At 59.8% G+C, this 260,401-nt stretch overlaps 29 protein-coding genes and 1 long non-coding RNA gene across 61 annotated transcripts; 15 read left to right on the top strand and 15 right to left on the bottom strand.

Moving 5' to 3' along the window:
• The first annotated feature begins 5,458 nt into the window (after window positions 1-5,458).
• LOC309400513 (kinesin-like protein KIF1C) lies at window positions 5,459-20,779 on the top strand. Its single transcript, XM_081969048.1, has 22 exons — window positions 5,459-5,604; window positions 10,918-11,061; window positions 11,700-11,776; window positions 11,898-12,077; window positions 12,240-12,305; window positions 12,384-12,562; window positions 12,734-12,845; window positions 13,137-13,214; window positions 13,335-13,400; window positions 13,639-13,720; window positions 14,105-14,183; window positions 14,309-14,454; window positions 14,594-14,769; window positions 15,115-15,194; window positions 15,593-15,668; window positions 15,872-15,951; window positions 16,059-16,153; window positions 16,506-16,589; window positions 16,857-17,037; window positions 17,251-17,323; window positions 17,972-18,610; window positions 19,213-20,779. Exons 2-22 carry the CDS (start codon window positions 10,956-10,958, stop codon window positions 19,879-19,881), a joined length of 3,324 nt encoding a protein of 1,107 aa, XP_081825174.1. The 5' UTR covers window positions 5,459-5,604; window positions 10,918-10,955; the 3' UTR covers window positions 19,882-20,779.
• Window positions 20,780-23,560: 2,781 nt separating this feature from the next.
• LOC309400352 (procollagen C-endopeptidase enhancer 1-like) lies at window positions 23,561-29,288 on the top strand. The gene is made up of 9 exons (XM_081968784.1): window positions 23,561-23,744; window positions 23,946-24,054; window positions 24,137-24,398; window positions 26,366-26,490; window positions 26,617-26,753; window positions 26,984-27,288; window positions 28,319-28,390; window positions 28,604-28,777; window positions 28,975-29,288. Exons 1-9 carry the CDS (start codon window positions 23,650-23,652, stop codon window positions 29,130-29,132), a joined length of 1,437 nt encoding a protein of 478 aa, XP_081824910.1. The 5' UTR covers window positions 23,561-23,649; the 3' UTR covers window positions 29,133-29,288.
• Window positions 29,289-31,303: 2,015 nt separating this feature from the next.
• Window positions 31,304-32,813, top strand: LOC309400747 (membrane progestin receptor epsilon-like). The gene has a single exon (XM_081969384.1). It carries the CDS (start codon window positions 31,586-31,588, stop codon window positions 32,633-32,635), a length of 1,050 nt encoding a protein of 349 aa, XP_081825510.1. The 5' UTR covers window positions 31,304-31,585; the 3' UTR covers window positions 32,636-32,813.
• A 1,250-nt stretch (window positions 32,814-34,063) lies between these two features.
• Window positions 34,064-39,421, bottom strand: LOC309400454 (F-box only protein 24-like). Its single transcript, XM_081968963.1, has 10 exons — window positions 39,326-39,421; window positions 38,296-38,394; window positions 38,006-38,192; window positions 37,595-37,833; window positions 36,191-36,452; window positions 35,803-35,961; window positions 35,253-35,374; window positions 34,910-35,041; window positions 34,513-34,683; window positions 34,064-34,421 (listed from the first exon to the last, which is right to left on the bottom strand). Exons 1-10 carry the CDS (start codon window positions 39,410-39,412, stop codon window positions 34,092-34,094), a joined length of 1,788 nt encoding a protein of 595 aa, XP_081825089.1. The 5' UTR covers window positions 39,413-39,421; the 3' UTR covers window positions 34,064-34,091.
• A 1,041-nt stretch (window positions 39,422-40,462) lies between these two features.
• Window positions 40,463-42,925, bottom strand: LOC309400456. The gene is made up of 3 exons (XR_014176661.1): window positions 42,843-42,925; window positions 41,258-41,360; window positions 40,463-40,499 (listed from the first exon to the last, which is right to left on the bottom strand). It is a non-coding gene; the product is annotated as an uncharacterized lncRNA (long non-coding RNA).
• Window positions 42,926-43,136: 211 nt separating this feature from the next.
• LOC309400452 (leucine-rich repeat and calponin homology domain-containing protein 4-like) lies at window positions 43,137-63,612 on the top strand. 9 transcript variants are annotated; one of them, XM_081968953.1, is made up of 18 exons: window positions 43,137-43,425; window positions 55,358-55,502; window positions 55,618-55,744; window positions 56,040-56,145; window positions 56,268-56,404; window positions 57,220-57,335; window positions 57,448-57,544; window positions 57,666-57,753; window positions 57,893-58,056; window positions 58,255-58,325; window positions 58,619-58,819; window positions 59,225-59,288; window positions 59,576-59,624; window positions 60,908-61,033; window positions 61,148-61,239; window positions 61,512-61,649; window positions 61,890-61,967; window positions 62,110-63,612. In XM_081968953.1, exons 1-18 carry the CDS (start codon window positions 43,233-43,235, stop codon window positions 62,326-62,328), a joined length of 2,211 nt encoding a protein of 736 aa, XP_081825079.1. In that variant the 5' UTR covers window positions 43,137-43,232; the 3' UTR covers window positions 62,329-63,612. The 9 variants fall into 9 exon arrangements, with proteins under 9 accessions (XP_081825079.1, XP_081825080.1, XP_081825081.1 ...); XM_081968954.1 differs by having other exon boundaries at window positions 59,228-59,288; XM_081968955.1 differs by having other exon boundaries at window positions 58,619-58,771; window positions 59,228-59,288.
• An 11-nt stretch (window positions 63,613-63,623) lies between these two features.
• Window positions 63,624-65,746, top strand: LOC309400455 (sperm-associated antigen 7-like). The gene is made up of 7 exons (XM_081968964.1): window positions 63,624-63,801; window positions 63,890-63,957; window positions 64,080-64,168; window positions 64,284-64,368; window positions 64,452-64,541; window positions 64,615-64,771; window positions 64,856-65,746. Exons 1-7 carry the CDS (start codon window positions 63,720-63,722, stop codon window positions 64,960-64,962), a joined length of 678 nt encoding a protein of 225 aa, XP_081825090.1. The 5' UTR covers window positions 63,624-63,719; the 3' UTR covers window positions 64,963-65,746.
• A 378-nt stretch (window positions 65,747-66,124) lies between these two features.
• LOC309400886 (beta-enolase) lies at window positions 66,125-72,345 on the bottom strand. Its single transcript, XM_081969607.1, has 12 exons — window positions 72,273-72,345; window positions 71,631-71,716; window positions 71,433-71,528; window positions 71,029-71,087; window positions 70,407-70,476; window positions 70,159-70,292; window positions 69,713-69,935; window positions 67,089-67,286; window positions 66,812-67,013; window positions 66,622-66,730; window positions 66,476-66,534; window positions 66,125-66,383 (listed from the first exon to the last, which is right to left on the bottom strand). Exons 2-12 carry the CDS (start codon window positions 71,713-71,715, stop codon window positions 66,314-66,316), a joined length of 1,305 nt encoding a protein of 434 aa, XP_081825733.1. The 5' UTR covers window position 71,716; window positions 72,273-72,345; the 3' UTR covers window positions 66,125-66,313.
• Window positions 72,346-76,540: 4,195 nt separating this feature from the next.
• On the top strand, window positions 76,541-78,966 carry LOC309400769 (profilin-1). Its single transcript, XM_081969425.1, has 3 exons — window positions 76,541-76,854; window positions 77,780-77,972; window positions 78,501-78,966. Exons 1-3 carry the CDS (start codon window positions 76,723-76,725, stop codon window positions 78,596-78,598), a joined length of 423 nt encoding a protein of 140 aa, XP_081825551.1. The 5' UTR covers window positions 76,541-76,722; the 3' UTR covers window positions 78,599-78,966.
• A 462-nt stretch (window positions 78,967-79,428) lies between these two features.
• LOC309400767 (E3 ubiquitin-protein ligase RNF167-like) lies at window positions 79,429-86,271 on the bottom strand. Its single transcript, XM_081969423.1, has 11 exons — window positions 86,195-86,271; window positions 84,944-85,103; window positions 83,537-83,660; window positions 83,047-83,127; window positions 82,841-82,957; window positions 82,631-82,718; window positions 82,451-82,541; window positions 82,071-82,176; window positions 81,658-81,751; window positions 80,523-80,603; window positions 79,429-80,395 (listed from the first exon to the last, which is right to left on the bottom strand). The coding sequence occupies exons 3-11, from the start codon at window positions 83,630-83,632 to the stop codon at window positions 80,058-80,060; spliced, it is 1,092 nt and encodes a 363-aa protein (XP_081825549.1). The 5' UTR covers window positions 83,633-83,660; window positions 84,944-85,103; window positions 86,195-86,271; the 3' UTR covers window positions 79,429-80,057.
• Window positions 86,272-86,401: 130 nt separating this feature from the next.
• LOC309400768 (mitochondrial 2-oxoglutarate/malate carrier protein) lies at window positions 86,402-90,316 on the top strand. Its single transcript, XM_081969424.1, has 8 exons — window positions 86,402-86,614; window positions 86,709-86,861; window positions 87,278-87,484; window positions 87,587-87,677; window positions 87,817-87,907; window positions 88,149-88,248; window positions 88,487-88,538; window positions 89,909-90,316. Exons 1-8 carry the CDS (start codon window positions 86,535-86,537, stop codon window positions 90,062-90,064), a joined length of 930 nt encoding a protein of 309 aa, XP_081825550.1. The 5' UTR covers window positions 86,402-86,534; the 3' UTR covers window positions 90,065-90,316.
• Window positions 90,317-91,102: 786 nt separating this feature from the next.
• On the bottom strand, window positions 91,103-95,415 carry LOC309400867 (acetylcholine receptor subunit epsilon-like). Its single transcript, XM_081969585.1, has 12 exons — window positions 95,097-95,415; window positions 94,874-95,013; window positions 94,710-94,754; window positions 94,381-94,484; window positions 94,148-94,303; window positions 93,923-94,026; window positions 93,602-93,802; window positions 93,381-93,495; window positions 93,181-93,295; window positions 92,120-92,321; window positions 91,555-91,685; window positions 91,103-91,455 (listed from the first exon to the last, which is right to left on the bottom strand). The coding sequence occupies exons 1-12, from the start codon at window positions 95,296-95,298 to the stop codon at window positions 91,309-91,311; spliced, it is 1,662 nt and encodes a 553-aa protein (XP_081825711.1). The 5' UTR covers window positions 95,299-95,415; the 3' UTR covers window positions 91,103-91,308.
• Window positions 93,465-102,534, top strand: LOC309400866 (uncharacterized protein). Of its 2 annotated transcripts, none has more exons than XM_081969584.1 (2): window positions 93,465-93,517; window positions 99,215-102,534. In XM_081969584.1, the coding sequence occupies exon 2, from the start codon at window positions 99,215-99,217 to the stop codon at window positions 101,237-101,239; it is 2,025 nt and encodes a 674-aa protein (XP_081825710.1). In that variant the 5' UTR covers window positions 93,465-93,517; the 3' UTR covers window positions 101,240-102,534. The 2 variants fall into 2 exon arrangements, with proteins under 2 accessions (XP_081825710.1, XP_081825709.1); XM_081969583.1 differs by lacking the exon at window positions 93,465-93,517 and adding an exon at window positions 96,432-96,563.
• Window positions 102,535-102,922: 388 nt separating this feature from the next.
• LOC309400457 (misshapen-like kinase 1) lies at window positions 102,923-125,953 on the bottom strand. Of its 5 annotated transcripts, none has more exons than XM_081968966.1 (34): window positions 125,682-125,953; window positions 120,513-120,578; window positions 118,420-118,476; window positions 118,122-118,247; window positions 117,918-118,028; window positions 117,737-117,827; window positions 115,787-115,917; window positions 115,173-115,227; window positions 114,999-115,077; window positions 114,581-114,756; window positions 114,410-114,479; window positions 114,104-114,311; window positions 113,884-113,997; window positions 113,694-113,780; window positions 113,406-113,588; window positions 113,145-113,318; window positions 112,525-112,788; window positions 112,186-112,277; window positions 111,737-111,871; window positions 111,462-111,574; window positions 111,149-111,237; window positions 110,832-110,855; window positions 110,325-110,509; window positions 110,101-110,215; window positions 107,163-107,306; window positions 106,840-106,951; window positions 106,354-106,512; window positions 106,114-106,257; window positions 105,851-105,985; window positions 105,567-105,667; window positions 105,308-105,457; window positions 105,046-105,205; window positions 104,229-104,368; window positions 102,923-104,101 (listed from the first exon to the last, which is right to left on the bottom strand). In XM_081968966.1, exons 1-34 carry the CDS (start codon window positions 125,736-125,738, stop codon window positions 104,018-104,020), a joined length of 4,131 nt encoding a protein of 1,376 aa, XP_081825092.1. In that variant the 5' UTR covers window positions 125,739-125,953; the 3' UTR covers window positions 102,923-104,017. The 5 variants fall into 5 exon arrangements, with proteins under 5 accessions (XP_081825092.1, XP_081825091.1, XP_081825093.1 ...); XM_081968965.1 differs by having other exon boundaries at window positions 113,884-114,000; window positions 125,682-125,952; XM_081968967.1 differs by lacking the exon at window positions 110,832-110,855 and having other exon boundaries at window positions 113,884-114,000; window positions 125,682-125,952.
• A 180-nt stretch (window positions 125,954-126,133) lies between these two features.
• On the bottom strand, window positions 126,134-138,093 carry LOC309400459 (phospholipase D2-like). The gene is made up of 25 exons (XM_081968974.1): window positions 137,949-138,093; window positions 136,739-136,841; window positions 136,518-136,648; window positions 134,905-135,047; window positions 133,681-133,780; window positions 133,364-133,429; window positions 133,213-133,271; window positions 133,034-133,126; window positions 132,801-132,953; window positions 132,451-132,600; window positions 132,266-132,349; window positions 131,874-131,952; window positions 131,664-131,774; window positions 131,328-131,507; window positions 131,020-131,146; window positions 130,582-130,700; window positions 129,615-129,728; window positions 129,236-129,340; window positions 128,989-129,077; window positions 127,709-127,822; window positions 127,565-127,614; window positions 127,244-127,378; window positions 127,012-127,165; window positions 126,654-126,771; window positions 126,134-126,418 (listed from the first exon to the last, which is right to left on the bottom strand). Exons 2-25 carry the CDS (start codon window positions 136,791-136,793, stop codon window positions 126,194-126,196), a joined length of 2,754 nt encoding a protein of 917 aa, XP_081825100.1. The 5' UTR covers window positions 136,794-136,841; window positions 137,949-138,093; the 3' UTR covers window positions 126,134-126,193.
• Window positions 138,094-138,209: 116 nt separating this feature from the next.
• On the top strand, window positions 138,210-139,292 carry LOC309400460 (uncharacterized protein). Of its 2 annotated transcripts, none has more exons than XM_081968975.1 (2): window positions 138,210-138,976; window positions 139,062-139,292. In XM_081968975.1, the coding sequence occupies exons 1-2, from the start codon at window positions 138,886-138,888 to the stop codon at window positions 139,220-139,222; spliced, it is 252 nt and encodes an 83-aa protein (XP_081825101.1). In that variant the 5' UTR covers window positions 138,210-138,885; the 3' UTR covers window positions 139,223-139,292. The 2 variants fall into 2 exon arrangements, with proteins under 2 accessions (XP_081825101.1, XP_081825102.1); XM_081968976.1 differs by having other exon boundaries at window positions 139,065-139,292.
• Window positions 139,293-140,169: 877 nt separating this feature from the next.
• Window positions 140,170-141,812, bottom strand: LOC309400537 (proteasome subunit beta type-6-like). Its single transcript, XM_081969107.1, has 6 exons — window positions 141,539-141,812; window positions 141,385-141,452; window positions 141,140-141,271; window positions 140,827-140,956; window positions 140,452-140,596; window positions 140,170-140,354 (listed from the first exon to the last, which is right to left on the bottom strand). Exons 1-6 carry the CDS (start codon window positions 141,635-141,637, stop codon window positions 140,227-140,229), a joined length of 702 nt encoding a protein of 233 aa, XP_081825233.1. The 5' UTR covers window positions 141,638-141,812; the 3' UTR covers window positions 140,170-140,226.
• Window positions 141,813-143,718: 1,906 nt separating this feature from the next.
• Window positions 143,719-145,820, bottom strand: LOC309400536 (ceramide-1-phosphate transfer protein-like). The gene is given in 4 exon segments (XM_081969106.1): window positions 143,719-144,586; window positions 144,795-144,961; window positions 145,471-145,613; window positions 145,616-145,820. Coding segments are annotated over 4 exon segments (948 nt in total). The 5' UTR covers window positions 145,728-145,820; the 3' UTR covers window positions 143,719-144,060.
• A 1,288-nt stretch (window positions 145,821-147,108) lies between these two features.
• On the top strand, window positions 147,109-149,753 carry LOC309400539 (vitelline membrane outer layer protein 1 homolog). The gene is made up of 4 exons (XM_081969109.1): window positions 147,109-148,054; window positions 148,389-148,510; window positions 148,931-149,254; window positions 149,631-149,753. The coding sequence occupies exons 1-3, from the start codon at window positions 147,890-147,892 to the stop codon at window positions 149,232-149,234; spliced, it is 591 nt and encodes a 196-aa protein (XP_081825235.1). The 5' UTR covers window positions 147,109-147,889; the 3' UTR covers window positions 149,235-149,254; window positions 149,631-149,753.
• On the bottom strand, window positions 149,700-151,688 carry LOC309400538 (transmembrane 4 L6 family member 5-like). The gene is made up of 5 exons (XM_081969108.1): window positions 151,437-151,688; window positions 150,836-150,916; window positions 150,431-150,570; window positions 150,085-150,277; window positions 149,700-149,856 (listed from the first exon to the last, which is right to left on the bottom strand). Exons 1-5 carry the CDS (start codon window positions 151,608-151,610, stop codon window positions 149,842-149,844), a joined length of 603 nt encoding a protein of 200 aa, XP_081825234.1. The 5' UTR covers window positions 151,611-151,688; the 3' UTR covers window positions 149,700-149,841.
• A 768-nt stretch (window positions 151,689-152,456) lies between these two features.
• LOC309400366 (zinc finger MYND domain-containing protein 15-like) lies at window positions 152,457-158,039 on the bottom strand (the record flags this gene model as incomplete). Its single annotated transcript, XM_081968800.1, has 13 exons — window positions 157,671-158,039; window positions 156,668-156,890; window positions 156,433-156,588; window positions 155,955-156,115; window positions 155,719-155,877; window positions 154,673-154,759; window positions 154,442-154,558; window positions 154,078-154,166; window positions 153,669-153,770; window positions 153,309-153,438; window positions 153,154-153,212; window positions 152,821-152,981; window positions 152,457-152,637 (listed from the first exon to the last, which is right to left on the bottom strand). Exons 1-13 carry the CDS (start codon window positions 158,032-158,034, stop codon window positions 152,457-152,459), a joined length of 1,989 nt encoding a protein of 662 aa, XP_081824926.1. The 5' UTR covers window positions 158,035-158,039.
• An 11,085-nt stretch (window positions 158,040-169,124) lies between these two features.
• Window positions 169,125-172,313, bottom strand: LOC309400646 (serine protease 55-like; the record flags this gene model as incomplete). Its single annotated transcript, XM_081969209.1, has 5 exons — window positions 169,125-169,469; window positions 169,928-170,067; window positions 171,013-171,266; window positions 171,588-171,786; window positions 172,244-172,313. 5 exons carry the CDS (start codon window positions 172,311-172,313, stop codon window positions 169,125-169,127), a joined length of 1,008 nt encoding a protein of 335 aa, XP_081825335.1.
• Window positions 172,314-172,505: 192 nt separating this feature from the next.
• On the top strand, window positions 172,506-175,341 carry LOC309400848 (uncharacterized protein). The gene is made up of 6 exons (XM_081969547.1): window positions 172,506-172,956; window positions 173,048-173,171; window positions 173,258-173,340; window positions 173,778-174,011; window positions 174,086-174,270; window positions 174,847-175,341. The coding sequence occupies exons 1-6, from the start codon at window positions 172,851-172,853 to the stop codon at window positions 174,928-174,930; spliced, it is 816 nt and encodes a 271-aa protein (XP_081825673.1). The 5' UTR covers window positions 172,506-172,850; the 3' UTR covers window positions 174,931-175,341.
• Window positions 175,342-175,807: 466 nt separating this feature from the next.
• On the bottom strand, window positions 175,808-178,679 carry LOC309400518 (mediator of RNA polymerase II transcription subunit 11-like; the record flags this gene model as incomplete). The annotated part of the gene is made up of 3 exons (XM_081969067.1): window positions 175,808-178,195; window positions 178,260-178,390; window positions 178,481-178,679. The coding sequence occupies 3 exons, from the start codon at window positions 178,677-178,679 to the stop codon at window positions 178,055-178,057; spliced, it is 471 nt and encodes a 156-aa protein (XP_081825193.1). The 3' UTR covers window positions 175,808-178,054.
• On the top strand, window positions 178,678-180,771 carry LOC309400516 (uncharacterized protein; the record flags this gene model as incomplete). Of its 10 annotated transcripts, none has more annotated exons than XM_081969055.1 (8): window positions 178,678-178,768; window positions 178,896-178,950; window positions 179,051-179,105; window positions 179,190-179,254; window positions 179,458-179,688; window positions 179,791-179,897; window positions 180,273-180,343; window positions 180,422-180,771. In XM_081969055.1, the coding sequence occupies 6 exons, from the start codon at window positions 178,678-178,680 to the stop codon at window positions 179,843-179,845; spliced, it is 552 nt and encodes a 183-aa protein (XP_081825181.1). In that variant the 3' UTR covers window positions 179,846-179,897; window positions 180,273-180,343; window positions 180,422-180,771. The 10 variants fall into 10 exon arrangements, with proteins under 10 accessions (XP_081825181.1, XP_081825185.1, XP_081825183.1 ...); XM_081969059.1 differs by having other exon boundaries at window positions 179,193-179,254; XM_081969057.1 differs by lacking the exon at window positions 180,273-180,343.
• Window positions 180,762-187,737, bottom strand: LOC309400515 (beta-arrestin-2). Of its 3 annotated transcripts, XM_081969052.1 has the most exons (15): window positions 187,567-187,737; window positions 187,117-187,147; window positions 185,932-185,992; window positions 185,391-185,435; window positions 184,746-184,942; window positions 184,561-184,620; window positions 184,376-184,443; window positions 184,037-184,172; window positions 183,325-183,409; window positions 183,006-183,078; window positions 182,697-182,834; window positions 182,460-182,543; window positions 182,292-182,371; window positions 182,157-182,211; window positions 180,762-181,376 (listed from the first exon to the last, which is right to left on the bottom strand). In XM_081969052.1, the coding sequence occupies exons 1-15, from the start codon at window positions 187,587-187,589 to the stop codon at window positions 181,283-181,285; spliced, it is 1,230 nt and encodes a 409-aa protein (XP_081825178.1). In that variant the 5' UTR covers window positions 187,590-187,737; the 3' UTR covers window positions 180,762-181,282. The 3 variants fall into 3 exon arrangements, with proteins under 3 accessions (XP_081825178.1, XP_081825176.1, XP_081825177.1); XM_081969050.1 differs by lacking the exon at window positions 187,567-187,737 and having other exon boundaries at window positions 187,117-187,365; XM_081969051.1 differs by lacking the exons at window positions 182,460-182,543; window positions 187,567-187,737 and having other exon boundaries at window positions 187,117-187,365.
• Window positions 187,738-188,021: 284 nt separating this feature from the next.
• Window positions 188,022-196,169, top strand: LOC309400514 (proline-, glutamic acid- and leucine-rich protein 1-like). The gene is made up of 18 exons (XM_081969049.1): window positions 188,022-188,293; window positions 188,401-188,465; window positions 188,553-188,658; window positions 188,773-188,922; window positions 189,007-189,078; window positions 189,164-189,223; window positions 189,940-190,090; window positions 190,240-190,375; window positions 190,468-190,555; window positions 190,911-190,999; window positions 191,094-191,210; window positions 191,694-191,844; window positions 191,938-192,076; window positions 192,252-192,307; window positions 192,577-192,783; window positions 193,002-193,811; window positions 194,027-194,701; window positions 195,990-196,169. Exons 2-18 carry the CDS (start codon window positions 188,446-188,448, stop codon window positions 196,080-196,082), a joined length of 3,120 nt encoding a protein of 1,039 aa, XP_081825175.1. The 5' UTR covers window positions 188,022-188,293; window positions 188,401-188,445; the 3' UTR covers window positions 196,083-196,169.
• Window positions 196,170-196,386: 217 nt separating this feature from the next.
• LOC309400519 (ribonuclease kappa-like) lies at window positions 196,387-197,838 on the top strand. The gene is made up of 3 exons (XM_081969068.1): window positions 196,387-196,755; window positions 196,964-197,040; window positions 197,169-197,838. Exons 1-3 carry the CDS (start codon window positions 196,678-196,680, stop codon window positions 197,308-197,310), a joined length of 297 nt encoding a protein of 98 aa, XP_081825194.1. The 5' UTR covers window positions 196,387-196,677; the 3' UTR covers window positions 197,311-197,838.
• A 56-nt stretch (window positions 197,839-197,894) lies between these two features.
• Window positions 197,895-199,199, top strand: LOC309400517 (BPTF-associated chromatin complex component 1-like). Of its 4 annotated transcripts, none has more exons than XM_081969064.1 (5): window positions 197,895-198,217; window positions 198,300-198,394; window positions 198,471-198,572; window positions 198,647-198,909; window positions 199,008-199,199. In XM_081969064.1, the coding sequence occupies exons 1-5, from the start codon at window positions 198,197-198,199 to the stop codon at window positions 199,076-199,078; spliced, it is 552 nt and encodes a 183-aa protein (XP_081825190.1). In that variant the 5' UTR covers window positions 197,895-198,196; the 3' UTR covers window positions 199,079-199,199. The 4 variants fall into 4 exon arrangements, with proteins under 4 accessions (XP_081825190.1, XP_081825191.1, XP_081825189.1 ...); XM_081969065.1 differs by having other exon boundaries at window positions 199,012-199,199; XM_081969063.1 differs by having other exon boundaries at window positions 198,647-199,199.
• A 4,926-nt stretch (window positions 199,200-204,125) lies between these two features.
• Window positions 204,126-214,403, bottom strand: LOC309400725 (acetylcholinesterase). 4 transcript variants are annotated; one of them, XM_081969369.1, is made up of 5 exons: window positions 214,145-214,365; window positions 210,391-210,496; window positions 207,551-209,085; window positions 206,717-206,883; window positions 204,126-204,284 (listed from the first exon to the last, which is right to left on the bottom strand). In XM_081969369.1, the coding sequence occupies exons 3-5, from the start codon at window positions 209,083-209,085 to the stop codon at window positions 204,238-204,240; spliced, it is 1,749 nt and encodes a 582-aa protein (XP_081825495.1). In that variant the 5' UTR covers window positions 210,391-210,496; window positions 214,145-214,365; the 3' UTR covers window positions 204,126-204,237. The 4 variants fall into 4 exon arrangements, with proteins under 4 accessions (XP_081825495.1, XP_081825492.1, XP_081825493.1 ...); XM_081969366.1 differs by having other exon boundaries at window positions 204,142-204,771; window positions 214,145-214,352; XM_081969367.1 differs by lacking the exon at window positions 214,145-214,365 and adding an exon at window positions 213,284-214,078 and having other exon boundaries at window positions 204,142-204,771.
• Window positions 214,404-260,401: the final 45,998 nt, after the last annotated feature.

Raw genomic sequence — 260,401 nt, forward strand, 5'->3', positions numbered from 1 at the left:
CCCCCAAAAGGCCAGCCCCCCCCCCAATGCTACACCTGGTGGGAGGTGGCAAAGATGTCCCACCGTACGGAGGCTTTTCTCTGGAAGTGGCAGTCGGTGCCTCTGGTGATGCACGACAAAGGTGCCCGCATCAGGGGTGGGCAGGAGAGGGAGGGGGCCTTGCTGCCACAGCATCCTCCTGAGGATGGAGTCCGCTGCTCGCTCGGACCCTCTGCCCAAAGAGGCTGGGACGGCTCCGCCTGGCAGGGGTCCCTTTCGCAGGCTGAATTCTTGCCTGTCACATGTTTTCCAGGTAAATCACAGCCTTCGTTTTCCTTGCTCCGTGGGGCCCCTATGAAGGTACCCCCCCCAAGGCACACACCAACCCCAGCTTAACCGGCAAACAGACAAACTCTGCCTGTGGCTTCTACTTTCCACAGGGAAGGAGAAGGAGTGATTTGAACGAAGGCCTCATCTGGGCCATTAAAACCTACCAGCAGGGGTGGGGCCTCCTGGTAGTCTTCCATCCAGAGGTAACTGAAAGGGAAACAGGTAGGGAAGTACTACTGGCTTTTACTTCAGAATTCCTTATATGTTACACTTAGGAGAACTAATCAGCTGTAGGAACCCAGCTAGTCTTCCTGGGGGCAAATCTTTCCATTTGGAATCATGGGCTAGACTGAAAAACAAAACCCCCCCGATGTAATGCTTGCAAAGAGGATGATAAAACGGCCTCCTCTCTGCTTGGTCTCATCAGCAAACAACTTTTCCAGAAACAGGGAGCAAAACCTTCCTTTTGCAAACAAAAGTGAGCCATGGCTTCACATCCCCTAACAATGTAATACAGGGAGTCCTTGACCTACAGCCACACGATGGAGCTCAAAATTTTTCTTGTATCTGAGCAACATTGGAAAAGTGTAGAGATTCCTACGGATCAGAAGGTAATAAGGAAAATATCTGAATGTGCAGAAATGAAGAGATTAACATTAGCAATTAAGGAGAAAGAGCAAACTGATTATTAGATGATTTGGGAAGTATTTTACCAATGGCTGGAGAGAGAAAAAAGGAGTTTGGAAATGAAGTAAGCTAAAAAAGTAGTAAATAATACATATCTTAGATAGAGAGATAGGTAAGATGAAAACTGTTAGCATGCGTACGAGGAGAATAATGTTTAATGTTAATATGATATTGTTACTAGAAGATATTAAGAAGAAAAATGGAGAGTTCCATAACGTTTAAATGCTCAATATATTATAATACTAAACTTAGGGAAATAATGTTAATGTGAATGTGAAAGTTGTGGCAAAAGAGGAATGATGTTGCACAGAGATGCTTCTACCCAGACTGACACACGGCATAAGGAAAGATGGGAGGTTTATTCTTGTAACTGAAAAGTAATAAAACTCTCTATAAAAAAAATTCTGTTGTTAAGCAAGACAGCTGTGAAAGGAGTTTTGCCCCATTTTACAACAGTTCTTAAGTGAATTACTGCAGCTGTTAAGTAGGTAACGCGGTTGTTAAGTGAATCTGACTTCCCCACTGACTGTGCTTGTCAGAAGGTCGCAAAAGGGGATCGCATGAATCTGGGACACTGCGACCGTCATAAGTATGAGTCAGTTGCCAAGCATCTGAATTTTGAGCATGGTCGTGAGTGTGGAAACCGGTCATAAGTCACTTTTTTGGTACCGTTGTAACTTCAAACAGTCACTAAGTGAGAGGTTATAAGGCAAGGACTGCCGGTGTCAGGGAGAGAAACCTGGAACTGGGTTTTTTCCCCGCACGATATTACCCACCAGGGTCGCAAAACGTACCTCGGCTGCTGAACGAGCCTGTCCCAAAAGTCGGGCATGCAATGGGCATCACAGGAGGGGTTGACTTCAGGCTGGTCTCTGCTGACCATCTTGGACTGCCTTAAATACAGGATGGGGCAAAACCGTTAAGTTTTCAGCTAATTATTTTGCAAGGAAATGTTCTTATTGCACAGGAGCAGAATCCGCTGTGCTATTAATACCCCTCCCGCTGCTCAGAGGTGGAGGAGGAGAGGGAGCGCTGGATGGTTGTTGCATCCATGCATGGAAGGACTTGCGTCCCTGGATCCCATGGCAATCCTCTCAATTTCCCTCGGGCAGCTTCCTCTTCCTCCTTTTGAGATAATTCCAAGAGAGGAATCGAAACTAGCATTTCCTGGAAGTCAACTCTTTTAATACAGAAATGCAAGCTCGGTCTAAGAAGGAAAGGAATAATAATGAGCTCCTCCTGCGGTGAGCAGATGGAGTCACCTCAAAGTTTGGGGCACCATCAAAAAGCTCATCTTTTATCAATATATAACAGTAAAGTAATATTGAAGAAATATTTAAATAGCTTATCAAAAGCTGCACAAGATGAATGTTCAACAAAAGGCAGAAATTCAGTTGTGATCAGTTATGACTTCTAGCAGAATTTCTCCTGGGTCAAATGGCAAGGATTGACAGCCATGTAACAAAGCCACTAAGCAGTGCAAAAAGGAAGAGGTCGTATCACAGCTGAGGTTTCAAACACCTTTGGCCAGTGCAAAAGTGGCCAATGTGCAGAGTGGAATTTCTCTCTGTGGAAATGCGTGCCAGGCCGCACAGAAATTAAGCACCAGGTGGCAGCAGAGAGACCAAAAACCCTCCTCCCTGCTGCCATCTAGGAGCGGCCTGCGGTTCTGCTACCCAGAAATGGGTGCCCCAAATTTAAGGCTAATTTGGTTAACCTTGTGGTTAATAATTGGTGACAGTGATACTTGACAATTGTAGCTTAAAACAAAGATTGAAGGAGTAACTGGGCTTACAGATATGGCAAGAAATAAGCGATCCATTGAGACTGGTTTGGCTCCGTATTGCATTATTTATTTCCTTTTCAGGCATAACTAATGCAGGTTGTATAAAACCGATGCACGAATACCCATCCTTGTTTTTATACAACTGATTTACAGGTAGTCCTCATTTAGAAACCATATAGGGACCCGTAACTTGGTCATTAAGTGAAGTGGCTGCTAAGCGGAGCCACAACTGCGCTTATAATCTTCCCTCAGCTTTTCTTTGCTTTACACACTTGCGAAGATCGTACAAGCAAGCATTGGTCACAACGTTAAATTTTTGTCACAGTGATGAAGGTATAAGGCAACTGATAAACAAGGACTCCCTGCATAGCACTAAGTTTTTAAAGCCCACAAGAAGGTAAATGCAAATATTCCAACAGAGTTCAGGTCAATTGGGAAGACATATTCATGGCTTGGAAAATGGATTTAATTGTCATTACCCATTTATCATTGTCTGTTCTCCGAAGTTCTCTGGCGTTAACTTATTAATATTTATTGGCATGGTTTAATTCAATTCCTTTCTAATCATTTCAGAGCTTGAAAGATACGGAAAAGAATTAGACAGCCATGCAGTCAGCAACACGCCGTGTGAAGACTTCGGAGGCAGAAAATAGGATTGAATTCACCGTCTCCATCACGAGCAGAAGCTCCTGGAGGATTTGGGTTTTATGTATCTCGTGCTCCACTGCGTCCCTTGTTGAGTTCACACTTCCACTAACATTCATAGCCCTTTGCCTCTGCTTCCGGAGTGTGGCGATGCCGCAGACTGAAGCCAAACGTAACTGGTTTAATAAATATATCACAAGACCTAAAAAATGTCTGCAGCTTTAATCCAAAGCAAGAGGCACCTCCTGATCTGCCAAAGAAAGAGGAGACTGCAGCTGAGATCTGGGCCGTTTCCATTTCTCTGCTGCTGGCCGGTCACTCAGGCCCCATAGCTCACTTGTCTGCCCTGCCCCGGTGCTCCCTCTTCCATAAAGCAGCGCCTTGACTTACAACCATAAATTAGCCCAAATTTTCCACTGCTAAACAAGACAGTTAAGTGCATTTTGCCCCACTTTACGGCCTTTCTTGCCACAGCTGCTAAGTGAATCACTGCAGTAACAGAGTTAAGTGGATCTGGATGCCCCACGGACTCTGCTTGCCAGGCGGCCGCAAAAAGTGATTCACGTGATCCTGCAACTGTCCTAAGTACATGCCAGTTGCCAAGTGGCCACATTTTGGTCACCTACCGCAGGGCTGCTGCGATGGTGGTTAAGTGTGAGAACCGGCCATAAATCCCCTTTGTCAGTGCTGTTGTAATTCTGAACGGTCACTAAACGAATGGCTGTAAGTTATGGACTACCTGTGCTGAGGTGTAGCTTACGATTTGCAGGCAAAGGGCCCTGAATGTCTGGGGGGGGGGTTCTCGGTCATCCAGGCCGTCCTAAAGGTGCTTTTCCAAAGGGCAACTGGACTCAGGTGACCCTGAGGGTAAATAATCCCCAAGTGGCCTCAGCAACCTTCAGCAAGAGGGCCAAGGACTGGATGATCTCTCATTCCCCACCATTCAGTCCGAACTGGAGAAGCTTCTTGGGTGGGAAGGGAAACATTTTGAAGGGGAAAAAACAAGAAACCCTGCCTTGGATGGTTGAGAAGCTCTCTGCGGACGGCCCACTCCATGACTTCCGTTCATCCCTCTCCATGGAGGCGATTCCCAGCCATCCAGGGGACGGGGGTCCCAGGGGGGCTTTTTCAAAGGGCAGCTGGGCGTTTTCCCCCCTTGAAAACCTTTTGCTACTCATCCAAGGAGCTTCCTCAATTCTGGGTGGGAAGCGAAAGGCTTTCGGAGGGGGGAGCTCAGCTGCTTTGGAAAAAGCCCCCTTGGGACCCCCGAGGGGCGTCTGGGGATCTCCAATGTTTTGATTTGTCCCCCTGGGTGACCTCTGGAGCTCTTCGGGAGAGAACTTTTGCCAGGCCAGCGGGGGCCCCGTGGGCGTCTTCGCGAGGAGGCTCCGGGGCAGCCTCCCAGGGGGACACGGCTCCTCCGCCCAGCCACGTCCCCCCCCACCCCACGAGGCCTCTGCGAGGGCCGCTCTCCCGTCCTTCCCGGGAGCGTCCGCGGGGCCCCTGGCGGGAACGTACTTCACGAAGGGCCACAGCGCGGCCCCGCCGCCTTCCTCCGCGCGGCCTCCGCCCTCCATCTTCCCGGCCCACGAGACAGAGAGAGGCCCGGGCAGGGGGCTGAGGCCAGGGGTCGGCCCGCAAAGGCCCCCGGGGAGACCCTTCGGCCGGCTCGGAGACCCGGGGAGGCTGCGGCGGGAAGGCCCGGGCGCGCCCCTGACAGGAGACCGAGGGGACTACCGGCCCCAGAATGCTCTGCGCGGCAGCCGCGGGGCACCCTGGGAGCAGAGGCCGAGGCGCTCCTGCGGCGGCCGGCAGGGGGCGCTCCGAGGCCGCAGAGCGCGCCTGCCGAGAACAAAAGGGCAGCATGGGAGGGGGGGTCCGGGGGGGGCGGGGCTCGTACTCCTGTTGTTGGAGGGGGGATCCCGGGCGGGGGGGGGGTGCGGGAGAGACCCCCCCTCCCGTGGGTGCAGCCGCCGTAGAGCCGTCGGGGGTGGGTGGGGGGCGTCGTACCTGGCGGGGCCTTTAAGAGCGCCAGGCCCCTCCGACGGGGAAGGCCGGCTCTCCCCGCTCTCGCGACATCCCGCCCCGCCCCGCCCGCCCGCCCGGCATCTGCCTCGCCTGCCGGGCGCTGCCCGAGGACGCCGAGCCTAGCCGAGCGAAGGGAGCAGCGGCGGCAGGTGGGCGGCGGACGTGGGGGGGGGGCGGCTGGGCCGGGGACTCTGGCGGGAGGGCGAGGGGAGGGGGCGGCGGGGGTCGCGTTGCAGCCGCCTGGGCGGGAAGGCTGTCGCCTGGCGGGGGGGCGGGAGACCGAGCTGGCCGGGAGGGGAGGGGGCTCTGGCTCCGCCGCTCCGGGCCGTCGGGGAGGGGCTGCAGCGGATCCCGCCCCGGTCCGGCTTGCTGGGCGACTTGGCGTGTTGAATCCCTGGGGCTTCTTAGGCACCGGAGAGTCTCGCCCGGCGGATCCGGCACTGCTGGGCTCTGCCCCCCCCCCCGTGGGGGGCCTCCTGCAGGCTCTGCCTCTTCTGGGGAGGGGGGGCTGCTTTTGCCCTGGGAAGAGGAGCTGAGCCCCCCCCCCCGCGTTCCTTAAGTCCCGGCTCATCGCCGCCGCCGCCTCCTCCTCCTCCTCCGCCTCCTGGGGCTCCAAAGGCCGATCTGATAGCTGGCCTGGCAGGGAGGGAGCCCATCCCATAATACCCCCCCACCCCTTCACTGGTGCCCTGCCTGCTGCAGCTCCCCTTCCCTGCCTGGCACCTGGGTGGCCAACCTGAGGGTCTTGCAAGGGAAGAAGGTGCCCCAGGGGCCGGACTCTGCCTCCTTGCCCCTTTGCCCCCTTCCTCTGCCCTGCGTCTAGGGCAGCCCTCCCGGCCTTGTGGCTCTCTCCGCCGGCCTCTCTCTGCTCCCCCATCGCCCCTCTGCTCCTTGACTGCCCTGAGCTGGGCCTCGGGACATCCGGGCTTCTCTGGGGCACCTTGCCCGACCCCGGCTTGGCTTGTGCCCAGAGCCAATTTGGGCAAAGCCTGGTCCATGGGGGGCGGGGGGGTGTCACGTGGAGGACGGATCCTGGACGAATGCTGAGCTGGGCAGCCTGGCGCTGGGAGCTGCGCTGAGGAAGGGAAGGGGCCCTGGTGACGCGGCCCTTGTGATGGCCAGCTCCCTGGGCTTTGGGGGCCTTCCTCTGGGGCCTCCCGTGGGAATGCCGGCTGTGCCCTTAGACGTGGGGAGGTGGCGGTGGCCATTTCCTGACCTGCTGCTGCTGCTGCTCTTGTCGATCTCCCCTCTTCTCCGCTTGCCCCATGTGCCGAGATCCGCTCTCGGGGCCGGTTGGCATAAAGCAGCGATTTTGAGAGCCGAGGCTGAGCCAGCCAGGAATGCGGCCGTGCCCTTCTCTCTGCCCTTCCCGGCAGGTCGGGTTCCCCTCCGGAGCTGTCAGAAAGCCCAGATCAGAACACGGGCGTGTGGGTGGGTTCTGCCTTCTGCCCTGCTCTGGGACTGGCACCTCCTGGGTGACATTTCACAGCATGGAGGCCCAACGAGGGAGGCGGTTGCCGCCTCTGAGCTCCACCCCTGGTGCTGGGACTACCTGGCCCAGATTTCCAGCTCTCTTGGCTGGTGGGATGGAGGCCAGACGCAGCCATTGGCCCCCTCCCCAATTGCAAGAGATTTGCCAGGCCTTCCGACATCTGCTGAAGGCTCTCCGGCCTCTCTTTGCCCTGCCTTCCCCAGCGGAGGAGGAGGAGGAGGGTTGCTCCCTTCTGAAGAGCCGGATTCCTTAGGGCCTCCGTCAGAGGCTTCTTAGGTATTGTAGGAATCCTCCCGGGGCAGCAGGGGAGAGACGGGTGCTGCCCTGCTCTTCTCCCGCCTCAGTCCTGCTGACCGCAGGGCGCGATGGCTGCCCCTCAGCTCCTCGTGGCCTGCCAACCTTCAGAGCCTCCCCTTTTGCGAGCCAGCAGCCCCTCCCTGCTTCTCTGCCATGCCTGGGCTGCCCCTTGTCCAGGCACGCCGGCTTCCAGCTCTCTGCGGGGGTCCCGTGCCTGATGGCAGCCCTGCCTCCTCCTCTTACCAGCCGGCACCAAGGAGCCCCAGCAAAAAGGCAGCAGATCTAGGCTTAAAACTCTCCTTCCGCTTTGGGTGACATTTGCTCTCCTCTCTGGGGGGGGGGGGGATGGAGGGGTTATCCCTGCCCCTTCCTGCCAGAGCAGAGGGGCTGGGGCGTTTTCCAGAGGACGTGTGCCTGCTTCCTACCTGCTTGGCAGGTGATTACAGGATTAGCAGAACTTGGGGCCAAGAAGCACCAATTAAAGTCTTACTTCCCCCCCCCCCCCCGGTTTCCTGGCAGAGTCCCCCGCAGGCTGAGGGCCCCCAGAGTGGTCTGAATCCTTGGCCCCACCCCCAGTGAGCCGGACTACCGGAATCTGGCCGGCTTCAGCATGCGGGACTTTGTTGTGGGGGCTCAGCCATCTGCCCCAAAGGGAGGGGTGAGGGGAAGAGGTCCGGACCCCTCCTCTGGTAGGTGAGTCCCCCTGGTGCCTCTCCAAAGGGGAGGGGGGAGCGTGGGAAGGGGCCGTGGGGCCAAGCACCCATTTGTGTGTGGTGCCCCAAGAGTTTTGCTGGGGATCAGCCAGACAGAGGAGCTTTCCCATAAAGGAGGAGGGGGCTTCCCTCGTGTCTTTTGCTCTGTCTGGGCAAGGGTCCTGAACAGCCCAGGGACTGGGATCTCCCTCCGGGTTGGCACACAGTCGGGGTTCCCGGGGCAAGGACAGCTCCCCCCCCCCGGCAGACGGGCAGGGTGTGCGTATGGGTCTACAGCCAGCAGCATCCCAGAGCCCTCTTGCTCGGGGGTCTCAGGCAGGAGAGGGGCTGAAGGGGGAAAGCGAGAGGCAGCCGGCCAGGGCCTGCCCAGAGGCCTTGAGAAGCGCTTGGGGCCCCAGGGCGGGTTGGGGGGGTGGGGTCAACCCAGGATGAGGATCCCAGAGCTTTTGGGGCTGGGGTCTGTCTAATCCCTGCCATCTGTCTTCAGGGCCAGGGAAGCAGAGCCCCTGAGGGGAACCTGGGCAGATGGGCGTAGCTTGACTTGCCCCCCCCCTCGCCCGCCACCTTTGCTTTCCCCTTCTGGTTGCCTGGCCTCTCTTGGGGGGGGGCAGCCCCCGGGGTTAGCCTGAGTCCTACTTCCGCTGTGGGGTGGTCGCAGCAAAGGGACCCGCCCTGCCTGGGAGGAAGGGGGGCAGTTGGCAGAGATGGGCAGGCCAAGGTCAGCTTCTGGGGGCAGCATTTGCCTCTCTGCCCTGAACTGCAGGGGGGCACCGAGAGGAGGGCAGTTCTGTTGCCAGGGAACGCAGGGGGTCTCTCTTCCTCCCCAAAGCCTCTTCCTCCCTCTGGGGGGGGGGCAGAGGGCTAGAGCGGCCTGCAAGGGGGGAGACTGCTGGGGGGTAGGGGGCAGCAACAGCCTCTTCTCACGTGGCCTCCCTCCCCCCGCACAGGAGCAGGAGAGAGAGTGGGGAGGGGCTGCCTTTGCCCCCACAGGACTCCCCCTCCAAGCTGCTCTGGCCTCCCTTTCAGCCTCGGGGGGGGGGGGGGCTTGGGAGGAAGCCAGAAGAATCGCCTGACTCGCACCCAAGACAACTGCACAACCTCCGCACAAGGGCCCACTTGGCCACTCCCGGCTTCTGTGGAGCCCCACAAGACGCCCCGGAGCCCCCTGGAAGAATTACGACATGAATAGAAGATGTTGCCCCCCCCCTGCCCCAAGGAGCCTGGGCTGCTGAGCAGGCCTGGTGTCCTCTGGACGGTTTGGGTGGGGCGTCACCAGGTCGGGCAGGGGCCGTTCCTCTCCGTGCCCTGGATGCCTCGCTGGCGCTTGGGCCCGGGCGGGCGGGGCTTCCCTGCACGGGGTGCTTGTGCAAGGGCCCAGGCCCCCGAGTGTGCGTAGGTGTGCCTGGAGGAGGAGGAGGAGGAGGAGGGAGGCTCCGTCCTCCCAGGGAACAGCTGCCTCGGCTAAAAATAATTGGGTGTTTTGCTGTCACCAGGCGTCATGTGAGGGAAGAGCCTCCGTCCGATGCCCTTGGGCTCACATTGCAGGAGGAAAGGCGCCGGGGCCCTGCACGCCAGGCCCAGAGTGGGGAGAAGGCGGAGACCCCGGTTGGCCCCTGGCAGGCTGAGTCTGCAGCCGGACTCAAGGCTGCCTTCCTGCGGGGAGGGGTGTGGGAGGGGGTCCGGGCCCCTCAGCAGAAGGCAGTCAGGCCTTGGGCCCCGCCTGCCTGGCATCGCTGTGACTCACCCAGCCTGTCCTGCCAAGCGAGGGCCGGGACGGTGTTTATCTGGGCTGGTTGTGCGCAGGAAGCGCAGCCAGGGGGGGGCTCCGCACAATGGGGGGAAGTCGGCCATCTGGGGAAGGGGGAGACTTGCCAACGGGGCAGGGACCATGGGAGCCCCCAGGTGGCAATTCAGCGGCAAGAAGGCGGGGTTGGCACGGGCAGCACCCCAATTCCCCGTGGGTGATTTTGGCTGGCAGTGATGATCCTGGGGATTGTAGGTTTCTGGCCAGAGGTCCGTGCGAAGGGTGGCTGGAGGAGGCAGAGGCCACGCCTGGGCCTGGTGCCATGGGGAGGGGAGGGGGGAGGTCTGCAGGAGGAAGCCGGGGGTGGGTGGGCAGCTGTTGGCCTTGGAGTGGCTGGACGGTTGGCCCTCAGGCCGGATGTGCGTAGAAGGGGCCACCCCCACCCCCTGGCAGCTTTACGGAAGAGGCTGTTGCTGCCCCACCCCTGGCTGACCTCTGGGGACAAGGTTGGGGAGGGTCTGGAGGAGGCTGAGGGGGGGATCTAGCCTGACCTGAGCAGGTTCCCACAACACCTGGCTGGCCAGAAGGGGGCACTCTCCAGCCGGTGGGTGGGTGGGGGCTACATTGGCCTTCCAGGAAGAGGCTCATGAAGGGCCGTGGGAGGGAAGGAAGCGGAGATGTCCGGTCCAGCCTTCCTCCTCACCTCCTGGCCAAGGGGGAGGGGGACACCTCTGCCCCCCCCCCCCCCCCGAAGGAAGCAGCTGCTCCCTTCTTCCTGGAGGGGGGGAATTGCAGGGCCGTGGAGAGGGGGGTCCCTTGGGCAGAAGTAAGCGCTGAGCCAGCCTGGTTACCTGCCCTTCACCCCCAATGAAGGAGCCAAGTGCGCCCCCACGCACACACACACACACGCCCCAGACGCCTAAATCCCCTGGTGGCTTTTGCTGGGCGTCCCAAGTGGGAAAGGGGGCTGCCTTTCCCAAGGATGGGGGTGGGTGCCGTGGGGGCGGGTGGGTGGTCCAGCTGGTTCCTGCCCTGCGTTTCACCCGGCTGCCTTTCCCCCTCGGAAGTGGGTGGGTTGTGGGGCGCCTTCTGGGTGGAGGGTCAGTGCCAGGACTGGAGCTCGGGTGGGGGGGGTGCAACCAGGGCCCCCCTTTGCCTGGGGTGCAGCTGCAGCCTCCCGCGCTCAAGGCTCCTTCTGCCCCTCCTCTCCCCACAGGTAACCTGCAGCCCAGCTGCTGCCCGGAGGGAGCCAGGATGGCCGGCGCGTCCGTCAAAGTGGCCGTCCGGGTGCGGCCCTTCAATGCCCGAGAGATCAGCCATGCGTCCAGCTGCGTCATCCAGATGCAAGGACCCACCACCTGTGAGTTTCCCACCGGCTCCCCCAGAGAGAAGGACGAAGCCACGTAGCGAGGGGGGGGTTGCTGGGGGGGGCCATCCCGCTGGGGGTGTCTGGGGGGAAAGGGCCCTGGGGAAGTAACTTTCAGACGCTGCGGGTGGCCTTGACACTCCGCTTGGCTTCCGGAGCCTAAGCGATTGTGAATAAGAGCCTCCAGGTTCAATGGCAGTCTACCCCGGACTTGTTAAAAGGAGTGGCATCCGTGGAGGAGGGAGAGGCCTCGTGTCCTCGAGTCCCACCTGGCCCTCCATGGCTTGGCTGCCCTGAGGAAAGTCCTCTGATGCCATGCTTTGAGTGGGCTGCGCCCGTGCGAGAGAGGCAGGCAGGGCCCACTTGGGTGAGAGTGCGAGCTGGCACACTTGCCCGCTTGGGTATCCTAGCCCAAACCATGCCCCCCCTCCCTCACCTGGCCTGGCCTGGGAGCCTTCCAGATGCAGCTGCTGGCTGCCCAGGCAGTTGAAGCCGGGTTCCCAGGCACAGCCTCCTCCGGTGCTTGAAGGCAGCCGTGTCCTCCTGCTGAGGCTGCCTTTGCCATTGCGGAGGCTGGCAGTGGCGGATGTGGCAGAGGGGCTCCCCTTCTCTCCTCCTCCTCCTCCTCTCAGGCATCGCCAACCCTAAGCAGGCCAAGGACGCCCCCAAGAGCTTCACCTTCGATTACTCCTACTGGTCCCACACCTCGGTGAGTGTCGCTGTGGGGAGAGGGCTGCGCTTGGTTGTCCTGCGTGGGGGTCCCTCCCTCCCTCCCTGGACGGGGCCGGCCGTGCGTCCGGCAGCCCACGTGAGGCCCCCCTCTCTTGCAGGAGGACGACCCCCACTTCGCCTCCCAGCAGCAGGTCTACAGGGACATTGGGGAGGAGATGCTGCTTCACGCCTTTGAGGGCTACAACGTCTGCATCTTCGCCTACGGGCAGACGGGGGCCGGCAAGTCCTACACCATGATGGGCAAGCAGGAGGAGGGCCAGCAGGGCATCATCCCTCAGGTGCCCGGACCTCCCCTCAGCACCCCGTCCTGCCACCGACGGCTCCTCCCCCGCCTGAAGCCCCTCCCGCCATCTCTTGCTGGGATGTTGGGCCGAGGAGGGAGGGGAGGCGATTCCCCCCAGCCCTGACCCCTCCCTCTCCCTCCCTCTCCCTCCCTCCAGCTCTGCGAAGACCTCTTTCTGCGAGTGGCGGAGGAAGCGTCGCCCTCCCTGTCCTGTTCTGTGGAGGTACGTTGGGGGGCTGTCCCTCCCCCTCCCCCTGCACCCCTCCTCCGCCTGAACCTCCCCCCCCCCGTCCCTCCCCAGGTGAGCTACATGGAGATCTACTGTGAGTGCGTGCGGGACCTCCTGAGCCCCAAAAGCCGTGGGAACCTGCGGGTGCGCGAACACCCCATCATGGGGCCCTACGTGGAGGGCCTCTCCAAGCTGGCCGTCAGGTCTTTCGAGGACATCGCCGACCTCATGGACTGTGGCAACAAGGCCAGGTCAGGCCCTGCCGGGGGTGGGGGGTCGGGCGGGGGTCCCTGGGCCAAGGAGGGCGGGGGCCCAGCTAGGCCTGTGCGGGGGCTGCTCCGAGGGCAGAGTGCGGGCGGGGGTCCCGGATTGGCTGCTCCAGGAAAGGAACCCACCCCCTCTCCCGCCCCCTCCCCTCCCAGGACTGTGGCTGCCACCAACATGAACGAAACCAGCAGCCGCTCCCATGCCGTCTTCACCATCGTCTTCACCCAGCGCCGGCACGATGAGCTCACCGACTTGGATGCTGAGAAGGTGGGGAGGCCGCTCACGTCTAGGAGGCGGCCCAGCTGCGGGGGTCTCTGGCGAGGGGCCCTCCTGGAGGAGTGTGGAAGGGCCCCTTGGAGACCCTCGAGGTGGGATGGGCGCTTTTCATGGGAGGCCAGCTGCTTACGGCATTCCCGGCCTGGGGCTCTGGTAGGATGGAGCCCTGCTCTGGGGGATCGGGTGGCTCGGGATCGGGTAGCACGGGGGGAGCTCGTGCTGCATCGGTTTGGGGCCCCTGAAGACAGCCCTCACCCTGTGGCCCCCTCCCCTTCTCCCCAGGTTAGCAAGATCAGCTTGGTGGACCTGGCGGGCAGCGAGCGAGCGGACTCGTCGGGGGCGAAGGGCATGAGGCTCAAGGCAAGGGGGCAAAGTTGGGCCGGGTCTCCCCTGTCCCAGGCAGGGTGGGGGGTGGGGGGGCAGGGCACGCCCCGTCCTTCCTCCCCCTCCGTGGGGCTCAGAGTGGAATCTCTCTTCCAGGAAGGTGCCAACATCAACAAATCCCTGACCACTCTGGGCAAAGTCATCTCTGCCTTGGCCGAGATGGTGAGCGAGTCCAGGGGGGTGGAGAGATCGGGGGCGGGGAGGGGGGGGTCTTTAGGGAGGGAGTAGGGGGGGTTGGAGCAAGAGATGGGACGAGGCCCTTGGATTCTCGGCTGGAGGCTTTGGGAGTGAGGGTAGGCACGGTGGGCTCTGTGGGCGCCTTTCCTCCCTGGGGCCCTGGGCGACCCTCTTCCCCCCACTCACTTCCCCTCTTGCCCACCCCCCCTCTCCCCCCCCCCAGCAAAGCAACCACAAGAAGAAGAAATCCGAATTCATCCCATACCGGGACTCGGTGCTTACCTGGCTGCTGAAGGAGAACTTGGGTGAGTAGCTGAGCAACACCTGACGAGGTCCGGAGGGACACGCCCACCCAACACACACACACACACACACACACTTCTTTGAGTGGGCACCATGGGACATGTACTTAGGGGCCCTGCAGGAAAGCGGGCAAAGAGGCTCCCGCAGCCGCTCAGTCGAAGCAGGGAACGGAAGGTCTGTCCCCAGCCTCACCCGGGTGGCAGAGGGGAGGGGGCGCCTTATACCATCTGTAGCCCCCCCTGTGGATTCCTTGGCTGTAGCGCCCCAGATTCTGCCCAGCCCAAAGGCTCCAGCGGGGGCTGAGGAGCACAGAGCCTGTGCTTGTGAAGGGTTGACAGGCAGAGGGTCTTCCGTTGCCCACCCTCTCCGCTTCCTCCTTCCTCCAGGGGGAAACTCCCGCACGGCCATGATCGCCGCCCTCAGCCCAGCAGACATCAACTACGAGGAGACGCTGAGCACCCTCCGGTGAGTGGGGGAGGGGACCCGGGAGGGGAGGGGAGGAATGGGGAGGGGGGGGGCCTGTGGCAAAGGTCCTTTTCTCCCAGCCCCTCACCCCCCCCGGTCTCAGTGCCCGTCTGCTCCTGCCCCAGATACGCCGACCGTGCCAAGCAGATCCGCTGCAACGCCATCATCAACGAGGACCCCAACGCCCGGCTCATCCGGGAGCTGAAGGAGGAGGTGGCCCGGCTGCGGGAGCTGCTCTCTGCCCAGGGACTCTCGGATGCCTGCTTCTCGGGTAGGGGCAGGTCTGGGTGGGCGTTCCGGGGCCCCCCACCTGCCCAGGACGGCTGTGAGGTGTTCGGAGCGAGGCAGGGCGAGGGACTGAGGGAGCCTTTGGAGGAAGCCGGGTCCATCGCTCGCTTGTGCCTTTGCAGGGCCTGATCCGGCCGATCCGGGTGGTGGGCAGAGCGTTTCCGGTGCACCCTTTGCCTCCATGGCCCCCTCCTCTCTCCTGCTGGAGCCCCTGGCCCTCAACGGGGAGCTGGAGCGGCAGCTGCCGGACTCGGAGGAGCAGATGCTGTGCACGGAGGAGGCCATGGAGAGGCTGCAGGTGAGGGGCCCTCCGAGGAAGCCCCCATTCCCCTCTCGGGTCCTTTGCCTGCTTTCTGATAGGGAGGGGGGCTCTGCCCTCCGAGGGGCCCTTTCCACCCCCAGGACGACCAAAGGTCGCCCCATCCTGCTCAGCAGGGGCGGCTTCTGGCTGCCGCTTCTCCTGCATCGCTCGGGACGGGCCCCATAACCCCCCGAGTGCAGTGCAACGAAAACTGCCCTGCGCAGGAGGCAAAAACAAGGGGACGTCGCTGTGGGTGCAGCTATAGGACCCCTGTGAGAACCGGTTCAGGGCCGGTTCAGTTACTAGCCCCCCCCCCCTCCCCCGCCCTCCCCCCAATTGTAGGAGACGGAGAGGATCATTGCGGAGTTGAATGAAACCTGGGAAGAAAAACTGCGGAAAACGGAGGCCATGCGGATGGAGAGGTGAGTGCAGGTTGCCCCCCACCTCACTGCCCCCTGGAGGGTCTGCTCGGTGGGGCTGCATGTTTATTTGCAGCTTCTTTCCTGGGGGGGGGGAATAAGGGCCCAAAGCCGTCCGGGAGCCCCCAGGGGAGGAATCTGAGCCGCCTCTGTCCGCTGTGCCTCAGAGAAGCGCTCAGGCAGGCAGGGTGGCCTCCCTGCGGGAGAAGCCGCCAGCCGCCAGCTCTGACAGGTGGTGGCGCTCCTGGGACGTAGCACCCGAGCGGGAGGTTTGCGGCTTCCCCAGCGACGGTGCTGATCCAACCGGAGGCCCCTCTGCCCACGGCCACCGTGGTGCCCCAGGCCAGCTTCCTTTGGCTCTGCCAGTGACCCAGCCGTGGGGTCTCTTGTCTTTGCTGCAGGGAAGCCCTCCTGGCGGAGATGGGCGTGGCTCTTCGAGAGGACGGGGGCACCGTTGGCGTCTTTTCCCCCAAGAAGGTAAGCCCCGCGTGCAACGGACTCATTGGGAGTCTGCCCCGTGGAGAATCTCCCCCTCCCCAGCCCCAAAGGTGTTGTGTGGTGCACCTGCAAAGGCTGCCCCCTCCAACCCCCGGAGCCTGGCTGCACAGGGACCCGGCCCTACTAACGGACAGGAGGTTCCAGCTGTGCCCCCCGCTGATGCCCTTGTCTGCCCTCCCCAGACTCCCCACTTGGTGAACCTGAACGAGGACCCCCTGATGTCGGAGTGCCTGCTCTACCACCTCAAAGACGGCGTCACCAGGTGAGGCTGCACCATGCCGGGCGTTGACGGACGGAGGGCTGGCCTCCCTTCCAGCTGGCGGACAGGGCGAGGCCAGCGGGCCTGATCCCCTCCACTCTCCCGCCTAGAGTTGGGCAGCAGAACGCCGACATCCGCCTGAGTGGCCAGTTCATCCAGGAGCAGCACTGCGTTTTCCGCAGCGTCACATGCGAGTCGGGAGAAGGTGAGGCTCAGGACAGGTGCAGCTCCTCCCTCCGGGGCGACTGCCAGAGGCGGTCAGGATAACCGAGTCTCCTCTCCCCTCTCTTTGTGCTTGCCTGGAGCAGGGGGGCCCGGCCACGGGGCAGCAGGCGGCAGCAGGTATTGCCTTGTTCGGGGGTCTTCCTGGACTGGGGGGGGAGGGGGCAGGGAGGTATCCCAGTCACCACCCTGCCCGCCCCAAGGTCCAGCTGCCACCCACTCTTCTGCACGCCTGGCACTTAGCCTGGGGCTGTGGTCAACTCTTCCTCGGCCCCACCGGTGTGGGCTGCTTCCCGAGGACCCGGGGCCCTGATCCCTGCCTGTCTCCTCCGCAGTCGTGGTCACCCTGGAGCCCTGCAGCGGGGCTGAGACGTACATCAACGGGAAGGAGGTGATGGAGGCCCAGGTGCTGCGATCAGGTAGTGCTGGGGTCTGTCCTGCGCAGGGAAGGGGGCTGCAGCCTCAAAGCCCCCCCTCCACCACCGCCACCTCCACCATGACGTTTGCCGGGAGGGCTGTGTGGCTTCAGAGACTCCTCCTCAGGCGGGGAGCTGCCCCCTCACTGCTAGGGAGTCCTTTCGGTGGGCAACCAGCCCCAGGGGAAAGGGGGCGGGGGCTCTCCTGGACTGAAGGCCCCCTTGGAAGCGCAGCTGACGACTTGGCCCTCCGCCCTGCTCCCCCATCAGGCAACCGTGTGGTGATGGGCAAGAACCACGTCTTCCGCTTCAACCACCCCGAGCAGGCCCGGATGGAGCGTGAGCGCAGCGTGCCCCCCGAGGGCCAGGCGGAGCCCGTGGACTGGAACTTTGCCCAGAGGGAGCTGCTGGAGAAGCAGGGCATCGACATCAAGATGGAGATGGAGAAGAGGTGGGCAAAGCTAGCTGTGGGCAGCCGTGGGGCACAGGGGGCACAGGGCTTGCCCTTCCTCTGGGCCCTGCTTCCTCCTGGCGGTGAAAGATCCCCTGCAGCTTTGATCCTGCTGTGGAAGGGGGTCCCTGGGGAGGGGGATTGGGTGGATGAAGCTGCTCAGGGTCCTCGTTTGACCGTCCGGCTTCCCCCCTCCCCCCCGCCATGGGTCAGGCTGCAGGACCTGGAGACGCAGTACCGCCGAGAGAAGGAGGAAGCCGACCTGATCCTGGAACAACAGCGGCTGGTATGTGGGCGTCTTCCGGGCCCTCCCGTGCATGCGGGACCCTGCCAGCTGGCTTCCCCCAAGCAGCGTCAGTGGGCGGAGCCAGACTTGCTTTAATGGCGGCCTGATTTACGGAGCAACTGCAGCACAAAGGTCATAAAATCAGGCATGACTCAATTAACGACACCATCCCTTGTGGTCATAAGTCAAGGACTATCTGTGCAATGCGTTACAGGCAGTCCTTGACTTATGATCTTCCGTTTAGGGGCCATTCAAAGTTACGACAGTGACTTACGACCACTTTCCACACAACTGTTGCGGGGGTCCCCGTAGTCACGCAATCAGAATTCGCACACGTGGTAACTGGCTCATATTTACGACGGTCGCAGCCTCTTGGGGTGTGTGTGTGTGTCACAAGATTCTGTTTTGTGGCCGCCTGCCAAGCAAAATCAATGCTGGATATTCACTTTCCAGCCAGGCTGCTAATTTGATTGCAGGGATTCACTTAAGAACTTTGGCACGAAATGTGGTAAAACGGGACCAAGCCTACTTAACAACTGTCTCAGAAATGTTGAGCTCATAAGTGGAGGGAGTGTTTGTCTTTCATGTCTCTTTCTGCTGGACCACTTGATCTCAAACACCCCCCCCCCTCATCCCCCAAATTCCCAGTATGCAGATTCGGACAGTGGTGACGATTCGGACAAGCGCTCGTGCGAGGAGAGCTGGCGCCTCATTTCCTTGCTGCGGGAGAAGCTGCCGGCCACCAAAGTGCAGACAATTGTACGCCGCTGCGGCCTGCCCAGCTCGGGCAAGAAGCGGGAGCCGCTCCGGGTGTACCAGATCCCACAGCGCCGACGGGCAGCCAAGGACCCCCGCTGGCTGACCTTGGCTGACCTGAAGATGCAGGCGGTCAAGGAGATCTGCTACGAGGTGGCCCTCAACGACTTCCGGCACTCCCGCCAGGAGATCGAGGCCATGAGCATCGTCAAGATGAAGGAGCTCTGCCGCCTCTACGGCCGGCGCGACACAAGCGAGCGTGAGAGCTGGCGCGCAGTGGCCAGGGACGTCTGGGACACGGTGGGCGTGGGCGAGTCGGAAGGTCCCACGGGAGGCAGTCCGGCACCTGGGAACGCGGAGACCCGGGTCAGCACGCCGGGCATAGAAGTCAGCGACCTCCGGGCGCATATCGACAAGCTGACGGACATTCTGCAGGAAGTGAAGCTCCAGAACAACATGAAGGACGAGGAGATCCGGTCACTGCGAGACCGGGTGGTGAAGATGGAGCAGGTCATCCCCGTCTCGACCCAGGTGAGCAGGTGCCCAGGCGGGCAGCAGGGTTTCCCCAAGGCCCCTTTACCCCTCCTGCTGTGCCCACGGGGTGGGGGTGGGCAGAACTGTGGCTTGTTTGAGCTGGAGTCACACGCACGCAGGAAATAAATGGAAGACCCCCCCGCACCACTGGTGGGTTCTGGGCGGTACGGCCCCGTACGGCTGTACCGGTAGTAGCCGGGAGAAACGGCCACCGTACCAGTCTAATGGCTCATTTGGCCCACCCGCCCTCCAAGGCCTTTTGATAACGTGACCGGCCCATTGCACACGCATGCACAGCGTGTGGCGCCTGCGAAGCCTCCACCGGCCAGCTGGGTGTCGCAGGGCAGTGGCATGCACATGTGCACACAGCATGCGTGTCTGTCTAGGATGCCCAACCCCGTGCGCAGCGTACCGGTTGCACTGGGATCCAGAACCCACCACTGCCCCCCTCCCTCGGTGTCCCTGGCCACAAGCCCCAATTCTTCCCTCCCTCCCCACATAGTTCCTCCCCACCTTGTGTCTGGCCTGACCCACTCTGGGGAAGAAGTACCCTTCCTCCGAACCCCCCCTGCCATCTCCCCAATCCTCTGCCCCCCCAGGAAGACGAAGAGCTGGAGCAGGAGTGGCAGTCGCTGCTGTTGGCCCAGGAGGGCCGAGCTTTTGCCGCTGAGGGGGAGCCCGGGGGCTCGCGGGATGCCCTGGCTCCCCAGGAAGAAGAGGGCTCCTTGCCCTGCGACCGGGTCTCCCACCTCATGAAGAAGGACCCCGCCTTCCGCCGAGGACGCCTCCGTTGGCTCCGCCAAGAGCAGCTGCGCCTGCAGAACCTGCAGCCGCAGCAGCCGCAACAGCGCCGGGGGCCCAGCCGCTTCATCCCCCCGCAGGACTGTAAGCTGCGCTTCCCTTTCAAGAGCAACCCGCAACACCGCTACTCGTGGGGGCCCAGCACCGCCTTCATGGTGGGCGAGGAGAAGGAAGGGGCCCCTGCTGAGGAGACGCCTCGGGCCCCCGTCCCCAACAGCCACGCCAGTCCCACCATGCCGCCGAAGCAGCCTGCCCGGCGCCACTCCCTGGAAGGGGGCCCACGGGGCTGGCGCAGCAAGGGCAGAGGGCAGGAACAGCATCCCCCACGCAAGCATAACTATTACCCTCACCAGCACCAGCCCTACCCGCAGCGCCGTTCTGGCGTCCTGGAGGGACACACCCCACCCCGCATGCGCCGGCAGAGATCGGCACCCAACCTGCAGCAGGAGAATGCCGGTGCTCAGTGATTCTGCCAGGTGGCTGCTCCTACGTCCCCTTTTCCAGGGGGCAGTGGGGAAGATACTGCCTCGTAGGAGGGGTGGTGGGTGAGGACAGCCCCCGATGGGCAGGGCGCTGTCTCTGCAGTCCGTGGGTTCCTTGGGCCTGCACCGCAGTTTGCTTGGATCGGCGTAGTAGTCGTAGTGCCCAGGTGCAGGTGGCGGACGGGATGGGGGCCTGCCTGGGCACAGCTGTAGGGGTATTCCGCAGCCCCCCACCCCACAGATGCCTTAGGGGTGGCGATGGGGAAATCCAGGGCAGCAGAGACTTGGGGAGGGGTCTTCCCCTTGCTTTGTGTGGTAGGCGGGCCGGGGACGATGGACCTGTTCGATGTCCTAAAGGGGGGGGGGGGAAAGGGAGGGGTCCTAAGTGGGGAGGGGCAGATGCAGCGTGAAGCAAAATCCGTTTTTGGAGCAAAAAGGCAGAACTTCAAACTTTGCTGCCTCCCCCCCACCCCACCCCCAACAGTTCCAAGGTGGGTAGAAGCCTCATATCCTATTGGGGGGGGGGGGCACAAATCTCTTTGTTCCTGCTGATTCTGTATTAATTGAAGTCTCATGGGAGCCCCCCTTCCCATCGCACTCTGCCACTTTAGGGCACCCCCGGCCCCTCTACCATGGCGGGATGGAGAGGGAGGGGCCCGCTTCTGAGAGTGTTTGGTCATCCCCCCCCCAATTCGCTGCTTGAGGTTCCGGGGGAAGCAGGCATCCAAGCACCCCCATGGAAGACTCCCTAGTGGGGGGGGGGTTGTGCCCATGCTCTGCTTGGGGTGAGGGCAGCTATATCTGAAGCTCTTCGTGCTTGGGGGGAGATGTGGGGCTGTGTTCTTGGGTGGGCTACCTGTTCCTGAACAATAAAGGTGGAAGAACACCCATCCTGTTGCCTCCAGCTCTTTGGGGGGGGGAGACTGACCGCCCCCTCTGAAGCAGGCCTTGCTGCCCTCCCCCCCAGCTGCCCTACGGCACAGGAGCAAGGCCATGGGGCAGGAATTCAGCCAGACCTACGAGGAGGAGGAGCGTTCCATGCGCCTCCGGCCTTGAGTCATGCCGGCCACGTGACCACGGAGACGTCTTCGGACAGTGCTGGCTCTTCAGCTTTGAAACACAGATGAGCAGCGTCCCCTAGAGTTGGGAACGATGAATACATGTGTGAGGGGAACCTTTATCTTTGCTTTACAAGGAGAAAATCCTGCAACACCGCCCCCCCCCCCAATCCTGAACCTGGTTGGGCGGGGGACAAATTGCCCAGTTTCCCTCCCAGTCTTGTGGCCTCCGCAGACCCTCCTCAGCTGCCTTGTTCATGGCAGCCCCACAGAGGAATGGGTGGGGTGGGCAGGAGCATCTGCAAGCGGCCCCAGGGACTGTGAGGACCCATCCAGGGTGGGCGAGACTCCTGCTGGCTCTTCTGGGCTGTGGGGCCATGGGGGGCAGCAAGATCTCTGGGTGGATCATGTGGGGAGCAAATCAGAGGGGGGAGATTCAGCGGTTCTGGCCAGTTCTGGAGAACCGGTAGCGGACATTTTGAGTAGTTTGGAGAACCAGAAAATGCCACCTCTGGCTGCCCCCCTTCCCCCCCCCCAATCTATTCTCTGCCTCCCAAGTGCCAGCAGATCGGGAGGGAATGGGGATTTTGCAGCTTCCTTCCCCTGCCATGCCCACAGAAGCGGTAGTAAAAATTTCTGAATCCCACCAGTGTCAAATGATGCGGCTTAGAGAAAGGGGGCAGCTCCCCCCCACCCACCCACCCTTAGAGAAGCCGCGGTTCACTTTTTCCAGAGGAGGGTCCCTTTGCAGCTCACAGGGTCCCGGGTGGCGTTTCCTGGGCCTGTAGAGTGGGCTGGAATGCCCAGGTGGCCCCAACGGAGCCTGGATCTTGGCAGCTTTCGGTACCATCCACCATGTCACCCTGACTGGTTTCCAGGTTTGTGGGTGGATGGCAAGACGATGTGATGGTTCTCCCTGCACAGGGAGAGTCTGGGGTCCCTCAAGGCCTGACTCTTGTGGGACATCTTGAAATGGGGGGCGGGGGGGCTGAGTCCCCTGCCACTCAGGATCAGGGCAGGGTCATCCATGCGTAAGGACCCAAATGGGGAAGGACCGGCTGTGGCTGTACCTGAGCAGGGATGGTTCCCTTTTTGGGGATCTCTGCCTGGGTGGGATTATAGCCCCCCCCCAAAAAAAGAGCAGGTGCATAATCTGGGGGTCCCCTTGGCCCCTGCTGGAAGGGTGAGGTGTGGCTGAGAGGCTTTCCATGGGCTGGTTCTAGACTACAATCTGGGGCTGCCCTGGAAGCCGCTCTCCGTGCTTCACTCCACGGGGGGGGGGGGCTACCTCAGCATCTGCAGGTGTGGGTGGAGCCTCATTGCCCCCCCCCATACCTCCTGGTGCATGCCCAGGGGCTGATTATCCCCCTGAATCAGGGATGTCCCCACCTTAGCAACTGTAAAACCTGTGGACTTCTGGCTCCCAGAATTCCTGAACCAGCCATGCTGGGGAATTCTGGGAGTTGAAGTCCACAGGTCTCCCTGTTTCTAGATTAGGGATGGGCAGCCTTGAAAGACTTAAAGAGCCGCTTGGCTTCCTGCAGAAAAGAAAACCCCGGGGTGCCCCAAAAGCCTTCCTGTGCCTGACTATGTACGTGGTTGAATTACACATTCCGTTTTCTTGTGAAACTTTGCTTGGATTTAACCATGGTTGGCCTCCCGGGGGTTGAAAAGCTCCGTCATTCGCTGGCCCTTGTGGCACATTTTGACCCACAGGGAGCTGCAGCAGAGGGATGGAAGAGCCACGTGCAGCTCCAGAGCTCACCCCTATTCTAGAGCCTCCTTTGCAGCAGCGGCCTTCTGTCACCCGCCCGCCCCCCCTCAGCCCAGAGACTTGACAGGGTGGGGGAGGCTTCCCATCCGGTCTATGAAACTCGGTGCCCTGGCAGGATCCGGGGAGAAAACTCGCGTGTAGGACCTGCCTTCTGGGACGCATTTCCCCCAAGGCTTTGACACACACTCCCTCGTTGGCCATCCCAAAGGAAATCTTTATTCCATAAGGTTTTTTTTTAAATCAATTTCCCTTTTTTCGTTTTCTGCATTCTTGGAGGCCTCTGTGTGCAGTGGGGAGAGCTGCGTGGGTTGGGCAGAGGTCTGTTTGCCAACCGGTCCGAGCGCGCGTAAGCTCAGAGGCCAGCCCAGCCTGGGGAACGGAGGGGGGGGGGAGGCAGTGTCAGAGGCGGCTGGACCCCCCCCCCCCGAGCATATGACCAGCGGGCTCGCCTCCTCCCGGCGCCTTTCCATTGGCGCCCCCCCCCCGCAAGCCCCTCGCCTCGCCCCCCCCCCCCGCGCCTCCCGGTTGGCAGGAGCTGCCCGCCACGTCATATTCAGATGGGGTCCCCCCTCCGGCTCAGCGCCAGGCATAGGGGGGGCATGTTTTTGGCAGGACCCCCGTTAACGGCGATAGCCGCGAGAAGCGAGGGCGCCCCGAAGAGAGGGCTGCCCCGGGGCAGCTGAGCAGCCTGCTAGACGGCTTTCGGAACGCCCAGGGCACTCTGCACATGCTCGCCAGGGCCGCCAGCCCTGTCCTCCGCCTCTTGGTGTTTTCGGGGTCGGGGCTGCTGCTCCGTCCGCCCCCACCCGCCCCCGCCCGCCCCCCTCGCAGCCACATCCCGCGGTCCCTCCCCTCGGCCCGCCAGAAGCGCTCCCGCCCCGGCCCCGCAGCTGCTCCTCCGAGCGCCCCGACGCCGCCGCGATGCCCCTCGCCCTACCGGCCCTCCTGCTGCTCTGCCTGCCGCAGCTGAGCCGCGCCCAGAGCCCCTCCGACGCCCCCGCCACCAACCAGACCAGGTAGACCCGTGCGCTGCGCCCTCCGTCCAGCTCCCCGTCGAAGGGACGGGCCGCCGCTCCGAAGGCTTTAGGAGGCGAGCCAAGCGGACTCCCGGCGCCGCTGAACGGGGCGTGGGGGAAGGGGATCCGCTCCAGGCCAGGTGAGGTCAGGGAGGGAAGCCGCCGTCGGGGTTCCCTCAATCTCTGCCCTCTCCCCGGCAGGCCCGTCTTCCTCTGCGGCGGCGACCACAACGCCAACAACGGCTACCTGGCCAGCGAGGGCTTCCCCGAGCACTACCCGGCGAGCAAGACCTGCACCTGGACCATCACGGTAAGCCCCCGTCCTCGCAGCCCCCGTCCTCCCAGCGCCTGCGGAGGGAAGGGGGAGCCAGGCTGACGGCCTCTCCCTGCAGGTGCCCGAGGGACAGGTGGTGATGCTTTCCTTCCGCGTCTTCGACCTGGAGCCCGAGCCGACCTGCCGCTACGACTACCTGGAGGTCTTCAACGGGCACGCGGCCCTGGAGTCGCAGCGCCTGGGCCGCTACTGCGGGACCTTCCGCCCCGGGGCCATCCTGGCCACCAGCCACCAGATGCTGCTGCGTATGGTGTCCGACGAAAGGACTGGCGGCAGGGGCTTCCTCGTCTGGTTCAGCGGCGGCCTCCCCCACGTGGACGGTAAGGGGGGGCACTCCCTGCTGGGGGGGCTCCCCGACAGTTCCCGCCCGGAGCCCCAAGCTGTGTCCCCTGGACGAGCGCCACGAAGGGAGGCGAGGGGAGGGGGAGCAACTGGCTGCCTCCTGCAGGGCCCAGGGCTGCAGCCGGCCACAGGAATGCCTGCAGCTGAGTCAGGGGGGCCCAGCTGGCTTCCCAGATGTTTCCCGGACAGGCTGGGAAGGACGGGAGGATCAGCGGTCTTGAGCCAGAGGTGGGTGGAGCAAAAGAGGAGCTGGCCTTTCAGTCCAGTCAGGGGCATCTATCTGGGCACCTCCCCACCGCATGCCAAGGGAGGGGTATCCCTCAGCAAGGAGGCTCCTGCCTTCTTCGCCCCCCCCCCTTGCTGCCGCGGCCATTCTCAGAACCTTTTTGGGAGGGTGGGAATGGGCTGCCAACCACAGGGGCCCCTGGGCTTTCTAAGAGCCCGACCCTGTTGGAATAGTGAGTCTGGGAATCCCCTCCCCCTCAGTTTCCAAAGCCTCTGAAGAGAGACGGGCACTCGGCTTGGCTTTGGGGGAGGGCGTTGGGGGGGGGCAGTGAACGCTGCTGCTCAGCTGCTGCCAGAGTGGTTGAGGAATGGGAGGTCCGTCTGGGCTTGCAAGAAGAAAAGCAGCAGCCCAGCTAAGCCCCTCCCCCCGTCCCCCTCCCCCTCCCCCTCCTTCCAAGCATTCTTTGCCTCCCACGTCCAGCTGGACCAGGCTCAACATCTTCCCCACTTCCACTTCCGTCCTAACTGATCATTAGGGAGAATTCTGCGGTCTCCAAAATGAATGTTTTGCTCTTCTGCTCCCCTCCCCGGCCTCTCTCTGTGCAGCGCCAACTCCCCCTCCCCTCCCCTCCCTCCCCCCCCCCTCCCAGTTGGCAGCCCAGCCACCCCAGAGGCCCTCCTGAGACTTCAGCCAGCATTCTTCCCGGCTCTTCCCCTCCAGCTTCCTGGGCTCTCAGCCTAGGTCCCTCCCCCCACCCCCACCCCCACCCCCAAAAGTAGGCTGTCCCAGAGGGTTGAGTTGAGTGCCCAGATCTCTCCTTCTGGCATGGACTGGCACCTCTCGTGCAGGGATGCCTGCAGGATCAATCATGTCTCCCGGGCTCTAGAAGAAGAGCAACTATTCCCGACTCTTCCACAGTGGCAACTTTAAGAGCCGCAGAGGACTTCCATTCTCAGAATCTGAGGAGTAGAAGTCCACCGGTCTGCCTAATTGCCAAGTTTCCTGACAGTCCCTGTTCTAAGTGGGGAGAGATTGCACATGGAATGCCTGGACGCCTGTGGCCGTGTGAGCCCTGGATGCGTGTGGCTTGGCGTGTGTATTTATGCTGAGCCCTTGCCCATGGTTACACACGTGCCTGGCACAGGTTTATAGAATGTGGGAATGTCTGAGTTAGGTCAGGCACTTGAACAGATTAACAGAGTTGGAAGGGACCTTGGAGGTCATCTAGTCCAACCCCCTGCCCAAGCAGGAGACCCTACCTACACCATTTCTGACCGATGGCAGTCCAGTCTCTTCTTGAAAGCCTCCAGGGATGAAGCTCCCACAACTTCTGAAGGCTTCCCTTCTCCAGAATCCCCCAAAACATGACTCTGCCTGGCCTGGACACTTGCTTTTCTGTGCCATTTCCATGCTGCTAAATTCACTTCCACATATTCAGTTTGACCCCAGAAAAACGGGAGGTTTGAACCCAAAGGGGCGAGTTCCTGTGGGCCCTTTACAAAGCCGGAAGTCCGGGTCTTGTCCCGACAGCTGCATTAAACATGAGAAATCCCAGAGTCGCTGCGAGTGGGCAGACTGATAAATCTAAATAAATGTAATAAAAAGCAGGACTGCCAGCCTCTTCCAGCTCCCCTAAAGCATCGCTTGGAGGAGAAGACCCTGCAGAGGCCTGGGGGTCTCTTCTCTGCTTCCAACTGGCTGCCCTTTCATCTCTTACAGAAAACCAGTTCTGTGGGGGGAAGCTGGAGAAAAGCCAAGGCTCCCTCAAGACCCCCAACTGGCCCGAGAGCGACTACCCGCCTGGCATCAGCTGCTCCTGGCACATCATTGCCCCACAGGACCAGGTAAAGTGGCAGGAGGCGCCCGGGCCCTCCCCTTTGTTGGGGGCAGAGAATCGCAACCCTCGTCCCAAATGCTGGGGGCTAAAACTGAGGAGCGGGAGGGTGACATCTCGGCTCCCCTCCGGCTAGGTCATCATCCTGACTTTTGGGAAGTTTGACGTGGAGTACGACACCTACTGCCGATATGACTACGTAGCCGTCTTCAACGGCAGGGAGCGTGACGACTCGCGCCGCGTGGGCAAATTCTGTGGAGACAAGTCACCCAGGTGGGTTGACATGTGTGTTGGCAAACACGGGGGGTGGTGGTCTCCGTGGCCCTGCTCATTGGCGCTGGAAATCCTCCTTTTTCACCAGCTTGGGGGGCCTTCCCATAAACGGCTCCTGCTTGGCCCCCAGGGCTGCCCTCGCCAGATGGCCTCCAGCCACAGAGCCCAGTTCAGACTGGCGGGGCCATTGGGTGCTTCTTCCCCACCTTCCTCCCCACCTCACCCTGCAGCTCCATCCGCTCGGATGGCAACGAGCTCCTGGTCCAGTTTGTCTCGGATCTGAGCGTGACGGCTGACGGGTTTTCTGCCTCGTACGTGATGAAGAGTCAGGATGAGCCGGTGGGCGCCACCAGGGCCCAGCCCGTCATCCCGGTATTCCCAGGCGCCAAGCCCACACAGAGCAGCTGGAAGCCTGGGCCCCCCAAGCCCAAACCTCCCAGCAAGCCTGCAGGCCGACCCAAGCCGGCTCCGCGCCCCAAACCCACTGCCCAAGGCCGCTCGGAGGCTGCAGGCGCCTCCGCAATGCCCACCGCAGGTAAGAGATCTGGAGAGCGGAGGGGAGATAATAAGGACGATATTAGATTGTGCAGAAACGAACAGACTGACATTAAAAATAAAGGATAAAGAGGAATCAGTGCACTACAAGACAGGGGGGCGATTTTACAATTGGCTTGAAAAGAGATACAAATAGAAAGAGAAAGGAACAAAACATGAAATAAATAGTGATGGATGAAATTTTTTTAATGTTGTCTTTTATGTTTAAAAATAAAAAAATGTGGAAAAATAAATAAGACAGATGACACATTATTAAATTGGGGGGGATAAGAAAGTATTAAAATGCAAGTAAACAAGTGGAAAAATGACATAAGTGGAATTAATATCACCTGAACTAAAATGTAATAGAGGAAATTATTTCTATGAAAATATAAAGTTGGGATTGCTGAAAGGCCCCCCCATTAGAGAGCCCACCAGAGACAGTAAGTAAGTAAGAGCAACGGGAGGGGGGGATGAGGAGGGAAAGGAAGGAAGAGAGAAAGCAGAGGGAGGAGGGAGGGAGGGGAATTAAGAGGGGAAGAGAGGAGGGGGAGAGAGGAGGAGGGGGGAAAGAGTGGGGAAGAAGAAAGGAGGGAGGAGAGGAGAGGAAAGAAGAAGGCAGAGAAGGGAGGCCAAGAAGAGGGAAGGAGCAAAGGTTGTTGCAAAATAAGATGGAGGCACAGGGTGGCAAGAAAGTGACCCAAAATGTATTCTATATATTTGTAAGAAAATAATGATAGAGATTAATGATGAATAGACAAAGATTAAGTAGCAATTATTATAAGAACGTATACTTGTGAATGAATTGGAAAGGGGGAAAAATAAAATAAAAATTTATTAAAAAAAAACAGAGCTGTGGAGAGCGGGTGGGGTGGGGGTTTGCTTTGCTGCCCGTGTCCTGAGCCCAGGAGGAGCACGTGGGAGGAGCCGGCCTGGGGCATGAAGCATGTGCAGAGTGCTAGGCTTCTAAGCAGTGAGGCCAAAGGGGGCGACTGGCCTTTTCTTTCCACCTCCCTCCTGTCTCCCTCCAGGTGAGGTCAGCTGCCCGCAACGCTGCAAGCGGACGGGGACTCTGCAGGTCAACTTCTGCGCCAGCGATTTTGGTAAGTTGGTCTTCCTGCTGCGGGGAAATCCACCTGTCTCCCTTCTCCCAACCTTGCCAGCCATAGGAGCCATTAGACAGGAGCCCCCCGGGGTGGGAGCAAAGTCGTCTCAGAATCAGAGGGGGAGGGGACCCCCCCTCCCAGACCCAGATCTCTGCATGGCGCCACCCTCGCTGCCTGCCTCTCACCCGCTCCCCAATCTCCCGCTTGCAGTGGTCAGCGGCACTGTGCAAGCCCTCCAACGACGAGAGGGGAGCCGGGTCACAGCCACCGTGACGCTCCTGCACGCCTACAAGAAGGGGGCCCTGAGCCTCTCCCCAGAAGCAGCCGAAGGCACCACCTTCCACTTGGACGTGCCCTGCAGGCAGTGCCCCGTCCTCAAGAAAGGTGAGGGGCCCTCTTCGCACGCGGGACAACTACACGACGTTAACCAGAAGCGGCCGAAATCCCCACCGGCTGCACCGGCTGCACAGATTAGCAGGGGAATTTGACAAGGCAGTCAGGCCTCTGAGCTGAATTCAAATTCTCCCCTGCCTCCGGCTCATCTCTCTCTCTCTCTCTCTCTCTCCCTCCCTCCTCCGCAGGGGCCAGCTATGTCTTCATGGGGAGGGTGGAGGCCGAGGGAAGTGGGCAGCTGCTCCCCAGCAACTTCGTTGTGCCACTTCGGCCACAGCAGCAGCAGATTCTCACCAACCTCAGCAAGCGGCCTTGCACCGGCAGGGCCAGGAGGAACCGCACCTGAGGACACCCCCCCCCCGTGGCCTCTGGGGGAGCCCCACAAACAGCACCATGTAACCAATAAACGGGCAGGGAAGCCGTTCACGGACTCCCGGGTGGGGAATGGCGCCCATTTTACGTTGTTCACACCCGTACCGCTGTCTTAAAGGTATTTGGTGTACCTGGTAGCCTTTGTTGTGAGATGATGTTGTGGGCCCCCCTCTTACCCTCCTCCTGCTGCCTGGCATTGTAGATGCAGCCCCCACCAGGGAAATGCCCGATTGCTTAGGGGCACGTGGGCTGCCTTCTGTGCTTGGAAAGGCCAGGTGGGGAAAAGGTGGCTCTGGCTGCCCCCCCACCCCACCTGCCCCCTTTCCCGCCCCCTGGCCTTGCTACGTGAGTTCCCCGGCGTATTTCTGAGCACGGGGGTCCTGGCCCAGGGATGGGCATCAAACTGGGCCGGCCTGGGCTCCGATCTGGCTTGCAGCTTCGGGGCAGACGGTGCGGCTGCAGAAAGGATCCGGCCCCACTGCCAGCCCATCTCTTCCACGGCAGCAGTGCAGCCTCAGTCGCATTGCTCCGACAGCGGCCTGGATTGGAAGCTGCAGCCTGGCGCTTCCTTGGCCCCCAAGTGCTCGGGGCTGGAGCCCACCGCGTTGCCCCAGAGGCCGCTGCCCCCTGTTCTTTTGGCACCCCCAATAGCAGCTCCCCAAAATGTTTCCTCCTTGGCTGCGGGTCCTGGGAGGGGTGGGGCTCAGTAGGGCGGGGCTGCGGAAGGAGGGCCGGAGGCTCCGGGAGGGGAGGGGGCCTGGGCTGCTTCCTCTGCCCCTGGCTGTGTCCAGACCCCCTGGCAGCTGCTCTCGGCCCTCTGCTGCTGGCAAAGTGGGGCAGGTGAGAAAGGGCTCCCTCCAGAGTTCTGCTGAGAGGCAAGACAATGACACCCCCCCCCTGCTGTCTCTGCCCCAAAGGCCAGGGCCCAGGACAGCAAGCAGGGAGGGAGTCTGCCTGCTTCCCAAAGGATCCGAGGCTCGGAGAGCAGGGCCTGAGCGCCCCCTTGTGGCGCATGTGGGGGCTGGCGAGAGCCAGAGCGACTGGACCGTCCCTGCTGTCCTGAAGTCACCCGGCCAGGCCTGCAGCCAGGGAGGGCAGTGGCCCAGCTGTCCTTCGGGTGGGGGTGGGGAGTGGAGGGCTGAGGGTGCTTTCTAAAAACAGATGGCGGCGCTGGAAGGTCCCGGCCGCTCACCTTGGAGCAGATAAAACGTGGCTTCCAGTCAGCAGCATTGAATGGTAATAGTTCAGTTTTGAGGCTGCTGGACTCTGCAATGACTCTAGAATGAAATTTTAAATGGCATCTACGGAAGGAGAGGGAGACAATCAGAAGACCAGCCGGTTGCACAAAGAAACACAAGTGGGGTGGGGGCTTCTACTCAACATCTGGGGGAGAAAAGCAGACCCCCCAGGAATCTCTGCAGAATCAACAGGGTGGGAGGGGGCAAATGGACCTGGGGGGTGTCTCATTCTAGAGGGCAAAAGGCACCACTGGGAAGACCCCCTTCCTGGGTCTGGTAAGATGACAGGGCTTAATTGGGGGGGGGTCGCATGCCCTTCTGGCTGACTTCACTGGACGGACCCAAAATACCTGCAGCCTTCTAGGGGGTCCTTCTACCGCCCCCCCCCTTTGCCCCCTGGAGCCCCTCCGCTCCCTCCTCTTTGGGCCTCCCCCCCCCACTTCTGCTCATGGGAAAGGCCCCAGCCCCCCTTTCCCTCTGGGCTGGGATTCCCTCCAGATCCCCGGGGGAGCCCCAGCTCCATCCCAGGAAAGGGGAACTGAGCCCGGGGCTGCCCCTGCGCGGTCGGTTGCTTTTGGGGTCTTCCTCTCTGCACTCCCCTTTTTTAAGCCCGGAAAGCTGGCTGAGCTCCGGCCTCGGGGGCACCGCAGGCGGAAGGAAAGGGTCAGGGTGGGGAAAGCTCGGAGCCAGCGGGAGCCAGAGGCGCCCCGAGGAGCCGTTTCGTTCCCCTGCGGCCGAAGCGGACTTTCCCCACGGGGGCTGCCTGGGGATGAAGGCCGATGGGCGCTTGCGGAGCCTGGAAGGAGGCTCCCCACCCCCAATGCCCACAACCGCCCAACGGCCGGGAGGGAGGGAGGGCGGAGCGGCCGAGGGAGCCCGCCCAGCCTCGCATCCTCCGCAACCAACCTCTCCCCCGGGGAAGCGGCACCTGCTCGCCCCGCTGGGCTCCGCGCGTAGAGCTCCAGCGGCCGCACCTGCCGCCGCACCGCCCGAGGCCACCAGGGGCTGCCGGCGGTCGCCAGGGCTGGGCGGAGCGGACGCGGCTCCTGCAGGGAAGCGGCCGAGCTCTTCCCCGCTTTCAGCGCCCTCCGCGCCCGTCCCGCGGCGAGCTCCTTCCCGGCCCCTCGGAGCCCCCGCGGCAGAGGCGGAGGAGCCGAGCGGACCCTCCTGGCGGCGCGGCGGGGCCTGGATGGGCGTCCGGGGGCCCCTGCGGGCGTCCGCGCCGCTCCTGCGCTCCAGCGAGGTTCCTCCCGGCGTGGCCGAGCGCTTCATCCTGAGCGGCTATCGCTGCCCGGGCTCCTCGGCCGCCCAGTGCCTGCTCTCCGCCTTCCGGCCCACCAACGAGACGGGCAACTTCTGGACCCACTTCGTGGCCCTCTTCGTCTTCGCCTTCCACGCCCTGGAGGCCTTCGGGGGTCCCGGGCGCCCCCTCCCCGCCGGGCCCCTGGAGCCCTTCTACTACCCGCTCTGGAGCTACTGCCTGGGCGTCTGCGGGCTCCTGGCGGGCAGCAGCCTGGCACATCTCTTCAACGCCCTGTCACTGCCCGTGCGGGAGATCTGCTTCTACATCGACTACGGCACCATCAGCGCCTACACGGTGGGTGCCTCCTTGGCCTACTTCTACTACGTGTGGCCGCACGCGTCCCGCGGTCCTTCCTCAGGCTGCCCGGAGGGTGCCGACCGGCTCTGCGCCTGGTTTGAGGCCTTGTACGTGCCCACGTCTTGCCTGGTGGCCCTCGTCTGCACCCTGGGCTGCTGCAGCACCCGCCGCCAGTGCCCCCGCCACCGCTACCTGCTCCGCACGCTGATCTTCCTGCTGCCCTTCCTGGTGGTCTCCCTGCCGGTCTTCCAGAAGCTGTGGGGGCCAGGGGGCAGCCCAGGGACCGTGCGGCTCTTCCTGCGCCACTGCCTGTGGCTGCTGGCCTCCGGGCTCTTCAACGTCAGCAAGGCCCCCGAGCGCTTCAGCCCCGGGAGGTTCGACATCTGGGGCCACAGCCACCAGTGGTTCCACTGCTGCTCCTTCATGAGCATCCTGGAGGAGCTGCACATGATCCGGGGGGAGATGGAGCTGCTGGCCGAAGGGCCCCCCCTCCTCCCCTCCAGGGCCCCCACCTTCCTCTCCACCTTTGGGGTGATGCTGCTGGCGCTGGCCCTGCTCAGCACGATCGTCGCCTGGTTCGGGGTCCGGGCACATGGGGGCCGCGACCAAGGCCAGAGCGAAGGCCGGAAGGGGGACTGAGGAGGCCGCTGCCAACGGGGCCTCCCGCCATGGGGAGCCTGCACTGAGAGGAGCTTCCTTTGGAACTCAAGCCCACGGAATGAAGAGGGGTGACTCGAACCCAGGACACAGCTTTGGCAGAGAGCCTGCCCCTGCCAAGAGGGGCAGAGTCAAGCAAGCAGGGCTGACCCAGGACTGCAGGAGGAGGAACAGTGGGGGGGGGGGGCTCCCCCCTTTCCCTTCTCAGCTGGGGGGGGGGTGTCTCCTGAAATACGCCAGTGGAAATGGAGTGGCTCTCCTTTGTTCAGGGGGGGGATGGGGACGTGGCTTAGGTTTTTTCAGAGGGGGAGTAAAATCTCTGCAGTGGAAACCTCGGCTGCCTCTTCCTTCGCCCGTGGCTCCTCCTGAAGGGACCCCTACGGGAAGGAGGCCCTTCCCCTCCTTCAGCCCCCAAAGCTACAGAGGTTGTGGGGGGCTGCACAACTGCTGGTGGGAGGTGGCAGAGAATCAGGCTGAGATTCTGGTGGGAGACCCCCGTGTGGGTTGGGAGCTGAGGCCCAGGTTGGCCAGGGAGGCCTTGAGCTGCCCCACTCTGCTCGGGGGTGGGGTGGGGGGTGTTGAACATTTGGGGCTGAAGCAGCTCATTTAGCTCCAAAATTGGCTCCCTCTGCACACGCTGCCCCTGGCTGCCCCCTGCCTGTGTGTGTGTGTGTGTGTGTGTGTGTTGCTGGGGGGGGGTGAGAACCTGTGGGGAGGCAGCTGCAGCCGTGGGGCTGGGTGTCCACTCTCAGGCCAAGGACTCCCACCTCCCCCCAGAGGAAATGGGAGGTGCTTCAAGAGCTGCAATGGGGCATCTCCAGGGGAATCTGGGCTCCATCCCAGGCCCTGGGGCTTCTCCGGACCCCCATGGCTCCCGAGGGCATCACCCACCCAATTGCCACCCTGGGGCCTCTGCCTGGCTCTGCTGTCCCCCGTTTTGCCACCAGGGAAACATTGCCCGAAGACCCCCGAGGGGCCTTTAGAGGAGGGGGCCTGGCCAGCTGTGCCCGGCTTCTTCCAGGGAGAGAGCGAGCTCTGCCTTCCCCTGGGCACTGCCTGCCACAGACCGGCCCCAGGGACCGTGGGGGAGGGGGTTGCGCATGCGCTCCGAGCTGCCCAACTGGACGAGTGGCGAATGGCGTGAAGTGGTGCCCTCAAGGGGTTCCAGCTCTTTTGAAAGGGGGCAGCATTCCTCGTTCCATCGGTGTTTTTCCTTTAGATTTGGTCCCCAAAGATGTTCAACCAATCCCGCCTTCCCCCATCCCCCCCCCCCACTGCCGGGCAGAGCTGAGGCTGCCTTGGTTTGTGCTTGTGCTTTATTTATTCCCAATTGTTCAGTGTGAAGTCTTCTCTATCTGTCAATCATGATCCATGATGCGTATAAGGGGAGGATATCGAGGGGGGGGAGGGAGGGGAGGGGCCAGAGGGGGCCCATGAGCTAGCTGGACGGGGGGGCTTCCCGCAGTTCGGCCGCCCTCTGGATCATGTCCAGAGCCTCCCAGAAGAAGTCCTTCTGGAAGGTCAGGAGGGGCATGCTGCCCACCGCCTCCTTCATCTTGGCCATGCGCCCCTCCAGCGTGGGGCACTTGTGCAGCTGGCTCAGGTACTCTTCGCAGGTGCGGGCGGCCAGAGCCTCCGAGTCGCCCAGGGGCACCGCGGCCTTGCTGGCCGGCAGCTCCCGGTAGGCGGGCGCCTCCTCGATGTCATGGCTGGAGAGCATGTAGAGGCACTCCCGGGTGGAGCAGATGCGGCGGGCACAGGGCGGCACCTGCGGGGGCACTGGGGGGTTAGGAAGGAGGGAGGAGGAGGGGGCAGGCGGCCCCCCGAAAGCAAAGGTGCCTCCGGGCCCCCCCTCTCACCTTGATCTGCAGCCGGACAAAGGAGGCGCTGCCCTTCGGCCAGCCTGGCAGGCGGCCCCCTGCCCCACAGCCGCAGCCCATCAGGTCCTTGCTGAAGTCCCCGCTTTGGCTCAGCACCAGGGTGTGGTTGAGCCCGCACCACAGGTCCAGGGGCCACTTCAGGTAGTGCACCTGCGTGGGGGCAGCGACAGGCCCTCTGAAAGGCTGTTCTTCCGGAAAGCTCTGACGCCACACAGCCACTTCCGGTCTGCTGCGGGGGAGGGGAGGGGAGGGGAGGGGGGGGCGTTGGCCAGGCAAACGGAGGGAGACCCCAAACCCGCAAGAGCCGCAAGGCGGCTGCCATGAGGCTGGGCTTGCAGACTGAAAGCGGGGAGATGGGGAGGGGCTGGAGGTGTACCTGGGCAGGCTCCCCGCGGTCTATCTTGTCCCCCGTGCCCAGCTGCCCATAGCGGTTGTTTCCCTGCATGAAAATCCGTCCAAATTCATCCACCAGGCCCAGGTGGTTGTAACCCAGGGCACAGCTGAGCACCTGTGGAGAGGGGGGCGGAAGGGCGGAAGGGTGTCTGAGCATGTGCAGAGTGCCCTCCCAGGAGCTGCAAGTAGGGATGGTGGGGAGCCGAGGGGAAGCCTTCACACTCCAGGCTCCCTCTTTGCCTAAGGAAGCCGGGTGGAAGGACCCAGAAGGGAGGGGGCGATGGGGGCCCCCAGGTAGGGTGCGTGCGTGCGTGCGCGTGTGTTACCTTAGCGGGCAGAGAAAGGGCCAGGGGCATCTGCTGGTCCAGAGGGTCGAAGGCATGCAGGGTGCCAAAGAGGTCACGGTAAACGCCAGGGGAGTGGACCTCGAAGTAGACGGTGCCCTCGCCTGGCATGGGAGACCACGGTTGGCTTCAAGCCAGCTCCAGCTCCGGTGGGGCCAGAAGGGCTGCTCTTTCCCCTCCCTCTGGAAGGGGCTCTCCCCCGTCCCCCTCTCTGCCCCTTGGATTCCAGCCCTATGGGCTCATGCCGACACCCCTGCCCAACCCCCCAACCCCCTTCCTCTCAAAGGGGGCTGCCTTGCCCGGTCCACACCAGCCGCTTCTTCAACCTCCGGTTGGATGCCTCTCAGGGCTGCCCCAATGTGGCCTCCCGTCTCCTGGAACCACCCCAGGCAGCCCCCCCCCCCGACAATCAGGAAAAGGCGGCCGGATGCCTTACCTACCTACCTGCCTACCCCTCTTCCCTCTTCCGGCCAGGCCCTCCCGACGGGTTGAAAAAGTGCCAGCGAGGCAGTGGCCCCCGTGGCCTCCTCACCTGTGAGGTAGACGGCGCTGCTCTGGTTGGAGCGCATGTGCCGGACGGAGATGTGCGGGAGGCACTTGGAGACTTTGCGGAGGGCCAGCTGCACCGTGTAGGAGCGGGGCTGGTCCAGCTGCGTCTCGTTCACCACCAGGCTGTAGATTTTGCCTTCCTCTGTGAAGAGAAGAATTCCACCCTGGCAGGTGATGGCAGGGCAGAAGGTTTTCTTGCATCCAGACAAGCCAAAGGGGGGGGGGGGGAGCCCTGCCTCGGGCACGAAGGCCAGCCGCCCCGGGGGAAACGGGGCCAAAGGGGTCGATGCTGAAGGAGCCGGACTCTGCACAAAAGCAGCAGGCTCTCCCGTGGCTGAACCCCCGCTTGCCCGCTCTCCCGGCCCCCTCACCTGTCAGGAGCAGGAGGGACCTCTCGGTCTCTTGCCCCACCAGCACAATCTGCCTGAACTTCATGGAGAAATGGAAGGTCATCTTGAAGACTCGCTGCCCGCTGGATTGCAGGTAGACCTCCACGCAGTCACAGAGGCGGGTGCTGGGGGCCGGGCCGGAGCCCTCGCTGCGCCCCAAGGCCTGGCTGGGCACCTGCTCCCGGGTGGCCAGCACGTACAGGTACTTGCGGTAGACGGTGTCGTTCCGGGGGTCTGTGGCAAACTGCAAGGAAGGCAGGGGCAGGAGGGGGTAGCCGGCATCAGGAGGCTGCAAATCCTCCGGGGCGGAAATGGCACAGCGGCTCCCTACGACCTCTGGGCGAATCCCATCCCTCCCCCAGGGCTGCTGGCTCCTCTTGGCAAGGCATTCCGGTGGGGATCAAGGCGTCTGCAGTTAACGGCTGCAGGGAAGGGCCCCAGAGACCTCCGGGAGCCCCCACTCAAGTCCTCGGGGGGGGGGGGGGGCTCTTTGTCACTCCTCAGAGGGAAGGGCTCCTCCAGCCTCACTTCCACTGGGCCCCCCTCCCCCTCCCCAGGGAACCTGGCTAAGAAGCAGCGGAGTTCCCAAAGGGCCAGCGGAGGGGAGGGACTGGGGGCACCGGCTTCCCTCCCCCATCCCAGCCAGAAACCATCTGGGTCCTTTCGCTCTCAATCACCCCTTGGGTGGCATGGACTATGGCTGGAAGAGGACAGGTGTGGGGGGGGGAAAGGGGGGGGAACAGCTGCCACCGTCCCTGCATGGTTATTCCGAACGCATCCTGGAGTCTGGTCTCCAGGGGATCCAGCCAAGAGCAGCCTGGCAAGGCCCGCGTGGGTGCTCTTCTAAGGGGGCACAGGGGAAATCTGTGGCAGAGTTTCTCACAAAGGGAAGCTCCTTTCCTGTCTTAAGGGCACCAGACGCCGAGGCGAGTCTGGGCAAAGAAGGTGCAACGCCAGGCTGGTTCAGAAACCCTGGCAGGGAAGGCAGAGGCTTTACGGGGAGACCTTAAGTGGTGAAAAGGACCCGAGGGGAAGTGAGACTGAAAGCCCCCTTGGCAAGAGGATGGGGGTCCCTGGCCTGTCTGCATCAGCCACCAGCAGCTCTGGAAAGCCCCAGGAGGAGCCCCCCTCGCCCGCTGGAGGGCAGAAAGGGGAGGGGCCGAGGGAAAGGGGGGGGCCCTCTCTAAGCTGACACTTTCCTCTTTTCTGCCCATGATTTCGTGGCTCTCGGTTCAGGGAGGCAGGAGGGGCTGGGCGCCCGCCAGTTTCCAAAGGGCAGCTTGGTTCCCCTCCCGCCAGCGCTGCGTTTCCCCTGCACCCGGTGTGCCAAGACACCCGCCTGGAGGACTCGGCTCCCCTCTCCTCTCCCGCCTTGGAGGCACGTACGTCCTTAGCGCTGCGGCACAGCACCATGTAGCGGCAGGCCCGGCGCCACTGGATGTGGCCCATGGTGGAGGAGACCAGGGCATTCTTGAGGAAGAAGAGCGTGCCGTTGTAGTCCAAGATGAAGACGTGGTCCTTGGTGGGCAAGAACTTCCGGTAGCCGTGCGAGAGAAGGGGGGCCACGGTCTTGCTGACGAAATGCCGCCGGCCGCTGAACATCTGGAAGTACAAGCCCTTGGTGTCTGTGGGACAGAGAGGCCCGAGGGCGGGGAAATTGGGTCTGTCTAGAGGAGCCGACTGGCAAGAGCTTCCGGGTGGGGCCTGGGGGTGAGGCAGCCTTGCTCCACTCCCCTCGTCTCTTCCTCCTCCTGCCCCCCGTCCCGTCCCCTCCGCTTCACACCAGGCTATACTGACAGTTGAGGATGGCCGATCTCTTCCACGGCCGGCTGCCACCCGAGTTCTCATCCCGCAGCCGAGGGGAAAGACGGCGGCAGATGCGCTGCCAGACCCCCTCGCTGTCACAAACTTCATAGAAATACCGGCAGGTCTGGCCGAGAGCCACCAGGTCCCTCACAGGCAGGAAGGAGATGATGTAGTACAGCTGGAAGAGGAGAGGGAGCCAGTCAGGAGGCCTCCCTGGCCTTCCTCAGGCCCAGCCTGTGGCCCCTCCGTACCCCCTTCTCCTGCCCCCAAGGCTCACCCACCAGTTCAGGAGGGAAGAGCTGGATGGAGGCGGATTCTCCCCTGGCCTTTTTGTCCTCGGTGGCCTCCGTGGATGAGCTGCGCCGCTTCTTCTTGGGCTGCTGTAGGCAGAAGAGAGGAGCCAAGAGCCCCCTTATCCTGGATCTCCCCGGGCTTCCTCCTCTCTCAGGGGCTCCGGAGGGCCCTATAGCTGCAAAGTATAGTGGGCAAAGACCTTCCCTGGAGGGCTGCGCACTACCTGGTGGACTGATGCCTGACGTACCATCAAAGAGGAAACAAGAAGCATCTGCCTGCCTGACTCCTGCTACTTCTAAAACCCCAAGATGAGGCGAGCCCAATCTTTCACCTCGCAGAAACCTCAGGTCCCCAGGGTTTCTTTACGGAAGCCCACGGGACCAATTGAGCGGAGGGGACCCTGGCTCCTGGGCCGGAGGAGGAAGGGGAGGAGGGGATGTCCCGGGTGCGTTTCCTAAAATGGGCGCCAGGTGGCAGGACTGGCCAGGTGAAGAGGGAGCTCCTAGTTTCGGAGGAAACAGTCCTTACATGTCTGAAAAGTGACTCAACCTCATTACAGCTGATTCATACTGACTTTCTCTGCAGGCTTAGGACAAGTTTACCTTTTCTTTTCTTTGTTATTGTTTTTTGCAGTTGCTCTGTTCTACTGTTACTTGGATCTAAAAACATTTTGGAATAAGGTCAGTCGAATTTGCCAAACTCCACACGAGTCTGCGTTTCAAGGTTTTTTTTTTTTTTTTTTGCAAAAGATTGGGAGTCACAGCTCTGACTAAAGGATAACAGCGTTTGCATTCATCACTATGGAATTCTCCAGCTTTAAAAGAAGGTGCGTAAGGCTTGTGAGTTAATTTGCATGTGCAAACGAGGAAGGGCAGGAGTGGAAATTTTGCACGCCAACCTCGCAGAGAAAGCCCCTCCCTCCTCCAGCATCTTCCTGCCGCCCCCCCCTTCCCCCCCCCCTTCCAGCACTTCCTCATAGTTTTCCTGTCCTCCAGGCCCTGCGGTCCAAATGCTCACTCCAAGCGGCTCTTCGGTGCTAGAGATGAGGGAGAAGCGCTGGGGCTTTCTCCTCCTGAATTTTCGGGCGATGCGCCTGTCGCTCATGTCTGCCCACCCAGCCGGAGTCTCTGCGGTGGGTGTGAGCTCTCAGACCCACCCTTGCTGCTGAGCCCAGCATGGCCAAGGCTTTTGAAGGCCTCTGCCCACCAAGCCTGTCACCCTGGGGGACATAGCCCTATGTGATAATGGCCGTCTTGATGGCTTCACAGAGACTGGGTTTCCCCTGGTAACTGGGGCACTGTGACATCAGCACCCATCTGGGGCATATGCTCTGTGAGCTGGACACGAGACTAGATCGACCGATCTAGTCTTCGGGTCAAAGATTAGCCCGAGGGGCAGGGATCCCACCTAGGGTGGCTCTGGCTCTTCCTGTGCTGAGAGTCCCTTACCAATTGCTGCATAAGAGACACGGAGGGGCAGGAACCAGGAGCCAGCCAGCCAGCCTCCCTCTCCTTGAAATCATTGTGAGTTTTCCCATTAAGAACTCCTGGCCAAGCTCTTTCCAGCCTGCATTTGGGGTTGTTGCGACCGATAAAAAGGAATTTCCTTTGGGGGTTTTTTCCTTCCTTGCAACCTGTGCTGCTTGCAGTCATGGGGAGGGCTTAGCTGAATTCCTGTAAATTCTTAGGTCATTTTGGGAGGAGAGGGAGGGGGGGGCTGGAGGGAATTAAGGGATTAGGAAGGTTAAGTTTCCCAAATGTATTGAAGGGACTGGAAATATTTGCATTTGTCAAAGCAATACTAAAAAGGTGATCAGAAAGAACCTTGGCTCTTCCCAAACCCCTTGCTGAGTTCAGATGAAAAGCTGCGTCCACCCACTGGATTCCCTGCCTTGGCAGAGAGCTCAGGCATTCTAGAGCCTGCTGGGGTTCCAGTCAGAATCTTATTCCTCAGAACATGAAGTGCCCGGGCTCTGAGCCATTTGGGTTCTTTCCACCTTCTTGCCTGATCCCCCTCACCACCACCACCACCAGCAGCTGAGTGGCACTCTGGGCTTCAACCCTCAGCTACAAATATTCTCCCTCGTTGGCACTCTGGGCTTCCTTATCCAGGGTCTTACTTGCAAAGGCTTTGCTGCAATCCCCTGGGTCCGACGTGGGCTGGAGCTTTCCCTTCAGTGGGCAGGGGAAACCTGAGAATTAGAACAGGAGGAAACAGAGCAGAGTGGAAAAGACAAAGCACAAGGCTTAAATGCAGCTCTCAGATTAAAACCAAGTCAGCCGCCCGAAGCCACCCGCAATTTGGTACAGCCACTTTCCAGGCTGACGAATCCATGGGAAAACCAGAGCTTTCGTGATCTGTGGCTCACTTCATCAGATGTATCACACCGTGGGTACAAGCCTCAGTAGTTGTGAGCAATTCAATTAGCAATCACACTGCAGTTTGAACTGTATAGCCCAGTTGTCTCCCTATCCCAGGGCCCCCCAAACCTGGCAACTTTAAGACTTGTGGACTATTCTGGCCATTGAAGTCCACAAGTCTTAACGTTGCCAGATTTGGGGACCCCTGCCCTATCCAAACAGCCACCCATTAACCCCCCCCCTCCCAGCCACCATGAACTCCTCTATTCTCAATCTACATGGCCATAACAGACGCGAGAGCCTGGCTGTGTGGGTGGCACAGCAGAAGGCATTATCCTCTGAGCCAGCAAGCGGGCACGGAATGAACCTCCAAAGACCTGGGCCTTTTTTGGCTGCACAAGGAAGAACGGTGCATTGGGCCCCAGCAATATTTGCTGATCAAGGGTTACCCCGTGGCCCACACCACTAGGCCACTCAGTTTCTCCCAAAAGAGGTTTCCCCTACTTCGACTTAACGACCACTCGTTTAGTCACCATTGAAAGCTACGGTATGATTGCACGAAAGAAAGGGATTTATGACCGTTTTTCACCTGACCATTGCAGCCTCCCTGTGGTCATCTGGTCAAAATCTGGATGGTGGGCAACTGTCACCATGTCCCGCGGTCACCTTTTGCGATATCTTCTGCCGCAAACCTAGTCAATGTGGAAGTCAGTTCACTAAACAACCGTGCGACTAAGTGAACAACTGTGGCGATTCACTTAAGGAAGTCGTAAAAAAATGGGGCGAAACTCACTTAACAACTGCCTTGCTTAGCAATGGAAACAACGGCTTCTATTGCAGTCGTAAGTTGAGGACTACCTGTGTTAGATGTTACAGGCAGCATTTCCAGCTCTTGTTCAGAGGAAATTATAGCCTAAAGCAGTAGGCAGGTGCTGGGTTTAGGAGGGGGAGCCGAGCCCCCCCCCCCCCGCTAAGCAGCCTGGCCCAAGGCGAGAATAAAGGCAAGCCCCCTCCATGAAGAGAATCCCCCCCCCCCACATGGACAGGGGTGTCGGTGGGGGGGGCTCCTCCTCCTCAGTGCATCCTTGTCAGCCGGTTGCAGCCGGTGGAGGTGCAGGAAGGGTAGAGCCCCTGCAGGTCTGGGGAGGTTGCCGGCCACCCTCTATGGGGGCAGAGGGGGGACCTAGGAGAGACCCTTCCGGGGACTCGGTAGGCAGAGCAACAGGTGCGGCCCTCGGGGCCTTTTAAGGAGGGGGGGGCTCAACTCCCAGACACCCCCCCCCCCCGCAGCAAAAGCAAAGCTGGCTGTGGAACGCTGGGACTTGGGAGTCCAACCCTCTTCAAAGGCCCAGGATAATTGACACTAGGAAGGGGGTCTTAGAGGCCATCTAGTCCAACCCCCGTGACGTTTCAGACAAAGCAGTGGAGCCAAAGAGTGGGAAACCTTCACCGTCCCTTGGGCTCATCTGGAGAGGCTGCCCGGGGCCGAGCTTGGCCCGTCGGCCTCCTCTCCGCTCCTAGGAGCCCAGGAGGTTCTAATCCTGACTGGGTTGACTGGCTGGGCCTCTCTTCGTCCCAGGGCTGGTCGTTGTGCGGGGGTGGGGTAGAGGAGGGGGGGACTGTTAGGTTTGTTCTGGGTTATTTATAGGTGGGATTGAGGGGAAAAAACTCTAAAAATAATTTTGAAAAAGTAGAGAGCCGTTAAAAGTTTCCTCTGAGGCTGCAGCCCCCACAGGACAAGAGCTCCTCAAGCCACTGGCGAACCTGCGGGGGCTTTTCAGCAGTTTTGGCCGCAGCCGCGGTGCCTCTAGGGCTATTTAGCCAGCATCCGGCAGAGGTACTCTGACTATGCTCAGAGGACCCCACGCCCGCGCCAGTGTCTCTCCTGAGGCCTTTCCACAGCTTTGGACCCGCCTCCCCTGAGGCGCCTTTTGTCCCGATTGGTCGATAAGCTCCCTGAAAGGCCGTGTGACCGACGATTGGCTGCCGTGGCTGCCATTCTCCCCTATCGAGGATGAAAGCGCCTCCTCGGCTTTCAACCGCTTGCCGCCAGCAGCCCAGCGACTGTTGATTGGCAGCTCAGCCATCCGTCAGAGGGAGGCCCGCCTTCACTCGATTCTACGCGCCGTGATACGCCCGTTGTCGACTCCCCGCTGAGCCAATCGTTTCCCTACCTGCCTCCTTGAATGTGATTGGGCGACAGAGGAACGTGCGGAGCAGTTTCACGTGTCGGTCAGGAAAGTTGGATCCGGAGGAATCTGCCTCCCTCATAAGCGATTGGCTGGAGCGAGACGCTTTCACGCACGTCCCAGTTCCCTTCCATCCCGGGCATTCGATTGGACTAAAAGGAGGAAGAGTCAGGGAGCTTTTAAACGGGATTGGCTGTCGGGCGTGGAACGTCTCGCCCAGGGCACTTCTAATTGGCCGCTTTCCGCATGTCCGGCGTCTCATAGGCGAACACAATACATCTGGCACCGCCCCCTTTGGCTGGGGTCTCGCCGTCTCTGCCTCCCTGTTCTCATTCGGCTCCCGACGGCCGCAGCGGAAACAGCGGAGCCTGTGGGATGGCAGCGGGCGAGGGCGGGGCCGACTCGCTGCCCCCGCCCTCCCCCTCCTTGCCCGGGCCCCTCCCGGGCCCCGAGCGCGCCCTGGAAGAAGCGGTGGCCTCGGGCAGCCTGAGCCTGGCGGGACGGCGCCTGAGGCACTTCCCCGGAGGAGCCGCTCGGCGATGGGACCTCAGCGACACCACGCAAGCGGGTGAGGAGCTCGGCCACGCCCCCTCCCGGCCACGCCCCGCCGTTCCGCCTTCTCCGAAGCCCCCCATCCCTCTTTTCTCTCCGGCCACGCCCCCAGCGGATCTCTCACGCCCCGGCCACGCCCCCTCCGTTATACTGTGTGCTTGGGGCACGCCCCCTGCTGCGGCCCGCCCCTCCGAAGAAGCGGCTGGGGCTTCTCTGCGGCTTCCGGCCGCTTCCCTGGCGCCTCTGGACTCCAGGGCCCATCACCCGCGCCGCCTGGGACGATGGGAGCTGGAGCTTAAGCACCGGGAGGCCCGGGGAGGAAGCCGCCCCGGTGTTTCCGCCCGTGCCCCAGGGCGCCTCCGGGCCGCTCCGTTGGGCGTGCGTGGCCTACCTGGCCCGTATTAACGGGGAGCCCCAGCCTGGTTGCCCTTCTGTGCCAGGCGGGCGCTGGAGATGCCACGGGCTTCAGGGGCCCCTCCCGCCCCCATCCCTCACCCCAGTGGGAGGGGCTGATCCTGGGCAGAGAGAGGAGGCGGGGGAGGGGGCAGCTTTTGTGCTTCTGTTGTTCTGGTGGCTGGCTCTGGCCTCCTGGGCCTCCCTCCCTGTGGGGCAGCCGGCTCCTGCCTTTCGCCTCCTCCCAGTCTCTCCTGGGAGCTGGAAGGGAGGGCTGCGGGCAGGGGCTCCTCTGCCAGGTGTGTGGCAGCTGGGTTTGCACTAGGGTTGCCCAAAGCGGAGCTGGGAGGTGCACAGCCGTGGCTGAGGGATGGTCTGTGGGCTCACCGCCTGCTTTGCAACTATTCCCTGCAGGCTGGCAGAGCTCTGACAACGGGGGGGGGCTCCCCCCTGCGGCTGGCTAACCCTCCCCCCCCCATGTCCCTGTGCAGGTTGCTTCCCTTGAGAGGCCGGGATGGAGGGCATGGAGGAACGGGCTTCTTATGGGGGGGGAGGGGAAGTGGCTCACCCGAGGCTGGCAGGGCAGCAGCTTCTTCCTGCAACCACTGGGCCTGCTGGCTCCTGGGATTTCTGCCCTGGGGCGTGCTTGGCTTGGCTGGGCTGGGGGCCGCGTGGCGAGAGCCGGAGTTGGTGGCAGGTCTCTCTGGCGCAAGGCCCGGGGGATCCCCTTCGCCTCAGCGGTCAGTGGGAGGCTCCTCGGGAGTCGGGAGGAATGGTGCCCCCCCCCATTTAGGACCTGTTAGAACAGCCTGCCCGGGTGCCCGATGGGTCTTTTTCACCCTGGATCCATGGCTGAGGTGGCATGAGTCCACTGCTGGGGGGACACTTTCCCGTCCCTGCTTCATTTCTCAGAGGCTTTCCCTTGCATTGTTCCTCCCACCAGGTCCTTTGGGGGGGGGAGCTGGGGGCCACTGTTTTTCCTTCTTTTTCTGCAGCTGGTGTTCAGGGGGTTGAGGCCAGAGCCCCTGATTTGTGGTGTGTGGCTGGCTTGAGGCTCTTGTTTGACAGGCACAGGGGGTCCGAGGGGAGGGGGGTGTCACTGGTCAGTCTGGGGTCAGGGGTCTCATCTGTGCAAGTAGCCGGACGGAGCCCCTGAGGCCAACCACGCAGGGCCCCCCAGTTCTGCTCCGGCGGGGCCTGGAGGCTGCTGGCTCTGAACGACACCTGAGCCAGATTGGGCCTCCCGGGTTTGGGGGTGTTCCTGAGAGCCAATCCCGCGCCGTGGGAGGGATCTGGCTCCCTGTGGGTCGATGTCACCTGGGGCTGGGATGGGTGGGCTCCCTTCTGTCACAAGGCCTGCTCTCTGGTAAAGCCTCCTCTCCCGCACTCGGGGCCTTGGTGGGTGGGGTGCGTGCCTGTGGGCCTTTGAATTGGGAGAGGCTTCCTGGACAGCATTGCTCTGCCCACTTCTGTTAAGGTGGCTTTTCTTCTTTTCCCACCTGGGGAAGCTGCCCAGAGCCGGATTGGATTGGAGCGGCCGAGGAATTCAATCGCCGGATAAGGATTAGGGGTACTTCCTTGTTGGACTTCCGGGTGGCCGGGGAGAACTGCTGTTGGTCGGCTGGGGCTGCCGTCTTCAGCTCTTTCCTCCTTCGGCTTCCTCCCTCCAGAAATGGAGCGTGGGGGGGGCAGACCCCTGTGGCCCCCAGGCCTCGGCTGAGCTTGCCCCACTCTGTCCTCAGGCAAGGCCCCCCCCAGGGGGAGAGGAGCCTTGGGCCTTGCTAGGATTTGTCAGCCCAGGTGGGGCCTCTGACTAGCCGGCATCGTCTCTTCCTGCATCTGGTTTACATCCAGCAGGAAACGGCCGTGTCCCTCCGGCTGCCCCCCCCCCCTTGAGAGGCGCTTCCGCTTTCCCTGGGATAGTTTCCTTCCGGGGACAAAATGAAAGGAGACCGCCAGGAAAGAGGAAAAAACTGGGATAAGAGGAAAGGATAAATTGTGCTTTGGTGTGATGTTTGGATCGGGCGTTGTGTGAGTCCTGGATCGGCTGAGATCATCCAACACCAGCCCACCTTGTGATTTCTCGGTCCCATTGGAGGGACTCTTCCATTGATCCGGCTCATTCTGGCTTCTTCCACAAGCCACGGGTGGAGGCCACGGCATGACATCCTGGCTGCACCCTTCCGTGTCTTCAGAGGTTAGCGTGCCTCCCTCCCTCTCTGAAGACGTCGAGCGGGGTGCTTCTTCCCACGTGGAAGTTGGGCTGGCGGCCTATGACCACAAAGCGCAATGGAGAGCCAGGCAGCCCCGCGTAGAGGCAGGGGGGGTCAGGGCTTCTCGTGGACCTGGCGCTGGCTGAGGAATCCTGGGAGCTGAAGTCTCTGCCTCTTAAAAGTTGAGTGGCATGGGGGGTGAACGGGGTCTGTCTTGGGGCTTCTTGCCCTCCTTCTGTGCCACAGGACAGGAAAGAAGGAGGAGGAGGAGGAGGAGGAGGCAGAGAAGCTATCTGCTGAAGAAGGGCTGAAGCAGGCTGGGCTGCCAGGGGAAATGGGGCTCTTCCATTTTAGGTTGGGAGCTGGGTTTTTCCCAGACGGCCGCGTCCAGCTGGCTCCCACCCAGAGATCTGGCTGGAGGGCTGTGGAAAAACTGACGGGGGGGGGGGGGGAGATCTGCAGAGGGAGGGGGGGAGGCCAGTCCTCCTTTGGGGCAGCCGGTTCAGCTGCAGATGGACTCCCTGGGAGGCTGACCAGAGCTCTTTGGAAAGTACACCTGCTTTCCGCCTCTGAGGAGGGGGATGGCAAGGGGTGGGTGGGGGGGGCGTCTTTGCCTGGACCAGAGCAGGCCATGGCTCAGCTGCAGCTGGGCAGAAGCGCTCCACCCATTCCGCAGGCCTCGGCCTCCTCCTCCTCCGGCTGCCCTGGGCTCCTCAACCGGAAGGGCCCAGGGGATGCGGGGGGGGGGGGCTCCTTTGCCTTGGGTCTTCCCCTCCTCAGGGAAGGCCACCCCCCAGTGAGGGGGAGCAATGGTCTGGTGCCTGACCAGGAATCCTGCTCTCTGGAGTGACCCCTGGAGTGGCCGGACCTTTGCAGCCTCTCTCCCTTGAGAAAGGAACGGGAGCACGGGGGGGGGGGGGTCTGGCTGTGTTCCTCAGGCCAAAGTTCAAGGCTGGAGGGGGGGCACTCCTGCTTCCCCCTCTTTTCTGGGGGGGGTCTTTGGAATTGGGGCCAGAGGGAGCCAAGCTGGGTGGATGAGACAGAACCCACCCCCAGGTTGTGACGTCACCTGGCAGCCTCCCCTGGGGCTTGGGGGCTTCCCCAAAAACCATTCGGAGAATTGTTGGCTCCCCGCTGGTTCTCCCTTGTCCAGGTGGACCCCTGACCGTCTCCAGCCCCGTGAGGCTCCCGTGGTGCCCTCTCTTCCTGCCAGGATTTCGGAGGGGCCCTCGGGACACTCATCTGTCGGTCCCCCCAGGTGGGGCACAGGCACCTTCAGCCAGGACTCTGGCGGCTCTCGTGCCCTCTGGACGCTGGAATGCCAGGGGCTCTGGGGGCACGGTTGGAGGGCTTGGCGTCACATCCAGGGGAGACACGCTTCACCCAGCTGGTGGTGCCAGGGAGGCTCCCCCTCTGACAAGCAGCGTGAGCCAGGGGTGAATCTTATGTGCTGAAGGGTTGGGGTGGAGCATCTGTGCCTCTGTGTGTGTCGGTGTGCAAAAGCTGGGGGGGGGGCTCTGTGGGGCCCCCATCAGAACAGGGGTGCTGGGAGTTGGGCAAGAGCGTCTTGTGCACCAGGAAGCGGCCTCTTCCTCTTGGCTGCCCCACAGGCGTGGCGAGGGGGAGGGGGGAGGGAAGAATGAGGAAGCCTCTGCCTTGTGACACGACGGGAGGCAGGCGAGCCGAGACGGGGGATCGGTTTTCCTGCTGAGGAACCTACCCGAGGTCCCTGGGAGGGGGGAGGGTTCTCAGCCCTGCTCGCCCTTCCCTCGTTTCCCCTGGCAGCCGTGTAGTTGCCCAGGAGACGTCCCCTTGCCCCAAGGCAGGCACCGGGCGAGCTCAGCCCCCGGGCAACTACGCGGCTGCCGGGTTTACACAATTGGTTCCCGCTCGAGAGCCAGGTGGCCACGGGTGGAACGCTGAGCTGCGCCTGGCCTGGCTTGGCGCAGTGCTTGTGCCTTGCCCACTCGGAGGGCGAGGGGGTCTCTTTGGATCCCCCCCCCCAGGGGCTTCCTTAGGGGAGGCAGTGAGAAGGATGCAGAGTCTCCCAGCAGCTCAGACCAATTTGCCCATCATCCCCTCCTGTTCTCTCTCCCCTAGCCCCCACCTCCAATTTTGGCTCCCCTGTGATTGGCTGGGCGCTGCTCCCCACCTCCAGCTTCCCTTTGACTTACCAGAAGCCTCTTTCCCCTGTGTGTGTGTGTGTGTTTTCACTTCCTGCTGCCTCCGGTGCAGTTCTCCCCTCCCCCTCCCCCGCCCTTGAGGCCGTGTTCAGCATCGGGAGGCTTCAAGGCCTGCCCAGGTGTCGCCCAGGGTCACCTTGCGGGGGAAGATGGCAGCATAGAAATGTAATGGTGGCAATAAAACGTGGCAGTATCTGGAGGCAGCAGAAGAGGGGAAAAACTGGAGCAGAGAAGAAAATGCAAAGACCTGCAAAAAGAAGAAATTGAACGGCGGGGGCAAAAGGAAAGGAAAAGGGGCACCGAGAGCGATGGGCACCTTGGGAGCCACCCCAGAACACCCGGAGCGCCACTGGAGCACCATCGGCATTGACAAGCGCACCACCAGTCAACTGGGCACCGACCCAAGCCATGGAGCAGCGTCCTGGCCTGCAGGTGGAGTGGGGCCTTCTCCACCCCCCCATCCCCCCCCCACCCGGTGAGCCCGGAGCAAGTTTTGAGATGGCGCCAGTGCCCACGTGCAGCAGAGGAATCGGTTGGGGAAAGCACAGCAGATGCCAACAGAAGGGCTGCAAAAGAAAAGGGAGGTGGGGTCCTCCCCCCCCCCCCCCCCCGGTCCATCTCTGGGCCACGGACAGAAATCCTCCAGAGAGGCCAAGGGCTGCTCGATGTGTGGCGGAGTGGAGGTTTGGGGGAATGTGCCCGCCCCGTTGCACAAGCCCCAAGGGTGTGATTCGCACTGATTGGACTCACACCCTTTTGGGGTGCCTTGATTAGGACAGCCCCCCGCCCCCCGCCGGGATATCCTGCTCAGCAGAGGAAATGGCGGCAACTCGGGAGCAGAGCTCTGCCCTAAAACCTGCCCCGCTCACCAGCTGCCAAAGCCACAAGCCAGCCGCCCAGCAGGGGGCGCCTGTGAGACGGGCAGAAGCCCACCGCAGCCACTCGGGGCACGACCCCTTCCCACAAACTGGACGCCCACGCGGCTGTACGCAGAAGGGCCTGACCACTCCGCCCAAGGGGCAGCAAGGCCTCCCCAACCACCCACAGAGCGTGGCGGCCGCAGGGTGGTCCACACACCAACGGAGGCCCTCCAGAAGGAAGGCAGCAAAGGGCCAAGCGGCCCCGACTTCAGGGGGAGGCCCCGAGGCTGCTGGCGGAGGGGGGCTTCTCTCCCCAAGGGGCCAAGGTTAGGGCTGCAGCAGCCGGACAAAACTCTTCCAGCCGAGGGATTCTTGGGCTGGGCTGTGGTGGGGGTTCCCCAAGCTGTCTCAGAAGTTCCAGAGTTTATTCCGGTTCCCCCCCCCCCCCTTTCCTTGCCAGAAATGGAAAGGTGGATGCTTGTGGTTTGAAGGAATAAGGAAGAGCAGAGACCGATGGCGGGAGAAGGGGCCCAGCTGGGCCAGGACCGGCTGTGCCCGCCTGCTGCCAGTCGGAGGAGGGATCTCTCTCGAGCGGAGAATCCGGATTGCACAAATTCAGATCTGGGCGTGGTGCTGATCAAAAGTCTCTCTGGGCCGGTTTCCCTCCGGTGGCCTTGAGTGGCTGGCGACCGTCCCTCTCTCTCCCCGGGGCTGGCAGGAATAGAAGCCTTTGGGGGCGCTGGCACCCCTGTGGCTCTCGGGGGGGGGGGGGCAACTCTCCCCCAGCTCAGCAGTTGGGCTGCCTCTCCCACCTTCAGCTGCCCCTCCCCCCACCGGCTCTGTGGGCAGCAAGGCAGGAGCCCAGCCGGGAGGAAGAAGCACCTCCAGGAAGAGCCTGATGGGGGGAGGCCAACTGCCCCAAGGAAGCCCCTCTCTCCCCTCCGCTGGGGTCCCACAGGAGACAGGTCAGCTGTGTGTGTGTGGGGGGCACCTCCAGGAGGGGGATACTGAAGGAGCCCATCACAGAAGGAAAGAACGAAATCCTTCCCTCCAGTCAGAGCCCATGAAGCTTCTTGGATGAGAAGCGAAACGTCTTCCAAGAAAAGCCAAAAGTCCAGTGGGGGAAAAAGGCCCTTTGGGGCAACCGTGTGTGGATGGCTGAGGGAGGGTCTCCAGAAGCATACAGAAAGGAGGAGCATCCCTCTCCCTGGCAGCCTGCAGTCAGAAGCCCACCCCCTCAGCCCCCTGTGCCCCCAAGGGCCCATCCAGGTGAAGAAACAGGGAGACAGAGACCCTTGTTTTCTTCAGAATTGGGCATTTTGTGTAAAGAGGGCAGAGGAAGGAAGGTCCCCACACAGCCCTCTCCCCTCTTTGCAGCAAGGAGGAGGGTCCCTCTCCCTCCATCTCTTGGGGATGGCTGCCCAAGCCTCCCTGGTGAGAGGAAGTTAGGGGCTGAGGGTTGGCAGAAGCCGGACCCCTCCCTGGGCACTCTGGGCTGAGTGGCAGCCTTCAGGATAGGTTCTCGGGGGGGGGGGAGTGCCAGCGGGTTCTCATTGTGAGAGGGATTTCATGCCAGCCAATGGTGACCCAGGGCCCCACAGTTTGGGGGGAGGTGGGGAGCCCCTAACTAGAGTCCCAGCGTTCAGCAGGTTTCCCATCTCCACATTAGATCTGGACCTCAGGGGTTCCTGTGGCAGTGAAGGGGCTTTTGGTGGGTGGGGAATGCCCTTCGCCCTATTGGTACCGGGGGGGGGGTATTGTGCCATCCTGCAAGCCACCAGCCAGGAAAGGAGCGATGGCCTCAGCCTTGTTGCCCGTCTGGTCCTGCCAGAGGGCCCCGTCCGGTGGCCATCTGCTTGGACAAGACGGGCTCAGGCAAAGGGGGGGGTCCCTGGGGTCCCTCCACCCACCAGCTGGCTCTCCCCAGGGTCTGTTTTGAGTCCCTCCCTCCCTCCCTTCCAGAGCCTCAAAGCAGCCACCCTACCTTCTCCCTGCCCAGGGCCCGGGAGTCAGGAAGGCTGGGGAGGGGGCTTTCTTCATTCCCACCACTCTCTGCCCACTGCCAGGATCTCTGGGCTGCTTTGATGCCCTGGGGGCGGGGGTGGAGAAATCTGGCAGGAGGGCTTGAGCCCCCTCAGGATGTGCCCCACAGATGAAGGGGGTTTCGCTTTCCAGCCCCCGCCTGGCCCCTTCCAAGAGCCGCTTCTTCCCTTTGTTGGTCCGGCTGCCCTCCTTTTATCCCGAAGGAAACCATCTGGCTGCTATTTTTAGAGGCGGGTCTGGAGTTGCCTCCCCCCCCCCCCCCGTGATGGTATCTCCTGCCTGGGGGCGCAGGGCCAGGCTGAGAGGGGCAGAGGAGGGGCAGCTGCTGCTTCTGATTTTGGACCTTGGTGGGCAGCTGTGAAATACTCTGCGCGGCTGGGAAGGATCCGCTTGCAGCCGGCCCTTCCCTGCCCCCCCCTCCCCAGTGGCAATGGGGGAAGCAGCAGTTGCCCCACGGATTCCCCTGGGGAAGGGCCCCGAGCCCTGCTCAGAAGCGCCCTGAAGGGGCCATTTGGACCGGCAGTTCCCATGACTGCTGCCCCCTGGGCTGGAGGCCCCTGCAGTTGCCTGCCTGCGTGGGGCAGAGGTCAATCTTGGAAAATCAGGTTTCCAGTCCTCATGGCTGCCCAGAGGGCCTCTGACCAGTTCTTGGGGTATCCTGGAGCCAGGGGAACCTGGTGCCCAGTGGGAGGGTGCCTGGGGCCCTGAAGCCCTCTTTGGCCTGGGCTGGGAGGGAGCAGAGGGGGAGGGCAGGAGGATCCTTCCCCCCCTTCCCCCCCAGGACCCTGCCCTGAAGTCGGAGCTGAGGCTGGGCAGGCCGGATGTTGCGCAATGGAGGGGTTGGGAGGAGAAAGCTGTCCTCCTCACAGTGGCTATTCCCCCCCCCCTTGATCCCAGAGACCCCCCCCAGGGCCTTTTCCTGCTGGACCATGGAGGGAAGGGGGCAAAGGCCTTTTGTGGGAGGAGCTGACCCACAGGCTTGTTCTGAGGAGCCCCTAACCCATGAGGCCGTGAAGCCCAGGCGTTGCCCCAGTCCCCCACCCGCCCCCTTGCCCCCCCTGGGTGGGCGCTTCAGACACACCCAGCAGGAGCCTGGATCTCGGTGTGGCCTTTGATGGTCTCTTGATTGGGACAACGATCGGTCTTCCTCTGTGGCTGCACAGGGCCCATCAAAGACAATGGTAAGTAAACACCCAGCCGTCCCCGTTGCCTGATCCCATCATCCCCAAACAGCCCAGGCCGGTGGATCCCGGGTGTCCCCCACCCCAGTGAACGTGGGTCTTTTGGGGGAGCCCCCCCCCCTCCCCACGGGGGCTTCCTGCCTTCAGGGAGGGGCTAAAGACTTCAGCCCACAGATTTTTGCCCCTCTGGCCATTTGCAAACAGGAGCCCCCTGGGTGTCTGATGGGGGGGGGCTTTCGGAAGGGGGCTTCATCGGAGAACTTGTAGCAGACAAAGACGGGTGTCCCTCGCGTGAAGAGGGGAAAGGGGGGGTCCCCAATTGCTTAAGCCTTAAGGGGTCCGGAGGGCTCCATCCGCTTGGAAGCCGCAGGGTCCTGGGTCCCCGGAGGCCTCCTCCATGGCCTTGGTGGGGGGCTGCCCTGCCTGGCCTGAAGCCTCTGGGCCAGTAAAGGAAGCCAGGGGGCAGCTATAGGGAGAAGCTCAGGGAAGGGGGAGGGGGCTCTCTGCACATGCTCCAGCAGGCGGCCCCCGGGTCAGTCTGCTTGCCACGCTGAGGTGGGCCACGGGCTCCCAGGGAGGCTGGGCGAGTGTACAGCCGTGGCTGCTGAGGAAAGGATTGTCCGCAGGTTTTTGCCCGGAGGGGAGGGGGGGGTGAGGCTTGCGAAGATTGCCTGGAGTGTCCTTGAAGACCATCCGATGCCTTGGCCCCCTCCCCTCCGGGTCAGCCTGACAGTGGCCTTCTGTGTCCAGGGAAGGTCACGTGGGCAGCCGGCCTGTCGCTATTGTTCAGGTTGGCATGGGATGGGATGGGGGGGGGAGGTTGGCTCCGTGCTACCATCTACCAGCTGCCCTCGCTCTTCCCCCCTCCCCCCAAAGAAAATCTGCATGCCTTGGGTTGAGGATAGGTAGCCTGCATTAGGGAAGGTTTGCAAGTAGGTAATGGATGGTTGGGGGCTTCCTAATGGTATGCCAGAAACTATTTAAAAATTAGATGGCTGAGTGGGGATACGGGGACTTTGGAGGTCTTCTAGTCCAACCCCCTGCCCAAGCAATTGGCTGTCCAGCCTCTTGGGGGGGGGGGAAACCCCACGTTAAAGGGATTAAAGCAGGGGTCTCCAAACTTGGGAACTTTAAAGACTTCAACTCCCAGAATTCCCCAGCCTGAATTCTGGGTTAAAAGGAGAGGATTTTGGGGTGAAAGGATGGAAGCAGCACCCACAGGTTCCTGAGTCTTGTGTCTCTCCTGGGCCTTTGGAACGTAGAGCATAGAATAAAAGTTGGAATAAAAGTCCAACCCCCCCCCCCCTGCTTTCTTTGGACTCCTCCTCTCCAAAAGCCCTTGGGGTGGGGGTGGGGATCCAGCGATCTCCCAAGGAAGGATTGGCCCCACAGGCAGAGTTTACTGGCCAGGATGTTGCCCTGGTTTCTTGTTGAAATGCTGCATATTTGAACACTCGACCGGCACTGTGGGGTTTAAAAGTGGCTTTTTTCATAGCCAAAGATGGTACTGAGCTCACCTGGCCGAAGGGCCCCAGGCGGGTAGCTCAGGGGCAGCTCCGGCAGAAGAGCCCCTCCTGGTGCAGCTGCCTCTGGGCTCCCTGGATGGGCTGGAGCTGCTTCTAAATTTAACACCCTGGAGGCCGCCTTTCGGAGGTCAGGCCTGGGCCTTTCTTGGCTCTTCCCTGCTCTCCCACGGCCACAAAGCCCTCCTCCGCCCCACCCAGGGAGCTCCCCAAAGGCTGGGGATCTGCTCTGAGGGAGAAGATTCCCTGCTTCTGGAACAAGGGAGCCCCGCTTTCTTAAATGGACATGGGGGTCTCTTGGGCATGGGGGTTCCTTCCCAGAGGGGCTGCTAAGAGTATTTTCTCGTATGCCCCCCACCCCTTTCTCACCCACAGAGAAGCGTTAGTCTAACTTGGGGGGGGGGGGGTGTCTCCAAAGCCACTTTTAAGAAAGGTGGACCTCAACTCCCAGAATTCCCCAGCCAGCCACGCGTGGGGGTTGAAGTCCAACAGTCTTCAAAGTGGCCGTGCCTGCAGAGCCCAATTCAAGCTTCTCCTGTGGAGATGGCTACCTGTGGCTTAAGCAGGAGGCCGGAAGAATCGCCCCGTGCCAAATAAGGCTCGGAGTCCTGTGCGTGTGTGCGTGCGTGTGTGTGTGTGATCGAGAGAGAGATCTGGGCAGTTCTCTATTTAGTCCTGCAGGAGCTGGAAGGGGAGGTTTTTTCAGATGGGTCTTCCGGAAGGAGAAGGTGGTGTGAGCTCCACTTACAATGTCCCTTTGTTACACTAAGCGGGACAGAAAGCATCTGCCTGACTGCTTTGGCCTCTCCAGCAGGGGCAGCAGCCCAGAGAGGGGCCAAAGGGAGGGGTGGCCGTTATTAGGGAGCCCCCACATTTCAGTACCAACTGGGTTTCGGGGCGGTTGGAAGGGCAGGGCTGAGCTTGGGCCTCTAAAGAGTCAGCAAGTTGTGGGGGGGCTTCCAGGCTGGAGGTTTTCAAGAAGAGGCTGGGCAGCCATTTGTCTGAGGTGGCATAGGAACTCTAGTCCAACTCCTGGGGGTTGGACTAGAAGACCTCCAAGGCCCCTTCACTGAAAGATTAGAAAGCATGTTGGCCTCTCCCATACATGGCCAGACCCACTACCCCCCCGCCCCCCCGCCCCCGACTCAGAGGAGGAGGAGGACTCAGCCCTGACCGGGTGGGGGTCTGTGGGGCTGAGGGATTACCTCGGAAGCTGATGGGGGCTCTGGAAGCATTGCAAGGCTGGGCAGGGGCTCCCACTCCCCTCGCAGGTGTCCAGCTGATCTGGAAGGGCAGGGGAACAGGAGAATGATGCCAATCAAGGCTGCTGAAGCAACTGAGATTCCTGGGGCATCCTTGGCCTCATTGCATGGCCTCCCCAGAGCCTCCCACCCCCCCCCGCCTTCCTTCCTTGCAGAGGTAAAGCACCAGCTCCTGCCAGTCTCTGGGGGACCCACGGGGGTGGGGAGAGCCTTGTCACAATAGGGCATCTTCCCCCTTGGGTCCCTTGGGAAGGATCCCGGGGTCTCATGACTCTCCCTCCCCCGCACAGATCTCTCACGGAACCGTTTTGCCGAAGTACCGGAAGACGCCTGCCACCTGATGTCCCTGGAGGGGCTGAGTCTCTACCACAACTGCCTGCGCAGCCTCCCTCCGGCCATGGCCAACCTCCAGGCCCTCACCCACCTCAACATCAGGTACTCGGGGGACGGAGGCAGGCGGAGCAAAGGGCCGGGCTGCTGTGCGGGGGGCCGGCTGGGCTCTCGGGCACGGAGGCCTTCCTTCTCAGCCAGCCTGCCTCCGTCCCCTCAGCCGCAACCAGATCTCCGCCCTGCCTGCCTGCCTGTGCCGCCTGCCCCTCAAAGTCCTCATCGCCAGCAACAACAAGCTGGCCTCCCTGCCGGAGGACATCAGCTACCTTGGCAGCCTTCGCCAGCTGGTGAGTCTGCCGGCTGCGGAGGGCGGGTGGGTGGAGGAAGTCTCTGAGGCTCAGCCAGGACAGGCTTCCAGGGTTCCGGGCTGCAAGCTGGAAGCCAGAGGTGGGGCAGCTGCGCATGCAGAACCCTCTGGTGGCCGGGCAGATGTGGCGGGGATGGGCAGGGGCTTGAGGGAGGGGGCTCCGGAGTAGCCGGCCTCTGCCTGTTCAGCCCTGGCCTGGGCCCTCCCTATCAGCAGTCTCTGTTGTGGGGGGAGGCAGGGGCTTCACTCGGCCCCCTTCCTCCCTCCCTGAGCAGGATGTCAGCAGCAATGAGCTGCGGTCCCTCCCGGGGAGCATGGGAGGCCTGGAGCGTCTTCGGGATCTCAACGTCCGCCGGAACCAGATCACGGTCCTGCCTGAAGGTCAGCAGCAGTTTGGCCAGCCGGCGTCTCCGGGTGGAGTCCCCCCCCCCCGTCCGCTGAGGGCCTGGGGCCTTTGGGCCTCCCCGGAGCCTTTCCGACTGCCCCCCTTTTTGCCTTGGCAGAGTTGGCGGGGCTTCCGCTAGTGCGGCTGGACTTTTCCTGCAACCTGGTGACTCGCCTCCCTGTCTGCTTCCGCCACTTGCGACACCTGCAGTGCCTCCTCCTGGAGAACAACCCCCTGCAGTCCCCACCTGCTCAGGTAGGCCTCCCCCCCGCCCCGCCCCGTTTGGGCCCTCCCTCGCTGAGCCCCCTGGCTGGCCCCGCCCACCCCCGGCTGATCCCGGGCTGCTTTGGGGAAGGAGGCTGGGAGGACCAGCAAAGGAGGAGGAGGAGGAGGAATTGAAATGGGGAAAAATAGCGGCAATACGATTGGCTGAAGGCAGACACTAACCGCGTGGGATAAAACAATAAATTCTGATTAAATAAGAAATGGGGAAGGGCCATGAAGATGCCACACTGTGTTGGGCTCCAGCCCCCATTGGCCTCTGCTCCGTGCCTCAAACACGCTTCTGGAACGAAGCTTCCGGAACGAAGGGAAGTCTGCCATCTGCCCCTCCGGTTTTCAGGCTGAGGTGGAAGTGCGGCAGAGTCCAAGGAAGCCCAAAATAAAACTAAGTTTCCTTTAGTAAAACGATGCTGCACAGCCTCAAAGCAGCCTTTGACCTCCTCAAAGTCACTGGGGATTGTGAGGGTGAGCTTTGCGCTCTGTCCAAGGAGCGCCTGCCCCTCCCTCGCCTGAGGCCTTCCGCCCTGCAAAGAGGGCCCTCAGCCTCCTTGCCAGAAGCATCAGCCACAGCTGTCGGGGGGGGGGGGGGCTTCATCCCGCAGCCTGGAAAGGAGGGACCCCTGGACTGCCCCTTGGCTGGCTTGGCTGGAGGACTTGGCCCGGCCCTTGGAGGCCCCCTCAGCTCCTGGGGCCCGGGAGGAGCCGCAGAGGGAGGGAGGGAGGCCTGGCCGTTCCTCCCAAGCCGCCGGGAGGGTCGTTCCGTGTCTGACGGGGACCCGTTTCCGCAGGTCTGCCTGAAAGGCAAAATCCACATCTTCAAATACCTCAACATGGAGGCCTGTGGCAAAGGCAGGCCAGACCTGGCAGAGCTCATCCAGGGACGCCCTGCCGCCTTTGGCACGTGGTAAGAGCCCGAGGGAAGGCCCCGGAAGGAGCCGGTTGCAGCCTCCGGTCAGAGGGAGGGGCCTTGGTGGTCCCACCCTGGGGGCCGCTTCAGCTTCCGTCCTGCCTTTCAGCCTCCCAGATGACTTCTATCCGGCGCGGCAACACGGCGGCCTCGACTCGGGCTTCCACAGTGTGGACAGTGGCAGCAAGCGGTGGTCGGGGAACGAGGTATGTGGTGCCCGGCAGGTGAAATCCCTTCGCTCTTTCCCGTCCTGGAGGAGAGGGCCTGGTGGGAGCAGGAGAGACCCCGCAGCCAGGGCTGAAAATGGGGGCCCTCTCTCTTCCTCAGTCCACCGACGAGTTCTCCGACCTCTCCTTCCGCATTGCCGAGTTGGCCCGTGACCCCAAGCAGCTGAGGGAGAAGCGCGGAGGGGCAGGTGAGCAATGGGGGGAGTGGCTGTGTGTCCGCCAGCATTGCCGTAGCCAAGGAGGGCTGGAGAGTGGCGAGGCGGCTGGAGCCCAGCTCTTCCTCACAACTCTTCCCTATCCCCCGTTGCTTTCTCCCCCTTCCCCCAGGGGATGCCGGAGAACTGGAGCAGATCGACTACATCGATAGCAGCGTGAACGGGGAGGAAGAGGAAGAGGAGGATTCGCTGGTGGAGGAAGAGGCGACGGGGCCCCCTCCGGCTGGGAGGGCCGGCAAGGCATGGACTGGCTTCCCAGGAATGGCGCCCCACGAGGTAAAGGGGGGGCTGCCTCTGGGGTCCTCTTGCTCAGTCAGCAGAGCGGCTGGGACTCCATTGCGGGAGGCCGGGGGAAAATACTCCGATTCCTGTGCCGAGCAAGATCGGTCCTGGCCCGGGGGGGGGAGGCGGGGGAATGGAGGGGGGGGAGGAGGGTCGCCCCCGCACTGATTCCCCTGGGCCTGTCTCCAATAGGAGCCCCAGAGACCCACCAGGATGCCTTCCCAGAGAGTGGGCGCTGCAGAGCCAGGGCTGATGGCTGGCAGGTACGGGCACTCCCTGGAGAGGCCGGCATGAAGTGGGGCCCTTGCCCCTCCAGGTCTCTGCCGGGTTGGGTTGGGGGGGGGGCTGGTCCTCCTCCAGGAATCGTGGGGTGGGCAGGCCGGATCTTCTGCCTCTCGGGACCCCACCCCCCACCCCCCACCCCCTCCTAGCATGGCCGAACGGTGGCTCTGCAGACTGGGTGCTTTGTCTCCCCCCCCCCCCCCATTGGCCCTGCCTGGGGCCCAGCCACAGCAGCTGCCCCCACGGACCTGGAGCCTTCCTCCCCACTCTTTAGGAGCAGCAGTGGGGCCGGCTTTGCCAGGCCGGAGTTCTCAGCCGAGGAGCGCCGTCGCCCAGAACTTCTGCAGCTGTGGCAGGAAAGGGAGCGCCAGCAGCAGCAGCTGCCTCCGCGGTGGACGCAGGGGGCCGAGGGGACGGACAGGTGGGCGTCTGTGGCTCCCTGGCAGTGGCTTCGGAACCCTCCAGCTGGGGGGAGGTCAGTCCTTCCACCAGTCAGCAGAGACCGTGTTGTCCGGCATCCTCTCCAGGGGCCTGTGGGGCACATGCGGGGCAGCTGTGCCACCTGCTAGATGGCCAGAGAGATGCTTCTCCAGGAAGGGCCCTTCACCCTCTGGAAGGAAGTGGCCCCCTCCCCAGGGGCTCAGCACCGCCAGTTGACGTCAGCCACGCCCAGGATTAGAGGGGGGAGCAGGAGACGGTCCCCTTCAGCCCACACGGAGGCCTTGGCCCCCGGTGCCCCTTCCCTGCCTTGCGGCCCGTCCTCCCCCCGGCTCCTTCGGAGGGCTCTGCTCCTTCCCAAAGGCCAGCGGTGGGGGCCCGGCCAGGGGCACCTGGGGTTTCTGTGGGGTTTCCGTCCTGAAGGCGCCTCTTGCTTCCGCAGCAGCAGCAGCAGCCTGGCCGAGAAGGGCAGTGGCCTCCCTCATCCGAAGCAGCCCTGCGGCCAGGTAGGAGCCCTGGGGCCGCCCTCGAGGGGACGGTGGGGCTGGGCGGCTGGCGGAGGGAGCCGGCCGCTGGCTGAGCCCCTTGGGGGAAGACGGAAGCCCTGCGTCTCTTAGGAGCCTCCCTGTGAATGCAGCTGCTGGGGTCCTGGAGAGAGGGGGGCAGGGCTCTCCACAGGGCTCTGCTGTGGATGCTGGGCCTTGCTTGGTGTGCATGCTTCTCCAGTGGGCAGAGGACCCCCTCTGAATGCGGGCGCTGGCCCTGACCCCCTCCTCCCTCTCTGGCCTTGCAGGGAGCTGAACAGCCGGCAGGTTCCCCCAGGCACAGCCCCCGCTCTGCAGGTAGGTCCCCATCCCCCCCCCCCCCCCCCCCCCCGACACAGAAGAGAAGCTGCAAGGCCCCTCCTGCTGACAGCCAAGTGGGGAGGGGCAGGGTGAAACAGCCGGGTCTTTGGGTGGGGGTGGAGGGCTGTGCTCTGGGGATGGCTCAGCCGGCCTCCCAGGCCCCCCTCCACACTCACACAGGGGGTGCTTCCCCTTTTGGGGTAGATGGCATTAAGGGGGGGGGGGAAGGAGACGGCAAGGAGAGGCTGAGAGGAGGAGGGAGGAGAGGCCAGGCAGCCGGGCCTGATTTACCCCATTTAGTGTGCCCCCTCCCCCTCCCCACCTCTCGCTCTTGGCAGTCACCCCCCCCCGGCCCTCCTGCCACTTCAGACGCTGCTTCCCATTCCTTAAAACCTCATATGGCATCTTTGAGAATCTCAGCAGTTCCATCCCGGCTTTTTCAGTGTTCCTCTCGACCCCTTCACTCTTCCTTCTGTCTCTCTAGCAGTTCTTCCTCCTCCTTTCCTTCCTTCCTTCCCTCCCTCCCTCCCTCCCTCCCTCCCTCCTTCCTTCCCTCCCTCCCTCCCTCCCTCCCTCCCTCCTTCCTTCCTTCCTTCCTTCCCTCCCTCCTTCCTTCCTTCCTTCCCTCCCTCCCTCCCTCCTTCCTTCCTTCCTTCCTTCCTTCCTTCCTTCCTTCTCTCTGTACGTGGCCCAGAGGGTCTTTTTCACGGGGGCCACTCACTTCTCTCCATTCGCTTCACACCCATACACACCCCCACCCCCTGTCCAGTGTCCCTGTCCCACTCAATTCAGTTGGGGGATTTCTGCGGAGACCCCCGGCCCCCCTTCGAGGGAAGGGAAGGAGAGAGGTGGGGCCCTCTTCCTTTCCCCAGACGGTTCCTCATAAGAGCAGGAAGGACTTCTTCCCTGCCAGCCAAACCTTCCCTGCCCGCTTTGCCCTTCTGAGCGCATAGATTGATGGAGGTTTAGTCTGCTGCCCTGCCGTCCTTCCCTGCCAGGCGCTTTGCTCCGTTTCCCTCGGCTCTTCCTCGTTCCTGACTTTTTCCTTTCTCCTTCTCCTTCCTCCTCCTTTTCTTTCCTTTTATTGTAGATCCCTTTTTTGGCTATTGTGACCCCACCCAGAGGGGTTTGATAAGTAAATAAGCTGCCTGCGCCCCTCCAGCTAGGGGGTGTGTGAGGTGCGTGGACACACACTCGGGCCCCCCTCCCTCCCCCCCTCCCCCCCGGCTGCCAGAGTCCCGTGAGTCCCTGGGCAACCCTGAGCCCTTCTGCCCATACAGACCCTCGGCTTTGCCCGAGTTCCACGGCGGCCGGTCTTGCGTCCCCCCGCGATGGCAGCTTGGCGCAGAGGCCTTCCAGCTTCCTCTTCCGCTCTTCCTCCCAAAAGAGCGTCCAGCGGAGTTTGGGTGAGTGTCCAAGGGAAGCCGGGCCGTGGGGCATGGAGCGTGCTCTTACGGGAGGCCCCAGCCAGGCCCAGCCTCATGGGCTTCACTCACAGGGCTGCCAAACCCTCTTTGCAGATTCCCCGTCGCCTGAGCCCAGCAGCCCCGCCAGGTGCCGTACGGGGTCCCAGGCCTCAGACGAGAGGGAGCTCTTTGCCCAGCTGCGCAAGGTAGGGAGCCTGGCGGCTGCGTCCCACCCGGGATTCCACATCTAGGCCAGGGGTCCTCAAACCCAGGGAGTGACCTCCGTGTGGAGGGCCTCAGCGGGACGTTGGGGTGGGGGGTGGGGGGAGCTGGCCCTCGAGCTGGGCAGGGACGGCATCCTGCTGCCGAGGCCCTGGGCCCCCAGGGGAGCCTTTGGGGCCCATTATCAAGCCTGGCCTCTGAGCCGACCTCAAAGGCAGCGGTCAGCCTCTGGAGCCCCTCTTTCCCCTCCCGCCAGGCCATTGAGTCCCACCTGAACCTTACGCTGGGGGAGGACCTGGGCGAGGCCCTGGCCGACGGGGTCATCCTTTGCCAGCTGGCAAACCGCCTGTGCCCACGCTCTGTGCCTTTCATCCACGTGCCCTCGCCTGCTGTGGTGAGCCTCTCTTTGGAAGCGTTGGCGGTGGGGGGGTGGGGGGCAGAGTGGGTCTCACTCCTGCTGTGGGGCAACCTCGGCTGGCATCCGACTGCCTGGGCTCCTGCAGCCGAGAGCGGTTCTGCCTGGGCTGCTGCTGCTGCTGCTGCTGCTGCCTGTGTGTGCCTGGCAGGCTGAGCCTCCTGGCCGCCCTTGCCCACCGACTCCCCCTCCCTCTCCCTCTCTCTCTCTTGGGCACAGCCGAAGCTGAACGCTGCCAAAAGCCGCAAGAACCTGCAGGGCTTCCTGGCCGCCTGCCGCCAGCTTGGGATTCCCGAGGTGAGGCTGGGCAGGCGGTCCCTGGGGGGGCCCCTTCCCCACCATTTCCTTCAGGGCCTGCTCCCCCCCCTGCTTCTGTTGCGTGTTCTCCTAATGCTCACGTGTCCGTCTGTCTGTGCCTGTGTTCTCTCGCCTGCCCCAGGTGTCTCTCTGTGGTGCCCCAGACATTGCCCTCCTCCTCCAAGGCAACGTCCGTGGCTTCCTGTGCCCGCTGGAGGCCCTGCTGCTGCTGCTGCACCCAGCGGCCCCCCTCGCCCCCGCCGCCCTCCCCGGCCACCTCGCCGGCTTTGGCGTCTTCTATGCCTGCGTCATGTTGCTGCTGTACTTTGCCTATTGCCAGCTGTGTGGCTTCTGCTGCTGAGCACTCGGACACTCGTCCTGACGGTTGCCCAACTGAGCAGGACTGCCCGGCTCCCAGCCGCCCCCACAGAGCCGGACCCTGCGTTCCCTGGTTAGAGACTCCGGCCCCAGGCAGGCTGCCAGTTGCTAGGGAGATCTGTCCTCTGGTTTCAGACATTTACCGGCAGCCAAATGGGTTGGGGGCTGTCAAGAAGCCCCAGCAATCCCTGCCCCTTTCTCCAGTCAATGTCTCCTGACCCCCACCCACCCCCCAAAGTCCTCTCATTTCAGGCCCACCACAGCCCTCCTGGCCACGTCTGTGCCTTCTCCCCATAACCTGCCGCTGTGGCCTTCTCTGCCCTGTGCTCCTTCAGCTCCCCTTCCCAAGTGCCTCCAAGGGCAGGATGGCCCTGCTGTGCCCCGCCTGGCGACACGGAGGCCTCCACCTGCTTTTGGCCACTTGGAGCACAGCAGCTCTGGGTTGTCCAGTCCCAGTGCGGCCACTCCGGTCTTCTGACCAGAGCCTTCTGTAGCTTTAGCAAGGGGGCCTTCGGGGCTATTTTGCCCTCTGGAAAGAGGGCCTGCCTGCCTGCCTGCCGGGCCCCGAAAAGCCCGTGGGCTCAATTCTTGGCAGGTGGGCCATGTCCCTTCAAGGGCTGCGGGGCCAAAGGCCCCAACCTCCTGGGAGACCCCTGCACTCGCTTGCCATGGCAGCAGCCTGACCCTGGGGCATGCCCGGACCCCTCCGAGTCCGCCTATGCTGGAGGGCCCCCGGCCTTGGCACCACCAGTTCCTTTGCTGTGCCAGTCCAATGGGAATGCCTTAAGGGGCCCCCTTTCTTGCCTGCCCCCCTTCAATAATGCTCCCCATCTGCTGCCTTAAATGTGTTAGCGTTATACACAAACACACACACACTTGGAGACTGAAGGCCTGTGGGAGGTTGTGAAGATTTGTGTTTTTAAGCGCTTGTACCATATTGTAAATATCGACTCTATTTATCGCCTTCCTCCCCCCTCGTGTATTTGAGGGGGGGGAAACACGGAGCCTCCCACGCAGAAGCCCCGCCTCTCGCTTCCTTCCTTTCTTGCTCTGCGGCGTCTCCAGGGGAGGGGAGGGGGGAGCCCCGAGGGACACCGCTGACCGTCCTCCCCTCGCACCCCCGCAGGCCCAACTCCGCTGCCCGAGCGGCCCCGGGACGGACCAGGAGGCGGAGGAGCTGCCGCGCTTGGCCGCCGCGGTGCGGGCGCTGTTGGAGGCCCACCGGAGGGGCGGGGCGGCCTAGGGGGCGGGGCCGGGAGGGTGGCGCGGGGCACGCCGGGAGCTGCTCCCGCACTCCGAGGAACGGCCTTCCGGCGCGGTGACGTCACGGGGGCGCCGCGCGAGGGGGCGTGGCCGAAGGCGGCGGCTGCGAAGATGGCGGACCTGCTGGGCTCCATCCTGAGCTCCATGGAGCCGCCGCCCGGGCTGGACGACCGCGAGGCCCGGCGCGCCAGAGGTGGGTGGAGGTGGGGGAGAGGGCGTGGGGGGGGCTGAGGAAGGGCGCCCCCGTCCCAACCGCTGAGCCCCTTCTCTCCCCCCCGCAGAGCAGAGCGCGCGGCTGCGGACGCTGCAGGAGCAGGAGAAGCGCCAGAAGGCCGCCTTCCGCAAGAGGGTCCGTCCGCCCCCCCTCCCTCCCTCCCCTCCTGCGGGGGCCCCTGGGGGGAGGGCTCGGGGGGGGGGACGACACGCAGACCGCCTGACGGGGCTTCTCCTCCTCCTCCTCCTCCGCCGCAGATGGAACGGGAGGTCTCGGCCTTCCTGCAGGAGAGCGCGGAGCCCCGCAGACGCTTCCGCCCCATGGGGAAGATCGAGCGCAGCATCCTGTGAGTGGGAAAGGGGGGGAGGGAGGGAGGGAGGGAGGGGGCGCTTTGGGGAAGGGGACACCGGCTGACAGCCCCCCCTTCTCCTCCCTGACGCCTCCGGGGCGGCTCTGCGCAGGCACGACGTGGCGGAGGTGGCCGGCCTGGCGTCCTTCTCCTTCGGCGACGACGAGGACTCCCGCTACGTCATGCTCTTCAAGAAGGCAAGCGCCCCTCCCCGTGCCCCTCCCCCACGCACGACCCCCCCTCCTCCCCTGACCCACCTCTTTCTCCCCCTCCCCCCCAGGAGTTCGCGCCCTGCGATGAGGAGCTGGAGGCCTACCGGCGCGGGGAGGAGTGGGACCCCCGGCAGGCCGAGGAGCGGCGCCGGATGAAGGTGCGCGGGGGGAGGGGGCGAGGGGGAGCTCCGTGCGGCGGCTGTGGGGGCGACTGACGTCTCCCTCCCCCAGGAAGCGGCACAGCGTCAGGCGGCGGAGGAGGCGCTGCGAGGGCCGGCGGAGGTGACCCCCCCGAGCGACTACAAGGACAAGTACAGCCACCTGATCGGCCGAGTGGCCGCCAAGGACGCCGCCCAAGCCATGGAGGCCAACAAGGCCTACGGCTGCGGTGAGCCCCGCGGAGGGAGGGGCGCTGGGGGGGGAGCCCCCTGGAAGCCCCTCCCCTTCACTCTTCCTCCTCCTCCTCCTGCAGTGCCGGTGGCCAACAAGAGGGACACCCGCTCCATCGAGGAGGCCATGAACGAGATCCGGGCCAAGAAGCGGCTGCGCCAGAGCGAGGAGGAGGCCAAGAGCTCCTAGGGGCCCTCGGTGGCCCCGCTCCATCTTGTGGGGCGGCCTCAGGGCTGCTCCCGTGGGGGGGGGGGAATCAGTGGGGACTCATCCTCCCTTCCTCTCCCTCCCCCCTCAAACTACTAGCTAGAATTTGCTTTTTAATGCGCTAAAAAAGCGTTTTAAAGGCTGCCTAAGCCAAGTGAGGAAAGGTGATGAGGGGTGTGGCCACCGGTGGGGAGGGGGGGGTCGTGTGAATAGGCATCCCCTCTCCCACAGTTGTCTCCTTCTTCTGCCCATTGAACTCCATTACCCAGCTTGGTGGGTTGCTTTTGAGCCACGGGAGGAGTCCCCATCTGGCTCAGTTGTGGGGCTGCAGCCCGCCAGCTTTGCCACCCAAATTCCCCACTCCCATCCCACCCACAGCATCATCTTGGGGCTGACCTTTGCCCTCTAGTCGAGCCTCCTCCTGTCCCTGGGAGATCTGGGGCTGAGCTTCCTTCTCCTCTCATTGCTTAAAGAGGTCTACGCCCCGTTGTTTGGTGTTCGCACAGCTCAGTTGGTAGGAGAGAAAGGCCGAGTGGCCACTTCCTTTGGGGCAGCAGGGCAGACCTCCTGGTCTCTGATCCCTTTGGGCGACTTCAGTAAGTGTGTGTGTGTGTGTGTGTGTGTGCATAATGCCAGGTTTTTATTCCCCCCCCTGCCCCCGGTCCCTTTGTTTTGGGAGCCCACAGATGGAGGGCAGCCCAGAAGCCTGGTTGCAACGTCTGGAGGGGTGTCGTGTACCCATCCCATTAAACTCTTCCTGCCAGTACTGCCTTCTGTTTGCCTCCAGTTCTGTGGGAAGGGTTTCATTTGCTCAGGCAGGAGAAAGTGGCTGAGGTCGGTCCCACATTGTACCTTGAGATGAGTGGGGGGCCAGGCCCCTTTCAAATTAGCCAGTGGAGGCTGTGCAGCGTGCGGCGTGGTGGGCCCGAGGCCTTGGGGTTTGGGGGGTGGGTGGAGTGCAGTAGCTGGGCTTTGGGTCTGACTTTGCTGCTCTCCTGTCTGCCCCCAGTGGGGATTCTGAGCTTGGCCTGGTGAACCTGGGACCCTTAGGCAGGCCTAAGAGTCTTTGGCAGGGAAGTGGGCGCGGGGGGGGGGGGGAAGCCTGGTCAGCTTTTCTCAAGAATGACACACTCAAAGGGCAAAGTAGTTGGCACAGCAGCCGTTCTATTCAGGCCCCCAGGGTGGAGTTGGGGCAATTTCACAGATCTTCTATAGGTGGTAAGAGACAGGAGGCCAGGCCTCGAAGGGCGGGGTCCATTTCAGCAGGCAGAGTGGTGGTTCCTCTCAGACCCCCCCCCCCAGCCTCCCCCTTCCCGCTCGCTTTCTGGAGCGCTCACTTGGCCAGGGGGTGCCGGAATTTGCGGCCGGCAAACTGTGCTTTATCAGCCAGCTCTTCCTCGATCCTGTGGAAAGGCAGAGAGAGGCCGTTAGTCAGCAGCAGAAACACCCCCCTCCCCCCAAAAGAAAGGATAGGGGGAGGATCTGCTCTCCTCACCTCATCAGCTGGTTGTACTTGGCCAGGCGCTCCGAGCGGCAGGGGGCTCCGGTTTTGATCTGCAAAGGGAGGGGTTGTTTTAGGAGGAGGTCGAGTGCCCCTCATGGGCCTGGAAGGATGGAGAGGAGGGACGGCCATTCTCTCACCTGCCCAGTGCAGAGCCCCACCACCAGGTCGGCAATGAAGGTGTCCTCGGTCTCCCCGGAGCGGTGACTCACCATCACCCCCCAGCCATTGCTCTGGGCCAACTTGCAGCTAGAAGAGAAGGGAGGACCTGAGCAAGCAGCCGGAGGTCACTTTCAGAAGGGACCCTCGCCCCCCCAGCAAGGGACTCACGCCTGGATGGACTCTGTGACGGAGCCGATCTGGTTGACCTTCAGCAGGAGGCAGTTGCAGGCCTTCTGCTCCACCGCCTTCTGGATGCGCTTGGGGTTGGTGACCGTCAGGTCGTCCCCCACGATCTGGATCTGCACCTGGGTCAGGAAGTTCTTCCAGGTCTCCCAGTCATCCTGGTCGAAGGGGTCCTCGATGGAGACCACTGCAAAGGAGCAGCTGGGAGTCACACCCCGCTACCTTTACGGGCCCAGTGCCCCCCCCATCCGCCCCCCCTCACCTGGGTAGTTCTTGATGAAGCTCTGGTAAAGCTCGCCCAGCTTCTCCCCAGAGATGTAGCGGTTGGGGTCGTCGGGGGACTTGAAGTCCAGGTCGTATTTCCCTTTCCGGAAGAACTCGGAGGCGGCCACATCCATGCCGATCACGATCTTGTCCGGGTAGCCGGCTTTCTCAATGGCACTCTTCAGCAACTCCAGGGCTGGGGGGGGGGCGCGGGGGGAAGCCAGTGGGTCAGTGAAATGAGCCCCTCCTGGTATGAGTAAGGGGGGGGTCTGGATTGCAGGGAACCCCCCCCCCCCGCCCGCCTGTCTGTGCCACTTGAGGAAGCTGGTGGCAAATCCTCATAAAAGCCGGCAGCCGCATTTCAGCCGGTGGCCGAAATCTGGGAAGAGGAGGAAGGTGGGCTCTCTGGGCCTCCCCCGGTTCAGTTCTTCCCTTGCAGGAGTTTCTTTAACCAGGTAACGTATCGGTGCACTGATGATGTTCCCTAGTGTGGTCATGAAACGTGAAAAACACCGAACCCCGAGGGCCCCACAAGTGAGCTACAAATCCTTCCAAGAGGCAAAACGTCAGCTGCTTTGACTGTGGGTGAAGCCCTCCTTTGCAGGCGGCAAAGGAACAAACACAAACGGGAAGGATTTGCATTTGACGAACAAAGAAGGGAAGGAGAGGGAGAAGTCGCTTTGAATGCCAGGGGAGAAAATGGGCAGGAATAATCCAAAGAAGGGGTGAATTGGTCACCACCATGAGAAATTGACCAGGGGGGGGTGTACCTAGTTATTGGTTATTTTACAGTCAAGTAAATTCACACCGATATTAAAAGATGTGACATCTCAAGATACGATTGTGCCTGCTGTGGTACGTAGATGCTGTGCTGTTGGTTGAGAATGAGGCGGTTTGTGTGTTTCTGGAAGGAAAGGCTTCCACCTCCTTCATAATGCAGGAAGTTAAACCTGAGAATGCCAAGGAGGGAAGCAGAAAAGCCAGTTGCAAAAGGGCTTCTTAAGATGGGGAGGGGAAGCCCCCCCCCCCCAAGGCATGTGGACTGCATCCAAAGCATGAATGTCAGGAGAGAAATACTTGGAGGGGATTTGATCCCTGTGAGAAGGTTGAATTGCACACAGGGCGTGTGAACAGGCCAGGGAGGGAGGGGGGGGGGGAAAGCAGGTCCTGCTTGGAAGGTGCCAAGGAGGCCAGATCTAGAGGACCCACAGAACTGTGACAAAAGTGCAGAGCAACAGGCGGGCGTGTGCCCTGTTCATCCCTTTGATGGCTCATTTGCTTGTGCTTTGCCTATGGCTGCTTCCCCCAAGGCAAATGGGGAAAAGATCAATGGTCCGATTGAATATCTGGTGGAGACGGAGCCCAGCGCTGAGGAGGAGGAGGAGGAGGAGGAGGAAATTCAAGGCAGAGCTGGTCAACGTCCCCAGCCCCAGGGTTGAGTTTCCCTCCGATCAAGGGCTGGAGCTGGGCAGAAAGATGATCAGGGCATAAAGGCTTGAGAAGAGGTCAGCTTTCCAGGACCAGATGAATTGCACCCAAGGTGCTTGAAGCAGAGGATGCACTAGAGCCAATCAGCCGGGTGGGGGAAGGGGGGCTCCTCTGAACATTGGTCAGTTGGTCCATCATTAATTAAGGGAGATGGTGGCAGGCATGGTGCCTTTGCACCTGTGACCTCCTTGGTAGAAGGTGGCACAAACCATTTTTTGTTTTCAGCAAAAGCTTTGATAAGGTATTGTGGGACTTTTTGCTTAGCAAAATAGAGAAGGGCTGCCGGGAGTGGAACCGAGGGCAGATGGAGCTGGTCTATTCAATAGGGTTCAGGGGGGGGGGGAATGCCTCTCATTCTGAAGATGATGATTCCACAATAGAGGTTTAATCCCCTTCAGGGCATGTACCCACAGGAGAGAGTCAGGGACGCTTTCAGCTGGATCCCTGCTGACAAAGTGGGATGGACTTCATGACCTCTGGGAACCCTCCCAACTCTAGGATTCTGTCACCCCAAAGGAACCCCTGGGGGAAAAATGGGCTTCCTCTTTCGCCATCTACTCTGCTCAGGCATTCCTACATTTGTCTGCTTAAATCAGGGCTGTGCAACCTTGGCAACTTTCTGTGGACTTCAACTCCCAGAATTCCAGAGCCAGCTTTGCTTGACGTCCATAGGTCTTTTTTTTTATTATTAAAGGAGTTTTATACAAACAAATTTTCCCCCTTTTCACCCCCCCCCCCCATACAATATAAATCTCTTACAGATGCTATGCCCCCTGACGTCCACAGGTCTTAAAGCTGCACACTCCTGGTTTGGCATTACGTTACAAAATATGAATGGCTTTTTAGGGAACTTGTGTTAGGGGTGAAAATCTTTTCTAAGTGCCTCTTGGGTGAAAGGCAGGAGAGAGGCAGGGGGCTGCCCCCCTTGATCCTTGCTCCAACCTGCTTCCTCCATCCCAAGAAGCCTGCATTCTCACCCAGCCAAGGCTCCGGTCACAGCCCACAAGGTAATTCCCGCCCCCCACCCCACCCTGGCACAAGCGTGGGTGAAACGGAACCCTTGTGGCAGCAGAGTCGAGCTGAGAAACAGCCTGTCCTGAGACCCCCCACCCCCACCCTCCGCAGCCCTCTCACCTTCATTGTTCTCCAGGATGTTGGGGGCGAAGCCGCCTTCGTCCCCCACATTGGTGGCATCCTTCCCGTACTTATTCTTGATGACGGCTTTCAGGTTGTGGTAGACCTCTGCCCCGATGCGCATGGCTTCCTTGAAGGTGCTGGCCCCCACCGGCAGGATCATGAACTCCTGCATGGCCAGCTTGTTCCCAGCATGGGAGCCGCCATTGATGACGTTGAAAGCCTGGTTGAGGGGTTGAAGGAAAGCAGGCGCTGACCCCTTGGACTGGCTGCGGAAGAGCTGGGGGTCTGCCCCGTATCCTGGCAGAGCGCTCAGCCCTTGGGAAGCCTTCCCGCCCCCAGGGAGACCCCCAGCAGCTCCTGCCTTGCAAGAGCCCCATGAGCTGAGGCTGATAAGCCCCCTCCCCTCCCTCCCTCCCTCCCTCCCTCCTGTCTGGGCCACTCACCGGCACTGGCAGGATGAGCTCCTTGTTCCCAGCAAGGTCCGCGATGTGACGGTAAAGGGGGATCCCCTTTTCAGCTGCCCCAGCCTTGCACACAGCCAGGGAGACCCCCAGGATGGCGTTGGCCCCAAACTTGGCTGTGAAGGCAAAAAGGGTCAGAGGTCAGCTCCAGCCCAGCCTCAGAGTAAGGCTTTCCTGTCCGGGGGGGGGGGGTGAGGGCACGGGGGGGGGCTTATGCATCCCCCACTTACATTTGTTCTCCGTTCCATCCAATTCGATCATGACACGGTCGATCTTTTCCTGCTCAACAACGCTAATTTTCTGCCAAGGAAAGAAAAAACGGATTATCTTCAGGAAATACCAAAACGTTGGAGCATGAAAATCACAAAAAAGATGCCAAGCTCCCTATTTGGTCCTTAAAATTTGAGCCAAAAGACCATTTGGGCAAGAGAAATGGGGACAGACGGCGACTGCAGCTCTGCAGCGTTCCTACCCCTGTCCCCCCCACCCCCCGGGAAAAGAAAGCATCCCACTGAAAGGCTTTTACCTTTACCTTTATTTCGATTTTTATACCGCCTCCTCTCCCCAAAGGGACTCTTTTGCTCCAGGGTGGTCACATTCCCCTCCCCACAATCAACGAGGGGCACTCTGAGGTGGGGGGGCGCTTCTTTAGAGGAGCATAGGTGTCAAGGGAAGGCGTCTGAGCACATGAGGATGGCTGTTTGCCACTGGTTGGGAAGCCACCCCCCCCCCGTCAAGCCTCGGAGGGATGCAGCAGAGTCTTTGGGGGCCCCAACACAGGACAACCCCCCCCCCCCAGGGCTGAGCTGCTGCCAAAGACTAGCACAGTTCTTCCCCCCTCCCCCGACGCACCTTCTCAATCAGGACTGGAGCGATTGTCTTGTTGATGTGCTCCACGGCCTTCAACACCCCTGGGGGAGAAGCAACCAGTATTAAGGGAGTGGGGGTCAGCAGGGCAGATGCCCCCTCCAGGAGCATGGAGGGGAGGACAAGGCCTTCTGGGGGCAGGAGGAGGAGGGATGTCCCACATCAAGTGGAGGGCAAAGAGTTCCTGTCAGGGAGAATGGGCAGAGGAGGCCTGTAGAGGCAGCACCAGTCCCCCCCCCCCCTTCTTCCTTCTGCCTCCCGCGATAAGGGTGGCTTCATCCAGTCAGAGCGGCACATCTTCCTTCCTCTGCCCGTCTCCCTGCCTCCGTTTCCCCCCAAGAGTGAGGCTTTGGAGAGGGGTGTCTCGCCCCTCCCATTTTTCCCCTTACCTTTGCCCAGGTACCTGGCTTTGTCTCCATCCCGCAGCTCCAGGGCTTCGTAAATGCCAGTAGATGCCCCACTGGGCACTGCAGCCCGGAAGCGACCTGCGAGAAAGAGAGGGGGGAGGGTCAGCAGGCCCCAGGCCTACCTTTGGCAAGGGAGGGCATCCACGCCTCCTCCTCCTCCTCCTCCACCCTTGCAGGTACCTTTGGCGGTGTGCAGGTCCACCTCCACCGTGGGGTTCCCCCGGGAGTCGAGGATTTCACGGGCATGGATCTTCTGGATCGACATCCTGCAGGGCGAGCAAGGGTGGCCATGAATGGTGGATCGATCCCCTCCAGCTGCCCCCATCCCCATTTTTGGGGAGCCAGGAACCGACTGAGTTCCAGGGCCAATGGGCGGGTGGTGGGCCGGAGGTGAAAGGAAGGGCACAGCTGCCAAGACTAAAAATAGCCACCAGCCCTTCGCTTCTCCTCCTGCCCAGCTGGGTCCGACCTGGGGGGGGGGGCAGCTGCGGAGGGACGCAAGGGCGGTCTCCGTGGTCCCCCAAACAGAGGAGGAGGCTCTGAAAAGGCCCTACTGGGGGATGTGGAAGACCTGCAGGAGGCCGGAAGGGGGGATCCAAGGACAGGCGGGAGGGGGAGGGGGGCTTCTCTGGGGGTCCCCAAATGATGCCAGGAGTTGTGCTCCACTCAAGCTCCCTCTGGGAGAAGAGAGCTGGGGGCCTGTCCTTGTCCAGCTATGCCCCCCCCCGCGCTGGGGAGACCCCGGGGCAGGCCAGTGCTGCTGCCTGCAGAGCTGCCCCTCCCCGCAGATACGCGCCCCCCCCTCCCCGGTCCAGGACTCACTTGCTTGGGATCGGGGCTGGCTGCACCGGAGCTGCTGGCAGTGGCGGGGGCGACCGGAGTCGACCGGCAGCCTTTATGGGCTCCGCCAGGCCCGCCCCCCTGGCCGCGGCTTAGGGACCATCGGCAAAGCGGCGCCGGCCGAGCGAGGCTCCCCGGCCCGAAGGTGGCTGCCTCCCCAGCGCTCCCGGCCGAAGCAACCCCGCCTTCCCGCCCGGCATCTCGGCATCCCTGCGCGGGGCTGCTCGGAAGGGGCTCAGCCCAGGCCGTCGGGGCGCCCCCCGCTGCCCCCGGGCGGGAAAGGGCTGCTCCCTCGGCCCTGCCGGGGCGCTCCAGAGGGCCGAGGCTGCTCCCCCCCCACCCCCCGGGCGGCCCCGTCCCCGTCCGGCCACTTCGCGCCGCTCCCTGGGCGCCCGTCCAGCGTCTTGGCCTAAATTTAGTCCCGCGAAAGGTCGGCGGGTCCCTCCAAGCAGCCGCTGAAAGGAGAGGCGGCAACTTGAGGAGCCGCGGCCGCTCAGCTTTCAGCCCGGAATGCCCCCCGACCCTCCTCCCCCATGGCGGCTGCGGGAGAGGGGGAAGCCCGGGGACAGAGCAGAAGGCAAAGGGAAGGGGGGAGGGGGCACAGCAACATGGGGGATGGGATGCAGAGGGAAGAAACGGGGGGGGCTCCTCCTCCTCCGACTTGGAGGGCCTTGGCTGGGGTTCCGATTCCAAGTGCGGCATTTGGGAGTTTTCGGGGGGGTGGGGGGAATTTGCGATGCTCTGGCCAAAGTTGTAGGATTGCAAATCGGGAGTGGATCTCCTGAATCTCTCTTGCTCCTCACGCCGCCGCCCCCCCAACCCTCGGAGAGCATTGCCCTGTTGAGCAGCTACCTGGCTTTTGAGAAAGCCTCCCCCTCTCAAGCCCCCCACCCCCGGGATCCCTTCTGTGCCTCCGCTGCTCAGATCCTTGGGGGTCTTTGGGGTCTCCTCTACAGGGTCAACCGCCCGTCTCCCCCCCCCCCCACTGGGTGCGTGTGTGTTGCACACTCAAGAGGCTGAAACGTGCAAAGGCGGCGCAGGACAATCCCGCCCTGAGAGGCCTTTGCTCAAGAGCGCAACATCCTGTTTTAGGTGACGTTTTTTATTTCGGCTTTTCCAAATTCTGCCGTCTCCCCTGAACGGCCGGTGGCCTTGAAGACTCTTGGGGAAAACCAGTGAAATAAAAGACAGGGGATCCTCAGAAGCCTCCTTGGCGTCCAGCCGGTTCTGTGAAAGACCAACTGACACCGCCAGTTGTTTCCCTGGCTCCTGAAATAGCAGGAGTGGTGGGGTTTCAGAGCTAACTTGGGGTGGGAGGGGATGGTCAAAGAGAGGGTCTCCCCCACCCCTCACCCCACCCCCGCAGCTGGAGAAAGCTCCATGGGTTGAGCTGAGCAGCTCAGCCAGGAGAGCAAGGCAGAGGAAGCAACGGTGCCCCACCCACTCGGGCATTACCCAAAAAGTCACTGAGCCTCCAACTGCTGGAGAAGAACCAGAGCGAGACGCTGCCCAAGACTCCTGGGAGGAGCAAAGGGCCCCGGGAGCCCCTCCCCCTCCTTCCTGCCCCCCCCCCGCACACTGCCCGGCATCGACCACCAGGGGGTGGCCACTGCTGCCCCCCCCCGCAAAGCCCCCTGCCTGCACCAATCCAGCCTGGCATTACCTGCCTGGCTCAATCGGCCACCCTTCCCCGGGCGGTTCTAGGTTGCATGTTTCAGGATGCCCTCCAACCCCCCCTCTCCCCCCCCCCATTCTGTGCGTGGCCGGCTATGGAAACTTCCTTTGGTGGCCGAGTTCCACGTTTCCTGCAATCCGGGCACAGAGAAAGAGTCGGGAATTTCCAAAACTGAACCCTTAATTGAGTCTGGCTGCTTGAGCTGCTCTTTTTGCTCCTTTCCCTCCTCTCTCCCTTCCTTTCGGGTTTTGCCTTTCGCCATTCTTTTATTTTGGGCTGTTCCAAAGCCTGCTGCTTGCTCTTGTTCCGCCCCGGCAGGGGCTCCACGTGCCCTTAAGAGGCGAGGCCCAGGCGGGCGGCCCGTGCCCCGCTGCCACCCCCCACAGCGCTTCTAAGCAAAGCAACCACAGGCATGTCAAAAGTTCCTGCGTGAGTCAGGAGTCTGGCAGTTTCTAGAAGCTTTGGGGGCTGACCTGCTTGATTTGTTCCTGTCCTTTGGGCCCCTTGCGAGGCTCCGTCCCGTCCACTCCCTTGCGACACTCGCCTGCTGGGCTCTGTGATCGTTTTGCTCCTCTTCCCCTTTTCGGCTGCCCCTCCCTGCCAGCCCTGGAGACCTGCACGTGAAGCCTCCCAGAGACAGCTGTGCCCCGCATCCCAGCCCCCATTGTGACATCTCAGCCCTTCCCCCCCCCCCCGTTGCTATGACGCTACTGCAGCAGTTTGCAGTTGCTCCTCTGGGGTCAGGACTCCCCATACCCCCCAGACCCCAATTTGCTTCCTGGCCTCCTTGAGTTCTGAGTCCCCTCCCCATTCTTTTGCAGCAAGGAGGCCCCCCCCCAAACACCAGGATTCGAACCCAGGAGGCTGGGCAATGCAGGTGTTAGCTAACAGTGGGGCCTGCCGGCAGGCAGGAATAGACCAAGGTCAGCCTCTCCTATGGCCACCGCCGCCGTGCCCCTCTGCAGACTGCTTAAGGGCAAAGGGGCATCAGCAGATTGGAGGGCTCGTACCCGCAGGAGGGAGGTTTCCACTTTGGCCCCTAGTGGGGCTGTGACATTTTGAAAGCCAGGCGGCTGAACGGAAGTGAGCCTCCAACACAGCACCTGATGCAAGCAGCCTTGCGGTTTCTGACTCGGAGGCGAAGGTTTGGTGAAGGCGGCCTGTTCCTTCCCAGAAAGACTCGGTGGAAAAGTCCAGAACTGCAGCCCACGAGTCAAGCCTCAGGGTCTGCTTCATGGGCGGGGGGGAGGGGGGAGAGTGTCCTTTGGGGTGCCACGGAAGTCCGGCCCCTTCTGGGAATTCAGGAGCTGCAAATCACAGGTGGCCACCCTCTTCCTGGAGAGGCAGAAAAGCCCCTTCTTGTACCTGGGGAGGAAACAGGCCGGGCTGCACTTCTCCCACTTTGTCCACTTTGAGACCCTCCAGTCTTAAGATGGACAATAAAGGAGAATGTATGTAGCTCAGGAGTGATTCCAGGTGGACTCTGGGCTGGGTTTCTTGCAGACGTTTCACGACCCAACTAGATTTTATCATCAGTGCTGCAAAATGTTACTGCTAACTCTGATGGTGTTACCTAGTTTGGCAATGAAAGGCCTGCAAGAAAAGGTGCAGCTTTGAGAGCAGCAGGGAGCCCTCCACTGAGACCGCAGGAGGCCCCTGGCAGATCTGATGGCCCAGTGGGCTTTCCTCAGGCAGGAGGGCAGCTGAGGGGGGCAAGGACCATCTCCTCTGATAATGAAGTGGGGGACCTGGGGCCCGATTAGCAGAGTGGGACATGAGGCCCTGGAGACCAATGTCTGACATGCTCAGGGCGCCAAGAAAGCCTCCAGGTGGGAAGCCAAGGGCCCCTCAAATCATGTGGGCAGGACGACCTTTGCCAGCCAGGCGGGAGGGAGGGAGGGCCTCAGGCCCAGCACCAGCCCTGCATGGCAGACAAAGCAAATCTGCCTCCCAGGCTCCCTTCTCCCCTCGCCCCCCTCCCGGGGGTCTCAGCAGCCTTTCCCAACGGGGGTCTTCCACTCACGGCTGGGGAGGGGGCTCTCGGGGAGGAGGCTGAAGAGACCAGGCTTGAAACCATCTCCCACCCACCCCTCCCAACCGAGCTGCCCCAAAAGAAGCTGCAGGGGGCAGCCGCAAGTGGGGCTGAGCCAGGGAAAGTTTGGGGGGGGGGGGAAATCACACCAAAAAGGGCTGCACCTTCCCAGCTGCTCCCCCCTCCACACGTCCCCTGGGAGAGGCTCCGGCATTCCCCCCCCCCCAATAGAAGGGGAAAACTTTGCAGGGCCGCCGCCTCGCCCACTTTTAGCCTCCGGGCGCCTTTTCGCAACCTCTCCCTGCCCCCCCCCCCCGGCCGCTGGAGAACTGGGCGACCCCAGACCCCGCTGTTCCCCGGGGGCCTCCATGCAGCGTGGGGGGGGGCAGGCTCAGCTGCGGCCCCTCCCAGGGAGTCCGGGGCGGCGGGTCCCGCTTTGTGCCGGGAGTCTCCGCCGCCCCCTCCCCCTCCCCCGCTCCAGGAATGGAGGGGAGGAGCGCCTGCGCGGCCCCGCCCCCCGCTTCCTCCTCCTCCTCCCGCCGCTGCTGCTGCTGCTCGGGCGCTCGGCTGCCTCTCCAGTCCTCGGCGCAGTCCGCCTCTGAGCTGCTCCCCGACGCCTCGCCCGGCGCGCCTGCAAAGCCCCGCGGCGACCCCGCCGGCCCCGCTCAGCCGCCTCCGCCTCTTCCTCCTCCGCCGGCGCCTCCGCCGTCGCCCCCGCTGCGGCCATGAGCGGCTGGAGCTGCTATATCGACAGCCTGATGGCCGACAACACCTGCCAGGACGCGGCCATCGTGGGCTACAAGGACGCGCCCTCCGTCTGGGCCTCCGCCCCGGGGAAGACCTTCGCCGGCATTACGGTGAGAGAGGCGGCGGTGGCGGGACCGGCGGGCGCGGGAGGGAGGGAGGGCCCGGCCGCTTCCGCTTCCTCTCCCGCCGCCTCCGCCGGGCCTTTGTGCCGCTGCCGGGAAGCGGAGGCGGCCGGGATCCCCGGAAAGGCCCTGTGGGGCTCCGGTCAGGGGGCGGCTGGGGGGGGCCGGCGCGGGGGGTGTCGGTAGGAGCCCCCGGAGGGAACTTCCCCGCCGCGCCCCTCTTCGCCCCGCCCCCCGCGGGCATGTGGCGCCCGCCGCCCCCGGAGGCCCTGCAGGGCGGGAGAGAAGGGCCGCCTCCCCCTCCCTCCTTCCCTCCCGCGGTGCCACGTCCCCACGCCCGCCGCCCCCGCGGCCTCGTCCGCCGCTGCCCCGGGAGGCTCCAGGCGGGCTGAGCGGAAGGGCGGGCGGGCAGGCAGGCGCGGGAGGGGAGGCCGGGAGCGTCTCGGGGCTCCCGCGGGAGGAGGCGCCCTGGGGCACGGCTTATCGAGAGGCTCCGGGGGGCGGAGGGGAGGGAAGCGGCCTAAGTTCCCGGAAGCCGCGTAGCCGCCGCGTGGGGGGGTCTTTCCGGCCCTCTGAGCTCTGCCGCCCCGAGGCCGGGCTGCCTGGGTGGGGCGGGAGGGACGGCCCCACGCGGGCCTGGGCCGGGCGCTTCCGGCCCCGTGGACGCCGCCGCCGCTGCTCTCCGGCCAGGCCTGCGGTGACGGCAGCGCCCCCCCCCTCCTCCTCCTCCTCCTCCCGGGCAGAGAAAGGGGCGGCTGAGGGGGGCGGCCTGCCCTCGGGGGCTCTGGAGGCCGAAGGGCCGTCCAGCCGGGGCCGCTTCTGCTTTCGGGAGGGGGGAGGGGCGGGCGCGGCTGAGGAAGTGGGGGGGGCCTCGGATGGCGATTGACCCCCCCCGCCCGCCTCCCCCCTGCAGCCGGCGGAAGTGAACGTGCTGGTGGGGAAGGACCGCAGCAACCTCTTCGTGAACGGGCTGACGCTGGGCGGCCAGAAGTGCTCCGTCATCCGGGACAGCCTCTACCTGGACGGGGAAAACACCATGGACCTCCGGACAAAGAGCACCGGCGGGGCCCCCACCTACAACATCACCGCCGCCATGACCAACAAGAGTGAGTGGGGGGGAGGGGAGGGGCGCCTGCCCGCAGCTGCCGGCCTTTCCCTGCTGGGAGGGGCCGCATTCCTTCGCTGCCGGCAGCTGTGAGGGGCTTGGGGAGGGGGGCTCAGGGGAGCAGGCAGCTGTGGCTCAAGGCGGCCCGGCCATAAATCTGGCTCAGGGCCAAGGGGGGAGGGAGAGGAGCATGGACTTTCCAGTCAGGCCCTTCCTTTGGTGCAACCCATGCACTGTAATGGGTCAGACCCCATCCCCCCCCCATATTACCTTTCCCAGCCCAGTTAAAACTAAGGCCACATTCCAGACCCACAGCTGCCCCCTGCATCTGTCTTTGTCCTTAAATGGAAGGGCTTCCTTCTTCCTGTGCACCTGGTTCCTTTAGCTCCCCCGCCATAATCGCTAAGCCCCCCCAGGCCATATTTGGCAGAGGAAAGCTCCCTGGGGGGGGGATATGTTGCCCCCCCCACCCCCTTGCCTGCTTGGCCACTGACTGCTTCTCTCTCTCTCTTTTCCCCCCACCCTGCAGCAATCGTGCTCCTCATGGGCAAGGAGGGCATCCATGGCGGCTGCATCAATAAGAAGTGTTACGAGATGGCCAACCACTTGCGGCGGTCGCAGTATTGACCCGCCTGCTGGTCCCATCTGTGGTACTACTGATGGAACGGTGTGAGGATGTCCAAGACGGCAGCGACCGCCCGGGGCGCCTGGCCTTGCCACTGCGGGACCAACCCCGGCACACGATCGCCGCTTATTCCAACTTTTCCTGCTCACAACCTCTCCTTCCTCCTCTTCCTCCTCCGCTTCTCCTGTTTTTTTCTAATGTCCCCACTCTGCCCCAGGACCCCCCCTCCTGCCCTCCGTTTCTTTTTTGCCATTTTTTTCTACCACAAATCCTTATTGCTGCCAAATTTTCTGGTTGTTACAAGGTGTAGCTTTTTTGACGAAGAAAACTATATTGGAACAAGAAAAAATAAAAATGAATTGAATTCTAACATGGGAGTTTCTCTGAGCGCGGCGAGTGTGTGTCGTCCCCCCCCCCAGGGTCTCCATCCCCTTGGACTTGCCCCAGAGAGCAGGCCTGGGAAACAATGGGGAAGCCATGGGGTCTGGGACAGAAGCCTGCTTGTTCCTGCAGACAATGGGGAAGCTGCCCTCCAGCCTCTTCTGGCTGCTGTGTGGTCAGTTCAAAGAAGCTGGATGGGTGAGGAGAGCCGGCTTCCCTAGGCAGGAAGCCCCAAGGTGTTTCTGCTCTCCGGCGCCCAGACCCCTCGCACGTTCACTAGCATCCTCCCCCCACATGTGGAGGGGTTTTCCCTCTCCCCTCTCCAAGTTCCCCCACACCAGTGTCATTTTTGGTTCGTTTTGCTAAGAGAATGTACAACACAGAAGGTAAATTGTATTTTTATTGAATAACTGGAGGGCTGCCTGCTCCTTCCATCTTCCCTTTGCCCTTGCAGAGGCTGACCCCCCCCCCCCCCCCCCGTTTGTTAGCAGCCTGGTGCAGAGATTTGGTGTGGGGTGGTTCTCGCCCCCCTTTTCTGAAGGGCAGCTCCCTGGGGAAAAAGAGGTTCAGTTGGCACATAATGGTCCAGCCAAGGAAGCATAGAGGAAGCCAGGCCTGTGCAGCAAGAGGGGATGGATCAGGGCCCCCTCCCCCAGGCTCTCCGGAAGCTGCTCCAGGCCCTTCTGCTTGGAAGGGCACCCAGAAGTGCAGGAGGAGGCCTGGACTGTTGTCTCCAAGAATGCTGGCTGGAGGAGAGCTGGGGAGCAGCCCAAAAGGGCGTCTTGCGCCCAGGGTGCTTGCCAAGGACCTTGCCGAGTGTCCTGCCAGGGGTGGCTGGCAGAGAGGACCCAGCCCACTCTTCACTTACGAAGACCTCCCGTGTCCTATACCATGTGAAGGGGGGAGGGGGAGGGAGTGGCATGTGCAAGAACTTAGGACCGCACACAGCAAAGTTACAAATCTTGGAGGCCGGGGCCTGTGCAAAAGGCCTCTTGGGCAGCCTTTCCCACCTGTACTGAGGAGGGGGCCTGCCTGCCCCCAGGAGCCGGGGCCACAAACGCCCGGGGCAGGAGTGGTGGGCTAGACCAGCAGCTGGCTCTGTGAGGGAGGGTCCTCGGCCAGAAGCCCCTGGGGGCTGGAGGGGGCTGACTGGGCCATGCTGCCAAAACAGGAGGGGCCCACGGCCGTGCTGGGCGAGGGGCGCAACAAGGGGGTGCGCTCTGAATCATCATCATCTTCTTCCTCCTCATGCCCCAAGTCCAACGGCCCCGCCTCACTCTGGGCAGGCACGGCCGGGTCGCTGCCCTCTTCCCCTTCCGAGTCCGAGTCCTCCGGGGAGCGGGTGACGCGCTGCTTGCACACGGGGCAGGTCTTCTTGGTCTGGGTCAGCCAGGGGTCCACGCACTTGCAGTGGTAGGCTGCAGGGGGAGACAAAGGGGCCCTGGCTGACCGGCCGGCCTCGGAAAGCCTTTGGATGCCCGGCCACCTCGGGGCAGAGCCCACCCCCACCCCCTCGGGCGGACCACCGGCCGGCCCTTGGCTCACCGTGGGAGCAGGGCAAGATTCGCAGCCGGTCCCCATCCTCGTACTCTTCCAGGCAGATGGCGCAGACGTCGTACTCGTCCCCTGTGGGGGAGAAGGTGGGGTCCCCACCCCCGCAGCCATTTAGGGGCTCTTCCCCACTGCACCCCCCCTGCCCACTGGGCGCCCACCCAGAGACCGGCCAGGCTGCTTCCGGCGGCCCCCCTCATTCCCACACTTGGGCGGGCAGCTCACGGCCGCTGGGGGTTCCCCGCAGGCTGCGCCCCCAGACGAGGCCTTTCTTTCCCCGGACGGGAGGCGCGAAGTTGCGGCCCACGAAAACAGGAAGCCGAGCAGGGCGTCTCGCAGCGCCCGCGAAGGGAAGTGGTCGGAGGGCGCCTCGGCGGAGCTCCAAAGAGCCGCGCGCCCGGCCTTATAAGGCAAGAGCTGCGCTGCGCTGGGCGGCCGCCGCTTCCTTCCTGCCACCCGACGCCGCCGGCCCCGCCCTCGTCCCGCGGTGGGCAGAGCGGCGCAGCCCTCGCGCCGCCTGGCCCGCCGGGGAAGAAGGGCGCGGGCGGGGCCTGGAGACGCCTGCCTCGGCGCTGCGGGGGCCGGGAGGCCGGTGGGGCGCCCCTAAACCTGGCGTGGAGCACGTGGCCCCGCGGATTCCGCTGGCCTGGATCCACGCAGGCTTTTTCCGCGGCTGCCACGGGGCTGATTAGCGCTCCAAGTTAAGCGGAGCAGGAAACGGGCAGGAGGGCGGGGGTCCCGGGGAAGGGGCTGCTGGGAAGGGCGAAGGCCCCCCCTCGGCCCTTCCGGCCAGATCAAAGACCTCTGGGCCCAAGGGGGGAGATCCTCGGCATCCAGAAACCCCCCTCCTGCCCCAACCCAGCCCGGGACACGCCTCTCTCTGCACCGGTCCCCAGGGCGGAGCCCTGGAGCATGCCAGCCCCTCCCCCAGGCCTGAAAAGGGAAGGAAGGAAAAAGGTGGGGAGGGGGGGCAGCAGTGGGGTGACAGGAAGGAGAGGGGAGAGGCAGGTGGGGGCCCTCTGGCTGAGTCAGCTGACCTCCCTTTCAGCCCCCCCCCCCCCCCGCTTTTAGGTTGGCAAGGTGAGTAGAGGCAGCCCCCCCATTTCCCTCCCCCCCAGCCCTCCCTGACCTTTTTTGTACTTGTGCAGAGGGAGCTTCTTCAGCTGCTCCTTGGACAGCCGGTCCTTCCGCAAACGCTTGCGATGTTGGACACACCGGACAATCTGCCACAGGGGGGGGAGGTTGCCCAGATGCCAGTCTTATTACCCGGGGGGGGGGAATTGAATGCACGCACACGCTCGTCTACACGCAGAGCAGAAGTGACCCCGTCTCTGGGAATGAGCAGCCGACGGGATCAGCACCCTGGTTGTCTGGCCACCCGACCGGCCCCCGGCAGCGAGTGGCTGCATTCTGGCCTGCAGGGGGCTCCGCTGGGCCAGGGCACAGGCTGGGAGGCGGAGCTGGGTGGTGCAAAATCAAGGGCCGGAAGCTGAAACCCCCCCACCTTGCCCCCCCCTCCACCGGACCCGTGTGGCCCCTCACCAGGATGGTGCACATCACGGCAATCACCACACCCACCACGCCCGTGAAGGGGATGAGGTAGTAGCCCAGCGGGAAAATGTACTCAGGGATCAGGAGGACGTGGCCCCTGTGGAGGAAGGGGGGCAGAAGCATTAGGCCCCTGGGGGACCAGAGGGCAGAGATGTCCGCTCCCCCCCCCGGAAAATTTCCCAAGCAGACCCGGCTGCAGAGGAGCAGCTCCCTCCTACCAACCCCCCAACCCCCCAGGACAGAAGCCCCAAACGAGACGGCCCTGCACAACTCTCTTGAGTTTCGCCTTGCAGCCGCCATGACACCCTCCGCTCTCTGGGCTCCCCACAGTCCCCCCAGGGCCTCCCGCTGTGCCAGGGGGGCCTACCTACCCTCTCTCGTAGGTGAAGAGGCTCCGCAGGTAGGTGGCCGCCGTTTCACCCGTGAAGACGGAGGGGACGGTGATGTGCCTGCGCAGCTGGTCTGGGGAAGCAAGAGGGACAGTCGGGCGGGGGGAAGCAGCAGCGGGGGGACACCCAGGGCCCAGCACGAAGCCACCCGCCTCCACTCACCGTCCTCCCAGACCATGTTCAGCAGGTCATCCGAACCAACGTTGTGGACAATGACGCCCAGGAAGCCTGCCTGCTGAGCGTGGTAGACCTGCCGGGGGACACGGGAGGGGCTGAGGCAGCCAGAAGCCCCCCTGGCTCCGTCCACACACACGGGGGGGGGGGGGCAGCCCTTCGCCTCCCGTGCAGCGTAGAAATCCCCGCCAGCCTCACCTTAATGTCAAAGCTGCAGTTGTACCGCTGGACGAGGGCGATGAAGACGCTGCTGTTGGACGGAGGTGCCTGGAGGGGCAGGCAGGCATTGGCCGGCCTGGCTTCCACGAGGAGACCCTGCGGGAGAGGCAGGCAGGCAGGCAGCTCAGGGAAGAGGGGGGGTGGCGCGGAGAGGGGGGGGGCTCCCCACCTGCCCAGATACCCACCATGAGTCCTTCCCGGGGCAGCGGGTACCCGAAAATGGCCGGCAGGTCAGAGAACTCCATGCTGGTATTGTGGTCCGAGACCTGAGGAGGGCGGAGGGAGTGAAGGAGGCAGCCAGGGTGGGGGGGAGGCAGAGTCCAGTCACCGTTCAGGCGTGCCGGCTGCAGCCCTCCCACCCCCTCAGGAGCCCATCTTCAGACCCTCCCTGCCATCCCTCTCCTCTCCAGCCAAGCTGTGCAGGGCGCAAACTGTTTGGGCAGCTGTAGCTTTGCACACCAAGCAGCCCCCCTTGGTGGTAGGGAAGCGCCCCCCCCAGGCTGAAACCGGCCACCAGGAGGCCATCTTACCAGCGGAGCCCTGCAAGGGGCTTGCCATGGTCCAAGCGCCCTCTAGTGGCGGGAGCTGGCACTTCAGGAAAAGGGCAGGGAAATGGGGGGGGTGTTCAACTGACCCACCAGAGACCCCGGGTGGTGCTGAGTGGGGGGAGCTCACCGCGTGGATGTAGCCCTTTGCGGCCGGCAGCTCCCACAACAGGCAGACTGGCAGGACGAGGGCGGCGGCGGCGGGCAGGAGGTGCCTGGGCTGCATCCTGAAGCGTGGGGGGCAGCCGGAGCTCCTAGGAGAATGGGGCAGAGCCTGTCAGGCAAAGGGGCTGCTTCTCCCCCCCCCCCCAAGCTCCCTCTAGGGCAGGGAGGTGCCCGCCAGACCAGCTGGGCACTGAGCCCCACCAGGGACTAGCAGCACTGGTTGTCCTGCTAGGCAGCTATTGCCTGCACCTCTCCTCCTCATCCGAATGAACTCGCAAAGATCACCGGCCCATCCCCCCCACCCAGACTCTGCCTCCTGTTGCCCACGCGCACGACAGAGACCGGCATTCAGCTCTGGCATGGCGGGGGCACACAGAACTTCCAGACAACCTGGCAAAGAACTACTGATGGACAAAAAGATCTCCCAGCGCCAACCCGGTTGATGGGAGGAGAGGGGTGAGCGGGGGGGGGGGGGGAATGACTCCGCCACAAATCTGAGCACCCATCAGATCATGCAGCCTTTGGAGTCCCCCTTGGTCGCTCCTGGGGGGGGGGCTGCAGACGCAGATAAGGGGCAATTGGCCTCTACCACACAGCAGCCCTTCTCCTCCTGGACCCCACCCCAAGCACCTTCCCTGCACACTTGAGTCAGTTCTTATTGAAAAAAGTTTTACACAAACAAATTTTCCCCCTTTTTACCCCCCCCCACCATATAATGTAAATCACATACAAATACTGTACCCTCCCCTCCCCCATCTTAAAATAAATTTCTCATTCAAATATTGTGCCCCCTTACCTCCCAACAATCATAATATAAGTTTCTCTTAAAGTAACAATAGCCCAATAACCTCATCATCTAAATTAATTAATCATATATAAATCCTAATATAGGCTTCTCTTCTGACCAGCTCCTTTGCAAGGGCACCTGGTGGGCCGGGCAGTGGAACCCTGGGCAACAGAGGTGGTGCCGAGAACAGCTGCCGGGGGCTTTGCAGGGCAGCCGGGCCAAAGGAGGCCTTCCACTCATTGTGCCAAACCACGGTCTGCTTCACTGTGGTTTATTAAGCCACAGCCGGCTGCATTGACACACAGACCCACACAGCTGAACAGTGCCAACCCTGGCCGAGTCAGGGCGCCCGTCCTGGGCCCCGAGGAGCCGAGCGGGGTGATCAGGCCCATCGCAAGGAGGTTTCCTCCACCAGGCCAGGCTTCTCTCAGGCCCTTATAGAAGCAGCCCTCATTTAATGACTGCCTCACACAATGAACATTTGCCGTTATGACAGCAATGAAAAAGTAGCTTTGCAACAAATCTTTGTATTTAGGCACATCTGTAAACCAAAGAAAAGCTGATTGTAAACACCGTCGCAGTTACCTCTTAACAACCGCTTCGTTTAAGGACGGAGTTCCAATTGCGGTTGCTAAAGGAGGGCAACCCGCATCTCACCCCTTCCCTCCAGGACAGAAGGCACTGACAGGAGCGCCTTCAGGGGACGCTCAGAGAGGGCGCCTGCTGGCAGAGCAAAGGCTGGTCACTGCAGAGGGAGAGAACCAGTGGGCATCGGATGCCAGCAGCCCCAGTGCCTGCCCTTCCGCTTCTGCCGGTGGCCTCCCCCCCTCCCCCGCAACCAAGAACCCGGCAGCCAGGAACAGTGTCAGCCTTCCCCAAAGACAGCTGCGTCCCCCCAGGGAGAAACCCCCTGCTCAGCTCACTCCCAGAGGCTGCTCCAGCAGCAGAGCCCGGTTGGTGGCCCTGCCCGCTGGGGGTTGCTCTCCACCTGGGCATCCAGGCCCCTGAGAATGGCACCATCCCCTCCCCCAAGCCCCCTCTGGTCTTCCCGGGTAGGTCAGCTGATTGCCCCTTGGGGGCCTCTAAAGCCAGCTCAGCTTCCCCTTCCCTGGGTGCTCTGTGTGCCCAGGTGGTGCCCCAGCCCCCCTAAACCCCTTTTCCTTCCCAGATCCCCTCCTGATTCCCCAGCAGATCCCTTGAGATCTCTGCTCAATCAGGGCTCCTGAGGGGGAGGGGGGCTTTCTGCTGAGTCAGCTGGCACTAATGGAGTCTCCCCGGAGCCCCTTCCCCTCCCCTAACCCCCGCATTTCGCCCCTTCATCTTTTCCCAGGCAGCCGAAGGGTCTCCACCCGGGTCTTCCTCCTTTGCGGGGGGGGGGTGTCTCTTGGGCGGGGCTTCCCTTTGCTTGCTTCGAACAGACCCTCTGATTCCTCCCCTCCCCCCCCTTTGTCTCTAGGCTGGGCAGAGCCATGCCTCGTTTCCCCCTCCCCAGGGACCCCTCCTCCCCCCGAGCAAGCCCCGGAGCCCCAGCCCGACCACGGGCAAAGCGAGTGGCTGCTTCCCATGGGGGCTCCTCCGGGCAAAGCCCCCCTCCTCCCGGTCCCTCCCTCCCTCCGGCCGGGACCGCCGGCGCGCCCCCCCCCCGGATCCTCCCCTCAGCGCAAGGGCCCCGCAGCTTCTGCCCCCCGGTGGCTGCCCCGCCCCAGCCCCAAGAACCGGTGGGGGGGGGTCCCGGTGGCTCTCTAGACTCCGCTGCTCCGGCCACGGGAACGAGCGGCCCAGGCGGGGGTTCCGGCTGTATCCCCCCCCCCGCCCAGACCCCCCGCCCCCCCTCACCTTCCCGGAGGAGCCTCCGCCGCCCACCGCTCTGTTTACAAGCCCTGCGCGCTCCGGGAAGACGCAGCGCTCTCGCGAGAGGCGAGCAGAGGAACGCCCCTCCCCGGGCAGCCTCCGCCCCTCGGGCCGGACCCTGGGAACGCCGGGAGTTGTAGTCTCACCCCGTTCTTCCGCACTCGACCACGCCCCTCCCCTCCCCCACGTGACCGCCGCCGCTCTCGCGGCCCCACCGGACTACGAGCCCCACAATCCTCTGAGCTCCCCCGGGTCCGTCCCCCCCCCTCCGCTGCGCGCGCACCCCGGCCCGTGTCACCTTGATCCCGGCGCCAGCGGAGCCGGTATGGCGACGGCGGCGGGGGCTCCGGGGAAGCCGAAGACCTCCCCCAAGTCCGTCAAGTTCCTCTTCGGCGGCGTGGCCGGGTGAGCCCCCGGGATGGGTAGGGCGGCGCTCCCGGGAGGAGACCCCCGCCCGGTGCGACACCCCCCCCTCTACCTCCCTCCCTCCCCCCTGCAGGATGGCGGCCACGGTCTTCGTGCAGCCGCTGGACCTGGTGAAGAACCGGATGCAGCTGAGCGGAGAGGGCGCCAAGACGCGCGAGTACAAGACCAGCCTGCACGCCGTGGGCAGCATCCTCCGCCAGGAGGGGCTGCGCGGCATCTACACCGGGTGGGTAGGGGGCTCAGGGAGGGCGGGCGTAGAGCGAGGGGGCGTGCAGGGCGGAGTTAAGGGCGGGGGGGCGCACTGCGAGGGGGAGGGCGCGACAGGGTAGAGGGTGCAAGGCTAGGGGGGGCGCAGGGAGGGGAGTGCAGGGTGGGGTGCAGGGCAGGGGATTGCACTGCGAGGGGGGAGGGGCATCGGGGTAGAGGGTGCAGGGCTGGGGGGAGGGGTTGCAGATTGGGGGAGTGCAGGTGTAGAGGGGGGAGGGCTGGGGGGAGGGGTTGCAGATTGGGGGAGTGCAGGGGAGGGGGCGCACTGCCAAGGGGGGAGGCGCAGGAGTAGAGGGTGCAGGGCTGGGGGGAGGGGTGTAGGCAGGGGGTCTCACAGCTGGTCTCTCCCCCCCCTCCCGCCACACACACACACAGCCTCTCAGCCGGGCTTCTCCGCCAGGCCACCTACACGACCACTCGGCTGGGCATCTACACTGTCCTCTTCGAGCGGCTGACGGGCACTGACGGGACACCCCCCGGCTTCCTCCTCAAGGCGCTCATCGGCATGACGGCTGGTGCCACGGGGGCCTTTGTGGGCACCCCTGCCGAGGTGGCCCTCATCCGCATGACCTCCGATGGAAGGTGTGTCCAGGGGCTGGGAGGGAGGAAGGGCGGGGGCCTTCCCAGGCTCGGTGGGTGGCGGGGGCAGCAGCTCCTCTGGCTCCCTCCCTCCTTCTCTCGCAGGCTGCCCCCCGAGCAGCGCCGCGGCTACAGCAACGTCTTCAACGCGCTGCTACGGATCACCCGCGAAGAAGGCATCCCCACGCTCTGGAGGGTAGGCGGGGCTGGGGTGACCTGGGGAACAGGAGGGAGCCCCGATGGCCTCTGGGGGCCCTGCCCAATCCTTCCCCTGCAGCAGAAACACCTGCCCAGCCCCTCCCCCCAACCCCTGCCCCCTTCCTCCTCTGCCCTAGGGATGTGTGCCCACTATGGCCCGGGCAGTGGTTGTCAACGCAGCCCAGCTGGCATCCTACTCCCAGTCGAAGCAGTTCCTCATGGACTCAGGTAGGTGGGCTGCCCTTCCAGGTGGGCGAGGGCTTTGGAGCCTTTTGAGGGGGGCGTGTGCCCGGGCTGCCTCCCCCAGGCGCTAGAAGGGGATTCAGCCTCTGCCCACCCGCCTGCTGGGGCTGAGGCTCCCATCTCTCGTGAAGAGCTGCTGGGCAGAGGCTGGGCCTGGACAGTGTCAGCGTTGCCGGGGGTGGGTGCAGCAGCAACAGCCCCCCCCCTCCCTTTGCCTCACCCCCAGGGCACTTCCAAGACAACATCTTGTGCCACTTCTGTGCCAGCATGATTAGCGGGTTGGTGACGACAGCGGCCTCCATGCCCGTGGACATTGCCAAGACCAGGTACGGCTCCTGGGGGGCCTGTGTGTGTCTTGCGAAGTGGGGAGGGGGAGGGGGCCCTCCGGGGGAATCGGCTGGAGCAGCGCCTACTTCTTAAAGTTGGGAAACGCTGTGCTTGGCGCCTCTCAGAAATCCCCGGCCGTCTCCCCTGCCAGGGGCGGGGCTGGCTCCAGCGGGGCCTTGGCGGCAGGGGCTCCTCAGCTGCCTGCCTCTGCCTGAGCCCCTCCGCCCCTCCCCACAGGATCCAGAACATGCGGATGATTGACGGGAAGCCCGAGTACCGGAACGGACTGGTGAGTGTGCTCAATCCGACCCGTGTGCCCCCCCACCCCCAGCCGATTGGTCTGTGGGAAAGAAGCAGCTGCAGCACAAGAGAGAGAGGGGGGGGCAGGCTCTCTCTCCCTCCACCCCCCCATGACACCCCTCAAAAGCTTCAGGGGCCCTGGGGACTGAGGGAAGGTGCAGCCATGCCCTCCTGCCCCAGAGAAGGTGCCGGCTAGGAGCCCCCTACCCCCCCCCCAGCAGGATCTTGGGCTTTTAAGGGGCACTTTAGTGGGGAGAGCCGATCTCGGCCACTGCTGGGATAGTTCTGGTCTCAGGACCCCCACCCCCATGGGGAAAGGCCCAGGGGGCTGTGATGATGGCGCTTGCCCACCTCTGAAAAGCCCTGGTTCCCCCAAGCCCCCTCCTCACGCCTTGTGGGGGGCTGGAGGCCGGCCAACCTCTGCTCTCCTGCTCTCTTATTCTCTCATTTCTATGACGACGTATGTCCACCCAGCCACCAAAACAGTGGGGGATGAAGGGTCCTGCCGTAGAAGACCTCCAAGGTCCCTTCCAGCCCTGCCTCTCCGTGCTCCGAATCCACCGGAAGAGTTTATAATTTGGACGTCCGGCCACCTCCCTCCCCATCACCACTTGGCATTTGGTTTCCCCCCTTTTTCTGAGCAAAAAAAGGAATTGTGGGAGTTGAAGTGTTAGCCTTTCACTTCTCTCTTCTGTAGGATAGTAACCAGCTCAGCTCTTTGCACGTTTGATAAACGTAACCTTGTCGTGAATGAAAACAGAGAGGAATTAAGCCGAGGACTTAAGGCCCCCCCCCCCCCCCAGTCACTTGCCCTCCTGTTCATGCCCTGGTCTCTCGGGGACATTCCCCAGCCAACCACAGCACAGGACTGGCTGCCTTTGGCCCCAGGGTCAGTCTAGCTGAGGCCGTGGGGAAGGTGACGCAGCCGCTGTGTGTGTGTGTGTGTGTGTGTGTGTGTGCCTTGCCCTTCAGGGTTGCTACCTAGTGGGGGAGGGGTCTGGTTCTGCAAGCCAGCCAGGGCAGGATGGGGGAATTGCTGGACTTTAGCAGGCCTTGGGGAGAAGCAGAGTCCGGGGGGGGGGGGGGCACTGCGGGTGTTGGCGGTGGGGCTCCAGGCCAGCTGTGCCCGCCCACTGTGCATGATCCTGCCTGGCTGCTGTGCCCTGCCCACTTTCCTGCCCAGGCTCAGCCGGAGGAGGGGCTGCCTATGGCAAAGGCCCCTGGTGCTGGGCGGGGCTGGCAGCCGCGGGGTCCCTGCCCCATGCTGGGGAGGGGGATTCCAAGCAGGCCGGAGGTTGGCGGCTTCCTCATCCTGCTCATGACCTTGGGGGGCTTCTCTCTCTGCCTCCCCCCTTCCAGGACGTGCTGGCGAAGGTCGTCCGCTACGAAGGCTTCTTCAGCCTCTGGAAGGGCTTCACGCCCTACTACGCCCGCCTGGGACCCCACACCGTCCTCACCTTCATCTTCCTGGAGCAGCTGAACAAGTTCTACGGGAAGTTCTTCCTCGGGACCTGAGGGGCCCTGGTTCCCCCCCAATGCCAGCCCTCCCCCCCCAGGGGAGGACAGCTGCAAGGCAGGGCCCCCTCCTCTTCTCCCACCCATCCCCATCACAGACGGACTCCTCCCAGGACAGCGGGTGGACGCTATTTATTGAGGAAGGGGAGGCGCAGGGGCCCTGGGCCCGCTCCGGGGGGAGGGGGGGGCTGTAGGGAAAGCAGCCGCCTCTCTTTGCTTTCTACTGAGTAAACGCAATCATGCTCCCTATTGACTGCCCCTCTGAGCCCTCCCGTGTGCTGTGTGGGGCCGGGGGGGGGAAGGAGGTGGAGGGCTCATGGGGGTTCCCACCCAGTGCCGTCTTCTCAGTGGGGCCCCTGAATGCTGCCTCCAATTGGGGCCCCCGTCTGCACGTGTCGAGGGAGGGAGGCAGAGCCGAGTGCGGCTGGGAAGCCGTCCAGCCCTTGTTCCAGCAGCCACATAGAGCCGGCCTTGTCTCCTTGCCCGGCTCTGACGGAAGGCCCGCTGAGCACGGGTGCCCCCCTGCCCCCCCTCGCCCTCCACACACCCCAGGCATGAAGGACAGCGCGTCGTCTGGGGCTGCCCCCACTCCTCAACTCCCAGGTCCCTGCAGGCAGCTTGGAAAAGCAGGGGGGGGCGGGGGCAGCCCTTCTCCTTTGGGGCAACAGGTGCTCTCCAAGACCTCCACCTGCTCTGCTGCTGCCCCAGCAATCCAGGCAGCCGGAAGGAGTCGGGGGGGGGGGGGGCACAGTCCAACTGCAAGGCGGCCAGTGAGCCTCCAGGGAAGGAGGCCTGTGATGGAGAGAGGCCTCTCGGTGCAGAAGCAGAGGGAAGGGGGTCAGGGAGGGGGGAGGTTGCTCCACAGAGGAAGATGGAAGCCCACCCCCCCTGCAGACTCTGTCTGGGCTGAGCAACCAGGTGCGAGAGACCCTCGAGGTGGAGGTGAGGAGCCCCCCAAAGTCCTTTGGCCAGAGCCAGTGCAGAGAAACCCCAGAGGTGCCGGGGGGGGGGGGGTGAGAGAAGGAGAGAGAGAGAAAGAAGGGCTGAAAGCTTTTATTCAGAAGAAGCAGGCTGGCTGGTTGGTGCCCACACGCGTGTGCAAGCTTTGGGGCGGCGCAGAGCCCTTCATCCCTGAGCAGGAGGGGCTGCTGCTGACCCCCGGGTGCCACAGGGGCTGGGAAGGAGAGGGGGGGGTTGGGGCTCCTTTCCATGGCTGTCTGGAGGCTGCAGAGGAGCCCCTCCCCCTACTGGGCCGGGAAGGGGTCCTCGGGGGCCGCGTTGAGGTGCCCCATGGAGAAGATGGCCAGGGTGCCGAGGGTGAAGAGCAGCATGGCCAGCCAGAAGCAGAGCTTGTCGATCATCTGCCCAATCAGCATCCAGTTCTCGATCTCCTGGGAGGGGGCAGGGGGGCAGTGGGTTAATGGGGTGGGGGACGGGGGGGGGCAGTGGGGAGGCAGCTCCTCTTCGATTGGCCCCGGGGGCTGACTCACCGCCCCGTCCCTCTTCTGCTCCCTGGTGCTCTTGCTGATGAAGTTGCAGGCGTCCACGCACTCCTTGATGTCCGGGGCCAGGCGGGAGAGGTTCTTGTACAGCATGCTGGTCATCTGCACGTCCAGCCCATCTGGGGGGGCGGGGGAGATGGGGGAATGAAGGCAGTGCAAAGCCTCCGTCTCTCTCGCATGCAGAGCTTTTCTGGAGCGTGTTGGGCGCTCCTTCCAAGGGGGCATTTCTGCCCACCCCCTGTTGGGCCGGGGGCCTAGCGAGTGAGGAGCCAAGGCGGCATTCACAGCCAAAAGGGTGGCAGCTTTGGGCAAAGTCAAAGGCCTCTGGCCTAAACGGAGCCTTGCCCGCTGCCCCCACCCCCGTCAAGTGTACGATTTCAAGGGCCTGGAGGGCATCGGGTGTCCTCTCCGGAATGGGGAGACCGGCTGCCTTGCCAGGGCAGCGCAGGGCAAGGACGTCTGTCCTTGGGGAGTCAGCTGGCAGCCAGGCAGGTGGGAAGCGAGACATCCAGAGGAGCTCCCTTTGCCTGCCGCCCCTCCCCTAGTCCCGCACCGTAATGGGGCACCCTCTGCAGCCCGTGGCGCTGGCCCTGGTGCTCAAAGAGGACCTCGCTCCGAGCTTTCTTCAGGATGTACTCCTCGGCCTTGACCAAGATGGAGAAGGAGCGCCGAGGGCCAGGGGCGCCCTGGGACTCGTCCTCGTCTGCGGGACCGATGGTGGAGCCCAGGTAGTGCGGGAGGATCTTGAGGAAGAGCTGAGGGCGGAGAGCAGGAGGAAGGGGTGATCAAGTGTGCCCAGGCCTCTCTCCCCCTCTGCCCAGTGCCACCCTCTCCGAGCCCATTTCCCTCAACGGCCCAAAGCAGCTCCCCATTGAAAATGCACTCCAGGCCCCGATCCAGTGCCTCCAGAGGGATGTCCTGTGTGCCAGCGGCCTGCTCCCTCTGCCGTTGCTGGTGGCTGCCCTGCGGGTGAAGCCCAAGGAGAGGCTGGTGGGACTGAAGCTGCTACTGGCGCTGAAATTCCTATCTTCCATGTGTTTCTGTGGTCAGCAGCTGCAGTGCTTGGTGTGCAGGAGGCCCAAAATATTTGCAGGAGGGGTCAGGGGGCCGAAGGAAGCTGCACCTGCAGGGGAATTGTTTGAGGGCAGAGGGGGAAATGGGGGGAGGGGCTGCCTCTTATACTGAGAGGGCAAAACGAAGTGGTTGAATGGGTCGAAAGGCTTTCCTCTCGGGCTCCTCTCTTCGCCTTGCCTTTGGGCCCCTTCCTCCCTGCCCTCTGGGAGGGACCCTGTGATTGGGGAGGGGGCGCTGGCAGAGTTCCCCCCCCTTCAGCCCCAGATTTCCTGATGAGCTGGCTGAGAGGCGGCCAACTGTGGCCCCTTGAAGATGTTGGCTCAGCCCCCAGAAGCCCCGTCGCTGGCTGAAGTCCTTTGGCCCTGGAGGCTGGCTCTACGTTCTGGCCAAGTCCTCTCAAGGGGCCCCAGGTGCCACCCCGGAGTCTCCCCCTCTTCCGCCGTCTGCCATGAGGGCTCCTCCGGCATCCCTCGGCCGTCTCTGGACATCGCGCCTGCCTTCAGCCAAGCCCCCCGCATCCCTTTCTGCCCCCCTCCTCACATGCTTGAGCCTGGGGGAGAGGAGGTGGGTGCTGGGGCTGCGCAGGGAGACGTTCAGCACCAGGATGCAGTTGGTGACGATCAGGGTGGCCACCGTCATCACGAAGAGCAGGTACCTGGCAGCGGCAGGAGGAGAAGGGCAGCGGGTGGGCAGAGCTGCTTCTCGGGGCTTCCCCACCCCACAGGCTGGCAGCCACTCACTTGCCAATCAGGGGGACGCTGAGGGACGTTGCGGGCACCTTCTGGGCAATCAGGAAGAGGAAGACCGTCTGGGCCAGCAGGACCGAGATGCTGACCGTGCACTTCTGCCCTCCAGCTGCCAGGCAGGAATCTCATGGGTGAGAGCAGCGAGGCCTCCCGGGGCCCTTCCCTCTCCCCACAACCCAGCAGCCCCCTTCCCACTCTGAGGGCCCCCAGCTCACCCTGGGCGGGCAGGAAGTAGACAAGGACCACGAGGGAGGAGATTAGCACGCAGGGAACGATGATGTTGATGACGTAGAAGAGTGGCTTGCGCTGGATGATGAGGAAGTAGTGGATCTCGGAGAAGCCCGGTGCCTCCAGACCAGCCACGGGGGCCAGGACCCGGCGGGCCGGGCGGTTCTTGATGGCCCACTCCCCGTTCTCTGAAACAGAGCATTGCAGCTGGCAGCTCTCCACTGGGCTGCCCAGAGCCCCCCCCCCCCGAGGCCTTGCGGGCCAAGGAGCACCCCACACGGCGGCCTCGGCCCATGCCCCCCAGCTACCTGTGAAGGCCTTGTCGTCAATGAGGACCCCCTCCGCCAGCTTCTTGGTGTCATCGTCTATGCCGTACTGCAGCTCGACCTCCTGGGCATTGTGGGTTTTCGACCTGGAGGGAGGGAAGAGCAGGAGGCCGGGGGAAGGCCCCCCCCTCTCCTTCAGCAACCCCCGAAGCACAGCAAGGAGTCCCAGGTGCCCCCCTGCCCAGAGTCCCGGGGGCCCCGACCCACCGGAAGACGAGGGAGCAGTTCTGCCAGTCGAAAGGGAAGAAGGTGACGTCGATGGGGCAGGAGCTGCGGAAGATGGCGGGGGGCAGCCAGTACATGTTCCCTCCAGGGTAGATCAGGACGTTGGCGGAATAGGCCACCTCAAAGTTTCCATCAATGCTGGTGGGGGAAAGGGGGGGGTATTAGGAGGAGGAAGGCACCTCCCTTCGGCAGCCCCCCATGGGGCCCCCACTCACTTGTTCTCCAGGACGATGTCCGGCAGCCACACCCGGTCAGCTGGGACCCGCAGGCTGTTGCCATACTCCTCGCTGCTGAAGTTCAGCCGATAGTCCACCCATTCCTGAGGCCGGGAGGGCAAAGAGGTGGAGGTGACCCTCTCGCGGCAGTACAGGCCCCCCCACATGAGCCCACTGCCAAGTGGATGGAGCTGAAGTCCAGCCTCGGCTGCTGCCCCAGGAGCCTGGAAGGTCAAAGGCCAGGGCTGCCGAGGTGGGAGATGAACCCCCCCCCCGAAGGGTGGCCAGTGGAGATCCAGGATGGGGCACTCCCCCTGGGTGGTCCTTGCCTGAGTGATCCAGACATTGGTGGTCAGCGTCTCTTCTTTGGCATTCTGGAGGGAGGGAGGGAAGGAAGGAAGGAAGGAAGACTCCTTTCACTGCTCCTCAACTCCCTTGAAGCCCCCGTGTCTCCCCTTCCCTCTGGGGGGAGGGGGAGAAAAGGCCCCCCTACCAGTGAGATGAGGTTGGTGAGGGTCAGCTTTAAGGAGACCTGGAGTACTTCGCCCACCCTCTGGACCGGCCACCGGGACTTGTCGTAGTTGGCAAAAAGGCGGTTGAAGAGCTCGAGTTCCTTGTTACCCTCTGGGGACCCTGTAGGGGAAGGGGGGGAAGGATGAGACCCCAGGGAGCAGCCCCACCCCCACCCCACAGACCCAGTGTTGCCCACTGCTTACCAAGGGCCATCCAGCCAAGCAGGAGCCCCAGGCAGAAGCCCCGGGCCAGGCTGCCCACCGCCTGCATGGCCAGTCTGAGAGACGCTTTGTGGAGGAGCAGAGTTATTTTGAGGCTGCTCCTGCCTGGGAGGAGGGGGCACCGGATATCCTCCTCCCCTCCCCAAGCATCAGAGGCATTTGCTTCCCAGGCACCTGTTGGCATATGCTTGGCATCTGTGGCAGAGCAGCTGGGGACAAAGGGCACCAGTGAGCTGGCCTGAAATCCTTGGGGTCCTTTGCTGGGAGTGCCCACAAGCAGGCCCGGAGAGGGGGCAGCTGGCCAAAGGCTCTGCCACCCAATGGCCCATCAGTTCTGGTGAGGTGGGGGGGGGAGGCAGGGGAAAGGGCCAGTGGGAACACATCTGTCCCACTGCATAAAACGGATCCTCTGAATTCCCACAAGACATGGCGACGACCCTTAGAAGAACAACAGGCCCTGCAGGGCCCTTGGAGGCCTGTCCAGTCTCAATCCCCTCTCAGGCAAACGGCTCTCCAGTCCCTTCCTAAACATCTCCAGCCATGGGAACCCCCAACTCCTGGAAGCCATTTGTGGTCCAAGGGGCAGGAGTGGGAGCAGAGGTGGGTTCCTAACGGTTCGGCCAAGCCGGTAGTTGCATGCCAGTCTGGGTCGCAGAACCGGCAACGACCCAGGCTGGCCACGCCCTTAAACCAGTTCCCCGACCCCACCGCTGACATTTTTTTAGTTCTGCACATACGCAGAACTATTTCCATGGAACTGCACATGCAGGCAAAGTGCGCCCACCAGCGAACCAGCAGTAACCCTGGCTAGAACCCAGCCCTGAGTGGGAGGTGGGGAAGCCACTGGGGGAGGGGCTTGGCTTCGTGACCAGCTATGCATATGGATGAAGCCAGCCCTGTCCAGGGGCCAGGATGGAGCTAGGAGGCAGAGGCCACCTGTGCCAAAGAGGGGGAGCAACGTCTCCCCATCCCCCAACTCCCCAGGCCTACTGAGGCCATCAGGCCTGATCCAGAGAGATCCCTTCTGCGTGGTCCGACCCTTTGCCGGATGCCCTGAGCCCCTGCTCGGGGGTGATCTTGTTGCAAGGCATTCCCATGCTGTGCTGGGGGGCAGAGAGATGAAGGGCTGCAACTGGGAAGGCAGATAAAGCCCCATCCTTCCCCCACCGCAGCTGGCCTTATCGGGCTCCTGTGGGGAGAGCAGGATGTGGCACTCACACCACCAGTGACTAAGCAGGGAGAGCCCCCCCCCATCCTTGCGGAGCCCTCCTGCCAGCCGAGCTGCCCCACTCTGGCCTTCCCTCATCTTGGGCAGCACAGCTGAACTGCCTCTTGGAGCCTCAGTGCCAGCAAGTCGGCCCATCGAGGGAAAGTCAGATCCGGCCTGAAGGGACGAGGAGGAGGAGGAGGAGGAGGAGGGCAGCAAACGGAGAACACCTGCCCTGCAAGGTAGGCTGCCTAGAAGAGCGGCAGGCAGTGGGGCAGGTTCATGGAGGCAGAGATCAGCCATGGAAAGGCCGAAGGAGGGTTGAAACACAAACCCAGAAAAGGTCCCCTCAGGGCGGGTGCAGAGCAGGCTGGCTGGAAAGGTTTGGCCTGGGGTGGGCGTGGGGGGCGAGGGGAACTGTGGCCAGGCGGCAACTTTGCCTCTTTGCGCAACTGGACAGGCTGCTGCTCGGAGATTCCCTTGAGGCGGGCAGGAGGGAAAATCCTTTTTGCCAGGGCAAAGGGCAGGCTGGGGCTCCGGCCACCCTTGCTTAAAACCAGGGAGGCTCCGGCTACCCAGCCCTCCCGCCGGGCATCTCCATCTTGCCCACTGGCCTTGGCACCGTCTTCCCTTGGCCCCAAAGCATCTTGCGTAAGCAAATAGTTTAAGTGTCTCCGGAAACACTTAAAACATCCAGGTTGTGGTTGTCCCAAAGGTTTTTTTTTTTTTCCCCAAGAGGCCATTGGACTTCCTGGTTTTTCTTTGCTTCTGATCCAAGAAGCTTCTTCAGCTCTGACTGGATGGTGGGAATGGGAGAGAGACGGTCCTTTGCACCCTTTGAGAGGGTCCTTGAGGCCACTTGGAGGTTCCCCCGTGTCCTCAGGGTCCCCTGAGTGGTGCAAAGGGTGGGGGGTGGAGCCTTCCTGGAACTGCCGAAAGGTCTGCGTTGTAGACTGGAGGTAGGGAGTGGTCAAGCAGAGGCCCAACATGGCCCATATGTGCTCTGGCACCTAAAGTGCTTTCTCGTAGCAGCCGTTTTCCCACTCCCCCTTTCACAGCTTCGGTTGCTGGAGTGCAGGTGAAAAGGGGCGTCGCACCAGAGGAACCCACAACCTCATCCGGCTCCAGTTTTACTTTCCAGGACCCTTGCTGGCAAAGTCCTGGGAATGGTTGTTGTGACGGGGTGGGGGAGTGTTGCCCCCTGGAGGACCTAATGAGCTAATAATCCAGTCAGAGCTGAAGAAGCTTCTTGGATGAGAAGGGAAAGATCTTCAAAGACGAAAGAAAACCCAGAAAGTCCAGTTGCCTCTTGAAAAAACACCTTTGGGGATAAATAGTTTGAAATTCCACTTTGCTGGCCCAGGAAAGATAAAATCAGTGTCAGTTTGCCAGGGGTGTATTTACCTGAAGCTATTCCTCTGAAATATTAAACCACCTCTAACCTGTTCGACCAGGTTGCTAATCTATTAAGATTTCGTATTTAGGGTGAGGACAAATCCCTCCTACTAGATTTGCTTTATTTAAATCACAATCCTCCTGTAAAGATGGGAAGTATGTGGTTCAGATGCAGACCCCAGCCTCACTTTGCAATGTGAGCTCCATCCTGTTTGGGAGCCCTCAGAGAGCAGAAGCCCTTCTTCCATTAGCCTGGGCAATCCTGCCTTCTGATCGCTGTGCCACGACAGCTCTTGGACGTTAGATGTCAGGCTCCGGGTTCAAACTCTTTACAGAAACTGGAGTTTTGCTCCACCTCAGGGACCTTTGCACACCCTGGTGCTACATGGCTTGCAGAAAAGGATGCATGCAACCCACCAGAGGGTTATAATTCTCTACCAGCATCTCTCAACCTCGGCTGCTTGAAGCTGGGTGGGCTTCAACTCTCAGCTGTGCCGGCAGGGGAATTGTGGGAGTTGAAGTCCACCCAGCCTCAAACTGCCAAGGAGGAGAGAGACGCTGTCATCCATAACATTTGATAGACATTGAATGCAGGCCTTCATAATTATGGACCTAATTAGTTATTCAGCCAACTGTTTTGATATCACGGAGGCCTTGGGCCTATTTTTAGCCTTTGCTTTGCTGCATTTCCTGCGTTAAAAGCCACAAGGCATATTTGGAAGGGGTGGAACCAAAGCTGCAGAAGTCTATGAAGTGAGTGTGTTGTCCACGAATTCCCGGCTGAACCCCGAGGCCTCGGCCTGGCCTGAATCCCTTGGATCGGTGCCACCCGTAGAATCTGTTTTGGATAGGTGCCACCCCAAATCGCTCTGCAGTCTTTGTTAAGATGGTCAGGGAGAAGGTGGATTCTGAAGAAAACGCAACTCCGTGGCCAAGAGAGGTCTTGCGTAATCCATCCCTCGCGGTTGAGATGGAGAGTAGCAAGAAGGCCTGGGTCCCCCCTCAGAGGGTCCCCCCCATTGCCTGTAAGGCCAGCTGCCCCCAGACCTTTGCAACAAGGGAGGGGTTGATGGCGCAGACAGAAGCTCCAGGGCTCAGCAACTCCCTGGGTGTCGCCCCTCCTTCCCGAGGGCTTGCAGGGGTCCCCAAATTTCCTGGCACCAGGGACAGGTTGACTACGGGGGGTGGTTTTCTGCATAGGCCAGAACCCACATGTGTGCAGATGAAGCTTTGCTAACAGGATCAGGACCAGTACTGGTCCACAGCCTGGGGAATGGGGACTGCGGCTGTGAAGGATCTTCCCAGGTTGTGGGGAGTCATTCTGCCTGGCTCTTCTCCTCGTGGGCCCCTCCAAGCGGAGGTCAGAGGGATGCAGGGGAAAGCTTCTAGGTCAACCGCTGCAGCCGGTCAGCACAATTCCCAGCCGACCTCTCAACGTGTCCATGTAGCCGTGGCCCGCATGCTTATCTTAGACCCCCTTGTGGCCTCTTTCCCACAGATGCTGCAGGGTCTGCTGGCACCCCTCCTCCTGGCTGCCTGGGTCGCTGTGGTGGCAGCCATGCCTCTCCCCGAGCAGTGCACCTCCGAGATGAACAAGATCGAGGACCTGCTGGAGGTGAGCTGTGTGGAAAAGGGGCTGACCAGCATCCCCGGCGGGCTGCCAGAGGACACGGGCATCCTGCTCCTCGCCTCCAACCAGCTGGCCAAGGTTGCCCTGGCCTCCTTCCAGCACCTGCCTCTGCTGTGGAAGCTGGACCTGTCCAACAACAGCCTGAAAGTCCTAGAGACCGGTGCCACCCTGCCCAAACTTGAGAAGCTGCTTCTGTCCCATAACAGCCTGGAGAGCCTGCCCGCTTTCCTGGGGCTGCCCAACCTGACACACTTGGCATTGGGGCACAACCGGCTCTCCCAGCTGCCCGAGGGGGGCTTCCGTGGCCTGGGGCAGCTGCAGGACCTGGAGTTGCAGGGCAACCAGCTGCAGAGCCTGCCTGGTGGAGCCTTCCACGGCCTGCGGGTGCTGAGGGATCTGGACCTGTCAGACAACCGCCTGGAGGCCCTGCCCCCGCAGCTGCTGGACGGGCTGGAGAAGCTGGCAATTCTGCGGTTGGAGAGGAACCGGCTGGAGCGTGTGCCGCACAACTTCTTCTCGGGCACTGAATATGCCTACATCTACCTGGTGGAGAACCCCTGGCTGTGCGACTGCCGGCTGGACTACCTGCGTGAGTGGATCATGGGTAACGAAATCTACGTGTACACTCGCATGACCGTGGAGGAGGGTGGCTTGGACAAGGAGGTAACGGAGAACGAGCCCCAGAAAGTCCTCTGCCAGGCACCCCCCCAGGTGAAGGGCCAGGCCGTCATGAATTTCACAACCGTCTGCAGGAAACTCGGAGACGAGGACCAGGAGGTGGAAGCCGAGGGAGGCCCTGCGGAGGACAGCTGGGCTCCCTCTCTGATCCCTCCCCCTTCGACGGCCACTGCCCCCCGGACTCCACCATTCCTGGCAGCCTCCAGGCGCTCCTCGCTCAGCCCAAGCACAGCTGTCAGCCCAAGTGGGGCCGCTCTCACAACCACAAGCGGCACTTCAGCGCTTAGTTCTACAATGACACACTGCCCTACCACCAGCAGCCCTCATCCCACCATCGCTCTTCATCCCCTCACCACAACCGCAGCCCTTGCCGCTTTCGGTCTTTCCACCAGTGCTGCCACTGCAGGAAAGTCAACGGCAACTTCTAATGGCCCCATGACGACCCCAGGACCCTCAACCGCCCATGCCCCAACCTCTGGTGTCCCTACCACAATAGCAACCTCTTACAACCCGCTTGCTCTCAGCCCCACTGCCTCAATGCTCACCACCCTGTCTCCCTCGACTGCCCCTCCGCCAACAACCGGAGCCGGGCATCCTCCAAGCACTGCAGCCCTGGTCCCTCCCACCCCCACCCATGTCAAAAGCTCACCCAGGATTTCTGCTCCCCTTTCCACTCACGGGTTTTCTGCCCCCTCTGCCCCCAAGGCCTCTGCCCACTGTCTCTGCCCCGTCCTGCCCGTCAGGGTTCTCGGAGTGGCTGCTCGTCAGGGGTCCAAGGCAGAGTGGCTGGCTGGCTCCTGCTGCCTCCTGCGCCTGGTGCTCTACCTTGCCTACCTAGTGTTGGTGGCCCTGCCGACCCTGGCCCTGCTCTGCTGGCTGGGCTGGCTCTCTCTCGGCTGGGGCCAGCCGGCTGTGCGAGGGGCTCCGGAGTCCTGTCTGGCCCAGCCCCAGCAGTGGCAGGAAGCCTCCCCCAAAGGATGGCAGCTGAAGTTCGCTGAAGCCCCCCCACGTCCCACCTCCGGGCCCCGGATCTACCGTGTCTGCAAGAAGTTCCAAGTGGCCTCTTCCCGCCACGTCACCTGGCTGCTGGTCAGCCTGCCTGGCTCTGGCGGAAAATGGGCCCAGATGCAGGCCAGGCTGTCCTCCTACAGCTTGGACAGAGGGAAGGACACATTGGGGGCCGTGAGGGTGAAATACGCCGCAGCCTCTTTGTAAGGGCCCACCGACCCAGAAGGTCAGAAGCCCCCGATGCCCCTTAAAAGGGGCAGCTTGGCCGGGCTGCTTGCAACCCATGGGGATTCAGTCCATGCAGGGGAGGTGGGGGAGGGGAGGGGCACCCGGTTCTTCTTCCTGGTGATGGATCCAGTCATGTGTCCTGAGTGACAGTTCTGCTCCCACCAATCTTGCAACTGTTCCCAGAACTCCAGTTGTTAGGATGACTGTATTTTTGTGCCATGTTGCCTTGGGCAATCCCAGAGGGGCTCCCTCACCAGGGAGAGGTGGGGGTACACAGGGGTCCCTCTGGAGCTGGGGGGGCTCTGCCGCTCTCTCCTTAGGAGCCCTTCGGTCTTTGCAGACATTCAGGGGCTGGTGAGGAGTTGGGGAGGGTCCATTTTTCCAGCCTCTCCTTGAAGGCCTGGCGGGGGGGGGAGGAATCCCTGCCCCAACTCTGGTGAGGTCACAGTGGTCGTGGGATGCGGTGATTGGGAAAGGACCCTGTACCCCGGCTGGGACTAGGCCCCTCCCCAGACCCCCTCCCAGCTGATGGCTCAGAAGCATCCAAAACTTTTGCTGCCCCTGGCAACCCAAAATCTGCATCCCAGAGAAAAGGGGGGCCAGGGCCTGGTGTGTGCGTGTGGTGTTTTTGCAACATTCCCTTGTCTTCTCCCGATGCCCTGGGGTGAAACTGCCCTGCTATGGCTGCCCACGAGACCCCCATCCTTTTCCCTGGGAGAGGCAACGCACTCAGCCACCAAGGAGGCCCATGGCCTCCCTTCCCCACACCACCTGGCCCTGCCGCCTCGCCCTGAGAGGCCTGGGCAGGAGGTCCACAGCGCCTCCACGCAGGAGACCCCAAAGACACAGGCGCCAACCCCACCTAGAAGTGGAGTCATCGGCTTTGCTGCCACCAGAGGGCGCTAGCCATCCACACAGCCAAGAGACCCCCAAACCAGCAGGCTTTTGAGACTCCTATTGTGTGTGTGTGTGTGTGGGGGGGGGGTTCTTGCATGGGGTGCACAGAAGCCTTCCAAAGGAGGTCAGTGGACACTTCCAGGCCTGCACACTGGGCCTCCTGGAACAGCCACGGGCCTGTGGAAGCCCCCCCACCCCAGCCTGGGGCCCAGAGTGCCAGTCAGGGGTCCAGGGCTTCCCCAAAGCAGTGGGGGGTGGGGAGCAGGATGCGACCCCCTTTGGGCACAGTTGTTGAGGGTAGCGGAAGGGCACAGCCGGGCAAGGTGCGGCCAGGAGGGCTGGGGTGGGGAGGGGGCAACGGGGGCAGGGGTCTCTTCCTCGGCATCCAGTTGGAATAAAAGCAGTTTGCCTCGCAAGACCTGCCTCCATCGGCTTCTTCTCCCCCCCCCCCCCCCCAAAATCAGTCTCTGGGGAGAAAACGCAGCGGCCTCCCTCCCAGGCCAAAGATGGCTGCCGTTCCAGTCAAGGGCCGAGTCTCGGGTCAGCTGGCGTTTGGACCATTGAAAAGGAGCCTCCCTCCTCCCAGCCCCCCCCCACCTGCATCCCCCCTCCCTCACAATCCTGCTCACAGCCTGCTCTGTCTTCACAGGGGCGGCAGACACCCCCGCCCCCCCCCTCCTCTCCCAAGGCCTGTGCAGCCGCCTCCCCCCGTGAGACCCCTCCCCACCATCCCCGCAGCAGCACAGAAAGAGCCGGAGCCGCAGAGGGAGGATTTTGGTTCTTTATCAAGAGATGAAATGCCAAGGCCACCACTGATCCCTGGGGGGGGGGTTGGGGGGTTGGGGGGGGGTCCCTTTTCCACAGAGAAGTTGGGGAGGGGATTATATACAAATGCAAGCAAACTGCACAAGAGAATCAAGTGGCAAGCAGGAGCCGTTGCCTGCCCTGCGTCTGCACCAGCGGCCACCAGGCAAAGCCCCCTGGAAGCACCCCAACCGAGCCTAGCCAAAGGGGAGGGAGGGAGGGAGGGAGGGGCGAAGGGGGGCGGTGGGAGGGGGCCCAAAGCAGAGAGGGCCTCTGCCTGGGGAAGGGGAAAGAGGGCTCCGTGGGGGAGGGGGAGGGAAAGGCGGCCCAGGCCTCTGAGGTGCCCCCTGCCCAACCTGATGAGCTGGGCCATTAAAGTGCTTCATTAGTTAATTACTTAAGTCGCCATTACAAAAGAATAATTAAAGCAAAATATACACAGCTCCCCTCTTGGTCTTTGGGAGAGAAAATTCCAGATATACATCCAGGTGGAGCCCAAACCTGGGGGCTGGCTTGGGGGGGGGGGGAGAAGGATCCCCCAGAGAGCAGCCAGTCTCCCCTCTCAAGGGTTCCAGAGCGCAAAGGAGAGGGGTGGGTGGGGGAACCATGATGCCCAGATCACAACGGGGGGGGGGGGATTGCCAGAAGGTCGAGTGTGTGAGGGTATAAGGGGGAGGTCTTACTTGTTTCATCATTCACCCCCCTCCCTGCAGTTGGGATGAGGGCTGTTCTTCCTCCAGTTGTGTGTCTGTGTGTGGGGGGGGGTCCTGGGGTCACAGGGGAGGGGCTCCGACTGAGTGCCCTCCTCCACCCGCCGGCCTTCTCCACCTGCAGCTGCCATGGAATGTGTGGGGGCCCTTGGGGGGAGGGGGGCAGGGGAGGAAAGAGGCATGGTGGGTGGAGGGGGGGGGTCTCTGTAGCCCCTTCCAAGAGGGTCTGCTTTGCCCCGGAGGGCTCCCAGAAGCCTCCCCCTCCCCTGAAGGAGACTGTCCTTGGGCGTCTGGAGACAGGCCGGGGGTGGGGGTCCCTCTGGCCGGAGCTGGACGAGCGGCGGCTTCACCAGTTCATGATGCAGCTGCGGTTGAGGGTCATGAAGTAGACTTGGCTGCTGCCCCCCGAGCGCACGGAGGCAAAGAACACCTGCCGGGGGGGGGAGAGAAACAGCCGTTGGGAGGGGGGCCCGGGGGGAGGACCCCGGCAGGGCCCCCTCCCCAGCCCCACCCTCATTCGGGGGTCCCGGCCAGGCTCAGCGTCCCCAGGGACCCACCTTGTCATTCCGCTCGCACAGGAACTTCAGCCGCTGTGCCCGCTTGTGCATGAAAACGCCGTCCAGGTGTCCAGTCTCCACCGAGCGGATCTCAATGGCCTTCTCGCCCCAGCCCATGATCTGATTGGAGCAGATGTACGCTGGGGAGGGAAAGGAGCGAAGGTGGGTGGGTGGGGGTCCCCCAGTGAAGGAAGGAAGGAAGGAAGGAAGGAAGGAAGGGTGGGGGGAAGCCCATCAGCTTTGGCAGGGAGGGGGCAGTCCTGACGGAGGGGAGGGGGCTTCCTCCCAAGGCTCGGACTTTGGGCAATTAGCAAGAGAGGAGCTACTTCCGGGGGGAGGGAGGGGGGGGAGCGATGGCCTTAGCCAGCAGCCCCCAAAGAGGCAGGAGGAATCGGAGTCCATCTTTTCAGAAAGCCCCGCCCTGTGGCCAGGTAGAGTGTGGGGCAACCTCTGGGGCTGCATTTGGGGGAAACCCGGAGAGCCAATCGGGTGGAAGGACTCTGCCCTGAGATGATGGGGCAGAGGGAGATAAGCGGCTGCTGCCTGGGGGCAAGAGGGTCAGAAAGGGGGTGAGGCAGGGAGGGGGCAGAACAAGTGCCAAGCGCCCCACTTGTGCCCCTGCGCCCGTGAGGCTTCTCTCCAGGTGACTCAGCTCCGAGGACCACGACCGCGGAGCCAATGGCCGTAAAGCGAGGCCTTCAACAAAGTCCCCAGGGTGGGCGTGGCCTGGCAGGCCCTCCGTGGTCTGAGGGTGTCCAGAGCGCCCCCCTCCCCTCCCCTCCCGGGGCTCTGACCCAGGCCGTCCTCCGGGGCTCACCGACAGAGGTGGGCATCTCCCCCCACTGCAGGACGACGTCCTTGATGATGCGGCCGAAGGTGTTGACGTAGACCCCCTCATCCTCGTAGCACAGCAGCATCTCCATCCCCTCCGTGTTGGGCAGGAAGACGATGGCGTGGGGGGTTATCTGGCACTGGATCTGGGGGCCCAGAAGGAGCCGCCGTCATCCCTGCCTGGCCCCGGGGGACAAGCCAGCGGGGAGGGTAACGGACTCCTCCAGAGGGGCTCCCTGGGGACTCACGTGGACCGGGATGTAGATGTCGTAGTTGTTCCCCGAGTCCACGTCAATGGCATGGAAGCCGGCACAGGAGCCGTAGATGACCTTCAGCCGCTGGCCCTCCTCCACCGTCAGCTCCACCAGCAGCGGCCGATGCGGCAGGTCGGCAAAGGACTGCGGGGGTGGGGGGTAGGGGATTTTGAGGGAAATCACTCACCAGAGCTGCCCGGGGGGGGGGGGGGCAGCCTCTTCCCCCGGCCCCTCCACCCACCGGCCGCGGTACCTTGAAGGCCATGAACTTGTGGTAGGGCTTGGGGGCCCAGGCGTAGACCTCCACCGAGCTCTTCAGCGCAATGACCAGGAACTTGATCCGCTCGTACTTCACTGCGGGTGACAGGGAGCCCCATCAGGGCCGGACCCTCAGAGGGCCCCCCCAAGTGGAGTAGAGCGGCACCCCTGCCCTCCCCCCCGGCAGTTCCCATTGCTTAGGGGAGGCAGGGAAGACCCTGATGCTCTTCCTTTTGAGCCCCCAAGGGGGCGTCCTTCCGCAGCCGGGCCCTTGCTCACCCACGCGGTAGTGGATGCAGCCCTCCATGTCCCCCACGGTGGTCCAACCCTGCTTCTTCTCAACTTCGGGGTCGTTGTGCAAAATCTTGTTGCGCAGCCAGGAGAGGTAATAGACGCGCAGCTTGTTCCTCTTTCCTAGAGAGGCAGGGAAGGGGCAGCGGAGGGGTCACTGCCAGGCAGGGAAGGGGGAAGCGGAGGACCCAAAGGGAGCAGAGGGGGCCTCTTGGGAGGGGATCCCTCCTCTCGCGCTTGCCGCCCCTGACCTGAGATGGTGGTCAGGAGGTTGAGGCCCTCCAGGACGTCCATCTGCTGGAAGCGCCGGCGGTTGATGAGGCTGTACACCTTGCCCTGCCCGCTGCGGTCCAGCAGCATCAGCCCGTTCTCGGTGCCCACCAGCAAGTTGACCCCTGTGGATCCCGCCGGGGGGGGGGGAGGGGAAGGAGACAGTGAGCATCTTGGCCCGGGAGCCCCCCCGTCCCCCCTCTCCACCATCCGGCTCTCACCCCAAAGGGCCGCGCAGAGGATCTCCGAGTTGAAGCGCTTTTTGTACTTGCGGATCTCCGGTGTGTCGCTGTGAGGCCGCGTGTTGGTAGGGTTGACGTTGACCACAGAGCCCTTCCGGGCCTCCAGCTGCAGCTGCTCCAGCCGCCCAGGGTCGAATGCTGCCAATGGGGGAGGCCAAGAGGAAAGGCTCAGGGGCCGGGAACTTCACAGGTGGTGACTTTTATGGCGAGGCTGCTGCCCGAAGTCCTCGGCCAGGAGAGCCCTCCACCCACACAGGAGGGCAGACACGGAGTGGAAATGACCAGGGAGACCTACCAACCGGAGGGCACAGCCCCAGGCCTCCCATGGCCATTCCGGTTCAGGCACCGAGCCCGCGTTCGGCCCACCTGCAAATCCGGGAAGAGTCCCCTGGGCAGCCCAGCCTCACGACAGTCAGCGCCAGGAGTGGCCACGCAGCACCCATCTCTTCCTCCCCCGCTACTCACCAGTGATGGGGATGGTGTCTCCTCCCCCAGGGGAGCTTTGATAGATGCCCAGATCCACAAACATGGTGAAGGAGCTCTTGCCAGGCGCCTTGACAAGCCCCCGCGACTGGTACTGCAGGCGGGAGAGGGCAGGAGGGAGAGGAGGGCTCAGGCTGGGGATGCTCCCAGAGGGCCAAGCAGCTCTCACCTAAAGTGGCCAGCGTGATCCCGGTGCCAAGGGAGCGGCCGATGCCGAGGGCGCTAGGCAGAGCCCTGGCGAGGCAATGACTGTGGCTCTGTGCCAGGGCCCTCCTCCAGCCCCCTGGGGCTCCCTACCCACTCACGTCGGTGGCCACGTCCTTGGCAGGCGAGGAGGAGCCGTTGCTGCTTTTGGCTTCCGTGGGCGAGTGGCTGGGCTGGACCACGTCAGGCAGGTTGGTGTAGCCGTTGCTGTCACTGTGCAGGAGGCCACGTTCCTCCTCGGGGGTCTGGAGAGGGGAGAGAGGGGGCTCAAGACAGGGCCGGGCCAAAGAGGAGGCAGCCCCCCCCTCTCCTTCTCCCCGATTACACTGCAGCCCACCAGGCATCATTGGGAAGTTGATCAAAGGGCCAAGCCATTGGGGGTCTTGGGAGGGCCCAATTCCTCCCCCCCCCCCCCCGGTTGCTAAGAACGTGGCTGTGAGACAAGGATTGCATAAAGGTACGTTGGTGTTAAGCAGACAATGAAGAATGTAAGAGAATTAAGCTTATTGAAAGAAATATTAATCGTAATTGAGCATATGCTGCACAATGAAAGTGAGGGTTTTTGGCTATATCGGATGGAAAAACTGGGATTGTATATGTAATTGAAAATACGGGTGCAAAAGCACACTTGCAAACAAACGACATCCTGTATGCAATGGATGAACATTTTTTTAATGTTGTCTTTTTGTATTAGTATTGGAAATATTGTTGATTAGGGTATGTCAATCTACAGAGATTCAAGGTGTTCGGATTAGGCATCATGAATATAAATTGAGAGCTTTTGCTGATGACCTAGTTCTTACTATCTCGAAACCTATACAATCTATTGAACCGTTATTACATGAGATTCTGGATTATGGGGCGGTTTCGGGGTTTAAGGTGAATTATTCTAAGACAAAAATGTTGCTTAAGAATATGTCTAGTACTCAAGCTGAACGACTCCAGCAGTTATCGGGTTTTGAAGTAGTTAAAAAAGTTAAATATCTGGGGGTTTATTTAACAAACTCCAATACAAAACTTTATAAAAATAATTATGAGCCGCTTTGGCATAAGGTTCAACAAGAAATGGCCTCGTGGAGGAAACTGAAGCTGTCTTTCTTAGGAAGGATAGCTGCGGTTAAGATGAATATACTACCGAGGTTCTTATTTCTGTTTCAGATGATACCAATAATTAAAAGAGAGGCTACTTTGTTAGAGTGGCAAGGGGACATAAATAAATTTATATGGGATGGGAAAAAACCCAGAGTTAAGTTGAAGATTATACAAGATGTGCGGGAGAGAGGAGGATTGAAAATGCCTAACCTGATGTTGTATTATGATGCAGCTGTCCTGGGAGCAATTAGTAACTGGATAAATATGACGGAGGAGAGAATTCTTAATCTAGAAGGATATGATCTGCTTTATGGTTGGCATGCGTATTTAATGTATGGTAAAAAGCAGATTTTGTTTTTAGAACGCATATATGTAGGTCTGCGTTGTTAAGAGTCTGGAAGAAGTATCAGCCAAATATGCAATGTAAGATTCCTGACTGGGTAATACCAAGGCATATGATAGAAAATATTAGTATAACACAGAGGCACGATGAAACTACATATGCTCAACTGTTGGATTGGGTAGATAATCATTGGGAGCTAAAGTTGATAGATGAACTAAAAGATAAAAAGATTGTTCAGACTTGGTTTCAGTATCAACAGTTACAATTTAGGTTTAAGGAAGATATGAGGATAGGTATTGAGAATACGTATGATGAGTTGACTGAGCAAATTAGGGACCAAGGACAATTTCATATTAAAAGAATATATAATATTTTGATAAAGAGAGACTCTGCTTCTGAGTTAGTTAAGGACTGTATGGTAAAGTGGGCACAGAATATAGAGGAACCTATAATGTTAGATACATGGGAGAAGATTTGGATTAGAAATGGGAAGTTTACGCAAGCTCAGAATTTAAGGGAAAAATTTTACAAGATGTTTTATAGATGGCATTTAGATCCAGCTAAGCTGTCTAAAATGTATCCAAATTACAATCCTAAGTGCTGGAGGTGTGATTGTTCAAACGCTTCTTACTTTCATATTTGGTGGTCCTGTAAGAAAGTTAAGGCTTTATGGATTAAAATATGGTGGATAATGCAGAAGAAGATTCTTAAAAGAAAAATTAAATTTGCTCCCCAATTTTTTTTATTGGGCATAGTACCTGACTGCACTGTTGCTGAAACTAAATTAATATTGTATATGATTACAGCAGCTAGACTGCTGATAGCACAATATTGGAAGAAAGCAGAATTATGCTCTATAGAAGAATGGATACTTAAGGTAGCAAATTTTGCCGAAATGGATAAAATTTCTGTATACCTAAAAGATCACTCTTACGATAAGTATACTATAGATTGGTATCCCTGGATTGATTTTGTAAAATTAAGGTACGGTTCAAAGGAAGTGTCTATGGGATTTGGTTGAGAAATGCTTCATAAATATGTAGTAATGGTTTTGGAAAGGAGGTTATGATGGTTTTTCTCCTTTTTTTTGTCTTTTTTTGTATTATCTTGTTCTTATTCTGATATATGCATATTGTTATTGGGATATTTGTTTTTCAGATTTGCTGGTAACTATGCTTCTGACTCTATCTGGGAAGTCAGGGGTTGGGTTAGGGAGGGTTAGGGTGGGGAAATGGGGGGGTGGGTGGGGGGAGGGAGAAAATGTTACTCCTAATAAGATAACCTGTATATGTCTGTTACATAAATAAATAAATGTTTATTAAAAAAAAATAAAAAAAAAGAAGAAAAACAAAAAAGAAAATACGGGTGCAAAAGCACACTTGCAACCAAACAACATCCTGTATGCAATGGATGAACATTTTTTTAATGTTGTCTTTTATGTTCAAAAATAAAAATAAAAAAAAAAGAGCGCGTGGCTGTGAGAGCCGAGCGGGGGAGCCTGAGGACCCAACCCTCCTCCTGGGCTGCACATAGGAGAGGGGCACGGCTGGCTCCCCCCCCCCCAGCAAGCCCTGGGCACCTTCCCAGCAGGATAGGCCTCTCACCCGCTGCACCAGCATGCTGCCCTCGCCGTAGGAGCTCTCGGAGCCCCCGCTGCCCCCCGTCAAGTCCTCCACGTCGTGAACCACCATGGTGCTAACCGAGTCCGTGTCGCCATCCCTGCAGCCGGAGAAAGCCGGCCGGAGCGTCAGGGCCGGAGGAGACCGTCAGCCCGGGAGGACGCCGGAAGAGAGGACGAGCCCCCCCCCCTGCGCCCCCAGCTCCTCACCTGGCCCCAGGGGTGCTCGTGCCAGGCTCCGAGCGCTCCCCCTCGCCTGCCTCCTCCTCTTCCTCCTCCTCCTCCTCCTCTTCCTCGCTGGAGTCCACCTCTTCGCTGGAGGACGAGTAGTCTAGGGCCTTCTTGAGCGGCTTGGGAGCCGCCTCCTCTGGGCGCTCCTTCAGCAGGACGAAATTCTAGAGGGGGGGAGGAGGAGGGGGGTCCGGACATTGATCAAAGGGCCAAACCGTTGGGGGTGTTGGGAGGGGCCAATTCCCCACCACCACCAGTTGCCAAGAACACGGCTGTGATAGCAGAGCGGGGAGTTATGGGCAGTTGGCTGCCCCCTCCTGCCCAGCAGGACACAGGACTCAGCAGAGGGAGGGGCAGGCCAGGCTGAGAGGGAGGGAGGGAGGGGCACAGGGAAAAGAAAGTGGAGGGGGAGGGGACAGAGATGGGGAGGGGGCCGCGAAGCTTTGCCAGGGGAGGAGAGGCAGAGGGTGGGGAGGTGGCACTAACCTCACCAATTGCCCGCTTATAGCTCTGAGTCATGCAGAAGGAAAAAGAAAGAAGGGGGGGGGGGGAGGAATACATTAGGCTGCTCCTCGGACGCCCTTTTGCAGCCCCAGGGACAGGAAACGAGGGGAGGGGGCTGCCTCTCCTTCTGCTCCCTCCACAAAGCCTCCTCCTCCTGCATTCCTCACCCCAAATTCCTCTCTGCTGATCTGCCGGTCTCTGGCCGCCCCAGCCCCCCTCCCTCCGGGGGCCCCTTCCCTGGCACGGCTGCTCCTTTGGGGCCCTTCAGCTGCCCTCCAAGCTCTCCTCTTCCTACTCACTGCTGGCCGCCCCGGCCGCGAGCGATGGTCGTCCGCCTTGGCCTTCCTGCCTTGGGACAGGATGGGGGAGCCCTCCAGCTTCAGGGGAGCTGCAGGAGAGACCGGGGGGGCGGGGGCAGTTTGGGCACGAGCAGAGAGGCTGCCGCTCCCTTTGCCCTCCTCCCAGCCGGAGAACGAGAAGGGGGAAGGCCTGCTGCAAGAGCGGGTGGGAGACGCTCGGGGCCAGGCCCATCGCTCCTGTGGGATGTGGGGTCCTGCAGTTCCCCCTCCCCCCCCCGTACCCTCCTCCAAGACAGCCCAAGTCCAGCCTCACCTGCCACACGGTTGCGCTCCAGGGAGCCGGCCTGGGGCAGGTTGGCAGCCCCCGACTGCAGCAGGTTGTCCCCGCGCTCCCAGCCGGGGTCACTCCGCCGGAGGTCGGGGTTGCTGGCGGGAAAGAGGGAGACGCTGTGCTCAGCCCCCCGCCCCCCTCCCCCACCGCCCCAGCCTAGCGGTGGCAGAAGCAGCAGCGGCACTCAAGCCCTCCCCAGGCAGGAGAAACACCAGCAAGCCAACCAGCAGCCCCGGCGGGAGCAGCGGATCCATTACCTACTGGTGTTTGGCCCAGAAGGGGTCCGGCCGGCAGGTGGGGGGAGAGGAGGGGCCGGCAAAGGGCTCCCCCCCTGGGGCCCCCTCTCCAGCCGGCTCTGCATGTGGAGGAGCCACGTAGACCTGCTACGGGGCCTGCGGAGGGGAGCACAAGGCGTCACGGGGGCAGGTGGGATCCAGAGGGGCCGGGGGGGGTGAGCAGGGGCTCCAGCCTGGCGCTGAGAGAGTGGCTCCCGTGCCCTCCAGCCCCCCTGCCCTTTGCCTTCCTCCCCAGCGGCTGCCCCCCAAGGCCCCGCTTCAGCCACAGGGCAAGCCAGCCTCGGGGCTCTCCGGCCAGGCCCGACCGTCTCCCGCAGCCTGTCCAGGGGAGGGCAGGGGATCCCGGGCAGTGCGGCAGTCCAGGCAAGGGGAAGGAGGGGCTCAATAGGCAGCGGTGAGGGAGGACCCACCTGGCTCGGACAGCGTGGACTGGCCGCGTGCTGCTGCTGGTCATTCCGCTGGTGTTGAGGGCAGTCGCTATGGAGGACGTCCGCTGGGGCACCTGGGGGAAGGGAGAGGGTGAGGGGGGGCCTTCCCAGCTGAACACCATCACTCCCCCCCCTTTGCCAAGGACTTGAGGGAAACTCTCAGAAAAGGACTCTGCGTACAGAAAAGCCCCCCCCCCCCCCTGTGTGCCAGAATGCCGGCAGGAAGGGGTCCAGAAGGGGGGAGGGGGGGCTGGGTCTCTCCACCCCAGAGCTCGGCCTGGGCGCCCTGTGCCATGCCCCCCCCGTTCCCCAACGGATTACCTGGGGAGGGCCATTGGGGTCCATTTTGACCCAAGGTCCTCGCTGATCAGTGTTGGGCCGGGACGGCTGTGGGGCAGGCCCCTCAGAAGTGGGGTCAGAGTTCTGCCGGATCATGCCCCCGCGAGGAGGGGGCGGGGCGGAGGAGGAGGCGGAGTCATGGACAGGGAAGGCAGCCATGTTCTTGCTGGGCTGGTCCTGCAGCGACTGGGAGCGAGGGACGGGGGCAGCGTATGGTTTGAGCGGGACGCGGTGGGCCAGGTGGCTCTGTGGAGGGAGAGGCCGTGTGCAGGGGTCAGGGGGGGGGCGGCTTCCCAGGCTGGCGGGGCTGATGGCAGGATTAGGGGTGGGTGGGGAGTGCCCGACACCCCAGCCCTGGGCTCAGCTGCCCAACCTCCCCCACTCTCGGGGCCGGGGCATGTGTCTCCCTGGGGCCCCCAGGTGGGGAGACGGGCCCCACAGCCTCCTGCTCCAGCCACTGGCGGGGGGGGGGTGAAGGGGAAGAGGGCAGCCGATGGGAGAAGCAGCCGATGGGAAGAAGCAGCTGGGATGGTGGCGGGAGGGGGAGGAGGAGGAGGAGGGAGCGGAGCAGACGGCGGGGAGAGGGGAGGGAGGGGGCCCACCTTGTGCTGCCCCTCCTGGGGCTCGACAGGGCGCTGCATGGGGGGCGTCTGGGAGGATGAGGCGAGGGACCCCGACTCGGCACAGGGCTGGGGGGCGACGTCTTGCCCAGGGCCTCCCAGCTTGGTCTTGGCTGCCAGCGAAGGGGAGCTCTCCTTGCTGACCCGCTCCTCCACCTGGGGGCGAGACTGAGCTGGCCCACTGCCCCTCTGCGGCCCCCTCTGCTCCCCCACCCCACCCGCTCTCCCTGCCAAGGGAGGCACCTCACGGGCCCAGGGGGGCTTCTCGGGGGCGGCTGCGCTGCTGCGGCTGTGGTGGTAGAGAGGCTTCGGCTGCTGCTGCTGCTGCTGCTGCTGGAGGGACTTGAGGTAGGCGTGCTCCTGCTGGAGCTGCCTCTGGAGCCGCTCCGACTGCCGCTGCTCCTCCAGCTGCTTCCGCTTGTACTCCTGCAAGGACAACCAGGGGAGGCTCTGCCGGGACTGGGGGGGGGGGAAGGGTAGCAGCCCCTGCCCAGCAGGCCGACCCCCCCCCGCCTCTCCCTCCGGCCTCACCAGCAGAAGGGCCTGTTCCTGCAGGAGCTGTTGCTGCAGGATCTCCAGCTGCCTCTGCTCCTCCTCCAGCTTGTGCCTGATGTACTCCTGGGGGACGGAGGGGGGGGCGGGGCGGAGGAGCCGATGAGGAAGGGGCACCAGCAGAGCAAGGGAAGCAGGAAGGCCCCACCGGGGAGTCCCCCCACCCCACCTGCTCCCGCTCCGCCTGCCGGCGCTCCTCCTCCCGGCGCATCACTTGCAGGTCCTCCAGGCGCCGCTGGTGCTCCTTGCCCTGAAGCTTCCGCTGCTCTCGCTCTCGGCGCTGCTGCTGTGGACAGAGGGGGGGAAGCGGGTGGCTAAGTGAGCGCAGGGGGCCCGGCGGGCTCTCGGGGCCAACCATGAAAGAGCGGGGGGGGGAGCCTCTGGCCCACCTCTTCCACTCGCCGGCGCTCTTCCTTCTGCTCCTCGATGCGGCGCTGGCGCTGGTGCAGTAGGTGTTTGATATGGGCCTCAGAGTCGCGGTGCTGGGCGGCCAGTTGCTGCTGTAGCTTCAGAGCCTCCGAGTTGCTCTTGTTCTCCTGCTGCAGGCGGAGGAACTCCCTCCGCAGGGTGGACTCCCCGGGGACATTCATGATGGAGCTGGGGGTGGGGGATTGTAGAGAGGGGCTCAGCTGGCTGCCCAGAGGCACATCTGAGGCTCCTTCCCCAGGGAGGGTCAGAACGAGAGGACTCCGTACCTCGGCTCTCCTTCCTCACCACGCCCGTCGTCCTCTTCCTCACTGCCGCTGTACTCGTACTCCGTCTCGTCTGCCGGAGGGAATAGCAAGAGGTGTCCATCCCAGTGCAGACCCAGATACCCCCCACCCCGCCTGCCTGCCCGGGAGCCAGACCCCCCCCACCCCACTTACCCTTCTCTCCTCTCTTCTTGCGGGTGCGGTCGATGTGGTCCTTGAGCTGGATGCGGACCTGTCGCTCGGTGGGCTGGTCGCGGATGAAGGGGAACTTGAGCAACTGCTCAGTGGGGGGCCGGTTGGGGTAGGCTTTGATCAGGCAGTTGTCAATGAAGTCGATGAACTTCTTGGACCTACCCCAGAGCGGGAGGAACGGGCTGCGGTTACACTGCTCCCCAGCCCCCACACCCCGAGGGGCAAGGGAGGCCGGCACCCGTAAGCCCAACTCGGCCGTTCCCAGAGTTGGAAGGCTCTCCATCGGGCATGGTGATCACGGTCTCCCCCTGCCATGCATCCTCCCCCACCCCCTTCAGAAGGACAAGACAAAGTATTCCCAGCCTTCGTTGCCTCCTCGCTGCCCACAGGGAAGACGTACCATTTCTTGGACTTCAGCTTGGGTGGAGGATTGCGCGGAATGAGGAAGAGAGCACGCATGGGGTGCATGTCACACAGGGCTGCAAGAGGAGGAGAGGTGAGCAGAGCCAGGGTTAACGGGCCCCATCCCGCCCTAGAAAAGCGAGGGCCCCGATATGCTGATGCAGACACTCACGAGGAGCTCCTTCGGCCATCTCAATGGCCGTGATCCCCAGGGACCAGATGTCGCTCTGCAGAGAGGAAGGAGGAGGGAGAGAGGATGTCAGATCTACTCCAATTTACTCCTGTAGTTACGAGAGACCCTGGACTCCACTTGTAGCAAAAGGTTTACTTTACTAAAAGCCAAGCGGATGACAGTAGAGCAAAACCAGAACTGAAGTTCACGCGCCCAACTTCCCTGGTTTCCCCGTAGAGTCCCTCTCCTCCCTTGGTCCTTTATTCTCCAATTATATTTGAATAATTTGCTGAGGGGCTGGTTGGTTAATCCCAGCTTTGATCTCGAGGTGCTGCCTCTGGACTGTACAATGAGTCTGTAGCCTTCCCATCCAGCTCCCTCCCCCTCCCCCAGTTCATGGTGGACTGACAGTTGGCAAAGGCTAAGCTGGTGTACGATGGCAGCTGTGTGAGGGCTGTTGAGCCATGGTCCAGCCAGCCATGTCTCCCCCACCCTTGCTCCAGTTCCTTTGCGCTCGCCAGCTCCTCCCAAGTCTCCTACACCCCCCCCCCACCTCCCCGGGCCCCTCTGATACGAAAGACGCCCCGCCCCCCGCTGGTTTCCTGGAGACCTACCCTGTAGTCATAGGTGGCATCAGGGTTTTCATCGCAGGCGATCACTTCTGGTGCCATCCAGTAAGGGGTACCGATGAACGTGTTCCGACGCCCCACCGTGCGGTCCAGCTGGGCACTCACCCCAAAGTCAACTACGGAAAGCCAGAGGTGACAAGAGCAGCTTCATCCACGGGGCAGTTTCTGGGGTGATGGGACCCCACCCCAATTCAAATAAACAACCTGCCAGGAGCCCCATCAGGTGAGACCCCAGCCCCACCAGCTTTTCCTCTCCCGGGGGCCTGTGGGGAGGTTGCAGGGGCCCCCCATGGTCCTGCAGTCCAGAGATCCGCAAGAGCCCAGGTGAGGGGAGAAGGGGGGTTCCCCCAGTTGTTTAAGGCTGGCTCCTCTAAACCAGCCGGCTGGCCTGTTGGGCCCCCTGTCCTCCAGGCTGTGGGGAGCGTGCCTCCCCTCCCCCCCCCCCCCCCCCCCAGTACGATGCAGATGAAGAGACGGGCCTGGAGGGATTGCTCTGCCTCAGCTTCCTAGCTGACAGGAACCACGCCAACCAGGCTGAGGAGGGGGCGGTTGGGGTGATGGTTTCTGTGGCCCTTGAAGCGTTTCCCCGGAGATGCCAGCTGAGGGCGCCAGCGGGTGGAACTCTGCGGCTTCTGCTGAGCTCTCTAGCAGTGGCTCTCTGTGTGCTTCGGGAGCCTCCTCCTGAGGCCAGGAGTTCCCAAGGCTTCCTCCGGGCACTGGGAAAGGGTGCTGGTACCGCTCAGGAGTTCCTGGCCCTGACTGCACAGCCCAGGGCAACCTGTGAGTTGGCTTTCTGCTTGCAGATGAGGCAGGAATTGAAAACATGACCGGACACATTTCCCTGGCCAACCCTGGGCCTCTGTGAGGGGGTGGGTGGCTCCTAGCGGGGCTGGCTGAGGTTCCTCTGGGATCCAGAGGGTCTCCAGAGAGGGCTGGCAGAAGAGGGCTTTGCAGCTCAACCCCACCCCCCCTATGGAGGGCCCCCCACTCAGGACCTGGAAAGAGCTGAAGTGGGGCTCAGAGGGCAAAGAAGCCTCTGCTTCTCTGGGCCCACGGCCCCTGCAGAGACGCCCGGCTGGAGAGGAGTGGACAAAGCCCCCCACTGCCTGGATTCCGCCCCCCCCCTCTGTGGGCAGGGGGCAGCCGCTTGCTTCCAGGAATAGCACCAGGGTCTCCACCCAGGGGCCCCCCTGGACCTGGCAGCCTTTGTCCACTTCCGCCCTGGGAAGCCAACTCCTGGGCAGAAGGCATCCGGACCCACCCCCGCCCCCCGTTTCCTGGGCCTTGATGCTCTCTCCCAGCATTGGACCCCCTCAACCTCCGGGGTGGGGGGGGGAGCAGGGTTCGAGTCCTTGGGGGTGGGGGTGTTGGTCAGAGCCAAGTGCTGCTCCCACAGTCAAGGGAGACCCTCAGCCGGTGGCAGGGGGGCTGCTCAGGGGGTGGGGGGGCATCTAGACAGGGACAGAGGAGCCAAGCGGAGGTGAACCTCCGCCAGCCCAATCCGGGGGCATCAGCTCTGGCGCTTGCTCTCCGTGGAAAGGTGTCGGGGCCCTAAAGTTTTGGGGCTCTGGCACTGCCCCCTGGGGGAAAAGCCCGGAAGCTTCAGTGGGTCTGACATGCACACAGAATGCCCCCGAAGGCCAGGGGAATCCCTGAGGCTCTCCTTGAACAGCTGGCTCTTGCTTCACCCCCTTGGACAGCTGTGCCAGGGGAGCCCCCGTGCCCAGGGATGCCTGGGAAGCCCAGTCCAGCCTGTGGCAGATTCTACCCCCTCCCCCTCCTGACATTCCTGGGACAGGCGCAGCTCCCCCCCCCCCCCTGCCCTCCAGTGCTCCCCACTGGGGCAACCCCAAAGGGAGGCCCAGCCCTCCCTCTGGGGGCCTGGTGGGGACGGTGGTTCCAGAGAGTCCTGGGGGAGCACGGCAGCCCACCTACCCAGCTTCACTTCGGCGTTCTCTGTCAGCAGCACGTTCTGCCCCTTGATGTCCCGGTGGATGACTTTGTGCGCGTGGAGGTGAGCCAGTCCCTGGGGGGGAGGGGGGAGGGGGGGAGGTGAGGCCTTGTGCAGGGGGTGCTTTGCCCCAGCTCCCCCCCAGCCGCAGGAGCCCCTCCTCACCCGCAGGATCTCCCGGCAGATGTAGGCGATGCCGTCTTCCTTCAGGGCGTTGCCCTTGGTGTTCTTCACAAGGTCCGTCACGGAGCCCGCGCCGCAAAACTCCATCACCAGCTGGGGAAAAGCAGGCAGGGGAGGTCAGGGCTGCCACACCGCAGCTCGATCGGCCCGCCGGCTGCTCTCGGGGGGGACCCCCACTGGCCTCACCCAGAGCTGGTCGTCGTTCCCGGGGGGGCTCTTCTTAACGAAGGCCCCGTAGTAGGTGGCGATGTTGCGGTGGTGGGAGTATTTCTTGAGCATGTTGATCTCCTGCTTGATCTCCTCCTCTTCGTCCTTTCAGGCAGGTGGGGGGGGGGGGGAGGAGGAATCAGAAGAGCACAGACCACCCTCCCATGTGGGCTCGGCAGCAGTCCGGCCTCTTCCCTTGGTGGCCCCCGGCTGGCTCAGGGTGGCCCTGCCCGCCTTCCGGCCCTTCCGGGGCGAGGGAAGCTGAGCCAGCGCCTACCTCCGTGACATCCATGACTTTGATGGCAGCCAACTGCCCGGTCTTGACATGGCGGCCCTGGCGGAGGAGGAGGAGGAGGAGGAGAGGACGGAGTCAGCCGGTGGCCCTCTGCCTCTCGAGGCGTCCCACCCGGCCCTCCCTCCGCTCTGGGGCGCCCCAGAAGCCTTGGGAAAAGGGGCTCCTGCTGCTTCCTGCTCTGGTCTAAGGCCGCCTGCGTCCCCCACAATTTCGGTGGTCATTGCATCTGGCGCCCGGCCTGTGTGGCCCCTGGCACTGGGGCCCAAACACTACTTCTGAGGCCCTTCCAGGCGTTTTACCCACCCCCACCTCACCCCAAAGCCCCCCCGGCTGGAACCCCCGTTTCTTGCTCTGCCTGCGAGAGCTGCTTGGGCTCAGCCCCCCCCCCCCCCCCCGAGGATAAGCCGTTCTTGGCTCTTCGCCCCCCCCCGCCAATCTAGAGGGGAGGGGGGGCTCTCTTTGCAGGCACCTGCTGCGTTGTGAGCTCTTTGGGCCAGCAGAGGGAGCCCCGGAGTCCTCCTGGCCTGGCTCTCCCACCCGGGCCACCCACCACCAAGGCTTAGCCCATCACCCTCCTGGACGGGGCTCTGCCTGGGGGGGAGCAGCTGCTTTCGCTGGCACCGGAAAGGAGGGAGGCTGGCAGGGTGGGAGTCCAGAATATGCCTCTGGGCCCCTCTTGCTCTTAAGCCCCCCACCCCAATCTGGGCCCCAGGGGGACTCCTGCTGACACCCAGGGCCAAGCCCCCCCTCCACAGCCAATGGGGGCCCCAGGGCTGCCTCTCCCTCCGAAGGCTGGCTGGAGGGGTAGGTCAAGCACCGCTTTTTCTCCATTCACGGGGGGGGGGGCTCTCATCTGCACCCCCCTTCACAGCCCCCCACTCAGCTGCTGCGGAGGAAGGGCAGCCATTGCTGCAGAAAGTGGGAGACACCTCCCCACCCAGATCCGGACTGCTGGGCAGCAGCCTCGCTGAGACACCCCCCCCCCCAGTAGTTGGGTGTACTGTTGGAGGAGGGGGAGGAGAGCCACGGGGCGATTTTACAGCCCCCCCCTGCCCTCAGCCATGTGTTGGCATTGTCTTCTCTGCCATGCAGCTTGGCGTGGGCAGCTGTTGCTTGGCAACCGCCTTCCGCTTCCTTTCAAGGGGACCAGGGCTGAAAAGCCCCCCCCTCGCCCGCCCGTTCACTGTGGAGAGAGCGATCTGTACACCTCCTCCCTGCCCCCCCTCCCCCAGCCACCCCACCTTCTCCACAGAACCCCTCCCCTCCTTCCCCACCCCAAACCCCCTGGTGGGGGGGGGTGTCTGAGCCCCTCTCAGGGGGCAAAGGTCCCCTCGACAATCGGGGTGTGTGTGTGACTTGCTCCTCTCACCTGCCTCCGCCCCCCTAAAAAGGGTGTGGGGAGAAACGAAGAGAGCATCTGGAGGGGCCTTGTGGCTGCTTCCAACATGGTGTGGGGGTGGGGTGGGGTGGGGTCAGCAAAAAGAAAAGCAATCTCGCCAGAGAGGAACCTTCCCCCACCCTCCGGCCCTGGACTGCTGGGTCAAGGCTAACGGGGTGTGTGTGTGTGTGCTTGGTGGCTTCCCTGGGAAGGTCTCTGCCTTGCTTCTCAAGGGGGGGCAGGCAGGGGAGGGAGGGAGGGGGGCAGCCCTTAGGCGGTGAGGAGTCTGCACTGTCCCCCTCCCAGTATCCAGGAGCCCCCTCCACTCCAGCCCCCCCCAGCCCTCCATTCTGTCCTGGGCTCATGGGGGGAAGCTGGGAGGGGCCCAGGAGAGCAGGTCCCCCTAGCTGCTTGGGGGGCTGCCCCAGGGATGCTGGGAAGAGGCTCACAGCCCAGGAGCATAGGGTGGGACGTCTGACCTCAAGGGCACCCTGGCCCCCTTCTCCTTCCTTGCCAGAACCCCCCAGGGTCCCATGGGGGGGGCATGGGCAGCCCCCCCCCCCAGGAGACCCTTTCAGGCGTGGGGGCTGGCCCGTGTGTCCCCCCTCCCGGTCACAAGGCTCCTGAAAGGCCCGGCCCTCCCCCACAGCAGCAATGGATTCTCCCAACAACAGCGCATCCCCCCGCGGTCACTCACCTTGTAGACCTGTCCATAGGTGCCATTGCCAACCACCTCCACCAGCTCAAATATACCAGCCGGATCCTGCGGGGGGGGGGGGGGGAGGGGGAAAGGAGGTGCTGGATGAGACCCTGGCAGCTGCCCAGAGGTCAAGGCCACCTCCTGCCCATCTATGGGCAAGGGGCAGGCCTACCGCTGAGCCCCCTGGGTCTGCCGAGGCTGCCCACCCAGGAAGCGCCCACAATATAGAATGCCAGCGTGAGGCACCCGGGGGTAACAGGTGTGTGTGTGTGTGCCTGGGGAGGCAAAAAAGCTGCGAGCTCCCTACACCCCCCCCTCCAGTCTTGTACATCTTGTCCTAAGAGACCCCCCTGTACCTCCCCCCCCACTACCTGCAGAGGCCCTTCCGTGCGGGCACCTCCTATGTAGGCAGCCGCTCCTGAGCAACAGCAAGGAAGGCCAGTCCCGGGGGAGATGGGTTGGCCAGCAGAGGCCAAAGAAGGGGGCTGCCCCAGAGCGGACACTGTCCTTGTCTCGGCCCCAAAGCTAGTTCTGCCTAGGGTGCCTCCCCCCCCCCTCCTGGTGCAGCCCGGGGCCTCCATCTCCTGCCCCCACCCCGGTATCCAGACAACAGTGCCCCCTCCCCTCCGGCTGACTCCAGCCTTTGCCCCAGGGCAGCCGGGGAGGGGCCGTGGGGGCTCTGTCCCGCCAGGGCCTCCTGCGACCCCAATTGGCCTCCTGCTGCACCTTGGCCCCGTTTCCTCCAGGCTCTGCTTGCCCTGAGCCTCCCCAGCCCTCCCCACGGCTGCCCCGCTTTCCTTCTGGGTCCCCTGCAGAGGGCGGAGCTCGGCCTCAAATCTAGGGTAACGGAGGGCCGGATCCCCCAGGGCAGCTATGAATAGCTTCTCATTAGAAGGCAGGGGAGGGCCCAAGCGGCTCGACCCCAATCCAGGCTCCCTGAAATCATCCGGAGGCCTCCTCAGCCGCAACCTGGCCCCCATTTCCGGCCTTCAGCTCAGGAAGGCTGCTGCCCCCTAGGCCCTACGCCTGGGGGGGGGGGGGAGGGCCTCCCAGCTGAGCACGGGGGGGGGGGGCAAGGAAGGTCTCCCCAGCCCATAGCCGAATCCTGGAGAGAAGCCCACCGCCCCGCCCCTCCCCCGGTCTATGTCTGGCCTGGGGACCCTCAGCCTCGGCCCTCCCAGCTGCCCCCGAGGACCCAGGGAGGGCAGGGGCTGGCCCCCTCTTCTGAAGCTCCACAGCAGAGTTCCCTGGGGGGCAGCAAGACAATGCAGTGCAGCTGTGCTCCCTTTGCTTCTTTGACAGGCGGCTGCCCTTGGGACACCGCCCCCCTTCTCTTCCCCCCCCCCCCCGGGATCCAGCACCCAAGAAGGAAGGGGCTTTATGACACCTTCAGGTCTCCGGCCTCTACTGCCTGCCACCCTCACCCCCTCTTGCCAAGTGCAGGCCTCTCTTTGCAATGTTGCTCATAAGACCCCCTCCCCAGTTCGCTGACCCCACTCTTCCTCAGCCCCCCCCCAGGGAAGAAATCTGAAGCAAAGGGGGGAGGCCGAGGGTCCCTTTGGAGGGAGGGAATGGGGGGGTCAGTCCCTTGCAGCCCCCCTTCAAAGGTGGTGATGGAGGGAGGGATTCCTCAACCCTCTTGCGTGGGGGGATGTGGGGAGGGTTTGGGGGTGGCAAAGAGGGACCGAGGGGACATGAGCTAACAGCTGCCCATCCCACGGCCTCCCTCCACCAGCCCAGCCCACACCAGGCACGGGTGGGGGGTGGGAGGATGGAAGCCTCTCCTTTGCCTGCAATCAGTGGGCAGCCCAGGTCGAGGACCCCCCTCAGCCCATCCCAGGGACTCATCTGGGCCTCCAGTCCCATGCACAAGGGTCCTCCGCAGGAAAGCGGGTGGGAGGCCCAGCCATCTCCCAGGTCAGGCCGGGGGGGGGGGGGGACACACACACTCCCTGGCAGCTGCCTCGGGCACCCTGGGAAGAGGAAGGCAACCTTTGCTCCCGACAGCGGGCAAGGCCGTCTCCCCATCCCCACCCAGTTCTGCAGATGGCATGACACCCGCTGTGCCAACCCTGGGCAGGCTCTTATGGACTGGCACCTCCTCTCTTCCAAGGTGCACAGCAGGGAAGGACCGAAGGGCTTTGCGTGGCCCCAGTCGGTCAGCTGCCCCCCTCGAGGGGAGGGGCTATGCTGCCACTTCTCACTGGGGGGGGCACCCCCCAGCCTCCTGCCTTTCCAGAGAGGCTGCTAATCGTGCCTGAGGGGGGGGGGAGGAAGCCTGCCAGCCTCCGCCCCCACGGTGGCTGCCTTCATCTCCATGGCAGCCTTCTTGACGGGGGGGGGGGGGGGGGGGAAGCAGCTCTGGCTCAGCTCAGCACTGGGGCAGCCTTGCCTGTCTCTCTGTCTGCCCAGCCAGGTGCAGCAGGGAGATTTTGGGCCGGGGGTGGAAGAAGAGGCCTGGCCTGGCAGCTTCCACCTCCCGTCACCAAGGCTTATAAGGGGGCAAAAGGAGCCCAGTTTCCCCAAGAAGCCCAGTGGCCACTGGAGAGAGGGGAGGGGGGATTGGGGGAGGGGGTTCAGCACAGCCCCCTGGCCAAAATAGAGGCCCCCTCACAGATGCCACACTTCCAACTCTCTGGCTGAAAGCCAGGCCCACCGCCGCCTCCTTAACCTCGCCCGGCCTGCCAGCCACGCTGGGCTCGGGTGGCTTCGCCCATCCCGGGCGGGTTGGGCAGGAGAGGCTCTGGGCCTCCTGCTGGCAGTGCCCACGGGCACCTGGGAGCCTGTCTTGCCTTCCCACCACAGGGTGGGGGTGGTGAAGGAGGAGGCGAGGTCCTGCCAAGGTCAGAGGGGGGAGGAGGAAACACCCTGGAAGCAAGGCCAGAGCAGGGGTCCAGCCTGCATCAACCCCCCCCCCCCCCGTGGAACAATTTCACAAGGCCAAAAACTGCCTTTTTAAGGGAAGGGAGGGAGGGGAAGGAGGCCTCCTTTTCTTTGTAGGACGATGCGATGGCATCGGTGGCTGCCTTGCCAAGGTGGGCTAAGCCAGGGGGAAGAAAGGGGCCTTCCAAAGCCCTTCCACCTGACCAGGCTCCTCCTGTAGGATGCCATGGGGGGGGGGCTTCCTCCCCATTTAAGCCTCTTCTCAGCTGGGTCAAGGAGTGCCTCCCGCTGCCAGGGTCCCTCCTCCCACCAGGTGCTTATTCACCCCCCAGGTAGGCCAGGAGAGAGGGGGGGGGAGGAGAGAGCGAAAGGCAGACAGAAAAGCCGGTCTGGGCAGGTCCACCCTCCACAAAGGAAGAGGCCCCACCCTCCACATCTCCCTGGGGGTGGGAGCCTGAGCCAGCTGAACGGCCCCAGTCGCAGCAGCCAGGAGGGAGCCGGCCGGCCCACCTGCCCCACCTGCCCTCTCTGGGCTTCCAGGAGGGCCCAGGGCCCCCGCCTGGCTCCCCTGCTGCCCACGGGGTCCCTTGGAGCGCCACTGGGTTCTCCCAAGGCCCACTACAGGACCAGAGCCCCCCAGTGGCCCAGCAGGGAGGCCGGTCCCCACGGCCAGACCACTGCGGGAGACCCACCCCTCCCCCCACGGCTGCATGTCGACACGAGTGCTGGGACGCCCTTTGCCCGCTCTGGGCTTGGCGGTGGCTCAGAGGGCGGCAGGGCCTGCAGGGACGGTCCAGGGGGGAGGCTGGCAGCGTAGGCAAGCGTGAAAGGGGAGATTGTGATTCAATGAAGGGCAACGTGCTGCAGTCAACAAGTTCTCCCTAGCAACAAGCGGGCAAGGTGGCACGAGGGAGTCCAGCACCCAGAGCCCTCCCAGGCGGACGGAGAGGCCGGGCGATGGGAGCAGGCGGCAGCCCCCTCCCACAGACACGGGGGGGGGAGGAACGGCAGAGGGGTGGGGAGCAGCCTCCCCCCCACCCCCAGCGCTGGGGCTGGAAAGATACAGCAGCTTCAGGCGTAGAGCAGGTGCAGCCCCAACTCAGCCGCCCCCAAGTCTCCTGAATGGATGGGAGGGGAAATTTCCATCGGTGGCCATTGAATCGGCCAGGAGCCCAAGGCAAAGGGAGGGGCCCTCTGGGGACAAGGAAGCAGAGCACAGGGGAGGCTCTGCTCTGCCCCTCCACAGCAGGGATCCAGGCATAAACAGACGGGCGGTCCGGGGGGGGGGGGCGGGAGGGGGGGCTGCCCTAGACTACCTCGGGAGGGTCAGGAGGGAAGCAGAGCAGGGCTCCCCCAGAGGGAAGGAAGGCCCACTCCCAGCAGCCCCAAGCACTCCTTGGCCATCCCACTCGCTGGGGGTGAGGGCGGAGGAACAGAAACCCCCTACTCTAAAGGGGGGAAGCAGGCCGACCCTGCACCCTCCCCCCAGAGGAGCCTGAAGGTCAGTTGCCGAAAGAGCTTTTGGGGGGGGATCCGTCCCCGCCGCCCCTCCCTCCCTCCCTCCCTGGCAGGTGCTGCCGGGATGAGGCTCCAGGAGGGAAGGGCAGCCGGAGGGCCCCTCCCTCCCCGGGCCAACACGGGCCCCCTCGGCCACCGGGGCTCGGCCGGCAGCCCTGGCTTCAGGGCGCTCCCGGTCTGCCAAGCAAGCGCCAAGAGTTGCCCGGGGGGGGGGTCCAGGGCGCTGCTCCCGCGCGGCCCCTGCCCGGCTCTCCCCGGGCCCCTCTCCCCCCTCTAGGGATGAAGCGCCGGAGACGGGCCGGCCCTCGGCTGCCCGCACCCGGCTCTCTCCCGGCAGCGGGGCCGGCCTGGCCTGCGAGGCTCCGCTCCCCTCGGCCCCGACGGAGACCCCGCAGGAGCCCCCAGCAGGCGCAGAGGGAGGGGGTCTGGCTGGCGGCTCCCCTCCCCCTCCTCAGGGCCCCCACCGGGAGGGTCTTGGGGGGAGGGGGGGCTGTGTAAAGCCCCTCCCCCAGAGACCGGGGCGAGAGGGGGGCGCTGTGTCTGAGCCCCCCAGGAGGAGCCCCCCCCCTCCAGGCCTCTCGGGGGCCTCCGCAGCCCCCCCGCCCTCCTCCAGCGAGCCCCCCCCCCCCGCAGGCAGAGGCGGCCCTCCCCCAGCAGCGTCCGAGGGGCTCCAGGAGAGGCTCCGCGGCCTGGCCGGGCCCTTCTCCCCGGGGTCGGCGGAGGGGAGGCGGCTGGCGGGGCGGGGGCGGCGGGCGGCCCACTCACCCGGAGGGCGGAGAGATCGATGTCGTCCAGGCTGCGGGCGGGGGCCGGGTCGGCCATGGCGACGGCTTCCTTCCCGCTCGGCTACGGGCCCATCGCGCTGCTCGTTCGGCCGAGCGACCCTCCGAGACACCCGCCGCTCGCCTAGCTCCGACTCGGCGGCGCCCAGAGGAGAGGGCCACCGCACTGCGCACGCGCGCAGGCTGGGAGGGCGGAGCTCTGTCCCCCGGCGGCGCTCCGCCTTCCCTCCGAGGGGGAGGGCACGGAGGAAGAGCGCGCGCAGGCGGGCATGCGTAGAATCGCCGGTCGTCTGGAAGCGGGGTGGCGGAATGAGCGGCTCTAGGGCACTTCCGGCGGAAGTCAGCCGACGTGCCGGGCGTTCAGTCGAGGCGGAGGGTCGAAGGTCAGAGCCCAGCGGAGCCCCCCCCCCGTCAAAGCAGAGGCGGGACAAGGAGGCGGGGGCGGAATGCGTGTTTATTGAGCGTGTGGAGGAGGAGGAAGAGGGGGGGCGCTGCTCAGGTCCAGACCTCGGCAGGGACCATGCCCTCCTTGCAGTTGAGGGGCGGCAGGAGGTTCTCCTCGGCCAGGAACTCCAGCGGGAAGCCCACCAGCAGCCCCCGCACCGCCCGCAGCCGCTCCCGCGCCCGCCCGGGGCTGAGCGAGGCCAGGCTGCCCACCGCCACGTGCTCGCGCAGGGCCCGGAGAGACCGGACGGCGTCGGTGGGGAGGCAGCGGAAGACCTGGCGGGGGAGGAGAGGGGGATTAGCGCTTGGCCCGTGGGGGGGGAGGCCCAGATCCCCCCTCCACACACACTGTCCCCGCATCCCGGGATGCTTCCTCAGGTGCTCCTCAGCCCAGGCCTCTGGGAGGGCAGCCTGCAGGGCCGGAGGCCGATTTGCAGGTCCTAATAGCGTCCATGTCGTCATCTCTCTCCACCTGTGAGACCCCCACACCCCCCAAATCCTGGGCACCCACCTCCTCATAAATGCTGGTGTTGGCTGAAGCTCTGGCACTCCAGACGTCACGGAAGAGGCGGTCGCTGATGGGGTCTTGAATGCAGTCATCGTCCTCTGGAGCGACCCCCAAGAGGCGCCTGCCAGGGATTTTTCAATGGCAACAGGGATGCAAAAGAGCAGGACTTCCCCCCAAAGCCCTGGGCTTCCGGGGGGTGGGGGGGTGGGGCAGCTGGAGAGGAGGATCTTGCTGCCCTCCATCTGCTGGGGCCTTCTGTCATCCCCCCCCCTCCCTTCTGCCCCATCTGTCTCCATGCTCTTTGGGTCTTCCTTGGCGAAGTGGGGGAGGGGGCATCCCTTTCTGCCCCCGCAGCGCTCACCTGAAGCACTCCAGGCGCAGGCTGAGCGCAAACTTCCCTGCTGCATACTCCTGCCCGCCCATAACGGACGGCACCAGTTCCCGGTCTTCTACCAGCACGGCCAGCTCGCTGTCGCGCTTCCCCAGCAGGCTCCGGTCATTGATGTTGGCAGAACCTTTTGGGCAGAGGGGCTCGACCCATGAAGTGAAGGCCGGAGCTTGGGTTGCCCTGCCCAACGCCCCCCCCTACTCACCAATGATGACGCGCTGGTCATCTGCAATGAGCATCTTGCTGTGGACGTAGACTAGCTCCGTCAGAAGGGCGCCCTGCAGCTCCCCGTGGGTCCGAAGGCTGCAGAAGGAGATGTAGTCCCTCCAGCCATCCCCCACTTTTGAGAGGAGGAGAACAGAGACGCCAGCCCTGAGCCCCCCACGCCTCAAGGCAGGGAGACCCTCTTCGGCTCCCCCACTTCCAGCAGAGACCCAGGCCTTGCTCCTGGGTGGGGCTCAGGATGGGGCTCAAGGGCCCCGAGGGTCAACTCTGCTCCACCCCTCCCCCATCCCTGGGTACTCACTGACTGCCTGAAGGCGAGAAATGATGGACGACTCCCCACGGCAGAGGGTCCTGCAAAGTGGGACAAGGAATTGGAGCCCTCCTGACTGTCCTTGGCAGGGGGGAGGCCGCCTCTTGGGCCCCTGAGCCCCGGGGCCAAACTCACCGGTAGGTGAAGTGAAGAATGGCCTGGATGGAGTTGCTGCCCCCCTGGGCAATGTCCCCCTCGAATCCGGGCAGGAGGGGGAGCAGCACATACACCCTGAACGGCTTCTTCTCACTGCAATGGGAAAGACACCCCCCACACACAAACACACACACAGGTGTCAGGGACATGGGGGGAGGCGTTTCTTCCTGCCTTCATCCCTTCCCTGCCTGCTTCCTGTGGCACGGGGAGAAAATTGAGAAAAGCTCTTTTCAACTGGGGCCTTTCATTCAGAGGTGGGAGCTTTTCTGAGCAGGAAATGGGGGAGGGGGGGCAGAGGGGCTGGGCTGCTGGTGGGGTTCCCATTGAGAACCAGTTTGGCTTGGTGGTTCAGGCTCCAGGTTAGAGAAGGTGAATCCCTGTTCCCCCTGAGGCATGGAAGTCAGCTGGGCCGTTCTCGGGCCAGCCCACCTCACAGGGTGGTTGTGGGGAAAGGAGGAAGAAGATGTGTTCGCCGCCTTGAGTTATTTGTAAAAATAAAGGCAAGAAATAAATAAGAACAAAGAGAAGTTAATTATACCGGTGCAGCTCCATGCGAAAATGCCCACAAGCACCACTTAACCCGGGCGGCCTCACTGGGGGCGCCTGCAGCCCGCAAACCCTCCTGCCCTCCCCTTGGAAGCCTCGGCGGGAAAAGGGGCCGCCAACGCCTGGTTTTCTGCTACCAGAGACGGAGAAGTTTCCGTCCCGGGTTGACCGGAGTCTCTGTGATCCTGGACGGAGCCCAGCGGTTTTAGAATCGCCTCCGCAGCCAAGCACACACACACACACACACACACACACACACACACACACACACACACACACACGCTTTGGCTGCTGGAGGTGGGAGGGGCTCCTGGTGGAAGAAGAGCCTTGTGGGCCCCTCCCTCCGGTCACCCAACGGCCTCTGCCTGGCCTCCTGGAGGGGACTCACGGGAAAGGCCTTGGCCCCTGGGTGCCACCAGGCGAGTGGTGGGCTAGAAGGCAGCTGATCCTCAGCAGGAACGCACGGAGGGCAGAGGGGCTTAGGAGAGACCCTCCCTGGGGATTGGGCTGTGAAGGGGAGGGGGCAGAGAAGCACTTCCGCACTGGGAAGGCTCTGCTAATGTTAACCCCTTTGCCATAAAGTACATTTGGCTCGACTGCTCTCTGGGCCCCTGCCTGGTTCCCCTCACAAGGACCTGGCGGTAACAATAGGACATCTCTCGCGCAACCTGGGTGTGGCAGCCTCTCTCTCCCCCCCCATTTGCCAAACCCACCTGTGGGCAAGCAGGATCCGCTGCACAACTGCATCTCCAACGGTGTTGATCACTGAGCGCCCATCTGCGCAGCTGATGAAGAATTGATTCTGCCAGAGGGAAGGGCAGAGTGGGCCCTGGGCAAAGGGGGGGAGGGGCTCCCCACTTTCCATCCTCTCCCACAAAGGCCTCTGGGACCTTCTCCGATGGAGCCAGTTTCCACCCCCCTCCGGCTGCCCTGGGGCTTCCCGGCCCCCTTCCGTCCTACCTCGATGTACAGGTAATGCCGGCAGCTCCTGATGACGTCCAGGTAGGCGTTGTAGATGGAGCATTCGTGCAGGCCGGCTGACCAGCGGTCCACTGAGCGCAGCACCTGAGGATGCAGCCGAAGGTCTTCCGGGTCAAAAGGAGGGGGCTCGGGCACAGGAAACCCCCCCCCATTTGCTGGGGGGATATTGGATATTCTTGGGGAGTCCCCCCTGAAAAGGTCCTTGCCTGTTGAGCACCAGAAGGGGCAAGGGGCATACAGAGTTCGCCCCTTCGGTCAAAGCCCCTCTTATCAAGCAAGGCACACAATGAGGCCCCCTCAAAAGCCCCCAGGCCCAGCCCTTCCCAACCCCACCCCCGGCCTGGCCCTGCTCCCTCACCTGGACGTCTGCAGCCTGGGCACCGGGCACAAGGAAGGGGAGCTTCGGAGGAACGTGAGGGGACTTGGGCAGCAGGTAGGGGTATTCGGAGCCTTTGTACTTGGCCTTGATTGTCTGAGAAGCAGAAACGGGAGGCGGGGGGGGGTTCAGTGGCCCCAGAGCCCCTTCCTTCCCTTGGCTGCTTTTTCAGCACACAAGACCCCCCACCTCCCCAGCCGATCTCAATTGCTTTCTCACTCTCCGAATAGAGTCATAAAGGGGGTCTTCACAGGGCCTCATAAAGAGCTGAATGCACCAACCAAGGCGCTTCCTCAACCACAGGCTGCAAACTTTGGCGCATAAAAGGGCTGCTCCTGGCTTCACCGCGGCTGCTCGGGAGGGGACCCTCCAAGCCACGAGGCGGATGCCAGGGTTTGGGGGTCTCTGCCACCTTTCAGGAGATGGGGCTCTAGTGTGTGTGTGCTTGCATGCTGCTGAGCTGCCCAGGGGGGCTGGGCGTCCTTTCAAGCAGGCAAAAGAGTAAACGTATCTATGAACAGTTTCCCTTTGGGGGTCTTTGCAAAGGGCTGCTCTGCAAAGTGGGGAGGGGGAGACCAGGGGTCCCTTCTGGCTCTATGAGTCTGTTTGGCCAAAGACTGGGGGGGGGGGGGGGGGGCTCCATGGAGACTGAACCTCCAGCTGCTAAAAACGAAACCTGCCGATTCCACCAGCTTCTTTGGCCCTGACAGGAGGAGGGGGAGGGGGTGGCAGCCTCCCCCTCCTATGGGTGCCACCGGGGGGGGGGGTTTCATCCATATTTGTGTTATTTGCTTCCGTTACTGATTTCTCCCAATGGCTGTTGCTGAAAACATTTGTTGTTGTTGATTATCTCCCAAACAGCTGAAATATCCCAGCCTCTCAGGTGTGTTTGCAGCTTCTGGGCCGGGCCAGCCCCAGCCCCAGCCCTGCCAGCCGCTCACCCACCTACCTTGGTGAAGTTCCAGCGCTGGATAAAATGCCTGGCCACGTCCCGCGCAGCCACCCCGTGAACAGCCATCCCCACGTCCCGCCACGGCATCCGAGGGGTCTGGAACCTGTCGATCAAATCTGGGCCAGAGCAAGGAGGGGGGGGCACAGGAGGTCACTTTGCGGGCCTCGGGGGGCAGCAGTTCCCCCTAGCACAGGCCAGCCTCACCCTGAAAAGAGAAGAAGGGGGGGCACAGGAGGGCTGCCCTTCCTCATGGGCTGAGCCTGGAGGACCTCCCGGTGGGCTGCCTCCCCCCATCCCTCCCTCCAATGGGGGGTGGGGGCAGCATGGAGACCTGCTCTCAGGCAAAGCAACTCCCGCAGATCCCAGAAGCTGAGAAGACTATATCATACCCCCACCCCAAGGGGCCTCTGCCTCACCCCACCCCACCCCCTGTACCTTCAAAGGGCTTGTCCAGCTGCACCCAGTCCTTGGCAATGAGGTTGCTGTAGTCCTTGCCCAGCCAGAGCAGCTGGTTTGTGGCCAAGTCCATGGGGGTCTCCTGGCCTGCAGGAGTGGCCCCACCCTGAGCAAAAGAGAGGGTCAGGGAGAGGTGTGGTGGGGGAGGGGGGGCCTCTGGGGCCAGCAGCAGAGGGGAGAAGAGAGCAAGTCAGAGCAGACGGAGGGGGGGGCAAGAGACAGTCACCCCAGGATTCAGGGAAGGAAGGGACTGAGCATCAGAGGGAGGAGGCGGCTTCTGGGCTCACCTTGGCACCACAGCCGTTCTCACCCTCCAGGTCCGTCAGGCGATACTCCGGGGTGTCCCAGCGCCCATAGGCCAGATCCAACCCTCCCAGGAAAGCCACAGCCTGGTCCACCACCACCAACTTCTCGTGGTGAGCCCAGAGGAAGACGATGGAGGAGACGTGGTCCGGATGGCGCATCACCTGGCAGGGAGAGGAAGCCGAGGGGAACTAGGCAGGGCGGAGGAGGCTGGGGGTTTGTTGCCGGGGGGGGGGGGTCTGGGGTAGAGGAATGAGAAAGACAAGGCTGCAGCCCCCCCTCGAATTCTGGGGCTGCCCGAGGGAGAGGGATGCATTTACCTTGATGTTGGGGTGCAGCAGCATCAAAGCCCTTTTGCTGTAGCCACTGTTGAGGCCCAGGGCCAGCCCCACCTCCTTGAAGAGCAGCACGCACACACGTACCCCCTGTTCCTGCAAAGGGGGCATTTGGAGCACGGTCACCCGCTGGCCAGGGAAGCCAGCCAGGCGCCCCCCCCCCACACACACATACAGCCTGCGGGGGCCACTCACTGCTTTGTGCTTCAGGATGAGGTCCAGCCTCCACTCGTCCGACTGAGCCGGGCGCTTCATGTAGACCTCAGGGCTGAGCCTGGAAGAATTGGGGGGGGGGGTTCTCTTGGGTGGGGTGGCAGGAAGGGGGGCTGGTGGGGGCTGCTCTTCTGCCTTTCAGGAGGGACCTGCCCCCCTCTGCCCCCCAGCAAAATTGGCTGCTGGCAACTCGCTCCTGGAGATGCAACCTACCCCCCCCAGTTCACCAGCAGCAGAGACTGGGTAATACTGGCCTCCAAATGCCCCAGTGTTGCGGGCACACTCACTTCCACCCAGGGAAAGGAAAGGGCCACACAGCAGGCCCTCCGGTGCCCTTCATCTGAAGCAGGGGTGGGGATTCATGCCAGCCTTACCACCAATCCGTGATGAAGATCTCCTCCCTGGCCTCGACCAGGGCATCTGCCACCGCCGCAAAGTACCCAGCTCCGTTGAGAAACCTGCCATGGCGGGAGAACACAGGGTGAGAGTGGGTGATTCCCCAGCCACCCTCCCCCCCCCACAGCCCCTGGAACGGCAGTGGGTGGTGGTTTCTCCTCACCAGCGGGCGGGGGTCTCCTTGCGGACAGGCGCAAACCCCTCGTAGCGGTGGCGCTGCAGGTGCTGCTGGCCTTTGCTGGCGGCCAGTTCCGTGATCTGCTGGCCCCACCAGCAGGCCTGGCGGTAGCTGCTGCACTTCAGGACCAGGGACCTGCGGGGGCAAGGACCTCTCCCAGCAGCTGGCAACGGGTGATGTGGGCTGCCTGCCCTCACCTCTGCCCACCTCGCAGGGCAGGAGGAGACCCGGGAGGGAAAGCTGCTCCTTGGCTCCTCCACGGCTGCCCCCCCCCAGCAAACACAAGGCTGGAAGGCCCAGGTCAGCCGTCCTGCCCTCCCCCCCCTCAGACTGACCTGCAGCTGTTGTCCACACGGACCCCGTACTTGGTCTCGGTGGGTTTCTTGCCCACTTGGACCCTAAAGGCCGGGTCAAAGAGCAGCACACAGGAGATGACGCCCGACTCCGGCTTCAGGTAGAGCAGGAAGGCGTCCTTCACCACCAGCCACCTGCAGGGGGAGGGCAGGCTAAAATAAAAGCAAAATCTCCCCCCCACCCCATCCCTCCCCCTGCCGCCCCTGGGACTGACCTCTTGGACCAGCGGTAGCAGACTTGGTGATGTCCAGTGCAGTTCAGCCCCTGGATGCGGTGGCCCCCGGACCGCTTCAGGATCATGCCTTCTCTGAAGCGGGGGAGGTGCAGGTCAAACGTCGCCCTCCAGCCTAGCACCTCCCCCCCCCATGCCAAAGGGCAGAAGTCTGGACTCACAAGCCTTTGGGACCGAGTTCCGGCAGGAAGGAAAGCCGGCTGACATCCAGGAACTCCGCCTGTGGAGCAAGGAGTAGAGGGTACCCACGGGAACCAGGGCCGGCCTGGCAGCCCCATACCCACTCCTGAGCCAAGGGGGAGGGGGCCGTACCATCGCGTGGTAGTCCCGGTAAGCGCTCATCTCCAGCAAGGTATTCAGGTAGCTCTCCAGCTGTTTCTGTGGGAAAGGAGCCAGGAGGAGGGCTGCAGGGGGGGCTCTCGGCTGCCCCCTACCCTTGCAAGTTGCCACCCCCTCCCCAGATATCTAGACGCACCTGACAACCGCATTCGTCCCTCACCACCCACCCCTGCTTCCTTCCCCACCCCCACAGCCTCCTCCCTGTCATTGGAGGTGGCCGAGGGGTCCTTCTGCACCTCCCTGGAGCCCAGTGAAGGGAGCTGTGCTGACCCTCCTCTTGGCTGCCTCACCTGCTTGCTGGACGGGCGCCGAGAGACCTCACTGCCCCCGTGTGGCAAGGGGGGCAACTCCAGGGAGCTTCCGACCGGCCAGGAGCCCTGCAGGACGAATCTGCAGGGAGAAAGTCTCAGCAGCCCGACCTCTGCCTGCCCAGAGGGAGCCGAGTGCCGACCCCAGCAGAGCCCCCGACACCCCCAGAGCCTCCGACACCCCCAGAGCTGGGGACAGGCTCTCCCTGCCCAGTGGGTACCCCCCAATTCCTGGAAACATTAGGCAGGTGTGGCTCTTAGCCTATGGAACTCCCCGCCCAGGGAACAAGTGGCTGCCTCCCATTGATTTTCATCAACTAAACTTTTGAACAGACTGAAGCGCTGAAGGGAGCATCGATTTTCTAAATGGCTATCCATGCATCGTGGCTTCTCAATTGAAGAGCACGTCAGGCAAACAAGGCAGGTTATGAATCCAACCATTGAAAATAGCCCAAAGAGTTACAATTGTGAAAGAAGCCACCATGAAAAGAGGGTGCCGGTGTTAAGGCTGCTCCGGGCTCATGAAACCGCTGGGCAAATTCCTCTGACAATCACGTGAAGCGACTCAGCCTAACTCCTGCCAAGGGCTGCATTTCTGTACCAGGTTGTTGTTTTTTTTGGGGGGGGGGGCAAGTGGGATATATTTATTAAATTAATGGATGTGCTTGGGGTCACATGAAGGATCGAGCATGCGAGAGAGGAGGGAAAGAAGACACTGGTGCAGAAAGAAACACAGACTGTGCAGAGAGCAGCAGGGCAGTTCTGTCAACCAGCCAGCTGAAAAAGAGAGGAGAGGGGAAGAAAGCGGGGAAGAGAGAGAGAGAGAGAGAGAGAGGGAGGGAGAGGGAGGGAGGGAGGGAGGGAGGGAGGGAGGGAGAGAGAGAGAAAGAGAGAGAGAGAGAGAGAGGCATTCAAATTTGGCACGAAATCCCTGCGAAGGCCGGGTCTCCAGGACACCCACAACAAAGGGTGCCAGAGGGCACCTGGGAGGCTTGCAGTCCATGTTGGACCTAATCCAAGGTTGACAACAGGGGTGTGCAACCTTGGCCGCTTTGAGACCTGTGGACTTCAACTCCCAGAATCCCCCAGCAGGTCTTAAGGTCTGGGCCGAGGTTGGGGCCCCTTCGCTGATGACACGCCCGGCGTCTCTGGCTCTGGTGGGGGAGGGGGAGGCCCTCGCTGGCTACGGGGGCGCCTGAATCTCACCGGGGCAGCGGGAGGAGGCTGAGGAGGAGGCGGTGCTTCATCAGGTCCCTGTGGAGCTCCTGGAAGTGCCGGAAGAGCTTCTTCATGCTCCAGGTGAAGTGGCCGTGGCTGAGCTGCAAGGCGTAGACCGTGCTGGGCCGCACCTGCCAGGGAGGGAAGCTGGACAACAGGCCCCGCAGGCATTCTCCTGCCCACCCACCGCCTCCCCGTCCCCAGCAGTGGTGCACTTGGTAGGATTGGCCAGGGGCTGTTTGGCCACTGTTTGGTCCTAGGGAGAGGGGCAGAAGGGGAGCCTCTTGAGGGACCCGGAGCTGAGCTGAAGGGAGGGGCCCTCTGGCTTTGGGGCGGGGCCAAGGGAGGCAGGGAAAGGGCCAAAAGGGAGCCATCCCTTCCTTCCTTCTGGGGTGGAACCCCTCCTGCCCTGCGCTTGCAGCTGAATGAACTCTATCCTGGGTCTGGAGAAGGAAGCCCTGGCTTCTGGGCATAACCCTGAATGGCAGCCGAGGGAAAGTTCCCCTCTTCTCTCTTTGATGGAAAGCCTCCTCCTGCACTCGGCTGCCCCCGGGCCAGGGGGTCTCCTGCCTGAACTCTTGGCAGGGAATTCTGGGAGGGCCCCCCCAGAACCTCCTTGGCAAAAGCCCCCCCCAAAAAAGATTTGCTTTGGAATGCCCATAAACCCTTTCTCAGTTAATAACCATGGACAAGCACAAGGCAGGTAGCCCTCAACTTAAAACAGTCCATTCAGTGACCGTTCAAAGTTATAACAGCGATGAAAAAAGTGACATGCCTGTTTTTCACACTTACGACCACTGCAGCATCCCCATGATCAAAATTCGGACACTTGGCAACTGGCTCATACTTACGACCATCGCAATGTCCCAGGGGCTTCATGCGATCCCCTTTTGCGACCTTCTGACAAGCCATGTCAACAGGGAAACCGGATTCACTTAACGACCTTGTTACTAATTTAACAACTACGGTGATTCAGTTAACAACTATGGCAAGAGAAGTCTCAAAGTGGGGCAAAACTCACTTAACAAATGTCTCACTTAGCAATAGACATTTTGGGCTCAATTGTGGTCGTAAGTCGAGGACTGCCTGTAAAGATGACTGTCCCTACACAAAACGTAACTGTTTCTCAAATGTACATGTTGGCAAAGGGAAACAGCCACCTGAGTGCCTGTAAAACGGCTGTTCTCCCAACTGGCGGTTTGCTCCAAAGTCCTTCCCCCCCCCTCCCGCAACCCCTTTAACCTCTCAGTCTTGTATTGACCATGGTAAGTTCCTAGTCCTTCTGGGTCCCACAATGGCTGGCTGGTGGTCTTCCGCCCAGGACTAGAGCCAGGCCCAGCTGCCACCAGGACACTCCCAGTGCCCCCCCCAGTCAGCTCCCTCCTGCGTAACTGCTGGGGGTAACCTCTGAACCAGCTGTGGGAAGAGGAGTCTGCCTTGAGACCAGGGCCAGGCACTGCCTCCCCCCCCGCCCCCCCCGTTCCTTCCCTAAAACAGGGAATTCCTGAGAACTGATGGGCTCTGTGGCTGAGGCCAACTCTCTATGGCAGCTGCAGGGTTGAGGCTTACGGGCAGGAAGGTGCCTGACAGCCCCCACTCACCTTGGAGCCCCAAGTGTACCTCTCCGTGCTTTCCACTCGTGCCACGATGGGCACCTCCTTCAGGAAAAGGGGGGCCTGGGAGTGCAGCGGCCTGGGCTCGTAGACCGCCATGAGGAAAGAGCATGGCTGACCTGGGAAAGGAGGGAGAGCTCAGCCCGAGACCCTAAGGAGGGCCTGAGCCACCCCCAAATCTCCCTCACCCCCGCTGGGCCCAGCCTGACCTGCAGTCACTGGGGGTTGGAGGGCGTCGGTCTCATCAGGTTCTCCCGGCTGCATTGAGCTGCTGGAGGTCTCCCGGCCAGGGCCAGGTGTGGCCTGCCAGCCCTGGAAAGGAGGAAGGTGGTCCTGGGCCAGGCAAGCCTCCCCACACTGTCTCCTCTCCCTGGAAGCCCCTCCCCGGGCAGCAGATGCCCAGGCCTTGCAAGGCCGCCAGGCTCCTTTCAAGGGGAAAAGGCAACCGCTGGTTCTGAGCAGGAAGGGAGCCTGGCTGCAGGCAGACACACTGGACAGAAGGGCCAAGCGAGGGTCAAGCGAGGGAGAGCTATGGCAGGAGATGGACACATACACTGACCTCTGACCTCAGGGCAGCCTTGGCTGGACAGAGCTCTAGGGAACTCTCCCAGCTGCTGCACTCACCTGCCCCCCCCCCCAATCCACATGCAGGGAACGCCTGCTTGACTGGGAGCCCCCTGGAGTGGTTGGGGTTGGGCTATGGGCACACTCCCCCCCTACAGGCCCCTAGGATCTTGGGAACGTCGCTTGGCCTCTTCAGTGCCAGCTCCAGCTCTGGAACTACCCTCAGGGCAGCCAGCCCAACTTTCCAGGGGGGTGGTTCTGCTGTGCTTTGGGCAAGAGGCACCCCTGAGCCCCTGGAAGCTCTTGCTGGAGGCCAGGAAGGGCACCCAGCGCAACCCAGGCGTGATTAAGGCGAGATTTCCGGGAGTTTCGGGGAGGCAGGAAACTTTGAATCATCCCCTCTCTGCTCAGGCTGAGACCAAGGCAGCCGCTGCACTCCCTTCTGGGAATTGGGGGCAGCCACTCGGGGCGTTCTTTCCACAGCGGCCTTCAGACGGGGATTCCTCTGCATCAGTTGGCCAAGCCGTGCAGCGCCGAGAAACTCGCTGGGATGGCCCCGCTCACCGCAGACGGGGGGGGGGGGAGCCCATCCCGGCGCCCGCGGGCTCAGCGCCCCGCTCTCCCTCTGCCTGGCCGACAATGGAGCCTGCCCGTCCATCGCCCCCCCCCCCGCCCTGCCTGCCTGGCCTGTGGGCTGCCTCCCCCCAGGGCGGCCCCCGGGCAGCGGAGTCCCGCGGGCGGCTCCGAGGGGTTGAGTCAGCCGCCACCGTCGGGAGGGAGCCGGGAGCCTGGTCCTGGCAGTCGCAGCCGGGGGCCGCCGGGGTCGGGGCCTTGGGGAGGGGGCGCCAACGATACCTGCCGACGGAGGGAAGGGCGGATCCGCGGAGCAGCGGCGGCTGGAGCGGGGGAGCGGAGCTGCCCCGCCGGGAGAATCAAAGAGGGAAGGAAGGGCCGGAGAGGAAAGGGCTGGGTTCCTGTCCCGGGAAAGAGGGCCGGCCCCGTTTTGGGAGCGAGCGCAGCGCCGCCCAGCTGACGCAGGAGCCCCAGGGCATGTGCAGAGCGCCGCCCCTCCCTCGCCTGGCCAAGTGACTCGCATGCCTCCGTCCGGGCCGCTCCGGCCGCAGAGGAAGTCACGGGAAGCCAGCTGACGGGGAAGGGTGCGCGGACTGTCCCCGGGTTGCGGCCGTTCTTGACGGAGACCCCGCTTTCCCAACCCAGAGGCTCCGGCCAAGCGATCCCCCTTCGTCCCAATCCGTGGGGAGGGGGGAGATCGGTGGCCCTCCACTTTCCCAGCGCTAGAGTTTTCCGCCCGTTTCTCGGGGCAGCGGGGGCTCCTGCTTGGGTGGGCGGGTGGGATGCAGCCTTGCTCAGCCGGGCGCCACCCTCGTGGGCAGGGTTCCTAGCGGGTGTGGGAGGATGGGCGCTGGGCTTCCCTCCCCCTTCCAAACCGCCGGGATGGAGCGGGCGGCTGGGGAGTCTCCGGCTAGGTCGGGCCGGCTACAGCCAAGCCAGAAGCGGCCCCAAAAGTCGCGCGAAGTGTGCCACGCGGGCGGGGAATGAGACCTAAAGACCCTTCGGTGGCAGGTGGCTGCGGGCAGGCGGCCCGTCTCCTCCGGGGGCCCAGCCCCTCCGTGGCGCCGCGGCTGCTCTGGGACAGCCCCCCCCCCGCCCTGTAATTACAAGGACTCGCGGCTTCCCTGCTGGCCCCAGACGGGGAGGAGGGCGAGGAAAGAGGCGGCTCAGGACCTCTTCTGCCCCGCTGGCGCCTCCCTCTCTGTCCGGACCCTCCAGGATGGGCTCCAGGCTCCCCGACTGCTTTCCACGCGCCAGGCGCGGACGGTGGCGGCGGGCCGGCAAGGCGGACCAGGGAGAGCCCGCGGAAGGTAAGGTGGCAGGGCGGTGGTCTCTCTCCAGCCGGCCAGGCAGAGGGGGCGGACAAGCCTTCACTTCTCTCCCCCACCCCCCCAGCAGCCTCTCCAGAGGGCCCCGACGTCGCGGCAGGCCGAGCACGGTCCACCCCGTCCACCAGCAGCGAGGGCGACCCGCAGAACGGCCGGGCGTACTTCAGCGGCAAAGCGCGAGTCTCCTTCCGCCACCAGCTCGACTCCGAGAGGGACTCCACCAGCTGATCCTCCCGAGAGGCAGCAGGCAGGGCCGCTGGGCAGAGGCTTCCCAGGAATAAACGGCCCCCCTCCCCGGCCTCTTTTCTTTCTTTCTCTCTCCTCAAGGGGGGAATCGCTTCTGCCCACTGAGCAGGGACTCAGCAGGGGTGGGGGGAGGAGCAGGCCCCCTCCAGCCATCTTGCAGGCCAGGCTAAGCCCCCAAACCAAGCTCAGGAGGCTGTCTGTATGAAGGAGGGGGTGTGGGTGGGAATAGGCAACAGCTCCTATTTGGAGCTGCCAAGGAAAAGGCTTCCTGGCACACAGCCAACCCTCCTCCCTCCAGCAGAAGCGGAAAACACACAGCACCTCGAGAGAGAAGGCTGCTGCCGTTGGGCCTCTCCTCCTAGTGTCTGCCAGAACAGGGTGGAGCGGGTGAGCCCCAAGCCCCCAGGTGAGCCCCCCCTTATTCTCAATCTAATCACAGCTGGGCAGCAATCGGCACAAGTAGTAGTAGTAGGCAGAGCCCGCCTGGGGAGGGCAAACTGGCAGAAAGGGCCCCCACCCTCTGCTGCTTGTGGGGGGGGGAGGGGGTAAGAAGTGTTCACTGGAACCCTCCCCCCCATTAACCCCATTTTCTGATTTTGCAAAAGACCCCAAATGGGACCTGCTGCTTCAGCCCCTTTTAACCTTCAAAGGCTGCTGGTAGCTTTGTGCTGTGTGTGTGGAAACAGCTATTTCCTTGGTCTTCTGTCACGGAGAAGGAGGCCTGCCGCCTGCAAAGCTTCTGACCTCATCAGAAGGAAAGTGCAGAAGAGCTGCTCTCAGCAGGCAGTAAAGAAAAGTACCCCCGCCCCCCGCCCGCTCTCTCCATGTCGTTCCCGCAAGGACCGAAAGAAAGCAGCCACACTCAGCAAGGATTTCTGCCTTTAATACCCACCAAACACACATAAAGACAACCCCCAGCCCCCTCCCCAAGAGTTGCAGGCCATTCCAGGCGTCACTGGGGCCACACCCCCTCCCCACCTACCCCCTCAGATGGAGGAAAACCGGGGCAGTTCGTTGCCGAGAATGACCTTGCGCTCCACACCGTCCTTGGTGATGGCAGCCAGGCGGATGACGCCCCCACTCGAGCCATCGCGATCCATGGCCAGGGCGAGGGCTGCAAGGAGAGAAGACAAGCAGAAGCAGAGTCAGCCCCTTCCTGAGAAATAATCGGGGGCTCCTGCCCTTGGGCCCTGGGGTTGGGGTCTCCTCACCATTGGCTGTGAAAGTCAGGCACTCCTCCTTACTCATCCCGGGCTTGTAAGAAACATCCACGAAGCCGTAGATGTAGGAGCTGCCGGAGCCCCCAATGGAGAAGGGCTGGCGGACCATCATGCCCCCCATGGGGACAGAATACACCTGGAAGGGAGGCAAGAGAAACCTTCGGCAGGGCAGCCAGAAGCAGGAGGGCTCAGGGGTGGCCGGTTGGCATTGCACAAAAGTGCCCAAGGCCAACCCAGGGCAGCAGCTGGGTCCAGATGGACGTCCATCCACCCAGGCAGGACATCCTCCATGCAGTGTCAAGGGCCAGGCTCCCACAAGGCTCACCCCCCCCCCCGGAACCTGGGAAGCACATCGCTGCCCCTCACCTGCCCCCCCTTGAGCCTGTCCCAGCCGGCCACCAGGATCCCGGCCGTCAGGTCCTCCCGGTAACGGTAACACATCTCCTTGAACAGGCTGGCCGCTGTGTGCACCAGGGGCTGCTGGTCCAGCTCGATGCTGCAGGGCGAGGAGAGGGAGGGTTGCAGGCAGCCCCCACAAGCCCCCCCTTTCCAAGCCCCCCCCCCCACCAATCCAGGCAGACCAGAAGGGCTTCCACGGGCAGATCAGTGGCACTTGCCAGAGTGGACCTGCCGCCCCCTCCCCATCGCAGAGCCTGCAACGCCCCCCCCCCCCGCCCACCTGTGGAAGCCCAGCTGGTAGGCGACAGCGTCGGCGATGGCCTGGGTGTCGGCGGCGGAGCCGGAGCGGCAACAGAAGATGCGGTCGTGGATCTGGGTCAACTTGTCCGTGACGCGGTTGGCGATGTAGGACCTGCGGGCGGCACAGCCGTCATCCCCGCCCGGGACCCCCGCCCACCCCCTCCTCCCTCCTCTCGGGACCCCAACCCCCGCCCGCCCGCCTCCCTCCGCCCGCCGGCCACTGACCCTGTGGTGGTGCGGGAGTCTGCCCCGATGACCACGCCGCCGTCGAACTCCACGGCCATGATGGTGGTCTGCGGCGGAGGGGGAAGAGAATTAGCGTCAGCCCCGGAGACCCCGGCCAGGACCTCCCCCCGCCCCCGCCGGCGCCCGCCCTCACCCCGGTACTCTCCGCCTGGTGGGTCCAGTCCGGGCAACCGGCCGTCAGCCCGAGGCTCGGACCCGCCGCCAGCCCAGTCATTGCCATCGCCGCCGCCATCTTCGCCCGAGCGCGACACTGACGCAAAAACGCCGACGCGCAGGGCTTTACGGCACGGCGCTTGCGGAGAGGCCGAGCGGAGTGAGCCCGCGCAGCAACCGGCGGGTCCTGTTGGTGGCGCTCGTGGGTTTGGTTGGATTGCCGGGCAGGCCTCCCACTCGGGCCTCTGCCGTTTCTATCTCTTCAACTGATAGAGTCTCTGGAGATGTCCTAGAGCGGCAACTTTTTTGCCTGGCTCCTAAGACTTCCGGCGGTTCCTTGAATGGGATCAGCGGAAGCGCGTCATCCGCCAGCGCCCACACTTGGCCTGAAGCTCGACCGCTTTAAGACCTGTGGACTTCAACTCCCAGAATCCCACAGCAGGTCTTAAGGTTGGGGCCGAGGTTGGGAAACGCGGCGCACAGCATCCCTGACTCGCGTAACGTGGGAACGGTCTGCTGCCCGTTGATGCTGAATGTGCCCTTCAGTTTGAAAAGCCCCCTAAAAGCCGATCCCGCTGGGAGAGAAGAGGCTGATGTGGGGGGAGCTGGAGGTTGTTCGCATCCCCAGCACAACCAGGGGGTGCTCGGGTGGGAAGGGACCCTCGAAGTCAGTCCGCCCCGGACTCCGCGGTTGTCCTGGAGCCCCAGAGGGGAGGCTGTCCCCGCGTGCGTGCAGAGCTTCCCTCCGCGGGCCCTTCTACCATCCCGGAGCCCACGGGCAGGAGGGAAGCCCTCCCAGTCCCCGAGGCGACCAGGACTGGGCCCGTCGTGGCAGCTCCAGTCCAACCCAGGCAGCCTAGAGCGGGGCTGCGGTCCCTGATTCCCTCCCCGGGTGGCCTTCGGCTCTTCTGGCAGCTGCGGCACATGAGGGGCTCACAGGATCCCCCCCCCCCCGCGTCTGCCTGTGGTTTCCCTGCCTGGGATGGCGGAATCTTGCCTTGCTCACTTCTGAGCGACGTTTTCCTGGCTGGGGCCCAGTGTTGAGGTCCATGGAGATCCTCTTGAACCCCAGAGACTCTTTTCTGAGCTGGTGTCAATCTGCCCCCCCCCCACTCCATTTGCTTTGATGCCATCTGCAAATTTGATGACTGTCTCTTCTAACCCCCCCCCCCCCTTCTGAGCTGTTTACTGTTGAGGATTCCTGGTCCAGGATCTCCCCACGGCTTCCCTCCCTCCACATGGATGTAGACCCATGGAGGACCACCTAACTGGGTTTCCCTCTGGTAATGACTCCATCCCTCCTCCCACCCCCTAATTCAATTTTGTCAAGAAGGAGGCCAGCCTTATCAAATGCCTAACCACACCCACTCCCACGCCATTCCTTTGGCCCACTAATCAAAGGAAGTAATGAGATTCCTCTGGCAGGACCCTGCTGGCTTCTGGGAGTCCCCCCCCCCCATCCCTTGGGTTTCAAACCAGCTGTTTGTTTTCCTTTTCTGGGATTTTCCCAGGTATGTTTTGGTCTGGGGTTTCCTGCTACACCCCCCCCCCCCTTCCTTACATATCAGACGCCTGTTGGCTTGCTCCAGTCTTGCCATCTTTTCTACCCAGAGCTGGGTTAGCTTCCTTCTCTTTGACATTCCTCTCTCTCTGGACGTGTCCCAAGAAGCCTTCTGTTGTTTTTGGCATGGGTGGGGAGCCTTATCTCTTGCTGAGCTTTAGCCTTCGGGATCCCAGCCTTGCAGATTCAGCCTGTTTCCTGATGTGCTGCATTTGTTATCTCTCCCCTTTTTTATGGCTGTTCTTTTTGGTTCTGTTTTTCAGAGCTCTTCGTTCGACCACAGGGTCTTATCCCCCCCCTTCCCCCCTCTTCAGTAATGATTGTGTTTGGGAATCAGTTACCTCGTTTTCTGAACTTCTCAACTCAACCAGACAGTCACCCCCCCCCCCCCCCCCGAGAAAAACCTGGCTGGCAGCAGCCCTGCTTGGCTTGCAAAGGGAAAGGGAAAGGGGCTGTAGAGCAGAGGGGCTGTATCTGGGTCGGAGGGCAGTGCCTGCTTCCCTGCACATGGAGCCCCTGCATCCCGCCCTTCCCCAGCCTAGGGGCAGAGGGGCAGGCGGTATCCAGCTGCACCACAGCCCGGGGGTGGGTGGGGGCGCTGTAACCCACCCTTGGGGTGCAGGAAATGCGATGGAGTGCCACTTGCTGTACAGATGGAAAAGCCCCTGGCCGGACCAGCAGAGGGCAGTCACGAGGCATAGTTGGTTCTGGGTCCCTGGGTGGGTAAGTCCTCCCAAGGCTCTTTATTCAGGTCTTCCCCTCCCCCAAAGGGAGCCCTGCCGTCTTCCACTGGGGACCCCCAGGCGCTGAACGGGGGCTGCTCTCTGGACGGTGCATGCCGGCGCAGGGGCAGCCACTTTCTGCCCAGGAGAGCAGGCTTCTGGCCCCGGATCGGTCCTTCGGGTGCCGGGTGTGAAACCCCCGCATTGCCCTGGGCGTCCTTAGGGCAGCTCCAGCATCCCATGGGCAGAGTAGACCTCCTGGGTGACGTTGTACACCCGGCCCAGGCTCTCCACCGTGGTCAGGACAGCGGCCCCAACCGCCAGCTTCTCCCCCCGCACGATGATGCGGTACAGCTCCTGGCGGGAGGGCATTGCCAGGGAGGCCAGGGCAACGGCCTGCTGCACCCACCAGCTGTGATAGGGGGCCAGGGCCACCCGGTAGGCCTCCGCACACATCCGGGAGGGTTTCCCGTCCTTCGGGCTGGTGCCCAGTTTGTGCAGGAAGAGCTCCAGCCACTTCAGGGCGCGATGGAGGCGCAGCAGTGTCCGGCAGCCCGAGGGAGGCTGGTGGGCTGGCAGGGACTGGAAGCCCACCAAGCCCGAGGCCAGCTCAAAGTCCACCATGGATTGCACGGTGCGGTAGTGGAGGCCGTGCGGCCCCTCCTGATGCTGCTGCAGGATGCCGATCTTGGACTCAGTCTCCCGGGAGATGAGCCCGAAGGCCGTGCCCAGCGCCTCCATGAACCTGCAAAGCACAGCCACCTGTGAATGTGCAGCAGTGCTCCCCACCCGAGCACTGCTGAGGAACACAGTGGGAGGGAGCCATGCAGGGGGGGGGGGCGCAGTTGAAGGCCCCCAGTGGCCCCCACCTCTTTCTAGAAGGAAATTCCAAGCTCTGGATCGCTCAGGGCCTGGGTCTTCCCAGAGGCCACCCCCACCCCTTCCCTTCTCACTTGAGCAGCTGCCTCCAGCCTCGGAGGTACTCCTGGAGGAGGATTTCCCCCCGGGGGGAGAGGCTGGCCGAGAAAGCCCTTTGCAGCTGCCGGATGTCAAACTCTTCTTCGCCCCAGAGAGGGAGGGGGAATGTTGGGGTCCCAGCAGGGGCAAAGGCAGGAGTGGGCTGCAGAAAGAGAAGGAAGGGGTGGAGGTGGGTGGGGAAGGCAGGGGTGGAGGGAAAGGATTAAACTCCCCTCCCCGCCCCCCCCCCCCCCCGGTTTCCTTCTTACTTAACTGCCTCTTCCTTCAGTTTTAAGTTCCATTCCCTCCCCCTCCCCCCCTTACTTACCAGTTGGGAAACCACAGACCCAAAATGCCCTCCAGCCAGTTCATCTCCCAGCTCACACACACACATACACACACACACACACATTGTGGAAGGCATTTCGGACTCCCCTCCATCTCCCCATCGCCATGACTCTAACCTTGCTGGGATTTCAAGGGGGGGTGAGCCTCCTGGCTTCCCTGCCCACCCTCCCACCCACCCCCCAGTTATTAGGCCTGTGGTCCCTCAGCTGCCGCAAAACTCCAGAGGGTCTTTGGCACCCCTCCCTGTCAAGGGGGAAGCAGGCGCGTCTCCCCCTCCCTCCCCGACTGATAAGGCCAGCAAAGCCGCTTGTCTCTTCCTCTCACCTCTTCCTCCTTGGGCAGCGTCTTCCCAAGCCATGGGCAGCAATGCCCACCCCGGGCACAGGCAGCCAGGGAGAGCTTTGCTGCAGGAGCAGAAGCGCAGGGTGGGTGAGCTGCAGCCTGGGCCCTTTGGCCCCTGCCCGCCTTCCCCCGCCCCGCCCAGTCCCTGACTTACGGAGGTGCCGGCTGGAGAGGAAGAGGAGGAGGAGGAAGATCCCCAGGAGGAGCAGCAGCTGGCAGGGGCGCAGAGGAGCCCCCATCTCCAGCCTCTTGCCTCCTCCAGCAGGAGGGACCAGCCAGACCTTTGCACCCTGCCCTCCGCCCTCTCTTCCGGCAGAGATAAGGAGGAGGACGGTGTGTGTGTGTGTGTGTGTGCGTGTGTGTGTGTGTGTGTGTGTGAGGGAGGGCCGAGCTGGGCGGCTCCAAGGGGGCCCCTCCAGCAGGGCTCTTGGGGAGGGCAGGGGGAACTGGCGGGGCAGAGGGCTGGTGGCCCCCCAGGCGCCTGGTAAGGTTGCTGGGACCCTCCAGGGGGAGGGGTGAGCAGGGAACCCCAATGCGGTGGGGGTGGGGCAGCCTGCCAACAATTCCCCCTGGAAATTTCTGGGTTTGGGGAAAAATGAGGCCCTGGACAGGAAAGGGCTTTGCTGGACAAGGGGCAGTCTCTCCAGGCCACCCCCTTTTTTTCAGGCTGCCAGATGTGCCCCACGGAGTCCCATTTCGGGCTTCCAGAATTTCCATGTGTGCCCACCTCCCTTCCTCCCTCTCGCCCCCCCCCCCGGATTGATTGGGGCTGCTGGAGCAGAGGCAGGGGGAGGGGTCCTGCACTTTGATGCCCCCATGCCCCCCCCCCCTGAGCCTGGAATGCTATGGGTGGCTTCCCCCCTGCTTGCTCCGTCCAGTCCCAGGTGCCTCCGAGGTGGGTGCTGCATGAGCTTTTCTTAAGGTGGGGCTCATCTTTTCATTTGGGGGGGGGGGCTGGCAGTGGAATCCAGAACTGGAAGCGAAAGGGCCCAGATGGCATCACCTTCATGAAAGCCTCTTGTGCCATCCTCAGAAGTGCCGGAAATGGGTTCAGGCTGCCCAGGGAAGGGCAGGGTGGGGCACCTCATGGGGCAGCCGGCTTTATCCAAGTGTGGACTTTATCAGTGGGCTCCCCACGGAGCCCCACCAAGGAGGAGGAGGAAGGAAGGGCACATTTTGCTCGGTGGTGGTGGGGATAGTTCCCCACTTCAGTGGGCCAAGATTCGACCCGCCACTCATGCCCCCTCTCGAGACGCTCCCACTTGACGGACTGCCAGGACACTCCCTCCCTCCAAGAGGGTTACAGACGAAGAGCAGCAGGGGATCCACTGAGGAAAGCAGTCTGTGCCTGGAGGTCCCCCGAGATCTCTGCTGTGGCTCCTTTCCCACCAGCCCCCTCTCACTCCAGAGGGCCAGGAAGGGGTCAGGGCGCCTGGGACCCCTCCCGCCACCTCCCGCCCTCCAGGCACCAGCCCAGAAGCAGCCCAGGTGGGCAAAGGCCTCTCCAGCCCAGGGGCTCGGGGGCTCTCTGCTGCTCCTTAGGACCGTGGGGGAGCTGGTGGGCCCAGCTGGAACCCCCTCCCCCCCCCCGGGTCCTCCAGGCTCCCTGAATCAGCTGAGCCGCAAAGGAGCCAGGAGGAGCCAGAGTCCCTAGTCCTGGCAGGGGAGTCTCCTCCCTGGGGGAGGGGGGGAAGCCTTTGCAGGCTGCAAAACATGGGCCTCCTTTGGAGGGGGCTCCTTTGGCAAACGCCTGGCTCTTGGGCAGTTGCTTATGGTGCCCCCCACCCCCTATTCTTCCCCCCCCCCCAAGCATTGTCCTTGCCTTATGTAGACCTTGGCCTTGCCAGCCCACAGCACTTAAAGCTCTTTTAGCTCCTCACAGTCTGTAGGATAAATTGGGAGGGGCCGTATTAACACACACACAGACACATCGTTGGGTGGGTGTGTGTGCGTGTCCCAACACCCAGCATTGGCAGAGAAGGTGGGCCAGAACCCCCCTCCCTGTTTCCTGCCCAGGTGAGGAGAGTCCAAAGCCCCCATTTGCTCCCTTGTGGCCACAGCTGCTTTCACTCTTGAGACCCTGGCTCTGAGCTGCTTTTCCCTCTCGGGACCCCTGGAGCCCCCTGACCCTCAGGCCAGGCGGGGGCTTCCCAGGACCCAGACGGGCCTCCTGCCAGCCTGGCCTTTGTCCTTCCTGGGAACAAGGGGTTCAAGACCCAGGCTAGGATTTCCGCACCTGTTTTGTTCGGCCTAATCCCAACCGGTTGAACCTGTCCCCTTCAGGGGCCCAGGTGGGATCTCGGGAGTCATTTGATCCCGGCCACCCACCCACCCGCCCCTTTTTGGCAAGAGGGTATAAAAGCAGAGCAAGGGCACCCCCGGGCAGAAGCTGCTGGGCATCATGGCGGCTGTCAGGTTGTGGCTTTTGGGGGCGGCCCTGGCAGGAACCGGCGTTGCCGTGGAAAGCTGGCCTGCCATTGGGGTGTCCAACGGGGGTCCCTGGGGTCCCTGGGCCTGGCAGGAGCTGTGCCCGCGTGGGACCTATGCCACAGGATTCAGCCTCAAGGTAATCGCCCCCCTTCAGCCTCTTCCGTGCCTTCCCTGGTTTGGGGCCCAGGCCATGCTTGAGGAGACAGATGCTGGGGGGGGGGGGGAGCCCAGGGGAAGACGGGTGGAAGGGCTGCAGCCCCCCCCCCAGGGAATGCTGACCAACCAGGCAAGAGGAGGGAGAGCCGGATGCCCCTGGGCACCTACAGAGCCATTCCTTCACTGTCGCCTACGCTCCCCGTTTTCCTGACTTGGTAAGCAGGTAAGCAGCTGGGGTTCCACCTGCTGTTTGACCCCCGGCCTCCCCTCCCCCCTTGTGGGTCCTTGAGCGTCCCTCCATCTTTCTGTCCCAGGTGGAGCCTTATCAGGGGCAGGCAAAAGACGACACGGCCCTGAACGGCCTCCGGCTGCATTGCACGCGTGGCGCCCACGGTGGGGAGGCCGAGGCTAAAACTGTGGAGTCCCAGAGCAACGTGTGAGTCAGTCCCCTGCTTTCCTCCCTGCCCCCCCCCCACAGCAGCCCCCCCTTTCCCCCTTTCCCCCCACCATCCTTCTCCTCATCTCCACTGGGCCCCCATGCCTCCCCCTGCCAGCCCTGGATGCCTCGCCTTGGCATAACGTTGCGTTGCCTCAGTGCGGGTGCGTAGATGTCCCCAGGCGCTTCCTGCAGTTAGAAATGTCGCCTGCAATGAGCAGAGCCCAGGGTGCCCAGGCCAAGCCCTCCTGGTACCCGGGTGAGCGGGGCGGAAGTGGGCCTCCCCTCGGAAGCTTCTCTTCCATGGAAAGCCATCCGTCAAGGAGCGCCAGGCGGTGCGACAGACGAGGTGGCAGAAGGCGGCAAGAGGGGAGGGGGGTTTGCCAGCATTTAACCCTTCTCGCCTCTGCCTTCCCTCAGGTGGGGCCACTGGACTGACCCCCTCTGGTGCTCCCCGGGCAGCTACCTGACCGGCTTCTCTCTGAGGGTGGAGAGTGTCCGGCGTGGCATCAGCGACTACATGGGTGCCACCAACATCCGCTTTGCCTGCTCAGACGGGAAGGTCCTGGAGGGGCCAGGGCTGCCCTGGGGGGAGTACGGAGCCTGGAGCCCCTCCTGCCTCAAGGGCCTGTGCGGGATCCAGACCAAGCAGGAGGCCATCCGGGGTGTCCTGATGGATGACTCTGCCCTCAACGACCTCCGGTTCCTCTGCTGCACCCAGTGACCCTCACGGAGCCCACACAGGTCAGTGTGTCCTGGCACAAGCAGCCCCTCCCCCCCCGTGGCCCCTTCTGATCCCTTGGGAGAGGAGAGAGCCCAAGAGCGCCCCCCACTTCGCCCCAGCCCCTCCCTCCTCTCCCTTCCCTTCCCTCGGGAGAGTTGGAGCAACCACTTTTTGGGGCCCCCAAACGCCCCCCCTCTTTCCCTGCCCCAGAGTGGTTCTGCCCAGGAGTGGCCAGCAGGTCCTTCCCGGCCTCCCCTGGTCAGATGCCCACAACTCAGCTACAGTCTGGCCATTTCCGGTCCCAGGAGGCCCCTGGGGGTCCCTCAGCACTCCCTGCCCCCCCCAGCCCCTTGACCGAAGAAGCCCCCCTGCTCAGCACCGGCCTTTTCTCCACAGGTCCCACCCCCCCAGCTTCTCCCAGGACCCCCTCCCGCCTTCTGCCAAGACCCTTCAGAGTGGACAGAGGCTGCAGCAGAGAGCCGTTTATTTGGGGGGCTTCCAATAAACCTTCACGATTGCACCCCTGCTGGCCGGGAGATTTGGGGGGAGGGGCCAAGTGGGGGGAGGAGTGGATGTTGGTGCGAGTGCTCCGGTCGGTCGGTCGGTCTCACAGGCCTTCCCCCTGGCAGGAAATCAAAAGGGCAGCGCCAGTGAGCTACCAGGGTTGCCAAGAGGGCTTGTGGGTCTCGTGCCCGGGTGCATGCAACCCCCCTCCGTACAAGGCTAGCAAGCGATGTGGGGCCCAGGGAGGGTGCCCCCCTCCCTCCCTCCCTCCCTCCCTCCCCCGGTCTCCTGTGGCCATCTGCTCCCAGCCCTCCCGTCCCAGGCGCCTCCTCCGCTGCCCACTTACAGCTCGGTCGTCGTCCTTGCGGCAGTCGCCACACACGGTGCCCAGGAGGCCGTTGACCACCTGGATGCCGCACAGCACCACCTCCAGCAGGCTGAGCCCCAGCAGGATGGAGAAGAGCACGACGTGCCAAAGGACGATGGAGGGGGGGCTCAGGCACACCTCCCACACGGTCTGGTTCCGAAGGTAGTTCTCACTGACGGGGGGGGGGAGAGCTCAGATTTGGAAGGTGGGCACACCGAAGCCCCTCCCCCGATGCCCCACTCGCTCCCGGGGCACAGCCTGGCCCACGGCAGAAACCCCGTGAGCCGTGGGTGGGTGGGGCTTCCTGTCCCCCAGCCCTGCTCACCTGAGATCCTTGAAGGGGGACGCCCACTTCTGAGGCTCCGTTTCACACCAGGGCCCGTCGGCCAGGGCTGTGCAGGAGACCACCAGGCAGTAGAAGGCCCCCAGGCCCCCGAAGATGGAGCAGAAGACGGAGCGCAGCATCTGCCGTGTGGTCGGAAAAGGGAGTGGGGGAGGGCTCGCCCCTCTGGCCCTTCTCTCTGCCACGCACTCACGGGCCCTCCCTGGCAGCCCAGGGCCCTGAGCGCCCAACCTGCCAGCTTCGTCAGGTGGAGCGGATGGGGCCCCTGGCTTTGCACTGCCTGCCACCCCTGCCCGTCTCGTGGGGCCACCTGGCCAAAGCCCCCTTTGGGGTTCAGCCTCAGGGGAACCAGAGAGCTCCCGGGGAGCCTCTCCTGTCTCCACCTACCCGGCAGCGGTTCCCGCAGCATCCGTACCCGCAGCATCCTTTCCCGCCGGCCCGCACGGAGGAGCAGCCGGTGCAGAGGACCTGCGGGGAGAGAAAGTGGCCGGCTTGGAGGTGCCCCTCTGCCCAGGACGCCCCCTTAGGGAAGGCAGAAGCCAGGCAGCCATGGCGTGCACCACTCCCTGCTTCCCTGTGAGTGTTACCGGCTGGCACCAAGGGCAGCGCCCAGCACCCGGCTCAAAGTCCAGAAGGAGCAGAGCTGAGCTTTAGATGGAACCGGCTGGCGCTCTGCTTACAAAGGGTCTAGAGATGGAGCAGGGGTCTCCCTCTCCTCATGACGACTCCTCCCCCTGCCCTGGCCATCCAGGAAGCGTTCTACCTCCAGACATGAGACGGTCTTGCCCAGCCCGAGACCCTCGGCCCGGAGCGCTTAGCCCACTTCCGAACTCTTCGAGATGCTTCGCTTTCCAGCTCAAGTAAGCAAGCCATCCCTTGCCCCTCGCCCTGCCCCCAGGGGCCCTGGGAGAAGCTGCTCCGGCAAGGGCAGCTCCCAAGAATCCAGCAAGACCCCAGGAGAAGCCCCCGCCCCACCCTGCCCACTCACCATCAGCCCCCCGCCGATGACACCCCCCATGAGCCAGGCCTGCTTGGTGATGTTATCCGGCGTCCATTGGCTCTCGGCGTTGGGGAAGAGCAGTAGGATGTTGGCCGCCATGCAGGCCAGGGCCGCGACCACCAGGGTGAGGCCCACCAGGCGGGAGCACTTCCCGGTGCACATGGTGGCGTGTGCACAGGGGCTGCGCGAGAGCTTGTTTGTTCAGATCACTCGGCCAAAGGGCTCCCCTCTCGGCTGCCACTCCACCCACTGGAGCCCAACAGCTCCTTCCTCTTCCAGGCCGGGTGGCCCCAAAGCCCTGGGAGGGGCCTGAGAGCCACACGGTTGGCATCCCCTGGGCTCAGGGCAGAGGGCACAGTCCAGGGTTCTTGCCAGCCGGAGGCCAGAAGCGCTGAGCTGTGGCTCTGCAGCTTTCAAGAGTTCGGAGCCCTGCTTGGGGACAGGGGAGGTTAATGGGGGGGGGGGTCTGCTTGTGGAAGAGGGTCTCCGGTCAGCATCTTTGGCCCATCTGCTCCCCACAGCCCCCTCCACACCCCCTCTGATGCGGCCGGGACCCTCTCGGCTTCCCCAGGTATCCCACCCTTCCTGAAGCTGACTCCCTGGCACCACGGCTTGTGGGTGGGGTGCTGGCATCGGTGCATCACCCTCGCCCTCGTCCTCCCGTGGCTGTGGGGGGGGCAAGGATGGGGAAGGGAGACGAGTCCAAGCCTCCCTTCTTCAGCTGGGCGTCTCTGCGGCCATTGGCCTCCTTTGGGGCCTCGGTTGATGTGGGGCCTCATTTCACCGGGGGGGGGGCATGTTCCCGCCATGTGTCTTTCCGCCAAGCATGAGCCCAGGACTCTGTTCCCAGCCGGGGCTGCCAGCCAGCTTAAGGGAGCCCAGAATCCCAGGAAGGGCCGGAAGGGACTTCAGAGGCCTTCTAGACCCAACCCCCTGCTCAAGGTGTCAACCAGCACAGAGTCTCGGTGTGTCCATCAGTGCTTTATTTCCTGTGCCCCCCCCCCCGTGTCACTTGCGCCGGCGCCCTGCCGCACGGATCTGCCTCTTGTCCTTACGCCGGCTCCGGGCTGGCTCGGGTGGCTCCGGGTTCCCGCTGGCCAGGAGCGGCTGCGGAGGCGGCACCGAGCTCTGACGGTGGTTGTTGGCTGAGGCCTTGTAGATGAGGTGGAAAATGAAGGCGTTGCAGTACCTGTCAGGGGAGGAGGGGCACGTGAGGGGCTGGACAGGGGCAAGACGGGGCCAGGAGGACACCCCCCCACAAAAGGTGGGGCCCTCTGCCCCAAGGGCCACGCACGGCTTCCCTGTGTGCCAGGAGGAGGGGAGGGAACTCGGTGGCTGCCAGTCAGAGGCAGAGGAGGGTCCTCGTACCCACCAGGGCATGGCGTTGTCAATCCCGGCTTGTCGGAAGGGTGAACGGAAGGGATTGATCTGGGCGGGGCTGGCGCTGCCCCCCGTGGCCATGGAGACTGCGGCCTCATCCACGGCACAGCTGTAGGCGCTGCACTCGGTGAAGTAGGCTGGCACTCGGAGGGACTGCGGGGGGCAGAGAAGCACTGTCGTTGGCGGGAGGGTGGGGGGGTCAGGGGAGGTCTAGGCCAGGCCAAGCTGGTTATTGCTGCCAAGGGAAGGTGCCCAGCAGCCATTGTTGGGGCTGGGGGTCTCGGTCCTGGCGGCTGGGCACCTGCTCCCCCTGGCGGCAGCTCACCTGCAGTCGCGGCAAAGCACTCAGCCAAGTCTCCTTCAGGGCAAAGCCGGAGTTGAACCCTGGGCAGGTCAGGGGCACAAGGGGGGGCTGCGTTAGGTGCAGAGCACAGGACCCCTCCCCACCCTCAACCGCCTCCTCCCCTCTCCTCTTCTCACCAATCACCAGGTCCGGTTTGGGGGCCTGCAGGAGGTGGTAGGGCCGGGCACTGAAGCCCAGCTGCAGCTCCCGGCGGCCTCCTTTGGCCCTGGGGGCCAAGCCGGGCAGGACGGAGACCCCCTGCTCCTCCTGAAAAGAGGCGGGGGGAGGTGATCACCCTCTGGGGAGGAAGGCCAAAGACAGAGGGAGAGTGGGACGTTCAGCATCCCAAATCAGCCGGAAGATCCCTCAAGATCCATGTGCCAGGATTGCCCCCCCCCTCCCTGGGGGTGAAAAGGGAGGAAGAAAGACACACACACACACACACACACACACACACCCTGCTCCCCTGGGTACAACCTCAAGGGAGGAAGACTCACGTCTCTCTGCAAAAGGAACTGCTGGCCGTCCAACTCGGGGGGCAACGTGTCCCCCACAAAGAGCAGCTCCAGGGAAACGTGAGGGAGCAACACTGACAACTCCTGCCGGGGAGGGGGGAGAGGAGGGGGGGTGGGAAAGGGAGGAGGGGGGGAGTGCAAAGAGGCTAGCAACAGGCAATCGTGTTTGGGGCTCCTTTTTAAGTTGCCCTCCTCCCCCCCCCTCCTTCTCCCCCAGCAAGGAGGTGGGTACGTTGGTGAGAGGCAGGGGAGCTCCCACGGCCTTGGACTACAGTTCCCATCCCTCCCAGGCTGCCGAGCCAGAGGTCTTCCTGCAGACCTGCTCCAGTGCAGTCAGACAGAGTGGGGCCCCCTCTCTCTGCCCCCCCCTTCACCAGAGACTCTTCCCTACCCAGAAGACCATCAGGACGCCAAACTCCTTGCCGGATTCCACCAGGTGGATCTTGAGGGACTGTTTGTTCAAAATGTTCAGCTCTGGAACTGAGAGGAGGGGGAGGGGAATGAGGGACCTTTCACTGCAACCTCCTGCGGCTCTTCTGCATGGGCCTCCCGGGGGGGGTGCTCTGTCGTCAGCCCCTCCCCACCCACCCCTAAGGCACCAGAAGCCGCCATCCCTTCCCTTCGGCCGGGCCATGGCAGGTGGTCCCAAATTCGCACCCGTGGCCACCCGAGGCTCCTGCAGGCGTGGCCAGGTTATGGTCCCTGGCCCCCTAGGCCCCTCTCCCCTTCCCTGCCGCTGAGGGACCCCCACTCACAGTGCTGGGGGGCCAGCTGAGTGATGATGTAGTAGGCAGTGAGGGGATAGGTCAGCAGCACGGCCAGGGGGGCCCCGAGAGGCAGCCCCCGCCATTGGTAGTACTCTTTCCAGGACGCTGGAGGAAAAGGGGGGACATGGGGGTTGGGGGGGGGAAGAAGAGTGATCAGATGGGGGAGGGTCTGTGCAAGTAGAGCAGGGGGGGAAAGGAGCCATGCTGCCCCCTCCTCACCAAAGAAGGTCCGAGGTGTGGGGGGCTCTGGGGGTGCTGGGGGGAGTGCCGTCCCTCCTTCCGGCCTGAGGGCCTCAAAGGGGTTACCTGCAGAGAGAGAAAGCCCCCACCCCCAATTGTGCAAGGTGAGGAGACCCCGGCTTCACCCCCTCCGCTCCCTGAGTGTCCTTAGAGAGAGTGCCTGGGGGGGGGAGGGCTCTGACAAGGGCGGGGAGATAGTGTTGCCCCTCTTGGTGGGCAAGACTGTTAAGACCCCTTACTCCGCAGGGGGAGGGAGGGAGGGAGGGAGGGGGCTGCACAGCCTCCACCACCCAATTTATTCACTCCTTCATAGAGGCCTCTAGTTTAGGGCTCACCAAACATGGCGACTTTTAAGACTTGTGGACTTCAATTCCCATAATTCCCCAGCCAGCATATTAATGAGGCAGTCTGGGGGTTGAAGTCCACAAGTCTTCAGGTTGCCATGTTTGGAGAGCCATGCGCTACTTTGGCCAGGATCACCCTGACTCTGGGCGGTTTACAGGGTGAAACGTAGCGCCAGAGAGAGTGCAGAGGTCAGCCACCGTCCGTCCACTCTGGCCTAAAGACTAAAGGGTGACCGGGCATGAAGGGTGCCTATTCTGCCCGGCTGGATCGGATGGGCAGCAACCACCGGCTGGGGGTGGGGGGTGTCCCTCAAAGCTCCACCGTGAAGAGCTTCAGAGGTCACAACCAGCACCTTGAATTGTAGCCCAAAATGTGTAAGGTGCAGTTTATGAAGGAATGGTATTGGCGGTCCTGACGCAGTTGGGAGGAGGAGGAGTCAAGCAGGCTGTTAGTCTGGGCATGGAAGGCTCCCCTAGAATGCCACGGAGGCTTATTTTCTCAGGGGGAAACTGCCAGTCCGGGAAGATTCCTATGAACCGGATATAGGCACTAAGCAATAAAGCAATAAATGGTTTGGATTCTTTCGTGTGTGGGCCTAGTTATTTGCGCCTGGCACATTTCCCGCCAGGCCCACAGCTGCCCATGCCTGCTGGCTGCCGCCTCTTCCAATCCCCACTCACCACTCTGGAGGAAGGGCACAGGGGTCTTCACGGGGCCCTTCTGCAGCCCCAGGCCGTAGTCCGGGGCCCTCACCAGCATGCTCTCAGCCACCCAGTATCCGCGGGTCAGCCCTCGCGCAAGCAGGAAGCCCTCCTTGTTGAAGGTATCGCTGGTCACCTCTGGGGAGGGAAGGCAGGGTTGGACCTGCAGCTTAGCCCCGGTCTCCCCCTCTCTGGGATGTGGTGGGGCTCCCTACCAGCAGCAAAGGTGAAGGGGAGGTTGGCGAGCTCTCTGGCTTGGCTCATGTATCCAGCCATGCGCTGGCACCAAAACTGGTGCCCGATGTCCTCGGGGCTGCGGCTCCAGTCCAGCTTCCGGCACTTCTCCGAGCAGTAGAAGACAGCGCGGCAATGCTGGCTGGCGGAGAGAAAGAGCTGGGCACGGGGTGGCACAAAGCTGGCCAAATGGCATAGGAGGGGCAGGGCAAGCTTTCCAGAATGACAAGAACTGGGACTTTGGAGGTCTTCTAGTCCAACCCTATAAGTCTTCAGATGGCGGTCCAATCCCTTCTTAAAAACCTCCTCCAGTGCCCCCCGAGGCAAACCATCAATGGCACCAAAAGCCTCCCCAAGCCTTTGTGGTCTGGAAAGGGGAGCCCACCCCCCACCCCCAGCTCAGGCAGAAGGTGGTGACTAGAAGGGGGGGGGCTGCGATTCCGTCTGCTCTGGACTCACCAGGCTGTGATCTGGCCCTCAAAACTGTGTCTCTTGCACACGTGGCACGCCCTCACCCGTGTGGTGGGGAAGGAGAAGCTGGGTTTGGGGCCCCAGCCCCGCATTGGACCCTTGCTCATCCGGATGCCCAGGCGAGCAAGCAGGGGCTCCAGGGACCTGCTGGGGCCAGAGCAGAAGAGGGTCAGGGGTGGGGAGACAAGGAGCCCCCCCCCCCAAGCACCCTCCGCCCACTCACTTGTGCAAAGCTGGGTCTCCCACGGTCAGCAGCTTCGGCCGGCGGGGCTCCCCAGCACCCAGGGGGCAGAACATGCTGTAGCAGAGCAAGGCGAGGGCCCGGGGCTCCAGGGGCTCCTGCCCAGCCGTCCCCAAGAAGCCCCCCAGCAGGAAGTCAAAGCCCAGAATGGTGCCATACTCATCGGTCACCAGCAGGAGGTGCTCAACGCGCCACAGGGGCTGCCCTGCGGAGCACAAAGTGGGAGGGGAGGGAGGGGCAGATGGGGGCAGTTTGGAGCTCGCTGCAGGACCCAGGATCTCCCCCCTTCCCCCTCCCCTGATCACAAGACGAGGTAGGCTGCAAATAAATCTAATGAATAAACGAGGCTTCCCTGGAGAACCTGCTTTTTCCTTGGCATCACCTGAAGACAGACGTGTGGGAGGGAGGAGGGGTGGCCTGTGGGTCGGGGTGGGGAATGTCGGTGGGTCTCCAACCTCCTTGGGAGGGAGCCCAGGTGCCCCACGGTTTCTGGAGCGCAGCCCAGCCAGGACAGGGCAAAGCCAGCGGGGGGAGGGGAGACATTCTCCCACCAAGGTTTCAGCAGCAGCCGACAACAAGAGAAGCCAGCTTGATGGTGGTTACATGATGGCTAAGGCTTTGGCGTGAGCTCAAGGAACAAAGAATAGACTAGACGGGAGAGGGAGAGAAGGGAAGGGAAGGGAAGGAGGGAGAGGGCAGGGGAGGGCAAGGTAGGATAGGCTGAGTAAGAACTGGGAAGGGAGAAAATAGGGAAAAGGGGGGCTCAGACGGGTTTCTTTTTAAACAAAACTCTTCCTGGGAAAACCAGAGAGGGGAGGAAGAGGGGCTGGAGGACCCCTTCTTCCACCTTACAAGCCCCCAATGGCCTCCCCCTACCCAGCTGGGGTGAGGCTAAGCGAAGGTCAAAGGTCATGGGTCGGCCCTGCCCAGTGGCCTCTCCACAGCCCCGAATCCTTCCTGGGGGCAGGGGACTTCGGCCACAAACCTGTCTCCGTGGCCGCGTCGTCGTCCTCTTCTTCTTCTTCTTCCTCCTCCTCCTCCTCCCCCCCGGCCCCCACAAAGGTTATGAAGCGCTCCAGGTCCTGCAGGGCCAGGGCCTCCTCGCTGTAGAAGCGGCTGCCCAGCTGCTGCCCGGGGTCGGCCACCGTGAAGGCCAGGCTACGGTTGGGCAGCAGGTGCAGGATCCAGAGGGCTGGGTCGGGTGGCAAGCGGCGGATGGAGCTCTCCTGCCTCTTGCGCCGCTCGCTGCCCCGCCGGCAGACGGCATCCAGCAGGAAGCGCTGGTACCAGCCAAAGAGAAGCTCGGCAAAGTCCAGGATCTCTGCCCGGTAGCCGGTCACAAACTCCATGCCTGCGGTGGGAGTGGGAGGCCGTCCTGTAAGCGCCCTCTGCCCCTAGGAACCCCCCGAGGGACCCCAAGCACCCAGGAGGGGGGGACCCCGGATCAGCCAGGGCTGGGGCAGGAGCACGGCTTTCCTGGAGGGGCCCAAGCCCCCCCGTCCCCAGGTGAGAGTTGTGGGGGTCCTTGATGGCCACCGGGAAGGGGACCCGGTTTCAGCCCCTTCCCCAACAGCAGCCCAGGCCGGATCTCCCAACTCCTTCCCCCGCTTGGGGGCCAGGCTGCCCCCCCTCCTGGCCCAGCTTGCCTGCCCTCTACCTGAAGCGAGTACCGCCACCTCTTCAACGGTAAATAGCCAGAGGTTTCCCCGGTTGCCCTGCGACATCAGGGGTTCCGGAACCCCCCCCCTCCCCGCTTGCTCCTCCTGCCCAGCAGCCCCTCCCCCCTGACCCTCTCTGGCAGAAACCTCCCAGGCAGGGCTGCTGGTCCAGGCAGCTGCTCTGGGGTCTCCGCCCCCCCCCCCCAAAAGCAAAGGGTGGGGCCGACTCCAGATTCCCAAGCAGGAAACCCAGCCAGATGAGCGAATTCCCCTCTATCGAAGGGCCACATTAACAAAATTGTGCCCACCTGAAAGTACAACTCCCTTCCCCAGCCTGATCAGTTGGAGGGTGGGGATAGTGGGGGGCTTCCCTCTGAGCTTCTTCCTCCACCTGTTAGCCTCCCCCTCCATTCTGATGCTGTTCCCCAGGCAGCCTCTCTTCCCCAACCCCACATAGGAGCCCAGGGCCTCAGACCCCCCCCCCTCTCCCATGCTACGGCATCCTCAAGCGGGAAGGACCCCTGGAGGCCATCGAGTCCTGCCCCGGACGTCTCTGTCCGTCCCCCCACCCCAACCACTGACAGGCATCCAGCCAGGTCAGGCCACTTTATGACCCCAGAGCCCCACCTGGCCCCTGCCCCTTGGGCTTCCTTCCTCTCCCTGGGATTTGAGGGTGCTCAGCCTGGGGCTCCCTCCAGATCAGAGCGGGCGGGGGGCATCTCCCACATAACCCTCCCACATTGCTCTGCCTGCTTTCCTTGCCCCAGCTACTACAGCCAGGTTCAGGGCATCCATTTTTAAAAAAACAAACAAAAACAAACAAAAACATAAAACACATACAACCTTCTTCCATTTCATATAGCGTGTCATTTGGTTACAAGATTTTGTGCGTCCTTTCCATGGTCACCACTTAAAATTATATATTGAATCACAAATTGTTCCTTAGATAAACATAAGTACATTATTGTTATATGTCAATTTTTCAACTGTAATTATTATTCCTTAATTTTAAACAAGATGTTCTAAATATTGAATCCATACATACAACATCATTTTGCATCAATAGTTCAACTTTCATTATTATTCCTACATTTAAAACAAGATATTCTATATATTGAAATCATACATACAACATTATTCCATTACATCATTCTAATCTGTTTAACAGTGCTAAACCCTTACAGTATTGCATATATCATTCTATTATTCTTAAAATATAAAAAGTTCTCCCACTTTTTCCATTACCATGATTTTTTATCTAACCATTGATAAAACAAATCCGAAACCTTGTAAAATTGTTCATCTTCTTGTTCTCTAATTTCAAATGTCAATTTACTCATTTCCGCACATTCCATAATTTTTTGAATAATTTCCTCCTGCGTTGGTATTTTCTCATTTTTCTCATTTTTCTCATTTTTTGCAAATACAATCGTAGCTGCTGTTAAAACATTTACAATCAAATATTTCAAGTCTCTATTATATATTTCTGGTATAATTCCCAATAAAAAAGTCTCTGGTTTAAAGTCTATATGTTTTTGTGTCATTTTCTCCAACCACGTGTGGATCTTAGTCCAATATCTTTTAGCTTCTGCGCAAGTCTATCACATATGGTAATATGAACCCAGTATCTGATGACATTTCCAACACTTTTCTCATTTATTCTTGAACATTCTTGCTATTCTCGTCGGTGGTAGATGACACCTGTAAAACATCTTATACAAATTTTCTTTATATGCTGTTGACATTGTCATTTTGTAATTTTGAGACCACAATTTCTGCCACTTCTCTAATTCAAACCCATGCCCAAAATTTTCCCCCCAAGCTATCATAGTTCCTTTAACTTGTTCTTCTTCTAACTTAACTTCGAGTAAGTGTCCATAAAGTTTTTTAATTACTTTTTTGTCAGTACCCATCAAAATTTTAACTAACTCAGTCATTTTATCATAAAAACCTTCCTCTTTATGGTCCTTGTCATATCTAGATTGTATTTACACATATGAAAACCAGTTCATCTTTATACCTTCCTTTTCCAGTTCTTGCATAGATTTAAGTTCACCCTCTGCATTCAATATTTCACCATATCTGTTTGTTCCTTTTTGTATATTATTGCGTATGAAAAGGCTTCAATAGTTGATAGCCAGGCTAGAATTTTTAAATAATATCGTCTTTTAATCTTCTCCCACTTTAGTAGCAAAGCCTCCCTTAGGTAATGTCTTCTAAAATACCCCTGTGTTTTAGTTCCCTTGTACTATAAAAAGGCATGCCATCCCAACAATAGATCATGTCCTTCAAGGGTCAATAATCTGGTATTCCTTAGTGTTATCCATTCTTTAACCCACATCAAACTTGTTGCCTGGTGATATAATTCCAAATTAGGCAGGCCCAATCCTCCTCTTGTTCTTGCATCTTGTAACAATTTTAGTTTTATTCTTGCTTTTCCCCCCTGCCATATGTACTTCAACACTATTTTATTTAAGTCATCGAAAAATTCCTTCCCTAGTCTAATTGGAATTGTCTGGAACAGATATAAAATTCTAGGTAGAATGTTCATTTTAATTGTAGATGTTCTCCCTATCATCAAAAGTTGTAGATTTTCCCATTTCTTCAGATCCATCGCGACCTGATGTTTGAGTTTATAGTGGTTGTTGTCTTTAAGAGCGCTGCATCTTGCTGTTAATATATGTCCCCAAACATTTAACCTTGTTCGCAACTTGTATCTCCAAGGTTTCCACCAACTCTTTCTTTTGTCTTGTTGACATATTCTTTGTCAAGATCTTCGTTTCATCTTTATTTATTTTTAATCCTGCTACTTTTCCATATTCTTCTATTCTTTCTATCAATCTAGGTGCTGTTTACAATACAATACAATACAATAGTAGAGTTGGAAGGGGCCTTGGAGGTCTTCTAGTCCAACCCCCTGCCTAGGCAGGAAACCCTATACCGTTTTAGACAAATGGATATCCAACGTCTTCTTAAAGACTTCCAGTGTTGGGGCATTCACAACTTCTGGAGGCAACTTCTGTTCCACTGATGAATTGTTCTCACTGTCAGGAAGTTTCTCCTTAGTTCTAAGTTGCTTTTCTCCTTGGTTAATTTCCACCCATTGCTTCTTGTTCTGTCCTCAGGTGCCTTGGAGAATAGCTTGACTCCCTCTTCTTTGGGGCAGCCCATGAGATATTGGAAGACTGCTATCATGTCTCCCCTCGTCCTTCTTTCTCTTAAGCTAAACATACCCAGTTCCTGCAACCGTTCTTCATATGTTTTAGTCTCCAGTCCCCTCATCCTCTTTGTTGCTCTTCTCTGCACTCTTTCTAGAGTCTCCACATCTTTTTACATCGTGGCGACCAGAACTGAATGCAGTATTCCAAGTGTGGCCTTACCAAGGCATTATAAAGTGGTATTAACACTTCACGTGATCTTGATTCTATCCCTCTGTTGATGCAGCCTAGAACTGTATTGGCTTTTTTGGCAGCTGCTGCACACTGCTGGCTCATATTTAAATGGTTGTCCACTAGGACTCCAAGATCCCTCTCCCAGTTACTACTCTTGAGCAAGGTTACCACCTATACCGTACCTGTGCATTCCGTTTTTGTTGCCTAAATGTAGAACCTTACTCTTTTCACCATTGAATTTCATTTTATTAGATAGTGCCCAATGTTCAAGTTTGTCAAGATCCTTCTGTATCTTAAGCCTGTCTTCTGGAGTGTTGGCTATTCCTGCCAGCTTGGTGTCATCTGCAAATTTGATGAGTTCCCCATTTATTCCCTCATCCAAATCATTGATGAAGATGTTGAAGAGTACTGGGCCTAAAACAGAGCCTTGGGGGACTCCACTGCATACTTCCCTCCATGTAGATGCAGTTCCATTGAGGACTACACGTTGAGTGCGGTTGGTCAGCCAGTTAGGGAGTATCTTTCTATTTGACTTTGGTTTTTTTTTGTAAGTTATAGTCCATATTCTTATCTACAATTCCATTAAAATCTCCCATGATACAAATATTTAAGTAATCCTGTGTAATTTTCCTGTGTATTTAAATAATCCTGTGTAATAATCCCATTATTTTCCTGTGTAATTTTCTGTAAAATTCATCTTGCTTGTCATTAGGCGCATAGATTCCTATTAGGAGCATTTTCTTATTATTGTCCATAATTTCCACCATCAAAATTCTTCCATCGTCTCTGTATAAATTTGTTCCACGGGGATTGTATTTTTGATGTAAAGAATCACTCCTCTTTTCTTACAGATTGCCAATGAAGTAAACATTTTCCCCAGCTTTGGTTGCCTTAATAAGTATTCATGTTGCTTTTGAATATGCACTTTTTGTAGACAAATTATATCCAATTTTAGTTTCCCTAGTTTGTGAAATATTTTCTTTCTTTTATTTGCTGAATTAAGTATTTATGTTAATTGAGATCATTTTCTTCTCTTCCATATTTAGGTTTTATACATAGGATTTATTGCTCTGGTGGCTCTAGGTTCTCATAGTTCTTTAATATCCACACCACCTACAGCACCTTCTTCTATCTCGATCCCGCCTACTGCTCCTTCTTCTTTTTCAGTCGAAGCTGAAGACACCGCTCGTGGTTCTGTCACCGATTCTTTACGTCCAGTCTCCTCAGCCTTCCCTCTGAGACGTTTCTTTGAAAATCTGCTTTTTCAATTGAAACTATTCTGTATCTTTGTCCTTGCCATACAAACGTTAAACCTTCTGGTATCAACCATCTGTAATTAACACCTTTTTTGAGTAGGATTTTAGTCAAAAATTGATATTCTCTTCTCGATTCTCTCACTTTTCTTGGTATTTGCTTCATAACTACAATCTCCTTGCCTTTGTACTCCAGTTTTCTTTCTCTTGCTTTTTGAAGTATTTGCATCCTAATTGCTTTCTTGGTAAATCTTACATGAACTTCCTTTGGCAGGTCATTTCTCGCTGCATATCTTGTACAAACTCGAAATGCTTCATCTATAGCATCAGCCATCTTCTCTTGAGTTAACTCGAAGACATTTGTCAAAATTGCTATCATTATTTGTAACAGGTTTTCACATTTTTCTTCTTCTATGTTTTGGAATCTTAGAAAAAATCCTGACCTTTCCATCTCCCAATTCAATATTCCAATATTATCTTTATCGACCACATTCAGTCTATTATCTTTTTTTTTTATTAAAAGAGTTTTGTACAAACAAATTTTCCCCCTTTTCACCCCCCCTCCACACAATATAAATCTCATACAAGTCTATTATCAATCTCCCCAATTTTGTTCTCTCTTTGGTCACCTTCTTCTTCAATTTTTTGTAGTCTATCTTCATATTTCATCAAAAGTTTGAATACTATCAATTTTTTCATTAGTTTTAATTGCTTTTTGTTCCATGTTCTCCATTTGTTGTTTAATGTTTCCCGCTCATTGTTCTATTGTCTCAATTCTTTTTTCCATGTTTTCTGTTATCTTTTCGATGGTATCTGTTTTTACTTGCAAATTCTGAATTCCTTGCATGCTCATCTCTAAGGTAACTGCCTTCTCTCCCTTTTCTTTTTCCTGTTGCAACATTGTCTGTATTGATCTTTGTCCTCCTGCTGGTGAGGAGGAAGTTGTTGTTGTTGTTGTTGTTGTTGCAGAGCTGGTGGTTATTATTCTTTTACTCATCTTCAAATTTTTCTGTATTATAATCCACTTGGTATAAAAATCAATTGTAATTCAGAGTGATAATGAGGTGATCAAAGGTTTAAAAAAAGAAAAAAGGAAAGAAAAGGGTCAATTATAATCCAAAGTGACCATGGGGTGGTCCAAGGTAAAAAAAGTAAAAAGGTAAAAGAAAACAAAAAGGCCGAAAAAAAGGGAAGAAGATTCTGTGGAAAAAAAGCCAAGAGTAAAACAAGAAGGCAAAATGGAGACAGTGGGTAGATCCACTATCAAAAATGTGAAAAGGAAAAAGAAAAAAGAAAAAACCATAAAAGAGAATAAAAATCTTGACTTCCGGTTCCGGCGGCTACGGCGACAGGCAAGCCTTTGCCTGCTCCCGCTCTCCCGGTGGGCTTCCCCCGCTTCTGGGGGGGCACAGGACGCCCCGGAGAGGCGTCCTGCCGAGGGAACGGCTCGCGGAGGGTCCTGGCGTCGTCGTCGGCTGGCGGGGGCTTCTCCGCTTCGTTCTAGGCATCGGGGAGCAGTTTTGGAGGGCGCGCGTGCGTCTCGCTCCATGCCGATCGGAGAACGCACTCTTGAACGAAGCAGCGGCAGTAGGGTGAGAGGCTTCCTTTCTTCATTCCCTCTCTTTTGAATTGATGGACTTTTCAGCACTTTTAAAAAGTTAAACTTTCGGATCCTTGCTAGAGGTGTGGCTAGAGGGAGGGGGATTTCCCCCCCTCCCTTGGACAAGCGGCTTGAGAAGATTTTGCTTTCACCCCCAGGGGAAGGAGGAGGGGGGAGAGCCAACTAATGATGCCTCACCCCCATAAAAGTGACTTTCATTGGACTTAGCTCCAGAACTTATGGGTGAACTGAGAACTTTCTGAACTTTTAAAATTTTATTATGCCTCTGAGCCCAAAGCTGGCAGGGCAAGATGGCACACTTCCGTTGTCTTCATGAACTGTGAAACCTGACTCCACCTTTAAAATTCAGGCTTCTGGTCTTTGTCTCCGAGTCACCCAGAGGAACCTCTTGTGGATTGTTATTTTTTGAACTCTTTGGAGAAAAAACTTTCATCTATCGCTAGATTGACTAAAGAAACTCCCACCTGTTTGGATCCTCTGCCTTCTGAATTCGCCTGCCTGCTCTACTTCTCCAGCTGCCCAGTTTCTACTTTGACTGATCTCCTTGCTTCATAAACCATGTCTCCAAAAAGACCACCTCCTGGAAAGCCTGGCTTTGCTACTTCTGCCCCAACGTCTGCAATGTCTAGCCCAGCTACACAGTCAAAGATAACAGAACTGATGCAACCCAAGACTACAGAGATAGACTTTCAACAAATGCTTCAACAAATTTTACAGGGCCAGGAGGAAATTAAGAAACAGTTAAGGGAAATGAAAGATGAAATTAAAGAGAATCAAGCCCAAATCTTTAAGAACTCACAGAGACTGGACCTTGTGGAGGGTGGGGTGGCGGAGGCGAAAGGGGGGGTAGAGGCTTTACAGAAGGGGAACAAAGAACTTGATATCCAACAAATGAAAACAGAGTTTGAGAGAATGTCCTTTTATCTTAGATTTCAAAATGTAATAGAAGCAGATGGGGAAAATATAAGGGACATTATGACTAATATTTTAGCTGAATATATACACAAAGATAAACAGCAGATGGAATGGGAGATAGACCTAGCCTATAGAGTGAATTCAGCATATGCCAGAACACATAATGTACCCAGGGAGGTTCATATTAAATTCCTTAGGAAAACCACAAGAGATGAAATTCTGGGTGTACAAAGGGGGCAAACACTGACATACCACGACAGGGAGATAACCATTCTGAAGCAGATTCCCAAAAAAATTAGGGAAAAAAGAAAAAACTATTCGCAATTGGCGAATAAATTATACCAGAAGGGGGTGTGGTTTAGATGGTTGATGCCTGAAGGTATGCTGATATTCTGGGAGAAGACAAGAATCAGAATCAACACACCCATAGAGGCACAGGCCTTTATAGAAAAAAATAAAGCGAACCTAGAAAAAACAGAAGACACTACAACGGTCATACAGGACACGGGAGGGGCCGGAGCTCTGCCAGCGGGGGGTGAAGGGGCAACACCAAGAAAGCTCAGATCACAAAAATAAATAAGAAAACCACAATGTTATAAACAGACCGAAAGTAATATTGAATTTATAACTAGACTATATATTATAACTATATAAACTGATTGAAAATTATTTTTTCTAGAATTAATATGCTGATTTTTTATGATTATGTATTAAGGTTTGATATTTTGATGTAACCCAGGAGTCTGGAGGGAGGGGGCGTCTGCCACACTTGCAACTGCCAAAATTTGTAACCATTCCACTTACCCTTTTCCGCATAAATGTTTTAAAAAAACAAATAAAACTTTTTGAAAAAAAAAAAAAGAGAATAAAAATCTTCAATCTTTTCTATGCCATAATCCAACTGAAAAAAACCAAAAATAGAAAACAACCAGATACGGGACCCAACTTCACAGCAAAAATAAGTAAACACTGCCATCAGCAAAAGAAAAGAAAAAGAAGTAGTTTCAAGGCTTCTTGTAAAATTAAATAAATAAATTAAAGAGAAATAAATTAAAAACTTTTATAAAATGAAAGCCTTCCAAGATCACTCCAGGCCTACTCTTACAGTTGTTATCTATTCTCTCCAGGCAGAATTTCCAGGACTGAAAATTTCAGAATGAGCACCTGTCTAAATAACTCTTCTCCTATCAGTCCTGGCTGAGCCAGTAACCTTGGAGAGCAACCTTTTCCAAACATTCATTCAAACAAAAAATAGAGACAAAGTTTCAAAGCCTCTGGATGGCAGTGTTACTTATCCAAAACTTTCCCTCTCTGTATTGCGTTCTCTGCCTTATTAAGAGAAAAGAAAAAAAGAGTAAAAAGCCAAATGAGAAAAAAGAAAATAGTACAATGAACTTTAAACCGTTGTATATAAAAAAAAAATCTTAAACAGTGGAACAGTAGAACTTAGTTATCAAACAGTCCAAAAAGTAAAACGGAAAAGAAAAAAGCCCGCTCCATTTAACACTACACTGAATAGAAAGTCCAGTCAAGCTTCTGACAATAAAAAGGAGAAAAAAAAGTAAAAACATTCACTTTGACTGTAGCCTTATATTCGCTGCTTGCTCTCTCTCATCAGTCTTTATTTTAGATTAGCTCTTCATTTAGGGTGTTTTCATAAATCAGAAAAAAGGTAAAAATCTCACCATGAACGACACGCTCTTTCCTGCATTTTCACTTCTGAAGCTGTCAACAGTTTCACCAGCCTGGCTACTTCCTAGCCGCTGGCAAGAGGGCTATTCCTGGATCACCAGAGACTTTGCGGGTGTCTCTGGGATCGGCAGATATGCCCCTTCCTATCACCATCTCTTTGGGACGGTTTAGGTCCAGTTGGACCGTCCTGTGGCTGGAATTTCGGCGGTGGTCTCGGAAGCCCGAGATTGACTGTCGTGTCACCGCGATGTCAGCTTCTGAGCATCCATTTTTAAAGGCAACTCCCCGGGGAAGCGAACCCATCTAAAGGCAGGCTCTCCACCACACGCTCCTTTTGCCATGGCCCGTAAATGGGTACACTTGTGCCAGAGCCCTACGTGAGTCTCTTGTGGGCTGGGTCTGAGGTCCCTCCGTCTGGCCCAGCAGAGACCCCCGGCCCCTTCCTGCTGTTGCCTCTGCTGGACTGTGGGCAGCTGTGAATGGGTTGCCCCCTCCCCTCCCTTCCCCGCTGGAGGGGGTCACCTTCTTTCCTCACAGCTGGACTGGGGGGAGGGGGATGATGGGTCCCACGGTGACCATTTCTGGCATTGTGAGGAAAATACCAAACTCAAGGCCCTGCAACACCTCCCAAGGCCTCCCATGGCCGCCACAGCTGAAGGAAGAGCCTCCGCTGAGCATGGGAAAAAGCTCGCCAAGTGCTCTGCTGCAGCTGGAGGAGTGGGGGACATGGGAGGGGGGTGTCATCCCTATTTCTTACCCTGACTTGAGCTTACAGCCCTTGCCCAAACACTTGTGGAGAGTCTGCCCTCACCGTCCTCTGCTCCACTGGTGAGGGGTCCTCCTCCCCTTCCACTGGCTTTGGGGGCTTCCCCCCTGTGCTGTCTCAGCACTGTGTTAGGAATGTAAGCCAACAGTTGGGTCAGCAATATATAAACCATGATGGTAGTACTGTAGCTTTAAATACTGCTGTAAAATGTGATTGGTTGTCGTTACCTCAAGCAGCCATAAGATGGAGCCAGAATGACTGTTAGCTCTCTGTTTGCTAGATGCTGATTGGTGGATACTGCTTGTAGATGTATCATGAGTTACTGTGAGTTTTACTACTGTTAGCGACTTTGTGTGCGGAACTGATTATATGATACTGGACTGTGTTCTATGGATCACTCCTTAACTGACAACATTGACAACTGACTGTCTTATCCGTGTATGACTTGGACTGTTTGATGGACTCTGAATATCTCTATTTTCCACCTAAGTAAAATACTATTACTTTTACTATTCGGCGTCCCTGTATGCTGATTTGTGCGTGTTCTTCCACACCACTCCCATTACACTTCTCTGCACACTCGCTCTCCTACCGGGGAGCTTACCTAACACACTGTATAGCTAGCATAGGAATTAAGAGCTGTCTCCTTCAAGAAACTACCTCCTGGGAAATGTAGGCAGAGACTGCCTTATGGGAAATGTAGTTCCATGACATGTGGTCACATCTATGTTTCTGATTGGCCACTGGGGCATTCTGTCTGTGCGGAGATTATAGCCGGTCATTTTAAATGCCTTTGGGAAACAGAGAAGTAATGTTTGTTTCTCCGCTCAGCATGGGAGCGAAATCGTCATCTTTTTGCACCACGTGATGGAATAGATTCTGGAAAGTCAGAAGTATCTTAATACTGAACTATAAATTTTGCTATTAAAAATGCCTGATAATAAACTTGATCTGAATGAGATTCCTAAGCGGGGTTTTTAAATGCATACGCCCCCCCCACTCCCCACGAGCAGAGAGTCAGGAATCATCCAAGAATATTTATTGAACGGCCGAGTCAAACTGAGGGAAGCCCTCCCCCCTTGCTCAGCATCCTTTGGGTCTCCCCACACTGGCCGCCGTCGCCCTTTCTCGCTGGCTGCTCCTCAGCGCAGGCCCAAGAGCAGCACCGCCAGGGAGGTAGAGCAGGGCACGACTGGGGGGACCACAGGGGCTCCTCCACTCTCCACGTTGGTCCAGAGGTCATTGTGCTTTTCGTGCTGGGAGGAGGGGCCGACTGGGATCTGGGGCACGCGGAAGGGACGCCCATCGTGCGCCGAGGTCTGCTCTAGCCAGGAGTGGTAGTTGGAGACCTGCGTGTAGACGCCTGGGCTGCGGGCGGCTGCGCAGCTGCGACCCCAACTCACAATGCCCACTTGGTACCAGCGCCGGGGGCTGCCGTGGCCGCTGTGGCCGGGTGGGAGACACATCAAGGGCCCCCCGCTGTCTCCCTGCAGAGGCGAGAGAAGCAGGGAATCGAAGAGGGGCTGGGGCACGGGTGGAGGAGGGAGGGCGGGGCATCCTGTGGGGCAGGATTCAGCAGGAATGCCACCCCCACAACCCCTTGTACTGAGGAGGGGTCCCTTCGACTCTTCTACTGAGGCCAGCAGCCCTTGGGGGGTGAGGAGACAAAGCTGTTGCCAGGGGAAGCAAGCAGGAGCCGCTGGGGCCGAAAGGAGCCTCTGGGGCTGGTGCGTGGGGCTGCTCCATGCCATCCCCTGGTCCAGGCGCTGCTCAACCATCCTGGGAATCAGCCGGTTTCCTTGGCAAGGAGCCTGACCTGGGTGACGGGCAGGCCTTTGGATCGCAAGCCTGGCCAGCTCAGGGCCCCTGTGAGCAGCTGCTCCTCTGAGGCCGGGCTGGGCCATTGCGTGGGGGTGGGTGGGGGGACAGCCAAGGGGGATCCTACCTGGCAGGCATCCCGGCCGCCCTCCTCGAACCCAGCGCACACCATGTTCCTGGTGAGAGAATGCAGCCACCGCAGGCACAGTGTCCAGTCTACCAGGGCCACCTGGATGTCCAGTAACTCAAGGGAGCCGTAATCTGAGCCTAGAGGGGTCAAGACGGGGGGGGGGGAGGAGGAAAGACGGGGGGCAAATGGCTTAGCTCTCAGCCCCAGAGATTCTCCCCTGGGCAGTGGATAGGGGACGGATCTGACTCAGGGGAAGGATGGGAGGCAGGCAAATGGGTTTCCGGTCCCTTCCGGGGTCGTAACGTTCAGAGGCACGGGGAGCCCCTCTTTGCCCACCACCAGGCTGACAGTAGCCCCTTCCCCGAGGGGAGGGGTGGTCTGGAGGAGAGCAGGCAAGCAGGAGGGACAGGAGGGCAGCGAGAGCCTCTGCGTGAGCCTCCCAGCAACAGTTAGGGCTGGGCCCGGGGCCTAACGGAAATGGAGCAGAAACAGAGGCTGGCACAGGGCAGCTGGTGAAGACTGGGTATCTCTCTCGCATGCAGGGGGTGCGGGTGTAGAGCCGAAAGGGACCGGATGGGAATTCAAGTCAGAAGCTGCCAAGAAGAGTTTTGCAGGAGAAACGGAATCTTCCCCCACACTGTGGGTCCTCAGACACACCCATCTCTGTGGGGTGCTCTGGTGAGCAGAGGGTTGGGCTAGATGCCCCTGGGTGCCCCCTCTGTGGCTCCATGAGAGGGTCTTCCTCTCTGATGCCCTCTGGGGCAGTGATTCTCAACAGAGGGTGAGGCCCCCTGAGGGAGGCTGGGCAGAGCAACCCTGCGAGGAGCATCGAAGGCAGGCAGGGCAGCAGGTTGGCAGCCGTGGCCTCTCTTTGGACCGTGCCATGCAGAAGCCCCAGCTGAGGGGCCAGCTATGGACCGGGAAGGCCGCCAGGAATGGGAAGAGAGCTCCGCTAAAGGGCCGGGCGGGGCAGTGCCACGGTGCAAGGGCCTCTGGTTCACTTCTGCGGGTGCCCAGGCAAAGAGGCGGGGCACTTGGGTTCCCGTTGGGCTGCTGGGAGTGGGGGGAAACGCCCGGCTCACCCGCTTTGGTGAGGCCCCAGCCGGCGACAAAGCAGCTGTCCCACATGCTGTTGTCCGGGACGATGTTGCGGTCTGGCAGGCAGAGGGCAGTGTGGAACCAGCTGTGGGGGATGGGGCTGTGCAGGAGCAGCAGGGCCAGGTCGTTGTCGTAGGTCTTGGGGTTGTAGAGCGGGTGGAGGTGAATCTTCCGCACCCAGCGGGTGACATTGTTCCTGCCCAGGTAGTTGCTTCCTGCCGCCACCCTGATGCCTTCCCTGCATGGGGGAGGGAGGGGCAGGGCAGGGGAGTGGTCAGTTGGGGGGGGGCAGAACAGGAGACGGAGAGTGGCAGCCAGAGCCCAACCCTCCCTGGCACCGAAGAGCCCCAGAAGCTCTTCCCCTGCTAGGGGCAGCTCTTCCGCCGTTGGCACGGAAGACTGGCAAGGAGGGGCAAGGAGCATCGGCAGCCAAAGGGGGGTCACTCTGAGAGGTCTTTACATGTAGGGGGGCTTCCAGGCATGAAGGGGAACTCTGCTAAGAAGGGCTGCCCCGCTTCGGGTCCTACAGCCCCCCCCAAATGCCCCCCTGACCAGTTACCTTCTGTCTGTGAAGCAGTGAGCTGCAGAGAGCACCCACCAGGGGTGTACGATGCTCCCCCCGCAGAAGTGGTAGGAGCTGGTCTGAATGCTGACCACCCAGGGCCATTTCCCAGCAGCAGCCTTCGTGCCCCCCACGATGCGGGCATTGCCCAAATGGGCGGCATGCGGTGCATCAAACTCTGGCCGGTAGCCGCAGCCTAAGAGTGACAAGAAGCCTCCATGTTAGGCGGCCCCTGCTCTCCGTGCCTCCCCCCCCCCGCTGGACTCACTGAGGGGGCCGGGAGGCCTTGCCAGTCTGTCTCAAAGAGACCCCACTCTTCTGGGGGAATCGGAGCCGGCTTTGACTTAGCAGCCCAGCATGGGGGCTCAGGGGCCCCCTGGGGTCTCCAATGGGACAGCCAGGCCTGCTGACTCTGGCCGGGTCTTCCCCAATAAGCCTCTCGTTTGGGAGCCCTGCTCTGCGGGGGGGGGGGGGGGGCACGGGCAGCCACAGGTAGGCCAGCCTTCAGCCTTCGCTGCCCCTGACATCACAAGTCTGCTGCGACCTCAGGAAGGTCAGAAGGGCCGCCCTCCACCTGCTCTGCCCTGAGGGGGGGGCGCTTCTGCCCGCAGGGGCTCCGCTCTCCTCCCCTCTCCGAAATGCCCCCCTGGCACCTTGTGCACGAGCACCGCTCCCTTGCAGCAGGACCAGGCACAGCAGCAGCCGCCGCACCGGGGAGTCCATGCGGCACTCCAGAGCCGGTGGGCGTGCCCTTTGCGTGTGGGCAGGGCTCGGGCCACACCCCGTAGCAGCATCACAGAGCTCCAGGTGTTGACCTCACCGGGCAGAACCGCCGCCCTCCTTGCGGCCCTTCCACGGGCGGGGTGGGGCGGGGGGCTCTAGGCCCAGAAGGGGGGGCCCTGGAGGGGCGGGGGGGGGTGGGGTCCCCTCGGGCCATTGTTGGAGCCCTGCCGGAGGTAGCCGAGAAGAGCCGTTGCGCGGCGCCCACCACAAATCCTTGACGGGGCGGCTGGCAACGTGCGAAGCGACGGAGTTTCGGCCAGGGCGCCGGAGCCGATTCGGGGCACCGGAGCTAAGCACCGCAATGGGAGGGGCAGAGCAAGGCGCCCCCACCCCCACCCCGTCCGGCTAGAGCTCTGGAGGGCACCAGGTTCCCCCTCCCAGGAAGCGGCCCGGCCGGCGCTGGGGAAAGTTGTGGAGGCGCCGGAAATCCCCTGGCGGCTGGCCGCCTTTCGCTTTCGGCCTCGGGCAGAGCTGGCGATGGCGGCGGGCGAGAGGAGCGGGGGCTCCGACCTCCGTTTCACCCAGAGACGCAGCCCGCTGCTCCTGCTGCTCCTGCCGCTACTGCTCCTGCCCGCCCGGCCAGGTGAGGCGCCCCGCCGACGCTCCCGGGACCCCGGTTCGGGGGGAGGCGTTCCCGTTCCCTCTTGTCCTGACCGCCGCTCTCCCTTCCGCAGCCTTGGGGAACGAGGGGGCGGCCGCCGGGCACTGCCGCTGTGACAGGTACCCCACCGAGCCGGAGCTGGTCAGGCGGTTCCCCGACCGCCTGTTGAGCTGGGAGCGCTGCAGGCGCCTGGTCAGGTGAGCCCAGTCCCCACAGCCCTCCTTTGCCCGTCGGGAGTCGCGCCTGGCTGCCAGCTGCCCCCCTTTGCCCTCCTCTGTGACAGGTTCATCTTCCCCAAGAATCTGGTGTGTGGCTGGGAGGACGCGCCCTGGGTGCTCCGGCTTATCGCTCGGATGGAGGACAAGCGTGAGTCTGCCCCAAAGGGCAGAGAGATTCTCTCTCTCTCTCCCCCTCTCTCTCTCCCTCCCTCCCTCCCTCCCTCTCTCTCTCTCTCTCTCTCTCTCTCTCACACACACACACACACAATCTGTCACAGAGGGACTCTGGGAGGTGTACAAGTAAAATGTTAGAGGCATAAAAACTAAATGAAAACTTGAAAAGTTTGACAAAATGAAAGAAAGGGAGGGGGAAGGGGGCCTTCAGGGGTCGGCCAGCCCCTGCCAGCTCCAGGCCAAATGGCAGAGCCAGGTCTTCAGATGTTTCTGAAAGGACGGGGGATGGGGGCACCTCTTTTCTGGGGAGGGAATGTTTTTTTTGGGGGGGGGTAACGGTGGAACTCCTTGCCCAGCAGTGGCTGGGGCATCCCTTTCCTGCCTGACCATATTTCCTTTTCTTGGCAAAAGGGAGGGGGTCTGCTCAGGTCAGCTCCTCTGAGAGCGGTGGCCAACCGAGCCCCACCAGCCGTGCCCCGCTTCAGCCTCTGAACTCCGTGGGGTCAACCCCGGTGGTCCCGATGGAGACGCTGCCGTCAGAGCAGGTGCCGAGGGAGACTCCATCACAGCGGCTGCCGGCATTGACCCACACAACGGCCGCCCCAGCCCCAGGGAGTGTCCGAAGCGTTGTGCTGCCCAGGAATGGTAAGGCTGGGGGCCAAGGGGACATGGGGAGGGGCTTGTGGGGAGGGCACTCACTCCTGGTCTGATTGGAGCAGGTGCCATTGTGGAGGTCAGCCCCACCCGATTTGGCCAAGAGGGGGCTGTGCCAGGGTGGCATGATCAGACTGCTGTCTTCTGTGTGCTGGGCATCACCGTCCTGCCCCTCGTGATCCTTGGCCTGCTGTGCTGGTGGAGGCCCCCCAGGAGAGGCGGCCAGGCAGCCCTGAACTCCGAGCAACAGGTGGGTCTCCTGCCCAGGTTCAGCTTCCCTGCTGCTCTGGTTCCTCTGGGCATTTGGGGAATAGAAGAGTGATGGGGCTCCTTCCCAGAACCTCTGGGGCAAGATGGAGAGAGGAAGGGGCCTCTGCAGCCCCTTCTACCAGGAAACAAGGGAGCCCCCCCCCCCCAACACCATCAAACTCTTGGGGCAGGAAATGAATTGTGGCAAAGCAGGAGAACGGAGGCTGCTCTGCCCACCTTCTCTGGGCCCCCTTTTTCTGGGAGCCTTCTCAGCCATTCCGCCCCACAGGCTCCCCTGGAGTTGGCCTGGGGGCTGCCTCCCACCAGAGAAGCTGCCCTCTCTTTGAGGTGCTCGCATGCCAGCTCTGAAGGGTGCTCAGAATTTCAAGGGAGAAAGGGCTGATGTTCCAGCTGTTTGGGAAGAATCTCTTGGGAAGGGGGAGGACTGAGCCACGGGGCCATCTGCATTCTGCTTTGTGGCCATCTTGTTACGTGCCTCCCCCCCTCCCCCAATGCACAGCAGTCCCTAATGCTTCAACCCAGCCACTCTGGAGCTAATTCCGATTCTCCCTTTCAGGAGTGGATGTTGGAGAGACCCGGAAGAGCCCCCACCTACAGCCCTAGAACAGAGGCAGCCCCTGGCTCGGACTGGGGGGCATGAGGGGGGGGGCACAGAAGAGAATTCAGTCCTGTGGATTCTGGAATGTCCAACTGTGACTGTTTCCGTGGCTGTTCTTGTGGATCTTTCACTTCTTCTCACAAATGAAAGTGTATTTTTGTAGAAAACGCAGTTTCCGCTGGTGAGTTTTCTGCCACAGACGCTGCCCTGATTCAGCAGAAGCAGGACTCCCGTCTGGCCGCTGCTTCCTTCCCCATTTCTGCTCCCACGTCTGATCCTTCAAGGGGTTTCCGGCTCTATGGAACAAGCTGAATGGGGGAGGGGAAAGGGGAGGATGGCACCATAGACAAATCCCTTGTGTGTCCCATCACACTTGGCCAATAAATAAAGAATTCTATTGCTCTCTGCCATGCCCCCCCCCCGGGGGTCAGGAGCTGTACAGAGAGCAGAGCAACCCTCTTTGTGGGATGAGTGAGCGGGTGTGGAAAGGGTCTGATTCTATTCCATTTATTTACTACACTGATACGCTGCCCATCTCAAAGTGACACATAGCAGGGCACCGAGTGCAAAGCAGCCCGCCCTGAACTGGTAAAAGAAGGGAAGGGAAGGGAGGGGAGGGGGCCGTGGGTGGGGAGAAAAGAAATCTGGGAAGTTCCAGACCAAATATTTGCAAACAAAGGGACAGCTGAGTGTAGCAGCTTCGCAGATTGGCTGAATGACGGGGGTGGTCTGCGGAGGGGAGGCAGAAATAGCGGAATTCCTGACTGCAAATGCCCAACACCTGGAGCAAAAACACTTTTGCTGCTCAGATCTTTGTGCAAGTTTAATATGGAAAAAGTGACACCTGCATTTTTAACGTTTGGCCCTGAAATTCAAATTGATGGGAGGCTGTGTAGGTTTTCAGAAATCCGTCAAGCAGTGGTGTCAAAAATGTCTGTCTGCCTTCGCAGAGTTTATTTGGCTTAGATACAGTTTTTACAAAGAAAGCACAGAGCAACAATATATTGTTTTTGTTTTACTTCCCCCATTCTTCACTAGTGAATCCAGAATGCTATTCAGGCCAAGGTTAACTCCTTGATACAGCCTTTCTTTGCTCGGTAAGATAGTGAGCTAAAAGATACTCGAGACCATAGGTGTAATGCGTATGCCTGTGCGTAACCTTTCCTTTATTCCCACATCTGGTTCTGCTAATTAGGTGAGCTCGTAGGTATAATAAGATAACCAGCTACTGAGATCATGGTAGCTTCCTACGCATGTCTTTACGTAAGGTTACCTCTCATTCCTTCAAGGCTGGTTGAAAGCGGGAGCCCTGCTGCCCCCATCGGGAGCTGCATTCGGGGGGCCACCAGGTCCCTCCCCTGCCCCATGTACCAAGGGTTTCTGGCCACACGCCAGAAACCCTTCTCCCCCACCTGGTGCCAGTCGCTCTACAGCTGGGTGTGGAGTGGGGGGTGGTAGGCGGACTGGAGTAGTTCTGGCTCCGTGCCCCTCCCAACATTTCTTTGGGCCTGAAAGCCACAGGCACCCAGGAGACCTTCAGCCTTCCAGGACAAGGGCCACACTTGGCACCTTCTGCTTTTCCCTCCAATGGCAGATGAGACAGAGGTAGAGGGGTGTGTGTGTGTGTGTGTGTGAGAGCGAGAGCCGTCACATCTTTGTGTAAACCCTTTAAAAGGAAGCTCTGGGTGGCTTGCTGTCTTCCCTGCACTGGGCTGGGGTGGCACAGAGCCCGGGATGAACCCCACCGCCCCCGGGTGTGTGTGTGCGTGTGCTCATTTCCTCCCCTGCCACTCGAGCCTTGCCCAGCCTTTGCCTGGAATTTCCCAGGGGATCTGAGCATGTCATGTTTGGAGGCAACCCTGGCAGGGTCCCAGAGGGAGATGCAGGGCCTAGAGAGCCCCCCCCACTCCTGGGAAATCCTGTCCAAGATGGGAGGGAGGGAGGGTGGTCAAGGGAGGCCACCAGAGCCTTGCCATTCAGGCCCTGAGCTGGCTGTCAAGGGGGGAGGGTTGCTTTCAAGGGTTGTGCCCACCCACCTATTATGCTGAGCAGCATCTTCCAAGTAGGAAGGGAGGAAGGAGGGAAAAAGGAAAAAGAATGAGAGGGAGGAAAGTCCTCTGCCCCCCCTCCCCCCTTTCTGGGAACCCTCCCCCTCCTTTCTCTCATCCCTCGGACCTCAGGGTCAGCCGACTGCTCATCTAGGAGCACAGTCAGGTGAGGGAGCTCCTTGCTTCGTCAAAAGCAGAGCTGGGCCAGTGGAGCTCCCCCTCCTCACAGCCAGAGAGAGATGGGCCTGGTGGTCCCAAGGCAGCCCGAATGGGGGTGGCTCTCTGGCCAGGGCAGTTGTGTCCCAAGAGGAAAACGCTTGCCCGTCCATGTCCTCAGGGTCCCGAGATGGCCAGAAAGCTTCTGGAGGAGGAGGGGCGTGTGTGTGGAGACTTTGGGGGCGGGGACTGTGGGGGCATGGCAGGGCTTGGCAGAAAACGGGCGAGGAGGAAATATGCGGGTCAGTTTCAGACTTCCACAGGGGGCAGGTTCACCTTGCAAAACAAAAGAGCTGCAGGCAGAGGAGGGAGCCCACGGGAGGGTTGGCCTTTTCGGGGAAAGTGCGAGTGGGAAGTAGGGCAGCTGAGGGACGACACCATCGGCCCAACCCTTGGTGGCCCACAGAAGCGGCCAGGAAACCTCCCCCCCCCCAGCGTTTCTCCACATTGGCAACGTTAAGGTGGTAGACTCCAACTCCCAGGATTCCCAGCCAGGGAGGCCAAGGTCTAAACGCCAGATTCAGGAGGGGCCAAGGGCAGAAGGGGCACTTTTGCATTCCCCACTGCCAGATGTGGGAAGGGGCGAGGGGGGGGGGCTTTAAAAGGGGCACAGATGACTTGATGCCAGTCTTGTGCCATCTCTGAGTTTGGAGCCTCCTGGCACCACCTGCAGAGCCCCGGGGGGGGGGGCTGACCACAGGCAGCTCACCATCCCCCCTCCCTCCGCCCATCCCAGATCAACCACCGGACTTCTTCCCCGGTCAACCACTTTATTTGCGGGGCTTCCCCGCCACGGGGCTTCCGGGGAAGGCGGCCAGGCCGGCGGTGCCCAGTCCAGAGAGCGAGCGGCGCCTGCCAAGGCTTCGGGGGCTGGCGTGGCGGTGCGGGAAGCGGTGAGGGCGCTACTGCTGCTCCAGCATCTGCTCGCAGCCGCGGGCCAGCTCGGCCAGCTTGAGGCGGGCGAAGTCGACGCGCTGCAGGGCCATCTGGCAGTCCTTGCGCGCCGCGTAGCTGGAGCCCTCGTGCGGCTGCCGGGTGGCCACCTGCGGGGGGAGGAGTCAGCCGGGCCCCTTCGCCGCCCCTCCCCCTCCCCCCTCCCTTGCTCACCTGCGTCAGGTAGCGGATCTGGCCCGAGAGCTCCGCCTCCACCTTCTGCACGGAGGCCCCGAACTGCGCCGCCTGCCGGTCCAGCAGCCGCTCGCTCGGCTTCTCCTTCGACAGCTCCAGGATCACCGTGCCTGGGGGGGGGGGGGGCGAGAGGCGGGGGAGGTCAGCGGGAGGGAGGGAGGGAGGGAAGAAGGGGCGCCCCCCCCCCAGCCAGACCCCACCTGCACTCTGCAGCGCCGCCCCGATCTCCCGCTCCAGCTCCTCCAGCAGCCGCAGCCGCTCGTTGGTCAGGCCTAGGCTGTAGGCGCCCCCCCCGGCTCCCGCCGCCGCCCCTGCCGCCATCCTCTCCGCGCCTGCGCCCTCGGAGGCCTTGAAAAGGCCGGACTGCAAGTCCCGGCGAGCGTTGCGGCGGGCGGCCATGCGGCGCGGGGGCTGGCGGGAGCACGTGCGAGCGGAGCTGCGGGCGCGGGAGGGACGCTGGCGCGGGCTGCGGAAGCTCCTGGAGCGACGTGAGCGGAGCGCCTCCCTCGTAGGGGCGGGGCCGCGGGAGGGAAGAGGGACGGAGGGGCGGGGCCGCGGCTGTCTGCGGAACGCGCCGCCACTGGAGCCGCCCCTGACTTTTTCCTCCTCCTTCAGACGAGCAGCTCCGGGAGCGGCTGGAAGCGCAGCGGCCGGTCGGAGGCGCCTCGGGGTGAGCGGGTGGGGTGAGCGTGGAGGGGAGGCGCCTCGGGGTGGGTGGGTGGGTGCTCGGGCGAGGCCGCGGCTGAGACGCCTCCCGCGCTCTCTTGCAGGCTCCTCGCGGAACCGGCCGCCCCCACGGAGCAGCTGTGGCGGCAGGAAGGCGAGGTGAGGGGCAGGGCGGGAGGGGGCGGGGAGATGTCCGCGGGGCACCCCAGCCCTACCGACGCCCACCCGTCTTCTCCGCCACAGCAGGTGGCCCTTCAGGCGGAGCTTCTGCGGAGCTCCGAGGCCGAGAACCGCCAGCTGCGCGCCAGGTAGACCTTCCCCGGGGCGGGAGGGGGACTCGGACCGCTTCCCCCTTTTGCGGGCCGTCCAAAGCGCAGAAGTCGCACCCACGCCCTCGAGGTTGGGGAGGGTCCCTGGAGGTCCGGGCTCTTGCCAGAGGCGGCGGCCCTTGGCGGGGCGGGGTGGAGGGGGACCCTCGGCTCCTCAAGCGCTCAGCTTGCCTGCCTGTCAGGTTGGGCTGCCTGGCCCGGGACCTGGCGGCGCTGACTCGGCGGCACCAGGAGGCCGAGTGCCGCGCTTGGAGCTTCGCCCGGGAGAACGAAGAGCTGCGGACGGAGCTGGGCCAGGCGCGAGCGCTTCTGCAGGAGGCCCAGGCGGGGAGGCTGGCGCTGGAGGCCCGCTGGCTGCAGGAGAAGGCGCTGGAGGCCACGCGGGTCAACCGGGCCATCGAGCAGGAGGAGAAGTGAGTAAACGGGGGAAATGGGTGCCCCCCTTCAGAGGTGGGGGCCTGCAAACTGGCTTTGGAGCTCCCCCCATCTCTTTCTCTCCCGCCCCCCCTTTTCAGGTACCGGAGGAAGGTGACCCGTCTGCAGGAGAAGCTGGGCCAGGCTGGGCTGTGAATTCCCTTCTGGGGCGCCCCTTTCCTGCTCCCAGGCACTCGGGGGTCCCCAGGTGTGCAAAGCACCCCTCTCCACCTTCCTTGCAGCTGTAAAGCCCTCCAAGCCCTGCTGGGGGGAGAAGCTGCTAGGGCAGTTTTTTCCCCGGACACAGGTGCTGCCCCTCTGCCCATAAGATGCTGCTGGGGAAGGGAAGCCCACCCCCTCTCAGCCTTGGGGGGGCTGCAGCTTTTGAACCTCTCCCTCCCCCTCCCCTCAGGCCCAGCGTGGATTCAGATGGAAGGTGGGGGGGGGGAGGTGGCAGCTTCAGCGCCTCCTCCCAGGAAGCAGAGGCAGAGCTGGGCTCTTCCTCTGGGAAGGGGGCGTATTTGGAGCTCTCCTGCCTGGGGGAGGAAGGTGCGTGTGTGGAAGAGGGCCGTTTCTCTCCTAGGTGGCTGGAATGGGAAGGGAGCCGTTGATGGAGCCCAGCCCCAATCCGGATCACTTTCCCTGGGAAGGCAGGTAGGCGGCTGCTGGGGTGTGTGTGTGGTGGGGATGGGACTCAGGGGTCCCTTCACACCTGCTTTGTCTTTGCTGCAGGGCTTCCCCTTGAGGAAGGGCAGCCAGTGACCGAAGAGGCAGCCACACCCAGAAACACCCGAGTGGCCCCTGCGGATTTGGCCTCTGCTGGTTTGGGATGGAAGGGCTGGGAGACATTGGTGAGCCCCCCCCCCCCCTACAGGGGCTTCTGCTGCCAAGATGGGATTTTCCCCCCTGCCCTGCCCTTTGGAGGCTGCTACCCAAAGTCCAGCCTCCTCTGCAGAGACAGGTGGAACCGAGGAAGGATGTGGCTGAGCAGAAATACCCTCCTGTCCTGCCCATCTCTGCCTCCCCCCCCCCCCCACACACCTTTTATGCCGGGGAAATGAATAAAAAGCTGTTTCAGTTGATGGTTTTATTCAGTTGCTCTTTGCTTGGCCGGGTGCCTCTTGGGGCGCAGATTCGCATCTGGGGCAGAGGGCTTGGCTGAGGGGCGGCTCTCCTTGGCCCCAGAGCAAAACTCCTCCAAAGCCGCCTTCAATTCTGGATATGAGAGCCCCACCCCCTTTTAAAGTGGGGGCTAATTTTACTATTGGTATCCTCCAAAGCATTTAAAATAGTAGATATAAAAGAGGGAACATGAGGAGGGGTAGACAACAGCAAAGTGGTACTTGAGGACAGGACCATCTGACAGTAATGCCCAATAAATGACTCCAGTGCGTGAGACGGGGTGGGGGTGGCTCGTTATATACATTAAAATCCCCTAGGAAAAGTACATGGTAGAAGCAAGGAAAACGGAAGGGAAGCCGGGAGGACCCCCTCCCCAATTTTAGTCACATGAAAACCCTACCCTAACTACAGCATTAGGACGGGGGAAGGGGGTCGTCATCGGATGGGATGCTTGCGGGGGGGGGGGGGTGCTTAGCAGAAGTAGTCGGCCTCCTCATCCTCTTTCATGCCCTTCAAGCGCAGCCGCGCGAAGTCCTCGAACACGATGTCGTCATCCTGCCCGTAGCTGTGGGGGGAGGGGGGGGAAGCAGATTGTGGTGAAGGCAGCACCGGGACCTTCCCCCCTCCCCCAGCAGGTGCTTGTGCAGAGACCCAGCTGCTGATTGGTGGGGGGCAGGCATCTCCCCCAAAACTGGAGCATCAGGGGCTCAGAAGTGGGGGGGGGGGACACAGATGAGATGCACTTCTGCCAAGGGGCTTAGCTTCCACACACACACACCCCCCCTGCGTCACTACTGAAGGGGTTCGAGGCCCACACATTCTGCAGGTGGAACCAGGTACACCTGGGCCTCCGGCTGTCTTTATTCAGCGGCTCCCGGATTGGGAATGGCTCCATATGGGGCAAAGCCCTGGATCCTTCCAGGACTTTCTTTGGCTGGGACGTCCCCTGTCCAAAGCTTCCCTACAGATTGAACCCCTTGGAGCCTCTTGGGGACCGAGAAAGCTGCTCCAGCCATTTTTACTTCCTGTCGGTGGGAAGATGGGAGCCTCGGAGGCCCTGAACAAGGCGGCTGTTTTGTTCTAGGCCGGAAATGTCTTTTATGGAAGAGCGGGGGTGGGGTGGGGGAATGCTGAAGCACGAACGGAGTAGGGGGCCTGTTCTGCCAAAGGACCCATTAGGAGACCACCATCCGCCCCGGCTGCAAACAAAGGCGGCCTCTGCTCAAGCAGGGGGTGGCCAGGACGCTGCTCTGATGCCCCCGTCTCTCTGCCCACCCCTTCCCCCATCTACCACAAGGGGTCGCTGCGCTCTGGCAAGAGACTCCCTGCCCCCCACGCCTCTTACTTGGGTTCAAACTCGATCAGGTTGGCATCGATTGGCGCATCCGATTCTGGCACATCTAGGGAGGGGCAAGAGGGGAGGGTGAAGCTATTGCCACGAACCGGCCCTGTGGGCGAAGGGGAGGGAGCGGGGCCTCACCTGCTGGGGGCTGCATCGGGGAGGGCTGCTCGGGGGGCTTCGCGTGCATCAGGACGAAGGGCAGCTCTACCGCCACGTCCCTGGCAGGGAGAGAAGCGGCCTTTGGTCACTGGGCACAAGGCAGGGGGCAAGACTGCTACCCACCCCCTGCCCCCGCCCAGGACCTACCCTGCCCGGGAGACCACCAGCTTCACTCTGACCCTGTAGGAGACCAGGATGCCCAGGACTTCCTTGTTGATGCCCTCCGTCACACTGCAAAGCAAAGAGAGGGTGGGGGTGTGGGGGATACAGAACCCCCCCCCCCCCCCGGAAAACCAGTTCCCTGGCTCTTGAGCAGGAAGCCGGAGCCTGCACGGCAAAACAGCCCCCCCCCATCACCCACCCTCCCCGGCCAAAATGGCTCACATGGTGGAGGAGGCCAGGTTGGTGTCCTCGTGCTTCAGCTTCCCGTCCAGCGCCAGGCCTCGCTTCTCCCGGTTGTTGGTCAGCAGCGGAGTCAGCGTGTAAACCTTGCAGAAGGTGGAGCTGGGAGCCACCTGGTCCCTGGCAGGGGAGACGCAAGACGGGTCAGGCATACTCAACACTGGAGTTTCTGAACCCAGGTGGGGAAATGTGGATTTCAGTCACCCCCAAGGTTTCTGAGAGGAGGAGGAGGAGGAGGAGGAAGATGACAGACCCACCCAGTGCTCGGAAAGGGAGGGGGAGGATACTCACTCCTGCTCAATCTGGGCCACTGGACACTTGTACTGGGCGGTGCTGAAGAGACAGATGTCTGCGTACTGCCGCACTGCCAGAAGGGAAGGCAAGTCACTTGGGCAGACCCTCCTCTACTTAACCCAGGGAGGGGCCAAGGAATCTCCCCCCCCCACATCGCCCAATGGGCTGGAGGAAAGCAGCGGTGCTGCAGGACCCTCAGCCTTCTTCACCCCCCCCCTCGCTCTGCTCCGGACCATAGGAGAGGACCACCACAGCGATGAGCCCCCCCCCCCCTTTCCCCAAGTCAGGCTTCCAGCCCGCGGGACCCCCTCCCTACCGGCCACTTTCACTTTCTTGACGCTTTTACTGGAGTTGTTGGTCACATGAACGTTGACACTGATGGGCTCACCGTGATAATACAGCTATTCGGGGAAGGAAAAGAGGCAGCCGGGTCAGCCTCCCTGCATGCCAGTCCCCCGGCCCCTCCCCAGCCAGGCCGACCAGCTCTCGGGAGGGAGGGGACTGCTTGAGTATAAATGCGGCTCGGCTGGGAGAGGAGAAGGGGCTGGGGGAAGCTCACAGCCTGCTTTCTGACCAGGCCTGGAGAACTTTTAAGCACCTGCAGAAACACTCCTGGACAAATGGGAAAACACATCCAGCTCCACGGTGTTTTATGTCCTTGTGGACGACACACAGCGAGAGGTTGTGTGAAAATCGGCTTGTGGACAGAGGCAGCCCGTGGCTGATGACCCACCAGGCGTGGGCTTTCCAGTTTCCTGTCCGAACTAAGTTGCCTTCTACCTCGCTTATTCAACTCACAGATATTTTAAAATGGCGCTTTCTAAGAGGCTCATTTCTAGAGCCAGAGGCCTCTTTCTTTGCAGTTCCCAAGTTACGAACTTATTACAAAACTTGGGAAGTTGCAGACAGCGGCCAAAGCCGCCTCGCTTCCTGTGGAGCTTCCTGAGGAGTGAATTGTTCATTTTTTCAGCCAGGTGCAAAGCTCTTTCCCCCCCCCCCTCTGCGAGGGTCTCCCACGCGGCCCTCACCTCCTTGTCGAGGGAAGCTTCCAGGTGTAAGGAGCGGTCGGACATCAGGAAGTGGCGGGTGGTCTCGGCCATGGGCTGCGGCCCAGGCTTCTCGGGGGCGTACTGGACTTTCCGGATAACCAGGCGGACGGAGTTCCTGGGAAGGGGCCCAGCAGGAGGCAGTCAGCAGGGGGAGGGCAGGGGATCGAGCCCCGATGCTGGGGGCAGCTTCCCACCGGGGGGGTGGGGGTGGGTGGAGGTGGGCGGGCAGGGAGATGTGCAACTATGCCAAGCAGGGATGGCAGCGTAGTTTTTAAGATGCCCCGCCCGCTGGCTCTGCTGGACTGGCTGCTCACCCACCTTTTGTGAATCTTCTCCTCCAGGTTCTTGGCACAAAATGCCCGAATCTCAAAGTCCACGCCACAGGCCTGCGAGGGAGGGAAAGGACCAGGGCTGGGACTGCCAATGCTATCATCACTCCGTGTCCCCACTTCCTCCCACCAGAATCACCCCTCCGGTGCCCCCTCCCGTCCCCCAAGACCCACCTTCCCGGTGTCCTCGGGGCCCGGCTGAAGCGTCACTGAACACGGCAGGTTCTGGGGGATCTGTGGAAGAGACGGAAGGGTGTGTGTGTGTGTGTGTGTTGGAAGGTCTTCACCATCGCTCCGCCTGGGACAAAGAGCAGGCCCACTCTGGGGGCGGAAGGGGCTGCAGGGACCGGGCGGCTTACCATGAAGCTGAAGGGGTGGGCGGTGGCACCCAGTTTGCGCAGCAGCCTCTCCTGCAGGCGGGTGGGGGGCTCGGGGGGGCTCTCGGCCGGGGGGAAGGCCTGCCAGGAGGCCATGAAGAGATCCTTGCGGAAGGAGAGGCCCAGGACGTCCAGATCCTCACGGCCATAGCGGAAGGCACAGGTCAGCGTCACGAACACTGGACAGGACAGGAGGCTGAGTTAGAGGCACCTACCCCCCAAGATGGGAAAGCAAAGGGGCCCCGGCCAGGATGCTTGAGATCCCTCTCCTGGCTACCCACCCACCCACCCAGTAGCCTGTCTGAGAAGCACAGAGTGAGGATGACTTCAGAGGTCTTCAAAGGGCAACCTCTGACCATTCCTTCTTTGAAATCAATGTCACTCGAGGTCCCCTCCCCCCCCTTCTCCTCTGCCCATTTCATTCTGCTCTATGGCCACCTGGGGGAGGGGCAGGCGCGGGGGGAGGGGGGGCTCCCCTCCAAAGGCAGCTGCCGTGGCTGTCCCTGCATTGAGGCTTCTGATTTCTCCCCAAATGTCATTCCATCTTCCACACCAAGCGCAGCTGCCCCCCATCTCTCCCCAGGAGGATTCTGCCAAGATCCCCTCTTCCGATTTATCTGGACTCACCTTTCCGATCCTTGAGATACTCCGGGTCAACCAGAACGACGCCGTCTGGCAGGGAGAAAGGAGGGAACAGGGTGTGTGTCAGGAGACAAGGAGCCCCCACCCAGAGTAATCTCCCAGCTCCAACCTCTCTCCCCAATGGGCAGGGCACAGTGGGTCACCTTGGGGGGGGGAGGCTCTTCCCCACAATCAGAGCTTGCCCCCCCCCCCCCAGGTGACCCACTGTGCCCTGCCTGATGGAAGCGTCTGACCTGGCCTTTCCCAGCCACAGAACCCCAGGGCAAAGAATTCACAAGACCCCTCCCCCCCCCGACGGTTTCAGTACTATTTGTGGGTTGAAGGCTTAAAAAAAATTCTGCACCCCCCCCCCCCACTTCACTGATCTCACGGGAAACTCGGCTGATGCACAAATGACACCACCTGAACACGGCTGCCTTCTTCTCAGGTGAGGAAAACACAGCTGGAGCCCTCTCTGTCCCCAGCTGCCCTCCTGTTTTTCCAAGGAAGCCCCCGGGGGCCTTTCTTACATGGCTCACTTGCTTACCAACGGGGTCGACTCTGTCCAGATGATCCACAAAGTCACGCTTTCCCAGGTAAACAGTCAGCTGGTGGAGACGAAGGGAACTGTGAAGCCCTCCGTCCAAGGCGGAAGCCCTCCCCTCCCGATTTGGGGCTCCCTTTCCTCCGGCTCATAAGCCCCAACTCCCTCCTTCCTCAGGCCTGAAGCCCTTTGGAGCCACCGCCCCACGGCTGCCCAGAGGCTTCTTTTTTTTTTTTATTAAAAGAGTTTTGTACAAACAGATTTTCCCCCTTTTCACCCCCCCCGCCATACAATGTAAATCTCATGTGAATTTTTGCGGGGGGGTTGGGGGGGTATAGCATTTGCCCAGAGGCTTCTGATGCCCCTGACAACTGGCACATCATCCGGTCCAGTCCCAGGGGCTCCATCCGCTTCCGCCTCCCTCTAGCCACCCATCATGCTGAGGTTTGCCTGCACCTGCAACTTGGGCTCCCTGGGGAGAGCAGCAAGCAGCCTGGCCTAGGAGCATCGCCAGGGAGATGCTGGGTGTCAACAAGCCTCCAGCACTGCAGCTGACACCCCGGCCCCACCTGGCCTGGCAGCTTCAGTTCCCCAGGAACGGCCTGCTCCCCGCGGGAGGCTCCCCACCTGCTCCACTTCTCTGCTCTGCTGTCATGGCCACCTTGGGTGGACAAGAGGATACCCCCCCTCAAGTGCAGGGGCCCATCCCTCCCCTTGCAGCACAGCCCTATGGCTAAGAGCACCAGGCCCGGGGGGGGGGCCCTCTGCCGCTCACTCCTGCCTCTGCCCCCCCCCCCCCCCCCCCCCGCCGAGAAGGGCTGCCACCCAGCAGTTGGGCTGGAGTTGCTTGCACAGCTTTCTTCCTGCCCCAGGCAGGGCCCCACAGCCAGCCTCTCAGGCAGGCAGGTTAGGCTGCCAGAGGAAGGAAGCTGCCCAGGCGGGGAGGAAGGAGGACAGGAAGCCACCACGGAGGAGACGGAGGGGGAGCCTCGCCCCCCGCCAGGGAGCAGAAGCCAGTGGAAGAGTCAGGGGGGGGGACAGCCGGAGCCCCCAGCCCCCTTCGCTCTGCCTGCCCCCCGCGGCCCCAAGGGGGCTTGCAGAGGAGTTCACCCCCCAGCTCGGCGGAACCCGCTCCTTCCTACCCCCCAGCGCAGGGAAGGAGAAGCAGAAGCGCATCCGGAGACTTACTTTGCAGTTGGGGCTGGACTTCTTGAAAACTCTGAGGCAGAAAAAGAAAGGAAAAAGAGGATGTGGACGGGCAGGACTACTGCCACCCCCCCCCGCCGCCCCGACAGCCGGACTCCCCCTCCACGGCGCAGCGGGGGCCCCGGGAGAGCAGCGCCCGGCGGCAGGTGGGGCGCCCGCGCAGAAGGGGAGCCGCCGAGGGGCCGAAGGAGGGGAGGGGGCTGCTGCCCCTCCCATCCCTCCACACGCGACCCCCCCCCGCCTGCCAGTCGCGCCCGATCCCCCATCCTCATCCCCACGTCTTTGGGCGCGGCGGGCATCCGGCGCGGGCTCGGGGGGCGGCTGCGGGCCTGCTGGGATCGGGGCGCGGGGCCGGGCCGGCACTGTTCCGGGATGCGCGCGGGGAGAAGCCCCTACCGCCGCGGCCCCCTCGGCTACCCCCCCAGTGCCCACCTGGTGCCCGCTTTCTCCCCCATGCCGGCGGGGCTGGGCTGGCGGACGGCGGGGCTGCGCTGCCGCGGCTGCTACTGGCGGGACAGCTCTGGAGGCGCGGCACGGCGGGAGGGCGATGCGGACCGCAGGGAAGCCATGCCCGGTCCCGGCACCGTCACGTGGGCGCCGAGTCGGCCAATCGCGGCCGCCGCTCCGCCCTCGCCGCCCCCCCATCCCCGCCCCCCACCTCCCAGCCCCCCCGGGGCTCACCGGGGAAGGGGGGGCTCGGCGGGGGGGGATTCCCGCTGGGGAGGGAGGGAGGGGTGGGGCGGAGGGCGGGCGCGGAGGCCTCTGTTCCCCGGGCGGGCGGGGCGGCGTTCGGGCCCCTCCTCCCGGCATGCCCCGCGCGGCAAAGCGGCCCCGCCCCCGTCCCGCGCGCAGGCGCAGTCGGCGCCGGAGGCTCCCGGAGCACGCGATGGCGGCGGCGTCGGTGGCGTCGGGGCGTCGCGGCTCTTCGTCCTGCTCGTCTCCCGGCGGCGGCGGCGGCGGCGGCGGCTCTGCCTCGTCCCCCGGCGCCGCCTCCCCCTCGCCGGCCGCCGCCTGCTCCCCGCCCCTGGGGCCGCCGTCGGGGCTAGCGCTGGAGGCTCTGGCGGGGCTGCTGCTGCCTCGACGGGGACCCTCGCCCACGCCGCTCCCGGGGCTGCCCGGGCTGGTCCGCTGCGCCAGGGACTGCGGGGGCCAGGCGCAGGTGAGCGTCGGGGGCGCCAGGTAGCCCCTAGGCGCGTGCAGAGCGAGGCCTTCCCCTCCTAAGCCCCCAGCCCCGACCCTGAAGAGCCTCTCCCCCTCCCCCCGCAGGCGTCGCCGTCGCTGAGCAGCCTCCTGGTCCTCAGCAACGCCCGGATGGGCTCCCTGAAGACGCGGTGAGTCCCTCCCCTCCCCTGAGCCTCGGCCGGTGGGGGGGGCTCCCGGTGCGGGCGGGGGGCTGACACTGCTCTCCCGCCGGGCAGGTTCGAGGGCCTCTGCCTGTTGTCGCTACTGGTGACGGAGAGCGGCTCGGAGACCTTCGCGGAGAACTGCCTGCTGTGGCTGCGGAGTCTGCAGCACCTGCTCCAGGTGAGCCTGGGAAGCCCCCCCCTCCCGAAGGTGTTTCCCCTTCGCGGGGGGGGGGGGATGATATAGGAGCTCTGCCCCATCCACCTGCCTGCCTTTCCCCCCCACCCCACAAAGTCCCAGGATCCCCCTGGCACCATGGAGCTGGCCGTGCTGGTGCTGCGTGACCTCCTGCGCTACTCTGCCCAGCTGCCGGAACTGGCCCGGGACATCGGCACTATCCACATTCCCGGACTGCTCACCTCTTTGCTGGCCCTCAAACCGGAGGTGAGACCCCTCCCCAAAGCGGGTGGAGGTCCTTCCTCAAAGGCCTGTCCAGGCTGACCGCTTCCTTTCCTCCCCTTTGCTCAGTGCCAGCTCCCTGTCCTGGAAGGATGCCAGGCGTGCATGATGTTTTACCCTCGAGCCTGTGGCTCCTTGCGGGTAAGTGCCCGGCGTCGGACGCAGAGTACACCGTGGGCAGCCACCGCTATGGCCTCCCTGCTCACTGCCACCTTTTTCATCCCAGGGCAAATTGGCCACCTATTTCCTGTCTTGCATTGATGCAGAAACGCCTCACCTGCAGCAGGTAAAACTCTGGTCTGTGGGGCCTGTTTGGTCCTTAAGGTCCGTTCTCTGGGGAAAGCAGTTAGGATCACACTTGTGCCGCTATTTGCGTCAGGAGTGAAAAAAAGCATTCCTGTTTCCTGGAATTCCCGTTCTTGGATCCTCCCGGTTGTGGGACTGGCTTGTGGGGCCAGCGATACGGCTGCTGTCGAGAGGAGGAGCGGAGTTGGCGAGAGTCCCCTTGCAGGCAAAATGTGCGGCACAGCAGCTGCCGAGCACTGCGGTGCAGCCATTGCATCACTTTGAAGCCTTTTTCCCTCCGAGTAGCGGAGAGAAGCTCCATTTCTTGTTTCTTTTGCCATCCACGCAAAGTAAAGGAAAATGCCCCTTTCCTTTGATGTTAGCGTCCTGTTCTGGGATCAAACCTGCTATTTCCCCCACTTCTTCAGTTGTATTCAGCGGTTGGCCTTCAGCTTGTGGTTGCCAAAAGGCTCAGCTGCACGATTGCTCAGCCGGGAGTCTTGTGCCGTGCTGTGATTCTTCATACCTGGTTGTGGGAAACGCTGGTGGGAGGAGGAGGAGGCGCCCCGTTGCCCAGCCTCTGCCCCAGTGAAGGGAGCGGGGGGGGATGATGTCTCTCTGGCTTCTCCGATCCTTCTCCAGCTGTCCTCAGAAAGTGGGGGTGGCGCCCCCCCCCCCGGCTGCTCACGTCACCCCTGCTGCTTTCCTTTCCCCCAGCTGGCCTGCGAGTGCTACGCGCTCCTGCCTTCTCTGGGGGCAGGTTTCGCACAGGGGCTCAAGTACCGCGAGTCCTGGGAGCAGCAAGTACATTCTCTGGTGGCCACGCTGCACCGCCTCCTGGGCATGCTCTATGAGGGGGCCGAGACGGGTGAGTGAGAGCTTGGGCAGGTGGTCTGCCGGAGGGGGGCCCTGTGTCTGGGCGTCCGATGGAAGCCGAGGTGCTTCTTTGGAGCCCAGTTGCGTTCCCATGCGGGGGCAGCCGATGGCCCAGAGCTGACGAAAGAAACTTCCCTTCAGAACCGCTGCACTACGATGGGCCGGGGGAGGAGGTGCTGCTGCCGCCGCTGCGAGACGAAGAGACCAACTCCCTCCTTATCCTCCTGGAGAAACGCCGGTTTGCGGGTTTGGCCAAATGCCTCTGCCGGATGCTCAGGTCCGGCCTTGACCCGGTGCCCCTTCCTCTCTGGCTGCCCCTGCCACGCTGGGGTCCCCGTCTCAACCTGCCCCTCCCCCCTGCTCTTTCAGGAACGATTTTGGGGCACCTGTCGCGGTTCCTGCCCAGGCCATCCTAGACCTCGTCTGCCGAGCCCTTGACGTCTCTGTGAAGAACATGGTGAGTTTCCCCTTGTAATTAACTGGTGGGTTTCCAGAGCAAAGCAGGGAGGAGAAGGGAGGCTTGAGGACAAGAGCCGCTCAGGAAGGAAGGAGGCGCAGGGGGTGCCGCAGGGGCAGGACTTCGTGGACCGCGTGGCCTCTGGTTCAGGATGGCGAGGGCTGCCGAGTGGCCTTAGGAGGCAGTGGGCAGTGCTGGGATTACCCAGAGATGCATTCTTTCGGCATTTGGGGAGGGGGGTTTAAACAGTTTTTGCAAGGCTTTGCAGTCAGAGCCGGCCGTGCTGCTTCAGTGCAACTCAGACCCTCTGGGAGCCCAGAGGGAGGGTGATGGCTGACCCTCCCCCTGCTTTCAGAGCTGGTTTGGCGATGGACCCGTCCGGATGCTGCTTCTCCCCTCAATCCACCTGGAGGCCCTGGACCTCCTGGCTGCCCTCATCTTGGCGTAAGTGGGGGGGGGGAGTGAGAAGGGGGGGCTGGGGGCCTGAGGGCTTGTGCCGGACCCTCAAAGCAGGCAGTCTCTCTTCTCCCTTCTGCAGTTGCGGTCCTCGCTTGGTGCGGTTTGGGGGAATCCTCTGCCGCCTCTTTCCCCAGGTGCTGAACATGTGGCGGGCTGGCCAGGATCTGCCCTCCCCTGGGCTGCAGCGACCTTACAGGTTGGTGGTGGAAGGCCCCTGGGGATGGCTGCCGGTACATCCCACGGCCCACCTCATAGGGATGGGTCCTCGCCTGCAGGAGGAGCCTCGGGCCCTGGGCTCCCTCCATCCCGGGCCAGCCGCCCTCGCTTGGCCCTTGTTTCTGTCCCTGGGCGGGACAGCAGAGATCCCCCTTCTCCCTCCGTCTAATCCAGGAGTCGTCAAGCCTTTTTATACCTACCGCCCACTTTTGTATCTCTGTTAGTAGTAAAATTTTCTAACCGCCCACCACAGTCATGGTGATTTATAAAGTAGGGAAGTAACTTTAGTTTACAAAATGTATAAAGCAGAGTTACAGCGAACCCCTACGGCCCACCATGAAAGCTGGAACGCCCTCTAGTGGGCAGTAGGGACCAGGTTGACTGCCACCGGTCTAATCCTTTGGCTGGAACTGCTGCCAGAGACGATGAGGAGCTCTCCCCTTGCCCCCCTCACTCTCCTCAGTGCGGTTCGGGCTCGGCTGTACCAGGTCCTGGATCTGTGGGTACAAGTGGCCGGAGCAGCCTCGGGGGTCCTGCTGGAGCACAGCAGCCAAAGCGATGCCCTGCTGGGACACCTGATCAACGACATCAGCCCCCCCAGTGACACGCTGAAGGTGAGTCTCCCCCCCCCTCCCTTTCTCCCCCGGGAGTAACCCAGGAGGCGAAGGGCTGCACTCCCTCACCTGCTTTGCCCCTCCTCCCCCCAGATCCAGCCGAGCCCCCCCTCAGAGGGGAAGCCCAGCGCCGCCAAGAAGCCCAAACTGTCCGCGGTGGGCGGCCTCGGGTGCCCGTTCCGTAAGCACGACCCCCAGGCCAACAGCGACGTCTGCCTGGCAGCCTTGCAAGGTGACTTTTGCCCCAGGCGGCTCTTGCTGGAGTTGGGGGGACATGGAGGCCCTGAAAGGCCCGGCCCAGAGCTCAGCCTGGGGTGCGCGGGGACAGGCGGGGCTCCCCCTTCCTGACAGGGGCTTGCGGTGACCCCCATGTGGCCTAGGGCAGCCCAAGCTTCTCTCTTTTGCAGGCCTCAGCCGGGTCGTCCTCCTCTCCGGCAGCCTTTTGAAGGAGCAGCTCCACATGGTGAGCCAGGCCGATTCCACGGCAGCTGGAGCCACAGCCTCGGCTGTCCCAGGATGTGGGGTTTGGGAGGGTTAGGGCTAGACCTGTGCCAAGGGAGGAGAGCCCTCTGGTTGAGCGGGAGGCCCTTTGCACATGCTCAGAGACCCCTGACGCTCACTGGAGGTGCTCTCGGGTCTTCCAAGCTCAGCATTCTGGGAGAGTGTGTCTCAATCCCCCCCCCTCTTCCTGCTGCTCCTGCTGAGGCCTTCGCCCTTTCCCTCCCTCCCCAGAGGCTGCAGGAGCTGGTGATCCCGCTGCTCATCCAGCTGGGCCAGGCAGAGCTGCCCCTGGGCTCCCCCTACACCAGAGCCAGCTGCAGGCGCGAACTCTACCGGCTCCTGCTGGCCCTGAGCCTCTCTCCGGCCCCCGCCTGCCCCCCACCTCTGCATTGCGCCCTGCGGCTGCTGAGCCAAGGCCGCACGGATCCCAACCTGCTGGTGAGGCTCCTTCCACTCCTGGAGGGAGATCCAGGGGCCCCTTGCTTAGCCAGGCTGAATCCGGGAGCAGGGCCCCAGGACCCTCCCCCCTGGGGTCCTTTAGGGAGGTGCCCTTTGCTTTGCCCTGGGGGAGGCCTGAGTGGGCGGCTCTTTTCTGGGCCTGTCGAGGGGGGGGGGTGCTCAGGCCCCGCCTGGCATTCCGCGTCTTTCTCCTGCAGGTCTCCTCCTTCTGCACAGAGGCCGCCGTCATCTGCAGCGCCCTCCTTCACCCTCGGGTGCCATCCTTGCAGCTCCCCCTGGCTGCCCCACCTGCCCACCTGCCCGCCTCCTCGGAGGTCTCCCCTGCTGCGGCGGTTGCAGCTGCCACCCCCTCTGCCTTCTGCCCAGCCGTCCCGGTGCCGTTCCCTGCCCCCCAGCCCCTCCCCCCGGCCCCTGGGCCTCTCCCTCCCAACTCTCTGGGCCTGCCCCTGCCTGGGCTCGCGGCCCCTCAGCCGCCCCCCCGCCTTGTCCCTGAGGAGCCCCTCCCCCCTCCGTCTCCAGGCACCGCAGAGACGGCAGCCCTGGCCACCGGAGCCAAGTTACGGCACTCTGTGTTCGTCCATTACGACAAGGAGGAAGAGGAGGACGTTGAGATCTCTCTGGAGAGCGACTCGGATGACAGTGTGGTCATCGTGCCCAAGGGGCAGCTGGGGAAGATGACCAGTACCCTTAACTCTGCCCCCCTCCCTGCGCCTCCCCCGCCCCCTGCCCCCCTGCCTGCCCCCCCTCCTCTCCCCACATCCCCTCTGGTGGCCTGTGAGGAGGCCCCCTTAGAGCCCCCAGCGCCCCTTTCCCTGGGGATCCCGCCACCTGCGTCAGCAGCGCCGGTGCTGCCGTCTTCCCCGGTTGCGGTGGCTGCCGAAGCCCCCCTTCCTGCTCTACTGGAGGAGGACCCCACCGTCATCAACATCAATAGTAGCGAGGAGGAGGAGGAGGAGGAGGAGGAGGACTTCCCAGAGGACGAAGAGTACCTGGACGAGGAAGAGGAGGTGAGGACGGCCTGGGGCAGTACTGGTGGTCCTGGCCTCTAATCCCCCCCCCCCATGTGGGATGGTGGAATCGAGCGTTCCTTGGGGAAGTGCAGCTATGGTGGAGTCCCTGGGCTCAGTCCCGGCTGGAGGGTGGCCAGCCTCCATCCCTCGGCAGAGCAGCTGCTTTGGGTGTCTCTGTGTGTGTTCAGAAGCTTCTCTCCCCCGCTGGCCAGGAGGAAGAGTTTGATGAAGAGGAGGGGGACTTTGAGGAGGAGATGGATGAGGAAGACGATGACTTTGATGATGATGATGAGGGCCTGACGGAGGAGGAAGAGGAGGAGGAGGAGGAGGAGGAAGGCCTGACGGAAGAGGAAGAGGAGGAAGAGGCGGCGCTGCCTCCTCCTCTGCCCCGAAGGAATGAAGACGACCCTCCAGCGCTCCTGCCTGCTGTGAAAGACGGGCCCCTCAATCTGGCAGAGGAGGAGGAGGAGGATGGGGGCGCTGGGCTGCTGATGGAGGTCGAGGAGGAAGCCTTCCACCCCCCTGAGGAGGAGGAGGAGGAGCAGGAGGAAGAGGAGGGAGAGCGGACGGTGGGGCCCCTGCTGCTGCTGAAGGCGGAGGAGGACACAGCCTTGCCTCTGCTCCCTGGGACCCAGTCCCTCCCTCCACCACCCCTGCAGGAGGGGCCCAGCCCAGTGGGGGCCCCCATAGACCAGGAGGGCCACTCTGAGCAGAAGGAGGGCGCCATGGAGGCAGCCTCTGCAGTGTCACTGCAGCCGGAGGAGGCCCTCCGCACAGGTTCCAGCGGGGATCGGGTGCAGGCCGGCCCAGACTCTGCAGCTGGGCAGGGGGAGACGGAGAAGCCGCTGCAGCCGGAAGAAGAGGTGGTGGAAGTGAAGGAGGAAGAGGTGAGATCCGGGGAGGGCCAGCCGAGGGCGGGGGGTGGGGGGGGACCAAAGGAAGGCTCAGGAGCCCCAGTGCAAATGCACTTTGCTTGGGTGTTTGGAGTGGTGGTCTATGTTCAAGAGCAAAGGGGCAACACCCCCCCCCCCTTTTCAGGCGATCTGCTTGCCTGCGCTAAGGCCAGCCTGACGTTGCCTCATTGGCCCTGGTCTTGGGGGGAGCTTAAAAACGTACTGAGCCAGTAAGTTCCAAGGACCCCTGGCTGAGTTTCTTGGCAGCATGGAGTCAACTGCTTTCTTTTTCTGTGGAGCTTCTGGGTTTCCTCGCAGAGCCCTTTGTGCTGGGGAGGGGGCAGTTTGGGGGTCTCCAGTCCAAGCATTAGGGGAGTCTGATTCAGTTCAGCTTTGTCCAAATTGCCCTGGGCTGGCCTGGTTTATAGGGCTGTCTAGGGAATGTCCTCCACCCCGAGAGGGAGGGGAGCTTTGGACTTCCTGGCCAGGGGCCTCTTAGAGCTGCCCCATGTGCCCCCTCCCCTGTTTCCTGGGCAGAGGGAAGCCTGGGGTGTCTGTAACCCTCCCCCTCCAATCCCTTCAGATGAATGCTGGCTGCTCAGCCCCACTGCTTCTCCCCTGGGGTGGGGGATCCCTGCTCCAATCTGGGAAGGGGCCACTGGGAGGTTCTGATGCTGGCGGTCTTTTGCCCACTGTGTAACTGCTGTGGAAAAGCAGTTTGGAGAGATGGCAAGGACATTAGTAGGGACCAGGAAGAGGATTACCACCCGGCTTAGGAGCTTCCTTCCCCTTGGGAGCAGCCCTTTACTTTTTACTTTTACTTTTATTTGGACTTTTATACCGCCCCCTCTCACCAAAGGGACTTGGGGCGGTGTACAGTCAGATAAAACACATCAATAGATAGAAAATACAAACATAAACATAAAAGAGGAGGCAATAAAACTGTACAAAAAGCAAAGCAGTTAAAAACAATATTTAAATAACCCTAAAAATACCCAATTAAAATATCTGCCAGGAGGTAGAATAAGACTATGAATGGGCCAGGCTGGCTAAACGGAACAGGTGAGTCTTCAGTCGGTGCCCCCTCCCCCCACTGGGCCTTTGGGGGTGGGTGGGTGAGGGGAAGCTGTGGCTTCTGGTCAGCCTTCACTGCTGGGACCACTCCCTGAAGCAGAAGCCACTTGATCACACGCACACACGGCCTGGCCGCTCCTGTTGCAAGCCTGGCAGGGGCTTTGAGCAGGTGGGCCTGCCCAGCTGACGTGGCTCTTTCCCCCCTCAGGCCGGAGCCCTGGATGAGACGGAGGCCATGCTGGCAGACTTCGTGGACTGTCCACCAGACGAGGAGAAAGACCCCGCCCAGCCCTGCTCCTGAAAAGAGTGGGGGGCTGCTCCAACCAGCCTTTCTTTGCCTTTGCTGTTTTTTACTCTGGAAGTTCAATAAAGTTTCTCCCTTCTCGTGCACCGCCTCTGGGTTGCTGGGAGCGGCGTGCGGCGTCCGAGAAGACGGTGTTTGTCAGCCCGGGGCCGCCTTCTTTTCTTGCGCTCCTGGCTGGGGGGCAGCGGGGGGGGGCGCCTTCTGCTCTGCGCCCCGTGGGAAGGGATTGCAAGCGGCGGTTGTTGCGAAGGGGGTTGTTCCATGTGACGCCAGCAGGGGGAGCCGCTGCTTCTGCCTGGTCCCAGCCCTCCCTTAAGGCTCCAAGGGCGCTCTCTTCCCCCGCCTCGTCTGTTGGAACGGCGCCGGACGAGCGCAAGCGCCGACGCGCGACTCCGCTGTGGTCCCGCCCCTCGGCCTCGTCCATCGCTTCCCGGCGCAGGGGAGGCCAGCAAGCAGCATCGGCGCCCCCCGCTCCCTCACGCCAGTGGTGGCGCTCCCCTGGTGACCTGCCAAGGGCAGCTGGCGGCGGCGGAGTCTCCATCAGTGGCGGCGGGACGGTCGGAGCGTCGGTCGGTGGTGTTTCTGCGGGGCGATGGCTTCGCTCCTGTGCTGCGGGCCGAAGATGGCCGCCTGCGGGATCGTGCTCAGCGTCTGGGGGGTCATCATGCTGGTAAGAAGCCCCCCGCCGGCCCTGCCTGGTGGGATCGGGGTGGGGGAGCGGCCGCGGCCGCTTCGGAAGGCGCCGCTCGGCTCCCGAGGGAGCGGTGGGCGCAGGTGTCGTCCCCCCCGTGTCAGCCAGGTGAAGCGAGGCGGGTCCGGGCGGGAGGGTCTGGGGTGGGCTTGCGACCCTCCTGCCATTCCCCGGCTGCTCCTCGCAGGTGCTCCTGGGCCTCTTCTTCAACGTCCACTCCGCCGTCCTGATCGAAGACGTGCCCGTCACCGAGGAGGAGTTCAAGTGAGTTGGACTCTCCAGGGGGGCTGCCTGCCTGCCTGGCCCTTCTGCCCGGCCGGGGTCTTCGGGGTGCGCGCGGGCGGGGGAGGCGGCCAAGGGCAATGAGTCCCCGTCTCCCCTCTTGGCCACAGGTCCGGGGTATCCGCCATCCACGCGCTGTACGACCAAGTCAGCTACAACTGCTTCATCGCCGCCGGCCTCTACTTCATCCTGGGGGGCTTCTGCTTCTGCCAAGTGCGCCTCAACAAACGGAAGGAGTACATGGTCCGCTAATGCTCCCCTCCCTCCCCCCCTTTCACAGACCCCCCCCCTGCCCTCTGGGGCACCTGGGCGGGGCTCTTCCTCTGCCCTTGGTTCCCTTCATTTCAACCTAAGGAGGAGGTCAGTCGGCACCGCCCTTCCTCTTTCGCCCTGGGGCTGACCAAAACGGAAGAAGTGCCATGTGTTGTAAATAGCAGAGGTGTTCTCCCCCCCTCCCTCTTTGGGCACCTTCCTGGCTCCAAGGTGGGGCCTCCATTTGCCCCGCTTGCCGGCAGCCAGCCCTCCCCGGTTTGAGCCGTCTTCGTGCGTCTGTTTTGTCCTGATCGTAATGCTGCTTTGACCAGGCCGCTCCCCGGGGGCTGCAACGAAGGAAGCCTCTGTCACCCGGTGGGGGTAGAGGGGCTGGCATGGGGCGCCCCACTGCGTGCCTCCTCCCGGGGGAAGGAAAGGGTCAGGGTAGCCCCTGGGGCGGGATGGGGGAGGCAGCCCTGCTCCGATACGCGGAAGACTCTTGTGTGCAATAAACAATCTTGGATCTGGCGGCTTGGCTCTTCTTTCCAGGGGGGAGAGGGGGGGGTCCTGCGGGGGAGAGGAGGGGGAGGCTGCCGGAGGGTTTCCTGAAGGGGGGGTCCGGGGGGTTTTCTTCCTGGCAGAATTGCCTTCTGCGGGGGGGGAATGAAGGGGGGGAAGCGACGCGGGCCGGGGTTCCTCCCTGGGGAACGACGGGCCCCGTTGCCGCTCGCACGAAGGGCCGAAGAGCCCTCGGTCCCATCGTCCGCGGCCGGCGCAGGACCGGGGGCTTCCCACGTGATGCCTGGCATCATAGAGTTTCCCGAAGGAGCGCCTTGGCGGAAGAGCGCATGCGTACGGGCGCTCCGCCGAGGGAACCGCCGCCACTATGACCTCCGCCTCCACCAAGGTACCCGGCGGCCAGGGCGAGGGCGCTTCTGAGGGTGTGCAGAGCGCCCGCGGCCCCGGCTGACCGCCTTTCCCGACCGCAGGTGGGCGAGATCTTCTCCGCGGCCGGCGCCGCCTTCACCAAGCTGGGCGAACTGACGATGCAGCTGCACCCGGTGGCCGACTCCTCCCCGGCCGGGTGAGCGGGAGTCCCGGAGGGGGAGGGCGGAGGGAGGGGAGGGGAGGCCGGGGCGCTGACTGTCCGCGTCCCGCAGGGCCAAGTGGACGGACGCCGAGATCGCCCTCCTGCGGGCCTCCGTGCAGCGCTTCGGCGACGACCTGCACCGCATCAGCGCCCTCATCAAGGACCGCACCGTGTAAGCCCCGCCCACGCCCCTCCCCCCGCGCCCCTCCCCCTCCCCCCTCCCGCTGACCGCTTCCCCCCCCGCAGGGCTCAGCTGAAGGCGGCCGCCAAGCGCAAGGCTTACGAGGACTCCGGGCTGCCCCCGCCGGCCCCCGCCGACTCCCCCAAGAAGCCCCCCGGCCGCAAGCCGCCCCCGGCCGCCACCCCGCTGCCCGAGCCGCCCGCCGCCAAGAAGCCCAAGGCGGACCTGACCCTCAGCGCCCTCAACGACGCCGACGCTCCCCGGGAGGAGGGCGAGGGGCTGGGGGAAGAGGCGCCCCCGATGGCTAAGAAGCTCAGCTTCGACCAGGGTAAGGGCGGGAAGTGGGGGCGAGAGGGGCGTCCCGCCCCCCCTAGCGCTCTCCCCCTTCCTCTCCCCCCTTTCTCTCTCTCTCTCTCTCTCTTGCAGACAGCCTGAACCTGGAGCCCGGATTCCTCCTGACGCCCGGCGGAGCCGATCTGCCGCTGCTGTCCCGCTGAGCCCCCGTCCCTCTCCCCAGCTTCTGCCTCCCTACCTCGGACAGGGCCTGGCGGTAGGGGGCGCTCCACCGGGTCTCTGCTTCTTCTTTTCCTGGAGCCCAATAAAGGCTGCTGTGCTGTGCTTGGCTCTCCCGGGTGTGTTTGTTGGGGGCCAGGAGGGTGACCTGGCGGCAGGGCCCCCCCTCTCTCCAGCAGCACCGGGAACACTGGCCGCCAGCAACAGAGGTGCCAGTATTGAGGTGCTGCTAGAGCTGGGCTGGCAGAGCAGGTGGGCGGGCGGGTGTGTGTGTGTGTGCCCCCCCCCCCCGCGAGTCCTCCTTGCCCCCACCTTGTTCCTGGAGAGGTGGGAGGGGGTGTCGAAGGCGTCCTGGCCGCTCGCGTTAGCACCACAAAATGGGTTGTGTATTCCTGTTTGCCAACAAACCATGTTGTGCTGCTGTTGCGTGCGCCAGCGTCAATGACTTGGAAAGGCTGTGTGTGTGCGCGTGCGTGTGACACAGAGGAACCCTTGCACCAAGAAGTGGCCCCCCTGCCTCCCACTTGGCCTCCTGGGCTGCCTCCCCCTTGTCCTTCGCAGCCCCTCCCCTGCCTCCGTTTGATTTCCCAGCAGCCCTCAGGACCAAGAAGAGGGGGGGTGCCCAGAGGCACAGTTTTCCCCTTGCTTCCACCCCACTACCCCTGAACTCCAGGGCTATGGGACGGACGGAGGTCACGAGGGCAGCCAGGCCATGGCGGACAGCTGGAGAAGCTGGTGGTGGTCCCAACACCAGGGATGCCCAAGTTTGCCAGAAGAAACCAAACTTGCCCAAAGAAGGGATGCAGCCCACTTCCTGCTGAGTGGAAAATGGAGACGAGGGCCAAGCTGGCTTGGATTGACACCCTTCCCCCCTCCCCCCCCCCTTCAGCGTAAGGTCGTCCTTCCCCTGCCAGCCTGCAGTTGCATAATCCGGGGAGCAGATGAGTTGCGGCCTGGTGCCCCTTTGCCCCTCACAAGCCCAGAGGGTGAGGAAGCCTCAGGCATTCTGCAGGAGAGGTCATGTCAGCTGCCAAGACCTGTCTTCCCCCCCCTCAAAAAAGTCCTACAATGGGGCAGTAGGAGCCTGGGCTGCTCCTGATGGGTGGGGCTTGCCTGACTGCCCTATGGCCACGTGCAGAGCTCTTTGTTTTTCTCCCCTCTCCCTGCCCACCCCCCCTAGAGCCATGCCCAGTTCCCAAGTGGGCCTCCGCAGGTGAGATTTGCAGGAATGGGCTGCGGCTTTTCTCCTGTTGGGGGAGGGCGGGCAGGGAAGGAAGGGCAGCCTGGCCTTTTCTCAGCTGTGGCCCCTTGGGGGAGGAAAAGTCAGCCTGCAACCTGCTCAATCGAAGATTTGGGAGGAAGCTTTTGAACACACCTGGAGTTTTGGGTTAAATTCCGGCTGAGAGTGTCCAGCCCCAAAAATAGGATGGGGAGGGGCCAATTGGATGGTAGTCCGGGGGAAAAAATCCGGGCCTCGTCTGCCATCTTGATTCTACCTCCCAAGTTCCCCCTCACCCCCACTGGCAACACTACACCAGCCCCTGCCCCCCCACATGTCCCCAAGGGCTTGGATGGGGGGCAGGAAGAGCAGAGGGAGGCTTCTGCCATTGTCTGGGGGAACCCTGACGCCCCCACCCACCGCCCCTCCTGGAAGTGGGGCGATTGCATCAGTTTGCCGCAAAGTTTGGGGAGGCCATGGAGTGGCTGACCAGCTTAAAAGAAAATTCTGGAGACCCGAGGGCGGGGGGGGGGCGGATGAGGGTGCAGTGCTTTTTTAGGCGGCGGGACAAAGTCCCCACCCAACTCGAGAGAAAGAGTTCTGAGGAGGGAGTCTCCTTTGGCCCCCTTTTCACTCAGGGCACGAGTGGGCTCTTTTTCCAAGGCTGCTTCCACCCCCGCCTTTCCCACTCCAATTGACTACTGGTGGGGGACCGTCGTGGCCATTTGGGGGTTCATGCAAGGGGCAGTGTCCCCCGTTTTCTGACGGGCGAATGCTGGACGAGGGCCTGCTAGCCTTCCCTGTAGAGTCAGGGTGTCGTTCTGGGCACCGAGCCGAGAGCCCTGCCTGCCTCTGGCCTAGCACCCCTTCTGAGCCAGAGACACACCACCCCCCATCCCTTTACAACCCCCCCCCCCCCAGCTTACCTGCTATGCAGACCCTGGCCCCCTCCAGATGATCAGGGATCGGGTTTTCCAGAAGTCTTAAATTTAGCCCTTAAAAAATATATTGCAGCCACGGCAAGCCAAGGCTGGGGTGTGCCATTCTGCCACCCGATCTTGGCACTCGGTTCTCTGGATCCATGGGCAGCGGGTCCCCCACCCCCCAAAAAGGGAGCATTTGTCCCTCTTCCTGCTCCAACTAGGGAAGTTGGGGAGCTCCTTCCAGTTCGCCCCAAAGATTTGCCACCTCTTTTCAGGGAATCCAGAATTGGGAAAAAAAAATAAGGAAAATAAGAGGGTTCCCCTGCACCCCCCCCCCCAGAGCCGCCAGCCCCTTCCGTGCTGCAATTGGGGAAGGCAACGAGACAGAGAGAGAAAGGAAAAAAAAACAACAGGGCAACTGATCCTTTTTCCCCCTACGCAACTTTCTACACTTGAATAAACCCCTTTGGGGTGGTGGAAAAAATCTGAAAAAAATTCAGAGGGGAGAGCGGGAGGCCCCCTGGATGTGTGTAAAATTTGGAGCGGATCCAGACAGCCGTTTTCTAGCAAAAAAATGAGCTTTGCAACGGCTCTCCCGCCAGCTTTAACGTCCCCAGCTGACTTTGTCGCGGTGCCAACTTGTGCGACTGGCTTGGCAGCCCCCCAGCGTTTCAAACGGTCACTTTGTCTCTGCAAGCAGCGCCCAAAAGCCCTGGCCTGTGCAGGGCTCCCCCGTGGCCCTGGACCCCCATGGCTCCCATCTGGGGAGGGCGCTGCGTGGCTCTTTTCTTAACATACAAGGCCATAGTGGTGTTGAAACGTGTGTGTGTGTGTGTGTTTGTGTGTGTGTGCCTGCGCACGCAGCCGTGTGCTAGCTCCCCTCATGAATCTGCCGATGTGAAATCAGAGCCTGGTTTACCAGCTGCTCTGCAGCAGCAGCAGCAGCTCCTGCCATGCCTGGCGCTGCAGAGTCCTGGAACAGGCCACCCCACGGAAGGGAGCTCCCCCACACACCCCGATCCCCTCGCCACACAAGCCCCATTCCTGCCCCCACCCTGGCCTGGCCCTCTCCAGGCAGCAGGGAAGGGTTAGAGGGCAGCAAAGGTGGCTTGACCCCCAGGGCCAGGGCCCCTGTGCAAGCCCCCATTTCCAGCTGCAGCAGCAGCAGCTGCGGGACAGGGGTGTCCTTCCACATGGGGCTAGGCTGGGCAATACCAGACTGCCCCTGAGGGTGGGCAGAGGCCCATGGCGAGCGTGTCTGAGCGCCTTTCTTTTCCCTCAGACTCACAGATTCAGGGGCTCTATGGGAAAGAATTGGGGGGGGGGGGGAGAAGGCAGGAAAGGCCAATCCGGTGGCAGGGAGGAAGCCCTAACCCCAGAGTTCCTTCGTGACCCCTATCTGCACAACTCACAGGAAAGCCCCCACCCATCCTCACGCCCAAGGCTGGTTTGAGGAAGTGCCTCCCATGGTCTCCCCTGCTGCTGCCTCCTCCCATCTAGCCCACTCCTGGACCCTCCCTCCCCCCTGTGTGGGTGAAGAGAGAAGTGGGCTTTCACTTTAATACAGAGATGCCAAAATGGGGGGGGGGGAGAGAAGGGGGCTCTGGCTATCCCAAGAGACAAAGCAGTTCTTTGAACATGCACAAAATACACATGAAAGAAAAATAATCCTGCAAATTCCCCCCCCCCACACACCAACCCCCCCCCCCCTTAACCAGCAATCTATGATTCTCAGGTTGAAGGGGAGATTCTGGCACTTTTGCAGCAGTGACACAATCAGCCTCTTGTGCCTTTACAATGTGCAGGTTCAGCACCAGGACTTAGGGCTCCCCACCCCCGCTTTTCTTTCTGTTTGGGGACACAACTACAACCCTCTTAAAGCCTCCCCAATATCCCCAATCAGCCCTTCCCCGGAGAAGGAACCTTTCAAGTGACCAGAGGAAGGGGAGCTTCAGCAGGGCAGGGACTTTCCAGAGAATCCCTCCTTTCCCACAGGAGGCCCTCCTGGTGACCTGCCCGGCGGAGGTGCTTCCTGCCCCCCCTCCCTCCCCCCGCCCTCATTTGAGCCGCAGTGGTGGGTGAGCACTGGCGAAGCGACTTTGAGCCAGGAAGGCCAGCCTTTACCCTCCGGCCAAGGGGCGCTTGGGGACACCAGGAAGCTTGGCTGGCATTTGGCAGGTTCCGGAAAGCCCCCGAGCTCCTCAACTCTTCTAGCCCCCCCCTGGTGCCTGGTCTTTCTCCCTCCCCCCTCCCTCTTTTTGCGAGAGGCTGCGGATTTTGATGGACGGGGCGCACACGAAGCTCCCCCAGCCCAGCTTTGCAGAGGCCAAGACTTCGGGCTTCCCGGAAAAGAGGGCAGGGGCGAGAGGAGGGGGGAGCCGACCCCACCCCTTTGTCGGCCCCCTTTCAGAGGTCTCCCCCCCCCCGGAGTTCCCGCCTCCAGGCCGGCTCAGCACAAGCGGAAGCTCCAGCTCCCATCCAGCATCCCGGGAGCGCAAGAGGTCTTGGGCGCAGCGGGCCCAGCCATTGGGCGCGTCGCCTTCCGGTAGCCCCGCTGACAGCTGCTCCGGAGAGCCGCAGGAGGAGGAAGGGGAGATGCACCGAAGGCTCCGCCTCTTGGCCCCGGTGAAAAGCAGGCGCCGTCGGAGCCCCGAGGACTCTGCGCTCCACCTGCAGCCGCTTCGTGCCGCCCCTCCCCGCGGGTTTAGAGCAGGATTCCTAGCAAACCCGGTGGGGGGAGTCAGTGCTGCCCCCCGCCCTCCACCGGTCACCGCACGTAGCGAAGGGTGCGCCGGCCCGGGACTCCTGCAGCGCCGACGCGTCCAGCCCCGCGCCCCCGAGCCGCTTCCCCTTCCCTTCGGCCCAGCCAGGCAGAGACCAGCGCTCGGGATCCGTCACTTTATTGGGGTTAAACACAGATGAGAGCTCCGCGCGCTGCGGTCAGGCATGCGGGAGGCGGGCGGGTCCCGAGGCCCGGAGTCCGCGGGAGGGAGGGCTGCGGTCAGCCCTGGGCGGAACGCCGTCTGCGACGGGCGGGGGAGGGGTCGACTGGAAGAAAGCAGAAGGGGGGAGGTCGCCTGTGGCAGCATCTGCTGCAGCTCTGCTTCTATATACAGTTCAAATATAGATATAGATGTATGTATAGCTATATATTTACCACATTTCCCCTTTAAATAAATATTATGTACAAATCCCTGCTGAGAGGGCAGGCTCAGGGCACAGGGTGGGGAGGGCGGGGCGGGGGGGGCGGTGAGGGGCAACCGTGGTCTCCCCAAGGAGCAGTAGATCAACTTGCTGCTGTGGGTGGGGCTGGCGCTGGGCTCCTTCAGGCGCTTTGGACCATGAGACAAACCGGCTCCTTGTCAGAGAAGTTGGGGAGGGGGGCGTCTGGGGGCTGATGCCAGCTCCTCCCATCACAGCTCCGAGCAGCGGTCCTGCTTGTTGTAGTGGTCGAACTGGCTCTTCCAGTGCATCATGTAGGCGCTCCAGAGATGGAACTCCAGCTTCCACTGCCTCTCGGCCTCCTCAATGTTGTCTGGGGGGGGGGGGGGTGCCAGCAGGGAGAAAAGAGGGGAGGGGGAAACAACAACATCCAGGGACATGGGGGGGGGCAGGGAGAGAGGGGTTAGGGAAGGGCATCTAGTGAGAACGGGGTCTGGGGGGGGGGGCAGGCTGAAGGGCCAGCTGGAAGAGTTTTCTCTGGCTGCTTCTTGGCAATGGGGCGGCCTGCTCAGGGCTTGACTGGGCAGGAGCCTGGGGGGGCACTCAGGGCGGTCCCCTCCCTGCCCCTTGTGCCAGGGCCGAGTGGTGGGAGGGCTGTTTCCAGCAGGGATGGCTCTGGAGGGGGAATTTCTCTTTTGGAAGGGGAAAGGGGGGGGGCTGGTTTTGCAAAGCAGCTTGTGGTCCAGGGAAGCTCCACAAGAATGGAAGGGGGGGGGCTCAGGATGCAACCTCTGAAAGGGGCAGAGGGAGAGGTGAATTTTGGATGCAAAGATCCTCCTGAAGCCCCCTCCCCTTTTTGCCCTCTGCTAGCAGCCACCTTCCAGGCCAGGAGCAATTTTCTCCTTCCCCTGGCCCAGCGGCTGCCTGGTTAACACAACCCAGCTAGGTAAGGGCTTGCTAGTCAACAATTGGTGGGCAAATGGCCGCACCTCCTGCACTTCAGTTCAGTTCTGTTCGTTCAGCAGCCACCGGGCCTGAACCGTCTGATGCCGTCTTGCCATGGGCCCCACAACTGTGAGCTGAACGCCGCCTCCCCCCCCCCCCCCCGGCTTGCTTGCCCTCCAAAATGCCTGGGCAGCTGAGGCTGCTCCTTGCTGGGCCCATTGCAGTCGGCAGGGGGCAGCCTCTCTTCTTCTGTTTCCCAGCTGGGGATCCAGCCCCTCCCCCACTCTCCATCCGCCATTGCCTGCAGGACAGGCAGGCATCTTCCCTTAGCCCCCTGGGGAGGGGGGGGGCAGTGCCTGCTGGAATCTTGCCATCCTCAGGAGCTGAAGGAACACAGCCCAGCTATATGTGGGGTGGGCTTGGGTGTGGATTCTGCACTCCCGCTTTGTCCCCTCCATCCCACCTCCCTCGCTGCCCAACGTCCCCCTGCCAGGTCCTAGCCTGGCCCTGAGCCTGAAAGAAGCATCCGGAGCAGGCCGTCCCCGCTGCCCAGAAGCTGCGCCCTTCCTCCTGTGCTCTCTTGTCTGTGCCGCATCTGGCTCGGAGACCCCCACCTCGGCTACCACAAAGGCCCCTCCAGAGGCACTGGCTAAGTCTGGAAAGGCAGCCCTCTGGTGCTTCGGAAGCCGCAGGGAAAGCTCCGTAAAGACATAGAGACTGATTTTTCTCAGGCTCTGGGAGGTGGCGTGCAAGTGCCAGGGGGCTTTTTCAGCTCTTTTGGGACTCAGGACCCCCTCCCTGCTCTCTCTGCAGAGCCCCTCCAGGAGTCCTGCCCACCGTCCGCCTGGTTTCCCCTCGTTCTTGCTGCGGTGAGTTTTCCTCCCATGGGCTCCCTTCCCTAGCAGCGCCACTTCCTGCCACCCACCCCAAACCTAGGGGGCATTCAGGACAAGAGCAGAGGAGCAAAGAGGGTCCCGCCCCCCGATTGGGAACCCTGGTAAATACTGGCAAACACTGCAAGGGAGAAGAGAATGAAGCATCCAAGGCAGGCTGGGGAGAGAGATGGGGAGGCGGGTGGCCCGCCAGAGCAGCCCAAGGGATGCTACCTGAGTGAAGCCAGCAGTGGCTTCCTCACCCGAGGCTGCAGAAGGGTGGGTGGGTGGGAGAGGTAGAGGACTGCAGCTTGAGGAGAGGGTCTGCTGGACCGAGAGGGACAGAAGGCATCTTGGCCTGCAGAAGGAGGGAGTGGGAGACCCCGGCCAAGAGGAAGGCGGGGGGCCAACTCTGCTTTGGAGCCGCTCTCCCCACCTTCAGGTAGTTTGGATGTGGCCTCCCCATCACTGCACCCCTCCCTCCGCCGCCCTGGGGCTCACCTGTCACGTTCAGCAGTTTGGGGAGGAAGTGGTTCCAGAAGGCACAGATTTGGGCACGCAGGCTGCGGTGGGTGGCCAGCGGCTGGGTGTTGAGCTGGACATACTGCGGCTGGGAGGTGGTGTAGGCGGGCCAGGCCCCGTCCTTATCGGTGGGGTCAGTGGGACTCCTGTGTGGAGACAGAAAGGAGACCTGTTATTGACAGAGGCCTCCCTCCTGCCCTTTGCAACTGGTGGGCGGTGGGAAAGCCCGATCTTACTTTCCCCCCTCCCGGCCTGGCCCTTCTCCCCAGGCAAGACGCTGCCGGGGTCTCTCATTCCCAAATCCAGTGCAGCCAGGAACAACCCCCTCCAGGCCTGCCCCCATTTCCATCTTCAATTTAGAGCCAGATGTCTGGTATAAGGCCTCCTGCCTGGGCAGGGGGCTGGACTAGAAGACCTTTAATGTCCCTTCCAACTCTGGTATTCTGCATTCACGCAGATGTGCAGGGACAAGCCTCCCAATGAGGTCTCAACATTTAAAAGTATATTTTAAAAGTCTCTTTTTCTGGTGTGGCTGCTAAAGCTAGCAGAGCAATAAAACGAAGGCCCCGAACTGACCCCTCGCCCTGTCCCTCATTTGAGTTTCAAGCCTGAAGATCTGCACAAACGTTTTCTTGCCACCGATACATTCATTTCTACTTTTACAAACAACTGTTTCCTGCACTTATAGTCTCCCACTTCCTTCCATGTCCTCCAAGTTTCTGTCTGCCCCCCCCGCTTCCTTGACCAGTAGCCCCCGCCCCCTCTGCAGCGGCAGGACACGCTGGCTGCCTCCCCGCCCCGTTCACCCGTTACCCTGTGCGGGCGAAGTTGGCCCAGTAACGCATCATCCTGCGGCTCAGCTCCTTCTCTTGGGCCGTGTAGTTCAGGGTGTCATTGAGCGGCAGTCCAAAGACAAACTCGATCTCATAGCCGTGGGGCACCCCCATCCAGAGGGGCCAGGCGAGGTTGGAGGCACGGTGGTCGAACAGGTAGGCGTACAGCTTGTTGCCGCGCTTTGCGTAGCTGGTGGCAAAGTGCATGACTGGGCAGATGACGTTGTGGTCCCCCACAATGTCATCCATGGCATCACGATTTTTCTCCCCGTTTTCTGCATCCTGCCAATCAGTGTACTGGAGCACAACGGCCTCCGTGGCGATGTCGTTGCCGTGTGGCACGGCCATCCGCACCCCTTCCAGGAAGTCGGCTTGGTTGATGAGGCTGTCGTTGTCCTTGCTGAAGCCGGGCAGCCCATAGATCAGGAAGTAGGAGCCCTCGTCCTTGACCACGCCCAGCAGCACTTGGGTCTGCTTGAAGTTGCCTGTGCTGAGCATGGCCTCGGGGGTGTCCGGGAAGAAGTCCCCGTCAATGACCGGCACGAAGGAGAAGCGGAAAGTGCTCTTGTAGGGCAGGACAGACCACTCCTCGTCAATGAGCTGCTGAGGGGTTTTGGAGCGCAAGCAACTGACCAGCTCAGAATCATTGGTGAAGTGGCAGCCCACCTGCTTTCCCAGAAGGGTTGCGCGGCGCCGACTTTCTGCAGGTGTGACGGTGGCCCACGGCGCATTGGGTGCCCCGCTCTGCAGAATGACCCGCTGGAAGAGGGTGCGGCTCTGGGCAGAAAGCAGGTGCATGCCCACGGAGGCGGCCCCAGCACTTTCCCCGAAGATGGTGACTGCGTTCGGGTTGCCCCCAAAATGCTGGATGTTGTTCTGTATCCACTGTAAGGCCAAGCGCTGGTCCAGCAGCCCCATGTTCCCTGGTGCCTCCTGGCTCCCTAAGAGGCCCAAAAAGCCGAAGGCTCCCACGCGGTAGCTGAGGGAGACCAGGATGACGTTCTGCGTATAGGTCAGGAGGCGGCCGTCGTAGACATCCAGGGAGGCAGAGCCGCTGTAGAAGCCCCCTCCGTAGATCCAGACTAGGACCGAGATGTTCCTGGGGCGGGGGGAGGGCACCCAGATGTTGAGGTACAGGCAGTCTTCGCTCATCCCCCGGTTGGGGTTCCACATCTCCGTGCCATGGAATCCTGGGTAGCTGTTGTCCACCATCTGGTAGCAGGCGCGCTGGTAGGCGGTGGCGTCCAGAACATGCTGCCAGGGCTTGACGGGCTCAGGGCGCAGGAAACGCATCCTGCCCACGGGAGGCTCTGCAAAGGGGATGCCCAGGAAGGCCGAGACGTGGCCGTCCAGGACAGGCATCCGCACGCCACGCACCCAGCCCGTCTCGGTGGAGACTTTCAGCTCCTCTGCCTGGCCCGGCAAGACCGCGATGGAGGAAGAGAGGACGCAAAGGAGGAGCTGGAGCCACCAAGGCCACGGCGCAGGCATCTTGCCAGGCTGGCAGGAGGGCATCTGCGGGGGAGGGGGGAAGAGTGAGAACTGCACCTCCTCAACCTGGCCCTCTGTGCCACCCGATAAAGACCCTTCCATGGCCTATCAGCTCAGCCCAAGGCAGCGGCTCAGCTCATCAGAGGCCGAGAGATAAGCAGTGGCTGTGGGAGGAGCCAGGAGCGGCCTCTCCCCCCCCCACCACACACACAGAAGAGGGTCTGACTGTTAAGGGGGAGGCCCTGACCCCCCCCCCCCGGCTGCTGAGAGCATCACAAAGCCACTCTCCCAAAAGAAATACTAAACGCCCCCCTCCCTCCCCAGAGGGCTCACTTTGTGTGGGGGGGGTGTCTGGTTCATTGGCCCCCTGCCCACCCATCCCCAGCCTTTGTGGGGTGTGTGTGCTTTTTCTTCTTTTTTTCTATTTATTATGCATATATGGAAGTATTGTGATTTAGCACATAGGAAAAGGGCCTTTCCCCCCTTCTGGGTCTGGAGCTGAAACGGCAGAAACGGCACCTGCTTCAGCAGGCACCCCTGCCCCCTGCCCAGGAAGACCTGGCCATGGAGGGGATGGGGGCAGCCTGGGGCTCAGGAAGGGGGGAGGATGGGGAGAATGCCTGTTTGGAACTCGCTTCCAAGGGACCCATTTCCTTCCACCCGTCTAGCGAGGCTCCTGGGGCCCACAGGCCAGCCAAAGGCCCCGCGCTTTCTGGGGCAACGGAGGGGGTAGGCCAGGTATTCATTACCTGTATCTTTCTATCGTCTCAGAAGAACATTCACCTGGCCCACCTCCAACCTGGTTAATTGTGCTCCTTGGTGGCTCTTGGGGCACAGCCCCCCCCCCTGACTGGATTGGAGGCCCCCATTTGCTGTGGGGGGGAAGGATGCTCCTTCTTCCTTGTGTCCCATGAGCCTCTGCTTTCCTGGGAGAGCCCAGCAAGGCTCGGCTGCGTCACCTGAACCTTTTCCTTTACCAGCAGGCTGCCGAGGGCGAGGCGTGGACCCTGTCCCCCATGGGGGGGGGGCTTTGGGTGCTGCCAGGCTTTGTCTGTGGCAATGGAAGGTCCCCCCCTTTCATCTGTGCAGCCTTTTTGGTTGGCGGGCTGGCTGGGCAGGGCAGAGGGTGCCTCCTCAGAGGGGCATGTGTGACCAGTCGGCTGTAATCCAAGGCTGCTTCAGAAGGTCAGCCCCCCCCCAACCCTCTGGCTCCGCAGGGTTTCTCAGGGATTTCAGGAGGGAGGGAGGGAGGGAGGGAGGGAGGGAAGGTGTTTCTGGACCCCATGAGAATAAAGCAGAGGTGCTGCAGTCCGTGTGCGGTCAGCCTACCACGAATGAGTCTGTCCGTAGTTTGGAGATGGGCGGCTGTTACAGGGGGTCCCCTCCAGGTATTTCTCCACAAGCCTCTCCCGCTATGTCCTCTGGAGCCGGAACACTGGAAAAGGGTCATGCAAAACCAATTGGTATCTCACTGCATCCCCCAAGGGTTGCTTGCAAAGAAAATACTCTACGCCAGTTCAGATTTGGCCTGCTTTTGTCATGTTTTGGAGCCCTGGATAAAAAGCATGCTGTGGGGAGGGGCTTCTCTGCGGAGGGCCTGGCCGCATCCCTGCACAGTCAGGTGAGGCAGAACAATGGGGTAAGGGGGGGGGGCTTTATGGCTGCTGCTTGACAGCCCCCCCTGCAAGGATCAGGCAAAGGGGCGCCCAAAGGAGAGCGCAGAAGGATCGGTCAAAACCCGTGCTTCTACATGGAACCGCCGGGGTGAGAGTGGGGGACAGAATTCTTGCATGCAGTAGGATGCAGGAAAGACTGGATCCAGCCAGGGCATGGGGGCCAACCAAAGTTACCCAGGTAGAGCTGTGCGCTGCATGGGTTCAAGGGGGCCCTGCTGGGGACGATGGGGACTGGATTCCTGCGTGGAACTGGGTTGAACCAGGTGGCTGGAAGGAGGTCTGTGGAAGCCGAGACATCTCTGAAGAAAGAACTCTGTTACTTCCAGATTCTCCCCCGGGGGCTTCTCTTCTCATTTGGGGCAGCTGCTTGTGGGAGAAATAAATGGCAGGAGGGCTGGGGAAGGACAGGGGACCTCCAAACAGGGGAATTTGGACACCCCGTTTCCATTCCAGGCCAGTTGCCCAGCAGCTGTTCGGCTATTTAAAGAACTCAGGTCAGAAATAAACCAGCAGCAGAGCTTCCTATGCCGGTGTGAGAGTGCCAGCAAGCGAGACAAAACAATTATGTGTGTATGTGTGTCTGTCTCTGTGTGTGCTGCATGTGCAAGGGAAGCGCCCCCTCTTGGCCTGGAAACAGCCTTGAAAGGAAGAATGTCAGGGGTCCCACTTGAGGCCTCGGGCGTCTCTGCCAAGGCTGGGGTGTGTGTGTGTCAAAGTAGTCGCTTCCCAGGCAGGGGTGGGGGTGGGGGAGCAGCTGTCGCTTCTTCCCCAGCCAGGCTAGGCAGGGAAACGGCTCCACTGGCATCGCTGGCATCACGGACCTGTCAGGAGGCTTCATCCGGAAGTCATCCGTCCCCCGACAGTGGATTACCAGCTGAAAACTGAGCCAGCCTCGGCAGCCAGGAGAGTGTTTGCCTTGTGGGCTGGGAACAGCCCCCCCCAGTCCCTCCACAAGGAAGCCGGGGAGGGGGTTGCCTTGCCCATTGCTGGCTTTGACCCTTGGGAACCTGGCACTCTCTTGCCCCAAAGGGAGAACCTGGCTTTCCTGCCCCAGAGGAAGTAGGTCTTCTGGCCCTCTGCCTTGCATGGGTCCCACAAATGCCCCCCCCCTTATGCAGCCTTGCTTGTGACTCAGCTCCTTCCCTGCTGCCCACCTTGATCCCTGCTTCCCTGCTGCCCACCTTGATCTCGGGCGCCCAATGTCCTTAGCACAGGCTGCAAAGTGGCACACTTTGCAAAGTGGCAAAGTGGCACACCTGCCCCATGGCCCAAGGTTTCCCTGGCTGCCCCCTAGTAGGTTGGTGATGGAGTCAGGGACCGCCAGCCTCACACGGGGAGCTGAAAAGGATTGCCGTGAGAGGTGCCTACCATTCACAGGTGATGTGCCCACAGGTTGTGCAGCCTCTGCCAGTTGTAGACACCCCCCCTCGTTCAGGCCGTCTGCAGAATGGGAGCTCAGGGAAGGGGTGAGCCTGGTGCCCTCGGGTGGGAGGGAAGCCTTCAGGTGAGGGGGCAGACCCAGGGCTCCTGAAGCGTGGCCCTTGGGTGGACACACGGCAGCTGTAGCTTGAGCCACATCAGCAAACGAGGCCACACCCAGGTAGGGCACAGTCTCCAAGGCTTCACTCTTCCTTCTCTTGGGTGGCTGCTGAGAGGAGCCCCCTCCCCCGCCTGCCACTCAGAGAAGCTCACAAGGCACAGATATCACTTGATTCCCGCCCCAAGCCTTTGGGACGGAGGGCGTATCTAGTGCACCCCCCCCCCACATTCCTCCTTTGCAGAAGCTGGAGACGTGGCCACCTGTGCTTGGGGCAAGCGGGTAAGGTTCCCTCCCCCCCACCTCTCAGGTTTCCTATGGAAGATGGCCAAGTAAGCTCCCAAGGAAGAGGGGCCACAATTGCCCACCTGCAGAGGAGAAAACAGCCCTTGCCTGGAGGGGGGAAATGAGGGAGGAGGAGGGGGCTTCAGTTCTCGCACTGGAACAGACAAGCACTGTTTGGGCATTGTGGGGATGTCTCTTTAAGGGCTGAGTGGCAAGCAATTTCCTCTTGCAATTTGACCTAAGGACAACATCCTTAATGGCTGTGTGTTTTGTGTGTGTGTGTGTGTGTGTGTGTGTGTGTGTAACTGCTTGACCTGGGAACAGCAGCCTGTTTAGAAGTTGCCAGCAATGCTGCTCAGGGAGCCGAGCTGCCCAGGGGGGGATTCTCCCAGTTGCCTCACAGGACCAGGGGGCGGCCTTGGAGCCCCAGGGAAAAGTGCCCAACATCCTGGCAGGCTGGAAGGCCGGACAAGGCTTGCCAGCAGGGCATCCCATTGCTTTGGGCTGGGCCATCCCCATAAAAGAAAGGAAGGCATGCGGGTCTCCATCCATGCCTTTTCTCCTATAGCCCCCAAGCCCCACCTCGGCTCCCTTTCAGCCAAGGTCCCCTTACCTTGCAATAGGAGAGGCACCCCCCCTCCCCAGTAGACTTGCCATTCTTCGCTTGGCAAAACAGACTCACCTGACCTGCAAGCATCAGAGAAGGCCCCCCCCCCGCTTTTACCTTCCCCACATGCTCTCAGGAAGGGAGACCTGGCAGGACGGGGGGACTTGGCCGCTCGGGAGAGGGGATGGGGATGCCTGGGAGACCCCCCTCAAGGCGCCGAGCAGTTGCACGTGTCCAACGGGAGCATGCGTGGAAGGGCTGGGGGAGGGGGCCGGCTAGTCTCGGCGCTTCTGGAAGTCTCTCCCTCCCCTCGTCCGGCCGCAGGAGGTCCAGGTTTTTAATAGCCCTGCCACCCCCAGCTCCCCCTTCTCGGCTTCCTGCAGCTGCTCTGCTGGCCCTGGGGAGAACTTCGCAGCGGTGAGGGCATAGAACCCTAAGCACACGGGCAGCGCACGGCTAGACAGCTAGATGGCTGCCAGTCCCAGGGGTCCCGGCCAGGGGTCCCTTTGCCCCTCCATCCCGCACGGCAGACCCCTTTGGGGGTCTCGGATCTTCCTCCCGCCCCGGTTAGCTTTCCGAGGACGCTGCGCCTCCTCCTCCCAGTCCTCCGGTTCGACTTGCTCCAGGGAAGGGATGGATGCAGGTGGAGGAATAATCAGGGGCGCCGTGGCCCTCTGCATATTCCTAGAGGCTCAGAACCAGAGGGAAGCCTAGGCCCCTCCTCTGTCAAACTCCGGGGGGAATCTCCGGGCGGGGGAAAGTCAAGGTTTCCTCCTAACTTTGGGTGAGAATCGAAGAAACCGCTTCGCTCTCTGGTTGCGAGAGGGAGGGGAGACGGCTCCCGGACGGGGGTCTTGCTGTAAGAGGCGAGGCCCCTGGCTAACGCCGAGGGAAGCGGGGGAGAGATGGGCCAGGATTAACGCGGGCGCTCTCCGGACGGTAACCATTTCCCCCCACAGGCGCCCCCCAGCCCCTTACCTTGGAGGAGGAGGGCACCTCTGCTTCCGCCACTGCTGCGGGCTGGGCTGCGTCTGCGACGCCGGGCGGGCGGTGCCGGCGGTGGCAGCGGCGCCCCCCCAGCCCAGCCGGCCCAGCCCTGCCTCCCGCGGCCGCGACCACGTCTCGCGAGCCTTGCCCCTTCCTCCGCCGGGGCGGGAGGGGGAGCAGAAGTCGGCCAGCCTTGGCCCTTAGCCAGCGGAGGGGCTGGTCTTTGCCCCTTCTTCCCGGGAGACCCCGCATCCCCGACGGTCTGCAGTGGCTGAGGGAGGGATCCAGATTTGGGGCTCCTGGAAATAGACCCCCTTCCCCCTCATTCCCTCCCAGTTACCGCAAAATGGGGGGGGGGGCACAAAGTGCATTTCTTTGTGTGTGTCCCCTCGCGCCCCGTCCTTCAGAAAGTCTACAGCGGCCTGCTCAGCTGCAGGACTCCATGACCGCTGAAAGAGCCGAAATGCGGACTTGCGTGGCGGCCTCAGTCCTGGGAATTCTGGGCAGTTGTGACTCCGCTTTCAAATATTCTCAACCCCCAGGATGCCCGCTCCGCCCCATCCCCACCTTGCTGGAAGCGATCCCGAGGCCAAGGGCCACCCAGCACGTTTTTCTCGGTTTAGCTCCATGGGGGCCCCCCGTTGCCAATTGTGGCTCAGGACCGCCGTGGCAGCGGCAGCCCTGAGCCATCCGGCGGAGGTTCAGTCGCGAAACGAAGCGAATGGAAATGGGCATTGGCGTTTCACTCCACCCCGCATTTCTAGCTTTTTGCACCCAAAAATCCGAAGTTCTCGGAAACAAGGGAATTGGGCCTCTCCCTCGTCTTTCAGAGCCCTGGCGGAAGGGATGGCGCGCTGCCTCTGAGCGCGTGCAGAGGGCTTCCAAGGCGGACGGGAAGCGGGCGCTGGCCTTGGCTCTCGCTCCAGCACCTCCGCGGTGGACAGCTCTGCAGCCCAGCTGAAGTCTTGCCGCAGCTCCGCCTCCCTTGCGGGAGGAGTCCAGCCGCCGCCGAGGGAGAAGGAGGGTGGGCAAGGGGCCCAAGCGAGCCCTGGCCTGAGAGCGGCGAGTGTGTATTTCGGGAGATGACACCAAGAATCCGCCGGGTAGATCCGGTTACCCGGAAGAAAGGGACGGGGGGGGAGGGGTGGTTGCCGCGGGAAGCAGCCGCGCAAAGCGTGCTCGGGCCGCGCGGCCCATCTGCCATCCCGGCGATCGCCACAGGGAGGCGCCCGCGCCTTCTTTCCAGGTTCGGCCATCCTTCCGGGGAGATCCACCTCTTATCCTGGGAGGGAGGGGGGGTTGGGCGGTCCTGACAGAGACCCGTCTCTGAGCGTGCATTTCCTGAGACGGGAGGGGCAAGGCACAACCGCTGTGCTCCACAAACGTTCCTGCTCACTAGCTCAAGCCTGAAAGGCCCCCGCTGTTTCTCCAGGCAGCCCTCGCCCCACCCTCTAGCTGAAAGGTCACTCTTGGCCAGGCAGGCTCCCCCCAGCTGCTCAGAGGCTCGCTCTCCTCCTCATAGCCACCGTGAAATCCTTGGGAGCCAGGTGGCTTCCAGCTCCTCTGCAATACAATACAGCTAGTCCTTGACTTAGCAACCGTTTCGTGACCCAAGTTACAACAGGACTGAAAAAAATGACTTCTGGCCATTTTTCACATTGTGGCATCTCCATGGCCATGTGATCAAAATTCAGATGCTTGGCAAATGACTCCTATTTATGACGTCGCAGTGCCCCAGGGTCACATGATCGCCTCCTGTGACCTTTTGACAAACAAAGTCAATGGGGAAGGCAGATTTACTTAAGGACTGTGCGACTCACTTAACAGCTGCAGTGATTCATTTGACAACTGTGGCAAGAAAGCTAGTAAAAGGGGCTTGGCTGTGATCCTAAGGCTGCCTGTAGCTTGCTTCACTTTTGTATGCTGCTGGGAAGAGGAATAGTGGTGATGGTGGTGGGAGGTTTGCAATCTGGGAGGGAAGGACGTGGATGCTACATGAACCCAGTCAAAGCAAGAGACTCCCACAGGTGGCATCCCCCCACCTCACACTCCGCTTCCCTGGTGATCTCAGCTGGAGATGAAGGCTGCCAGAGAGGGCCAAGGACTGGAGGAGGGCTGCCGCCACCTATGAACCCCTCTCTGCTCACAGGAAGGATAATAAAGGCGACCAAAGCTTTCTTACGCTCCTGGTTAGAACCGAATTACCATAAAATATCCTGTCTAAAGGCTGTGATTTTCCTGAGATGAATAAACAGTAAATGATTCAACTTAGTAGATTCAGCCTAGAAATAAGGAGGAATTTTCTGACAATGCACCAATGGAACAGAAGTTGCCTTCAGAAATTGTGGAAGCTTCATCCCTGGAGGCTTTCAAGAAGAGACTGTGCTGCCATTGGTCAGAAATGGTGTAGGCCGTAGGGCAGGGAGTCCCCAAACTTTGCAACTTTAAGACTTGTGGACTTCAATTCCCAGTTGAAGTCCACAAGTCTTAAAGTTGCCAAGTTTGAAGACCTCTGCCATAGGCTCCTGCTTAGGGGGATGGGCTGGACTAGATGACCTACAAGGTCCCTTTCAACTCTTGTTAATCTGTACATAAATGCAAAAAAATGAATATCGGCTACGGAAGACTGGAGAGTCCAGGATTAAAAACACCAGAAGCTGCAAAATCTTTATGGCATTGGGCCAATCGGCCACCAAGCAAGATCAGCTGCTGTCTGGCCTGTTTTTAGCCAGGCTTTTCTGAAGGGGCGGGGGGAATAATATTCCAGAGGGCGAGAGCAGCAACAGAGAAGGACCTCACTGCCAGGACATAACCCCGGCCTTTTTGGGAAAAAGGGAAGCAGGGGCATTTCCAGCTCCTTGGTCAGTTCCCCCCCCCTTGCAGCCCCCCCCCAACTCCCTGTAAACAGTGTTCTGCTCAGCCTGGGAACTCCCAGGGCCCCAGGCAGACACCGTTACTTCCCTAGCAGGAGGCCTGTGAGACGGCTTGAGAAGCCAATCCAAGAAGAGGACTTAATGGTCACAATGGGACACACTGCAGCCCGAAGCCCCCCCCCCTTTTTGTGGGCTGTGATCACCCTGTCTTTAGCTTTGATAGAAGTCCCTGGGGCGTAACCTGTGAGAGACCATTCACCCATTCTTCATTTTCATTTTCTACCCTTCTCATCTGTGCCAGCTGCAGAAACCACAATGACGCCAAAAAGAGAGTCACAAAGACCCCACCCTTCGTTTTTTGTGTACTTGGGCTTGGCACTGGAACCAGGACTTCGGTCACGGCATGTGCCATCGTGACGCACACTTTGTCCATGCTCATCCTGCAACCCCCCCCCCCGTGCCTGCCCCCCCCCCCGGGCTCAAGCACACTTTGCTTCCTTTTTATGTTTGTTGTGGCCTCTCCAGGCTGGGCCCATCCATGGTCAGTGGTATGGAATCCAGACAAGCCTGTTTGAAATTTTATCTTGGGCGGGACAGTTGGCCTGAGTGCCTGATGGCAGGACTCTCTCTCATCCTTCAGAATAAGCCAAATAACAGAGTTGGAAGGGGCCTTGGAGGTCTTCTAGTCCAACCCCCTGCTCACCAACTTCTGTTCCATTGGTTAATTGTTCCCACTGTCAGGAAATTTCTCCTGGTTTCTTGCCTTGCCTTTGGGGGATTTGGAGAATAGGTTGACCCCCCCTTTTTTGTCTCCTTTGTGGCAGCCCCACATCCCTCCCCCCCCATTCCCTCCCCATTTCTGCTTTGATTCTGGGTTCGGATGTCTCTCCCTGTGGCCAAAGCGGGGGTTGGGTTGCCCCTCTGCTCTGGGTGGCTTCTGGGCATCGGGTGTGGCACAGCCAAGGCAGCGCTTGGGGCTTTGCCAGGAGTCGGGTCTGCAGACAGAAAATGGGAATTTTTTTCACCCAGCCTGACCGGAGCCCCCCAAAGTCTCCTCCGGTCCATGGGAAAGTATCTTTTATTAGAAAGTTCTTTGTTTTCACCCTTTCCAATTCATTCACAAGTGTACGTTCTTATAATAATTGCTACTTAACCTTTGTCTATTCATCATTAATCTCTATCATTATTTTCTTACAAATATATAGAATACATTTCGGGTCACTTTCTTGCCACCCTGTGCCTCCATCTTATTTTGCAACAACCTTTGCTCCTTCTCTCTTCTCAACCTCCCTTCTCTGCCTTCTTCTTTCCTCCTCTCCTTCCTCCTTTCTTCTTCTGCTCTCTTTCCCCCCTCCTCCTCTCTCCTCCTCCTTCTTACCCTCTTAATTCCCCTCCCTTACTCCCTCTGCTTCACCCTTCCTTCCTTTCACAGGAGAGTATCTGAAGGTGCCCAGTGAAGCTCAGTATTAATGGACACAAAATGGGGGAGGGGCAGTGGGCATGGGGAGGGGCAGTGGGCATGCGGAGTCTCGGGGCAAACATCCAAAATTCAGGTGTGAAAAAATGGCTCTTGGGGAGAATCTAGTGGATTTGGGCTAGATTGAACGGGGCAAACACCAGGCTGAAAAGAAAATGTCTGGGTAGCAGTTTTGGGGTAAGCACAGCTGCAGTCCTGAGGGAGGCTCAGGGGGGGGCACCAACCCCCCTTTTGATGGCTCAGTCCTTCCTGACGAAGCAGACCCTCCAGTCGGGCCCCTCCCCTCCCCCCTTTCTTTTGTCGCCCCCCCCCGCCTGACTCAGTCCACACCGGTTCGCCTCTCTTTGCCACAAAATACAGGGAGGGGGGGGCGGCGCTGTAGAGGGCGAGGGATCCATCTGGCGGGATTCCGGGGCTCTTCCTGTGGAAGAAGGGGCCGGGGAGGGGGCAAGGGGAGACTCTAGCTTGTAGCGCTTGGGGCTCGGCCGGCCTGTCAGGTGGGAGCCTCCCGAGGCGGCCAAGAGAAGCGCGAAAGCAGCGCGGCGTCTCGCCGGCTCCCCTTGGGCAACAGCGGGCAGAAGGACCCCTCTCCGCTCCGCTCCGCAGGCCTTTCGCCGCAAGAGCAGGCCGACTCCGGCAAGCGACCGCGGCTCACAGCGGCCTTACCGGGGAATGTTGCGGGAGACTCGCGAGTCCTGCACCCACGCGGGACAGCCTGGCCGCCCCGCCGTCCCCTCCGCTTCCGAGGTCGATTGGGGGCGCCAGGCTGTCCCGTTGCCCCTTCATGCCGGGCCCAGCAGCAAAGGCCGGGCGGGTTTCCCGCGGAAAGGGTGGGGGCAGCACTCCCCCATGAGCCTCCTCCTCCTCCGCGGCGGACCAGATGCCTTTCGTGGCGCAATCGGAGATGACTTGGGGGGCGAAGGGAGCCGCGGGGCGGGCTGAAGCGGGCTGCTCCTGCCAGGTGCCCGGAGCTCCTTGGGTTGCTCTGCCTTTTCCCCCAGAGCCGGCAAGGGGTTCCTATTTCTCCACAGTGAGAACTGTGAACCGGCGCAACGGCTGCCTCCAGAAATTGCGGGTACTCCATTCCTGGAAGAAGGGGTTGTCTGGAATGGTGCTCGAGCAGGGGTTGGACTAGAAGACCTCCAAGGTCCCTTCCGGCCCTAGGATTCTATGTTTCATCCTCACCTTCTTGCAAGGGACCCCGGCCGGGGCTCCTCTTCAGGGGCGGAGTGGTTGGGGCAGGCGCTGGGCGTCTGCAAGCAGCTGGTGGGCATGGCTGGCCTGATCTTTCGCTTTTCCTTCTCCTTTCCATTTCTGAAGAAGACTCCCACCATTTACCAAGAGCCCGCTCTCTTCTAAGCCCCATTCCCACCTCTTCCTTCCCTCTCTGCTTCTCCCAGGTTCTTGGGAGTGCCCAGCTGGGCTCACAGGTTTACCAGCAAATATTTGCCCAGTGTCCTTTGCTGAAGTTATTTACCCTGGGCGGGCAGTCTCATGCAACATGCCCGTCAGGAACAACTAACCCTCTGCCTTTGCCCTGTGATTCCTTGGCCAAACCCATCTCTCCCCAGGCTGGCCCACTGTTGGGCTGGCATCGATACTGCCCTCTGGGAGTGCCAAGCCTCGCCCCCGCTGCATCAAAGGCTGGGGTGGCATTGCTGGGTGCCACCACTCCCTCTGGCAATCCTTGCTTGGTGTTCTGGGCTTCAATCCTGCCTGGGTGCTGAGCAGCAAGAAAGGCTGTGCTTGTTCCTTGTTCCTGGGTTGGGAAGCGCCTGGACCTGCCCTCTCCCTGTGGCTCTCTGTCTGGACGGACCAATGCCAGGAGAATGGGGGCGCATCCCGCAGCCTTCTGCTTCTGGGGGACCCTGCTCCTGATCAGCACTGCGAGTAAGGATTTGTGGAAGAGGGGAGGACTAGGTTGATGGTTCTCTGGAGGAACTCCAGGGTGGTGGTGTCGCTGCTGCCCCCTGCCCTGAAGAAGAGCTGCCCATTCATTCAGCCTTTCTGGGGACTGGCTGAGGGGCTTCTTGGGTCCCCCTCTTATTCCTAGGCTACATCAGGGAGGTCAGCTACTTCCGCTGGCCCTGGAGGAGGACAGGCTCAAAGCCAAGCTGCTTGCAAGGATGGAGATGAAGAGAAATGAAGAGCAATGGCACTGATTCCAATAGCTTCTCCTTTTCTCTGTCTTTGCTCACCTTCCTTTCCCCAAACATCCCTGGGAGGCCTGGCGCCCCCAGTCAGGGTGGACAATGGGGAGCCCGGCTGGCATGCTTGGTGGCAATCTGGACTTCCCTCCAGCATGCCAGCCGGGCTCCCCGCTGAGGACCAGGGAAGGATCAGGTGCTCCACACCCTTGCAGGGAAGGGATTTTTGGCAAAGGACCAGAAGGGAGCTGACCGCCTGGGAGGAAAAAGTCATCCAAAGCAGACGCCCAAATTTAACACCTTCTTTGCTAACACCAGAGGCAGAGGCAGCTCTGAGAACCTTTGCCTTTCGATTGAATGTGTTAGCTGGGAAATGTCTTCCCGACTCCTGAGGCTTTGCCCCCAGCGAGGACGGTGCCTCTTACCCAACAAGGGCAGCTGCTGATTCCCTCCCTCTGCCGGGGGCTAGCCAGGTATTTGGGACAGTCGGAAAAGAGATTCCGTGCCTTGGGCAGACCCTTCCCCACCCTGACATTCCTGCCAAGGGCCCTGGCGACCCCTGGCACAGGGAATAGGCACCTGTAGGAAAGCCTTCCTCTCTGCCAGCACTTGGCATTTCTCTTTTAGAAACAAGAAAACTGACCCGGGCAAGAAAAAACCCAGGAATCCACTGAGTTTTTGTATGTTTTGCTTTCTTTTTATTAGTTTATTATTTTTAATTATTATATTTATTTATTTATATTTATTTTATTTTTCAATTTTTGTTGGACGACAGACAGGTCTTTATCCCAAGCATGTTTAAACTCAGTGGGAGTTGGTTCCAAGCCTCCACTCCTCTTTCTGTGAGGTCCTCTTTTCTGACATGACTGTTGAATTTCCCTCCGGTCACTTTCAGATTATGCCCCCTTGATGCGTCCTTGATTTTTGCATTCTACCCCATTTTGGAAAACCGGCGACCCCCCCTGTGGCTCACTTGGAAGCCAGTGCCAGGTCTTCTGGAGAGGGAAACCACTTTCCGTTGCCCCCCTCATGAAGATACCTCCCGCAACATTCATTGAAGACTTATGTTTGGCAGAGAAAGTGGCCGGGGGTTTGCCCTCTTTCCCTATTTTGGCTTATTTCTAAGAGGGAGCCCGGCTGGGCCTGGCAGAGGAGAAGCTTTCGCTGAGGTGAAACTGACGCTGCTCAGTTCACACCCCTGAATTACGGAAAGAAAGCCAAAACCTCAGGTCCCCTGTGAGTCAGATGGAGGCCCAACGGAGTGGGGGTGGGTTCCTTGGGCTCCCAGGAAAGCCTGCAGGTGCTTCCTCATGTGGGAGGGGCTCAGCTGCAAGGGAGGGCAGCTCCTTTGGGCTCATGGCATCAGGACACTCCCTCGCCTGGGATTTGATTTCCCTCCCCTTGTAGAAAAAAATGTATTTATGTGAAATCAGCCCACTTTCACCTGCATTAAATACCACAGCACTTGATAAATGTTCCCTCCACCACCATCATTCATAACGTGGGAAAGCATAGAACCACTGATAGTGTCATTTTCCAGTCCGGCAGGAGTTAGGAAGCTAGGCTAAGGACTGTCTATGGCCCAAGAGGCTCAAGATATTTGGCCGAAGATACATTGCTTATATTGCAATTCTGCCTGTCTCAATATAGAAGTCCTAATTCCTAAGCATCCAAACTGGGCTGAGAAATCCGCTATTAATGGCATTTCAAAAAGAAAAATATAACAAGATAGTTTAAAACAAAACAAGTTATTTTATTGTGGTTTTGAACTCTTGATAGTACTGTATATTTAACAAATACACATGGTTTAAATGAATTACAGAAGGATCAAGCACAAATCCTCAGAGCAGCCCCTACTCCAGCATGTCCACCTTCAAAAGCCACGTGTCCAGAAGCACAACCGGCAGAACGACAACCAGTCCCATAACCGCAGAGGGAATATCTACACTGTCAAAAGTTACAACTCCTTCAAAAGCTCCTAGCTCGGAAGAGACACAAAGCACAGTGTTGTCTTCTCCTACAACACTATCAGTGTCGTCCCCGCGGAGCCCACGGCAGAGCCAGGAGACTTCACTTCCTACGACATCCAGTGCCTCTAGCAGTCCTGCTGCAGAAACCCAGAATACAACTACAGTGTCCATATCTTCCTCAGTACGGCCTAGCCCTCAAGTGGTTTCCTCTGCGACACCAGGGTCAATGAGTCCTCCTTCTCCGACTACTGAGCATCCAAGCACTATCCACATTTCATCGACTTCCCTTTCTTCCATAACAAGTACATCACAGAAGGTAACACAGCAATCCACCATTCTGCGTCCAGCTTTGGAGACAGCAAGTACCTTGCACCCTGGCCCCTCTTTCAGCACAGCAAATTCTGAAAGCAGCCATTCCACCACCTTTTCCACCGCCAAAAGTCACATTTCCAGAAGCACAACCAGCAGAATGACATCCAGTCCCCGAACCACAGAGGGAATATCTACACTGTCACAAGTAACCACTACTTCAAAAGCTCCTACCTCGGAAGAGACACAAAGCACAGTGTTGTCTTCTCCGACAACCTTATCTGTGTCATCCCCACAGAGCCCAAGGCAGAGCCAGGAGTCTTCACTTCCTACGACATCCGGTATCTCTAGCACTTCTGCTGCAGAAGTCGGGAAGACAACCACCGTGTCCATATCTTCCGCAGTACAGCCTACCTCTCAAGTGGTTTCCTCTGGGACACCAGGGTCAATGAGTCCTCCTAATCCGACTACTGAGCATCCAAGCACTGTCCACATTCCATCGCCTTCCCTTTCTTCCATAACAAGCACATCCCAGAAGGTAACACAGCAATCAACCATGTGGACTCCAAGTGTGGAGACAGCAAGTACTGTGCACCCTGGCCCCTCTTTCAGCACAGGAAATTCTGAAAGCAGCCATTCCACCAACTTTTCTACCTCCAAAAGTCACGTCTCCAGCATCACAACCGGCACAATGACATCCAGTCCCCGAACCACAGAGGGAATATCTACACTGTCACAAGTAACCACTACTTCAAAAGCTCCTACCTCGGAAGAGACACAAAGCACAGTGTCGTCTTCTCCGACAACCTTATCTGTGTCATCCCCACAGAGCCCAAGGCAGAGCCAGGAGTCTTCACTTCCTACGACATCCGGTATCTCTAGCACTTCTGCTGCAGAAGTCGGGAAGACAAGTACAATGTTCATATCTTTTTCACTACCACCTAGCTCTCAAGTGGTCCCCTCTGGAACACCAGGGTTAACGGGTTCTCCTTCTGCGACTACTGAATCCCCAAGCACTATCCATTTTTCATCACCTTCCCTTTCTTCCATAACAAGCACATCCCTGAAGGTAACACAGCAATCCACCATGTCGACTCCAAGTGTGGAGGCACCAAGTAGTGTGCACCCTGGCCCCTCTTCCAGCACAGCAAATCCTGAGAGCAGCCATTCCTCCATTTTTTCCACCTTCAAAAGCCACGTGTCCAGAAGCACAACCGGCAGAATGACATCCAGTCCCCTAACCGCAGAGGGAAAATTTACACAGTCACAAGTTACAACTCCTTCAAAAGCTCCTACCTCAGAAGAGACACAAAGCACAGTGTTGTCTTCTCCTACAACACTATCAGTGTCGTCCCCGCAGAGCCCACGGCAGAGCCAGGAGACTTCGCTTCCTACGACATCCAGTGCCTCTAGCAGTCCTGCTGCAAAAACCCGGAATACAACTACAGTGTCCATATCTTCCTCAGTACGGCCTGGCCCTCAAGTGGACTCCTCTGCGACACCAGGGTCAATGAGTCCTCCTTCTCCGACTACTGAGCATCCAAGCACTATCCACATTTCATCGACTTCCCTTTCTTCCATAACAAGTACATCCCAGAAGGTAACACAGCAATCCACCAAGTTGCGTCCAGCTTTGGAGACAGCAAGTACTATGTACCTTGGCCCCTCTTTCAGCCCAGCAAATTCTGAAGGCAGCCATTCCACCACCTTTTCCACCTCCAAAAGTCACGTGTCCAGAAGCACAACCGGCAGAACGACAACTAGTCCTGTAACGGCTGAGGGAATATCTACACTGTCACAAGTTACAACTGTTTCAAAAGCTCCTACCTCAGAAAAGACACAAAGCACATTGTTATCTAATCCCACAACCCTATCTGTGTCATCCCCACGGAGCCTAAGGCAGAGCCAGGAGACTTCAATTCCTACGACATCCAGTTCCTCTAGCACTTCTGCTGCACGAACCTGGAAGACAACCACCGTGTCCATATCTTCCGCAGTACAGCCTACCTCTCAAGTGGTTTCCTCTGGGACACCAGGGTCAATGAGTCCTCCTAATCCGACTACTGAGCATCCAAGCACTGTCCACATTCCATCGCCTTCCCTTTCTTCCATAACAAGCACATCCCAGAAGGTAACACAGCAATCCACCATCTGGACTCCAAGTGTGGAGAAAGCAAGTACTGTGCACCCTGGCCCATCTTTCAGCACAGCAAATTCTGAAAGCAGCCATTCCACCACCTTTTCCACCACCAAAAGTCACATTTCCAGAAGCACAACCAGCAGAATGACATCCAGTCCCCGAACCACAGAGGGAATATCTACACTGTCACAAGTAACCACTACTTCAAAAGCTCCTACCTCGGAAGAGACACAAAGCACAGTGTTGTCTTCTCCGACAACCTTATCTGTGTCATCCCCACAGAGCCCAAGGCAGAGCCAGGAGTCTTCACTTCCTACGACATCCGGTATCTCTAGCACTTCTGCTGCAGAAGTCGGGAAGACAACCACCGTGTCCATATCTTCCGCAGTACAGCCTACCTCTCAAGTGGTTTCCTCTGGGACACCAGGGTCAATGAGTCCTCCTAATCCGACTACTGAGCATCCAAGCACTGTCCACATTCCATCGCCTTCCATTTCTTCCATAACAAGCACATCCCAGAAGGTAACACAGCAATCAACCATGTGGACTCCAAGTGTGGAGACAGCAAGTACTGTGCACCCTGGCCCCTCTTTCAGCACAGGAAATTCTGAAAGCAGCCATTCCACCAACTTTTCTACCTCCAAAAGTCACGTCTCCAGCATCACAACCGGCACAATGACATCCAGTCCCCGAACCACAGAGGGAATATCTACACTGTCACAAGTAACCACTACTTCAAAAGCTCCTACCTCGGAAGAGACACAAAGCACAGTGTCGTCTTCTCCGACAACCTTATCTGTGTCATCCCCACAGAGCCCAAGGCAGAGCCAGGAGTCTTCACTTCCTACGACATCCGGTATCTCTAGCACTTCTGCTGCAGAAGTCGGGAAGACAAGTACAATGTTCATATCTTTTTCACTACCACCTAGCTCTCAAGTGGTCCCCTCTGGAACACCAGGGTTAACGGGTTCTCCTTCTGCGACTACTGAATCCCCAAGCACTATCCATTTTTCATCACCTTCCCTTTCTTCCATAACAAGCACATCCCTGAAGGTAACACAGCAATCCACCATGTCGACTCCAAGTGTGGAGGCACCAAGTAGTGTGCACCCTGGCCCCTCTTCCAGCACAGCAAATCCTGAGAGCAGCCATTCCTCCATTTTTTCCACCTTCAAAAGCCACGTGTCCAGAAGCACAACCGGCAGAATGACATCCAGTCCCCTAACCGCAGAGGGAAAATTTACACAGTCACAAGTTACAACTCCTTCAAAAGCTCCTACCTCAGAAGAGACACAAAGCACAGTGTTGTCTTCTCCTACAACACTATCAGTGTCGTCCCCGCAGAGCCCACGGCAGAGCCAGGAGACTTCGCTTCCTACGACATCCAGTGCCTCTAGCAGTCCTGCTGCAAAAACCCGGAATACAACTACAGTGTCCATATCTTCCTCAGTACGGCCTGGCCCTCAAGTGGACTCCTCTGCGACACCAGGGTCAATGAGTCCTCCTTCTCCGACTACTGAGCATCCAAGCACTATCCACATTTCATCGACTTCCCTTTCTTCCATAACAAGTACATCCCAGAAGGTAACACAGCAATCCACCAAGTTGCGTCCAGCTTTGGAGACAGCAAGTACTATGTACCTTGGCCCCTCTTTCAGCCCAGCAAATTCTGAAGGCAGCCATTCCACCACCTTTTCCACCTCCAAAAGTCACGTGTCCAGAAGCACCACCGGCAGAACGACAACTAGTCCTGTAACGGCTGAGGGAATATCTACACTGTCACAAGTTACAACTGTTTCAAAAGCTCCTACCTCAGAAAAGACACAAAGCACATTGTTATCTAATCCCACAACCCTATCTGTGTCATCCCCACGGAGCCTAAGGCAGAGCCAGGAGACTTCAATTCCTACGACATCCAGTTCCTCTAGCACTTCTGCTGCACGAACCTGGAAGACAACCACCGTGTCCATATCTTCCGCAGTACAGCCTACCTCTCAAGTGGTTTCCTCTGGGACACCAGGGTCAATGAGTCCTCCTAATCCGACTACTGAGCATCCAAGCACTGTCCACATTCCATCGCCTTCCCTTTCTTCCATAACAAGCACATCCCAGAAGGTAACACAGCAATCCACCATCTGGACTCCAAGTGTGGAGAAAGCAAGTACTGTGCACCCTGGCCCCTCTTTCAGCACAGTAAATTCTGAAGGCAGCCATTCCACCAACTTTTCTACCTCCAAAAGTCACGTGTCCAGCAGCACAACCGGCACAATGACATCCAGTCCCCGAACCACAGAGGGAATATCTACACTGTCACAAGTAACCACTACTTCAAAAGCTCCTACCTCGGAAGAGACACAAAGCACAGTGCTGTCTTCTCCTACAACACTATCTGTGTCATCCCCACAGAGCCCAAGGCAGAGCCAGGAGTCTTCACTTCCTACGACATCCGGTATCTCTAGCATTTCTGCTGCAGAAGTCGGGAAGACAAGTACAGTGTCCATATCTTTTTCACTACCGCCTAGCTCTCAAGTGGTCCCCTCTGGAACACCAGGGTTAACGGGTTCTCCTTCTGCGACTACTGAATCCCCAAGCACTATCCATTTTTCATCCTCTTCCCTTTCTTCCATAACAAGCACATTTCTGAAGGTAACACAGCAATCCACCATGTCGACTCCAAGTGTGGAGGCATCAAGTAGTGTGCACCCTGGCCCCTCTTCCAGCACAGCAAATTCTGAGAGCAGCCATTCCTCCATTTTTTCCACCTTCAAAAGCCACGTGTCCAGAAGCACAACCGGCAGAATGACATCCAGTCCCCTAACTGCAGAAGGAATATTAACACAGTCACAAGTTACAACTCCTTCAAAAGCTTCAACCTCGGAAGAGACACAAAGCACCGTGTTGTCTTCTCCTACAACACTATCAGTGTCATCCCCGCAGAGCCCACTGCAGAGCCAGGAGACTTCACTTCCTACGACATCCAGTGCCTCTAGCAGTCCTGCTGCAGAAACCCGGAATACAACTACAGTGTCCATATCTTCCTCAGTACGGCCTAGCCCTCATGTGGTCTCCTCTGCGACACCAGGGTCAATGAGTCCTCCTTCTCCGACTACTGAGCATCCAAGCACTATCCACATTTCATCGACTTCCCTTTCTTCCATAACAAGTACATCCCAGAAGGTAACACAACAATCCACCATGTTGCGTCCAGCTTTGGAGACAGCAAGTACTATGTACCTTGGCCCCTCTTTCAGCCCAGCAAATTCTGAAGGCAGCCATTCCACCACCTTTTCCACCTCCAAAAGTCACGTGTCCAGAAGCACAACCGGCAGAACGACAACTAGTCCTGTAACGGCTGAGGGAATATCTACACTGTCACAAGTTACAACTGTTTCAAAAGCTCCTACCTCAGAAAAGACACAAAGCACATTGTTATCTAATCCCACAACCCTATCTGTGTCATCCCCACGGAGCCTAAGGCAGAGCCAGGAGACTTCAATTCCTACGACATCCAGTTCCTCTAGCACTTCTGCTGCACGAACCTGGAAGACAACCACCGTGTCCATATCTTCCGCAGTACAGCCTACCTCTCAAGTGGTTTCCTCTGGGACACCAGGGTCAATGAGTCCTCCTAATCCGACTACTGAGCATCCAAGCACTGTCCACATTCCATCGCCTTCCCTTTCTTCCATAACAAGCACATCCCAGAAGGTAACACAGCAATCCACCATCTGGACTCCAAGTGTGGAGAAAGCAAGTACTGTGCACCCTGGCCCCTCTTTCAGCACAGTAAATTCTGAAGGCAGCCATTCCACCAACTTTTCTACCTCCAAAAGTCACGTGTCCAGCAGCACAACCGGCACAATGACATCCAGTCCCCGAACCACAGAGGGAATATCTACACTGTCACAAGTAACCACTACTTCAAAAGCTCCTACCTCGGAAGAGACACAAAGCACAGTGCTGTCTTCTCCTACAACACTATCTGTGTCATCCCCACAGAGCCCAAGGCAGAGCCAGGAGTCTTCACTTCCTACGACATCCGGTATCTCTAGCATTTCTGCTGCAGAAGTCGGGAAGACAAGTACAGTGTCCATATCTTTTTCACTACCGCCTAGCTCTCAAGTGGTCCCCTCTGGAACACCAGGGTTAACGGGTTCTCCTTCTGCGACTACTGAATCCCCAAGCACTATCCATTTTTCATCCTCTTCCCTTTCTTCCATAACAAGCACATTTCTGAAGGTAACACAGCAATCCACCATGTCGACTCCAAGTGTGGAGGCATCAAGTAGTGTGCACCCTGGCCCCTCTTCCAGCACAGCAAATTCTGAGAGCAGCCATTCCTCCATTTTTTCCACCTTCAAAAGCCACGTGTCCAGAAGCACAACCGGCAGAATGACATCCAGTCCCCTAACCGCAGAAGGAATATTAACACAGTCACAAGTTACAACTCCTTCAAAAGCTTCAACCTCGGAAGAGACACAAAGCACCGTGTTGTCTTCTCCTACAACACTATCAGTGTCATCCCCGCAGAGCCCACTGCAGAGCCAGGAGACTTCACTTCCTACGACATCCAGTGCCTCTAGCAGTCCTGCTGCAGAAACCCGGAATACAACTACAGTGTCCATATCTTCCTCAGTACGGCCTAGCCCTCATGTGGTCTCCTCTGCGACACCAGGGTCAATGAGTCCTCCTTCTCCGACTACTGAGCATCCAAGCACTATCCACATTTCATCGACTTCCCTTTCTTCCATAACAAGTACATCCCAGAAGGTAACACAACAATCCACCATGTTGCGTCCAGCTTTGGAGACAGCAAGTACTATGCACCCTGGCCCCTCTTTCAGCACAGCAAATTCTGAAGGCAGCCATTCCACCACCTTTTCCACCTCCAAAAGTCACGTGTCCAGAAGCACAACCGGCAGAACGACAACTAGTCCTGTAACGGCTGAGGGAATATCTACACTGTCACAAGTTATAACTGTTTCAAAAGCTCCTACCTCGGAAGAGACACTAAGCACATTGTTGTCTTCTCCTACAACACTATCAGTGTCGTCCCCGCGGAGCCCACGGCAGAGCCAGGAGACTTCACTTCCTATGACATCCAGTGCCTCTAGCAGTCCTGCTGCAGAAACCCGGAATACAACTACAGTGTCCATATCTTCCTCAGTACGGCCTAGCCCTCAAGTGGTTTCCTCTGGGACACCAGGGTCAATGAGTCCTCCTAATCCGACTACTGAGCATCCAAGCACTGTCCACATTCCATCGCCTTCCATTTCTTCCATAACAAGCACATCCCAGAAGGTAACACAGCAATCCACCATGTGGACTCCAAGTGTAGAGGCATCAAGTAGTGTGCACCCTGGCCCCTCTTCCAGCACAGCAAATCCTGAGAACAGCCATTCCTCCATTTTTTCCACCTTCAAAAGCCACGTGTCCAGCAGCACAACCGGCAGAATGACATCCAGTCCCCTAACCGCAGAGGGAATATTTACACTGTCACAAGTTACAACTCCTTCAAAAGCTCCTACCTCGGAAGAGACACAAAGCACAGTGTTGTCTTCTCCTACAATACTATCAGTGTCGTCCCCGCAGAGCTCACGGCAGAGCCAGGAGACTTCACTTCCTACCACATCCAGTGCCTCTAGCAGTCCTGCTGCAGAAACCCGGAATACAACTACATTGTCCATATCTTCCTCAGTACGGCCTAGCCCTCAAGTGGTCTCCTCTGCGACACCAGGGTCAATGAGTCCTCCTTCTCCGACTACTGAGTATCCAAGCACTATCCACATTTCATCGACTTCCCTTTCTTCCATAACAAGTACATCCCAGAAGGTAACACAGCAATCCACCATGTTGCGTCCAGCTTTGGAGACAGCAAGTACTATGCACCCTGGCCCCTCTTTCAGCACAGCAAATTCTGAAGGCAGCCATTCCACCACCTTTTCCACCTCCAAAAGTCACGTGTCCAGAAGTACAACCGGCAGAACGACAACTATTCCTGTAACGGCTGAGGGAATGTCTACACTGTCACAAGTTACAACTGTTTCAAAAGCTCCTACCTCAGAAAAGACACAAAGCACATTGTTATCTAATCCCACAACCCTATCTGTGTCGTCCCAACGGAGCCTAAGGCAGAGCCAGGAGACTTCAATTCCTACGACATCCAGTTCCTCTAGCACTTCTGCTGCAGAAACCTGGAAGACAACCACAGTGTCCATATCTTCCGCAGTACAGCCTACCTCTCAAGTGGTTTCCTCTGGGACACCAGGGTCAATGAGTCCTCCTAATCCGACTACTGAGCATCCAAGCACTGTCCACATTCCATCGCCTTCCATTTCTTCCATAACAAGCACATCCCAGAAGGTAACACAGCAATCCACCATGTGGACTCCAAGTGTGGAGACAGCAAGTACTGTGCATCCTGGGCCCTCTTTCAGCACAGCAAATTCTGAAAGCAGCCATTCCACCACCTTATCCACCTCCAAAAGTCACGTGTCCAGCAGCACAACCGGCACAATGACATCCAGTCCCCGAACCACAGAGGGAATATCTACACTGTCACAAGTAACCACTACTTCAAAAGCTCCTACCTCGGAAGAGACAGAAAGCACAGTGCTGTCTTCTCCTAAAAAAATATCTGTGTCATCCCCGCAGAGCCCAAGGCAGAACCAGGAGTCTTCACTTTCTACGACATCCGGTATCTCTAGCACTTCTGCTGCAGAAGTCGGGAAGACAAGTACAGTGTCCATATCTTTTTCACTACCGCCTAGCTCTCAAGTGGTCCCCTCTGGGACACCAGGGTTAACGGGTTCTCCTTCTGCGACTACTGAATCCCCAAGCACTATCCACTTTTCATCCTCTTCCCTTTCTTCCATAACAAGCACATCCCAGAAGGTAACACAGCAATCCACCATGTGGACTCCAAGTGTGGAGGCATCAAGTAGTGTGTACCCTGGCCCCTCTTCCAGCAGAGCAAATCCTGAGAGCAGCCATTCCTCCATTTTTTCCACCTTCAAAAGCCCCGTGTCCAGAAGCACAACCGGCAGAATGACATCCAGTCCCCTAACCGCAGAGGGAATATTTACACTGTCAAAAGTTACAACTCCTTCAAAAGCTCCTAGCTCGGAAGAGACACAAAGCGCAGTGTTGTCTTCTCCTACAACACTATCAGTGTCGTCCCCGCGGAGCCCACGGCAGAGCCAGGAGACTTCACTTCCTACGACATCCAGTGCCTCTAGCAGTCCTGCTGCAGAAACCCGGAATACAACTACAGTGTCCATATCTTCCTCAGTACGGCCTAGCCCTCAAGTGGTCTCCTCTGCGACACCAGGGTCAATGAGTCCTCCTTCTCCGACTACTGAGCATCCAAACACTATCCACATTTCATCGACTTCCCTTTCTTCCATAACAAGCACATCCCAGAAGGTAACACAGCAATCCACCATGTGGACTCCAAGTGTGGAGGCATCAAGTAGTGTGTACCCTGGCCCCTCTTCCAGCAGAGCAAATCCTGAGAGCAGCCATTCCACCACCTTATCCACCTCCAAAAGTCATGTGTCCAGCAGCACAACCGGCACAATGACATCCAGTCCCCGAACCACAGAGGGAATATCTACACTGTCACAAGTAACCACTACTTCAAAAGCTCCTACCTCGGAAGAGACACAAAGCACAGTGCTGTCTTCTCCTACAACACTATCTGTGTCATCCCCGCAGAGCCCAAGGCAGAACCAGGAGTCTTCACTGCCTACGACATCCGGTATCTCTAGCAGTTCTGCTGCAGAAGTCGGGAAGACAAGTACAGTGTCCATATCTTCCTTAGTACGGCCTAGCCCTCAAGTGGTCTCCTCTGCGACACCAGGGTCAATGAGTCCTCCTTCTCCGACTACTGAGCATCCAAACACTATCCACATTTCATCGACTTCCCTTTCTTCCATAACAAGTACATCCCAGAAGGTAACACAGCAATCCACCATGTTGCGTCCAGCTTTGGAGACAGCAAGTACTATGCACCCTGGCCCCTCTTTCAGCACAGCAAATTCTGAAGGCAGCCATTCCACCACCTTTTCCACCTCCAAAAGTCACGTGGCCAGAAGTACAACCGGCAGAACGACAACTATTCCTGTAACGGCTGAGGGAATGTCTACACTGTCACAAGTTACAACTGTTTCAAAAGCTCCTACCTCAGAAAAGACACAAAGCACATTGTTATCTAATCCCACAACCCTATCTGTGTCGTCCCCACGGAGCCTAAGGCAGAGCCAGAAGACTTCAATTCCTACGACATCCAGTTCCTCTAGCACTTCTGCTGCAGAAACCTGGAAGACAACCACAGTGTCCATATCTTCCGCAGTACAGCCTACCTCTCAAGTGGTTTCCTCTGGGACACCAGGGTCAATGAGTCCTCCTAATCCGACTACTGAGCATCCAAGCACTGTCCACATTCCATCGCCTTCCCTTTCTTCCATACCAAGCACATCCCAGAAGGTAACACAGCAATCCACCATGTGGACTCCAAGTGTGGAGACAGCAAGTACTGTGCACCCTGGCCCCTCTTCCAGCACAGCAAATCCTGAGAGCAGCCATTCCTCCATTTTTTCCACCTTCAAAAGCCACGTGTCCAGAAGCATAACCGGCAGAATGACATCCAGTCCCCTAACCGCAGAGGGAATATCTACACTGTCACAAGTAACCACTACTTCAAAAGCTCCTACCTCGGAAGAGACACAAAGCACAGTGCTGTCTTCTCCTACAACACTATCTGTGTCATCCCCGCAGAGCCCAAGGCAGAACCAGGAGTCTTCACTTCCTACGACATCCGGTATCTCTAGCACTTCTGCTGCAGAAGTCGGGAAGACAAGTACAGTGTCCATATCTTTTTCACTACCGCCTAGCTCTCAAGTGGTCCCCTCTGGGACACCAGGGTTAACGGGTTCTCCTTCTGCGACTACTGAATCCCCAAGCACTATCCACTTTTCATCCTCTTCCCTTTCTTCCATAACAAGCACATCCCAGAAGGTAACACAGCAATCCACCATGTGGACTCCAAGTGTGGAGGCATCAAGTAGTGTGTACCCTGGCCCCTCTTCCAGCAGAGCAAATCCTGAGAGCAGCCATTCCTCCATTTTTTCCACCTTCAAAAGCCCCGTGTCCAGAAGCACAACCGGCAGAATGACATCCAGTCCCCTAACCGCAGAGGGAATATTTACACTGTCAAAAGTTACAACTCCTTCAAAAGCTCCTAGCTCGGAAGAGACACAAAGCACAGTGTTGTCTTCTCCTACAACACTATCAGTGTCGTCCCCGCGGAGCCCACGGCAGAGCCAGGAGACTTCACTTCCTACGACATCCAGTGCCTCTAGCAGTCCTGCTGCAGAAACCCGGAATACAACTACAGTGTCCATATCTTCCTCAGTACGGCCTAGCCCTCAAGTGGTTTCCTCTGCGACACCAGGGTCAATGAGTCCTCCTTCTCCGACTACTGAGCATCCAAACACTATCCACATTTCATCGACTTCCCTTTCTTCCATAACAAGTACATCCCAGAAGGTAACACAGCAATCCACCATTTTGCATCCAGCTTTGGAGACAGCAAGAACTATGCACCCTGGCCCCTCTTTCAGCACAGCAAATTCTGAAGGCAGCCATTCCACCACCTTTTCCACCTCCAAAAGTCACGTGTCCAGAAGTACAACCGGCAGAACGACAACTATTCCTGTAACGGCTGAGGGAATGTCTACACTGTCACAAGTTACAACTGTTTCAAAAGCTCCTACCTCAGAAAAGACACAAAGCACATTGTTATCTAATCCCACAACCCTATCTGTGTCGTCCCAACGGAGCCTAAGGCAGAGCCAGGAGACTTCAATTCCTACGACATCCAGTTCCTCTAGCACTTCTGCTGCAGAAACCTGGAAGACAACCACCGTGTCCATATCTTCCGCAGTACAGCCTACCTCTCAAGTGGTTTCCTCTGGGACACCAGGGTCAATGAGTCCTCCTAATCCGACTACTGAGCATCCAAGCACTGTCCACATTCCATCGCCTTCCATTTCTTCCATAACAAGCACATCCCAGAAGGTAACACAGCAATCCACCATGTGGACTCCAAGTGTGGAGACAGCAAGTACTGTGCATTCTGGGCCCTCTTTCAGCACAGCAAATTCTGAAATCAGCCATTCCACCACCTTATCCACCTCCAAAAGTCACGTGTCCAGCAGCACAACCGGCACAATGACATCCAGTCCCCGAACCACAGAGGGAATATCTACACTGTCACAAGTAACCACTACTTCAAAAGCTCCTACCTCGGAAGAGACACAAAGCACAGTGCTGTCTTCTCCTACAACACTATCTGTGTCATCCCCGCAGAGCCCAAGGCAGAACCAGGAGTCTTCACTGCCTACGACATCCGGTATCTCTAGCAGTTCTGCTGCAGAAGTCGGGAAGACAAGTACAGTGTCCATATCTTCCTTAGTACGGCCTAGCCCTCAAGTGGTCTCCTCTGCGACACCAGGGTCAATGAGTCCTCCTAATCCGACTACTGAGCATCCAAGCACTGTCCACATTCCATCGCCTTCCATTTCTTCCATAACAAGCACATCCCAGAAGGTAACACAGCAATCCACCATGTGGACTCCAAGTGTAGAGGCATCAAGTAGTGTGCACCCTGGCCCCTCTTCCAGCACAGCAAATCCTGAGAACAGCCATTCCTCCATTTTTTCCACCTTCAAAAGCCACGTGTCCAGCAGCACAACCGGCAGAATGACATCCAGTCCCCTAACCGCAGAGGGAATATTTACACTGTCACAAGTTACAACTCCTTCAAAAGCTCCTACCTCGGAAGAGACACAAAGCACAGTGTTGTCTTCTCCTACAATACTATCAGTGTCGTCCCCGCAGAGCTCACGGCAGAGCCAGGAGACTTCACTTCCTACCACATCCAGTGCCTCTAGCAGTCCTGCTGCAGAAACCCGGAATACAACTACATTGTCCATATCTTCCTCAGTACGGCCTAGCCCTCAAGTGGTCTCCTCTGCGACACCAGGGTCAATGAGTCCTCCTTCTCCGACTACTGAGTATCCAAGCACTATCCACATTTCATCGACTTCCCTTTCTTCCATAACAAGTACATCCCAGAAGGTAACACAGCAATCCACCATGTTGCGTCCAGCTTTGGAGACAGCAAGTACTATGCACCCTGGCCCCTCTTTCAGCACAGCAAATTCTGAAGGCAGCCATTCCACCACCTTTTCCACCTCCAAAAGTCACGTGTCCAGAAGTACAACCGGCAGAACGACAACTATTCCTGTAACGGCTGAGGGAATGTCTACACTGTCACAAGTTACAACTGTTTCAAAAGCTCCTACCTCAGAAAAGACACAAAGCACATTGTTATCTAATCCCACAACCCTATCTGTGTCGTCCCAACGGAGCCTAAGGCAGAGCCAGGAGACTTCAATTCCTACGACATCCAGTTCCTCTAGCACTTCTGCTGCAGAAACCTGGAAGACAACCACAGTGTCCATATCTTCCGCAGTACAGCCTACCTCTCAAGTGGTTTCCTCTGGGACACCAGGGTCAATGAGTCCTCCTAATCCGACTACTGAGCATCCAAGCACTGTCCACATTCCATCGCCTTCCATTTCTTCCATAACAAGCACATCCCAGAAGGTAACACAGCAATCCACCATGTGGACTCCAAGTGTGGAGACAGCAAGTACTGTGCATCCTGGGCCCTCTTTCAGCACAGCAAATTCTGAAAGCAGCCATTCCACCACCTTATCCACCTCCAAAAGTCACGTGTCCAGCAGCACAACCGGCACAATGACATCCAGTCCCCGAACCACAGAGGGAATATCTACACTGTCACAAGTAACCACTACTTCAAAAGCTCCTACCTCGGAAGAGACAGAAAGCACAGTGCTGTCTTCTCCTAAAAAAATATCTGTGTCATCCCCGCAGAGCCCAAGGCAGAACCAGGAGTCTTCACTTTCTACGACATCCGGTATCTCTAGCACTTCTGCTGCAGAAGTCGGGAAGACAAGTACAGTGTCCATATCTTTTTCACTACCGCCTAGCTCTCAAGTGGTCCCCTCTGGGACACCAGGGTTAACGGGTTCTCCTTCTGCGACTACTGAATCCCCAAGCACTATCCACTTTTCATCCTCTTCCCTTTCTTCCATAACAAGCACATCCCAGAAGGTAACACAGCAATCCACCATGTGGACTCCAAGTGTGGAGGCATCAAGTAGTGTGTACCCTGGCCCCTCTTCCAGCAGAGCAAATCCTGAGAGCAGCCATTCCTCCATTTTTTCCACCTTCAAAAGCCCCGTGTCCAGAAGCACAACCGGCAGAATGACATCCAGTCCCCTAACCGCAGAGGGAATATTTACACTGTCAAAAGTTACAACTCCTTCAAAAGCTCCTAGCTCGGAAGAGACACAAAGCGCAGTGTTGTCTTCTCCTACAACACTATCAGTGTCGTCCCCGCGGAGCCCACGGCAGAGCCAGGAGACTTCACTTCCTACGACATCCAGTGCCTCTAGCAGTCCTGCTGCAGAAACCCGGAATACAACTACAGTGTCCATATCTTCCTCAGTACGGCCTAGCCCTCAAGTGGTCTCCTCTGCGACACCAGGGTCAATGAGTCCTCCTTCTCCGACTACTGAGCATCCAAACACTATCCACATTTCATCGACTTCCCTTTCTTCCATAACAAGCACATCCCAGAAGGTAACACAGCAATCCACCATGTGGACTCCAAGTGTGGAGGCATCAAGTAGTGTGTACCCTGGCCCCTCTTCCAGCAGAGCAAATCCTGAGAGCAGCCATTCCACCACCTTATCCACCTCCAAAAGTCATGTGTCCAGCAGCACAACCGGCACAATGACATCCAGTCCCCGAACCACAGAGGGAATATCTACACTGTCACAAGTAACCACTACTTCAAAAGCTCCTACCTCGGAAGAGACACAAAGCACAGTGCTGTCTTCTCCTACAACACTATCTGTGTCATCCCCGCAGAGCCCAAGGCAGAACCAGGAGTCTTCACTGCCTACGACATCCGGTATCTCTAGCAGTTCTGCTGCAGAAGTCGGGAAGACAAGTACAGTGTCCATATCTTCCTTAGTACGGCCTAGCCCTCAAGTGGTCTCCTCTGCGACACCAGGGTCAATGAGTCCTCCTTCTCCGACTACTGAGCATCCAAACACTATCCACATTTCATCGACTTCCCTTTCTTCCATAACAAGTACATCCCAGAAGGTAACACAGCAATCCACCATGTTGCGTCCAGCTTTGGAGACAGCAAGTACTATGCACCCTGGCCCCTCTTTCAGCACAGCAAATTCTGAAGGCAGCCATTCCACCACCTTTTCCACCTCCAAAAGTCACGTGGCCAGAAGTACAACCGGCAGAACGACAACTATTCCTGTAACGGCTGAGGGAATGTCTACACTGTCACAAGTTACAACTGTTTCAAAAGCTCCTACCTCAGAAAAGACACAAAGCACATTGTTATCTAATCCCACAACCCTATCTGTGTCGTCCCCACGGAGCCTAAGGCAGAGCCAGAAGACTTCAATTCCTACGACATCCAGTTCCTCTAGCACTTCTGCTGCAGAAACCTGGAAGACAACCACAGTGTCCATATCTTCCGCAGTACAGCCTACCTCTCAAGTGGTTTCCTCTGGGACACCAGGGTCAATGAGTCCTCCTAATCCGACTACTGAGCATCCAAGCACTGTCCACATTCCATCGCCTTCCCTTTCTTCCATACCAAGCACATCCCAGAAGGTAACACAGCAATCCACCATGTGGACTCCAAGTGTGGAGACAGCAAGTACTGTGCACCCTGGCCCCTCTTCCAGCACAGCAAATCCTGAGAGCAGCCATTCCTCCATTTTTTCCACCTTCAAAAGCCACGTGTCCAGAAGCATAACCGGCAGAATGACATCCAGTCCCCTAACCGCAGAGGGAATATCTACACTGTCACAAGTAACCACTACTTCAAAAGCTCCTACCTCGGAAGAGACACAAAGCACAGTGCTGTCTTCTCCTACAACACTATCTGTGTCATCCCCGCAGAGCCCAAGGCAGAACCAGGAGTCTTCACTTCCTACGACATCCGGTATCTCTAGCACTTCTGCTGCAGAAGTCGGGAAGACAAGTACAGTGTCCATATCTTTTTCACTACCGCCTAGCTCTCAAGTGGTCCCCTCTGGGACACCAGGGTTAACGGGTTCTCCTTCTGCGACTACTGAATCCCCAAGCACTATCCACTTTTCATCCTCTTCCCTTTCTTCCATAACAAGCACATCCCAGAAGGTAACACAGCAATCCACCATGTGGACTCCAAGTGTGGAGGCATCAAGTAGTGTGTACCCTGGCCCCTCTTCCAGCAGAGCAAATCCTGAGAGCAGCCATTCCTCCATTTTTTCCACCTTCAAAAGCCCCGTGTCCAGAAGCACAACCGGCAGAATGACATCCAGTCCCCTAACCGCAGAGGGAATATTTACACTGTCAAAAGTTACAACTCCTTCAAAAGCTCCTAGCTCGGAAGAGACACAAAGCACAGTGTTGTCTTCTCCTACAACACTATCAGTGTCGTCCCCGCGGAGCCCACGGCAGAGCCAGGAGACTTCACTTCCTACGACATCCAGTGCCTCTAGCAGTCCTGCTGCAGAAACCCGGAATACAACTACAGTGTCCATATCTTCCTCAGTACGGCCTAGCCCTCAAGTGGTTTCCTCTGCGACACCAGGGTCAATGAGTCCTCCTTCTCCGACTACTGAGCATCCAAACACTATCCACATTTCATCGACTTCCCTTTCTTCCATAACAAGTACATCCCAGAAGGTAACACAGCAATCCACCATTTTGCATCCAGCTTTGGAGACAGCAAGAACTATGCACCCTGGCCCCTCTTTCAGCACAGCAAATTCTGAAGGCAGCCATTCCACCACCTTTTCCACCTCCAAAAGTCACGTGTCCAGAAGTACAACCGGCAGAACGACAACTATTCCTGTAACGGCTGAGGGAATGTCTACACTGTCACAAGTTACAACTGTTTCAAAAGCTCCTACCTCAGAAAAGACACAAAGCACATTGTTATCTAATCCCACAACCCTATCTGTGTCGTCCCAACGGAGCCTAAGGCAGAGCCAGGAGACTTCAATTCCTACGACATCCAGTTCCTCTAGCACTTCTGCTGCAGAAACCTGGAAGACAACCACCGTGTCCATATCTTCCGCAGTACAGCCTACCTCTCAAGTGGTTTCCTCTGGGACACCAGGGTCAATGAGTCCTCCTAATCCGACTACTGAGCATCCAAGCACTGTCCACATTCCATCGCCTTCCATTTCTTCCATAACAAGCACATCCCAGAAGGTAACACAGCAATCCACCATGTGGACTCCAAGTGTGGAGACAGCAAGTACTGTGCATTCTGGGCCCTCTTTCAGCACAGCAAATTCTGAAATCAGCCATTCCACCACCTTATCCACCTCCAAAAGTCACGTGTCCAGCAGCACAACCGGCACAATGACATCCAGTCCCCGAACCACAGAGGGAATATCTACACTGTCACAAGTAACCACTACTTCAAAAGCTCCTACCTCGGAAGAGACACAAAGCACAGTGCTGTCTTCTCCTACAACACTATCTGTGTCATCCCCGCAGAGCCCAAGGCAGAACCAGGAGTCTTCACTGCCTACGACATCCGGTATCTCTAGCAGTTCTGCTGCAGAAGTCGGGAAGACAAGTACAGTGTCCATATCTTCCTTAGTACGGCCTAGCCCTCAAGTGGACTCCTCTGCGACACCAGGGTCAATGAGTCCTCCTTCTCCGACTACTGAGCATCCAAACACTATCCACATTTCATCGACTTCCCTTTCTTCCATAACAAGTACATCCCAGAAGGTAACACAGCAATCCACCATGTTGCGTCCAGCTTTGGAGACAGCAAGTACTATGCACCCTGGCCCCTCTTTCAGCACAGCAAATTCTGAAGGCAGCCATTCCACCACCTTTTCCACCTCCAAAAGTCACGTGGCCAGAAGTACAACCGGCAGAACGACAACTATTCCTGTAACGGCTGAGGGAATGTCTACACTGTCACAAGTTACAACTGTTTCAAAAGCTCCTACCTCAGAAAAGACACAAAGCACATTGTTATCTAATCCCACAACCCTATCTGTGTCGTCCCCACGGAGCCTAAGGCAGAGCCAGAAGACTTCAATTCCTACGACATCCAGTTCCTCTAGCACTTCTGCTGCAGAAACCTGGAAGACAACCACAGTGTCCATATCTTCCGCAGTACAGCCTACCTCTCAAGTGGTTTCCTCTGGGACACCAGGGTCAATGAGTCCTCCTAATCCGACTACTGAGCATCCAAGCACTGTCCACATTCCATCGCCTTCCCTTTCTTCCATACCAAGCACATCCCAGAAGGTAACACAGCAATCCACCATGTGGACTCCAAGTGTGGAGACAGCAAGTACTGTGCACCCTGGCCCCTCTTCCAGCACAGCAAATCCTGAGAGCAGCCATTCCTCCATTTTTTCCACCTTCAAAAGCCACGTGTCCAGAAGCATAACCGGCAGAATGACATCCAGTCCCCTAACCGCAGAGGGAATATCTACACTGTCACAAGTAACCACTACTTCAAAAGCTCCTACCTCGGAAGAGACACAAAGCACAGTGCTGTCTTCTCCTACAACACTATCTGTGTCATCCCCGCAGAGCCCAAGGCAGAACCAGGAGTCTTCACTTCCTACGACATCCGGTATCTCTAGCACTTCTGCTGCAGAAGTCGGGAAGACAAGTACAGTGTCCATATCTTTTTCACTACCGCCTAGCTCTCAAGTGGTCCCCTCTGGGACACCAGGGTTAACGGGTTCTCCTTCTGCGACTACTGAATCCCCAAGCACTATCCACTTTTCATCCTCTTCCCTTTCTTCCATAACAAGCACATCCCAGAACGTAACACAGCAATCCACCATGTGGACTCCAAGTGTGGAGGCATCAAGTAGTGTGTACCCTGGCCCCTCTTCCAGCAGAGCAAATCCTGAGAGCAGCCATTCCTCCATTTTTTCCACCTTCAAAAGCCCCGTGTCCAGAAGCACAACCGGCAGAATGACATCCAGTCCCCTAACCGCAGAGGGAATATTTACACTGTCAAAAGTTACAACTCCTTCAAAAGCTCCTAGCTCGGAAGAGACACAAAGCACAGTGTTGTCTTCTCCTACAACACTATCAGTGTCGTCCCCGCGGAGCCCACGGCAGAGCCAGGAGACTTCACTTCCTACGACATCCAGTGCCTCTAGCAGTCCTGCTGCAGAAACCCGGAATACAACTACAGTGTCCATATCTTCCTCAGTACGGCCTAGCCCTCAAGTGGTTTCCTCTGCGACACCAGGGTCAATGAGTCCTCCTTCTCCGACTACTGAGCATCCAAACACTATCCACATTTCATCGACTTCCCTTTCTTCCATAACAAGTACATCCCAGAAGGTAACACAGCAATCCACCATTTTGCATCCAGCTTTGGAGACAGCAAGAACTATGCACCCTGGCCCCTCTTTCAGCACAGCAAATTCTGAAGGCAGCCATTCCACCACCTTTTCCACCTCCAAAAGTCACGTGTCCAGAAGTACAACCGGCAGAACGACAACTAGTCCTGTAACGGCTGAGGGAATGTCTACACTGTCACAAGTTACAACTGTTTCAAAAGCTCCTACCTCAGAAAAGACACAAAGCACATTGTTATCTAATCCCACAACCCTATCTGTGTTGTCCCCATGGAGCCTAAGGCAGAGCCAGGAGACTTCAATTCCTACGATATCCAGTTCCTCCAGCACTTCTGCTGCAGAAACCTGGAAGACAACCACAGAGTCCATATCTTCCGCAGTACAGCCTAGCTCTCAAGTGGTTTCCTCTGGGACACCAGTATCAATGAGTCCTCCTAATCCGACAACTGAGCATCCAAGCACTGTCCACATTCCATCGTCTTCCCTTTTTTCCATAAAAAGCACATCCCAGAAGGTAACACAGCAATCCACCATCTGGACTCCAAGTGTGGAGAGAGCAAGTACTGTGCACCCTGGCCCCTCTTTCAGCACAGCAATTTCTGAAGGCAGCCATTCCACCACCTTTTCCACCTCCAAAAGTCACGTGTCCAGAAGTACAACCGGCAGAACGACAACTAGTCCTGTAACGGCTGAGGGAATGTCTACACTGTCACAAGTAACCACTACTTCAAAAGCTCCTACCTCGGAAGAGACACAAAGCACAGTGCTGTCTTCTCCTACAACACTATCTGTGTCATCCCCACAGAGCCCAAGGCAGAGCCAGGAGTCTTCACTTCCTACGACATCCGGTATCTCTAGCATTTCTGCTGCAGAAGTCGGGAAGACAAGTACAGTGTCCATATCTTTTTCACTACCGCCTAGCTCTCAAGTGGTCCCCTCTGGAACACCAGGGTTAACGGGTTCTCCTTCTGCGACTACTGAATCCCCAAGCACTATCCATTTTTCATCCTCTTCCCTTTCTTCCATAACAAGCACATTTCTGAAGGTAACACAGCAATCCACCATGTCGACTCCAAGTGTGGAGGCATCAAGTAGTGTGCACCCTGGCCCCTCTTCCAGCACAGCAAATTCTGAGAGCAGCCATTCCTCCATTTTTTCCACCTTCAAAAGCCACGTGTCCAGAAGCACAACCGGCAGAATGACATCCAGTCCCCTAACCGCAGAAGGAATATTAACACAGTCACAAGTTACAACTCCTTCAAAAGCTTCAACCTCGGAAGAGACACAAAGCACCGTGTTGTCTTCTCCTACAACACTATCAGTGTCATCCCCGCAGAGCCCACTGCAGAGCCAGGAGACTTCACTTCCTACGACATCCAGTGCCTCTAGCAGTCCTGCTGCAGAAACCCGGAATACAACTACAGTGTCCATATCATCCTCAGTACGGCCTAGCCCTCATGTGGTCTCCTCTGCGACACCAGGGTCAATGAGTCCTCCTTCTCCGACTACTGAGCATCCAAGCACTATCCACATTTCATCGACTTCCCTTTCTTCCATAACAAGTACATCCCAGAAGGTAACACAACAATCCACCATGTTGCGTCCAGCTTTGGAGGCAGCAAGTACTATGCACCCTGGCCCCTCTTTCAGCACAGCAAATTCTGAAGGCAGCCATTCCACCACCTTTTCCACCTCCAAAAGTCACGTGTCCAGAAGCACAACCGGCAGAACGACAACTAGTCCTGTAACGGCTGAGGGAATATCTACACTGTCACAAGTTATAACTGTTTCAAAAGCTCCTACCTCGGAAGAGACACTAAGCACATTGTTGTCTTCTCCTACAACACTATCAGTGTCGTCCCCGCGGAGCCCACGGCAGAGCCAGGAGACTTCACTTCCTACGACATCCAGTGCCTCTAGCAGTCCTGCTGCAGAAACCCGGAATACAACTACAGTGTCCATATCTTCCTCAGTACGGCCTAGCCCTCAAGTGGTTTCCTCTGGGACACCAGGGTCAATGAGTCCTCCTAATCCGACTACTGAGCATCCAAGCACTGTCCACATTCCATCGCCTTCCATTTCTTCCATAACAAGCACATCCCAGAAGGTAACACAGCAATCCACCATGTGGACTCCAAGTGTGGAGGCATCAAGTAGTGTGCACCCTGGCCCCTCTTCCAGCACAGCAAATCCTGAGAACAGCCATTCCTCCATTTTTTCCACCTTCAAAAGCCACGTGTCCAGCAGCACAACCGGCAGAATGACATCCAGTCCCCTAACCGCAGAGGGAATATTTACACTGTCACAAGTTACAACTCCTTCAAAAGCTCCTACCTCGGAAGGGACACAAAGCACAGTGTTGTCTTCTCCTACAATACTATCAGTGTCGTCCCCGCAGAGCTCACGGCAGAGCCAGGAGACTTCACTTCCTACCACATCCAGTGCCTCTAGCAGTCCTGCTGCAGAAACCCGGAATACAACTACATTGTCCATATCTTCCTCAGTACGGCCTAGCCCTCAAGTGGTCTCCTCTGCGACACCAGGGTCAATGAGTCCTCCTTCTCCGACTACTGAGTATCCAAGCACTATCCACATTTCATCGACTTCCCTTTCTTCCATAACAAGTACATCCCAGAAGGTAACACAGCAATCCACCATGTTGCGTCCAGCTTTGGAGACAGCAAGTACTATGCACCCTGGCCCCTCTTTCAGCACAGCAAATTCTGAAGGCAGCCATTCCACCACCTTTTCCACCTCCAAAAGTCACGTGTCCAGAAGTACAACCGGCAGAACGACAACTATTCCTGTAACGGCTGAGGGAATGTCTACACTGTCACAAGTTACAACTGTTTCAAAAGCTCCTACCTCAGAAAAGACACAAAGCACATTGTTATCTAATCCCACAACCCTATCTGTGTCGTCCCAACGGAGCCTAAGGCAGAGCCAGGAGACTTCAATTCCTACGACATCCAGTTCCTCTAGCACTTCTGCTGCAGAAACCTGGAAGACAACCACCGTGTCCATATCTTCCGCAGTACAGCCTACCTCTCAAGTGGTTTCCTCTGGGACACCAGGGTCAATGAGTCCTCCTAATCCGACTACTGAGCATCCAAGCACTGTCCACATTCCATCGCCTTCCATTTCTTCCATAACAAGCACATCCCAGAAGGTAACACAGCAATCCACCATGTGGACTCCAAGTGTGGAGACAGCAAGTACTGTGCATCCTGGGCCCTCTTTCAGCACAGCAAATTCTGAAAGCAGCCATTCCACCACCTTATCCACCTCCAAAAGTCACGTGTCCAGCAGCACAACCGGCACAATGACATCCAGTCCCCGAACCACAGAGGGAATATCTACACGGTCACAAGTAACCACTACTTCAAAAGCTCCTACCTCGGAAGAGACAGAAAGCACAGTGCTGTCTTCTCCTACAACACTATCTGTGTCATCCCCGCAGAGCCCAAGGCAGAACCAGGAGTCTTCACTTCCTACGACATCCGGTATCTCTAGCACTTCTGCTGCAGAAGTCGGGAAGACAAGTACAGTGTCCATATCTTTTTCACTACCGCCTAGCTCTCAAGTGGTCCCCTCTGGGACACCAGGGTTAACGGGTTCTCCTTCTGCGACTACTGAATCCCCAAGCACTATCCACTTTTCATCCTCTTCCCTTTCTTCCATAACAAGCACATCCCAGAAGGTAACACAGCAATCCACCATGTGGACTCCAAGTGTGGAGGCATCAAGTAGTGTGTACCCTGGCCCCTCTTCCAGCAGAGCAAATCCTGAGAGCAGCCATTCCTCCATTTTTTCCACCTTCAAAAGCCCCGTGTCCAGAAGCACAACCGGCAGAATGACATCCAGTCCCCTAACCGCAGAGGGAATATTTACACTGTCAAAAGTTACAACTCCTTCAAAAGCTCCTAGCTCGGAAGAGACACAAAGCGCAGTGTTGTCTTCTCCTACAACACTATCAGTGTCGTCCCCGCGGAGCCCACGGCAGAGCCAGGAGACTTCACTTCCTACGACATCCAGTGCCTCTAGCAGTCCTGCTGCAGAAACCCGGAATACAACTACAGTGTCCATATCTTCCTCAGTACGGCCTAGCCCTCAAGTGGTTTCCTCTGCGACACCAGGGTCAATGAGTCCTCCTTCTCCGACTACTGAGCATCCAAACACTATCCACATTTCATCAACTTCCCTTTCTTCCATAACAAGTACATCCCAGAAGGTAACACAGCAATCCACCATTTTGCATCCAGCTTTGGAGACAGCAAGAACTATGCACCCTGGCCCCTCTTTCAGCACAGCAAATTCTGAAGGGAGCCATTCCACCACCTTTTCCACCTCCAAAAGTCACGTGTCCAGAAGTACAACCGGCAGAACGACAACTAGTCCTGTAACGGCTGAGGGAATGTCTACACTGTCACAAGTTACAACTGTTTCAAAAGCTCCTACCTCAGAAAAGACACAAAGCACATTGTTATCTAATCCCACAACCCTATCTGTGTCGTCCCCATGGAGCCTAAGTCAGAGCCAGGAGACTTCAATTCCTACGATATCCAGTTCCTCCAGCACTTCTGCTGCAGAAACCTGGAAGACAACCACCGTGTCCATATCTTCCGCAGTACAGCCTACCTCTCAAGTGGTTTCCTCTGGGACACCAGGGTCAATGAGTCCTCCTAATCCGACTACTGAGCATCCAAGCACTGTCCACATTCCATCGCCTTCCATTTCTTCCATAACAAGCACATCCCAGAAGGTAACACAGCAATCCACCATGTGGACTCCAAGTGTGGAGGCATCAAGTAGTGTGCACCCTGGCCCCTCTTCCAGCACAGCAAATCCTGAGAACAGCCATTCCTCCATTTTTTCCACCTTCAAAAGCCACGTGTCCAGCAGCACAACCGGCAGAATGACATCCAGTCCCCTAACCGCAGAGGGAATATTTACACTGTCACAAGTTACAACTCCTTCAAAAGCTCCTACCTCGGAAGAGACACAAAGCACAGTGTTTTTTTCTCCTACAATACTATCAGTGTCGTCCCCGCAGAGCTCACGGCAGAGCCAGGAGACTTCACTTCCTACCACATCCAGTGCCTCTAGCAGTCCTGCTGCAGAAACCCGGAATACAACTACATTGTCCATATCTTCCTCAGTACGGCCTAGCCCTCAAGTGGTCTCCTCTGCGACACCAGGGTCAATGAGTCCTCCTTCTCCGACTACTGAGTATCCAAGCACTATCCACATTTCATCGACTTCCCTTTCTTCCATAACAAGTACATCCCAGAAGGTAACACAGCAATCCACCATGTTGCGTCCAGCTTTGGAGACAGCAAGTACTATGCACCCTGGCCCCTCTTTCAGCACAGCAAATTCTGAAGGCAGCCATTCCACCACCTTTTCCACCTCCAAAAGTCACGTGTCCAGAAGTACAACCGGCAGAACGACAACTATTCCTGTAACGGCTGAGGGAATGTCTACACTGTCACAAGTTACAACTGTTTCAAAAGCTCCTACCTCAGAAAAGACACAAAGCACATTGTTATCTAATCCCACAACCCTATCTGTGTCGTCCCAACGGAGCCTAAGGCAGAGCCAGGAGACTTCAATTCCTACGACATCCAGTTCCTCTAGCACTTCTGCTGCAGAAACCTGGAAGACAACCACCGTGTCCATATCTTCCGCAGTACAGCCTACCTCTCAAGTGGTTTCCTCTGGGACACCAGGGTCAATGAGTCCTCCTAATCCGACTACTGAGCATCCAAGCACTGTCCACATTCCATCGCCTTCCATTTCTTCCATAACAAGCACATCCCAGAAGGTAACACAGCAATCCACCATGTGGACTCCAAGTGTGGAGACAGCAAGTACTGTGCATCCTGGGCCCTCTTTCAGCACAGCAAATTCTGAAATCAGCCATTCCACCACCTTATCCACCTCCAAAAGTCACGTGTCCAGCAGCACAACCGGCACAATGACATCCAGTCCCCGAACCACAGAGGGAATATCTACACTGTCACAAGTAACCACTACTTCAAAAGCTCCTACCTCGGAAGAGACACAAAGCACAGTGCTGTCTTCTCCTACAACACTATCTGTGTCATCCCCGCAGAGCCCAAGGCAGAACCAGGAGTCTTCACTGCCTACGACATCCGGTATCTCTAGCAGTTCTGCTGCAGAAGTCGGGAAGACAAGTACAGTGTCCATATCTTCCTTAGTACGGCCTAGCCCTCAAGTGGTCTCCTCTGCGACACCAGGGTCAATGAGTCCTCCTTCTCCGACTACTGAGCATCCAAACACTATCCACATTTCATCGACTTCCCTTTCTTCCATAACAAGTACATCCCAGAAGGTAACACAGCAATCCACCATGTTGCGTCCAGCTTTGGAGACAGCAAGTACTATGCACCCTGGCCCCTCTTTCAGCACAGCAAATTCTGAAGGCAGCCATTCCACCACCTTTTCCACCTCCAAAAGTCACGTGGCCAGAAGTACAACCGGCAGAACGACAACTATTCCTGTAACGGCTGAGGGAATGTCTACACTGTCACAAGTTACAACTGTTTCAAAAGCTCCTACCTCAGAAAAGACACAAAGCACATTGTTATCTAATCCCACAACCCTATCTGTGTCATCCCCACGGAGCCTAAGGCAGAGCCAGAAGACTTCAATTCCTACGACATCCAGTTCCTCTAGCACTTCTGCTGCAGAAACCTGGAAGACAACCACAGTGTCCATATCTTCCGCAGTACAGCCTACCTCTCAAGTGGTTTCCTCTGGGACACCAGGGTCAATGAGTCCTCCTAATCCGACTACTGAGCATCCAAGCACTGTCCACATTCCATCGCCTTCCCTTTCTTCCATACCAAGCACATCCCAGAAGGTAACACAGCAATCCACCATGTGGACTCCAAGTGTGGAGACAGCAAGTACTGTGCACCCTGGCCCCTCTTCCAGCACAGCAAATCCTGAGAGCAGCCATTCCTCCATTTTTTCCACCTTCAAAAGCCACGTGTCCAGAAGCATAACCGGCAGAATGACATCCAGTCCCCTAACCGCAGAGGGAATATCTACACTGTCACAAGTAACCACTACTTCAAAAGCTCCTACCTCGGAAGAGACACAAAGCACAGTGCTGTCTTCTCCTACAACACTATCTGTGTCATCCCCGCAGAGCCCAAGGCAGAACCAGGAGTCTTCACTTCCTACGACATCCGGTATCTCTAGCACTTCTGCTGCAGAAGTCGGGAAGACAAGTACAGTGTCCATATCTTTTTCACTACCGCCTAGCTCTCAAGTGGTCCCCTCTGGGACACCAGGGTTAACGGGTTCTCCTTCTGCGACTACTGAATCCCCAAGCACTATCCACTTTTCATCCTCTTCCCTTTCTTCCATAACAAGCACATCCCAGAAGGTAACACAGCAATCCACCATGTGGACTCCAAGTGTGGAGGCATCAAGTAGTGTGTACCCTGGCCCCTCTTCCAGCAGAGCAAATCCTGAGAGCAGCCATTCCTCCATTTTTTCCACCTTCAAAAGCCCCGTGTCCAGAAGCACAACCGGCAGAATGACATCCAGTCCCCTAACCGCAGAGGGAATATTTACACTGTCAAAAGTTACAACTCCTTCAAAAGCTCCTAGCTCGGAAGAGACACAAAGCACAGTGTTGTCTTCTCCTACAACACTATCAGTGTCGTCCCCGCGGAGCCCACGGCAGAGCCAGGAGACTTCACTTCCTACGACATCCAGTGCCTCTAGCAGTCCTGCTGCAGAAACCCGGAATACAACTACAGTGTCCATATCTTCCTCAGTACGGCCTAGCCCTCAAGTGGTTTCCTCTGCGACACCAGGGTCAATGAGTCCTCCTTCTCCGACTACTGAGCATCCAAACACTATCCACATTTCATCGACTTCCCTTTCTTCCATAACAAGTACATCCCAGAAGGTAACACAGCAATCCACCATTTTGCATCCAGCTTTGGAGACAGCAAGAACTATGCACCCTGGCCCCTCTTTCAGCACAGCAAATTCTGAAGGGAGCCATTCCACCACCTTTTCCACCTCCAAAAGTCACGTGTCCAGAAGTACAACCGGCAGAACGACAACTAGTCCTGTAACGGCTGAGGGAATGTCTACACTGTCACAAGTTACAATTGTTTCAAAAGCTCCTACCTCAGAAAAGACACAAAGCACATTGTTATCTAATCCCACAACCCTATCTGTGTCGTCCCCATGGAGCCTAAGGCAGAGCCAGGAGACTTCAATTCCTACGATATCCAGTTCCTCCAGCACTTCTGCTGCAGAAACCTGGAAGACAACCACAGAGTCCATATCTTCCGCAGTACAGCCTACCTCTCAAGTGGTTTCCTCTGGGACACCAGTATCAATGAGTCCTCCTAATCCGACTACTGAGCATCCAAGCACTGTCCACATTCCATCGTCTTCCCTTTTTTCCATAACAAGCACATCCCAGAAGGTAACACAGCAATCCACCATCTGGACTCCAAGTGTGGAGAGAGCAAGTACTGTGCACCCTGGCCCCTCTTTCAGCACAGCAATTTCTGAAGGCAGCCATTCCACCACCTTTTCCACCTCCAAAAGTCACGTGTCCAGAAGTACAACCGGCAGAACGACAACTAGTCCTGTAACGGCTGAGGGAATGTTTACACTGTCACAAGTAACCACTACTTCAAAAGCTCCTACCTCGGAAGAGACACAAAGCACAGTGCTGTCTTCTCCTACAACACTATCTGTGTCATCCCCACAGAGCCCAAGGCAGAGCCAGGAGTCTTCACTTCCTACGACATCCGGTATCTCTAGCATTTCTGCTGCAGAAGTTGGGAAGACAAGTACAGTGTCCATATCTTTTTCACTACCGCCTAGCTCTCAAGTGGTCCCCTCTGGAACACCAGGGTTAACGGGTTCTCCTTCTGCGACTACTGAATCCCCAAGCACTATCCATTTTTCACCCCCTTCCCTTTCTTCCATAACAAGCACATTCCTGAAGGTAACACAGCAATCCACCATGTCGACTCCAAGTGTGGAGGCATCAAGTAGTGTGCACCCTGGCCCCTCTTCCAGCACAGCAAATCCTGAGAGCAGCCATTCCTCCATTTTTTCCACTTTCAAAAGCCACGTGTCCAGAAGCACAACCGGCAAAATGACATCCAGTCCCCTAACCGCAGAGGGAATATTAACACAGTCACAAGTTACAACTCCTTCAAAAGCTTCAACCTCGGAAGAGACACAAAGCACCGTGTTGTCTTCTCCTACAACACTATCAGTGTCATCCCCGCAGAGCCCACGGCAGAGCCAGGAGACTTCACTTCCTACGACATCCAGTGCCTCTAGCAGTCCTGCTGCAGAAACCCGGAATACAACTACAGTGTCCATATCTTCCTCAGTACGGCCTAGCCCTCAAGTGGTTTCCTCTGCGACACCAGGGTCAATGAGTCCTCCTTCTCCGACTACTGAGCATCCAAGCACTATCCACATTTCATCGACTCCCCTTTCTTCCATAACAAGTACATCCCAGAAGGTAACACAGCAATCCACCATGTGGACTCCAAGTGTGGAGGCATCAAGTAGTGTGCACCCTGGCCCCTCTTCCAGCACAGCAAATCCTGAGAACAGCCATTCCTCCATTTTTTCCACCTTCAAAAGCCACGTGTCCAGCAGCACAACCGGCAGAATGACATCCAGTCCCCTAACCGCAGAGGGAATATTTACACTGTCACAAGTTACAACTCCTTCAAAAGCTCCTACCTCGGAAGAGACACAAAGCACAGTGTTTTTTTCTCCTACAATACTATCAGTGTCGTCCCCGCAGAGCTCACGGCAGAGCCAGGAGACTTCACTTCCTACCACATCCAGTGCCTCTAGCAGTCCTGCTGCAGAAACCCGGAATACAACTACATTGTCCATATCTTCCTCAGTACGGCCTAGCCCTCAAGTGGTCTCCTCTGCGACACCAGGGTCAATGAGTCCTCCTTCTCCGACTACTGAGTATCCAAGCACTATCCACATTTCATCGACTTCCCTTTCTTCCATAACAAGTACATCCCAGAAGGTAACACAGCAATCCACTATGTTGCGTCCAGCTTTGGAGACAGCAAGTACTATGCACCCTGGCCCCTCTTTCAGCACAGCAAATTCTGAAGGCAGCCATTCCACCACCTTTTCCACCTCCAAAAGTCACGTGTCCAGAAGTACAACCGGCAGAACGACAACTATTCCTGTAACGGCTGAGGGAATGTCTACACTGTCACAAGTTACAACTGTTTCAAAAGCTCCTACCTCAGAAAAGACACAAAGCACATTGTTATCTAATCCCACAACCCTATCTGTGTCGTCCCCATGGAGCCTAAGTCAGAGCCAGGAGACTTCAATTCCTACGATATCCAGTTCCTCCAGCACTTCTGCTGCAGAAACCTGGAAGACAACCACCGTGTCCATATCTTCCGCAGTACAGCCTACCTCTCAAGTGGTTTCCTCTGGGACACCAGGGTCAATGAGTCCTCCTAATCCGACTACTGAGCATCCAAGCACTGTCCACATTCCATCGCCTTCCATTTCTTCCATAACAAGCACATCCCAGAAGGTAACACAGCAATCCACCATGTGGACTCCAAGTGTGGAGGCATCAAGTAGTGTGCACCCTGGCCCCTCTTCCAGCACAGCAAATCCTGAGAACAGCCATTCCTCCATTTTTTCCACCTTCAAAAGCCACGTGTCCAGCAGCACAACCGGCAGAATGACATCCAGTCCCCTAACCGCAGAGGGAATATTTACACTGTCACAAGTTACAACTCCTTCAAAAGCTCCTACCTCGGAAGAGACACAAAGCACAGTGTTTTTTTCTCCTACAATACTATCAGTGTCGTCCCCGCAGAGCTCACGGCAGAGCCAGGAGACTTCACTTCCTACCACATCCAGTGCCTCTAGCAGTCCTGCTGCAGAAACCCGGAATACAACTACATTGTCCATATCTTCCTCAGTACGGCCTAGCCCTCAAGTGGTCTCCTCTGCGACACCAGGGTCAATGAGTCCTCCTTCTCCGACTACTGAGTATCCAAGCACTATCCACATTTCATCGACTTCCCTTTCTTCCATAACAAGTACATCCCAGAAGGTAACACAGCAATCCACTATGTTGCGTCCAGCTTTGGAGACAGCAAGTACTATGCACCCTGGCCCCTCTTTCAGCACAGCAAATTCTGAAGGCAGCCATTCCACCACCTTTTCCACCTCCAAAAGTCACGTGTCCAGAAGTACAACCGGCAGAACGACAACTATTCCTGTAACGGCTGAGGGAATGTCTACACTGTCACAAGTTACAACTGTTTCAAAAGCTCCTACCTCAGAAAAGACACAAAGCACATTGTTATCTAATCCCACAACCCTATCTGTGTCATCCCAACGGAGCCTAAGGCAGAGCCAGGAGACTTCAATTCCTACGACATCCAGTTCCTCTAGCACTTCTGCTGCAGAAACCTGGAAGACAACCACCGTGTCCATATCTTCCGCAGTACAGCCTACCTCTCAAGTGGTTTCCTCTGGGACACCAGGGTCAATGAGTCCTCCTAATCCGACTACTGAGCATCCAAGCACTGTCCACATTCCATCGCCTTCCATTTCTTCCATAACAAGCACATCCCAGAAGGTAACACAGCAATCCACCATGTGGACTCCAAGTGTGGAGACAGCAAGTACTGTGCATCCTGGGCCCTCTTTCAGCACAGCAAATTCTGAAAGCAGCCATTCCACCACCTTATCCACCTCCAAAAGTCACGTGTCCAGCAGCACAACCGGCACAATGACATCCAGTCCCCGAACCACAGAGGGAATATCTACACTGTCACAAGTAACCACTACTTCAAAAGCTCCTACCTCAGAAGAGACACAAAGCACAGTGCTGTCTTCTCCTACAACACTATCTGTGTCATCCCCGCAGAGCCCAAGGCAGAACCAGGAGTCTTCACTGCCTACGACATCCGGTATCTCTAGCAGTTCTGCTGCAGAAGTCGGGAAGACAAGTACAGTGTCCATATCTTCCTTAGTACGGCCTAGCCCTCAAGTGGTCTCCTCTGCGACACCAGGGTCAATGAGTCCTCCTTCTCCGACTACTGAGCATCCAAACACTATCCACATTTCATCGACTTCCCTTTCTTCCATAACAAGTACATCCCAGAAGGTAACACAGCAATCCACCATGTTGCGTCCAGCTTTGGAGACAGCAAGTACTATGCACCCTGGCCCCTCTTTCAGCACAGCAAATTCTGAAGGCAGCCATTCCACCACCTTTTCCACCTCCAAAAGTCACGTGTCCAGAAGTACAACCGGCAGAACGACAACTATTCCTGTAACGGCTGAGGGAATGTCTACACTGTCACAAGTTACAACTGTTTCAAAAGCTCCTACCTCAGAAAAGACACAAAGCACATTGTTATCTAATCCCACAACCCTATCTGTGTCGTCCCAACGGAGCCTAAGGCAGAGCCAGGAGACTTCAATTCCTACGACATCCAGTTCCTCTAGCACTTCTGCTGCAGAAACCTGGAAGACAACCACCGTGTCCATATCTTCCGCAGTACAGCCTACCTCTCAAGTGGTTTCCTCTGGGACACCAGGGTCAATGAGTCCTCCTAATCCGACTACTGAGCATCCAAGCACTGTCCACATTCCATCGCCTTCCCTTTCTTCCATACCAAGCACATCCCAGAAGGTAACACAGCAATCCACCATGTGGACTCCAAGTGTGGAGACAGCAAGTACTGTGCACCCTGGCCCCTCTTCCAGCACAGCAAATCCTGAGAGCAGCCATTCCTCCATTTTTTCCACCTTCAAAAGCCACGTGTCCAGAAGCATAACCGGCAGAATGACATCCAGTCCCCTAACCGCAGAGGGAATATCTACACTGTCACAAGTAACCACTACTTCAAAAGCTCCTACCTCGGAAGAGACACAAAGCACAGTGCTGTCTTCTCCTACAACACTATCTGTGTCATCCCCGCAGAGCCCAAGGCAGAACCAGGAGTCTTCACTTCCTACGACATCCGGTATCTCTAGCACTTCTGCTGCAGAAGTCGGGAAGACAAGTACAGTGTCCATATCTTTTTCACTACCGCCTAGCTCTCAAGTGGTCCCCTCTGGGACACCAGGGTTAACGGGTTCTCCTTCTGCGACTACTGAATCCCCAAGCACTATCCACTTTTCATCCTCTTCCCTTTCTTCCATAACAAGCACATCCCAGAAGGTAACACAGCAATCCACCATGTGGACTCCAAGTGTGGAGGCATCAAGTAGTGTGCACCCTGGCCCCTCTTCCAGCAGAGCAAATCCTGAGAGCAGCCATTCCTCCATTTTTTCCACCTTCAAAAGTCCCGTGTCCAGAATCACAACCGGCAGAATGACATCCAGTCCCCTAACCGCAGAGGGAATATTTACACTGTCACAAGTTACAACTCCTTCAAAAGCTCCTACCTCGGAAGAGACACAAAGCGCATTGTTGTCTTCTCCTACAACACTATCAGTGTCGTCCCCGCAGAGCCCACGGCAGAGCCAGGAGACTTCACTTCCTACGACATCCAGTGCCTCTAGCAGTCCTGCTGCAGAAACCCGGAATACAACTACAGTGTCCATATCTTCCTCAGTACGGCCTAGCCATCAAGTGGTCTCCTCTGCGACACCAGGGTCAATGAGTCCTCCTTCTCCGACTACTGAGCATCCAAACACTATCCACATTTCATCGACTTCCCTTTCTTCCATAACAAGTAAATCCCAGAAGGTAACACAGCAATCCACCATTTTGCATCCAGCTTTGGAGACAGCAAGAACTATGCACCCTGGCCCCTCTTTCAGCACAGCAAATTCTGAAGGGAGCCATTCCACCACCTTTTCCACCTCCAAAAGCCACGTGTCCAGCAGCACAACCAGCAGAATGACATCCAGTCCCCTAACCGCAGAGGGAATATTTACACTGTCACAAGTTACAACTCCTTCAAAAGCTCCTACCTCGGAAGAGACACAAAGCACAGTGTTGTCTTCTCCTACAATACTATCAGTGTCGTCCCCGCAGAGCTCACGGCAGAGCCAGGAGACTTCACTTCCTACCACATCCAGTGCCTCTAGCAGTCCTGCTGCAGAAACCCGGAATACAACTACAGTGTCCATATCTTCCTCAGTACGGCCTAGCCCTCAAGTGGTCTCCTCTGCGACACCAGGGTCAATGAGTCCTCCTTCTCCGACTACTGAGTATCCAAGCACTATCCACATTTCATCGACTTCCCTTTCTTCCATAACAAGTACATCCCAGAAGGTAACACAGCAATCCACCATGTGGACTCCAAGTGTGGAGACAGCAAGTACTGTGCACCCTGGCCCCTCTTCCAGCACAGCAAATTCTGAAGGCAGCCATTCCACCACCATTTCCACCTCCAAAAGTCACGTGTCCAGAAGCACAACCGGCAGAATGACAACAAGTCCTGTAACGGCTGAGGGAATGTCTACACTGTCACAAGTTACAACTGTTTCAAAAGCTGCTACCTCAGAAAAGACACAAAGCACATTGTTATCTTCACCCACAACCCTATCTGTGTCGTCCCCACGGAGCCTAAGGCAGAGCCAGGAGACTTCAATTCCTACGACATCCAGTTCTTCTAGCACTTCTGGTGCAGAAACCTGGAAGACAACCACCGTGTCCATATCTTCCACAGTACAGCCTACCTCTCAAGTGGTTTCCTCTGGGACACCAGGGTCAATGAGTCCTCCTAATCCGACTACTGAGCATCCAAGCACTGTCCACCTTCCATCGCCTTCCCTTTCTTCCATACCAAGCACATCCCAGAAGGTAACACAGCAATCCACCATGTGGACTCCAAGTGTGGAGACAGCAAGTACTGTGCACCCTGGGCCCTCTTTCAGCACAGCAAATTCTGAAAGCAGACATTCCACCACCTTTTCCACCTCCAAAAGTCACGTGTCCAGAAGTACAACCGGCAGAACGACAACTATTCCTGTAACGGCTGAGGGAATGTCTACACTGTCACAAGTTACAACTGTTTCAAAAGCTCCTACCTCAGAAAAGACACAAAGCACATTGTTATCTAATCCCACAACCCTATCTGTGTCGTCCCAACGGAGCCTAAGGCAGAGCCAGGAGACTTCAATTCCTACGACATCCAGTTCCTCTAGCACTTCTGCTGCAGAAACCTGGAAGACAACCACCGTGTCCATATCTTCCGCAGTACAGCCTACCTCTCAAGTGGTTTCCTCTGGGACACCAGGGTCAATGAGTCCTCCTAATCCGACTACTGAGCATCCAAGCACTGTCCACATTCCATCGCCTTCCCTTTCTTCCATACCAAGCACATCCCAGAAGGTAACACAGCAATCCACCATGTGGACTCCAAGTGTGGAGACAGCAAGTACTGTGCACCCTGGCCCCTCTTCCAGCACAGCAAATCCTGAGAGCAGCCATTCCTCCATTTTTTCCACCTTCAAAAGCCACGTGTCCAGAAGCATAACCGGCAGAATGACATCCAGTCCCCTAACCGCAGAGGGAATATCTACACTGTCACAAGTAACCACTACTTCAAAAGCTCCTACCTCGGAAGAGACACAAAGCACAGTGCTGTCTTCTCCTACAACACTATCTGTGTCATCCCCGCAGAGCCCAAGGCAGAACCAGGAGTCTTCACTTCCTACGACATCCGGTATCTCTAGCACTTCTGCTGCAGAAGTCGGGAAGACAAGTACAGTGTCCATATCTTTTTCACTACCGCCTAGCTCTCAAGTGGTCCCCTCTGGGACACCAGGGTTAACGGGTTCTCCTTCTGCGACTACTGAATCCCCAAGCACTATCCACTTTTCATCCTCTTCCCTTTCTTCCATAACAAGCACATCCCAGAAGGTAACACAGCAATCCACCATGTGGACTCCAAGTGTGGAGGCATCAAGTAGTGTGCACCCTGGCCCCTCTTCCAGCAGAGCAAATCCTGAGAGCAGCCATTCCTCCATTTTTTCCACCTTCAAAAGTCCCGTGTCCAGAATCACAACCGGCAGAATGACATCCAGTCCCCTAACCGCAGAGGGAATATTTACACTGTCACAAGTTACAACTCCTTCAAAAGCTCCTACCTCGGAAGAGACACAAAGCGCATTGTTGTCTTCTCCTACAACACTATCAGTGTCGTCCCCTCAGAGCCCACGGCAGAGCCAGGAGACTTCACTTCCTACGACATCCAGTGCCTCTAGCAGTCCTGCTGCAGAAACCCGGAATACAACTACAGTGTCCATATCTTCCTCAGTACGGCCTAGCCATCAAGTGGTCTCCTCTGCGACACCAGGGTCAATGAGTCCTCCTTCTCCGACTACTGAGCATCCAAACACTATCCACATTTCATCGACTTCCCTTTCTTCCATAACAAGTAAATCCCAGAAGGTAACACAGCAATCCACCATTTTGCATCCAGCTTTGGAGACAGCAAGAACTATGCACCCTGGCCCCTCTTTCAGCACAGCAAATTCTGAAGGGAGCCATTCCACCACCTTTTCCACCTCCAAAAGCCACGTGTCCAGCAGCACAACCAGCAGAATGACATCCAGTCCCCTAACCGCAGAGGGAATATTTACACTGTCACAAGTTACAACTCCTTCAAAAGCTCCTACCTCGGAAGAGACACAAAGCACAGTGTTGTCTTCTCCTACAATACTATCAGTGTCGTCCCCGCAGAGCTCACGGCAGAGCCAGGAGACTTCACTTCCTACCACATCCAGTGCCTCTAGCAGTCCTGCTGCAGAAACCCGGAATACAACTACAGTGTCCATATCTTCCTCAGTACGGCCTAGCCCTCAAGTGGTCTCCTCTGCGACACCAGGGTCAATGAGTCCTCCTTCTCCGACTACTGAGTATCCAAGCACTATCCACATTTCATCGACTTCCCTTTCTTCCATAACAAGTACATCCCAGAAGGTAACACAGCAATCCACCATGTGGACTCCAAGTGTGGAGACAGCAAGTACTGTGCACCCTGGCCCCTCTTCCAGCACAGCAAATTCTGAAGGCAGCCATTCCACCACCATTTCCACCTCCAAAAGTCACGTGTCCAGAAGCACAACCGGCAGAATGACAACAAGTCCTGTAACGGCTGAGGGAATGTCTACACTGTCACAAGTTACAACTGTTTCAAAAGCTGCTACCTCAGAAAAGACACAAAGCACATTGTTATCTTCACCCACAACCCTATCTGTGTCGTCCCCACGGAGCCTAAGGCAGAGCCAGGAGACTTCAATTCCTACGACATCCAGTTCTTCTAGCACTTCTGGTGCAGAAACCTGGAAGACAACCACCGTGTCCATATCTTCCACAGTACAGCCTACCTCTCAAGTGGTTTCCTCTGGGACACCAGGGTCAATGAGTCCTCCTAATCCGACTACTGAGCATCCAAGCACTGTCCACCTTCCATCGCCTTCCCTTTCTTCCATACCAAGCACATCCCAGAAGGTAACACAGCAATCCACCATGTGGACTCCAAGTGTGGAGACAGCAAGTACTGTGCACCCTGGGCCCTCTTTCAGCACAGCAAATTCTGAAAGCAGACATTCCACCACCTTTTCCACCTCCAAAAGTCACGTGTCCAGCAGTACAACCGGCACAATGACATCCAGTCCCCGAACCGCAGAGGGAATATCTACACTGTCACAAGTAACCACTACTTCAAAAGCTCCTACCTCGGAAGAGACACAAAGCACAGTGCTGTCTTCTCCTACAACACTATCTGTGTCATCCCCGCAGAGCC

The sequence above is a fragment of the Natrix helvetica genome (genome assembly GCF_964273705.1).
Source record: "Natrix helvetica genome assembly, chromosome: W".
NCBI lineage: Eukaryota > Metazoa > Chordata > Lepidosauria > Squamata > Natricidae > Natrix > Natrix helvetica.

What these genes read in the sequence shown, in the direction of transcription:
- LOC309400513 (XM_081969048.1), top strand. Translation starts at nt 10,956, where the DNA reads ATGGCCGGCGCGTCCGTCAAAGTGGCCGTCCGGGTGCGGCCCTTCAAT. An exon ending in AGGCCATGGAGAGGCTGCAG is followed by an intron (nt 14,770 to 15,114) that starts GTGAGGGGCCCT and finishes CCCCAATTGTAG; the next exon opens with GAGACGGAGAGGATCATTGC. An exon ending in GAGGCCATGCGGATGGAGAG is followed by an intron (nt 15,195 to 15,592) that starts GTGAGTGCAGGT and finishes TCTTTGCTGCAG; the next exon opens with GGAAGCCCTCCTGGCGGAGA.
- LOC309400352 (XM_081968784.1), top strand. Translation starts at nt 23,650, where the DNA reads ATGCCCCTCGCCCTACCGGCCCTCCTGCTGCTCTGCCTGCCGCAGCTG. An exon ending in CCTGCACCTGGACCATCACG is followed by an intron (nt 24,055 to 24,136) that starts GTAAGCCCCCGT and finishes CTCTCCCTGCAG; the next exon opens with GTGCCCGAGGGACAGGTGGT. An exon ending in GTGCCCCGTCCTCAAGAAAG is followed by an intron (nt 28,778 to 28,974) that starts GTGAGGGGCCCT and finishes CCTCCTCCGCAG; the next exon opens with GGGCCAGCTATGTCTTCATG.
- LOC309400747 (XM_081969384.1), top strand. Translation starts at nt 31,586, where the DNA reads ATGGGCGTCCGGGGGCCCCTGCGGGCGTCCGCGCCGCTCCTGCGCTCC.
- LOC309400454 (XM_081968963.1), bottom strand. Translation starts at nt 39,412, where the DNA reads ATGAGCGACAGGCGCATCGCCCGAAAATTCAGGAGGAGAAAGCCCCAG. An exon ending in GCACCGAAGAGCCGCTTGGA is followed by an intron (nt 38,395 to 39,325) that starts GTGAGCATTTGG and finishes TTCTGCCTACAG; the next exon opens with CAGCCCAAGAAGAAGCGGCG. An exon ending in TTGTCCGGCTGCAGATCAAG is followed by an intron (nt 34,422 to 34,512) that starts GTGAGAGGGGGG and finishes GTGCCCCCGCAG; the next exon opens with GTGCCGCCCTGTGCCCGCCG.
- LOC309400452 (XM_081968953.1), top strand. Translation starts at nt 43,233, where the DNA reads ATGGCAGCGGGCGAGGGCGGGGCCGACTCGCTGCCCCCGCCCTCCCCC. An exon ending in TGCAGTCCCCACCTGCTCAG is followed by an intron (nt 56,405 to 57,219) that starts GTAGGCCTCCCC and finishes CCGTTTCCGCAG; the next exon opens with GTCTGCCTGAAAGGCAAAAT. An exon ending in GCACAGCCCCCGCTCTGCAG is followed by an intron (nt 59,625 to 60,907) that starts GTAGGTCCCCAT and finishes CTGCCCATACAG; the next exon opens with ACCCTCGGCTTTGCCCGAGT.
- LOC309400455 (XM_081968964.1), top strand. Translation starts at nt 63,720, where the DNA reads ATGGCGGACCTGCTGGGCTCCATCCTGAGCTCCATGGAGCCGCCGCCC. An exon ending in CGAGGCCCGGCGCGCCAGAG is followed by an intron (nt 63,802 to 63,889) that starts GTGGGTGGAGGT and finishes TCCCCCCCGCAG; the next exon opens with AGCAGAGCGCGCGGCTGCGG. An exon ending in ACGTCATGCTCTTCAAGAAG is followed by an intron (nt 64,369 to 64,451) that starts GCAAGCGCCCCT and finishes CCTCCCCCCCAG; the next exon opens with GAGTTCGCGCCCTGCGATGA.
- LOC309400886 (XM_081969607.1), bottom strand. Translation starts at nt 71,715, where the DNA reads ATGTCGATCCAGAAGATCCATGCCCGTGAAATCCTCGACTCCCGGGGG. An exon ending in GGACCTGCACACCGCCAAAG is followed by an intron (nt 71,529 to 71,630) that starts GTACCTGCAAGG and finishes TCTTTCTCGCAG; the next exon opens with GTCGCTTCCGGGCTGCAGTG. An exon ending in GGATGGAACGGAGAACAAAT is followed by an intron (nt 70,293 to 70,406) that starts GTAAGTGGGGGA and finishes TTGCCTTCACAG; the next exon opens with CCAAGTTTGGGGCCAACGCC.
- LOC309400769 (XM_081969425.1), top strand. Translation starts at nt 76,723, where the DNA reads ATGAGCGGCTGGAGCTGCTATATCGACAGCCTGATGGCCGACAACACC. An exon ending in AGACCTTCGCCGGCATTACG is followed by an intron (nt 76,855 to 77,779) that starts GTGAGAGAGGCG and finishes TCCCCCCTGCAG; the next exon opens with CCGGCGGAAGTGAACGTGCT. An exon ending in CGCCGCCATGACCAACAAGA is followed by an intron (nt 77,973 to 78,500) that starts GTGAGTGGGGGG and finishes CCCACCCTGCAG; the next exon opens with CAATCGTGCTCCTCATGGGC.
- LOC309400767 (XM_081969423.1), bottom strand. Translation starts at nt 83,632, where the DNA reads ATGCAGCCCAGGCACCTCCTGCCCGCCGCCGCCGCCCTCGTCCTGCCA. An exon ending in CAAAGGGCTACATCCACGCG is followed by an intron (nt 83,128 to 83,536) that starts GTGAGCTCCCCC and finishes CGCCCTCCTCAG; the next exon opens with GTCTCGGACCACAATACCAG. An exon ending in AATCTTGCCCTGCTCCCACG is followed by an intron (nt 80,396 to 80,522) that starts GTGAGCCAAGGG and finishes CTCCCCCTGCAG; the next exon opens with CCTACCACTGCAAGTGCGTG.
- LOC309400768 (XM_081969424.1), top strand. Translation starts at nt 86,535, where the DNA reads ATGGCGACGGCGGCGGGGGCTCCGGGGAAGCCGAAGACCTCCCCCAAG. An exon ending in GCATCCCCACGCTCTGGAGG is followed by an intron (nt 87,678 to 87,816) that starts GTAGGCGGGGCT and finishes CCTCTGCCCTAG; the next exon opens with GGATGTGTGCCCACTATGGC. An exon ending in GTGGACATTGCCAAGACCAG is followed by an intron (nt 88,249 to 88,486) that starts GTACGGCTCCTG and finishes CCCTCCCCACAG; the next exon opens with GATCCAGAACATGCGGATGA.
- LOC309400867 (XM_081969585.1), bottom strand. Translation starts at nt 95,298, where the DNA reads ATGCCAACAGGTGCCTGGGAAGCAAATGCCTCTGATGCTTGGGGAGGG. An exon ending in TCACCAACCTCATCTCACTG is followed by an intron (nt 94,755 to 94,873) that starts GTAGGGGGGCCT and finishes CCCTCCCTCCAG; the next exon opens with AATGCCAAAGAAGAGACGCT. An exon ending in AACTGCTCCCTCGTCTTCCG is followed by an intron (nt 94,027 to 94,147) that starts GTGGGTCGGGGC and finishes CCCTCCCTCCAG; the next exon opens with GTCGAAAACCCACAATGCCC.
- LOC309400866 (XM_081969584.1), top strand. Translation starts at nt 99,215, where the DNA reads ATGCTGCAGGGTCTGCTGGCACCCCTCCTCCTGGCTGCCTGGGTCGCT.
- LOC309400457 (XM_081968965.1), bottom strand. Translation starts at nt 125,738, where the DNA reads ATGGCCGACCCGGCCCCCGCCCGCAGCCTGGACGACATCGATCTCTCC. An exon ending in CAAGAAGAGAGGAGAGAAGG is followed by an intron (nt 114,480 to 114,580) that starts GTAAGTGGGGTG and finishes TCCCTCCGGCAG; the next exon opens with ACGAGACGGAGTACGAGTAC. An exon ending in ACCCCAATGGCCCTCCCCAG is followed by an intron (nt 112,278 to 112,524) that starts GTAATCCGTTGG and finishes CCCTTCCCCCAG; the next exon opens with GTGCCCCAGCGGACGTCCTC.
- LOC309400459 (XM_081968974.1), bottom strand. Translation starts at nt 136,793, where the DNA reads ATGCAGCCGGGAGAACCTGATGAGACCGACGCCCTCCAACCCCCAGTG. An exon ending in TGCTGCACCCCAACATCAAG is followed by an intron (nt 131,508 to 131,663) that starts GTAAATGCATCC and finishes TCTCCCTGCCAG; the next exon opens with GTGATGCGCCATCCGGACCA. An exon ending in ACACCAGCATTTATGAGGAG is followed by an intron (nt 126,419 to 126,653) that starts GTGGGTGCCCAG and finishes CTCCCCCGCCAG; the next exon opens with GTCTTCCGCTGCCTCCCCAC.
- LOC309400460 (XM_081968975.1), top strand. Translation starts at nt 138,886, where the DNA reads ATGGGCTCCAGGCTCCCCGACTGCTTTCCACGCGCCAGGCGCGGACGG. An exon ending in CCAGGGAGAGCCCGCGGAAG is followed by an intron (nt 138,977 to 139,061) that starts GTAAGGTGGCAG and finishes CCACCCCCCCAG; the next exon opens with CAGCCTCTCCAGAGGGCCCC.
- LOC309400537 (XM_081969107.1), bottom strand. Translation starts at nt 141,637, where the DNA reads ATGGCGGCGGCGATGGCAATGACTGGGCTGGCGGCGGGTCCGAGCCTC. An exon ending in GACTCCCGCACCACCACAGG is followed by an intron (nt 141,272 to 141,384) that starts GTCAGTGGCCGG and finishes TGCCGCCCGCAG; the next exon opens with GTCCTACATCGCCAACCGCG. An exon ending in TACCAGCTGGGCTTCCACAG is followed by an intron (nt 140,957 to 141,139) that starts GTGGGCGGGGGG and finishes CTCGCCCTGCAG; the next exon opens with CATCGAGCTGGACCAGCAGC.
- LOC309400539 (XM_081969109.1), top strand. Translation starts at nt 147,890, where the DNA reads ATGGCGGCTGTCAGGTTGTGGCTTTTGGGGGCGGCCCTGGCAGGAACC. An exon ending in CCACAGGATTCAGCCTCAAG is followed by an intron (nt 148,055 to 148,388) that starts GTAATCGCCCCC and finishes TTTCTGTCCCAG; the next exon opens with GTGGAGCCTTATCAGGGGCA. An exon ending in GTGGAGTCCCAGAGCAACGT is followed by an intron (nt 148,511 to 148,930) that starts GTGAGTCAGTCC and finishes GCCTTCCCTCAG; the next exon opens with GTGGGGCCACTGGACTGACC.
- LOC309400538 (XM_081969108.1), bottom strand. Translation starts at nt 151,610, where the DNA reads ATGTGCACCGGGAAGTGCTCCCGCCTGGTGGGCCTCACCCTGGTGGTC. An exon ending in TCATCGGCGGGGGGCTGATG is followed by an intron (nt 150,917 to 151,436) that starts GTGAGTGGGCAG and finishes CTCTCCCCGCAG; the next exon opens with GTCCTCTGCACCGGCTGCTC. An exon ending in GCTGCGGGAACCGCTGCCGG is followed by an intron (nt 150,571 to 150,835) that starts GTAGGTGGAGAC and finishes ACCACACGGCAG; the next exon opens with ATGCTGCGCTCCGTCTTCTG.
- LOC309400848 (XM_081969547.1), top strand. Translation starts at nt 172,851, where the DNA reads ATGGCGGCGGGCGAGAGGAGCGGGGGCTCCGACCTCCGTTTCACCCAG. An exon ending in CGCTGCAGGCGCCTGGTCAG is followed by an intron (nt 173,172 to 173,257) that starts GTGAGCCCAGTC and finishes CCTCTGTGACAG; the next exon opens with GTTCATCTTCCCCAAGAATC. An exon ending in CGTTGTGCTGCCCAGGAATG is followed by an intron (nt 174,012 to 174,085) that starts GTAAGGCTGGGG and finishes TGATTGGAGCAG; the next exon opens with GTGCCATTGTGGAGGTCAGC.
- LOC309400515 (XM_081969050.1), bottom strand. Translation starts at nt 187,350, where the DNA reads ATGGGAGGGGCAGCAGCCCCCTCCCCTCCTTCGGCCCCTCGGCGGCTC. An exon ending in GTATCTCAAGGATCGGAAAG is followed by an intron (nt 184,943 to 185,390) that starts GTGAGTCCAGAT and finishes TGTCCTGTCCAG; the next exon opens with TGTTCGTGACGCTGACCTGT. An exon ending in GCCCCGAGGACACCGGGAAG is followed by an intron (nt 184,444 to 184,560) that starts GTGGGTCTTGGG and finishes CCTCCCTCGCAG; the next exon opens with GCCTGTGGCGTGGACTTTGA.
- LOC309400514 (XM_081969049.1), top strand. Translation starts at nt 188,446, where the DNA reads ATGGGCTCCCTGAAGACGCG. An exon ending in ACGTCTCTGTGAAGAACATG is followed by an intron (nt 190,556 to 190,910) that starts GTGAGTTTCCCC and finishes CCCTGCTTTCAG; the next exon opens with AGCTGGTTTGGCGATGGACC. An exon ending in CCCCCAGTGACACGCTGAAG is followed by an intron (nt 191,845 to 191,937) that starts GTGAGTCTCCCC and finishes TCCTCCCCCCAG; the next exon opens with ATCCAGCCGAGCCCCCCCTC.
- LOC309400519 (XM_081969068.1), top strand. Translation starts at nt 196,678, where the DNA reads ATGGCTTCGCTCCTGTGCTGCGGGCCGAAGATGGCCGCCTGCGGGATC. An exon ending in TCTGGGGGGTCATCATGCTG is followed by an intron (nt 196,756 to 196,963) that starts GTAAGAAGCCCC and finishes TGCTCCTCGCAG; the next exon opens with GTGCTCCTGGGCCTCTTCTT. An exon ending in GTCACCGAGGAGGAGTTCAA is followed by an intron (nt 197,041 to 197,168) that starts GTGAGTTGGACT and finishes TCTTGGCCACAG; the next exon opens with GTCCGGGGTATCCGCCATCC.
- LOC309400517 (XM_081969063.1), top strand. Translation starts at nt 198,197, where the DNA reads ATGACCTCCGCCTCCACCAAG. An exon ending in TGACCTCCGCCTCCACCAAG is followed by an intron (nt 198,218 to 198,299) that starts GTACCCGGCGGC and finishes TCCCGACCGCAG; the next exon opens with GTGGGCGAGATCTTCTCCGC. An exon ending in CTCATCAAGGACCGCACCGT is followed by an intron (nt 198,573 to 198,646) that starts GTAAGCCCCGCC and finishes CCCCCCCCGCAG; the next exon opens with GGCTCAGCTGAAGGCGGCCG.
- LOC309400725 (XM_081969368.1), bottom strand. Translation starts at nt 209,085, where the DNA reads ATGCCCTCCTGCCAGCCTGGCAAGATGCCTGCGCCGTGGCCTTGGTGG. An exon ending in GCCAACTTCGCCCGCACAGG is followed by an intron (nt 206,884 to 207,550) that starts GTAACGGGTGAA and finishes GTCTCCACACAG; the next exon opens with GAGTCCCACTGACCCCACCG. An exon ending in CAAACTGCTGAACGTGACAG is followed by an intron (nt 204,772 to 206,716) that starts GTGAGCCCCAGG and finishes CCCCCCCCCCAG; the next exon opens with ACAACATTGAGGAGGCCGAG.